A 254,346-nucleotide genomic window follows, 5' to 3' on the forward strand; every position below is an offset into this window, starting at 1 on the left:
TATATGACAAACCCACAGCCAACATCGTCCTCAACGGTGAAAAACTGAAACCATTTCCACTAAGATCAGGAACAAGACAAGGTTGCCCACTCTCACCACTATTATTCAACATAGTTTTGGAAGTTTTAGCCACAGCAATCAGAGAAGAAAAAGAAATAAAAGGAATCCAAATTGGAAAAAAAGTAGTAAAGCTGTCACTGTTTGCAGATGACATGATACTATACACAGAGAATCCTAAAGATGCTACCAGAAAACTACTAGAACTAATCAATGAATTTCATAAAGTAGCAGGATACAAAATTAATGCACAGAAATCTCTTGCATTCCTATACACTAATGATGAAAAATCTGAAAGTGAAATTAAGAAAACACTCCCAATTACCACTGCAACAAAAAGAATAAAATACCTAGGAATAAACCTACCTAAGGAGACAAAAGACCTGTATGCAGAAAACTATAAGACACTGATGAAAGAAATTAAAGATGATACAGATGGAGAGATATACCACGTTCTTGGATTGGAAGAATCAACATTGTGAAAATGACTATATTATCCAAAGCAATCTACAGATTCAATGCAATCCCTATCAAACTACCACTGGCATTTTTCACAGAACTAGAACAAAAAATTGCACAATTTATATGGAAACACAAAAGACTCCGGATAGCCAAAGCAATCTTTTTTTTTTTTTTTAAATAAATAACTTTATCTATTTATTTATTTATTTTTGGCTGTGTTGGGTCTTCGTTTCTGTGCAAGGGCTTTCTCTAGTTGCGGCGAGCGGGGGCCACTCTTCATCGCGGTGCGCGGGCCTCTCACCGTCGCGGCCTCTCTTGTTGCGGAGCACAGGCTCCAGACGCGCAGGCTCAGTAGTTGTGGCTCACGGGCCTAGTTGCTCCGTGGCATGTGGGATCTTCCCAGACCGGGCTCGAACCCGTGTCCCCTGCATTGGCAGGCAGATTCTCAACCACTGCGCCACCAGGGAAGCCCACCAAAGCAATCTTGAGAAAGAAAAACAGAGCTGGAGGAATCAGGCTCCCTGATTTCAGACTATACTACAAAGCTACAGTAATCAAGAAAATATGGTGCTGGCACAAAAACAGAAATATAGATCAACGGAACAGGACAGAAAGCCCAGAGATAAACCCATGCACATATGGTCACCTTATCTTTGATAAAGGAGGCAAGAATATACAATGGAGAAAAGACAGCCTCTTCAATAAGTGGTGCTGGGAAAACTGGACGGCTACATGTAAAAGAATGAAATTAGAACACTCCCTAACACCATACACAAAAATAAACTCAAAATGGATTAAAGACCTAAATGTAAGGCCAGACACTATCAAACTCTTAGAAGAAAACATAGGCAGAACACTCTATGACATAAATCACAGCAAGATCCTTTTTGACCCACCTCCTAGAGAAATGGAAATAAAAACAAAAACAAATGGGACCTAATGAAACTTAAAAGCTTTTGCACAGCAAAGGAAACCATAAACAAGATGAAAAGACAACCCTCAGAATGGGAGAAAATATTTGCAAATGAAGCAACTGACAAAGGGTTAATCTCCAAATTTTACAAGCAGCTCATGCAGCTCAATATCAAAAAAACAAACAACCCAATCTAAAAATGGGCAGAAGACCTAAATAGACATTTCTCCAAAGAAGATATACAGATTGCCAACAAACACATGAAAGAATGCTCAGCACCACTAATCATTAGAGAAATGCAAATCAAAACTACAATGAGGTATCACCTCACACCAGTCAGAATGGCCATCATCAAAAAATCTACAAACAATAAATGCTGGAGAGGGTGTGGAGAAAAGGGAACCCTCTTGCACTGTGGGTGGGAATGTAAATTGATACAGCCACTATGGAGAAGAGTATGGAGGTTCCTTAAACAACTAAAAATAGAACTACCATATGACCCAGCAATCCCACTACTGGGCATATACCCTGAGAAAACCATAATTCAAAAAGAGTCATGTACCACAATTTTCACTGCAGCTCTATTTACAATAGCCAGAACATGGAAGCAACCTAAGTGCCCATCGACAGATGAATGGATAAAGAAGATGTGGCACATATATACAATGGAATATTACTCAGCCATAAAAAGAAATGAAATTGAGTTATTTGTAGTGAGGTGGATGGACCTAGAGTCTGTCATACAGAGTGAAGTAAGTCAGAAAGAGAAAAACAAATACCGTATGCTAGCACATATATATGGAATCTAAAAAAAAAAAAAAAAAAAAAGGTCATGAAGAACCTAGGGGCAAGACGGGAATAAAGATGCAGACCTCCTAGAGAATGGACTTGAGGACATGGGGAGGGGGAAGGGTAAGCTGGGACAAAGTGAGAGAGTGGCATGGACATATATACACTACCAAATGTAAAATAGATAGCTAGTAGGAAGCAGCCGCATAGCACAGGGAGATTAGCTCGGTGCTTTGTGACCACCTAGAGGGGTGGGATAGGGAGGGTGGGAGGGAGGGAGACGTAAGAGGGAAGAGATATGGGGATATATGTATATGTATAGCTGATTTACTTTGTTATAAAGCAGAAATTAACAGACCATTGTAAAGCAATTATACTCCAATAAAGATGTTAAAAAATTTAAAAAATGAAAAAAAAATTTTTTTTCAAGAAATCCTCAGGAAGTCAGGAAAAAGAAAACAGAACAAACAAAAATAAAAAATAAAATGGCAGACTTAAGCGCTACCATACCAATAAATACATTAAATGTAAATGGTCTAAATACACCAAGTAGAGACAGAGATCAACAGTGTGGATGAAAAAAAATGTGACCCAACTATATACTGTCTACAGGAAACTCACTTTAAATATAATGATACAATGGGAGGAAGGGGAACTGGATGAAAACAGTCAATAAGTACAAACTTCCAGTTATAAGATAAATAAGTACTAGGGATGTAATGTACATGATAAATATAATTAACACTGGTGTATGTTATATATAAAAGTTAAGAGAGCAAATCCTAAGAGTTCTCATCACAAGGAAAAATATTTTTTTCTATTTCTTTAATTTTGTGTATGAGATAATGGATGGTCACTAAGCTTACTGTGATAATCACTTCATGATGTATGTAAGTCAAATCATTATGTTGTACACCTTAAACTTTTACAGTGTTGTATCTCAATTATATCTCAATAAAACTGGAAGATATATATATATATATATATATATATATATAATGATATAGGCAAGTTGAAAGTAAAAGGATGGGAAAAGTTATACCATGCAAATATTAAGCAATGGGAAGCAGGCATCATTGTATCAATATCAGATAAAGAAAACTTCAGAACAAAGAATTACCAGACACCAAGAAGATCATTACATAATAATAAAGGGACCAATCCACCAAGAAAACATAGCAATCCTAAATGCATACGCCCCAAACAAAAGAGCTGAAAAACAAGTGAAGTAAAAATGAACTGAACTAAAAAGTAGACAAATCCACAATTAGATTTGGAGACTTCAATACCCCTCTCTCAACAACTGATAGAACAACTAGATAGAAAATCAGCAAAGATACAGAAGAATTCAACAACACCATCAACCAACAGGACCTTATCAACATTTATAGAACACTCTAACCAACAACAGCAGAATACACATTTTTTTATTCTCCCACAGAATATATACCAACATAGGCCATATCCTGGACCATAAAACCAATCTCAACTAATTTAAAAGAACTGAATCAAACAATGTGTCCTCTGACTACCACAAATCAAACTAGAAATCAATAATAGAAGGATAAGAGGAAAATCTCCAAATACTTAGAAACTGAACAATACACTTCTGAATAACCTATGGGTCAATGAAGAAGTTTCAAGAAAAAAACATTTAATAAATTGAACTGAATAAAAATGAAAACAACATATCAAAATTTGTGGCACACAGGGCTTCCCTGGTGGCGCAGTGGTTGAGAATCTGCCTGCCGGTGCAGGGGACACGGGTTTGAGCCCTGGTCTGGGAAGATCCCACATGCCGCGGAGCAACTGGGCCCGTGAGCCACAATTACTGAGCCTGCGCGTCTGGAGCCTGTGCTCCACAACAAGAGAGGCCGCGATAGTGAGAGGCCCGCGCACCGCGATGAAGAGTGGCCCCCACTTGCCACAGCTGGAGAGAGCCCTCGCACAGAAACGAAGACCCAACACAGCCAAAAATAAATAAATAAAATATTAAAAAAAAAAAAAAAATAAGAATGTGACACTGAAGGAGCATGCGTGACGGTGTCCAAAAAAAAGCTCCCCAGTTCCCTATTAGTCACATTATTTGATCTATTTAAAAAAAAAAAAAAAAAAAAATTTGTGTCACACAGCTAAAGCAGTGCTAAGGGAAAATTATAGCACTAAACACATATATTAGAAAAGAAGAAAGGTCTAAAAATCAATCATCTAAACTCCCACCTCAAGAACCTAGAAAAAGAAGATCAAACTAAACTCATAACAAGCATAAGCAAGGAAATAAAAAGAAGACGAGAAAAAGAACAGAAATCAATGAAACTTATAAAAGAAAAACAGAGAATATCCATGAAACAAAGAGTTGGTTCTTTGAGGAAAAAAATCAATAAAATTGACAAACCACTAGGAAGAGTGACAAGAAAAAGACACAAATTACAAATATAGGAATGAAACATGGCATATCACTAAAGACCTCACAAATATCAAAAAGATAAGGGAGGGCTTCCCTGGTGGCGCAGTGGTTACAAATCTGCCTGCCAATGCAGGGGACACGGGTTCGAGCCCTGGTCCGGGAGGATCCCACATTCCGCAAAGCAACTAAGCCTGTGTGCCACAACTGCTGAGCCTGTGCTCTAGAGCCCGTGAGCCACAACAACTGAAGCCAGCGAGCCACACCTACTGAAGCCCACGCACCTGGAGCCCGTGCTCCACAACAAGAGAAGCCACCACAGTGAGAAGCCCGCACGCAGCAACGAAGACCCAATGCAGCCAAAAATAAATAAATAAAATTTTTTTTTTAAATTCATATGAAACTGCAAAATATCTAGAATAGCCAAAACAACTTTGAAAAAGAAGAACAAAGTTGAAAATAATTTCAAGACTAGTCACAAAGCTATAAGAATCAAGACAGTATGGTATTGGCGGGACTTCCCTGGTGGCGCAGTGGTTAAGAATCCTCCTGCCAATGCAGGGGACACAGGTTTGAGCCCTGGTCCGGGAAGATACTACATGTCACGGAGCAACTAAGCCCGCGTGCCGCAACTACTGAGCTTGTACTCTAGAGCCCACGAGCCACAACTACTGAGCCTGTGTGCCACAACTACTGAAGCCCACACTCCCTAGAGCCTGTGCTCCACAACAAGAGAAGCCACCGTAATAAGAAGCCCGCGCACCGCAATGAATAGTGGCCCCCGCTCTCTGCAAGTAGAGAAAGCCCGCGTGCAGTAACGAAGACTCAATGCAGCCATAAATAAATAAATAAATAAATAAATTTATTTTAAAAGAAAAAGATAAGGGAATACTATGAACGCTATACACATAAATTTGAGAAATTAGACAAAACAGATTATATCCTTGGCAAAAAACTATCACAATTAACCCAATATGAAATACATCATTTGAATAGACCTGTAACAATTAAGAAAATTAATAATTTTAAACTGCCCCCTTCTCGTCCCCACCAAAAAAAAAAAACCTCTCCAGGCCCAGATAGTTTCTCTGGAGAATTCTGCCAAATGTTTAAAGAAAAATTAACACCAATTCTATATAATTTCTTTCACAAAATAGAAGAATTGCCTCCCAATTCATTTTATGAAGCTATATTACCTGGGGGGGTAGGGGGAGGGGACAGACAACAACAGTACAAAAAAAAAGATAAGTACAGACCAATATCTCTCATGAATATAAATCAAAAAATCCTTAACAAAGTATCAGCAAATAGATTTTACCGATGTATAAAAAGATTTATACATCATGCCCAAGTGCAGTTTATTCCAGGGAGGCAAGTCTGGTTCAGTATTCAAAAATCAACCCATGTAATCCACCATTAAGACTCTGGAGAAAATCACATGATTATATCAATTGATTCAGAAGGATTATTTGACACAATTCAACACCCACTCATGATTAAAAAAAAAAAAAGACTCTCAGGAAAATAGGAATTTAGGGAAACCTCTTCAACTTGACAAGAGCACCTACAAAGCCTACAGCTAACATTATACTTAATGGTGAAAGTCTGAGTGAGTGCTTTCCTCCTAAAATCAGGAACAAGGCAAGTATATTTGCTCTCATCCCTCTTGTTCAATATAGTGCTGGCAGTTCTAGACAGTGCAATAAGGCAAGAAAGGGAAGTAAAAAGGCATACGGATTCGAAAAGAAAAAATAAAACTGTCCCCATTTGCAGATGCTGTAATTTTCTACGTAGAAAATCTTAATGAATCTAACCAAAAACTCCTAGGAACAAATTAATATGGTACACATACACACACACCCCATGTGGACACCAAAATTAAAAATACTATTTACAATTGCTCAAAAAACTGCTTAGGTATAAATAACAAAACAAATACAAATTTACATTCTAAAAACTATACAATGTTGATGAAATAAAGATCTAAATAAATGGAGAGACATTCTGTGTTCACGGGTCAAAAGACTCAGCTTAGTAAAGATGTCAATTTTTCCCCAAATTGATATGCAGGTTTAATGAAATTTACTATCAAAATTCCAACATTTTTTGTTGACATAAACAATATTGTTCCAAAATTTATTTGGAAGGCAAAGGAACTAAAATCGCTAAAATAATTTTGAAAAAGAACAATAAAGTGTAAGGAATCAGTCTACCCAATTTTAAGACTTATTATATAGCAACAATAATTAATGCTGTGTATTATAGGTGGAGGGATAGACACATCAATCAGTGGAACAGAATAGAGATTCCAGAAATAGACCCACACAAATATGCCCAACTTTTTTTTTTTCTTGACAAAGATACCAAAGCAATTCAATGGAGGAAAGATAGCTTTTTCAACAAATGATGCTGAAGCAATTAGACAACCATAGGCAAAAAATGAAACTCAACCTAAGTCTAACGCCTTATTCAAAAATTAATTCAGGACTTCCCTGGTGGCGCAGTGGTTAAGAATCCGCCTGCCAATGCAGGGGACACGGGTTCGAGCCCTGGTCCGGGAAGATCCCACATGCCACAGAGCAACTAAGCCCATGCGCCACAACTACTGAGGCTGCACTCTAGAGCCCGCGAGCCGTAACTACTGAATCCACATGCCACAACTACTGAAGCCCACGCGCCTAGAGCCTGTGCTCCACAACTAGAGAAGCCACTGCAATAAGTCCATGCACCGCAATGAAGAGTAGCCCCCACTCGCTGCAACTAGAGAAAGCCAGCGCACATTAACAAAGACCCAACGCAGCCATAAATTAATTTATTAAAAAAAAATTAATTCAAAATGGCCACAGACTTAAATGTAAACTGTAAAATTATAAAACTTTCTTTTAAAAAGGAGAAAATCTTCAAGACGTGGAATTAGAGTTCTTAAATTTGACACCAAAAGCATGCTCTATAAAAGGAAAAATCAAGAATTCAGACCTCATCAAAGTTAAAAACTTGTGCTCCTGGAAAGCCCACGTGAAGAGGATGAAAAGACAAGCTACTGGGGAAGAATATTTGCAAACCATATATCTAACATATCTAAATAAATACTCAAAGTAAAAAAATCCACAAACAATCCAATCAGAAAACGGGCAAAAGACATGAACATATATTTCACCAAAAAGGATATTATCAAGGGAAAGGAAGCACATGAAAAGATGTTCAAGATAATTATCCAGAAAAATGCAAATTAAAACCACAATGAAATATTACTATATACCTATCAGAATGGCTAAAATAAAAAATTGTGACAACACCAAATCCTGGTGAGGATACAGAGAAACTGGTTATACACTGCTGGTAGGAATGCAAAATGGGGTAGCCACTTTGAGAAAGAATTTGGTGGACTTCCCTGGTGGCACAGTAGTTAAGAATCTGCCTGCCAATGCAGGGGACATGGGTTCGATCCCTGGTCTGGGAAGATTCCACACGCCGCAGAGCAGCTAAGCCCGTGGGCCACAACTACTGAGCCTGCTCTCTAGAGCCCATGAGTCACAACCAGTGAAGCCTGTGCGCCTAGAGCCTGTGCTCTGCAAGAAGAGAAGCCACCTCAGCGAGAAGCCCGCACACTGCAATGAAGAGTAGCCCCCGCTCGCTGCCAACTAGAGAAAGCCCATGCACAGCAACGAAGACCCAACACAGCCAAAAATAAACAAATAAAATTAATTAAAAAAAGAAAAAGAATTTGGCAATTCCTTACAAAGTTAAACATACACTTACCATTTAACTCAGCAGTCCCAATCCCATGTATTTACTAAAGAGAAATAAAAAGTTACTAATAATATATTTAATGATCATAGGAGCTTTATTTCCCCAAATGCAATAACCCACATGGCCATCAACTGCTGCATAGATAAAGAATGGAATACGACTCAGCAGATAAAGGAACAAACTAATGAGACATACAACACTGATAAATCTAAATATATGCTACATGAAAGAAGTTGGACACAAAACACTACATGCGGTATGATTCCATTTATGTGAAATTATTAAAAAGGCAAAATCTAGTGACAAAATATCAGTAGTAGCTAGGAGCCAGAGTTTTGGATGGGGATTGACCGCAAAGGGGCATGAGCAGTGATGGGCTGGTAAATGTTTAACCACCAGCTTTCAGTGAGGAGGGAGCCCTGGTTTGTGGCATTTGCCAGTGTCTATGGTGTAAATACCTTTGTCAATTTCACATGACCAATATGACATCACTGAACACTGAGTAGGGGAGAGAATGCTAGCTAACAATTGGATCCCACAATTGGTGTAAGTTGGCTCCAGCACACCACTGGGCACGGGGGAATGTTGTGGGGCTGCAGAAATGTTACCTATCTTGTAGTGATGGTTAAACAACTGTATATATTTGAAAAACTTATTAAAGGTATTATTTAAAATAAATTTATTTTACTTATTTATTTTTGGCTGCGTTGGGTCTTCGTTGCTGCAGGCGGGCTCTCTAGTTGCGGCGAGCGGGGGCTACTCTTCATTGCGGTGCGCAGGCTTCTCATTGCGGTGCCTTCTCTTGTTGCGGAGCACGTGCTCTAGGCGCACGGGCTTCAGTAGCTGTGGCTCGCGGACTCTAGAGCGCAGGCTCAGTAGTTGTGGCGCACGGGCTTAGTTGCTCCGCAGCATGTGGGATCTTCCCAGACCAGGGCTCAAACCCGTGTCCCCTGTGGTGGCAGGCGGATTCTTAACCACTGCGCCACCAGGGAAGCCCAAGGTATGTTTTAAATTGGTGAACTTTAATGTAAATAAATTATACTTCAATAAAGATTTATTTTTTAAGCTGGCTCAGGTATAGAAACAGCAAGGAATTACAACTTTTTATCGGGGTGGCTGCCCTCAGTCTCCTGATCATCCATCCTCAATTACTCTTAATTGTACAGATTGGGCGATATCCTTGTTGAGTGCCACCTATCTTGTTCCCAAGAGAGCTGTATTTCATTAATGATCTCCAAAGCCCTCTGCCAGTCAGACCCTAGCTGCCTCTCCAACATTTCTGCTCAGTACAGTAATTCAGCCACTCTGATGTCAATGGCTAGGCACCCACCACCTGCCCGTTTCAGCGTCCTATGGTCCCCATTACTATCAGTGAGCCTGGTTCTGTGACAGTTCAGTCCTGCCTATGGAGCAAGGTCATCCCTGAGCTTCTCAATGAAACTGGTGTAAAGGAAGTTTATTAGGGTGTGCTGTCAGGATCAACAACACCTGTGAGGAAGTGAAGGCCACAGGACTGGACAGAAGGAGCCATGGAGCTGTGGTGACCCTTCAGTGCTGTCCCCCATAGAGGCAAGGGAATCAGGCCTTTGAACTCCCATACTGACCAGTGAATACAGGCTGTCTAAGGATGGGGCACTACCTTGGATGATTTTTCAGTTGAGGGCAATTTCTAGAGGGGTCTCGGCTTAGAAATGTTAGCCACCAAAACTACCCACACCTTGCGCAGGAAGGAAGGCTACAGGGTTGAGTGCTTCAGTCCTAAGGAGGGGTATCTGGATGGCACACCATGGCATCCACTATAGGACCTTTAAATACGAGAAGTAGAATATATATATATATATTTGATACTTCTCACCTAGGACAGCTATAGACAACTTCTCTCCCCTCTTAGATGGTTTGGTGTGTGGGGTCTCACAATCAGTTACTTTACTACTGGAAGGGTCGTCAGCCGAGGGGAGAAAAACGGTGTATTCCAAAACCAAATAGACATTGTATTAAGATCTTACTATATATTAGTCCTAACATCGCTATGAACTATTGAATACATGTGACCAAGAATACACTGTTCATCTCACCTTCCTCTCTAAGGGGTGGACTACTTTTCTTTACACTCGGTAGATCTTCCCATAACATCTAGTGCAAATCAATATACAGAACAGCAAACTGAAAAATGAAAATCATGGAGACGGAAATGACCTTGAATGAGAGATAGTTGGCACTCAAAATGTTTGTTGATAAACGAATGGATTTTGACCTCAGCTACAGTTAGAATGATAGATTAATTGCCCAGAGGTGTACTACATCCATGTTCCTGAACTGTCATCCAGCCATTTTTTGTTCTCCAAGCTAAACGGGTCTAGGTATTTTTTTTCCTAGCGTGAAATACTGGAATCACATTAGATTGGAAATCAGGAGAGTGCAAGCCCCCTGTGCCACTCTGTCATCCGTGGATAAGTTTCTTCATCTGTAAAATAAGACTGGACTGGCTGATCTCTAAGGCAATTTCTACTTGAACAAATTCTACGATTCAGTCCTCCCCTTTGGCATCTGGTTTTCATTTCTCTAATCATAAAGTGTGGAAACAAAACGCAGTAACCCATTTAGCCTTTTTCCATCAGATTTAGTTTGCAGATACATCTTAATTGAACAATTAACCTATCCTACAGCTACCAGACAACTATTAGGAGTTTGTTCTTCCAGTCTCCTGAGATGCACTTATCGCTGCAATTCTTTGAGGGCTCTGTGCTGTCACTTATCCAGCCCAGTGACTGAAGAATAGGATACTTTGTGAAGTCCTGCTCCTGAAGGACCCGCGTCAGATTCCAGGCCACTTGGGGCCTGTGAGAGACGGGTCAGGAGTGTGACTAGTGAACTGTTGTGTTGGGCCTTGAAGAAGCTTTCTGGAGAAAGCGCTAAGTCTTCAGTCTCACACAAAATAGCCCCAAACTCCAACATATCAACTTGCATTTAATTTTAGTGTACTCCCTCTTCTCCTTGTGACTCTCCTCAGTGACTGTCCCCTGTGCCAGGTTAAATTACTACCTCACTGAAACAATAGCTGCTATCTACGAAGGCCTACCATAGGCCAGACATGGGAATGGTGCCTGCATGTGTAATGACACCCCGCACAAGTCCACAAGGGACATGTTATCCCCCTTATAGATGAAGAAACTCAGCAACCCAAGGGGACAACAGGAATGCTTTAACAGTGCCAAGAGCCTGTTCTTTTTCAACAAGCATTTAGTGAAAAGCTACTGTATGCAAAGCACATTTGATTCTTTTGGATTAAAGCAGAATTTTCCCATGGATGCTGAAAAATTTCTGGGTTTGTATGTCCACATGCACGTGCCAGCCTGCTCCCAGGGAGCTGTTTTTACAAAGCAAATGTTAGGATTCATGGATTTCAGATTCACGATGACAACAATGCTCAAAGATAAAATCTAGTAGCATGCCCCACTTTTTTTTTTTTTTACAGATATGAAAACCAAGGCCCTACGAGACTGTTAGATAACAGTGATATCTAAGATAACAGTGAGGAAAGGCTTCAGGAAGAAGTTTCCTTGGAAGAAGCAAGACTTGCCCTTCAGATTTAATAACGGGGAGATATGATATTAGACAGTAACTTGATGCCTGTAATTCCTAATCATCTGTTAGCATTTAGCTCCCACGCTGGGAAACATTTTCTGGCCAAGCCCCCATCATGCCCACCTGCCACTACAGTGCCAGTCAGGTATCCCTCCTCTGTGCCCCTGCAGTGGCTTGCCCTTTTCTCTTATCATTTCACTTCTGAAACTGATTATAATTATCTATTAATCCATCTCCACTCACTAGACTACAAGTTCCTTGAGGAAAGTGTATCTGACTTCCAAAAGTTTGCAGCCTGAGTATATAATGTACCCTAATATTTGTTGAATAAACGAGTGAATAAGTGATCAAACAAATGAATGAATAATCAACCTTGCAAGGTTTCTTTCTTCTGACACTTTTAAGAAGGAAACATCTAAGGAGCTCATGAAACAGCACTGCCAGAGATTAGGCCCTAGATTTTGCAACTTCTGAAGAAACTTTCTATTATAGGAATCTGGAAATTTGTGAACATTCTCCCACTCCTGGCCCTGTTTCTCTTCCTCCTGCTCACTCCACCCAGGCCTGGAATGGGCATTCTCCGAGCGGAGCGGTGTCTCGCCCAGGAGAGGGCAGCAGAGGCCCGTCCAAGGAGATGAGAGCGACGAGCTTTCCAGCTCTGGCCCTGCCTTCCCACCCAGTGAGAGCCAGCCGGAGGCCATCCTTGCTGCAAGCCTGTGACAGCTTCTGCTCCAACTGTAAGGACAGGAACCTGACACAGAGGTCACTCTAGGTCATGTGGTGGCAAAGTTAGGCCTGCCCATTAGTTCCCATTACTTCTGGACATCAGGGCCGATCTGCACAACATTTCCAAGAAGCCCCTAATGTTTTTTAGCCTAAAAGTAAAACAGACCCGAAGATATGGAAAATGTCAAACCCCTGGATGCTCAAGCGTCTCCCATTACAAAAGCCCGTCCTCGACACTGCCTCCCCTTCTAGCTACTGCCCTTCCTCCGTCCACCTCACAACCTTGCTCCTAGAAGGTCATCTCCACGGGCAGCATGCATCCACTCCCACATCCTCATCTCACAATTGCTGCTAAGCCCACTGCAGTCTCACTTCTGTCAACCCCACTGAAGCTAATCATATTAATATTACGCACGACCCAATTGCAAATCAGTGGAAACCTTCTGGCCTAAATTCATCCCCCGGGGAGTTCCCTGGTGGTCTAGTGGTTAGAATTTGGCGCTTTCACTGCCATAGAGCAGCTTCAATCCCTGGTTGGGGAACTGAGATCCCACAAGCCACACAGTACGGGCCAAAAAATAAGTTAAAAATGTTTAAACATTTTTAAAATTAAAAAATAAATTCATCTCCCCATTTCCCCTGCCCCTGTTGACTTCCCTTCTGCATTAGCAGATGATCCTATCATCCCTCTCCTTGTCCACACAAGAAACCTGGAAGTCAGTCTAGAATCTACATCCCCGCTTATAACCCCGCCCCATTCAAATCACAAGCCCTGCCAATTCCTCCTCCTAAAGACAACTAGGATTTCATCTCCTGTTTTCATGCCACTGCCTCGATCAAGCCTTCATCGTGCAGTCAGGCTTCTAACCACCACCCACCCATCCTTGCAACCATTCAGCAAGTGTGCACTGAGTAGCTACACGTGCCAGGCACAGCTGTGGGTGCTGGCCTTGGAGTGACGAGCACGACTGACAAGGCCTGCTCTCACCGGGGCTCACATTCCTGGGGCCACAGACAGTAACAGGAAAATAAGCAGACAAGACAATATCAGACAGTGGTAGGTGTTGTAAAGAAAACCAGACAGAGGGATGTGACAAAACGGCTAGGGGGAATACCTTTCTAATTAAATATGTTTAAATGCCTGGGGGAAGCGACTTCAGTCTGCTCCCTAGAAAAGGACTCTCTGAGGAAGTGACAAGAAGCTATCTAGGGCACTGTTCAATGGCTAAATCCTCAACTTCCCAGCCTCCCTTCAAGAGGGGGCCGCGTACACAGTTCTGGCCAGTGAGATGGTGGTGGAAGTTGGGGGGCGGAAGCAGGTGTCCCGAGGAAGCTTTTGCTTTCCCGAAAAGACAGACAAGTACCACTGGCACAGTCCCTTCCTGGTCCTCCTGCGTCTCCTCTGACCATGAGGGAGGGAAGGAACGGCAGAGAGGCAGCCCCTGAAACAACGCCAGCAGCTGCCACCTGCGGGTCTGCCACGTGAGGAAAGCACGGCCTGCTTGCTTAGCAGAGTCTTCTCTTGCTTCCAGCACACAGCATCCCAACTTGGACCATTAGCTCTGTGAGGTTCTGGGGAAGAGAAATCCAGGCAGAGTTCAAAGGCCCTAAAGTGGGAACTACCTTGGCATGTTCGGGGAGGAGAGAAAAGATTGGTGTGGCTGGAGCCCCGTGAGGCGGGAGGAAAAGAGCAGCCGACGACCGAGAGGTGGAGGGGCTCGTGAAGTTTTGCAGTCCCTGGAAGGCCATCCGGACTTTAAGTGCACAGAAGACCACTAAAGGGGTTTAGGCAGGAAAGTAACATACTGATTTAGGTTTCTTAAAAGATCATTCGAGCTACCACGTGGAGAATGAGTCAGGGAGGGAGGGTACGGCAGACACTGCTTCGGGACTGACCCAACAGCTGCTCCCCTCTCCTTTTCTCTTGCCCCCTTCTGCTCTGGAAGCAAGGAAGAAAGGAGTAATAAGAATCAGCAGGCCAGGACTTCCCTGGTGGCACAGTGGTTAAGAATCCGCCTGCCAATGCAGGGGACACGGGTTCGAGCCCTGGTCCGGGAAGATCCCACATGCCACGGAGCAACTAAGCCCATGCGCCACAACTACTGAGCCTGCGCTCTAGAGCCCGCGAGCCACAACTATACTGAGCCCACGTGCCACAACTACTGAAGCCCGCGCGCCTAGAGCCCGTGCTCCGCAACAAAGAGAAGCCACCGCAATGAGAAGCCCGCACACCGCAACGAAGAGTAGCCCCTGCTCGCCGCAACTAGAGAAAGCCCGCGCACAGCAATGAAGATCCAACGCAGTCAATAAATAAATAAATAAATAAATAAATTTATTAAAAAAAAAAAAAAAGAATCAGCAGGCCACCAGCATCCTGCTCAGCAGAATGTAAGCACCGAGACACCCTGACCACCCCATGCCTCTTGCCACGTCTGCCTAGCAAATCCCTTCTTACACAACACATGCCAGTTTCCGTGAGGCCTCCCTCACTCCCTCACTTCGCAAGGAGACCAGGTGTTCCTTCTTCCACCGCCTCCTGTATCATGTCCCTACTTCCATCATAGGTATACAACGGTCTTGATAGCAGTCGACGTAATGGGACTGCTCATTCAACTATACAAGCATTCGTTCTCTCCACAAATGCATACCAAGCACTTGCTATATTCAGACACTGTGCTAGGGGTCCGGAACTCAACAGTGAACAAGTTTGATTTTTAGGTTTGGTCCCTGCCCTGGCGGAGCTTTCAGTCCTAAAAGTGAGATATTCAGACAGTTAAGGTTTGGGGAGAAAAGCATCCCGTCTCCCAGACCATGAACCGCTGCACGGCGGGGACGATCGCTCTGCCTTACCCCCAGGACCGAGCACACTGTCTCACACAGAGAAGGCGCACTGTGACCTAAAAGTGCATTTCTTATCTCCACCAGGGAACTCCCCAAGCATGAGCCGCTGCACTCTCATGTATTAAACCACGCGCTCAAGCATCCTGAAGAACGGTCTGCTCTCTCCCCACACTGTTGCAGGCCTCTGCCCCTACAAAAGGTTCCAAGAGTGTCTAACATAACACTTCACATCAGAGATCCTTAGTAGGTGTGTGTTTGGCTGAAGGCTTCGTTTGGATTTTCTAAACAGGGATACCTCATTGTCAGAGCCATGGCTGCTGAAGTGTGATTCTGAAAGCACTTAAAATAACTCCTCAGGTTCCTACCCCATAGCTTATTATGTGTAGCTTTAATAGTTCTCTAAATGCCCCATTTTGTTGCCCTTTCTACTACTGCAGATGATGGTAGCTGGGAACAAGACAGCAGAGACAAGGGAAATAAAAATAATACAGCCCCCACTTCGGTCTGTATTATTTGTTGCTTCTGTTGCCATAGTGAAGTTGACAAGTGACACACAGGTGAGAGGTCCTTCCTACGGTGGAGCCAGTGAGTTGTGGAGGCCAGAGAGGTAGGACACACACACGTGCAAGACTTCCATGCCTCCTAGGCCTGGAAAGGACTTCACCAGGCCAACTGGCCCACTCTCCTGCCTCTAAGCTGAAAATCAAATGGATGGGCAGCTTGTTCCTAAAAATCCTCAAGAACAAAGTCCACCACCTCTGAGTCACCCATGGGGCTCTTATTTCACAATATTCATGGCTCTGAATGGGTTTCCTGTGTCTAATCTCATTCGCTCTTGCCATCCACCCAACCCAATTCCTCTGACTATTGCTTCTATGGAAATAAAAGTTAATCATCACCTGTACACTTTGTACAGTAACCCCGGAGGTAAGATAAAAAACAAAAGCCACCTTGGAAGCGTGGACTCTGCTTGAGTACAAGCACGACCAGCTGTGTTCCTCTCAGGATTCCCCACCCCTGCTCTTTTGTCCGGTCTTGGCTCTGGGAGTGAGTGGCCTGGAGGGGCAGGGAGTGCACGGGGTTGAGGCACATGTGGAAACACCCACTGACCTAGCTCAGAGGCCTCTGCCATGAACAGAGAAACAGGCCTGCTACCTACCCAGTCAGAGTAGGGGCAGAGCAGCCTCCCATGAAGGATGTCTTCTTCCTTCTAAGTGAAATAAAGCAGAGAGAACAGGGAGGTCTGTTTTTAATGAGCATCTTTAAAAGCCTTTGCAACAGCAGACACAGCCCAGAAACCCACAGTGATGGCAACAGGGCTCTCTCGCTTCCAGATGACCCTGCAAAACAGAAATGGTGCTGCTAAATCAGGAGTGTGGCTCTTTCCCACCTCACATTTAAAAATCCCAACCTTCAAAATCATTTCAGAAATCCTGCCCGAAAAATGTGTGATGGCCCTCACGGCGTAGCCTGGTTTGACGACGAAGGGGGCAGGAAAGCGCCCAATCCAAATGCAACAAGGGAAACTGCCCCCACCCTTGACAGAAGCAGTGGGAAAGCCCTTCTACTCCCGCCGCCAAAGACACAAGGAAAAGGCCACCTGCAGGAGCACACAGGAATTCTGCAGCCTGAGAGCAGGCCCCTGATACTAACAGATCCCACCCCATTTCCCTGGCTCTCTCTTTCCTCCAGAACTCAACTTCCATTCTCTTGATCCATATCACTAGATTAAGAAGACGGATGTCTCTCCCTGACACGGACATGCCAGACAAACCCTGGGCCTCTCTTCATATTCCCCAAAGTAGTGTCAGGAAAATGAAACACTTGCACGGAACTTCTCTGCAGCATCTCTGTTTGGTTTCTTTCACACCCTGGGCCGAGGAGCCAGTGCTTATTTTCACAGGAGTAAAGAAGCCTCTGACTGTAAGTGAGGTTAACACCCACCCCGAGGCTGGATTCTTTCTGTTCTCTCTCAACAGCTGAGCATCATGATTTTGCTAATTAAGCCGCTTTCTTCTCCTTAATTAGCTGCATGTGAATCTTGTTGGGAAGTCTTGGATCCGTGAAATAGTCTGGGATAAGAATTAAAAAGAAGAAATCATCTAAACCCAAGGGGAAAAGACTAGGAGAGAGACAGCTCACTCTGCTAAAAAGCCAGGAGGGCTCTGTCTTAGCAGGACTGTTACTGGTGGTCCTGCTTTACAATGTAATATGAGATGCCACAGCAAATCCCAAGGTCGCTGTCTTCCCCGCGCCGCCCCCAGAAGTTCTGAGCCTCCAGCTCCAGCGTTCCCAGCAAGGGCTGAAAGAACGGCCCCTGTCCCCTCCACACCACCCTGCCGCTGGCCTGTCAGCTTGCTGATGCACAGGGAGCCATCAGAGGGCTGAGGGAGTTTCTGGCTTTCTGCTCCAGGCCCACCTTGGGGCCCAAATAAATACCAAGTGTTATTCTTGTCTCAGCTCGGCCTGCTGGCTCTTGTCTCTGAGACATCACGCCCTCTCTGAGAATATCCTCTCAGAGGAGAGCCAGGCTCTTGCAGGATGACGACAGAAGAGGATTTTTATATACCCAGCATAACGTGAATCAGAGGCAGCATCTGCTGTGGCAGCAAAGACATACTTAGATTCAGTCAGAAACGGTTTGAGGCTGTAATCTCAGGGCTAAAAGGACCCAAGAAATCATCGAGCCCAGCCCCTTCCCTTTAAATACCATTGACCTCAAGCCATCTCAGGGCAGCGGAGCCCATTAGAATCACCTGGGGAGCCTTTAAAACTGTGGATGCCCGGCCCCACCCCAGACTAATTAAATAAAAACCTCTTGGGGTGGGCCCGGGCATCGGTATTTTTTAAAAGTTCCCCAGATGATTTTAATGTGCAGCCAGGGTTGAGAACCCTGCTTTAAGATTCCCAGGGAAAGAGCTGCCACTCTGTTCCTTAGGGAGTCTCAAAATTCTTAACAGTCTTTACCACGAGGAAGTTCTGCCTTGTTTCTTATCTGTCCTCATTTTGAGGAAATGACATTGAGGAAAGAGCCTTTTGAAAAAAGCTCCCTTGGGAGACATTGGATAAAGAAGCACCCCAGACTCTGCAGGGAGAATCCTGGGCTTGTCTGAGTCTAAATTCACAGTAACACTCCTGATGCTCGTTTATCAAACGCCCAAAATGGACGCTGCCTTACTCACCTGCAGCAAATTCTTGAATGTTGTCTGGTCTTTTCAAAAACATTTGTCTGGAAAACATCAAGGGATAAGGGGAGGAGGTAAAGCAGGTCCTGCACTGTCGGGGCAGATGACCTGAGACACACCCGTCGTGGCAGGCGGAAAGCCAGAGGACTCCTGCCAAGGACCCTTTCCTTCGTGATTTTCCTTCTAGTCAGGATCTGAGGTCAGGAGCAAGACATTCTAAATGGCAAGAAGCCTAGGGAATGCTCACCTCACAAGACAGCGAGTGCTGCAGCCAAGTGAAGCTTGTCATTCACTCCGCAAACATTTCACAGAACCAGAGACCAGGCCCAGGCCAGGCGGCAAGTTGAAGAGCTCGCTGCCTCCTCCTCGAGGGACTCACATGTGGTGGGACAGATGTGCAATGCACAACCTTCCAAGGAAGTGTAACCAGGAATCGCCACGGGTGTGGGGGAGCGCACAGGAAACCACGCTGAGAAGACGGACTTGAGATGGTTGTTGGCCCTGCATACAGTGGACACTGGGACAAAACCCACGGTGCCGGTGCCACTGGGAAGCTGAAACTGCCTTATAGCCCACCGACTTTTATAGCTCATAAAGCTCGTTCACAAACATTATCTCACTCTACACTCTGTGAAACAGCAATGACTGTGCCCCATTTTACATACGAAGAAAGCAAGCTTTCAAAAGGTTGACCATTTGCCCAAGTTCATAAAGCAAGTAAATAAAGGAGAGGAGGCCCAGGTCTTGTGGTTCCAAGGCCAGTGCTCTACAACATGGCCTTGTGGCCATGGCTGCCCTGCCCCACCAGCATGGAAGGCCCTCCCTGCCCAGGAGGCCCCTGCCTCCCAAGCTTCAAGAATTTTGCTTCCCTTCTTCTCCTTCAATTCAATTTGAGAATTGTTGAGCACAAATTCTGTGTAAGTCACTATATAAGATATGAGGGATTGATTTTAAAAAGATAAAATATAGCCCCACCTCAAAGGAATTACAGTCAAGTGAAAGGAAATGGGTAAGTTCCCAAATGTCCAAAAGGCCAAGTAACCTCCAGGGTATGAAATAGTGTGCCGGGAGATCAGAGGAGAGAGAGTGATTCCTTACGGCAAGACCCCCAAACCCTCACAGAGCAGCTGGCGTTTGAGAGCGCCCTTGAGGTACACATGGGACAAGGGCTGAGGGACAAGAGCCTTCCAGACCAAGGAGCAGCAGGAATAAAGGCCCGAAAATTAAAGGGAACTGCCCACGTCCTATCGACAGTGAACTCCAGAGGGTAGGAACTGGGTCGTATCCACCTTTGTTTCCCCAGGGTCTAGAAGAGCACTCAGGGAGTGTCAGTGCCCCTGCAGAGGGCGGTGGAATGATCAGAGAGGTCCAGTCTGGCTGGAGTGGGGGCACGTGCAGGGAGTAGTGGGAAGCGAAGGAGGCCCTAGTATGGAGGGCCTTGAAGACCAGGGAGAGACATTCATACTCAGTTCAAGAGACAACGGTGGGGGGACTTCCCTGGTGGCACAGTGGATAAGAATCCGCCAGCCAATGCAGGGGACAAGGGTTCAAGCCCTGGTCTGGGAAGATCCCACATGCCGTGGAGCAACTAAGCCCATGCGCCACAACTACTGAGCCTGCGCTCTAAAGCCCGCGAGCCACAGCTAGTGAGCCGGTGTGCCACAACTACTGAAGCCCGCGCGCCTAGAGCCCGTGTTCCGCAACAAGAGAAGCCACCGCAATGAGAAGCCCATGCATCGCAACTAGAGAAAGCCCACGCGCAGCAAGGAAGACCCATGGCAGCCAAAAATAAATAAATAAATATTTTAAAAAAGAGAGAGACAATGGGGGGACTTCCCTGGTGGCGCAGTGGTTAAGAATCCGCCTGCCAATGCAGGGGACACGGGTTCGAGCCCTGGTCCGGGAAGATCCCACATGCCACGGAGCAACTAATCCCATGCGCCCCAACTACTGAGCCTGCGCTCTAGAGCCTGCGAGCCACAATTACTGAGCCCGAGTGCCACAACTACTGAAGCCCATGGGCCTAGAGCCCGTGCTCCGCAACAAGAGAAGCCACCGCAATGAGAAGCCCGCGCACCGCAACGAAGACCCAACGCAGCCATAAATAAATAAATAAATAAATTTATTTTTAAAAAAAGAGAGAGACAATGGGAATGGATAAACAAAGCGTGGTAGAGTCACACAGTGGAATACTACAATGAGACGGGAGGATCTAAAAGATACTGCTGAGCAAAAGAAGCCAGGCACAAAAGAGCACATATTGTGGAATTCCATTTGTATAAAGTAGACAAAAAGGCAAAATGAATCTGTGTGATTAGAAGTCAGGATACTGGCTAACTTTTTGGAGGAAGTGACTGAAAGGAGCCACAAAGGGTCTGAGGTGCTAGTCAGGTTCTAGTTCTTGATCTGGACGCTAGTATCATGTGTGTTCTCAGCTTGCGAAAGTTCATCCAGTTTAGGATATGCCACTTGTCTGTACTTTATATTTCAATAGAATGTTTTAAAAAAAAAAAAGGCAATATTGTGGATCCACTGAAGATTTTTCCAGCCAAGGAATGATATGATCCGTGCTATGGTTTGGGAAGATTCGTCTGCCTGGCTGTTTACAAAAACACCTAATAAAGCCTGTCTACAATTTCACACTTTGTTATCATATCTCCAGCCTAAAACCTGAGCTCTCTGGGTGCCTAAAAGAAGTTAGATCCCTATTTCTTCCATTTTTCAGTTCTAAAATTCAAGGCATTAAGAGTTCCATATACTGTATATATGAATATAGACTGGAGAGTTGTGGCTGAATGGCCATAAATCATTAGGATCTGCAAAACCCAAGTGGTGAGCTTGCTTCCCAACAAAAACAGCATGGGGCTTCTCATGGCTTGCAGTGAGCGTACAGCAGAGACCTGCAGACAGGTGAGGACAGGCATGCTGACCAGGATTCTGTCCCCTCTTCTCCCTTCCTCTTTTCTCACAGGAAGGACCATCTGAAGCATCCAATGCAGACGAGGGGCTGATTCTGGTTCACTCTGGTATCATCCAAAGGAAATAACAATCACACCAAAAAAAAACCAAAAGCAAACCCCCAAAGTTCAAACACTTCCTCTCCCCTCTCACCTCCCCCTCAGAAAGAGAAAGGCCTAAAAGGGGCCAGGAGGATTTCACGAGAGGAGCTTCTGGGACAGCAAAAGGAGAAGCCTGGTGGCCTACCTGGCCCAGGGAGGGGGATGATAAGGAAGGAAAGGGAAGATGCCTAGGGCTGTCCTTGCAGACACCCAGCTCCTCCTGGAAACTGTTCCTGGGCAGAGAAGCAGGGCCACCCCTGCCATGTGACTAAAACAACACCCTCTTCATTCACCACCCCCAAGGGTTCTAATCCTTTTGTTTGTGAACATTGCAAATGGTGCGTTAATTCAGGTTTTAACATCTATCCCCAATCTCGCTGCTGGAATCATTCCTAACTTGGATTGCAAGCTCCCCAGGATAGGAAAGATGTCATCCTTTATCTCCCTTTAGAAGAAAAGGTACAGAAAGTGATGGCCTGATCTCCAGGGCTGACACTGACAGAGGACCCCTAAACTATCTTTTGCCCAAGCCTTACCCCTGGCCCAAAAAAACCAAACCTCACAGACAGGTTTCCATTTTCCCTTTCCCCTTCCCCTATCTGCCCTCTGAGAATCGGCTGCCACTTTGAAGAACAATGAAGCATGGAAAAAAGACACCCCTCCAGGGCTACTTTTAAAAAGACAAAGGAGAGCCCTACCTCTGGCTCCCCAGCTCCTGTGTGCTTACGGTGCAACACAGTGGAAAAACCAGGGGTTTGGATCCTGGTTCAGCAATTTGGGGAAGGTATTTCACCTGTAAAATGGAAGTGATAATAAACTATCTTTGTAGAGTTGCTAGGAGGATCAGCAAAAATGTACCAAAATGTCATACACTGTGGGCCCTGGGGACACAAACATGGCTCCACCAGCTTAGAGCTTTGGTCCAGGGAGAGAAAGAAAAGATCGACAATGCAATTATACAATGTGATAACTGCTAATGTAGGAAACCAATAGCAGTGCCTGGAAATGGAAGCCATTATTATTTAAATCTTGCCTATCTGTCTGTAGCCAAACAGTATTCGACATAGCTCTATTGTTTTCATCCATTGATGCTCCATGATTTTTTTTTTTCCCTCAGTTCTTTGCTTTTCAACCTATTAGGAACATTTTCCATTCAAGCAAATGCCATGCTGAAAGGCAGTGTGGGGGAAGGAAAAAGGTGCTCCAAGACATGGTGGAAAATGGTTTTCTTTTCCCCATGACTTACAGGGAGTGGCTTCCAACCCTTGGGAGTCTTTCCACACCAATGTTCTCAGGTAGAGAAAGGCCAGACGTCTGAATTTTTTTTAAGTTCTAGTGACCTTGTTAAATGCCTCTGATAGAGAATAGGGGTCTACACCCAATGGCTGCCTGCTGAGTTTCTCAATGCCAAATTCCCTCTTCCAAGTGTTGGAAGGTATGTATTTATCCTTAGAGCTAAAGTGAATGCATATTAATATTTTTGAGAATTTTGAGATAACTGAAGGAAACCTCTAGAGATAACAAGAAAACCCTGGGTGCCACAGACCCCAGCGCTAGAAAATATTCAATCTCAGGATATTTTCTAACCTTCAGACCCTAAAGGAAGCAACAAGTAATGTTTAAAGAAAGAAGAGGTCACTCACACTCATCCATCCCCAACGAGATTTCCACTATTTGCTCAAGGCCAGTCTGAAAACCACCTACCTGAAGAAACCACGTATGAGCAACTCCACTTCTTTGTGGGTCCTTAGGTACTTTTCATTAGTAATCCGAGTCTGAATCTGGAGGGCAAGAGCAAAAGGTCATGCGTCATGAGGCGAAAGATTTCAGGGTTCAAGCCCTGGAGGTGTGGAGGGCTTGGGGAAACAACGTGCGCACTTAACCCGGGTCTCTTCGCAGGATGTTTGAACATTTAAGCCATCTGTCTTCTTACAGATCAACATCTTCAATGCTGCCTCCGGCTCAGGCTTAGGGGCCTTAACTAAGGTCGGGTCTCTACCGTTGGGAAGTTCTTGTTTGTATCTAAGTTAAAGTATCCGGCAGTCATTTCGGTCCATTTCTCTGGCCCATCCCTGTTTAAGTTTTTTTCTGCACTTTCAGGCGCCTGTCGGGCTCTGTTCAGGGCCCCAGAAGCCTAGGGGTCCGCCGGGGGTGTCCCCACCCACCCAGCCTTCCACCCCTTTGTCTGGGAACAGGCTCCACGTCCCTTTTCTCTGGGGCCCTTACCCAGGGGAGCTGCACTCTAATGGAGGCGGGGGTCGGGGCCGCACCCACCTTGAAGCCGCGCAGCTTCTCCAGCTGCTCGGGGCTCAGCGCCTCGGGGTACAGCCCTTGAATCCCGCCCGGCAGGGTCGCCATCTTGTCGCGGTCGTCAAGGCGACGGGAGGCGCGGCTGGTGAGGACCCGCCCCCGGCCTGGACCCGCCCTCTCCAGCAGGGGGCGGGGCTGAGGGAAGAAATAAGGGGGCCACTCTGAAGCCGAGGAGGAAGCTCAGGAGGGTGTCTAAAGGATCCCGCTCCCCAGATTTGGGGACTGAATTCCCAGCTTGACTGTATATGAAAATGAGCCCTTCTTCTTGACCCCACCCAACCTCAAATAGTTTTTTCTTTAGCTCTAGAGCATAACTGGAAAAGGGATTCCTAAGGCAGAGTCTCCCAGAATCTGGTTCCTGACTCTCTCACTTTAAGCCTAGTAGTGGGGAAGGAGAATCTAGGCTTCTTCCCTTTCCACCGGCCCGGAAGCCAAACCCCTCCATCCTTCAAGTGCAGACACTTGACCCTGAAGTCTTGGATTCTTAACACAACATGAAAGCACCCCATAGGATGGAATGAACCGAGTTCTACAAAGGAAGGAATGTTCTCAGACTAAAAATGCTGGAAAGGACCTGGGGACATGCTGCCAGAAGTTTCCCCTCTTGGACTGACTTTCTTGTGTAGATTAACTGCTCCTTATAAATTCTAAATCATGTCTCCCACTCCCAATGGAGTAGGGGACGGGAAAGGCAGTTGGTCTTCAAGATGTGTTCTTCTGCTATCTAACTAAGAAGAGAAAGTGAGACAGAAAGCCAGAGAGCTGAAAATAGCACCTAGAAAGGGCAGGAGGCTGTCTGACAATACACACAAGTGCTGAATTTCTACACCCCCCAGAGATCATGAGCAGCAGAGACCTTCTGAGAGGCAGAGAAGAGAGCCCAAAAGGAGGCAGTCTTTTTAGATTTGTGAAAACTGCCCAAGGAGCAAGGAAAGAGCTTAACAAGCCCAGCATTAGGCCATGGCCTGGGAGGGGGTATCTCTGCGATCTGCCTCTCAGAAAAGACTGAGGAGGGAATTCGCTGGCGGTCCAGTGGTTAGCACTCCGTGCTTTCACTGCTGGGGCTGGGTTCAATCCCTGGTCAGGGAAGTAAGATCCCGCAAGCCGCGCAACGTGGCCAAAAAAAAAAAGAAGTGAAAATGTTGGCAGTTCCCAAGCCAGAAAAAAACCTCAAGAGGTAGATTAAATAGTGGGCTACAAACCTCTTCTCAGAAACCCCATCTGGGTAGTAATCATTTTGATTGTTTTTTAGGAGCGAGAGTTATAGTGAGAGGTAGATAAGCTGCCATCTGTCAGAAGTGATTTTTTTAGGCAGGAGCAGAGGTTAATCAGAGGTGATAGTTCCTGTTGGCCAAGACCTGTCTCTTCCCACCCCTCCACCCCCCCAGAGAAGCTAGTGTTAGAACCTCTAAGTTGCACCGTCCAATGTGGTCACCACGAGCCACCTGTGGCTATTAAGCACTTGAAATTTGCTGAAAGTGTCAGATGAGCTGTAAGTGTAAATCACTGACTGGATTTTGAAGACTTGGTATTTTAAAATGTAAATATCTCATTAATAATCCTTACATTGATTACATGTTGAATATTTTGGATATATCATAAAAACTCGTTGAATAATATATTGAGTATACTGGTTAAATAAAATATATTATTAAAAGTCATTTCACTTTTTCTTTTCACTTTTTTAATGTGGCTACTAGAAAATTTTAAATTATATATATACCTTGCATTATAGTAAAGGGTGCTGGTCTGGACTGTCAAATCTACACACACATACACACACACACACAGAGGCATATACATGCACAATTCCCTCCACCCCCCACCCCCATGCATAAAATAATTAATGTCTTCCTTCTGTTAGGCTATGATCTTCTTGTGCTTTGAGAATCAGTCAAGCCTTTCTTGACTGACCACATCCCATGGCCCAAACCCCGAATACACATATGTGTAAATGAGAGAGGCTACTTTTCTTTTTTTAACAGCACCTCAGTTCTCGCTATTGTAAATTGTGTTGGCCTTTCTTACCTCTCCACTTGAGGTAGAAGCCACTTGAGGGAAGGAAGATTATATAATCAATTCTTTGTACACTCTCACAGATTCTGCTACAGAAGTCTTCACTCTGTTTTCAATTATTGAGGCCAGCAAGTATTTGGTGACTAGCCATTCTGCCCACACATACCATCACTACATTTTGAGCTTTCTGAAAAGTACCCCAATTATTTAGCATGTCTCATTTCCTAAGAATCTAAAACCAGGAGTGAGCTCTCTCTTTATAAAGTCAATAATCTTTTAATGTAGGGCATCTTAACATTGAGTGCAGAGAATAAGAAAGAGGGTGAGCTTGGGGATGGTGGGCAGAGAAAGTACCTTGGAGGAACCTAGTTGGAAGCCTCATCTCCTCCTGGAGAGCAATTCCCCAGTATGCACCTCTGGGTCATTTTTCCCCCCAGTCTTCACCCCACAGGGTTTCCCTCCCCTACAGCCTGAAGGACAACAGAGATGTGCCCACAGTCGCCCAGCAAGGAGGGCCTGAAGAGAGCTCCCACCTCTTCTCTCCTAAACCCCGCCTCTCCTCTCAGACTGAAGCCTTCCATCTGGGGACCACAAACTAAGCGAAGGATTGGAGGTGTTTTGCTGCCTGCAGCTGTCTCCTCAATTGCTGACTGGGAGGAGGAGTGAGGGGAGTTCATTATAATTCATTTTTGTGAATGTTTAATATTTCAATTTATATGATTAGCCCCAAGCCTGAATGAGCAGCAGGGCGGCAGATCTGCTGACAAGACACAGAGTAATGAGATCAACAGGGCCATGGGGTCTTCCTAGGCTCCATCCTCAGAGGGTGTGATCTGTTTAGCATCTCCATAAACACCAAGATCAGATTAGGAGGCAAGGGAAGGAGCAGTGGGGGTGGGGAGATGAGTGGAAAGTTACTTTCCAGATGTATTTGCCCTCTTGACTCCCTGGCACTGCCATCGCATATTCTGACCACCCCGCACTGGGTCCTCTTCCATCTCCCCCCACCCACCCATTTTAGAGGACCCTATTGGGAGGACCTGGACATCCGTACCATAAAGTGTAATCATGTCTACACATACACACACACACACACACACACACACACTCACACTCAAACATACCTGTCAGAATGTGGCTTCAGGCCACAGAAATGATGCTAGGGAAGGATGGATGGTGGTTAATGGAGAATCAAGCAGTAGAAGGAAGGATAGCTCTCACCCAGGGCTCAAATGAAGACACAAGAGGAAGAAAGGCCAGGCTCAACCACTCCCCCCATTCCCAAGAGGAGATTTGACAGGGAAGTTAAACGCATGGACTTGGAAACACACTGTCTGGGCTCCACTCTCAGCTATACCTCTTTCCAGTGTGTCACCTTAGGCAAGTCATTTAATCTCTCTGTGCCTTGGTTTCCTCATCTTTACTCGAAGATAACAATAGAACCTACATCATAGGGTGGTGCTGAGGGTTAAACAAGTTAGTAAATATAAAGCACTTAAACAAGGCCTATGACACGGACCAACACCGTAAGAGCCATCTAAGTGATAGTACTATTAATTCCCTTCCAGAAGAAAAGCCTGCCTGTCCAGAGAGCTGAGGCAGGGCTGCTGGGATTCAGGTGGGACAGATTTCAGAGACACCAGCACCACTGTGGAGACATCAGCCCCATTCTGGGGTGAAGAAGGGATGACAGGAGGCAGGGAGTTCCACAAAAGCTGTGAGCCCAGGTCGGTGAGCACCTGATGGCAGGCAAGGGCTGCCCCGTCCAGGAGGTTTGATGTCAGCAGATACTCCTTGCATTGAGGGGGAGCTGTGAGTGAGCCCAGTGTACAGAGGGGTCAAGCTCCCTCGACATCACAGGGCAAACTGATCATCTATAGAAGTTTAACTGTTTAGGGGAGTAATGGCCCCCAAATATGCTTCCCCCATCCCTCTTTGTTACCTGACTCAATTAGAGAGTCCCAGTCAGGGAACATAACTGGGGTGGGGGGGAGGGGGGAAGCAGAAGGAAGGAATTTTGGGGTTTCCTCTGCCCTAAAGGGGAGCTTGCCAGCTGTGATTCTGCCCACTGAAGGAATCAGGAATCTACTCTCATCAGAGGTTCTTGGCATCGACTACTTATTCGAGAAATATTTGTTAAGCTCCTACTACGTGTGAACAAGACACTGTGCTAGACACTGTGAACAGTAAAAGCTGAATTAAACAGTGTCCTGGTCTTCAAGCAGCTTCCAAGTGCGAGCTCCCGCTGTCACCACTGCTGCCTCCCTGCCCACGCACTTATACACACAAACCCCCCAGAGGGTGAGAAGGGGGCGTCGGCAAATGCCAGCAAGATCGAGTTTTTCTTGTTTCCCTTTCTGGAAAACACAGTTCCCTCTCTGCACTCATCTCACCCTGCTCTCTCTTCCACAGCCCCCTTTCCATCTTTCTCTCTGGGTCCCTTCTGCCCTTTCCCCCAGGCTCTGCGACCTGCTTCCCTCCCCAGCTACACCCTTCTCCTCACCCGCCCCTAACCTGCCCAGCCGTCTCTATGCCATCTTCTTTTCCCTGTTTTCTTCCCTTGGCTCCCCACTCTCAGTCTCCCCAGATGCCAGCTCGTCTCTCTTCCTCCCCCCTGCTCCCCTCTCCTGGGTCTTCTCTTCCAGCACCGGGGACAGCTCCAGCCCCCGGAACAATGGACCCCACCTTAGGGCTCCTCTATAAATTCTCCATCTTAGTGCCTTGCCCAACTCGTGATTAGGGAGTAAGATGGGGGAAGGGTTATTATCAACAGGACCAGCTGCTCTTCTGGGGGTGGGAAGGGAGTCAGGGAGGAAGGAGATAGAAAGAGGGCGTGGCTCTTGTCTGGATTGTGCGTCCCTCTCCAGGGTAGAGAATTTGTCTTCCACCCCTGAGACTGACATCACTGATGTCAGGGGAAAGGAGGTGGGAGTGGGGAGGGGGGTGTGGAGGGGGGAGGTTTTTGTTGAGGAGAGCGCGGCCGGAGAGCAGAGCTCCGGGACCCAGGTGACCGGGAAAGCAGGCAGCCCCAGCGGCGGGAGCAGCCAGCAGCAGCCCAGGCCCGGGGACCGGGGTGGGGGTGGGAGGGGGGCTGAGGGGAGGACCTGAAGGGAGGCGGCAGGGCCAAAGGGACCCCCGGCGCCCTGCCGCCATCAGAGATCAAGCATCTGGCATCAGGGATCTTCGGACCCAGCAGAAGGATCAGCCACAGGGGAGGTGTCCTCCCAGGGAAGCCAACGAGAGCTCCACCTGCCCCACATCAGGAGTGCCCCCCCCAACGCTGCTGGCAACCATACCAGGACCCTAACCCCTCAGCCTGCAACCCCATCACCCTCCTCAGGCCCTTTCCTCCACCTCCAGCTCTAATCTCAACCCCTAGTTCCCAGCGCCCCTGCTACCACCCTAACCCTCCAGGTCTTGGCCACACTGCCCCCCATCCTGGGATATCTGCCAGATCTCTGGGAGGGAGATCGTTTGCTTGGGCTATGCCCCCTGGTGGCATGACAGTGTCTGCCTAGACCCCTGACCCCTAGCCCTCAACTCCCTGGGCCTCCTTTGTGTGAAGAGCGGCCCCTCTGCTCAGCACTGTGGTTGGGGCCAAAGGGAAAGCCAGCCCCGGCCACTTGCCTCCTTGCTGGGCAGCTCCCCCTGGCCTTCGGGCCTCTCCCTGCTCCCCTCGGCCCCTTCTCCTGGGCCGCCCCAATGAAGGAACCGGATGCCATCAAGCTGTTTGTGGGGCAGATACCGAGGCATCTGGAGGAAAAGGACCTGAAACCCATCTTCGAACAGTTTGGTCGGATCTTCGAGCTGACTGTCATCAAGGACAAGTACACCGGGCTGCACAAGGGTGAGGGGTCAGGCCAGGCTGGAGAGGCTTCAGGGAGTGGGCTGGGAGGTTGGGAGGCTGGGAGGAGGTGCGGAAGCCAGGCTGGAGGGACGGAGTGGCTGGAGAAGGCTGATCTGGAAGGAAAAGAGTTCACGGGCTGGGGAGTGTGGATGGAGGAGCTAGAAGAGAACTCAGCTAGGGTGACCAGGGGACTCCAGGTGGAGGACCAAGGAGAGCCTCTCTGGGGGAAGAGTTGTCAAGGTGGCTGCAGAGATGTGGACCCCAAAGTTGAGGGGGATGATGTGGATGAACTCAAGGAAGGATGGAGGAACGAGAGAGCTGGTTTGAGAGATAAGGAGCTGGGCAGGGGTGTGTGTGTGAAGGGGAGCAGCACGCACAAGACTGAGAGTCTTAGTAGCCTCAGATACTATTGGGATGGGGGTCGGGACACAGGGTCAGGTCCTCAACCTGGAAAGAGTGGATGTTCGTGGAGTGGGCAGGGCAGCTCCAGAACTAAAGAGAGGGACATGGGAAACAGTATACAAAGGACAGAGATTGGTAAAGATCTGGGAAGTGTAGGGACTCGAAAGTTAAGGGAGCTGGGGGTGAAAGAGGATGTGCCTCAGGCCTAAGGGCTGTGCAGCTAAGCAGGGTCAGGCCTGGGGTCAGGCCTTGGAGAGCCCCAGACACCGGGAGTCAGAGGGGCCATGCTGCCTCCCCCCTCCACCGGCCCAGGGACTCCCGCTCCCCACTCTTCCCTTTCCTTCTCTAGTCCGCTCTCCACCCTCCACCTGCCTCCCATGGAGCTGGAGAGAGAGGAGGAAATAGGGAAAATGGGAGAGGAGAGGGCTGATGATGACCAAGATGGAGGAAGGTGGAGGCAAAGAGAAAGGGGAAAGGAGACCAGCTAAGGAAGAGAGAAAACCACACTACACGTACTTGTCTGGAGATCACATGCCCCTTCTCCTCCCCCCACACAAAGCCCCAGCTCCCACAGCCCAGGCGTTCTCCCTCTTCCATCACCCCACCATGGAAGCCTCTCGGTCTCGGGGTCTCTGCCCTGTGCTCATCAGCCCAGAGACTCCGGGAAAGAATGTGCACCCCCTCTCAGACACCTCCCCACCCCAGCAGGCAGAAGTTGGCAAGAAGGGACAAGCTTCCCAGTCCTCAGTTTCGTGGCGGGTAGGGGGCCTTTTAGGGAGCGGAGACCGGGGACTCACCCCCGACCCGGTCTCTCTGCCCCTGCCCCTCCTCAGGATGTGCCTTCCTGACATACTGTGCCCGCGATTCAGCCCTGAAGGCCCAGAGCGCCCTGCACGAACAGAAGACGCTTCCAGGGGTGAGTCCCGGCCTTTTCAAGGCCAGGGGGCTGAGAAGGGCCTTAGAAGGGGCACCACCTTCCCAAGACACTGAGTGTATATTCCACCTCCTCTCATCACCGGGAAGCCCCTACCTCCTTGTAGCACCCCTCCTCCTTGCTGAAGATGCACGCATTTCTTCTCACCAAGAGAGAAGGAAAACAGCGATGAGCAGAGTAGATATAACCCTTGCAAAGAGCAGAGGTAGCCCTTTTCCCACTTCCCAACCTGCCCCTGGGGCAGCGCTTAGAGGAGGGACTTAGCTGGTTGGGAGGCATGGGGAGAAGACTTTGGACACCAAGTGTAGGGCTGAGTGAGCAGGAGGCACTCAGGCACTCTTTCTGGCTCTGGGGAGGAAATCTGGCTGTGAAATGGGGGAGGGGTGCCTGCGGCCCGAGGTGGGCAGCTGGTGCCTGCCCACCTGGCATCTCTGTGCTGACTTCTGAAGTCCAACAGGCTCACCTCGCGTCTCCCAGGAAAAGCCGTGGGAACAGTGCCACAGGGCATCAGGGTGGTCAGGGCCTGGTGGGTCTGGGCTGGGAATAAGCCCTGTGGAGGGCGGCAGCGGGCAGCAGACAAGGGCAGGGGCAGTCATCAGTGTGGAGGATCGGGCCTGACCCCACCAAGTGTGCCCAGGGAGGCAGGGGGTGCCTCTGACGTGGCCTCCCTCCTGCAAGGTCAGAGCTCTTTGTCTGCTTCCCAGGCAGCCTTGCAGCTCGTCCCAGGCCTGGGCTGGCACGGGCAGGAATAAAGAATCTCAGACTGCCCCCCAGTTACCCATCCTGTGTCGAAAGGATGTGCCACTCCCTTTCTGTATCTATCGGCTTCTGTTGTCTTCCCTGGAAAGTACCTCTTGAGAGCTAACTCCACCCTTCCCTCCAGCCAACATTTGCTAAACACAGTCTGAGTGCTGGAGACACACCTGTCACATCCTCTTCTCCTCCCCTCGTGTGGGAATGGAGATGGCGCCCGATTCTCTAGCTCTTCCTGGGAGAGAAATAGACAAAACAGATGGGAAAGGGGGGAGGATCTAGGAAAATTAGAACTGTCTCCACCACTCCCAACTTCACACCCTCCATGGCTCTGTAACCCTCTGTGGCCCTCAACACTAAATACCACTAGGAAAGCAGATCCACTGCCAGCTCCCCACCTTCACCCCACTATCTTATCCCAGTCGGGGGCAAGGCAGCCCAGAATAGCCATCGCCCACAGAATTAAGTATCTGTGTATGTGTGAGCAGGCTCGGGCTCTAAGGCGCATATGTGTGTGCCTGTGTGTGTGTGTGTGTGTGTGTGTGTGTGTTTGGGCACATGAATCCCCGGGAAGCCCGGTTCCCATCACATGACCTCACAACTCTCCTCTCTCTTTCCTCTGGGGAGGCCCCTCACAAATCAACAGTTTTCATTTCCATTGCCGTTTCTCTGTCTTTTTCTGTTGTCTCCTATCTCTCAGAGCCCCTGTGGAAACCAGAGGGGGACAAGGGAGAAGGTAGAAGGCAGGGGTACTGCAGTGGGGACATGGGTGAGAGAGACAGCGCCAGGTGGGCAGGAGCCCCAGGGCCATCTGTGCCAGCTGGGGGCTTCTGCCCTGGCTCTGTCCCCCTCCAGCTGCCTGTGTGGCTCAGGCAGGGCTACGCCCTGGGTGTGGAAAGGCGCTGCCTCCTCTTCCTGAGGTAATAAGGCCCAGGGTGGGAGGCGAGTGAGAAGGGAGCCCCGGTTAATAATTGTCGAGCCCTGCCCCAAGCTCCCAGGTGAGGCTGAGTTCTCCACTTTGGCCCTTGCCCCAGGGGACAGAATCCAGAGGCACCTGACAGAGCCTTTAGTAGGAAATGAGGGGTTCTATCCTCCAAGGGGCCCCCCGTGCTGGAGGTTTGGGGGAGCAGATGTCTATAACCAAGCTCTGCCTGACCCTTTGTGCCCCCAGGTCTCTTCTCAGCCACCTGCCCTTCTGGCAGCAGTGTTTCCCCTCAGATAGTCATTGAGTGTGAGTGTGTGTGTGTGTGTCCAGTGTGCCAGCTCTTGCACAACTGTGTTGGGAAGTCCCTCCTACTGTCTAACCTCCATGCCCTCTGACTGCAGGTTCCTTCTTTAATGGGGGCATTTACCCGCTCTCCTTTCTCCCCATCTTTGTCAGCTCAGAATCTGGAAGATGCCACCATATTTGAGTGATGCTTCAGGCTGCAGAGAGAAAGAATGGGAGCTGGGCCTATGGCCATGGAACCGCATTTCCTTCTCTCTCCCCTAAGAGTTCCCAGGAGAGGCTCTGTCACAGGTTCCTGGATTCTTCCTAGGAGCAGGGTGTGACCTCCTGGAGGTGGTGGTGTGAAGGACTCCTTCTGTCTGGCCTGCGCTTCCCCCTCTACTTGGGCCAAAATCCCACTCTGGGGACATGGGTCCTCCCGGTCATCTTGCTGTTGGGCAGGTGGATGCTGGCTCCATGGAGAGGACCTGTGTGTGGTCTGGGACACAGGGCGCAAGTCTGGAGTCGGGGGTGGCAGGACACCAGGCCTGTACCCTCAGGAAAATTAGATCTGTGGGCATGGGGAGCTCTTCTTGGAAGTGGGGTCTTAGCTATTGGTGAGAGGGACTTACTTACAAGTGACCATGTTGGTAGGGGTCTCAGGGATACTTGGTAGGAGTATAAATAGCCCCTTCTTCTTTGGGAGGCCCTGGGGAGGGCTTATCACCTGGCGGGTGGTAGCTAGGGAAGAGAGGCGCCCGCGCCAGGTTGCCCGGTAAACAGGGCCCAGCTGGACTCAGGGGAGGGGGCAGGTGTGACCGAGCTGAGCTAACAAAGGCTGAGCTTCCCACAGGAAGTGCCAGGCCAAGAAGGAGAGGCTGGGAACGGGGCACTGGGGGCCACTGAGGGAGGAGTCCGTCTATGAGGGAGTGGGGAGAGCCTCCCGTCAGCGTGGTCTGTGCTGTGGTCTGCGCACTTGTGTGTGTTTTTGTGCGAATCCGTATCAGCTGTGGATGTTTATTGATATGCTATTTTCGTGCCTGGGAGCCTGGCAGGGAGGGAACACCATCCTTTCTCTCTGGATCCCAGGTTCCCCATCCCCAACTAGAGCAGCAAATCCCCAGGGGCCTGTTGGGAAGGGGTTAGTGCCGAGCATAAGAATTCCCCGATGCTGTGACTCCAGTGCTGATCCTACCTCTCCTGTAGTGGGAGCTGGGGGGCTGGCTGCTGAGCTGCCAGTGAGGGGACTTCCTGATGGCTTTGACCGGATTACGGGAGAGAGGGGGAGTGAAAGACCAAGAGTCCTGAGTGTCTGATGCCCACCCCTTGCTACACACACACAAACTCACACGCGCTCCTGAGGAGATTGAACCTCCGATGGGATAATCCCAGATTGGTGGATAAAGCTGGGGCAGATTGGCCGGAGGATTTGTGTGACTGTTCCCCCTCCAACGCTCCCCCCACCCAGCTGCTCTCAGATCTAGAGATTGGGGGGAGGGGTGGACAGGGAGGAAGTATTGGTTGAGGCGGGGCCTAGATTTGATCCGGGCTGAAAATACCTCACCTGCAGAGTCCAGCCAGACTGACTGGCATGGCGTGACACCTGGGAACAGGGTGCAGTGTGAGAAGGGGCAGGGGCAACTATCATTTCTGCACTTCTCTGTCTTAAGTGCCGACACACAAGACCTCAAGGCTAGAATACTAGAGCTGAGGGGAACCTGACTCTAGATCGCCTGATCCAGCCCATTTTACAGATGAGGAAGCTGAGGCCTAGAGGAGAGAAATGACTTGTCCAAGGTCACCCAGCCAGTGAGTGGCAGAGCCAGTCCTCGAAGTCCAGTGCCTTTCCTGAGGGTAACTTTTGCCCCACCCTCAGAATTTGGATGAATGGTTTCTTCTGTTTATTTATTTTTTTGGTCACTAGAACTAGGGCTGCCCCACCATCAGATGAGTGGGGTGGCCAGGTGTGGCCCCAGTGGTCAAAGTCTTCAACAGCAAAATATTTTCAGGTGTGAAATACTGAGTCCTTCCCTCCCTCTCCAGTTCCTAAGATGCTTCCCACACTGGTTAAGGAAATCAACCTGCGGGAGTCATTCCCAAGTCCTCTTACCAGACAGGAACATGGAGTGGGGAACTGTCTGCATTTCCACTGGAGGCTGAACAAAGGGAGATGCTGCAGGAGTAGGGAGAGGGTAGAGCTCAGGAGGACTTCCGGGTACCCGGAGAATTGCGAAAGAGCACAGGACAGCACTTCCTCCTTTAGAGCTGTCTTGGCGGTGAGACATCAAGGATTTGATCTGGAGGAGGAAGGCAGGAGCTTGGACAGTATGGCCCCTGCAGGGCCTGCTCAGCGCCTCCCTCCAGAATCAGGAAGCTCTCCTGGGCCCCTCCCCCACCTCCCAGCCCCCACCAAATCCTCCACCCCCAGCATACCCTGTTCCCACCCCCCTCCCCAATCCTCCGGGTGTGTGGAGCAGCAGAAGTGATGACGTCACCATGGTCGCCAGGGCGACGGGGACGGATAAATCAGGCTGAGTGGGCGGTTGCCATGGCGCGCATTCTCCCGTTGCCACGGAGACTGGGCATCTGCTCCCTTTGTGCTGCCCGAGTGCCTTCCCCCTGGGGTCAAGGGGTGTAGGGGGGCAGAAAGAGAGGCAAACACACCTCTAGGGGTCAGAAGGAAGTCGGGGCATCTGTAGGGTCTCCCTCAGTCTAGAGTCTTCCTTGGGGCTGCTTGAGGGGGTGGCCTCTGTTGCTCCTACTTTGTAGAACTGAGGCAGCTTTTGCTGAACAGCCCTTGGTTGGGCTCTAACTCAGGACCCGGGTCCTATGGGCAGCCCCACTCTCCCCCTAAGGAGAGCAGCACCTCTCCCTGGCCAAATCATCTGGGGCCCTACCTGAGCTTAGAGTCGTGCCCCAGGAGCATCCTCCTCTACATCCTCTCCTTCCACTACCTCTAATCCCCTCAGGTCCTAATCCTAAACAAGATTAAGCCCCATCCCTCCCTTCCATCAGCACTTTAGAGGGCTGGGCCTGGGGCTTACTCCCTCTAGCCTCTCCACAGGTCCTGGCCTGGGGAGGCCTCCTGGGGTGGTCAGAGGAGGTCCCCAGCAGTTGCTTTCTCTTCTTTCCTTTAGATGAACAGGCCGATCCAGGTCAAGCCAGCCGACAGCGAGAGCCGAGGAGGTAGGTTCTGTACCTTGGGACTCAATCCTTCTCCCTCAATCCGCAGGCCCAGGACTTGGAGTAGCTGAGGGGCAGGCTTTCTGAGGAAGAAAGTCTGAGAATTCTGAAGGGTTCCCAGTCAAGGTGGGCATAGGAGTCAGGGTAGCCAGAGGGGATGTGATCCAGCCCATTGCAGAGACGGCAAAACTGAGGCCCAGAGTGGAGTGCAAGTCAGTCCTTCAGAACTGGGATGCCCAGTCTATGTATCTGCAGCCCATCCCCCAACCATCCCTTCTTTCACGCCCTAGAGCCATCGGTCTGGGGTGAGGGGAGTTCCAGGGAAGAGCTGAAGGCGAAGGGGAGGGGTCTCTGCCTGTCCCAAGCTGGAGCAGGGCTGGGAAAGCAGCCTGGAGGCCCTGAACCTGCCCCTCCTCCTGTGCCCTACCTGCCAGAAGACCGGAAGCTCTTTGTGGGGATGCTAGGGAAGCAGCAGACAGATGAGGACGTCCGGAAGATGTTCGAGCCTTTCGGGACCATAGACGAGTGCACTGTGCTCCGGGGCCCAGACGGCACCAGCAAAGGTAGCCCACCGATACCCCTCCCCCGCCGGGCACTCCGCCTTCCTGCCCCTCCCCCACTGGTTCCGTGGGCAATGGGGACTGTCGGGGCCCTCAAGGATGGGCACTCACCCCTTTCTCCTCCCTCTTGAACTCTCCAGGCTGCGCCTTCGTGAAGTTCCAGACCCACGCCGAGGCCCAGGCAGCCATCAACACCCTTCACAGCAGCCGGACCCTGCCGGTGAGTCCCGTTGCCCCAGCCCTCAGGCCTCTTCCAGCCTGGCTGGGCCCACGCCAGACCCTGGCTCAGAGGGCGCAGTCCATTCTGGATAGGGTCTTTACTATCCAGAACGGACTGCCTATTATTGAATGACTATTATTCAAAAAGAATTTTCTGGCAGAAGAATCAAACCTCTTAGGGACAGCTTCCCCTTTCCAATAACATCTCCCAGCCCCTCCTCTCCTGCCTCCTCCAGCCCTCAGCCCTGGTCACCTCTCACCTCTTCTCCCTCCTTCCCATATCCCCACCCCCACCTCACTGGCTGGGCATCGGGACACTTGCTTAGAGGCCCTGCGTGCCCTCTGCACATTCATCCTGCTGCCCCGCACATTAGCAGTGGGTCAGCTGACTGATCTCGCAGAGGGCTCCCCCAGCAGAACAAACCTCTCAAAAGGAACTAGCTGGCTCCCAAGGAGGTGAGCTTCCTATAACTCGAGGTTCTCCAGCAGAGGCTGGGCAAGCACTTAGCAGGGACCTGGGCGAGAGGATGCAGCATCAGATAGAGAACTGCGTTCCAGACCCTAGGATTCTACAACAGGCCTTGCAAATGTTCCAGGCTGGTTTTTATTTGGCATAGGCTGGTATGAAACTTTGAGGCTGCATCCCTGAGCACACCGTGAGGACTGGGATGTGGGAGCATGGGGTGAGGTAAGGGGGTGGGGTAGCTACCAGGCAAGACGAGCTTGAGGTTAAACGTTTGCTGTGGCTGATCCACCCTGGGGAGGATTTCCGGCTCAGAATCTTCATGGAGAAGCCAGGACTGCCCTTTGCATTCTGGGAGCACTTTCCCTTTCCCAGCACATTCCTCTACGTTTTTTAGTCTTTTGCACAGTCTGGCACAGGGGGAGGGTGGGATGAAAGTCTCCCCGCTTTGACATAGGCACAGTGATGGCTGCCCTCCCAAAGAGGCCAAGCCATGTGTGGTGGAACTGAGCCCAGGTCCTGAGGGCTCTGGGGAAGAGAGACCCCCGACTCTGTCCCTCTGACCACATGGGGGGCCGGTGCCCAGGGTGCCTCGTCCAGCCTGGTGGTGAAGTTTGCTGACACGGAGAAGGAGCGAGGTCTCCGCCGAATGCAGCAGGTGGCCACCCAGCTGGGCATGTTCAGCCCCATCGCCCTCCAGTTCGGAGCCTACAGCGCCTACACCCAGGCCGTGAGTACTGCCCGCTGCCCCCCGCCCCGCCCTCACGCCCCCCAACCCCTCCTCCCCGTGCTGGGCTGGGCCCATCCCCACGCTCTCCAGCGTCCTGCCCCCCCAACCAATGCCCAGGCCCAGGGTTGGGAGGGGAGCCAGGCCAGGGTGCAGGGGGGCTGGCCCCACTCTCCTCTCTTCCCCTGTCCCCAGCTGATGCAGCAGCAGGCGGCCCTGGTAGCGGCTCACAGTGCCTACCTCAGCCCCATGGCCACCATGGCTGCTGTGCAGATGCAGCACATGGCCGCCATCAATGCCAATGGCCTCATCGCCACCCCCATCACCCCATCCTCAGGTAAGGTCCAGGCAGGGCTGGGCTGGGTGTGAGTGGGTCAGGTCAGGGGAGCTACCACGTGGTGGGGGAGGGGAGGGGGCACAGGGCATCACTCAGGGAAGCCATGGGGGCTGGGAGGGGTTCAGGGGTCAGAGAGTAGCCTGCTTCCTCCCCTCTGCCCTCAGACTTGTTGACTGCTTCTCTGCATTTGTGTGTATGTGTGTGTCTGCTTCTCTGTTCTGTCTCTGCCGCTTTCTCTTCCCCAGGAACCAGCACCCCTCCTGCCATCGCTGCCACGCCCGTCTCTGCAATCCCTGCTGCCCTGGGCGTCAACGGCTACAGCCCGGTGCCCACCCAGCCCACTGGGCAGCCTGCCCCTGATGCTCTGTATCCCAACGGGGTTCACCCCTACCCAGGTGGGGTTCTCTGCCTACCCACCCCTCTCCCCGGCAACCATCCCAGTATCGCTCTCACTGCCGGCAGGCATGACACACCTTCCCTCTCCAGGCTGCGGGGTGATAACGGCGCTTTCTCCTGCTCTGTCACCCTGGGCAGGGATGTTCCTTCCTGGTCTCAGCCAGGGAAGCTGAGGCACAGAGAGGCGAAGTGAGTTCGTCCAGGGTTGCACAGCCAGTCACAGACTCAAGTCTTGCTAATGCCAGGCTCTCCCCTCTCCCTACGGCTCTGTGCATTTCCACCCTCTCATTTCACATCCCATGCTCTCCCATGAGGCTCTCCTCCCCACCTGCCTGGCCTCTGCTCCAAGAGGCACTGGTGGGGCTCCCAGCAGCGTCCCAGCCCCGCCCTCACGGTCAGTGCTGCTCTCCCCAGCCCAGAGCCCCGCGGCCCCCGTGGACCCCCTGCAGCAGGCCTACGCAGGGATGCAGCACTATACAGGTGAGGAGCCCCAGCACAGGCCCCGGTCTGGGTGGAAGGGTTGGTAAGAGCAAAAGAGGCCCAGAAGTTGGGTCTGGGCTTCGTGCTGTCTGCCAGCCACCCCGTCAGACTTCCCAGCAGGCCATACCTGTGAGGACACGCCTTTACGGGCACGGTCTGAGGCAGCTCCCCCTCCGACACCTCTCGGCCCTGTCCACTCCATCGGCCTGGGCGAGGGAGAGGGGGACTGGGGTGGCTGGGAAGGCCAGGTGGGGCAGGGGCCTCTCAGGAACCCCATTAGCTCTCTCTGTCCTCCCCCCCCACCAGCAGCCTACCCGGCAGCCTACAGCCTGGTGGCGCCCGCGTTCCCACAGCCTCCTGCCCTGGTGGCCCAGCAGCCTCCGCCTCCCCCCCAGCAGCAGCAGCAGCAGCAGCAGCAGCAGCAGCAGCAACGGGAAGGTGCGGCCTGGGCGGGGAGTCCCAGCCAAGAGCCTTCAGGGATGGGGTGCCCTTGCCGTGGGCTCCAAGGCCAGCTCTGGCCCCGTGTGTGGGGATGAAACTGGGGGGAAGGGGGGCGGGTGAGGTGGCTGGCGCCCTGGCCCACACGTTGGGGGCTGCCTTCCCCGGCCCCCTGCACCTTGAGTCTGTCTCCCAGTCACTGAGCTCTTCCTTCTGTCTCTGCTGCCACCCAGGTCCTGATGGCTGCAACATCTTCATCTACCACCTGCCCCAGGAGTTCACCGACTCAGAGATCCTCCAGATGTTCGTCCCCTTTGGCCACGTCATCTCAGCCAAAGTCTTTGTTGACCGGGCCACCAATCAGAGCAAGTGTTTTGGTAAGAATATGATGATCCAAAAGATAAAATATAGCACATTTTGGCCAAACTCCAGATGAGGTCAAGATCTGATGCATTTGCAGGCACTTATGGTTGCAATGGACCCAGTAGTTGAAATCCAGATTGTCCAAGAGTCTGAAAGGACCAGTTTTTACACTCCTGACATCCCATACCAGCTGCTGCCCAGGCCCATCTCTTCCTCCAGAAAACCACATCTTTTCTCCTTAAGAACTGGTCAGATCCATGCTCTGTGAGGATTGGAAGAGGCTTGGGAACTGGGGAAGTTCAGTTGTCAAAAGGAAGGCTTAGGGAGCAGGGTTTAGCTGCCTTCACTCTTTGAAAGGCTGCTTCAGGGGAGAAAGGGGACGTGCTTGTCCTCTGGGCTTCAGAAGTCATTTAGGGTCCGGAGTGGAGGTTTCAAAAGGCAGGTTCTGAGCTATCCAGGCCAAGGAAGGGGTTGCCGCCCCTCAAAGAATGCTGAAAGGAATGTCCCAGGGTGTGCGAGAGGCCGGACTGGACTAATTCACTCAGCCTGTCAACAACTGCTTACCGAAAGCCTCCTGTGTGCTGGGCAGTTTTCCGGGCATTTGGGAGACCTGGAGGAAGTAGGGTGGTGACGGGAAAGCAAAGAGCAGGCCTCGGCCTAAGCACAGGACAGTGGGGCGGGGGGTGGGGCAGGGGGTGGTTGGTGCTGGGCCAGGCCTTATGCCCCTCTCACCTCAGGCTTTGTGAGTTTCGACAATCCAGCCAGTGCCCAGGCTGCCATCCAGGCCATGAACGGTTTCCAGATTGGCATGAAGCGCCTCAAAGTCCAGCTAAAGCGGCCTAAGGATGCCAACCGGCCCTACTGAGGGCCCCAGGTGGGTCCCGCTCCCGTCCTGTGACCTCTCCAGCCCCGTCACATGGCAGCCAGGGCCCTCACTTGGACTGCCCCCACCCCCTTTCCCACCACCCTCAGGGATGCCCACCCCTGACTCTGGGCACTTGAGGCAGAGATCTGGAGCAGCTTCCTCAGCTGTTTTTCAATCACCCAAGTCTCTCTCTCTTTCACTTTCTCGCTCTCGCTCTCTCTCTCTCTCTCACACACACACACACACACACACACACACGCACACACACACACGCGTGCGCACACGCACTCACACTGTGACCCCAGAGAGAGCCAGGTCTGTATATGTCTGTGTCCACTTCCTAGAACCTCCCCAATATCTGGTCTCGTTTGTCTGGTCAGTGTCCATGTGTCTTGTGTGTCTCTTTTTCTGGTCTTCCTTTAGGTTGGAGTAGAATTAGGGGAGTAGGGTTTGGGGAATAGGGGGCTGGTTTAGGGTACTGGAGGGTCCTAGAATCACTGGCTCCTAGAATATCTGTTGTCCTGAGAAGTGGGGACATCAGGTCCCGGTGCCCTGGACCCCAGGTGATTTCCCTCATGTGGCAGTAGACCCATGGGACAGGGGAGAGTACACAGAACAGACTGGGGGGAGTCCGAGTGTCAGGGCTCTGGGGAGCAGCTTTGGTTCAGGTGGAGGCGGCTGGAATGCTGGACTGCCTGTGAATTTCACTTAACAGGTCCCCTCCTCCCCACTGCCCGCCACCCGCCAACCTCATGGCCACAGAGCTGTGAGCTTTCGTTACTTTTGTGTTGTTTAATCTCCTTTGGACCAAACCCCTGAAAAAAACACAACCCAAGAACAATACCCACATTTTCTGTTTTTCCCCCTTTCCCCCCAATCCTGGCTGCTTAACTCCTCCCACCCTGGGGGCCCCCCAGCCCAGGGCCCGTGTCCATTGTCGGCCGAAGCCCCCATCCCCGGACCCCTGCTCCGGGCCCCTGTAAGTTGCATGGAACGAGCGTGTTGTCTTTGGAGCCGATTGTTTGTTATTTGGGGAGGGGGCCGCGGAGGGAAGCGCCCCCCAGCCCAGAGTCAGGGCCGGGGGCAGCTCGCGGGATGTGCTTGGTCAACAGTGGTTGGTGACTGTGGTCTGTGTTCCGTGCATTTCTCTCTCGCTTTCTTTGTTCCTTTCCAAAAACGAATGAGAGCGCCCCCTAGGGGCTGGGGGGTCTCGCTCGCCCCCACGAGACTCCAGCCCTAAGTCCAGCCCTGGTTCCACCCCGGCCTGCTCTGCCGCCCTTTTGCGGATGCCCCCTTGCTCTTTTTCCAGGTGTCTGTCCCGACACTGCACCCTCCTCCTTTCTCTGAGTCACCTCTGCCTGCCTGTTTGTTGTCTCATTTCTTTGCCCCTCCTCCTCTAGTCCCTGTCTCCAGTATCTTCCACGTTCCTTTTCTCACGGGCTGTTTGAGTATTTCCTTCCTAATATCCTTTGGTTTCTTGTGTCATTCGCCCCTCCCTCCCGTCTCCTCCATCCCTGCCCCTTGTTGAATGGCTGGGGGGCCGGATGGTTCAGTTTGGACTGAGGCCTTTCTGATGACCTGCCTTCCTCAGTCACCCCAGCTCCCTCCCCACCCATGGCCTGGGACCTGCCTCAGCTGCCGTCTTCTCCACAGCTTCACCCACGTTTCCTTCCTTCACAGGCCTGGAGACACCAGAGGAAGGGGCGCCTCACCCCCTCGCCCCGTGACTGGCCCCAGCCCTCTCTGCACATCCGCCCTGGGCCTTGATTGGGCTCTGGGGCAAACGCTGCTTCATGGCCCTGGGGGCACAGGACACCGGCCCACTCCCACCACCCCGCCTCCCCGAAGGGCCTGTTTCCTCCCAGGTGCCCTTTTGGCCTTTGTGAGGGAGCAAGGAACAGGCTCGAAGGCTCTGGGGTATCTGCCTTCTGCTGGGGCTCCTGTGACGGGCCTTCTGCGCCCAGCCTTCGCACTTGCCTCCCCCAGCAGCGGGCCTCTTCTACCTGTGCGGCCCGGGAGGGCAGCGGGGGCCTCCCACATGCTCCCTGCCCACCCTTGCCCCAGCCTCGCCCCCATATTCGGGGTTTCTCAGAAGCTGGTTCTCACACTCCCTGTGGCCACCCTCAGCTCGAGGTAGGATATCCCTGAACCCTGGGCTCCCAGCCCTAAAACTCACTGCCTCCCCCAAGGGCCCCCTCCAAGGAGAACGTGGAGGAGCCCTGAGGGCTGCCTCTCCGCCAGTCAGCCACAGAGACCCTCCTCCTTTCACGAGGAAAAGACCTCCCCCAAACCCCTAAAAATGTTTACAGTCTCTGCTGGCCCCTCCGTGTAAATAGCACTACCACCCGTGCGTTATCCAGCCCGGCCCAGCCCGGACGCTGCCATTTCTCTTTCTGGGGGTTTAGACAATGTTTCCCTTGGATTTTCTCTCTCTCTTGAGTTCTCCCTTTGCTTTGGGGGGTAATTGGGTATTTGGGAGGAGGGGTGTGGGGTGGGCTAAAGGGGTTTATTACCTGATCATTTTCTCTAGAAAGAGGTTTTAGGGAAGAGAAATGGGGTGGGGGTGGGAGTGGTCCGGGGAGAGTGGGGAGTCCGTTTCAGACACTTCTCTATGCTTAACTTATTTATTTATTGCATTTTACTTTTAAAGAGTTGGTCTTTTCTGTCTAAATAAAGAAAAAGTTTAAAAGCATCAAATAAGTGTCTTGGGAGGTTGAAGGTAGGGGATGGTGCACGTCGGGGCCGGGGTGGGAGGGAGGTGAGGGGAGTGAGGTTTGGGAGAGAAAACTCTACCAGGAAGGCCCAGCCCTTGCCTTTGAGCAGTGTCCAGGCGCTGATCACGGCTTCATGATCCTATTCTTCCGCCCTTCTTTTGGGCTTAATTCTGGAATGCTCTGTAGAGCTGGGCACAGAGGGAAGAAGGCAGGTCAGCAGGCCTCTCTCCCGCATCCAGCCCTGTCCCTCTGAAGGCTGAGGACGTGCAGCCTCACACTCCAGACCTCCACTTCTCCCTTGTTCATGTGAGGGAGCTGTCCCAGCACCCGGCCAGTGGGGCTACTGGGAGCTGACAATACCACCACCGTTTATGAAGCAGTGCTCTGCACATGATTCTGTTCTAGGCCTGTAATGTGCATTTCCTCATTTAACCTCCCAACAGCCCTATGAGGCAGGATAGAATTTTACAGACAGGGAAACGGAGGGTTTGGAGGTTAGTTAACTTACCCAGTGTCACAGAGCGACTAAGGGACGGCTGCAGGAATGGAACCCAGGCGCCAAAGCCCATGATGTGCTTGTCTCATAGCTTCAACTACCTGTTCTGTGACCTGAGGCAAAGATCCCAAGGAGTATCTAGCAGGCTGGAACAGTGAAGGTGGACGCATTAGCCCTAAGGTCCCTGCAGTTTCTAGATTCCTCTCTGTGAATTGCTTTCGGGCTGGGCTTCACACAGGTATCGTCTTTAACTTCACAACATATGGGCCATTTGCTTCTAGGCAGCTACCTGCTACCCCACCCTCATTACGTCCTGCTTATAAACTTGCTCACTTTCCAGCCCAGATCTGGCCTGAGGCCAGGATGAGTAAATCCCCACAACTCACCCCCCACCTCTGCCCCATACTTCTGCCTTCTCTTAAACTGCCCCAAACTAAGAAGAGTTAAAAACAGAAGTAACATGTGCAGCACTATAGGGGCTATCTGTGGACATTGTTTCAGGAAGAAACGTCTCTCGGATTGGAAAGACATCAGGGATGGGACTTACTCAGAAGAAAGGGAATCCAGTCAGGATTCTGAGCCAAGTACGCAGCATCTGAAATCTCAGTTAAATAGAGATATGGGTGTGTGTGTGTGCGTGCGCGCGCGTGTGCATGCAGTCAGACATGGGAAGAGGTGCGCAAGGAGGAAGGTAACAGGAGTTGGTATTAACACTATGGATTTTCCCCTGAGCTGCTCACTGTGGCTTTGCAACAGTTTCTGGGTCAGGACGGAGAGATGGAAGGTTGGGTTTAAACCAAAGGGCATCTCCCAGAGTGATTTACTGACTGGTGGGTTCTCCTGAGATGTGGGAGCTGGGGGGACTAGGAAGGCTCCTCCTTCCTGGCATCTTTCCAGATCTCAGGCAGCCCCTCAGTGTGGTAGCCCTTCACACAAACATTGAAGACTACACTTACTGTCTGTCACTGCTCACTGCGGTCCCCTCTCCCTGCAAGGCTGCAGCCAGATTTCCTCCAGAGGAGCAGTAGATAAGTCAGGCTGAATGATGGGGATGAAGAAGACACAGAGGGTTCTTCTGGGGAATCAAAACCACATCTGGGCAGGGATTCTCCAGGCCCTTTGACAGCAAAACATAGGAGGCCATCTGAGACGGAAAAGGAAGCTCCTAACTTGTTTCTTGTATGAACACAGACTTTTTCAGACATCATACTGGCTTCAAATATAGTAGGAAGGGTATAAAGGAGGGATAGTTCTGTTAACTACCAAAGTTCACTAACATCTCTTCTGAGCAGAAGAGGCCTCAGTAATAAAATGCAGAAGAAACAGAAAATGATGACAATAGGATCACCTAACTTCAGACCAAACAAGATGAAACTCAGCACCAGTTTCTTCTAAAATAATCAAGTTACTGTTCAAATGTTAATGGCAGAATAAAGAGAAGAGAGAAGGAAAATAACTTCTCGAGGCAGAAGAGTGGAGCTGACAGGTTAATAGCAGGGATTGGGAGACGTCTTCTAGTTTTAGAAACAAAAACAGACATTTAGAAAAATATCCTTAGTTAGGGGGGACTGTGGTGATGAGAATGTGGCAGGGGAAAAGCCCTAGATCATTCCTTCAATGCATTCTCATCCCGTCTGTATTTTCTGAGCTTTAAAATGTATGAATGTAATGCAAGGTGTCTTGCTTCCTTAGGGTTGGACCCTTCAGTAGCTTGACACCCTCTTTCAGGGTTGCCTTTGTCTTTTCATCCTCCTGCTAAAATTTCAAAGGCTGTCACAGCCTTGGCTGCTTGTATTTGTGATTGAAGTAATTCCCACTCATGGCCAAGCCTCATTCTCGTCTCCAAATCTGAGAACTTGAGCAGCCCTGGCTCAAGCTCCTGGCTCTTAGATTCTCCCTTCTCTGGCCCCTCTTTGGGTCTATCTCCCTGAGTAGTCAGCTTCCTCTTGCTCCCCATAAATGGGGTTGCATCTTCCCATCTGCTCAATGAAAATGACTCCCAGCTATGTGTTTCTAACCTAATGTTTCTCCTGAACTCAGTTTCGGTAGTGCCTTTCCTCCCTCAGTCCTCCTTGCTCGTAAAGAGCACCACTGTGTATCCACCCAGGCCAAAACTTTGATTACAGCCTTTCTCTCACGTTTCATATCCAACCCGACCGCAAAGCCCTACTGGTTCTCTCTAAAATGCGTCGGTGATGTACTCACGTCTGTCTCTCCATCTCCACCGCCATCAACACTGTCCAGGTCACCCTCGCCCACTGGAGGCCTGCAGTATCCTCCTTACCCGTCTCTGCATTTCCCCTCCTCCTCTCCTACAACGTGCTCTCCAGAGAAGATACCTGTCTTCTATGAATTCATTCACAGGTATTTACTCTGCCTTATCACCACTGTATCCCCACCATCCTCATCAGTGCCCAGAACATTAGAAGGTGCTCAGCAAATAATTAAGAAATAACTGCTGGACACCTGTATCTAGATTTCTCACACATGCCTGAATTATAATCGGTCCAGAGTTAAAATATTTTCTTCCCCAAAGTTAACCTTGGGAGTCTTTTACTCCTCTCACATCAACTCAGTGTTTAATGCTAAATCATAAATGATTGTACTTCCACAGTTTTTTCATACCCATTTCCCTCATTTCAAGTTATCACTGCCTCCACTTACTAACTAGTCACGGCAAGTCTCCTAATTGATCCCTCTGTATGTATTCTGAAACATCAGTGTTTCTAAACCAGAAGTTCTAAAACTTCTCTGGTTCTTTTTTCTGGCTGTGCCGTGGCTTGTGGGATCTTAGTTCCCCAACCAGGGATTGAACCTGGGCCATCGGGAGTGACAGCACAGAGTCCTAACCACTGGGCCACCAGGGAATTCCCCCACTCCCTTTTTTTTTTAACGTAGAGCACTTCACCTGGCATTTAAGGCTCTTCGAAGGCTTATCTTCTGTTTTATTCCTACACACACCTTAAGTTCTAATCAAACAGGACTATTTGTTGTTCATCTGGCCAAGTTTGATCCCCGCCACACCCATGTCTTTTCATTCCCAATTACTAGTGTCTGGCACATAATGGCTCAGTAAAGCTTGCTGAATGCCTTCTTGTTGAAATTCTGCTCATTCTAAACATTTCACTTTCTTCATCAAGACTTCCTTCATTGCCTTCATCCAGAGATCTTTCTCCCCTCCTTTTCTAGTCCTTCCGGCACTTAACCCTTCCACAGCTAGGTCATATGGTCATTCCTCTGAGAGGCTGAAAGTTAGCAGAGTGTCCCTTACTTTGCTTTTGTATCTATTGCAGTATCTAACACAATACCCTACACACAGTAGATATTCAATAAATGTTTGACTTTAACTTCTATAATTCTAACTCTGGAGTTCCACTTTCTACTTCTCTGTGGATTCTTTCCTTGTTAAAGAAAAAAAAAATTTTTCCCCATTAGCATAGTAATATTTACCAGATTTCAATTATTGAATGCTGACGGCTCAGTGAGAGACCCACAGCAATGTCTCTCCCTGAACTGCCAAACAAAATGTCAAACTGCTCCTTGCTCTTATGGTCTCCAATCAAGGAGCAAAAGCACATGGCTAGGGATTAGAAAAACAGAACAGTAAGGTTTATAAAAAATAATTTAAAATATCCGACCTAACACAAATGCTGAGCTTTTCAGAATAGATTCAGCCCATAAACTAACACACAGAGTACAGTAGGTATCCTTAAGAGTAGGTACTCAGGCTACAACACCTGAGATTCCTCCGCAAAAGCAAAGAACATGCAAGACCACGCTTATTCTCAGGAGTGTGGGCAGAGGGGAGAATATAATCACCCAGAGGACACAGTATTGAGCTGGCATTCGTTAGGGGTAATAGGTACCGTTCAGTTCAGATTCCAGAGAGAAGTTTCCTAAGTAACTTGAAAAATGAAAAAGTATATACATGTGGCTGGGGGCAGGCGGACAGTGCTAAGATCTGTCCCAAGAGCTCTGCCAGGCTCTATCTGCATAAGGCTGAGGAACAGAAGTCCTGTGAGTCTTAACGTGGAGTTTGTGCAAGCTGGCACAACCAACCCTGAGGGTTGAGGGGGAAGAAGGAATTTTCAAAGGAGGAATTTTCTGGAAATAGAACTTTGGACCAGGGGCCTCCCAGCTTCTCCTTTTCCCACCCTTCCCCATCTCCTGCTCTCCAACAACCGCCTCACTAGTTAGTTGCTCAGGAGAACTAGTTAGATGTTCCTTCCCATTTTCAGACTGATCATTCAAACTCAAATCTCAAACGTCCTTCTTCACCTCTTCCCACACAACCCAAAGGATTTGTAAGTCTAGGAAACCAAAGAATAGTTTCATCAATAAATCAATTTATTTAAAAGAATATGTTACAATTAATTACACTAAGTGACATTACCAAACAATTTTAGAGTGGTTAGCTCTAGAACAAGGAATGAAAGAAACACTGTTAGCCATTATGTGTCTGTGTATTTTCTCTTCACATTTCTTAAATCACAAATAAAAAATACAAGATACTGCAGTGAAAATACAATTAGAGTTTCTCTCAAATAAATTAAAAGTGTGCATGGTCTGGGGAAAACTGAAGCCCTGCTCACCGGCTTACAAAGGGGGATGTGATATAAAACTGGTGTCCAAGTTTAGCAGTTAGTTGGCCAGTGCCTCCACCCACATCATCCCCTCTTCGATTCTGTTCTTCCCCAGAGCCCTAAGCTTCCCACACTCCCTAGATTACTGCTGAGGAGTGAGCTGACACCATCCTGTATGAGTGAGGCCTGGCATGATGCGCTCAGGTTTAGGGCAAGAGGAAGGCAGGAGGTGAAACCGGAAGATGGGGAACTAAAGACGCACACCCACTGCCTCTGCTCTCTGAGTATTCAACCACATCACCCTCCCTCCAAAAGGAAGCTAATGTGACACAGTGACTCTGGAAGGAACCTAGCGGTATGTTGGGGTGCAACAGACCAAATGGCTTCTACCGCTGAATCAATCCAGCCAGAGAACATGAAGCAGAGAAGGGAGGGCACAGTTGTCCCTCTAGGTCTGGAGACTTCGGGTCACCCAGGATGCAGTCCTCTTTAAGAAAACTGCCTTCCAGAGCCAGGCCCCTAAGCTGGCAAATTCTGAAATGAAAGAGAGAGGTATCACCTCCTGTTAGCGCCCTATGCTGCCGCTCCAAGCATTGGGTTTGAAGATATAAGGGGATAACCCGAAGCTACTGGCCTGGGTAACTAAAGGATGAAACTAGATGGGCCAGGCACAGGGATGCTGAACATTTATCTAATTCCTCCCTGAGAGGTGTCCAGGCCTAGGAGCTGCCCCGAGCACTCGCCTGTGCTGAGCTTAGACCTAGGGCAAGGGGAGGGCAGAAAAATGGAGAGTAAAATAAAAATATAAAGAGCAGAAAACCCAAAGCAGGGCCCAAGGGAACCCTTTCTGCAGGGATAGGTTTCTCAGGGCCTGCATTTTCTCCTGATCCATAAAAACTCTGAGTTTTTATCAAAGAGGATAGAAACTCTCTGTTGGGAAGGGAGGACAACAAGAGATCAGGGAGATCCTGCTGGCTCTGCTGGGGCAAAGCAGGGGAAAAGGGGAGCCTCTCTATTTCCCGGAGACAAACTGCAAAAAAAGACTGAGCAGAAGCCTCCCTGGGCAGAACCCTGGACTGAGAACGGTGGTAGGGATTCGAGAAAGGAAGTGCAGAGCAAGGGGCAAAGGGTATCACACTAACACTGCTTCGTGCAAAGAAGAGCTTGACCCGATGGAGCTGTACAGCCACAGCGACCTCTGCCTCCATCGCAGGATGCTGCTGTGGGTGGGAGAGAAGAAGGCGCTGTCCTCCCGGGCTTCCCTGCTTTCCCCTTCTCACCGTAGCTGGGGCTTTGTTAGTGGTACAGCCTCAAGCAGGGGCTAAACAGGCTAGCTACCTACAGGGCCCTCACCCAATCTCCAAGCACCAAGTGAGTGCCAGGTCAGAACGACACAGGAGCAGCGTCTATGCACGCTAAAGGCATCCCCGCTACTCTGACATCACAGGTCAGCATCTGGGCTTCCCACGGACTCCCGGATTTGTTCATTCCTCTCCCACTCTGACGGAATAGGGGCAAACTGCTATTTTTAAAGTTTGAACAAAGCTGGTGCCAAAAGCCTCTTCAGCATCTTGGAGTGGGCAATCAACATACCTTCTTTCCAGGGTCCTTTGGCTCATTAGTAAACTCATTTAAGCCAGAAGAAGTTAATTCTGTGCCAAAGCCTCCAAATCAGGGATCACTCTCTGCAATTTTAAACATTCAGCTTTCTTACATTTTGCATTCTGTGATTCCACCTGGGTTTGGAGAAGGTGAGGAAAGATAGGATGTCCTATATGATCCCACACCCCCTGGGGCAAGCGCCTGCCAAGATAACAGAGCGAGAGAGAAAGCAAAGTGGCCTCACAACAATCTGCAAAAACAAGTTACAAAAACAGAAACTTCAAACCACCCCAACACTGCTCAGTGGAGTTGACTACAACCAACTATGGTTGCCTCCCAGTTAGACAAAGCAAAAGATGCCACTCTCTGGAGGTTTTTGTTCAGAAGGTAGAGAAGGAAAAAAGTAAAGAAGGCTCAAAAATGTTTCAGGTGCATCAGAGCCTGACTGCATCAGAGCTCCCAATGCAGTACCTTTGGAGGCTGGGGGTTGAGAATGTTGCTCTACCCCAGTTAGCCCTGGCCCCAGACCCTGGGATGTAGCTGTCAGGTCTCAAAAGGTCTAACTGCAAGGTCAGATGAGGAGCTCTTTGAGGGACAAAAAGATTTTCCTTCAGGTTCCTTTTAATTCAAAGCTGAGATCCAACCCAAATCAACCATATTACTACTGCTCCTTCCTGGGTCCTCAGCTGGCTTGGACGGGGTATGGTTTGCCTGGCACAGACCACTGACCCTTCCAAGTTTCCCCAAGGCCTTGGGGATGCTGTCAGATCCTTCCCCAACATGGGTGTTTAAGGAAGTCACAGAGAATGTAATAGTTATGGGTGGTTACTGGTCAGCAATGGAGTAGGGAAAAGCTTATATTCATAGGGACTTTCTTCTTTCCTTCCCCCTACTTAAGTCCAATCTTTGTGCCTAAAGGTATCAGCTTTAACTCTGGTCCCAAGTACCATCCCTGCTTTAGAAAGAGCAGGGAAATGGGAAATCATGACCACTAAGTGTTTCAGGTGTCTGTGGCATCAACCTCCTGAGCCCGCCCTTCCCTTCATTCTAGGCTTGTTGAGGGAAAGCATACAGGGGGCCCTCGGGAAGCAGGAAGATGTGGAATGTGGCTAAAAGCCATGAGTGGAAGAGACAGAGATGGACCAGGAAAGTTGTCTTGGAATCAAGAGAGACCAGACCAAGTCTTTAGACTCTCGCTGCAGATCTGCAGCCTTGCTGCCCTTGAGAAACACATCTCTTTCTCTTCCCCAGCAGCCTCTTGGAAGATAAAGAAACTATGCTCCTTGCTCCTCAGACTCTATGGCAACCCATGATCCAGAATCTTCATTCAATACAAAAAAGGGGGGAAAAACCCAAGCAGGTTGTAAACTTTTCGAGTCCTTCATGAGGAGAGGTATTTTTCCCTGTAAATTTTTTTTTTCCTTTTTAAAGTTTGTTTCAAAATAAAGAGAGCAAGAGAGAAGTCATGAATTCTAGTGAAAGGTGTGTAAAAACACAAGCTAAAAAAGGTACTGCCATCAATATGAAATTTAAAAAGAAATATATATATGTATATACGTGCAGCTAATTTGTGTATATATAATTTTTACATACATACATATATATGCCTGAACAGTGCAAATGGATGGAGTTCATAGTTCCAGTTCTAAAAATATAGTACAAGGAGAGTCTGTTGGTATGAGGCCCAGGTGAAAAGACAAAGATACCTTTGGCGAGTTGGTTGGGCTTATTTCTTTTCCTGTCTTAACTCAGTTGACTCCTGGTGCTGACCCATCTGTTGTTCTCTACCAGCTCAAATCCAGAGATATGAAATTCAGAGGGATTATTAATAATATTTAGTTTAGGGCTTTTGAATATAATGACTTTTTTCCTTTTTCTCTTCTTTTGTGTTAATGGTTACTCTGTCTGACACGGGAGACGAAAGGGATAAGAGGATGAGGGTGAAGAGAAGGGAAGAGGGTAACGAAAGGCTAGGTGGCCACATCCCTCTGCTGTGACCTCGCCATCTGGAAAATGTTCTGAAAGGAAAAAAAGAAAAGAGTTACTGGGAAGCCTTAGGTGTCCTCATCTCCTCCCATCTAGAGACAACCCCTCACACAGAAAATATATGACTGGATGACTTGATCTGATTGGCCTCTTCACTTGATATAACTTTCCATCAAGAATCATAGCCTTTTAGAGTTGGAAGGGACCTAGGATATTAACTATCTGGTTCAGCCTTCCTGTCTCACAGATGAGGAAAGATGAGAAAACTGAGATCCAGGGAGGCTGATCTGTCCAAGATCACAGAGAGAAAAAAAGATGGGAGAGAATCCAGATCTGATTCCCAGAGCCCAATGTTCTTTCTACTATACCAAGAATATAAATTTTCTTATTCCTGACTTTACCTTCTGAACCTTGGAAACATCTTCTTTGAGAGTAAGTAGCTAATTATTCTGAATGTTTTAAATTCTGTTCCAGCACTGGCATATACAGACAGCAGGAAAGCAGCAGCAAAAACCTTCTCACGCACACACATTCTTGGTTAGCCTAGACAGACTCTTTTACGTCTCACCCAGTCAGAACGGCGAGAACTGAGGACAGCTTCCCTTCTGGGTCAGGAAGAACATGGAGGGCGACTGATAAAAAACAGGCAGAGGAGGGTGCATGAAGTCATGAGAGATGGAATAGCCTGCAGCCAATGGCCAATCTCTAGACAATGGAAGGAGGGCTTTTTGGCATAGTCTGTTTAGCATCCAAGGCTAATAACCTCTCTGGAAGAATATCCTGGCTCACATTGGATAACCAGTCTCTAACTAATATTCCTAGACAGATGGAGATGACGGTCCCAGGTATTTGGCCACAGGACTATACATTTTAAACAAACAAACAAAAAAAGATGAAAAGGTCAATTCAAGATTGTTTAGAATTACCTCTTTTCTCCACTTGAGCTCGCAGAACACCCTCTCGAAGCATTCATGCATGTAATTGAACTGAAAAAAAAAAACAGAGCAACACTCACTGACTTCTCAAGACCAGGCACCAGAAGACCATGCCTTTGAACTCCTGCCCAGAGTCAGTCACCTTCCAAACTTGCTCAGCCTAGAGAAAAACCTTAACAAGCGCCATAAAACCCAGGCCTGGCTCATCTGCTATTCTCTGGCTCCTTCTAGTGGTAACTGTGAGTCAAGTGGGATATGAAATTGCCAATCCTACACGGGCCTAAAGGAAAGACAGGAAGAACCTGCGGCTCTAGGATTCAAACAGGTTCAGATCTCAAAACAACTGCTCTACAGCTCTCTCCATTTACGCATTTAGCTTAAGGAGAACTTTAAGCCCAATCTACTTTCCCCGTGCATGCTTCCCCAACTACCACTCACATGTGGTGTGAAGATTTTAACCCATCGAGGCTTCTTCTCTCCTCGAGCATATTCAAAACAGAAGGCCATTCCTTCTTCATCTGTATCCCATCGTTGCATCTCATCCCATTCAAATGCTATTACCTGGTTCTAAACAACCGAGAACAAGAGCATAAGTTTGAGAATGCTGGGGAGCTTAGGTAAGATGGTTCTGAACCAGACAGCAGAAAAGAAATCAGTAGAGATGTCTACATCATTTCAGGGAAAAGACTGTGACAGAAGAATAAAAGTCAGTGTAAGCAGCCAGTGAAGGTGAGGAGCAGTGTGGATCCAGAGCCTATTTACCCCAGTCAAAACAGTTTTGATATCATTTCCCCCACAAGGAGGAACTAAAACATAGCAAGTGAGTATCAAAGTATTCCCGGTGTTCCTGGACCCCGCCCCCCGACTTCCCAGCTACATGCTAAATGAACTCTCACCTCCCGTTGTCCTTCTTCAGTGCAGGCATGCAGTTTAAAGTGCCTGATGCTGATGGCTGTGATAACATGCCCCTTTCTCCTGGAGTCGCAGGCACAGTGGGGGAAGATGATTTCATTGTAGCCCTCACAAGTCCTTAGCATGTTGAGGTACTAGAGAAAAAAGGAAAGAGAAACAGTGTTACTATGGAACTACACCATCAACAGGAGCTGCTGAGATGGCACACAAAAGAACCAAGAGAAACCTTGCAACCTGAAGACCTTGCCTCTGGTCTCACATCCAATGCCAAGCTGGGACAGGACTCCTAGATGATCCTTTATCCTCCTTCTAACTTCCAACTCCATACTTCCAACCCTGCTCTCTTTCTCTACTTATATATAAATGAAGCCAGAAGAGATACTGCAACCAAGACTCCTAGGACTAGAGGGAACTCACAATGCCATTTAGTCCAGCCCTCTATTTTCACTGTACCTAAGGGATGGAATCAAATCTATGCTTATAATTAAGGCAAGAGAGCTAATGTTTCTCATCTCTTCTCCAATCAAAAGTTAGAATGATCTCAGTGATGAGGATTAAGCTATCCCAAATCTCATATTCATAAAAAGTTTAAGCTGAAGGAAACTTTAAAAGTTAGTCATTTTACAGAAACTCAGAATAATATGAGACTTGCTTAATGTTACAGGTAATAGTAAGTGGCACAACCAGGATTAGAAGCCAGGTTTAATTTCTAGGCCTCTGATCCTTTCTCTATTACCAACTAGTCCCATTTAGCCCCACTGTCCCCTGGGTCTCCAGCATATATGTCTCCTTAGAAAGCATCTAGACCAAAAACAAGTGACATATGTGACCCTCACAGGTACAGTGCTCCAAGACTGATCCAGAGAGGTCTCTGAACTCTTTGTCCCTTCTCCTCTACAGTTAAGCCTGGCCTCTCTCTTACTTAACTCACTATGTTGAGTTGAGAGGGGACAGAGTAAAAGAGACTGCATGGGAAGGAGAGTAGAAGAGAAATAGGGAAAAGATGATAAGGAAAAAAGAAGACGCATGGACTCTGACCTGGTTTCCTCAGTGATTGCCTGGGAAACAAGCAAATAGTCTCAAGTCTGTGTGACACCCCCATCTGCATGTCACACAGGAAGAACAAGGCACAGTGGTGAGGTGCGCAGAGAGTTAGAGAGAAGACAAAGGTATAGCACGCTAGTTGATTTCAACTAGATGGGTATGGAGGTTAGAATACACTGGAGAGCTGCCTTCTGCCTCACCAAGAGAAAAGAAGAAACAGGCACAAAAAGGACCCTAGGCAACCTATGGCTGTGGTACCAAGGAATGGCACCTAAGACTGTCTCTACTGCCACCAGGGACTGTCTGGGAAGACCTAAGGGCCCGGGGGGGGGAAAAAATTACACCACAGGCTCCCTTCCCTACTTTGTATTTACTTCTGCTTAGGTAAAATAATAGCAACTTTAAAGGTGAAAACTTATAAAGGGGTAGCAAGAACACAGGGACAGGGTCAATACAGAAGTGCCAAAATACTTCATTTGCATCATTTTTCTTCTCTGTCTCCCTCCATTACCCCATCCATCCCCCTTTATCATCATCCATACTGAATCAGTGATAAACTGCTTAGGCCTTCTACTGGCACTATGAACAAAAAGAAATCTGACTACTATCTATACTTTGGTAAATATGACAGGCAGTGGATGATATAGGAGAGAACTCTTCTGGGGTTATAACAAGCAGCAAACAGCACAGAGTAGTGATCAAGAGCCTGGGCCCAGAACGCCCCAGGCTTGAATCCTGGACCCATAACTTCCTAACTCTGTAACCTTGGGCAAGTTATTTGAACTCTAGCAAATTATTAAATCCTAGGAGCCTTAGTTTCCTCTTCCATAAAATGGGAAATAATAATAGCATCTATACCATACAGTTATTTGTGACCTTGAAAAGTATCTAGTACTTAGTACATAATTAGGTATTCAATATATGACAGCTTTAAAAAATAATTTTACAGGCTCCATTAAGGTAAGGTGTCATTGGGGAAATTTAAGGTTTTCCCGAGATTATCAGGTCAGGTAGTATTTCTCAGTTTTAAGTGGGCAATCTCTACATTCCTCGATTTGCAGAAAACATAGAGAAGAAATATTTAAAATTTTACATACATCCAAATTTCCAAAGGAAAGTTAATTTTTGTTTTCAAACATATTTACATAAGGGTGTAGCTATGTACTTCAAACAAAAAATTATCCTGTCTATTCTCCTTTCATATTAAATTCTGAGTAGCTAAATATGTATCCTAAATTACCTTCCTTGATTTGCATACCACTTAGATGATGGTGCACATCAGGCAAGAGAAGAGGACAGGTATGACATGGGACATTTTATAAATGTTCAATGTTCAGCAAGATAGGTAAATACTGAAATAGGACGGTTATTAAAGCAGAGACACAGTACTTAACAGAGCAAAACACTTCAGGTGAGGGGATGGAGGTCCATTCTGGAGAACTCTCTGTTCTCCCAAACAACCTGCCAAGGGTCAAACCAGATCTAAAATTGAAATAAAGGCCTGAGAGGAACCTTGGAAGCCAACTCTCCCAAATCCCAAGGGTAGTGTTTCTCAAGCACCTAAAGTTGCAGACTCACTAGGGTGCTTCTGTAAAAATCTTCACAAATATTTCTAGATCCTACCCCTAGAGATTCTGGTTTAGTAAATGTGAGGTGGGGTCCAGAAATCTGCATTTTGAGCAGGCTTGACAAGTGATTCCCATGTAACTGGGCTGGCAACTACACTTTGAGAAACACTGACTTCCACATATACCGCCTTGTGTGAAATCATTAAAAATTATGTTGACAAACATAAACCCAGAAACTTTTTTTTTTTTTTAATAAATTTATTTTATTTATTTATTTTTGGCTGTGTTGGGTCTTTGTTGCTGCACGCGGGCTTTCTCTACTTGCGGCGAGTGGAGGCTACTCTTCGTTGCACTGTGCGGGCTTCTCATTGCAGTGGCTTCTCTTGTTGTGGAGCACGGGCTCTAGGCGTGCGGGCTTCAGTAATTGTGGCACGTGGGCTCAGCAGTTGTAGCTCGCAGGCTCAGTAGTTGTGGTGCACAGGCTTATTTGCTCCGCGGCATGTGGGATCTTCCCGGACCAGGGCTCGAACCCACGTCCCCTGCACTGGCAGGCGGATTCTTAACCACTGTGCCACCAGGGAACTCCAAACCCAGAAACTTCTTATTTGTCAGTTCAACAATGGCAAGACGTAAGTTACACATGTTGACTGTTTGTGTGAGAGTTAAAAAAAAAAGAGAGAGGGACTTCCCTGGTGGTGCAGTTGTTACGAATCCGCCTGCCACTGCAGGGGACACGGGTTCGAGCTCTGGTCCGGGAAGATCCCACATGCCACGGAGCAACTAAGCCTGTGTGCAACAGCTACTGAGCCTGCGCTCTAGAGCCTGCAAGCTACAACTACGGAGCCCGCGAGCCAAAACTACTGAAGCCCACGTGCCCAGAGCCCGTGCTCCGCAACAAGAGAAGCCACTGCAATGAGAAGCCAGCGCACCCCAACGAAGAGTAGCCCCCGCTCGCTGCAACTAGAGAAAGCCCACGCGCAACAACGAAGACCCAACGCAGCCAAAAATAAAATAAATAAATATTAAAGACTTAAAAAAAAAAGAGAGAGAAAAAAGAAAAAACAAGTCTTATGTACACTATATTCTCAACCATCCAAATTTGAGATTCAATCTAACTTTGCAAACAGGTAAAAAACAAAAACATTTTGATCACACTGGGTATTACAAACTATGGCAAAGGTATGAGCTGTCCTCTGTATTTGGAGAGCAAGGGAACTTACACAAAGCTTATTTATCTGTTAACTTTGGAGTATTTTGTCAAGATTCTACTTGAGAGCTAGCAACCTGAACATCCCCAATTTACAGAAAAGAAACTGAAAGTGACAGGCTTGTGAATTGCTGAAGATCTCACAGTGATCTGGCAACTAATCGTAGTGATCTGGCCTAATCTCAGGCCTATCAACTGTGCTAAGTTGTTATACATAATGGTATCAAGACCTACGGGCTCTGAAGGGTCCATCTGAGGTGGTAGTTTCAATGTATTGACCATGACCATTGACTAGGCTAATGTCTTTGAACACTGATACCTGAATAAAACCCAAACTTTTGTCAGGAGGGAGGTCTTTAAAATAGGACTGCAGTATTATGGGGCCGGTACACACTTGTACACTGGCACTAGGTTTTCAAGAGAAGCATATTTTATACTCAGTTCAGATGACCCACGGGGAAACCTATCAATGTACTAACTGCACTTGTGTTCTTAACTGAGGATTACAAGATACAAACTTCAGTCTAAAAAATAATTTCATAATAGATTACTATGCTTGTTAAACTCAGATTTTCTATATTTTGCCACAGAACAACCCAAACCTATTTATTTCTCTAGCACTGGCACACACTTGGTGCTCAACAAATATTTTTTGTTAAATGTATAAATGCAAGCTAGTGTGTTTAGAGTGCTATATGTGCAAAGAAACAATATGTATTCCATATTCAGAAGGCCTTATGAAATTACTTTGATTCTGTTGGCTTTGACAAAGGCAAAGAACTACTGCAGAGGTGGATAGCCCTTTTCAGTAGAAGATGCAGGTGTGTTGGTCAGAATCATGCATTGATATATAGAAGACAATACCATTATCTTAAAGAAGAGGTGGAAGTTGAGTTTTAAAATCCTGTCTCCCACATAGCAAAATTCCCTTAACCAAAATTCTGCCAAGACTCTATTCTATTTTTTTAAAAACATTTTAATTTATTTATTTATTTTCAAATATTTATTTATTTATTTATTTGGCTGCACCACAGCATGCAGGATCTTCATTGCCGTGTGCGGGATCTTTTTAGTTGAGGCTTTTAGCTGTGGCATGTGGGATCTAGTTCCCTGACCAGGGATTGAACCCAGGCCCTCTGCATTGGGAGCGTGGATTCTTAACCACTGTGCCACCTGGGAAGTCCCAATACAATTAATTTAGATGGATCAACATTCCCTCCTAAGAACTGCTCAGAAAGTACAAAAGAAATTCAAGTGGCCTATCAGAATTATTACCAATGCAATTACTGCCTTGTGTAAAAACTGTACGAAAACTATTATGAAAAACTATAAATAGAAAATTTTCAACTATCTGAATTGGCCAAGAAAGAAGTTTTAAGATGATATGAGTGGAAGTTTTTAGAAGTGTTCTTTACAAATTTTATTTTTGACAATTTTCATCCCTCTATTTATGGCAGATACCAATTCAAAACTAATTTTGAAATATTCCAAGAATATCATAGGTAGCCCTCTCCAACAGAACTTTCTGTGATGATGAAAATGTTCCATATCTGGGCTGTCCAATACAGTACCTACTAGCCACATGTGACTACTCAACACCTGAAATGTGCTAATGTGTCGGAAGAATTGGATTTTAAATTTTATTTAAGTTAAATGAATTTAAAATTAAATTTAAATAGCCACATGAGGCTAGCAGCTATGGAATCAAACAGCACAGCTTTAGGATATCATACTAACCAAAAGCACTACTGAGCGTAAATGTTTAAGCAACTGCACAGATGGGAGTTGTGAAAATAAATGATTTTGTTATGGCTAAATCACAACTAAAATAATTTCTAATGTTAAACATCTAAATATTAATTCTTACAGAATCTTATTTTTATCATATTAAATGTTTTGCACATCTTTTATTTTAGGACTTTTTATTATCAAAAAGAATACTGTTTGGTTATTAATAAAGTTATATACCTATATATACCACAATAAGCTTTCTGTGTGCTAAATGGAGGAACACAATGGACTTTATATCAAGGTCTGTATCTCCCTCCTTCTTTTTAAATCAGTTAAGCCACTGACCAGGTTGTAAACATCTTTCAAAAATGACTAGAATAGGTTTAAGAGATAAGAAGGGGCATTTTCAAAAAGCACATGAAAAAATGCTCAACATCACTAATTATTAGAGAAATGCAAATCAAAACTACAATGAGGTATCACCTCACACCAGTCAGAATGGCCATCATCACAAAGTCTACAAATAACAAATGCTGGAGAGGGTGTGGAGAAAAGGGAACCCTCTTACACTGTTGGTGGAAATGGAAGCTGATGCAGCCACTGTGGAAAACAGTATGGAGGTTCCTCGTAAAACTAAAAATAGAACTACCATATGACCCAGCAATCCCACTCCTGGGCATATATCTAGACAAAACCGTAATTCAAAAAGATATATGCGGGCTTCCCTGGTGGTGCAGTGGTTAAAAATCCGCCTGCCAATGCAGGTGACACGGGTTAGAGCCCTGGTCTGGGAAGATCCCACATGCAGCAGAGCAACTAAGCCCGTGCGCCACAGCTACTGAGCCTGTGCTCTAGAGCCCGCGAGCCACAACTACTGAGCTGGCGTGCCGCAACTACTGAAGCCCGTGCCCCTAGAGCCTGTGCTCGGCAACAAGAGAAGCCACCGCAATGAGAAGCCCGCGCACCTCAATGAAGAGTAGCTCCCACTCACCACAACTAGAGAAAGCCCGCGCACAGCAACAGAGACCCAACACAGCCAAAAATGAAAATAAATAAAATAAATAAATTTATAAAAAAAAATATGCACTCCTATGTTCATAGCAGCACTATTCACAATAGCCAAGACATGGAAACAACCTAAATGTCCACCAACAGATGAATGGATAAAGAAGATGTGGTACATATATACAATGGAATACTACACAGTGCTATAAAAAAGAACAAAATAATGCCATTTGCAGCAACATGGATGCAACTAGAGATTATCATACTAAGTGAAGTCAGAAGGAGAAAGACAAATACCATATGATATCACTTATATGTGGAATCTAAAATATGACACAAATGAACCTATCTATGAAACAGAAACACAGACACAGAGAACAGACTGGTGGTTGCCAAGGGGAAGGAGGTTGAAGGAAAAATGGAGTGGGAGGTTGGTGTTAGCAGATGTAAGCTTTTATATACAGAATGGATGAACAAGGTCCTACTGTACAGCACAGAGAACTATGTTCAATATCCTATGGTAAACCATAATGAAAAAGAATATTAAAATGAAGTGTGTGTGTGTGTGTGTGTGTGTGTGTATATATATATATATATATATATATATATATATATATATGGCTGAATCACTTTGCTGTGCAGCAGAAATTAACACAACATTGTAAATCAACTATACTTCAATAAAAAAATATTGAAAAATAAAATCTATAAAACAATAAATACTGGAGAGGGTATGGAGAAAAGGGAACCCTCCTGCACTGTTGGTGGGAATGTAAATTGGTATAGCCACTATGGAGAACAGTATGGAGGTTCCTTAAAAAACTAAAAATAGAACTACCATATGACCCAGCAATCCCACTCCTGGGCATACACCCTGAGAAAGCCATAATTCAAAAAGAGACATGTACCACAATGTTCATTGCAGCTCTATTTACAATAACCAGGACATGGAAGCAACCTAAGTGTCCATTGACAGATGAATGGATAAAGAAGATGTGGCACATATATACAATGGAATATTACTCAACCATAAAAAGAAACGAAACTGAGTTATCTGTAGTGAGGTGGATGGACCTAGAGTCTGTCATACAGAGTGAAGTAAGTCAGAAAGAGAAAAACAAATACCGTATGCTAACACATATATATGGAATCTAAAACAAAAACAAAAAACAAAAAAAACGGTTATGAAGAACCTAGGGGCAGGACAGGAATAATGACGCAGATGTAGAGAATGGACTTGAGGACATGGGGAGGGGGACGGGTAAGCTGGGACGAAGTGAGAGAGTGGCATGGACATATATACACTACCAAATGTAAAATAGCTAGTGGGAAGCAGCCGCCTAGCACAGGGAGATAAGTTCAGTGCTTTGTGACCACCTAGAGGGGTGGGATAGGGAGGGTGGGAGGGAGACGCAAGAGGGAGGAGATATGGGGATATATGTATATGTATAGCTAATTCACTTTGTTATAAAGCAGAAACTAACACAGCATTGTAAAGCAATTATACTCCAATAAAGATGTTTAAAAAAAAAAGTGTGTGTGTGTATATATATATATATATATATACACACACACACACACATATAAATACATATATACATATATATACACACACATATATATATATGGGTGAATCACTTTGCTGTGCAGCAGAAATTAACACAACATTGTAAATCAACTATACTTCAATAAAAAATATATTGAGGGCTTCCCTGGTGGTGCAGTGGTTGAGAATCTGCCTGCCAATGCAGGGGACACAGGTTCAAGCCCTGGTCTGGGAAGATCCCACATGCCGTGGAGCAACTGGGCCTGGGAGCCACAACTACTGAGCCTACGCGTCTGGAGCCTGTGCTCCGCAACAGGAGAGGCCGCGATAGTGAGAGGCCCACGCACTGCTACGAAGAGTGGCCCCCGCTTGCCGCAACTAGAGAAAGCCCTCGCACAGAAATGAAGACTCAACACCGCCAAAAATAAATAAATAAATTAATTAATTTAAAAAAATAAAAATTAAAAAAAAAAAAGCAAGCCAAGGGACTTCCTTAAAAAAATATAGAGAGAGAGAGAAAAATAAAATCTATAAACAATAAATGCTGGAGAGGGTATGGAGAAAAGGGAACCCTCCTGCACTGTTGGTGGGAATGTAAATTGGTACAACCACTATGGAGAACAGTATGGAGGTTCATTAAAAAACTAAAAATAGAGCTACCATATGACCCAGCAATCCCACTCCTGGGCATATATCCGGAGAAAACCATAATTCAAAAAGATACATGGACCCCAATGTTCACTGCAGCACTATTTACAATAGCCAGGACATGGAAGCAACCTAAATGTCCATCGACAGATGAATGGATAAAGAAGATGTGGCACGTATATACAATGGAATATTACTCAGCCATAAAAAGGAACAAAATTAAGTTATTTGTAATGAGGTGGATGGACCTAGAGTCTGTCATACAGAGTGAAGTAAGTCAGAAAAAGAAAAACAAATACTGTATGCTAACGCATGTATATGGAATTTAAAAAAACGGTACTGATGAACCTAGTGGCAGGGCAGGAATAAAGACGCAAACATAGAGAACGGACTTGAGGACACGGGAGGGAAGAGGAAGCTGGGACGAAGTGAGAGAGTAGCACTGACATATATACACTACTAAATGTAAAATGGATGGCTAGTGGGAAGCTGCTGCAGAGCACAGGGAGATCAGCTCAATCCTTTGTGACGACCTAGAGGGGTGGGATAGGGAGGGTAGGAGGGAGGCTCAACAAGGAGGGGATATGGGGATATATATATATATATATATACATATAGCTGATTCACTTTGTTGTACAGCAGAAACTAACACAACATTGTAAAGCAATTATATTCCAATAAAGATGTAAAAAAAAAAAACTAAGGAAATTAATAATTGTTGGACTTTAGTTAATATATAACAAGTGTACCATATTAAGTAAGATAGGAACTCTGTACTATCTCCTTAGTTTTTTCTGTAATATGAAACTGCTATAAATTCTATCAATAAAAAAGTAAAAAAAACCTAAAAATAGAACTACCATATGATACAGCAATCCCACTCCTGGGCATGTATCTGGAGAAAACCATAATTCGAAAAGATACATGCACCCCAATGTTTACTGCAGCCCTATTCACAATAGCCAAGACATGGAAACAACTAAATGTCCATCAACAGAGGAATGGATAAAGAAGATGTGGTACATATATACAATGGAATATTACTCAGCCATAAAAAAGAATGAAATAATGCCATTTGCAGCAACATGGATGGACCTAGAGATTATCATACTAAATGAAGGAAGTCAGAAGGCGAAAGACAAATACCATATGATATCGCTCATATGTGAAATCTAAAACATAATACAAATGAATGTATATACAAAACAGAAACTGACTCACAGACTTCGAAAACAAACTTATGGTTACCAAAGGGGAATGGTTGGGGGGAGGGATAAATTAGGAGGTTTGGGATTAACATATACACACTGTATGTATTAAATTAGGAGGTTTGGGATTAACATATACACACTATATGTATTAAATTAGGAGGTTTGGGATTAACATATACACACTAACATATACACTCTATATTTTACTATATGTAAAATAGGGATAAATAGATAATCAACAAGGACGTACTGTATAGCACAGGGAACTCTACCCAATATTCTGTAATAACCTATATGGGAAAAGAATCTGAAAAAGAATGGATATATGTATAACTGAGTCACTTTGCTGTATATCTGAAACTAACACAACTTTGTAAATCAACTATACTCCAATAAAAAATTAAATGAAAAAAGAGATAAGAAGGGGCATTTTATAAAGAGATTATGGGGACATAAACCTACCATGACCATTTTCCTTTGTTCATACAGCTTCTGTAATTGGTAGGATTTTTCCTCTGCTTTGATGTAACCTTTTTTCACATCATCAACAGCCTGTCACCAAAACAAGGCAGGGAAGAAAGAAATGTAAAAATTAGTATCAAGCACATTCTTGATAAAAATAAAGAGACACAGATTCATTTTCACAATAACTCTTATCCATCTGGTTATCACCAGTGAACTCTGCCACATGGGTATATTTACTGGAATAAGTAGCATTTAATGAGCGTCTGGTATGTGCTCAAGGATTGTTCTAGGCACGTGAGGGATCTGGTTTCTCCTGTTAAGAGATTTAAATTCTGGTTAATTTATACATGAGAAAGAATTACAGAACACTGCAAGATAGTATACAATACTGTATTAAAGATAACAGTGAAGTAGCATAAAATGTGTGACATAAATAGTAAGTGATACATGCAGCCAGAACAGGAGAGCTTATTGCTAACCGTAGTTATCAAGGAAGTCTCGGTTGGACCCCAAAGGAGAGGCTGAATAGAAGAAACTACAAGCTGAAGTCAGGAAACAGGAATGGGTTTGACCTTAAATACATTCAGGAGACAGACCTGCCTGATCTGAATAAAGGGTACATGTTAGGGAACAATGAAAAATAATTCTGAATGGGTAGGTTAATAGGGTATGAAGGATCCTAAAGAGCAGGCACAGGAATTTAGACTTAGGGAGAGTAGAGAGCTAAAATAAATAATAAAAAAATCGTTGTTGTTATTGTTGTTTTTTAAGAAAGATTGATCTGTATATGACTGCCCAAATGATTTAAGCCAAGGAGAGAATGAAACAAGGGAGATCAACGATGTTGTGGTACTTTAAGCATGAAATGAAACAAGACCTTAATCTAGGGTGGTAACAACTGGAAGAGAGGAAGTGATAAATCTGAGACCATGAACCGAAAAACTTTCAGAGAGGACTTGATACAGGCATGAAGGTACCCAGATATAATATTCTAATATGCTAATTCTAAACTATTCCTGGTTCAGCCATATGAAACATACATCCCCTTTCCAACCTTACTCTACTCCTCCTCCACTCCAAGAAAAACTTAAAAAATCTAATGGAAGGGAAAACTGATCTTTGGGAGGAAAAAAAGAAAAAGAACGAATAGAACCATTTGTCCAGGGTATTCAGGATCTAACCTCAGTGAGTTACTGAAAGGACAACTCTATACAGACACCAGGCAGGGGCCCACTTGAATCTTTATCAGAAAACTGCTGATTTCCTTAAGGTAGAAATCATTCCCCATAGTCTTTTAAGGGAAAATATTTGCATAACAGAATGAATTCAGGACTGAAGTTAAGAGACTAGTTCAAATTCTAGCTGTCACCTACCAATATGCACTTGAGTAGGTCACTTAAACCCTCTCAGTCTGTAAAACAGGAATAACACTCATCTTGTAGGTGGACAACAAAATGAGATAAAAGATGTTAATAGTTTTGTAAAGTATATATAAATATGTATAAATAGTTACTATTACTATCATTTATATTAGCATCATTTAGCGGTTAAATTCCTCTAAGAACCACACAAGGATATTAATATCCTGCCTGGACTGTCTAATGGAAAGATTATGCAGTGTCTCCCCAGTCCTAGCCGTATAAGCAAGGATTCACTTAGAGAGGATTATATTCACAGAGGCGATGCTCAGTAAGAACTGCCACCAATGTCCTGAAGAACCTGAACATTGTGTTGTTTATCACCAAAAGACTCAGCTGCTCCAGGTCAAATTTAAACCAGTTACTGAAAAGCTGGGAGAGAAGTAAAGAGGGAAAACAAACAAATAAATACTGGTTTATCTATTCAGTTTCCCCAATACCTAGAACTGTGTCTGACTAGTAATAGCACTTAAATATTTTTTTATAAGCTTTTTTTTTTAAATTAATTAATTAATTTTTGACTGTGTTGAGTCTTCGTTTCTGTGCGAGGGCTTTCTCTAGTTGTGGCAAGCGGGGGCCACTCTTCATCGTGGTGCGTGGGCCTCTCACTATCACGGCCTCTCTTGTTGCGGAGCACAGGCTCCAGACACGCAGGCTCAGTAGTTGTGGCTCATGGGCCTAGTTGCTCCGCGGCATGTGGGATCTTCCCAGACCAGGGCTCGAACCCGTGTCCCCTGCATTGGCAGGCAGATTCTCAACCACTGTGCCACCAGGGAAGCCCAGCACTTAAATATTGATGAACGTTTCCCCAGGGCAGAGGTAGGTCATCTACCCAGAGTGAACATCTACTCCAGCAGCTCTAAGTGACCTATTTTCACATGGGGCAGTAAAAATGTTCTCTCCTCACTCATTTCTAATCAAGATTATACTGCTTGACTAGCCCTGAGTGAAAAACATAAATATTACCACACTAGATTCCTTTTTCCCTTAATTAAAATTTTTTTATTAAAATAAAAGACATACATAATTTTTTTAATGTGTATTACTAAGAGGTGCCTTATAAAAATAAGTCTCCTGATCCCACAGCCTCATTACACAGATACTTTAAAGCACTGTAAACAGTTTTTTGTGATATTCCTTTCATAATTCTAAATGTCATGCTTATGCTGCTAATTCCTAACTTATCAATTTTAGACAATGTTGACTTGCTGTTAAAAATAATAAGTTTTAGGGACCTAAAATCCCAATTCTGGGTATATTAAAAGCAGAAGTTTGAAGAGATATTTACATAACCATGTTCATGACAGCATTATTCATAACAGCCAAGAGGTGGAAGCAACCTAAATGTCCATCCACAGATGAATAAACAAAATGTGATATACATGTACAATGGAATACAATTATTCGGCCTTAATAAGGAAGGAAATCCTGTCATATGCTACAACATGAAAAAGCCTTAAGGACATTATGCTAAATGAAATAAGCAAGTCACAAAAAGACAAATAATGTATGATTCTACTTACATGAGATACCTAAAGTAGTCAAATTCACAGAGTGTAGAATGGTAGTTGCCAGAGGTAGAGGAGGGGGAAATGAGTTGTTTAATGGGTAGAGAGTTTTAGTTTTGCAAGATGAAAAATTTCTGGAGATCCATTGCACAATAATGTGAATATATTTAACACTACTGTACATTTTAAAATGGTTAAGAGGGTAAAAAAAAAAACTTATTAAATTACAAATTTTAAATATGTACAGTTTATTGTATGTCAATTATACCTCAATAAAGCTGTTTAAAAAATTGTTTGAAGAAACAGAAGAGTTCAGAAAAGTTGTTGCATATGAGATACTGCTACAAAAATAACAGCTTTTCTTTCTATATACCTAAATATTTTATTTTTGCTTTACAGTTTTATAATTCAAAAAGTAATTTCACAGGCTCTGCTTTGTTTAAATTTTGATACTGATTAAAAAAATGTGAGGTACTACTATTACCCTTTAATAGATCAGAAAACAGATCTCAGCAAAGCTATGTTAAGGATTTACCCAATGGAGAGCTTGTACTTGAACCAGATATTCTGACTCCCGGTAAATAATTATTCCGTTCCAACAATACAAAGAAAAAATATCCCATTCATAATTGTAATAAAAATATAAAATACTTGGGAATAATTTAAAGGGGCATATGTGAAACATAAAACAACAGAACTTTATTTGGGGAAACAAAAGATGAGATGAATAAAACAGAAACATTACACATTTAGTTGGGAATACCACATTTAATAAAAATGGTGACTCTTCTTCAGTTAAACTATAAATTTAACAAAAACCCAATTAGAATTGTAACGGATACTTTATAAAGTGTTATGAAATGGGTTAATTATTTTCAAAATAATCTTAAAACAAAATGTTTAAAAGAAAGTAAAAAGTAAGGATAGTATTCTCTATATGGCTCTGCTAAATTCATTATTTACAGTCATAGCAGTATAAACACTGAATATTAATCTAACAAATACTGTAATTTGACTATAGTGAGAAGATGGGACAGATGAAAAGGTACGAATATGTAGTGCAGTGCGGGAGGAAATGGAGCTAAAGTCTCATCTTCTATAGCAGGTAATTAAGCAATATTGCTTGAATCAGAAACATCAAGTAGGAGTAATATAATTAAGTTATAATAGAGGTATGGAAGTAAATATAAAATGAAATAGATATCCCATGTTCTTGGATTCGAAGAATTAATATTGTTAAAAAGGCCATACTACCCAAAGCTATCCACAGATTTAATGTGATCCCTATCAAATTACCCATGACATTTTTCACAGAACTAGAATAAATAATCCTAAAATTTATATGGAACCATAAAAGACCCAGAATTGCCAAAGCAATCTAAAAGGAAAAAGGACAAAGCTGGAGGCATAATCTTCCCAGACTTTGGACAATACTACAAAGCTACAGTAATCAAAACAGTGTGGTACTGGCACAAAAAAAGATATATGGATCAATGGAACAGAATAGAGAGCCCAGAAATAAACCCACACACCTATGGTCACTTAATCTTTGAAAAGGAGGCAAGAATATACAGTGGAGAAAAGACAGTCTCTTTAGCAAGTGGTATTGGGATAGCTGGACAGCTGTGTGCAAATCAATGAAGTTAGAACACTCCCTTACGCCATGCACAAAAATAAACTCAAAAAGGCTTAAAGACTTAAATATAAGACATGACACCATAAAACTCCTAGAAGAGAACATAGTCAAAACATTCTCAGACATAAATTGTAGCAATGTGCTCTTAGGTCAGTCTCCCCAAGGCAATAGAAATAAAAGCAAAAATAAACAAATGGGAGCTAATCAAACTTTTAAGCTTTTGCACAGCAAAGGAAGCCATAAACAAAACAAAAAGACAACCTACATACTGGGAGAAAATATCTGCAAACCATGCTACTGACAAGGGCTTAATTTCCAAAATATACAAACAGCTCATACAACTCAATAACAAAAAAATAAACAACCCAATCAAAAAATGGGCAGAAGACCTAAACAGCCATTTCTCCAAAGAAGACATACAGATGGCCAATAGGCACATGGAAAGATGCTCAACATCGCTAATTATTAGAGAAATGCACATCAAAACTCAATAAGATACCACTTAACACCAATCAGAATGGCCATTGTTAAAAAAATCTACAAATAACAAATGCTGGAGAGGGTGTGGAGAAAAGGGAACCCTCCTATACCTGTTTGTGGGAATGTAAGTTGGGGTAGCCACTATGGAAAACAGTATGGAGCTTCCTCAGAAAACTAAAAATAGAATTACCATATGACCCAGCAATCCCATTCTCGGGCATACATCTGCAGAAAACTCTAATTTGAAAAGATACATGCACCCCAATGTTCATAGCAGCACTATTTACAACAGCCAAGTCATGGAAGCAACCTAAATGTCCGTGGACAGATGAATGGATAAAGAAGATGTGGTATGTGTGTGTGTATTCACACACTGGCATGCGCACGCACACCCACGTATATAGAACGGAATATTACTCAACTATAAAAAAGAATGAAACAATGCCACTTGCAGCAACACGGATGGAGCTACAGATTATCATACTAAGTGAAGTCAGACAGAGAAAGACAAATATCATATGATATCATTTATATGTGGAATCTAAAATATGACACAAATGAACTTCTTTACAAAACAGAAACAGACTCACAGACATAAAAAACAAAATTCATGGTTACCAAAGGGGAAACGGGCTGGGGGAGGGATAAATTAAGAGTTTAGGATTAGCAGATACACACTACTATATATAAAATAGATAATCAACAAGGACCTACTATATAGCACAGGGAACTATATTCAATATCTTGTTATAAACTGTAATGGAAAAGACTATGAAAAAGAATATATATGTATAACTGAATCACTCTGCTGTACACCAGAAACTAACACAACATTGTAAATAAACTATACTTCAATAAAATTTTTTAAAAAGATGAAATAAAACAAACAACACAAAACAAGCTAAAAGAGGTGAAAGTGGCTGCCTATGAGAGGAAAAGAAGTGGGAATAACTAATATTTTTCATAATAACCTGTGTAGAACCATTTGATACTTTAAGCTCTATGTATGTATAATTTTGATGAAAAATTTTTTGAAAAAGAACATAGCCCCATAATGTTCATTTGTTATTGTTTTAAAAAATAATAATAAATACATTTTGAACTCCAGGATATCCCCTTCTTAAACTTTTTTTTTTTTTTAATGGCTTTATTTATTTATTTATTTATTTTTGGCTGTGTTGGTTCTTCATTGCTGTGCACGGGCTTTCTCTAGTTGCAGTGAGTGGGGGCTACTCTTCATTGTGGTGTGAGGGCTTCTCATCACGATGGCTTCTCTTGTTGCAGAGCACAGGCTCTAGGCGCGTGGACTTCAGTAGTTGTGGCACGCAGGCTCAGTAGTTGTGGCTTGTGGGCTCTAGAGCGCAGGCTCAGTAGTTGTGGCGCACAGGCTTAGCTGCTCCGCAGCATGTGGGATCTTCCTGGACCAGGGCTCGGACCCGTGTCCCCTGCACTGGCAGGTGGATTCTTAACCACTGCACCACCTGGGAAGTCCCCCCACTTCTTAAACTTATCTTTTGTCAAAATGGGATAGAACATTTTACAAATTTAACTAAGATCCAGGAGGCAATACAGCTTTCTCAAGGATTCACACTGGATTGGCAAATGACCACTACATACAAACAGAAAAAGAAATCAGGCCTTTCCAGGGAGATCAATTCACCCACCTGATGAAAGAAGTAGGTAACAGCAAGGTCATTGTCATTTAAGAGGATTTCTTCTTCTGTCGTAAAAAGCCACTTTCGAATGGTCAGGCAGGTGCCTGGCACAGCTGATGTGTAATTCTGGACGTAGAGTTTATGAGGAAATTCATTAGGTGCCAGCTTACGTACTAAAGAGAAGACAAAGCAAAGAAAGCTAGAGTGAGAAGATATACAAGGCATCTCCCTAGTATGAACTGTGTAAAGCAGACAAGAATGCAGGTTATCATTAACCAGCACATCAGCTTAGTTCCATCCAGGAGCTCTGCCTTGGGACCACAAAATATCAATTTGTCTAGTCAAATCTACGCCTTCTAATATGACTGGCCAACTGAGCCTCAAGCTAACTGAAATCTATCACCTGAATGAAATGCCTTTCAGTTAACATGCTGACTTTGCAGACAGCACCTACTCCAAAGTCAGTTAAAATATCTGATCCATAATTGAGTTAAGTTACAGCAATGTCCACTGAACATCTTTAAAGCAAGCCTCCCCTCTTACCCAGCTATGGTGCATGTGGAGTCTCTCACGTGGCAGTTCTCAATGAACAGCTTTTATTGTTAGGAGCTGAAAGGCTCTCCACATCCCCCCACAAGTCTAAGACATTCACCAGAGTGAAAAGTGACTTCTGGGTAGCCTTACTTCCTCTTTCTAACAATGCTCAAGCAGGATAAAACACTACCACTTTTAATTTCTATATTGTTTTTCTTTAAAAAGGCGGAGTTTTCTTCTCTTGATGCTTACTTGGCTTTATAACAGAGCAAAAGACAGATTTAATATTTCCCATTTTATTTGTTAACTAAAGCTTAGAGAAGAAGGTAAGATTAGAATCCAAGTGTCCTGGGTCCTTAGCAATCCTTTGTAATATTTATATCTGCCTAGTTAGACTGTAGAGAGTTGGGAAGAAAATAAACAATTGGGAGATAGCTGCTTTAGCGGGAATCAAAGTTGTTCTACCTTGACCTGGGATGGCAAGGCGACTCAAATCTACCAAACTCTCTCCCTTTCCGGGATGAGGAAGTTCTGATCAGTCAATATTATCTGTTGTTTCTGGCCTTAGCCCTGTACACATATGATGTGGAAAAGACCCATAAACCGTAGGAAATTTGTCATTTAAAGCAAGCCTTCCAACTTCCTCCCCTTTGTGGTCTCAGTGCAACCATCCCTAGCTTTTATAAAAGAATAAATAAGAGAAAATCTCTGTCACCGTGCAATAAAACTTCCTAGGAAGCGGATATCTGTTTACGCAAACTTAAACACTGGGTTGGCCAAAAAGTTCGTTCGGTCTTTTCCATAAAATGGCTCCAGTAGCGCTTAGTTGTCTTTAACTTCATTCGAAACAGATTGTATTGTGACAGCTATCATATCAGCATGCATTTAAAAAAACTTATCAAAATTGGGTGAATTTTTGTGTAGCCATTTTAATATTGAAGATGAAAGAAAAAGGCAACATTTTCGGCATATTATGCTTTATTATTTCAAGAAAGGTAAAAACGCAACTGAAACGCAAAAAAAGACTTGTGCAATGTATGGAGAAGGTGCTGTGACTGATCAAACGTGTCAAAAGTGGTTTGCTGGACTTCTCTGGTAGAGCGGTGGTTAAGAATCCGCCTGCCAATGCAGGGGACACGGGTTTGAGCCCTGGTCCAGGAAGATCCCACATACCGTGGAGTAACTGAGCCCGTGCACCAAAACTACTGAGCCTGCACTCTAGAGCCCGAGAGCCACAACTACTGAGCCCGCCCGCCTAGAGCTCGTGCTCTGCAACAAGAAGCCACCGCAATGAGAAGCCTGCGTACTGCAACGAAGAGTAGCCCCTGCTCGCCACAACTAGAGAAAGGCCGCGCACAGCAAGGAAGTCCCAACACAGCCAAAGAAAGCAATCAATCAATCAATAAATTAAAAAAAAAAAATAAAGTGGTTTGCAAACCACTTTCTTTCGTGTTGGAGATTTCTCGCTAGATGATGCTCCACAGTCAGGTAGACGAGTTGAAGTTGATAGAAATCAAATAGAGACGTCAACTGAAAACAGTCAATGTTATACCATGTGGGAGATAGCTGACATACTCAAAATATCCAAATCAAGTGTTGAAAATTATTTGCACCAGCCTGGTTATGTTAATCGCTTTGATGTTTGGGTTCCACATAAGTTAAGCGAAAGAAACCTTCTTGACTGCACTTCCGCATGCGATCCTCTACTTAAACATAACAAAAACGTTCCGTTTTTAAAACAAATTGTAGTAGGTGATGAAAAGTGGATACTGTACAATAATGTGGAACAGAAGAGATCGTGGGGCAAGCGAAATGAACCACCACCAGCCACACCAAAGGCTGGTCTTCATCCAAAGAAGGTGATGTTGTGTATAAGGTGGGATTGGAAGGGAGTCCTCTAACATGAGCTCCTTCCGGAAAACAAAACAATTAATTCCAACAAGTACTGCTCCCAATTAGACCAACTAAAAGCAGCACTCGACGAAAAGCGACCAGAATTAGTCAACAGAAAACGCATAATCTTCCATCAGGATAATGCAAGACCACATGTTTCTTTGATGACCAGGCAAAACTGTTACAGCTTGGCTGGGAAGTTCTGATTCGTCTGCCGTATTCATCAGACATTGCACCTTCGGATTTCCATTTATTTTGGTCTTTACAAAATTCTCTTAATGGAAAAAATTTCAATTCCCTGGAAGCCTGTAAAAGGCACCTGGAACAGTTCTTTGCTCAAAAAGATAAAAAGTTTTGGGAAGATGGAATTATGAAGTTGCCTGAAAAATAGCAGAAGGTGGGACTTCCCCTGGTGGTCCAGTAGTTACGAATTCACCTTCCAATGCAGGGGACGCGGATTCGATCCCTGGTCGGGGAACTAAGATCCCACATGCCATAGGGCAACTAAGCCCGTGTGCCACAACTACTGAGCCTGCGCGCTCTGGAGACCAAGCCCCACAACTAGAGGGAAGCCCGCGTGCCACAACAAAAGATCCCGCATACCACAACGAAGATCCTGCGTGCTCAACTAAGACCCGACGCAGCCAAATAAGTAATAAATTTAAAAAAAAAAAGAATATAAACTCTACTGGAGCAAAGAATTTTAAAAAATGGCATAAGGCTTTGCTGTATAGCAAAAATTAATACATTTGTAAATCAATTGTACTTCAATAAAATAAAATTTAAAAAAAGAAAAGGAAGAAAAAAAAAAAAAAAGAAAAAAAAAATGGCATAAGGTAGTGGAACAAAACGGTGAATATGTTGTTCAATAAAGTTCTTGGTGAAAATGAAAAATGTGTGTTTTATTTTTACTTAAAAACCAAAGGAACTTTTTGGCCAACCAGTACATGCATTAAAGCAAAGGCTTGGGACTTCCCTGGTGGCGCAGTGGTTAAGAATCTGCCTGCCAATGCAGGGGACACGAGTTCGATCCCTGGTCCAGGAAGATCCCACATGCTGCAGAGCAACTAAGCCCCTGCACCACAACTACTGAGCCTGCGCTCTGGAGCCCGCGAGCCACAACTACTGAAGCCCGTGCGCCTAGAGCCCGTGCTCCGCAACAAAAGAAGCCACTGCAATGAGAAGCCCAGGCACTGCAACGAAGAGTAGCCCCCACTCGCCGCAACTAGAGAAAGCCCGCGCGCAGCAACGAAGACCCAATGCAGCCAAAAATAAATAAATAAATAAATTTTTTTTAAAAAAGCAAAGGCTTTTAATCAACACATTTCTTTCTAACTCCTGAAAACAAAAAGCTATTCTTAAAAATCTACAAAAACCATAAAGTACACTAAAACAAGCTGTGGCTAAGTAGAAAATCTCCTCTTTTTAAGGCTGTTTCATTGGAATATATTAATTTTGAACTCTGATTTTTAAAAATCTCATGAAAGTATCTGCTTCAGTGCTGGATGTAAGTAACTGATACTGACAAAAGAGGAAAAAGGGGTGATCAGGTATCTAGACTTAGTGGGATTATGCTTAATGGGATTTGTCCTGTCTGCTTGTTAGAAACAGTCCCAATTAGTGGGATTGCCCCTTGTCTTCAAGATCTTCTTCTCCAGGCAAACAGTTGCAATCTGACAGCTTTTGGGAGCTTCAGTTTCTTAGTATTAGGATAAAATATCCTCAAACAAAACTTAATATTAGTCACTGGCACTTACCAAAGGAATGATCGATCACTTCAAATAAGGCAAAGTAATTCACTGTCGTACTGTCCATGCCAACCTTTGCTGCAATAGCCTAAAGTGTAAACAGGATAGATTAGTTTCAGGAAAACAAAATCAGACAGTGCTGTGGGAAAAGACAGGTATATGCATGAGGAGTGGGGAGAAGAGAAGGGTTTTGCCATCTTGGTTTCATATAAACTAAATTCATGGTCCATAGCTACTCTTTTTTGTATGTATGCATACATATGCATGAAATAAAAGAGAAAAATACCTGTATTTGATCCAAACAGCTATGATCTCTAAATATGAGTTTCTCCCCTCCAATTAAAGCTGATAACAGTCTCTCCTTAAATATCAGCTTTGCTCTCTGAAATAGGACTTCGTATCATGAGGATCTTTTTGAATAGCACTTACAAAAAATGTGCTACATAGGACAGATTTTAAGAAGAAAATAAATTCTTAAATATCTAGTCTCACACATTCAGCCTACATTTAATATAGGCTGTTAACATACAAGATCTATATCTTTGGTTCTTGAGCTTAAAACATTGTTTATCAATTTTGCTCATACTTCACGAATTATTCTTGTTTACTTTTCAGATGATCCATGTCTCATGCTGGGGACCTCCATATCCTAAGAATTATCATCATCCTTATCCACGTGAAAATAGCAAAATGTTGGGACAACAGAGACATTTTAAACAAGTATCAGTCCTTCTCTCTAGGAACTAAGGTCCCAACATGATAAATAAAAAGAAATTGAAAGACTCCACATGCAAATAAAGGAGAACTGAAATTACATACAAATAACAACAAGAAAACACAAAGCAAAAAACACAAACTAGTAGTACCAAAATTCCTTTTCAAGATCAATCCCAAAATGTATAAATAAGGTGTTAATTAAACAAGAGAAAATTATTGAGTATTAGTGTCTCAGTAAACCAAATATGATTATATCCTTCTTCCCGTATCTACTCACATATCAGACCTAGGTTCATCCCTGATGTGAGGCAGAAACTGGAGACTGTAAGTGTTCTAAGCTACCATTCTATACTGCACTAGATAGAAACTGAAATCTTCTCAAGGTTTGGAAAATGGCTTATAGCTAGAAGTCTCAGTAACAGGGTGAGGAGAGAAGTGAAAAAAAAAATTAGGCCTTGCTAGAGAAGTATTGAAAATGAAACAAAACATCAATAAGCTATACAAAATTAATGTTTTCCTTGCAATCAATCCACCATTTTATAATTTCTGAAATACCTCAGATCCTGTACATATCCTTTGCCATGGTATACAGCAAATATTTGGGGGGTAAATTTTTTGTTTGCCACAAAGGAGAAATAAGTACTAATACCAGAAACCCACTAGTCTCCCTGAAAATCTTGATCAAATCAGGATTAAAGACCAATGAAAAGGCCTAAAAGAAACAATTATACCCAGCACCTGGATCATGATCTTTAAATACCATTCCTCACTGAAAGGAAAGACTCCTTGGGGAAATGACTGATTCAAGAGCTAGTGTAGCAAATATACAAAGATGAGCCCAGAGCATCTTGTTGTACCAAAAAGCAAGGATGCTATCATAAACAAATGGGTTGCACCAAAAAAATACAGGAGCAGACGTGAAGGAGCTTCCACTGACCAAAGACAGAACAATGTGAGCACCAAAAAGAATATATGTTCTTGATTAATCATATTGAGTATCTAAAAACCCACATGATACTAAAAAAATAATTATCTCATTGGACATCACTGGAATCAGCTAGGGCACTGATCCTTTATGCCAAAAATTGGCAATAAAAGGGAAGAATTAAATATTTATCCCCCTTTTCCTATAAACTGTATTTCAGGATACTAATAGCCTTAGTTGATAAGGGAAAGTTCTTTACAGAAGAATTCTAGTTAATAAATGTGAAGAAATGAGAAAATTGGAAAATCAGCATTTTGCAACCCTTAATGAAATCACTGGTTAAGACAGTAATCATCAGTGATACACTTATTGGATAAAAGATCAGTGAAGAACTTAACAATGGAGACATCAGGTTATTACCACGTAAACCTACTGATTAATCGCTAAAAGTGGATAACCAGATATTGTGTTCCTCCCGTTGAGAAGCAATATGACGTATATAGCACCGATTATGAAGTATTCTCATCAAAAAGCTGAACCTGAATCTAATCAAGCCTCTAGAGAAAAATTCCATTTATAGAAAATATAAGTAGACAGAAAGACATATTAAAGGACACAAATAGACAAAAGAAGCAAACAAATAAATTCAGAATGTGGGACATTTCACAGGACACAGACCCAATTTCTGCAATAAAACAATAACATAGGGGAAAAAAGTTGGGGAAGGGAAGGGAAGAGAGACTGCCCTATATTAAAACAAACATAAAAACCAAATGTTTTTTAAGGACATAAGGACCTTGTTTAGATCCAGATTATAACAAACCAACTGTTAAAAATCATTTTTAGACAATTGGGAAAACTTGACTATGGATTTATTATTAGTTAATACCATGGAAGTAGTTAATTTTTTAGGTTTGATAATGGCTTTGTGATTATGTAAGAGGAACATCCACATTTTTTAGAGATGTATACTGAAATATACACAGGTCGAAACACATGGAATTTGCTTTAAAATATTTAAACAAAGGAAAAGGAAAAAAGGATATATAACACAAATGTGGCAAAATCTTGAGGATTATTAAATATGAATGATGAGTACATGAAGCTTCACTGTACTATTCTATTTTCACATACATTAGAAAGTCTTTTACAATTAAAAAGATGGGGTGCTAATCACAACCATTACAACCTGGGATATTTATTGTATCTTTCTTTCAAGGAGGACAAAGTACTTCCACGTTAATAATCATAACATCAACAGCAGCAGCTAACATTTAATAAATTTATTACATGCCAGATACTCCAAGCTCCTCATATGTATTAACTCATTTAATCTATCTTTCTTAGTTTTAAACCAACCAATGTCAAGCCTACTTGTTCAAGTTTAATTTACCTGATATACTTGGTCTGTAGTACTGTTCTTTTTAACCCTGACTGTAACTGTTGTTCCATCTGGTAATGCTACTCTCAGCTCTACGTCAGACACACCATTGTAGTTCTGGGGAAAAGGCAGAAAAAGAATTAATTTAAAAAAAAAAACGAATTTATGACCCAGCATATCCTCATTCTCCTTGCAACATGCTAGCTAAACAACCTAAACTTGTGATAGAAAGAAAGTGAGTTCCAATGAAAAGGGGAAAAAAGACGTAAGTCAATACATTGCAAGTCATAAAGCTGACTTTAGGCTGCAGCAGAAGTTAACCTTTAAGATGAACAGGGAGGAAAGAAATATGTTGAACCCAACGTGTTCATATCTCAAAACAGAAAACTTGTGTGAATCAGTCTAGGTCAAACACAGATAAGATTTCTGGCTTACTTTCAAACATTCAGAACTCACAAATGAGAAAAGAAAACAACCAAAAGCAGTAGTTTCAACAAATATTCTCTGGTTTTAAATGGTTAGGCATGCTAGATTGGCTCAAGAGGTATCCTAAGTTCCGTTCTGAACCCTGAAATAATCATGACACCTTTGAAAGGAAAAATTGATGAAACTCAGGAATCTGAGTTAGTCTGATGTCCAATTTTCTTCTAGCAAAGAGTAAACAATTCTTATCCTCCTTAATTCAAAAGAAGTCCTTCTCTCTTACTGCTTTTGAAAATTAACACATTCCTCTAACAAATTTGTGACCTTGTAATTTTTATTACAGAGAAACAACTATTTAGAAACAAGTCCATCTTCATTTACCACTTTAAAAAAACTACTATTCATTGCCTAAAACCATCCTAAGCATTACTTTGTTATAAAAGCCCTTGTCTGCAAGAAACTTATAATCTAGTTGGGGAAATAAAACATATACATATAAAATAATTAGTGGATGACACACTAATACGGCAGCATTACATAGTCATTCTTCTATTCAATTAATATTTATTAAGCACCTACAAAATGCTTGACATTGTGGTAAGGCACTGGGAATATAAAGATGATCAAGATTTAGCTCTTGTTCTGAAGATCTAATGTACAGTGTGGTGATCATAGTTAACAATACTATATTCCATATTTGAAATTTGCTAAGGGGGTAGATCTTAAGTGAAGAAAGGAAGGAAGGAAAGAAGAGAAAAGGGAGGAGGAAATGGTAATGAGGTGATGGATAGGTTAATTAACTTGATTATGGTGATCATTTTACAATGTATACAGATATCAAAACATCAAGTTGTACACCTTAATATATACAATTCCTATTTGACAATTATACTCAAAAAGCTGAAAAAAAAAAAAAAAGATTTAGCTCTTACCTACAGGTAGCTCATGATCTAGTAAAGTAAAATTATAAAGTGATCATCTGACTATATGTATAAAAAATTAGAGACTGAGATAGCAACAAGGTGATAATTAAGTGTACTGACTGCAGAAGTTCTTGGTGGAATGAAAAATCAATGACTTGAATATCAGGGAAGGCTTCAAAGAGAAGGTGGACCTAGCACTAGGTCTTGAAGGATAAGCAGGACACATAACAAAAGGAAGTCAAAAAAACAGTCATTTAGAGAATTTATGGCAATTCAATCCATCATCGATATCTTTATTTTCCCCCACAAGGAGCCAAGAGGTAAATAGTCACTATAGTGGGTATTCACCTACCTCATCCGATTCTGATAGGAATTCCTGCATGATGTCACTCTCACCAATGACTCGTATTGAGCACACTACAGAAAACAAAGACAGAATCTGGCATGAGGCCCTAAAATCAAGAATATAAAGTCAAAACATATCAAGGTTTAAGTATAAATCATCATTAGCAGGCAGTGCTGAGGTAGTATGCCATCCCTGACACATGATATTTTACGGCACAACAAACATTTATATAAATAGGAACCAGAACAGAGGAATAACAGGATGTACAAAGATGTAGCTTACTAAAAATATTAAACATAGACAAAGGAAGTTACCTGTAAAAGAGAAATAAAAGTTCAGTAAATCTAACTTTGCTGTCTTGTGTTAACTATTAATAAGCTAGACAATAATAGAGCAAGGGTAAGGTCAATTAGGAATAAACACAAAATTAAAATACAAAGAAAAATATCTATTTGGCCTAGGAGCAGGCCAGTAAGAGAATCATAAGCATTTAAAGCCACTTTGGAAAAAACTGGGTAGGTAATCACGTATTAAGCTGAGCACATCTTCTCATCTTCTCACCTCACTAACTTTAACTTCAAAACAACTACAACTAAAAAAAGAGAGAGAGAGAAAGGGAGAAGGAAGGAAAGGAAAACAGGCAGGTAGGTAGGTAATAATCTAAATCTAAGAGAGTTAATTTCCTAACATTCTCATGAGGATAATAAATTACACTGCTGATTTTACTTCATTTTATTAAAAAAAAAAATTGTACTCTTTCTCATTTCCCAAAGGCTGTGTTAGGAGGCCATTGTTAGAGAAAAGCTAAAAATAGATGAAGTTTAACTACCTTCTATGGGGGAAATGGTTTTTCTTCAGGGATAAAGCTCTCTACCAAAGTTTTAAAAAAATTCAACTAGGTCAATTAGTTCTTCTACAAGGACACAGAATTATTAAATACCACATAAGACCATTATTCTGTTAAATTAGTATTTTAAAGAAAAGCCTATTGCATGCCTAGCAAATTATGTAACTCTATAATGTAGCAAAACAAGGTCTCTTCTCTGAGCCACAAACTGAACCATCTTATTCAGGAGATCTGTGTCATTTCTCCCTCCCTTTCTAGACAAATGTTTCAGCATCCACATCCAAAGACTCCTAATGTATTGTTTGGAGGTCCTGAGATAACAAGTAAGTTTTAATATTTCTACCTATAACCTACTTAGAATAAGAGGACGTTAGCTTACCTACAACTCATCAAACCTATCCATGGACACGTGTAAGAGGAATAAGGAATTTTCAAGTAGGACATGCCAGTGAACCAAGAATCACTTTCATAAAAATGTCTTAAATACTGCCCATCTAGTTCCCAAATCAATTTAGCATGTTGTTGAGTCTGTATATGTTTGCTGTGTGCAAATAATATAACCCTATAAATAAAGGTCCTTAATGCATCAAAAAAATAATTATGTATTTTTCTGTTGTTGTTAAGTGTTTGGCGAGTCAATAAAATAGGCTATTAATTGCTGTACTGAACATTTCACTCTTGGCTTCAAAGCTCAGATCATTCAACACTTAAGTCAAAAACCTGATTTACTTTCACTGTTGAGTTTCAGGAAACTTAGCTATGCAGTTTAGGAGCTGCAATATATACCTAGACCCTATGTTTACTCAAGATAGTAGAGTTTAATAGGCTGGCTTACCTTTTTCTAGATATTCTTCCAACCCCCGACGTCGGGCATCTAATTGCTGTTCTGATAAAGAGAATGGCCACTTCCCTGGAAGTCGGGGAAATGTAAAGTTGGCAAACTCTCTCTTCAGGTTCTGGTGTAGGATGGCAAATTCCCGGTACCGCTTAGAACACAACTGCCTCCCTGCCATGTAAACATTGTATACCTGGTGAGGGTGAAGAACAAAAAAAAGCCTACTTACTACAAATTAAATCACAGAATCACCTACAGTCAGGCTCAGATTGATACTGGTTAGGTATATTCTGCTACACACTTAACAGAGAATATATGTTCAAGGTCACTGTAAAACAAGATTTACTTTTAATAAACATGCCAGAAATTATATGTACAAAAGAGGGCTACTGCCTTCAGGGAGCCCATGATCTTACTTTTGCTATTACAGTTACCTCCAACACACTGTTTTAAATATCTTCAGAGGCAATTATCAGCTTTTAAGGGTAGATTTTATTTTCAGAAAGTTAAAAATCATTCAAAGCCAATGTGGTAAGTATAGTGAATGAACAAGCAAGCAAATTTGGAGAGAGATGTAAAAAGTTAGAATTGATTATAAAGCAATGTGACTGATATTTGTGTGTGAACCACACTTCCAAAGAAAAGATCTAAAAATGATGTAAGCAACAGTGACATTTTTGTTACCAAATATATCATTTTTGCAAAAGCTCCTTTCCTGAAGTCAGATATCCCTAGTTTTGTTCTTCTCCCTTCCATCATTAAAACAGGGTTAACAAAAAGTTGAAGAATAAATGTACTCTAAGGACCTCCTCATATAAACAGTTAATAATCCTCATAAAGAAATAGGTAGAGGGACTTCCCTGGTGGTCCAGTGGGTAAGACTCCGAGCTCCCAACGCAGGGGCCCTGGATTCAATCCCTGGTCGGGGAACTAGATCCTGCATACATGCCACAACTAAGAGTTCGCATGCCGCGACTAAGAGTCCGCATGCCACAACTAAGGAGTCTGCACGCCACAACTAAGAAGCCCACCTGCCGCAACTATGAGCCCGCATGCCGCAACTAAAAGATCCCGCATGCCACAACTTAAAGATCCCACATGCCACAACTAAGACCCAGCACAGCCTAAATAAATAAATAAATATTTAAAAAATAAAAAAGAAATAGGTAGAGATTTCTGTCTACTGTTCACAGATGCATGCCAAGCTTCTAGAACAGGGCCTGGCACACAGTAGGCACTCGGTAAATATTTGATGAAGAAATGAATGTATGTATGTGTAATTCTTAAATATGTGTCCTCATAAAGGAAAGTGGTGGGATGCATAATCCAAAAACATCAAATAATCTAAGTTACTTTGTATTCTCAGAACATATCAAATTATGCAGAGATGGGAAAATTAGCCCCAAATCACATTTACTGGCTTAGCAAAAATCATTCAAAAATTTAAATGTGCACAAAATAGGTCATCTACTCATGTAATCAAGACTTAGTCACTGAGCATAGAGAACAGACTGGTGGTTGCCAAGGGGGAGGGGGTTGGGGGAGGGATAGAGTGGGAGGTGGGGGTTAGCAGATGTAAGCTTTTATACACAGAATGGATAAATAACAAGGTCCTACTGTACAGCACAGAGAACTATATTCAATATCCTATGATAAACCATAATGGAAAAGAATACAAAAAAATGTATATTTATGTATAACTGAATCACTTTGCTGTACAGCAGTAATTAACACAATACTGTAAATCAACGATACTTCAATTTAATAAATAAATCAATAAATAAAGACTTAGTCACTGAGAATGTATACACCAAAGCCCTTCCCTCAATCTCAGGAAGAATCTTTTCCATGCTCCTGTGATTTAGGAAGTATAAATTAAATGCAACAATAATTTAAAAACTCCTCTCTCACAACTCTCCTTCTATGATCCCTCCCCTACTTAAAAGCAAAGCCTCTAACCACTATCAAATAGTGTCCAGGGATGAGTATGATCCTGATCAATGAGTTTTTTCTTATAATTATCGCTCAAATTTATAACTGATTGTAATGAATCACACATATTACCAAGTATTCCTTCTTAAGTACAAAAGCATTAAAACGAAAACAGTCTTCCCCTCAGACAAGACCACACATTCTCTTAAGGGCAGGCAGTCTCAAGAAAGTCTTATTCAGTCAACCTGGTCTTATATACTTACTTCTCAAACTAAACTTCCCAAATTTCTCAATAACATCATCATTCCTTTGCTTAAAAAGCAAGTCCACAACCCAACTGGTGTTAAAAATCAGTCTGACTTCCTCACACAAGGAAGGAAGGAAGGGAGGTAAAGCTAGCTTAGTGGCATTGGTGAATTAGGTATTCCCCAATGTCTTTTTCCAGGGAAGAGTAGACTAGGGCTTTGATAACACACAGAAAGACTATGACTGGATTTCCTCAATGATGATGACTTGAGTAATCGCAAGTCTAGAAAAACATTTCCTAGGGTAGAAAGAACCCTACAACTTGAGAGGCCTTTGTGACAATTTCAATCCTAAAATTTCAGTTTCTTATAAGGTGAGAAGAGTAACATCAAATAGCCTCTCACCACCAACCTCTTCCTACTTAAATGTGAAGTCAAAGGGAACAGAACTATAAATAGGATGCCTGACAGTTCAGTAATACTTTAATGCAGGTAGGAATGGCTTCCACAAGAGCCAAACCGTTTTTCTTTTTAAATAGACCTTTATTGGAGGATAATTGCTTCACAATACTGTGTTAGTTTCAGTTGTACAACAAAGTGAATCAGTCATATGCATACATATATCCCCATATCCCCTCCCTCTTGAGCCTCCCTCCCATCCTCCCTATCCCACCCCTCTAGGTCATCTCAAAGCACCAAGCTGATCTCCCTGTGCTATGTTGCTGCTTCCCATAACTATTTTACATTCGGTAGTGTATATATGTCGATGCTAATCTCACTTCACCCCAGCTTCCCCCTCCGCCCTGTGTCCTCAAGTCCATTCTCTATGTCTATATCTTTATTCCCGCCCTGCCACTAGGTTCATCAGTACCATTCTTTTTTTTTTTTTTTTAAATTCCATATATATATGTGTTAGCATACAGTATTTGTTTTTCTCTTTCTGACTTACTTCACTCTGTATGAGACTCTAGGTCCATCCACCTCACTAAAAATAACTCAATTTCATTTCTTTTTAAGGCTGAGTAATATTCCATTGTATATATGTGCCACATCTTTTTTTTTTTTAACATCTTTATTGGAGTATAATTGCTTTACAATGGTGTGTTAGTTTCTGCTTTATAACAAAGTGAATCAGTTATACATATACATATGTTCCCATATCTCTTCCCTCTTGCATCTCCCTCCCTCCCACCCTCCCTATCCCACACCTCTAGGTGGTCACAAAGCACAGAGCTGATCTCCCTGTGCTATGCGGTTGCTTCCCACTAGCTATCTATTTTATGTTTGGTAGTGTATTTATGTCCATGCCGCTCTCTCTCTTTGTCACATCTTTCCCTTCCCCTTCCCCATATCCTCAAGTCCATTCTCTAGTAGGTCTGTGTCTTTATCCCCGTCTTGCCACTAGGTTCTTCATGACCTTTTTTTTTTTTTTCCTTAGATTCCATGTATATGTGTTAGCATACTGTATTTGTTTTTCTCTTTCTGACTTACTTCACTCTGTATGACAGACTCTAACTCCATCCACCTCACTACAAATAACTCCATTTCGTTTCTTTTTATGGCTGAGTAATATTCCATTGTATATATGTGCCACATCTTCTTTAACCATTCATCTGTCAATGGACGTTTAGGTTGCTTCCATGTCCTGGCTATTGTAAATAGTGCTGCAATGAACATTGTGGTACATGTCTCTTTTTGAATTACGGTTTTCTCAGGCTAAAACACTGATGAAAGAAATCAAAGATGACATAAACAGATGGAGAAATATACCATGTTCTTGGATTGGAAGAATCAATATTGTGAAAATGACTGTACTACCCAAAGCAACCTACAGATTCAATGCAATCCCTATCAAACTACCAATGGCATTCTTCACAGAATTAGAACAAAAAACTTTACAATTCGTATGGAAACACAAACTGTTTTTAAATTAACTGTGCTTATTAGCAAATGAGAAACATACAAAAAGAGATCACAACAGAGACTGCTTTGTTCTTCACTTGTCCTTAAAATTAACCAAGATCCATTAGCATCCATTTCCCTGGTTTGGACACACTCATTTGCAAAGAAAATGACTGACTCCCTGCTGAATCAACTCATGAATATCCATGATCCATGAGAAACGACCATGGTCTCATTACAAATGAAAACTTCCGTCAAAAAATATATTCTCTGGACTTGAAGGAAGATTATCAGATAGGAACTAAAGATATACACAGGCGGACAGTGCTTCTAGGATCTTTCCACCTTAATGTAAACCCTCAGACTGGCTGGCTCATACATGGAATTTAGATGATGTTTGTCAAGCTTGCGATAGCACGCTGAATTTAATGATCACTGGTCACTGTCTTCTCCAACTGACCATATCCTACAAAACTTCAAAAGTTAGAATGTTCATACAGATGGCCAAGAGGCACATGAAAAGATGCTCAACATCACTAATTATTAGAGAAATGCAAATCAAAACTACAATGAGGTATCACCTCACGCCGGTCAGAATGGCTATCATCAAAAAATCTAGAAACAATAAATGCTGGAAAGGGTGTGGTGAAAAGGGAACCCTCCTGCACTGTTGGTGGGAATGTAAATTGATACAACCACTATGGAAAACAGTATGGAGGTTCCTTAAAAAACTAAAAATAGAACTACCATACGACCCAGCAATCCCACTACTGGGCATATACCCAGAGAAAACCATAATTCCAAAAGAGACATGCACCACAATGTTCATTGCAGCACTATTTACAATAGCCAGGACATGGAAGCAACCTAAATGCCCATCGACAGATGAATGGATAAAGAAGATGTGGCACATATATACAATGGAATATTACTCAACCATAAAAAGAAACGAAATGGAGTTATTTGTAGTGAGGTGGATGGACCCAGAGTCTGTCATACAGAGTGAAGTAAGTCAGAAAGAGAAAAACAAATACCGTATTCTAACACATATATATGGAATCTAAAAAAAAAAAAAAAAATGGTACTGATGAACCTAGTTGCAGGGCAGGAATAAAGATGTAGACATAGAGAATGGACTTGAGGACACAGGGTGGGAGGGGGAAGCTGGGGCAAAGTGAGATTAGCATCGACATATATACACTACCGAATGTAAAATAGTTATGGGAAGCAGCAGCATAACACAGGGAGATCAGCTCGGTGATTTGCCTAGAGCGGTGGGATAGGGAGGATGGAAGGAAGGCTCAAGAGGGAGGGGATACGGGGACATATGTATGCATATGGCTGATTCACTTTGGTGTACAACAGAAACTAACACAGTATTGTGAAGCAATTATACTCCAATAAAGATCTATTTAAAAAAAAGTTAGAATGTTCGGATTGCAAAGCCAGCTTCCAAGGGTAACAAGTTACAGCCCTCTTGAGATACTCTTTGCTGAGTTAGACCCCAATAAGGGAAAAGGAATGAATTACAAGTGGGGAAAGTGTACAACTTATCTGATCAGTGATCTAATTTTGTCTCTCTGGATTCTGCAAGTCAAAGTTTCAAACTTCAGCTTTGAAATAATTTCCAAATTTCTCAATATGTAAATGTTGAAAATCCATGCCATGCGATTTCTCTCTTTATCCTCATGAATTAATTCTATGGAATGAATGCCAGAAGACAGTAACTGATAAATTCTCACAATAGCACAAACCACTGAAGGGAAAGCAATTCTAGTAATACCTGGGCTCTGTATTCAATAGCAAAAACCAAAATTCCAGATATCAGAGATCTTTATTTTGTTGCTTCCTTAATCCCCACCTACAGATTTCTTAAGGCTTTTAAATGGTAACATCTCATTCTATGTAGGATCTGAATATTAAAATGTTCTCACTTTCTCAAACCTCTAGTAACCAACAGGAATTGTGCTACTGAACACACAGAAGAGACTCTCCTTATACAATGCAAAAGTGATTAGAAAAAAAGAATGATGACAATTTGGCCATGACAACATCACCCAAGTTCTGCTTCCAAATGTCAAATAGACCCTGATCTAGTCCATGCTATTGATCTGAATGAATCTTCAACGTACATTATGATCAACAAATTGTTTCCAATGCTACCTTGCCATTTAATCTTGTTTTTAGCTGAAAATTCATCTTCAAAAGGACAATTATTTGCTATTCATAAGCTGCTTATAATAGCAAAAGGAGATACAGCACTCTTAGATGATTTCTGGCTGAAATGTGTGAGATCCTTAACTAAGGGATTCCTCCCAAATACTTAAGTATTTAGGCCTCTTCTTGGAAAGAAAAAAAGCAAAAGGAAACAACATGATCCTAAAGAACTTAGGTTTAGTGTGTGTGTGTGTGTGTATGTGTTTTCCCTAATGTGGGTCATAAATGGTATCTATTTTCTTTATTTGGACCTCAGGTGTACAGAACTGGATTAATCACAATCCTTGGTTCATAACACAGTCTCATTTTGGCAAACTCTTTGTTTGGATATTTAATTTAGTTATTTTTATTTTACTTTTATTTTTTATTTTTTCGGCCATGCCACACATCATGTGAGATCTTAGTTCCCCAACCAGGGATTGAACCTGTGCCACCTGCAGTGGAAGCGTGGAGTCTTAACCACTGGACCACCACGGAAGTCCCAATTTAGTTATTTTTAACATTGTGAAAAGCAAACTAAAAGCTAAGACCTTCACAAAAACTTATTTCTAACCATATAGTCTCTGCCTCCTTCACCCTATCTCCCTGTTTCTCTAACTCCCAAAATTATTATGCTCAACCATGTTTCATTATTCCCTTGTTTTTATAGTTTTTTCATTATTCCCTTGTTTTTCCCTTGTTTTTATAGTTTTTTCCTGCATTTATATGTAATCCTTATATTTTTATTTTTTATTTTAATTTTTGAAGGGTATTTTAGTGAAAAGGCTATCATGCAGAATGAGACCTTTTGGGACTTATTTTTTCACTTAGTCTCATCCACAACGTTATATATCTTTGTGGTTTATTCTGTTTTATATAACACTTCGTTGTTTCACTTTTCAAAAATCTGTTCTGTTGATGGGTATTCAGGTTGTTTCTGGGTTTTTACTACTTCTTAGTTTTGGTTATTATGAACAATGCTGCTATGAACATTTGTGCATATGTCCCCTGTAGTACATATATAAGAGATTCTCCTGGGTATACCCTACAAGAGGAACTGCAGAGTTATAAGGTATGTGAATATTCAACTTAAGGAGGTAATGCCAAACTGTAACCTAAAGTAGTTACATCAATTTATACTCCTTTCAGTAATAATATAAAAAGATCCTCTTGGGGCTTCCCTGGTGGCGCAGTGGTTGAGAATCTGCCTGCCAATGCAGGGGACACGGGTTCGAGCCCTGGTCTGGGAAGATCCCACGTGCCGCAGAGCAGCTGGGCCCGTGAGCCACAATTACTGAGTCTGTGCGTCTGGAGCCTGTGCTCCACAACAAGAGAGGCCGCGATAGTGAGAGGCCCGCGCACCACGATGAAGAGTGGCCCCCGCTTGCCACAACTAGAGAAAGCCCTCGCACAGAAACGAAGACCCAACACAGCCATAAATAAATAAATAAACAAATACTTTAAAAAAAAAAAAAAAGATCCTCTTAATTTTTGCCAGTGGAATGCGTATGAAAAGATTTCTCACTGTGGTCCTAATTTACATTTCCATGATTACTAATGATGCTGATCATCACCTCTCCATATATTTATTGGCCAGCTGCCCGGGGATCCAGCCCCACCTACCAGTGGGCCAACATCAACTCTGGGAAACCCTGGGCCCCACAGCCAGCCAAGTCAGGAACTGGCCCCACTCACCAGCAGGCTGACACCAGCCCCAGAACCTTCCCTGGACATGGACCCACCCACCAGTCACTGGCAGCTTCTGCACTAGGCAAGGCCTGGCAACCAACCTGATCAGGGACCATCCATGCTTACCAATGCGCCCACAGTAGTCAGCCTGACACAACAGAAGGGCCCATGCAGCCCCCATAGATGGCACCCCTAAAGCATATAGGTCTGGTGACCAGAGGGGAGTATGCTGCTGGCCCATAGGCATTTCCTACATAAGGCCACTTCTCCATGATCAGGAAACATACCAACCTACCAAATACATAGAAATAAGAACACAGAATTAGGCAAAATGAGGCGATAGAGGAATATGTTCCAAACAAAGAAACAAGACAAAACCCCAGAAGAAGAACTAAGTGAAATGGAGACAAGCAATTTATGCAATAGAGTTTAAGGTAATGATCATAAAAATGTTCAAAGAACTTTAGAGAAGACTGGATGAACACAGTGAGAAGTTAGAAGTTTCTAACAAACAGTTAGAAAATATAAAGAACCAAACAGAGATGAAAAATACAATAACTAAAATAAAAAATACACTAGAAGGATTCAACAGGAGATTAGATGATACAGAGGAATGGATCAGAAAACTGGAAGACAGAGTGGAGGAAATCACTCAAGCTGAACAGAAAAAAGGACAAATAATTTTTAAAAATGAGGACAGTTTAAGACACCTCTAGGACAACATCAAGCTTATAACATTCACATAACAGGGGTCCCAGAAGGAGAAGAGAGAGAAAAAAGGTGCAGAGAACATATTTGAAGACCTATTAATAGCTAAAAATTTCCCTAACTTGGGAAAGAAAGCAGACATCCAGATCCAGGAAGCACAGAGAGTCCCAAACAAGATCAACCCAAAGAGGACCACAACAAGACACATTGTAATTAAAATAGCAAAAATTAAAGATAAAGAGAGAATATTAAAAGCAGCAAGGGAAAAGCAACTAGTTATGCACAAGGGAATTCCCATAAGGCTATCAGTTGACTTTTCAGCAGAAACTCTGCAGGCCAGAAGGGAGTAGCACAATATATTTACAGTGATGAAAAGAAAAAACCTACAACCAAGAATACTCTACCTGGCAAATTATTCAATAATTTGAATAATTATTCAAATCATTAAGATTTGAAGGAGAAATCAAAAGTTTTACACAAAGGCAAAAGCTGAAAGAGTTTAGCGCCATGAAACCAACTTTACAAGAAATGTTAAAGGGCTGTCTCTATGCAGAAAAGACCACAACTAGAAAGAAGAAATTATGAAAGGAAAAATCTCGTTGGTAAAGGCAAACATACAGTGAAGGTAGTTGATCAGCCACTTATAAAGCTAGTAGGAAGGTTAAAAGACAAAAGTATCGAAATCATCAATATCACAATAAGCAGTTAAGGGATACACACACCAAAAAAGGATGTACAATATGATGTTAAAAACAGTAAATGTGGCGAGGAGTAAAAATGCAGGATTGTTAAAATGCATTCGAAATTAAGAGATCAGCAACTTAAAATAATCATATAAATAGATGGACAGATAGATAGATTGCTATATATAAACTTCACGGTAATCACAAACCAAAAGTCTATAAAAGATATACACACAAAGAAGAGAAAGGAATCCAAACATAACACTAAAAATATGGAAAGAGAGCAAAAAAAGAAGAAAAGAACAATAAGAGCCATAAAAACAACCACAAAACAATTAATAAAATGGCAATAAGTACAAACCTATCAATAATTACTTCAAATGTAAATGGGCTAAATGCTCCAATCAAAAGACATACAGTTGCTGAATGGATACAAAAACAAGAACCACATATACGCTGCTTAAAAGAGACTTACTTCAGATCTAAAGACACACACAGGCAGAAGTGAGGGAATAGAAAAAGGTACTCCATGCAAATGAAAATGTAAAGAAAGCCAGGATAGCAAATATATCAGACCAAAAAGACTTTAAAACAAAGTCTGTAATAAGAGATAAAGAAGGACATTACATAACGATCAATGAATCAGTCCAAGAAGAAGATATAACAAGTGTAAATATATATGCACCCAACATAGGAGCACTGAATACATAAAGCAAATATTAATAGACACAAAGAGGGAAAAACTGACAGTAACACAATGATAGTAGGGGACTTTAACACCCCACTTACATCAATGGACAGATGATCCAAACAGAAGATCAATAATGGAACACTAGCCTTAAATAACACATTAAACCAGATAGACCTAACAGATTTATATAGAACATTCCATCCAAAAGCAGCAAATTGCTCATTCTTTTCAAGTGCACGTGGAACATTCTCCAGAATAGATCACATGCTAGGTCACAAAACAAGTCTCAGTAAATTTAAAATTGAAACCATATCAAGCATCTTTTCTGACCACAATGCTATGAGACTAGAAACGAACTACAAGAAAAAACTGCAAAAAACACAAACACATGGAGGCTAAACAATGTGCTACTCAACAACCAATGGGTCACTGAAGAAATCAAAGAAATTTAAAAATACCTGGAGACAAATGAAAACGAAAACACAACGATCCAAAATCTATGTAATGCAGGAAAAGCAGTTCTAAGAGAGACGTTTATAGGGATACAAGCCTACCACAGGAAACAAGAAAAATCTCAAATAAACAAGCTAATTTTACACCTACAGTAACTAGAAAAAGAACAAACAAAACCCAAAGTTAGTAGAAGGAAAGAAATCATAAAGATAAGAGCAGAAATAAACGAAATAGAGACTAAATAACAACAATGACAACAACAAAACAATAGAAAAGATTGATGAAACTAAGAGCTGGTTCTTTGGTGTGACAGTTTTAAAGTACTGAAAGAAAAATCATCCCAGAATTTTATGCCCTGTAAAAATATCTTTCAAACATAAGGGTGGACCAGAGGGCAGACAGCAGAAGCAAGAAGAACTACAATCCTGCAGCCTATGGAACAAAAACCACATTCACAGAAAGATAGACAAGATGAAAAGCCAGAGGGCTATGTACCAGATGAAGGAACAAGATAAAACCCCAGAAAAAACAACTAAATGAAGTGGAGATAGGCAACCTTCCAGAAAAAGAATTCAGAATAATGATAGTGAAAATAAACCAGGACCTCAGAAAAAGAATGGAAGCAAAGATAGAGAAGATGCAAGAAATGTTTAACAAAGACCTAGAAGAATTAAAGAATAAACAAACAGAGATGAACAATACAATAACTGAAATGAAAACTACACTAGAAGGAATCAATAGCAGAATAACTGAGGCAGAAGAACGGATAAGTGACCTGGAAGACAGAATGGTGGAATTCACTGCTGAGGAACAGAATAAAGAAAAAAGAATGAAAAGAAATGACAGCCTAAGAGACCTCTGGGACAACATTAAACGCAACAACATCCGCATCCGTCCCAGAAGGAGAAGAGAGAGAGAAAGGACCAGAGAAAATATATAAAGGATTATAATCGAAAACTTCCCTAACATGGGAAAGGAAATAGCCACCCAAGTCCAGGAAGCGCAGAGTCCCATACAGGATAAACCCAAGGAGAAACACGCCTAGACACATAGTAATCAAACTGGCAAAAATTAAAGACAAAGAAAAATTACTGAAAGCAGCAAGGGAAGAACGACAAATAACATACAAGGGAACTCCCATAAGGTTAACAGCTGATTTCTCAGCAGAAACTCTACAAGCCAGAAGGGAGTGACATGATATACTTAAAGTGATGAAAGGGAAGAACCTACAACAAAGATTACTCTACCCGGCAAGGATCTCATTCAGATTCAATGGAGAAATCAAAAGCTTTACAGAGAAACAAGAGCTAAGAGAATTCAGCACCACCAAACCAGCTCTACAACAAATGCTAAAGGAACTTCTCTAAGTGGGAAACACAAGAGAAGAAAGGACCTACAAAAACAAACCCGAAACAATTAAGAAAATGGTCACAGGAACATACATATCGATAATTACCTTAAACGTGAATGGATTAAATGCTCCAACCCAAAGACACAGGTTTGCTGAATGGATACAAAAACAAGACCCATATATATGCTGTCTACAAGAGACCCACTTCAGACCTAGGGACACATACAGACTGAAAGTGAGGGGATGGAAAAAGATATTCCATGCAAATGGAAATCAAAAGAAAGCTGGAGTAGCTATACTCATATCAGATAAAATAGACTTTAAAATAAAGAATGCTACAAGAGACAAGGACGGACACTACATAATGATCAAGGGATCAATCCAAGAAGAAGATATAACAATTATAAATATATATGCACCCAACACAGGGGCATCTCAATACATAAGGCAACTGCTAACACCTCTAAAAGAGGAACTCGACAGTAACACAATAATAGTGGAGGACTTTAACACCTCACTTACACCAATGGACAGATCATCCAAAATGAAAATAAATAAGGAAATAGAAGCTCTGAATGACACAATAGACCAGATAGATTTAATTGATATTTATAGGACATTCCATCCAAAAACAGCAGATTACACTTTCTTCTCAAGTGCACACGGAACATTCTCCAGGATAGATCACATCCTGGGTCACAAATCAAGCCTCAGTAAATTTAAGAAAATTGAAATCATATTAAGCATCTTTTCTGACCACAACGCTATGAGATTAGAAATGAATTACAGGGAAAAAAAAGTTAAAAACACAAACACATGGAGGCTAAACAATACGTTACTAAATAACCAAGAGATCACTGAAGAAATCAAAGAGGAAATCAAAAAATACCTAGAGACAAATGACAATGAAAACACGACGATCCAAAACCTACGGGATGCAGCAAAAGCAGTTCTAAGAGGGAAGTTTATAGCTATACAAGCCTACATCATGAAACAAGAAAAATCTCAAATAAACAATCTAACCTTACACGTAAAGGAACTAGAGAAAGAAGAACAAACAAAACCCAAAGTTAGTAGAAGGAAAGAAATCATAAATATCAGAGCAGAAAAAAATGAAATAGAAACAAAGAAAACAATAGCAAAGATCAATAAAATTAAAAGCTGGTTATTTGAGAAGATAAACAAATTGATAAACCATTAGCCAGACTCATCAAGAAAAAGAGGGAGAGGACTCAAATCAATAAAATTAGAAATGAGAAAAGAGAAGTTACAACAGACACTGCAGAAATACAAAGCATCCTAAGAGACTACTACAAGCAACTCTATGCCAATAAAATGGACAACCTGGAAGAAATGGACAAATTCTTAGACAGGTATAACCTTCCAAGACTGAACCAGGAAGAAACAGAAAATATGAACAGACCAATCACAAGTAATGAAATTGAAACTGTGATTAAAAATCTTCCAACAAACAAAAGTCCAGGACCAGATGGCTTCACAGGTGAATTCTATCAAACATTTAGAGAAGAGCTAACACCCATCCTTCTCAAACTCTTCCAAAAAATTGCAGAGGAAGGAACACTCCCAAACTCATTCTATGAGGCCACCATCACCCTGATACCAAAACCAGACAAAGATACTACAAAAAAAGAAAATTACAGACCAATACCACTGATGAATAAAGATGCAAAAATCCTCAACAAAATACTAGCAAACAGAATCCAATAACACATTAAAAGGATCATACACCATGATCAAGTGGGATTTATCCCAGGGATGCAAGGATTCATCAATATACGCAAACCAATCAATGTGATACACCATATTAACAAACTGAAGAATAAAAACCATATGATTATCTCAATAGATGCAGAAAAAGCTTTTGACAAAATTCAGCACCCATTTATGATAAAAACTCTCCAGAAAGTGGGCATAGAGGGAACCTACCTCAACATAATAAAGGCCATATACGACAAACACACGGCAAACATCATTCTCAACGGTGAAAAACTGAAAGCATTTCCTCTAAGATCAGGAACAAGACAAGGACGTCCACTCTCACCACTATTATTCAACGTAGTTTTGGAAGTCCTAGCCACAGCAATCAGAGAAAAAAAGAAATAAAAGGAATACAAATTGGAAACGAAGTAAAACTGTCACTGTTTGCAGATGACATGATACTATACATAGAGAATCCTAAAGATGCCACCAGAAAACTACTAGAGCTAATCAATGAATTTGGTAAAGTTGCAGGATACAAAATTAATGCACAGAAATCTCTTGCACTCCTATACACTAATGATGAAAAATCTGAAAGAGAAATTAAGGAAACACTACCATTTACCACTGCAACAAAAAGAATAAAATACCTAGGAATAAACCTACCTAGGGAGACAAGAGACCTGTATGCAGAGAACTATAAGACAGTGATGAAAGAAATTAAAGACGATACCAACAGATGGAGAGATATACCATGTTCTTGGATTGGAAGAATCAATACTGAGAAAATCACTATACTACCCAAAGCAATCTACAGATTCAATGCAATCCCTATCAAATTACCAATGGCATATTTTACGGAACTAGAACAAAAAGTCTTAAAATTTGTATGGAGACACAAAAGACCCCGAATAGCCAAAGCAGTCTTGAGGGAAAAAAACGGAGCTGGAGGAATCAGACTCCCTGACTTCAGACTATACTACAAAGCTACAGTAATCAAGACAATATGGTACTGGCACAAAAACAGAAACATAGATCAATGGAACAAGATAGAAAGCCCAGAGATAAACCCACGCACCTATGGTCAAGTAATCTATGACAAAGGAGGCAAAGATATACAATGGAGAAAAGACAGTCTCTTCAATAAGTGGTGCTGGGAAAACTGGACAGCTACATGTAAAAGACTGAAATTAGAACACTCCCTAACACCATACACAAAAATAAACTCAAAATGGATTCGAGACCTAAACATAAGACCGGACACTATAAAACTCTTAGAGGAAAACATAGGAAGAACACACTTTGACATAAATCACAGCAAGATCTTTTTTGATCCACCTCCTAGAGTAATGGAAATAAAAACAAAAATAAACAAATGGGACCTAATGAAACTTCAAAGCTTTTGCACAGCAAAGGAAACCATAAACAAGACGAAAAGACAACCCTCAGAATGGGAGAAAATATTTGCAAATGAATCAACGGACAAAGGATTAATCTCCAAAATATATAAACAGCTCATGCAGCTCAATATTAAAGAAACAAACAACCCAATCCAAAGAGGGGCAGAACACCTAAATAGACATTTCTCCAAAGAAGACATACAGATGGCCAAGAAGCACATGAAAAATTGCTCAACATCACTAATTATTAGAGAAATGCAAATCAAAACTACAACGAGGTATCACCTCACACCAGTTAGAATGGGCATCATCAGAAAATCTACAAACAACAAATGCTGGAGAGGGTGTGGAGAAAAGGGAACCCTCTTGCACTGTTGGTGGGAATGTAAATTGATACAGCCACTATGGAGAACAGTATGGAGCTTCCTTAAAAACCTAAAAATAGAATTACCATATGATCCAGCAATCCCACTACTGGGCATATACCCAGAGAAAACCATAATTCAAAAAGACACATGCACCCTAATGTTCATTGCAGCACTGTTTACAATAGCCAGGTCATGAAGGCAACCTAAATGCCCACTGACAGACGAATGGATAAAGAAGATATGGTACATATATACAATGGAATATTACTCAGCCGTAAAAAGGAACGACATTGGGTCATCTGTTGAGACGTGGATGGATCTAGAGACTGTCATACAGAGTGAAGTAAGTCAGAAAGAGAAAAACTAATATCGTATATTAACGCATATACGTGGAACCTATAAAAATGGTACAGATGAACCGGTTTGCAGGGCAGCAGTTGAGACACAGATGTAGAGAACAAACGTATGGACACCAAGGGGGGAAAGCGGCGGGGGGGTGGGGGTGGGGGTGTGAGGAATTAGGCGATTGGGATAGACATGTATACACTGATGTGTATAAAATTGATGACTAATAAGAATCTGCTGTATAAAAAAATAAATAAAATTTAAAATTTTTTTTAAAAAAAGGAATATGAAAGAGTATATATATATATATATATATATATATATATATATACACACACACACACACACACATGTATGTATAACGGAGTCACTTTGCTGTACAGGAGAAACTGGCACAGCATTGTAAATCAACTACACTTCAATAAAATTTTTGTTTGTTTGTTTGCTTTTTATACTGCAGGTTCTTATTAGTCATCCATTTTATACACATCAGTGTATACATGTCAATCCCAATCGCCCAATTCAGCACACCACCATCCCAACCCAACCGCGGTTTTCCCCCCTTAGTGTCCATACGTTTGTTCTCTACATCTGTGTCTCAACTGCTGCCCTGCAAACCGGTTCATCTGTACCATTTTTCTAGGTTCCACATACATGCATTAATATACGATATTTGTTTTTCTCTTTCTGACTTACTTCACTCTGTATGACAGTCTCTAGATCCATCCACGTCTCAACAGATGACTCAATTTCGTTCCTTTTTATGGCTGAGTAATATTCCATTGTATATATGTATCACAACTTCTTTATCCATTCGTCTGTCAATGGGCATTTAGGTTGCTTCCATGACCTGGCTATTGTAAACAGTGCTGCAATGAACACTGGGGTGCATGTGTCTTTTTGAATTATGGTTTTCTCCAGGTATATGCCCAGGAGTGGGATTGCTTTATCATATGGTAATTCTACTTTTAGTGTTTTAAGGAAGCTCCATACTGTTCTCCATAGTGGCTGTATCAATTTACATTCCCACCAACAGTGCAAGAGGGTTCCCTTTTCTCCACACCCTCTCCAGCATTTGTTGTTTGTAGATTTGCTGATGATGCCCATTCTAACTGGTGTGAGGTGATACCTCATTGTAGTTTTGATTTGCATTTCTCTAATAATTAGTGATGTTGAGCAGCTTTTCATGTGCCTCTTGGCCATCTGTATGTCTTCTTTGGAGAAATGTCTATTTAGGTCTTCTGTCCATTTTTGGATTGGGTTGTTTGTTTTTATTTTTTTTTTAATATTTATTTATTTACTTACTTACTTATTTATTTATTTATTGCTGTGTTGGGTCTTCGTTTCTGTGAGAGGGCTTTCTCCAGTTGCGGCAAGCGGGGGCCACTCTTCATCACGGTGCGCGGGCCTCTCACTATCGCGGCCTCTCTTGTTGCGGAGCACAGGCTCCAGACGCGCAGGCTCGGTAATTGTGGCTCACGGGCCTAGTTGCTCCGCGGCATGTGGGATCTTCCCAGACCAGGGCTCGAACCCATGTCCCCTGCATTGGCAGGCAGATTCTCAACCACTGCGCCACCAGGGGAGCCCTGTTTGTTTCTTTAATATTGAGCTGCATGAGCTGTTTATATATTTTGGAGATTAATCCTTTGTCCGTTGATTCATTTGCAAATATTTTCTCCATTCTGAGGGTTGTCTTTTCGTCTTGTTTATGGTTTCCTTTGCTGTGCAAAAGCTTTGAAGTTTCATTAGGTCCCATTTGTTTATTTTTGTTTTTATTTCCATTACTCTAGGAGGTGGATCAAAAAAGATCTTGCTGTGATTTATGTCAAAGAGTGTTCTTCCTATGTTTTCCTCTAAGAGTTTTACAGTGTCCGGTCTTATGTTTAGGTCTCGAATCCATTTTGAGTTTATTTTTGTGTATGGTGTTAGGGAGTGTTCTAATTTCAGTCTTTTACATGTAGCTGTCCAGTTTTCCCAGCACCACTTATTGAAGAGACTGTCTTTTCTCCATTGTATATCTTTGCCTCCTTTGTCATAGATTACTTGACCATAGGTGCGTGGGTTTATCTCTGGGCTTTCTATCTTGTTCCATTGATCTATGTTTCTGTTTTTGTGCCAGTACCATATTGTCTTGATTACTGTAGCTTTGTAGTATAGTCTGAAGTCAGGGAGTCTGATTCCTCCAGCTCCGTTTTTTTCCCTCAAGACTGCTTTGGCTATTCAGGGTCTTTTGTGTATAACTGAGTCACTTTGCTGTACAGCAGAAACTGGCTCAGCATTGTAAATCAACTACACTTCAATAAAATTTTTAAAATAAATAAATAAAAACCTCCTAAGGGAAAATGAAATTAGACCCTTTTAAACCCAGCTCTTACCACAGGTTTAGTTTGGGTCAAGTTGTGTCCCTGACATAACTACACATTTTAAAAAGGTGTCAGAACACAACTTACAAGCTCCAAAAAAGAAAAAAAAACATAAGGGTGAAATAAAGACTTTTTCAGATCAACAAAAGCTGAGAGAATTCATTGCCAGCAGATCTACACTACAAGATTATTAATGGAAATTCTTCAGGCAGAATGAATATGATACCAGATGGAAACTGCAGTTACACAAAGGAATGAAGGACACCAGTAATGGTAAATATGTGCTTGAATATAAAGAAACTCTTCTCATTTTCAATCTCTTTAATTATTTTTTTAATATTTATTTATTTAGGCTGTGCCAGGTCTTAGCTGCAGCACACAGGATCTTCATCGTGGAGTGTTTAGTTGTCACATGCGGGATCTTTAGTTGCAGCATGCGGGCTTCTAAGTCGCAGTATGCAGGCTTCTTAGTTGCAGCATGCAGACTCTTAGTTGCGGCACACGGACTCTTAGTTGCAGCGTGCGGACTCTTAGTTGCGGCATGCGGACTCCTTGTTGTGGCATGCATGTGGGATCTAGTTCCCAGACCAGGGATCGAACCCAGGCCCCCTGCACTGGGAGTGCAGATTCTTATCCAGTGGACCACCAGGGAAGTCCCCTCTTTAATTATTTAAAGCAAAGACAACAACAAAATATCATGGAATTTATAATACATATAGAAGTAAAATGTATAACAACAGCACAAAGGATAGAAAGTGGAAATGAAAGGTACTGTTATAAAATTCTTATACTAAATGAGAAGTAATATTGTATTATTTAAAGATAATACTTATAAAGATGTATCCTGTAAATGTAGAACAACCACTAACAAAATAAAACAACAAATAATATGGAGATAATATGGGATCATTAAAAATACTCTATTAATCAAAAAGAAGGCAAGAAAGGAGGAAAAAAGGAATAAAGAACAGATGAGATATAGATAACAAAGAATAAGATGGCAGATTTAAACCTAACTACATCAATAATTATACTGGGACTTCCCTGGTGGCACAGTGGTTAAGAATCCGCCTGCCAACACAGGGGACACAGGTTCGAGCCCTGGTCCAGGAAGATCCCACATGCCGCGGAGCAACTAAGCCTGTGCGCCACAACTATTGAGCCTGTGCTCTAGAGCCCATGAGCCACAACTACTGAACCCATGTGCCACAACTACTGAGCCTGCACTCTCGAGCCCGCGAGCCACAACTACTGAAGCCCGCGCGCCTAGAGCCCATGCTCCGCAACAAGAGAAGCCACCACAATGAGAAGCATGCGCACCGCAACGAAGAGTAGCCCCTGCTCGCCACAACTAGAGAAAGCCCACGCGCAGCAAAGAAGACCCCATGCAGCCAAAAATAAATAAATAAATTTAAAATAAAATAAAATAAAATAATTATACTAGGTAAGCAGACTATACACTCCAAATAAAAGACCAAGATTGCCAGATTGCACAAAAAAAGCAAGACACAACTCTATGGTGTCTACAAGAAACCCATTTTAAGTATAATTATACAGACAGGTTAAAAGTAAAAGAATGGAAAAGATATCCAATGAAAACAATAACCAAAAGAAAGCTGAAGTGGCTGTTAGTGGCTATATGTTAATATTAGCGAAAGACTTCAGAACAAAGAACAATACAAGAGATGCTTAAGGTGTCAATTCATCAAGTAGACATAATGGCTTCATTATACATAAAGAAAAAACGGATAGAACTGAAGATTCTGCTTCAGGTAAACTCCCTATAGACCAACCCTCCCAGTGAACAACTACAAGCTCTGGAAAAAATACAAAAACCGATTACCTGAGGATTCTGAATAGTACACTAAAATTGTAAAGGGGAGTCAAAACATGAAGCAATTGACAGAGTTGGGGAGTTTCCTGCTTTTAGGGGATTTTGCCCTGAGAGTGGGTATCAGTCACAAATTAGCATAACTTAAGCAACTAAAACTCCAAGAGAAACTGTGACATCTTTCTGGCCAGAGGAAAGAGAGAAAGGTTCTGGGCAATCATGGATGCCACCAAAATGAGTGGAGAATCCCAAAAGAGACAGAACCAGAAAAGGGGATGCCTTAATTCTGTGAACGAACATCACATACATCTCAGGCTGATCCCTCCCTAAATGATATATACACAAGACACACTCAAAAGTAGCGCAGCAAAAGCTGAAAGAATTGAAATGAGACTTGAAGTGCAACTCACAGAAGCTGACACAGCTTACAGTTAACTGCCAAGTAAAACAAACACATCAACATTCCTCAGAGGAATATCACAGAATCCAGAGTCTACACAATGTAACATTCACGATACCCAGGATACAATCCAAAATTACTCACTGTACAAAGAACCAAGAAGATATGACCCATTCCCAAGGAAAAAGACACTAAACAGAGAACAACATCAAAATGACATAAATATTAAAATGTTCAGACATACACTCAATGGAACAGAACAGTATACAGAAATAAAACCATACATATATGTTCAACTGATCTTCAACAATAATGTCAAGGTATTTCAACGTGGAAAGAATATTCTTTTCAACACAAGTTGCTAAAACTGGATACCCGTATGGGGAAAAAAATAACCTTGACCCTTATATCATACAATATACAACAATCAACTCAAAATGGATCACAGACCTAAACATAAGAATAAAACTATGATGCGGCCACTTCGGAAAACGGTTTGGCATTTCCTCAAAAGGTTAAACATAAGAGTTACCATATGACCCAGCAATTCTACTCCTAAGTATTTCTTTCCAAGAGAAATGAAAACAGGTATCCACACTAAAACTCGTACACACATGCTCATACCAGCATTATACACAAGAGGCAAAAAATATAAAGAAACCCAAATGTCCATCAATTGAAGAACAGATAAATTAAATGTGTTATATTCATACAATGGAATGTCATTTGGCTGATACATGCTACAACATGGATAAACCTTGAAAATACATATGGCTTCACATATATGAAACATCCAGAATAGGCAAATCTATAGAGATGGAAAGTAGATTAGTGGTTGCCTAGGACTAGAGGCGATAGGAGGTTTGGAGAATGATGGCTAAAAGGTATAGAGTTTCTTTTTGAGATGATGAAAATGTTCTAAAATTGTGGTGACAGTAGCACAATTCTGTGAGCATACTAAGAACCACTGAATTGTACACTTTAAATGGGTGAATTTATGGTATGTGAATCATACCTCGAAATAAAGTTATTACAAAATCAGAAAGCTAAAACTATAAAACTTTTATAAGAAAATATAAAAGATTTGTGTTCTTGGGGTAGGCAGATTTCTTAGAACACAAAAAGCATTATCCATAAAAGAAAGAAATTGACAAACTACACTTCATCAGAGTTTAAAACTTGTTTTTTTGAAAGACACTGTTAAAAATAAAATAAAAAGGCAAGCCTCAGACTGGGAGAAATATTTTACAAAGCATTTATCTGATAAAAGACTTATATACAGTATACATAAATAACACTTACAACAAAATAATAAGACAAACAGCCCAATTTTTTAAATGGGCAAGAGCAGAACAGATACTTTAACAATGAAGATATAAGAAAAGCCATTAAGCACATGAAAATACACTCATCATGAGTCATTAGGCAAATGCAAAATTAAAATCAGAATGAAATACCACTATACTCACTAGAATGGCTAGAATTTAAAAAACTGAAAATACCAAGTGTTCAAGAGGTTATGGAGCAACTGGAACTCTCCACTACAGATGAGAATACAAAAACAGTACAGCCTCTTTGGAAAACAATTTGACAATTTCTCATTTGACCCTGCAATTCCACTTCTAGCTGTGTATGTACTCAAGAGAAATGAAAACATAAATCTACATAAAGACCTGTACATTAATGTTATTTCATGGCAGCTTCAGTAATAATAGCCCCAAACTGGAAACAACACAAATGGGCAACAACAAGCAAACAGATAAATAAATTGTAGTAAATCCATCCAATGGAATACTATCAGTAATTAAAAAGGAATAAACTATTTATATATGCAACAACATGTATCAATCTTAAAGGACTACACTAAGTGAACAAAGCTAGACATGAAAGACTACATAGTGTATGCTTCCATTTATTTGACATTCTAAAAAAGGCAAAATACAGTAACAGAAAGGTGATCAGTGGTTGACAGAGGCAGTGGAAGGGAAAGAGGACTGACTACAAAGGGGCATGAGGGAACTTCCTGGGACAATGAAAATGTTCTATATCTTGATTGTGGTGATTATAAAACTATGTGCATTAATTAAAACTCACGAAACTAGACATTTAACATGGGTGAATGTTAATGTTAATAAATTACGCTCAATAAAGTTGATTTTTTAAAAAAGGACAATTAGTAGTTTCATTCCTTTTCTAAGTCTACAGAGGTTCTCGAGGTCTTAGGTAATTCCCCAAAGGCCTCAATATCCAATCTGCTCCATTTTTAGGGTCCAATCTTGATTTCTACTTCTTACATGTCTTATGATTAAAAGTATAGCACCTCTACAAAGGATCATAAGAGACTACTACGAGCAACTATACGTCCATAAAATGGACAACCTAAAAGAAATGGACATATTCTTAGAATGGTACAATCTCCCAAGACTGAAGCAGGAAGAAATAGAAAATATAAACAGACCAATTACCAGTACTGAAATTGAATCAGTAATTTTAAAACTCCCAACAAACAAAAGTCCAAGACCAGATGGCTTCACAGGTGAATTCTACCAACATCTAGAGAAGAGTTAACACCTATCCTTCTGAAACTATTCTAAAAAATTGCAGAGGAACAAACACCTCCTAACTCATTCTGTGAGGCCACCATCACCCTGATACCAAAACCAAACAAAGATATCACAAAAAAGGAAAATTACAAGCCAGTATCATTCATGAGCATAGATACAAAAATCCTCAACAAAATACTAGCAAACTGGGACTTCCCTGGTGGCATAGTGGTTAAGGAACCGCCTGCCAACGCAGAGGACATGAGTTTGAGCCCTGGTCCGGGAAGATCCCACATGCCTCAAAGCAACTAAGCCTGTGCACCACACCTACTGAGCCTGTGCTCTAGAGGCTGTGAGCCACAACTACTGAGCCCGCATGCCACAACTACTGAAGCCCGCACGCCTAGAGCCCATGCTCCACAACAAGAAAAGCCACTGCAGTGAGAAGCCCGCACACTGCAACGAAGAGTAGCCCCCGCTCGCCACAACTAGAGAAAAGCCCTTGAGCAGCAACGAAGACCCCACGCAGCCAAAAATAATTAATTAATTAATTTAAAAAAAAATACTAGCAAACCGACTCCAACAATACATCAAAAGGATCATACACCATGACCAAGTGGGATTTATTCCAAGGATGCAAGTATTCTTCAACATCTGCAAATCAATGTGATACACCACACTAACAAACTGAAGAATAAAACCATATGATCATCTCAATAGATGCAAAAAAAAGCTTTTGATAAAATTCAACATCCATTTATGATAAAATCTCTTCAGAAAGTGGACACAGAGGAAACATACTTCAACATAATAAAGGCCATATAGGGACTTCCCTGGTGGCACAGTGGTTAAGAATCCGCCTGCCAATGTAGGAGACATGGGTTCGATCCCTAGTCCAGGAAGATCCCACATGCCGTGGAGCAACTAAGCCCATGCACCACAACTACTAAGCCCGCACTCTACAGCCCTCGAGACACGACTACTGAGCCTGCGTGCCACAACTACTGAAGCCTGTGGACCCATGCTCGGCAACAAGAGAAGCCACCACAATGAGAAGCACACACACCGCAACGAACAGTAGCCCCCACTCGCTGCAACTAGAGAAAAGCCCACGCACAGCAACGAAGCCCCAATGCAGCCAAAAATAAATAAATTAAATAAATAAATTAAAAAATAATAATAAAGGTCATATATGACAAACCCACAGCTAACATCATACTCAATGGTGAAAAGCTGAAAGCATTTCCTCTAAGATCAGGAACAAGACAAGGATGCCCACTCTCACCACTTTTATTCAACACAGTTTTGGAAGCCCTAGCCACAGCAATCAGAGACAAAAAGAAATAAAAGGAATCCAAATTGGAAAAGAAGACGCAGAACTGTCACTGTTTGCAGATGACATGATGCTACACATAGAAAATCCTAAAGATGCTACCAGAAAACTACTAGAGCTCATCAGTGAATTCAGTAAAGTTGCTGGATACAAAATTAATATACAGAAATCTGTTGCATTTCTATACACTAAAAATGAAATATCAGAAAGAGAAATTAAGGAAACAATCCCATTTACCATCGTATCAAAAAGAATAAAATACTTAGGAATAAACCTAGCTAAGGAGGCAAAAGATCTGTATTACAAAAACTATAAGACACTGATAACAGAAACTGAAGATGACCAAACAGATGGAAAAATATACCGTGTTCTTGGATTGGAATAATCAATATTGTTAAAATTACCATGACTACCCAAGGCAATATACAGATTCAACACAATCCCTATCAAATTACCAGTGGCATTTTTCACAAAACTAGAACAAAAAAATTTTTAATTTGTATGGAAACACAAAAGACCTTAAATAGCCAAAACAATCTTGAGAAAGAAGAACAGAGCTAGAGGAATCATGCTCCCTGGCTTCAGACTATACTACAAAGCTACAGTAATCAAAACAGTGTAGTATTGGCACAAAAACATACAGATCAATGGAACAGGATAGAAAGTGCAGAAAAAAACCCACACACTTATGATCAATTAATCTATGACAAATGAGGCAAAAATATACAATGGAGAAAAGGCAGTCTCTTCAATAAGTGGTGCTGGTGAAACTGGACAGCTACGTGTAAAAGAATGAATTAGAACATTCTCTAACACCAGATACAAAAATAAACTCAACATGGATTAAAGACCTAAATGTAAGACCAGATACTATAAAACTCCTAGGGGAAAACATAGGCAGAACACTCTTTGACAAAAAAAAAAATCACAGCAATATTTTTTTGGATGCATCTTCTAGAGTAATGGAAGTAAAAACAAAAATAAACAAATGGGACCTAATTAAACTTAAAAGCTTTTGCACAGCAAAGGAAATCATAAACAAAATGAAAAGACAACCTACGGACTGGGAGAAAATATTTGCAAATGATGCTACCAATGAGGGATTAACTTCCAAAATATACCAACAGTTCATACAGCTTAATATCAAACAAAACCAAACAACCTAATCAAAAAATGGGAAGAAGACTTAAATAGACATTTCTCCAAAGAAGACATACAGGCACATGAAAAGATGCTCAACATTGCTAATTATTAGAGAAATGCAAATCAAAACTATAATGAGGTATGACCTCACACCAGTCAAAACGGCCACCATTAAAAAAAGTCTACAAATAATAAATGCTGGAGAGGGTGTGGAGAAAAAGGAATCTTCCTACACTGTTGGTGGGAATGTAAATTGGTGCCGCCGCTATGAAAAACAGTATGGAGGTTCCTTAAAAAATTAAAAATAGAGTTATCATATGATGCAGCAATCCACTCGTGGGCATATATCGGGAGAAAACTCTAATTTGAAAGGATACATGCACACCAATGTTCACAGAAGCACTATGTACAACAACCAAGACACGGAAGCAACCTAAGTGTCCATTGACAGATGAATGGATAAAGAAGACGTGGTACGTATACAGAATGGAATATTACTCAGCCATAAAAAAGAATGAAATAATGCCATTTGCAGCAACATGGATGGACCTATAGATTATCATACTAAGTGAAGTAAGTCAGACAGAAAAAGACAAATATTATACGATACCACTTATACATAGAATCTAAAAAAAATGATACAAATGAATTTATTTACAAAACAGAAACAGACTCACAGACACAGAAAACAAACTTATGGTTAACAAAGGGATAGTGGGGCGGGAGGTTGGGGTGGGGGAGATAAATCAGGAGTTTGGGATTAACATATATACACTACTATATATAAAATAGATAAATAACAAGGACCTACTATATAGCACAGGGAACTATCCTGTAATAACCTCTAATGGAAAAGAATCTGAAAAAGAATAGATATATATGTGTATGTATAACTGAATCACTTTGCTGTACACCTGAAACTAACACAACATTGTAAATTAACTATACTTCAATTTTAAAAATGGTTAAAAAAAAAGTATAGCACCTCTGAAACACAAAACTCTAAATTTTGTGTGTATGGTTCGGAGAATACATAGACCAGACTGACATAAAACCTACATGCTATCATCTCCAGCTAAATTACAGATGCAGTCAAACATTATTTGATCCTTCTGGAACTTTTCAGGCTTCCTTGCTTGCTTTTCTCATCTCCCCATTAAAAAGAATTTACCATAAATATCTAGTAGCTCATTCCTATACAGGGTACAAATCTCAGTTTCAGAGACTGCAACATTAAACAGCAGATCAGCTTTAAACACATGTAGTCTGTTTGCCAATACCTACAGAATGCACTGCATTTTCCACAAAGATTAATGAATTTCTCATTATACCATCACTCCCAAAATAATCACAGGCAAATAAAGAATACTGCAACCAAGGGAAAAATTAAGCAGATTGGGCTATCAGTTGCAATTAGGTTTTAAAGAACAAACAAAGACATTTGGGAAAGGGGCTGGCACACATTATCCAGAATTCAAGATGGGCTTTCCTGCCTATCTACAACAGCAAGAAACTGGAAATGTATAAAATAGCCCATGTGAATTGCATGCAGAATATAATGAGGACCTTGGAGAAAACCAGAATTAATCATTCACACAGATATCTCCAAAGAAAATGAAAAGGAACAAGATGTGAAGGGGGATATAGGGCACTTGTAGGTTCTGACATGGACAAACTCTGTATTACCCAAATGTTTTGGAAGACACACCACACTTTAAAATTAATCGTGCTCTATAGCTCTACAGAGTCAACAGTTAAGTGAGAGACTGCTATTAGCAACGAGATATGACAACTAATAAAAGAACAAACAAAATAAACTCACACATGATTGCAAAAGGCCCAAATGCAAACTTAAAACTGTCTAGAATAAAATGGAATTATACTTAAGCAGAAATATGCCTCTTCTTCCATTACTGTAGTTCACCCCCTGCAATAAATCAGGGCCAGTGTCTTTTATTTATGTGTAAACCCATATTCCTGGTAGGCAAACTGACCTAGGTGGCAGTCATTTATCCTAGTGCTCTAATAGATATCATAAATGATAAGATTGGGAGAAACAAAAGCTAGGTGTTTGAGGATGGAGTTGGGCTGACACTCACCACAAACTTCTCACCATTCTGCTCCACATGTTTGTATGTGGGGACCGATATGGGCACTGCTTGCTTTTCTGTGTAATCATAAAATGACTGTCCCAACGAGTCGTCACTGGGATCTAGGTTATCTGCCTCATGAGGAGGTACAGATAACACTGTCAAGATCAATTCCTTCTCGCCTGCTCGGATCAGGTCCACCACCTGCTTGTGTGTCGCCCCCTCAACATTCACGCCGTTCCTAAGGGGAAAAAGGGAAAAAGACAATCCCATAAACCAGAAGGGTCCAAACACCTTATAGCTCCACCCTCCTGCCCCCACTCCAGTGTCATGAAGTATGAACCACAAAATAAAAAGATCAGTTTGGTTCCAGAAAAGCTGTTCATGTTTTTACAAATCATAATGTGAAAAAGTGTGTGTGAACTTATGGCAGGGGGAAAAAATGGCAACAGGTGAAAGGACCTACCCTTCCTCTATGCTAGAAGCTCGCACACAGCCTCAGGAAAACACAAGGGAAGGAGGGTGAAGCTGAGGAGGGAACAAAGCTTTTAAAGCCAATTTCCTCATCCTAACTAAGCACGTATACAATACAATAAAGTGGCTTTTAACAATCCTGCCATTTGAACTGTTCTTTGCCCTTTTTAAATTTCTTAGAATTGGGAATTCTGTCAAAAGAAATTTTTCACAAAATATGCTCCCTTAATTTGTAAAGACTCAAAAAGTATGACTTAAGATAGTTCTTTTACATTTGTATCTGATTTCTCCCCATATCTTAAAATTGGTCAACTTAATTTTGCTTTATACCAAGTTTCATCACCTTGGGAATTAAATGATATATATCTTCATACACACTAGTTTCCTCTATCACTCAGTTTTAAAAAAGGCAAGGAGATAACCTCTCTAAAATTTTATTATCTGACCCAACTTCCTTTGTTCTCCCAATCTCTTCAATTAGTATCTACTTTTTTTTCTGTTCTGTGCTATCTCACTTAAAGCCCTGTTTAATCAGTTCAAACTAAAAAATGTACCGCTAAGGTTACATAGTATATCAACCTACGCATTCTCCTTCCTGTTCCACTGTGTATAAAAAGGCTGAAACTAGGAAAAGTACAAGGTTTGGAAGAACAGTAATTTTGTCAAGAAAGATGCTGCGTCTCAGAAAACTCACTCAGCAAACTGAACTACCTTCCCAGAATGCTGACCCAGCCCGTTATCTCAGCAAAAACCACTAGGCAGCTAGCTGACCTGGAGGTTCCCTCCATGGCTATCCCAAGAGGGTTAGGAAATACACACCTGGCCTTTAGTCAATTTGATAAAAGCTTATCTGCCCTTTAAACTCTTTTTCACTCTTGTTCCAAACCATTAGGGTTTTTCCTTCCTGCAAATGATGCTAGGTTTAGTAACAAGCCTTCCACAAACTTTTCAATCACTGGAATTGTCTGTCAGACAGAGTATGGTATCTGAAACATCCATTTATATAAACAGAACAGGCAGGAGATCATCCAGCTAAGCCTCCTTCCTTATTCTAGGTTTAACAATCTAGCCAGTAAATTCAGTGCTCTTGACATTTCACAACCGAAAGTCTAACTTAAATACACACACACACACACACACACACACACACACACACACACACAATACAGCAATTTTACAACTGGCTAGCTATAGAAGAAAATAAAGAGCTCCCTCCACTGATGGAAATTTGAGCTTTTAAAATTCAGATCAGGTCAGACCAGTGGCCAGAAAAAGTGGTCAGTTCTTTGATCACAGAGCAGGATGGTAAAATAGAAGAAAATGGTCTTTGGAGCTAGATCTACATGGGTTCAAATCCTCGCCCTGCCAGAATTGGTCTTAAGTCATTTAACCTTTCTTAGCATTGCTTTCCATGTCTATAAAATAGAGACAATAATAAGTCCCTAACAGAGTCATTGTGAAGATTAATGTAATAAAACATGTAACTTGCCAAGATCAATGCCTGAACACTCATATCAGAAAGTATATTAAGGAAAGAAGTACTATGTATCTATGGGTTATGAAGAGATTTTGGTTAAAGAATAAATGGAAACCTAAAGTTGGGGATTGGTAAAGCATTTCATCTGAATCTTTGACCTAATTACTAGTTCTGGGAAAATATTTTGATGGTAGAAGAAATAAAACGGAAAAGGCAAAAGTTAAAAATCAACATAGAGAATTTGATCTATCCCTAGGAATCTTAGCTTAACTCATGAATATCCTTGTTAATTTTTTTTTTTTTAACAAAGTGAGGAAAACTAATACTGTAGAGAGTGAAGAAAACATCTTGGATACTAAAACATGATTTTTATGTTAGTACAATCAATTTTATGAGATGAGCATTTGTGAAAAAAGTTTAAGAACTGATGAGCATTTGTGAAAAAAGTTTAAAAACTGATGCTCAAATCTTATTTTTCAGCTCCCTAATTTTTCCTAATTTTAAAGGATTTTTAATCTGGACTACTCTGTCGATAGGCTTGGGGGCAGGGGGCGGTCAATGAACTCCTACAGAATTTGTATGTAAAATTATATTTGTCTACATATATGCATTTTTTCCTGGGAAGAGGGCCCACAGCTTTCATCAGCTTCAAAAAAGGAGTATGTAATCTCCAGAACGGTTAAGAACTATTGTTTTCAATGCATACCTCCACCCATTCAGTTTTCAAGTCAGAATACACTGTTCCTTGGGTCACTCACAGAAATAAGCCCTGAAAATCGGCAAACTTAAGTGAGGCTTACTCCAAAAGCAGTCAGGGAGCAAGGAAGGTTGCTTAGGTTTCACTTCTTTAATAGTAAGACCAAGCTTCAAACTGGCTATCATCCCAAAAACCCTCTTAAAAAAACCCAAAACAACAACAAAAACAAAAAACCAAAAAACAGGAAAGAACTACCAGTGTCATATTCTAAACACACTTGCTAATACTTATCTGGTTCAACTATAGAAAGAATTCTATACATTCCACAATTTAATACAAGCTGGAAATTCCTTCATTCTTCAGAGAATGAAATGGGTCAGTAAAAACCCCAGGATGCCTGATTTCAAAAAGGGCCCTCCCTCCTCAAGAATTAAGAGACCTTCATAGTCATAAAAATGTTTATATGATATCCCCTTTTCCACAAGAATGCTACTATACCAGGCTCATGTTAGGTGTGGCCCAATTTGGCCGATTCTGAAGACATAAATGAATGTAAACTATAAATTCTGCAGAAAGGGAACTTTCAGCACTACAGACTTCTGGTTCAAAGCATGGGTTTTGGAGTCAGAGAGACTTCCGTCTGAATACCAGTTGTGCCATTTAAGAGATGAGACATTTGGCAAATGATTCAATCTCATTAAGCCTCAATTTCTTAACTCATAAAATGGGGCTAATAATATAACAGAGTTGTTTTAAGACCTCAAATGAGATAAAGCTCTAGAATACAGTAATCACTCAATAAAAGGTAGTTATTCATGTGACAGTATTTCTATCAGCTGGGCAAGCAGGTTGGTAGTATTTTGGCCTCCTGATGATACAAACAAACCCTTTCTACGACCAATTTCCCTTGCTTTTCTTTTGTCTTTGTAACATAATCTAGATGAAATTCATTTGAAAATAAATGACTGAGCTCTCAACCAATGATAATAGGAAACACAAGATAGTCAACTTCAAAAGATAACTACATCAGAGAACCACTAAGTCCTATACCACACAAAAGTAACTACTGCCCAGTAGGTTCTACCCATCAATGCTTTTTCTACAAAGAAAGGCTTAAACACACCATCAAAAATTTTCAACAGATATGTGATTAAACAAATACAGTAAAATGTTATAGAATCTAGGTGGTAAACGGGTATTCTCGTGCAATTCCTTCAACTTTTCTGTATGTTTGAAATTTTCCAAAATAAAATGTGGAGGGGGCTTCCCTAGTGGCGCAGTGGTTAAGAATCCACCTGCCAATGCAGAGGACAAGGGTTCAAGCCCTGGTTCGGGAAGTTCCCACATGCCGCGGAGCAACAAAGCCCGTGCGCCACAACTACTGAGCCTGCGCTCTAGAGCCCGCAAGCCACAACTACAGAAGCCCGCGTGCCTAGAGCCCATGCTCCGCAACAAGAAAAGCCAACGCAATGAGAAGCCCACACACCGCAACGAAGAGTAGCCCCCGCTCGCCACAACTAGAGGAAGCAGGCACACAGCAAGGAAGACCCAAGCAGCCAAAAATAAATTAATTAAATTAATTAATTAATTTAAAAAATAAATAAATAAGATGTGGAGGGAAAAAAGAAGGCAACCAAAAAAATCCAACCATCCACAACTAAGACCAAAATTTAGTTTCCTTAGGCAACTAGATGGTACCCAATTACTCTGTGTCTTCAGCATTGTAGAGATACACTTGATAATTTTAATAAAATGCCCCTCATTTTTTACATAAGACCAAAATTTGACCCCATTGGAGAGGCCTTTAGGTAGCTAATGGGAGTGGCTTTAAGTAAGGCTTTTATTCAACTAAAGTTAGCCAGCTGAGGAAACTGCAAAGCTAATGTAAACACCCCCAAAAAGCAGGAGAAAAAAAGTTCTAAATAGTCAGGATTTGTATACTGCTTATGAAGGAACCTGTATATAATGAAACTAGGTATGGGTGGAAATATGACACAGCCAATCACTCACTATACGTGCCACAGGAAGGAGCCATTCTATGTGGTAAGCAGAATATTATTTTGACCCCCTGTGACACGCAGGAAAGTAATTAAAGTGTAGTTAGTCCCCCAGAGGGAGCCTGTAAAAAACAGACAATAAAGTCCTATAACTGCAAGCAGTAGGAGACACTTCTCAATTCTGTAGGTTGAAACACAACGGCTACATGTTCACAGAAAGGTTAAAATAAAAAAGTTTTGCCAAGGATGTGGAAGAGATGGAATTCTCATGCACTGCTGATGGGAGCATAAAGCAAAACCAATCCGGCAGTTTCTTATAATGTGAAACATAAACACATTTACTATATGACCTAGCAATTCCACTCCTACGTATCTACCCAAGAGAAATGAAAACATGTCCATACAAACAATTATAGTTGAATGTTCATTGAAGCTTTATTCATCATAGTCCAAAACTGAAAACAGTCAAATGTCTATCAAGAGGTAAACAGATAAACTGTGGCACATTCATGCCACAGAGTATTACTCAGCAATAAAAAGGACCAAACTACTGATGTCCACAATATGGATGAATCTCAAAAATACACTGAGCAAAGAACACAGAAAAGAGTCTGTTTGATTTGATTTCATTTATTTGAAGTTCAGAATAGACAAAACTATTCTATAGTGATAATTATCAGATCAGTGGTTGTCTGTCAGGGAGGGGGCGGGGGTAGGGGGAACAACAGACACAAGGAAGCTTTCTGAAGTAATATACGTGCTCTATATCTTGATTGGGGTGGTAGTTAAATGGATCTATACTTTTCTCAGATTTAAAACTCTCAAAATGTGTGCATTTGACTGTATGTAAATTAAACCTCAATAAAGTTGATTTTAAAATAAAATTATATAATATCCTCATTTATAAATGTAAAATAGTAGTCCATCATCAGAGTGAAACAGCCCCTATTCTACTTTTAGATTACTCTGAATTTTTTTTTGTTATTGATAATGTTGTTATGAAGATCCTAGTAGATGAATCTCTACACATGTCTGCAGTACAAAATTGTTTAATGGATAAAACACACCCTTTTTCCTTCACCTCCCATATCTTTGTGGAAAATAAGCTAAGCCTTCAATACTTTCACGTCTTACAAGCCTATTTCAACAAAATAATGAAGAGAAAATTAAGCCAGAGCTAGTTTTACCCCTGCTACTGCTTTGGCCTTTTGTCTTAACCTCCTATAAACAACAGGACACATATTTCAAGCCTAGTGTAGTTAAGAACGTCAGTAACAGATGATTATAAAGTTAAGCCAGAGAGCAACAGCATCTCTGTCTAGTTTATTAAAGCCATAATGTGAGAAACATCAAACTCACTCAACACTTGATTAATACTATTATATTACATTATAAATATAATTGATCTTTTTTAGGAGTCCTAGAATCCCCTTGTTAGATTTTTAAGCATTCAAGGCTGTAAAGCATTTTCTTCTCAGAGAGTATTTGAAAAAGAATTTGTCCAGCCAAACAGCTAACATTAGAAAAACTTTTAATGACATTGAAGTACATCAAGCAAATGAACTTACAGCTCAAAAAATATTTATGAAGACTATATGCAAACATGGAAAAGTCCTTACAGTATGTAAAATGCAAAAAACAAAGACTATAAATATTGTTTGTTTGAGGTTTTTTGCATTTAAAATATAAAAATATTGTCCATTGTGATCTTATGAGCACATAAGATATTTCTGCCCCCAAATAGACACAGTATGTAAACTATGAAAATAGCTGAGTTAGGGTAACTATGGAACTATGGGTAATTTTAAAAATTTAACATAGCTTTTCTATCTTTTCAATTACAACACAGCTTTTTAAAGAAACTCCCTATCCTCTCTGCAATATATCTTCTTGGAAATTGGGTGAAGATCTTCCAAGTTGGAGAAAAACAGTCCCCTGACTCATCAAAAGAACGACACTTCCTTTGACTTTTCACTGGTTCATTGCCCAGTTGTTGAGTACATCTATACTAGACACTAGACTATAAAAACAAGGAACTACTCTACTGAAATGTAAAGACATGTCCTTTTAAATTTTGCAGTTAAATCATCTGGCTGGCTTAGGTTGACTCCTTTTCATCCACCTCTGCCTCTTTGCTATCTAACTTAGGCAAACAATCAAGTCACATAATTGACTACTTGTCTTAGCAATCACGCTGTACTTTGCCCTTACACTCTGGAGATAAGGGATTCAGACATGCATAAGCAATAAAAATAGCCAAAGGAAGTCAAGCTTGATTGTGTCTGTACCAAAGTACAATGCCAGACCACTAAATATCAATAACTTTTTGGAATTTTGTTTCAGAAATAGTAACATTTTAGAACACCTAATTTACTGACAGGATGAGAAGTACAACTAGAGAAAGTAAATGGTCAAAGGTTTCTAAAATGCTTGCGTTTTTTCTAATAAAAAATCTGGTTAACGATTTTAAAAGCACAAAACTTATCTCAATTACTCTTAATGTTAACTTACGTGGAAAATGAGATGATGACTACATAAACAGGTAAAATCCTTTTGGAAAGCAATTTCACTGGTAATATGCATCTAAAGTCATAAAAATGTTCATGTTCTTTCAACCCAAGATGGCCTGAGAATTTATCCGAAGGAAATCATCAAAATATGAGCTCCATGAGGGCAAGAACTTTACAGTGGCATGTAGACCATTCTCAAGTATTTGTTGAAAGAAATGAAATAATCCTGAACACAGAAAAAGCAAGGTACAAGTATATTCATCATTATTTAGCTTGTTTCCAAATTTCTGTTCTTATAAAAAGTCAGCAATAGGGGGAAATGAATGGTAAAGAAAATTATAGCAAAACAATTTAACTATAAAGCAATCATTTAAAATTGTAAATATGAAGAACAAAATAATCTATAAATATGTTTGAGCCAATGTTATGTTAAGAAGTGGATTATAAAAATGCAACTTCTAAAAGATAACATAGGAGAAAATCTAGTGATGGGTATGACAATGAGATTTTAGACAACAAAAATGTGATCCATGAAAGAAAAAATTGCTAAGATGAATTTTATAAAAATTAAAAACTTCTGCTCTGTGAAAGACACTGTTAAGAAAAACAAGTCACAGACAGGGAAAAAATATTTGGAAAACACATATTTGATAAAGGACTTGTATCCAAAATATAAAAGAACCTTAAAACTTAAAACTCAACAATAAGAAAACAAGCCAGTTAAAAATGGGCAGGGACTTCCCTGGTGGTCCAGTGGTTAAGACTCTGTGCTCCCAATGCAGGGCGCCCGGGTTCTATCCCTGGTCAGGGAACTAAGATCCCACATACCGCAACTAAGCCTGAGCGCTCTAGAGCCCATGAGCCTCAACTAGAGAAGCCCATGTGCCACAAGGAAGACCCAGCGCAGCCAAAATAAATAAATAGATAGATAGACAAATAGATACATTTTTTTAAATTAAAAAAATGGGCAAAAGATCTGAACAAACACCTCACTAAAGAAGAAATACAGATGGTAAATAAGCATATAAAAGTTACTCAACATCACTCATCATTAGAGAACTGCAAATACCATTAAATACCTATTTGACTGGTTAAAAAAAACCCACAATAATATCAAATGCTGGTGAAGATGTGGAGCAACAGCAATTCATTCAGTGGTAGAGCCACTTTGGAAGACAGTTTGACAGTTTCTTAAAAAGCTAAACATAGTCTTACCATAAGATCCAGCAATCACACTCCTAGGTATTTACCCAATTGAGTTGACAACTTATATTCACACAAAAACCTGCACACAGATGTTTATAGCAGCTTTATTCATAATTGCCAAAAATTGGAAGCAACCAAGATGTCCTTTATAAGTGAATGGATAAACAAAAGTAGTACATCTAGACAATAGAATATTATTCAGCTATAAAAAGAAATGAGCTCTCAAGCCACAAAAAGACATGCGGGAATCTTAAATGCATATTGCTAAGGGAAAGAAGCCAATCTGAAAAGGCTACACATTGTATGATTCCAATTAATTATATGACATTCCAGAAAAGGCAAAGATCAGTGCGCTGCCAGGGGCCTGGAGGGAGGGGAGGGATGAATAAGTGAAGCACAGGGGATTTTTAGGGCAGTGAAACTATTCCGTATGATACTGTAACACTGCATACATGACAGGATGCACTTGTCAAAACCTACAGAACTTTACCACACAAAGAGTAAACCTTAATATATGCAACTTTTTCTTAAATCAGTAGGTTCAGAGAATTCCAGGCTGTAACAAGAGAATCTAACTGTATTTCAAATCTATTTCAAAAAACCTCATGGAAGCGGGTAGGGGGGAAAAGGTACAGACCTAAGTAACTGGAAATGAATGAATTCTGTAAGATTAAAGGCCAAAGGGACTGCACATAAGTACTGTATTCTAGTCAATAAAGTTGTTTCCCGCAGGGGTACAGGTTAACAATTCTGGTATTACCACACATGTATACTGGAATTGAAAAATTAAGTAAATAAATGGTGGATGTAGGGAGCCAAGTTTCTCACTGTTGGAGTGGAAATGTACAAATCAGCAAGGGGAGGGGGAAAAAACATCCATACGGTAATGAAGAAAAGCTAGAGACATCAGTAAGAACTCATGTTTAACTTAATATAGATACAGATGGTTACATATAGAAATATTTATAGATATGTGTATATACAGGGGTTAATAAACACACATATATTTCTTTGCTCTGACAGCTGAGAGGGCCTGAAAGAAAGTACACCCCTCTTAGCAAGAACCATACCTAATGCCTAGATCTTGGTTTCTAATAACATTCTCCAGTGAAAAGAACCAATGCCTCTTGGAGAAATGGCTGATTCTAGGACTGGGGCAGAAAACACACAAGATGAGCCTGGAGCACTGTGTAGTACCAGAAAGTAAGGAAGTGCTCAAAAACAAAATAAAACAAAGAAACACACATTGATGAGAGTATGTAGAAGGGCACAGAAGCCAACTGAAAGAGCTACCAATGGCCGATTCTGGAACAACTGGAGCAACAAAATAAAGTGGCAGTATCAGATTATACAACCCAAAGTATAAAATAAATATCCATGAGCCCATACTGATATAAATAAATGACAGAATAAATTAATACACAGGGGAGAAGAGACATTCTTCTCCTATGCAGAAGTACAAATAAATTATACAGTTACTACATACTAAAGGAGAAAAGCATAACTTCCCACTCCTTAAGTGTGGGCTGCATATAGTGACTCCTATCCAAAGGGTACAGTATGAAGTGGGGGAGAGGAGGAGGAGAGTAACTTTAAAGTAGAGAAACCTGGCAAATACTACTTTAGCCAGATGATCAAGGTCAATATCAACAGTCATAAATCATGATGATAGTATGTATCATTGATATGAACTGATGAAAATGATACTTTACCTCTGTGACTGTCCTCCCAAAATCACCAAAACTCCAATCTAATCATGAAAAAAAATCAGACAAATTCTAATAGTCAGGCATACTATACCTGACCAGTACTCCTCAAAAGTGTCAAGGTCATCAAAAATAAGGAAAGACTGAGAAAATGTCACAGCCAATATGAGCCTAAGGAGACATGACAACTAAATGTAATGTGGTATCTTGGATGGGATCCCGGAATAGAAAGACATTAGGTAAAAACTAATGAAATCAGAATAAACTATGGGCTTCAGTTGGTAATAATGTATCAACATCGGTTCATTTATTTTAACAAATGTTAAACATTTAACAAATAACCATACTTACATAAGAGGAGAAACTGTATGGTGGGAGTGGGGGATGTATATATGGAAACTCTACACTATCTGTTCAATTTTTCTGTAAATCTAAAACTATTCTAGAAAATGATCTATTAATTCTAAAAATTAGATCACAAATCATATGTAACAGTATAACTTCATAACAAATACATTAAAAAAGGACAGCCAAAATACAAAAAGTAGTTGTGTTAGGATGATAAGATGATGGGTGATTTTTTTTTTCCTTAGTCTCCAAATTTTCTAACATTACTAACACATTACTTTTATAATTAAAAAAATGAATTTTATACCACTAAAAACCTACTAGAATGACCAAAATCCAAAACACTGACAACACCAAATGCTGACGAGGATATGGCTTAACAGGAACTCTCATTCATTGCTGGTGGAAATGCAAAAGGGTATACTTTGGAAGACAGTTTGGTGGCTTCTTAGAAAAATAACATACTCTTACCACCTGGATCCAGCAATTATGCTCTTTGGAGTCAAAAACTTTTGTCCACACAAAAACCTGCACACAGATGTTTATAAGCAGCTTTATTCATAATTACCAAAACTTGGAAGCAACCAAGATGTCCTTCAGTTGAGGAATGGATAAACTGTGGTAGATCCAGAAGACAATGGAATATTATTCATCACTAGAAAGAAATGAGCTATCAAGCCATAAAAAGACACAAAGGACACTTAAATGTATATTACTAGGTGAAAGAAGACAAGGCTACATACTATATGATTCCAACTGTATGATAATCTGGAAGAGGCAAAACTATGGAGACAGTAAAAAGATCAGTAGTTGCCAGGGCTTAGGGGGAGAGAGGAATGAATTAGCAGAGCATAGAGGATGTTTAGGGCAGTGAAACTACTCTGTATACTACAATGGCAGATACTGTTATTACAAATTTGTCCAAACCCATAGAATATACAACACCAAGAGTGAACCCTAAAATAAACTATGAACTCTAAGTGACAATGATGTGTCAATGTAGGCTCATCAATTCCAACAAATGTACCTCTCTGGTGGGGGATGTTTATAATGGTGGAGGCTATGCATTCTATGGAGAGCCCTAATTCACAAACCCTTACCAAAGCCTTTTTTAAGTATCAAAAGCAAAATTCAATATTTATACCAATATTTTAAAGCACCTACATCCAAAAATTTAATGCTGGGCAAAAGAGAGTACTAATAACAATAAAGTATGGCCCTGGCAGGGTTGAGAAACTGAGAGCTATGTCAATCAGCATCTAGTCTTCCCAAAGAGGGAAAAAAGAATAAATAACTTGTCAAATAAGCTGCTCACCATCACTGGTACTTTTTACCCTTGGCTGGGTGTTCTATTCACAAAGAATGCTGCCTGAGGCAGGAAAAGTACAAATAAGCATCATCTGTCTTTCGACCATAATACCTCCAGCCACAAGTAACAAGGGTTTACTACTTGGGAAGGAGTAATAGATTCCTCAAACCTTCTAGTTCCAAGGCAATCAGGATACAAATATAATCTACACAGGTAGACTTATTTCTAAAAAAATGAATCTTGTCATTCAATAAAAAAAAGTATAATAAGGCTTAAGGCTTTAAGGTATTTTAAAAATCAATATAAAATTATAATCAAGCTATTCAGAAGAAAAGTTCATTTGTTATCTGATAATTACCTGTAAGGCCAATGTAACAACTTGACACCAAGAATAAAAACAAACTTGTTCATTTCCCTCCTAATAAAATACAAAATTCTAGTCTTAGAATTTTAAAACAGCCTCCTATATTAAAATTACTAAGGCTTTGGATCTGTGCTCCACATGGCCAGGACACAACTAGTTTACGCCTTTTATCCTAGCATAATTAATGGGCCCCTTTCATTTTCAAGTGTCTTGGTCTGGACAATAAACTATACAGTCCTCCTAGTTTTAGTACATTTTGTGTCTGGAAGACTCCTGTGAATATGCGCATAGTCTCTAGGCACTTGCATTACTAGTTTAGATAACTAAGGGCAGAAAAGTACTTATGGCGACTTGGAGGAATTGCTCTAAACTTGTTCATCCCATTGTGGTGAGGCAGGATGGGGGAGGTTAGGGAGGAGGAATGAAAATCAGGTCAACTGGGCTTAAGAAATAACCTGAGGCTGCCGCTTTCTCCACCAAACCTAAAATTCCTTAGTGCAAAGACTATGTCATTCAGCTTCCTATCCCCAGTGTCTAACATTGTATGTGTCATGTAGTAAGCACTCATTAAAAGTTTTCCCTGAGTGAATGAAAAAAATTATTAAGATTAGCACATAAACTCAATACTGGTTTTCCTTCATGCACTTCCATAATTTCATTCCTTATTTTTAACTTTTATACTGGTTTCACTATTTAGAGGGAAGTACTAAAAATATTATGCAAGCTCTACATTTTTCAAGCCTTAGTATTAGTGATAATTTTGCTTTCTATTACGGGTAGCAATAAAAATAATGGTTAAGAGTAAAATATGACATTCAATTATGTAAGCAATTCCAAAGTGAGGCTATGTTTTCTTTTACTGAAATATACTGAAAATAAAAGTAAATTGTTTTTATTAATTTTTTAAAAAATAAACACTGATTCCAAGGATAGCAAAATGAGGTAAGAAGAAGGAATAAGAAATAAACATGTTGACATTTAAAAAGCAGCCTTTATTTTATGTTAATTCTGGGAATAATCTATTATAATTATATTGTTTCATCTCATAAAAACTAAATGCACCACACTTAGTTAAAAAATTTAAGCACGGTGGGTTTCCTCACACGACAGAGGCTAAAGTATTACCAGTAAACTCTTAAAGAAATTTCCGATACTAAAGCTATAAAAGTATACATTTATCTTGTTTGGATAAGATTTTTTTGTATGCTTACTTTTCAACTTTTGTCTTTAAAAACTAGATCAGCATATAACAACTCTATGGTTCAATTTAAATGTAAAGCTGGATGTGAAAACAGGTTACTTCTTCACACTGCGGGATAATGAATGCTAGATAAAGGTAAGAAAGTTGCTAATAGCCATAATGGTTTCCCTAACCTGACTAACTCATTCTCCTCCTATCTACCCTATTTCTCAGGCCCCCTCAATCAGTTAAAACAAACCAGCAAAACAAACATAATCAGTCCTAAAGCATTTCTCAACACCAACTCAGGCTTTGAGATCTGCTATAATTTGAACCATTGCCTAAATGGCCAATTTAAACGCAACTCCCCAATGTTTTTAGTTTGGTGTACAGTGAAAGTTAATTAAAGAATAAAATCTACTTGCTTTATCAACAACCTTAGTTTGCAAGTCAGGTAAATTACCAAAGAAGGAATCTTAATATTTTAAAGTTCTATTTCACTACTATTTCTGAATTACCACATAATGCAACTAAAAACACGATTCCTCACGTGATCTGATAAGCCTGTTCTGCGGTGACAAACTGCACCCTGAATCCCAACACCCATTTCCTAAATATTCAATTAGTCTCCAGAGGTACTGTATTTGAGTGTGAGGAGAAGTGTAAATCTATCACCACTACTGAAAAAACAGTTCAAAATACCTTCATCTATGTAAGAAGCCCTTAGAAATGAATAACAAGACATACTTTTTAAGTGATATGGCCCTTCAGCAATCAAATACCATCCTTTAACCCAAATTAAATTAGCGCAATTTCTTTTGGAAGCTGAGGAACACAGACTACAGTACAGTTTTTGTAAGCTGTAGTCTATTTCAGCATATTGAATAAGAAGAAAGTTACAGTAAGACCTTTTCCAAATCAGCAACATAAAGGATAATTTGGTAGGCTAGGGAAATCTAAAATAATCTATTAGCACACAATTCAGAAAGGGAAACTTTAGTGTCACGTTTCCTTGGATTCAAAACACCAGGTAGAGAGAACAAAACTCATTGTCGTTTCTAAGAAAAGAGATGCAAGTTACGTACCTTGAGAAAACAGATCCAAAAAATAGTTTTTAACCCTACCAGAATCAAAATGATCATAATTTTGGGTAAAAAGAATTAAGTAACCTGCATAGTACATTCAGCAGACAAACTACACACTTTATAAATTACAAACTTTATCATGATTAAACTGATCAGCAAAAGAAGTGGAAGAAGTTTCCAAAACTTTCACAGAGGTCATCACATCTCCAAATATTAAGTTAATCAATCTCCCAATTTTCAAAACATACTAAATAAATATAACTAAAACTAGATAGGCCCACAGATATAAAAGTACTGTCAGGGGCAAAGGGTTGGAGGGGAGAGCGACAGCTTCCTGGTTAATCGCACTGAATAGTTCTGTAAGAGTAATCAGCCTCTTCAAAGCAGCTGGGAGAAAATCCACACAAGCAGCTGATTCTGCAGACTGCTCTGTACTTTTCCAAAGAGAAGTAAACTAATTACTTGTGTTTGAAGTCCACAGAATACGTAGACCTGTCATTCTAGTCTTGCTCTGAGGTCTGACACAAGAATCTGCAGTTTCAGATAGCTTAAGCAAAAACCATTTTTTTAAAAGATGTTTTCGTAACAACGGAAGTTCATTAAAGGAAGTACACATAAGAGTACTCAAATGCAGTACCTTACTCTGCAACTTTAATACCTTGCAGACAGGTATATTTCCTCAACTATATGAAAACCTTATTAGTTAGCAGGGAGCAATAAATAATAAACAAAAGAGACTACACACATACTACCTAGCATTTGACTGATACCATATCACAAAATCTAACTCTGAAGTACCCCTCACATTACTGACAGGAGAAATTCACTGTATGGTCACCACCAATTCTTAAACTTATCTGGGGCGTCCCTGGTGGCGCAGTGGTTAAGAATCTACCTGCCAATGCAGGGGACACGGGTTCGAGCCCTGGTCTGGAAAGATCGCACATGCCGCGGAGCAACTAAGCCCGTGCGCCACAACTACTGAGCCTGCACTCTAGAGCCCACGATCCACAACTACTGAGCCGGCATGCTGCAACTACTGAAGCCTGCGTGCCTAGAGCCCGTGCTCCGAAACAAGAGAAGCCACCGCAATGAGAAGCCCGCGCTCCACAACGAAGACTAGTCCCCACTTGCCACAACTAGAGAAAGCCCGCGCGCAGCAACGAAGACCCAACACAGCCAAATAAATAAATAAATAAATAAACTTATTTGAAGGATCTTTGTAAGAATTTTCATTTTGAAGGTAGACTGCAGGTATAAATCTTAGTACTATATATATTAAGTTCCCTGTCTGTCTTCAGTCCCCCTCAACTCCCAGCAACATGCTGTATGCCAAAATAAAAGATTTAAATTAAAGGAGGCATCTTCAAATCAGAGGAGTACAGCTAAAACAGAACACCTGTAGGGCAGAGCACAAGTGGACCTACAGAATATAGGATCAAACTTATCAACTGTAAACACAATAGTAAGTACAGTCATATAAAACATAAGAGAAAGAGAAACGGATATTTGAGAAGCTGAACTGTGCTGTGAGTAAAATACATATATACAAATTAAAGGCAACCAGCTCCTCACCAGCTGCTCCCAGCTCTGGGCATTAGAGCTTAGTTGTCTTTAGTTCCCTTCTTTATATAGTACAAGACAGCCCAAGAGAGTAGATGCTCTGAAATTCTTCTAACAGTGATTTTCCTCCTTGGCCTTGGAAATGTTATTCAACCTCTTCAGGTAAATAATTAAATAAAAACTAAATTCTCAGGGAGTCCTGGGTATTAATGCACATACAACGATATTCTGACCTCAAAAACAGAATAAAATCCAAACTTTTTAGCATGGCAATCAAAACCCCATTTGATCTAACCTGAAGCACAGGTGTCTATAAACAAACAGCAACTTTAGATTCCTTGTTATCCTAAGATCCTCCCTTTGGTCACACAGTTACCTCAGCCTATAAAATCCTTCCCCCTCTTCTGCCTACTAAAATTATACCTGTCCTTCAATCACAGTTTAAAAGCCTTCTATGACCTATCCACCCACCAATCTTCCAATCTTCTCAAGCATATTCACTCTTCTTACCTCTAAACTCCCACTGTGTTTTTCATTTATCTCCATTATTTCATTTTGCTTTACATACAGTAAATTGTTTACATGCACCTTCCCCACTGCAGTGTAAGTTTCCCAAGGGCAGGGATGTAAGGACTCTGTGACTCATACAAGCCTAACAGTACTTTACACAGAGTTTGTGCTTAATTGTGGTACCAGGCTGAACATGAGGTGATATTAGCCAACATCATAAAATTGATACCCTAAGTCAGTTTTTCAAACAGTGGATTACAACCTAATGAGTCATGAAATTAATGCAGTGGGCCACCATCAGCATTCAAAAAACAAAACAAAAAACCCAAAATACTGATGGACTAAAAAATACCAGAGTGCATGATACTAGTAAACACAGTTTTGTGAAACTTGTTTCAGGTGTTTTTTTTTTTAACTGGGTGTAATACAAAATCTATGAGTTTCAATTTTTTTTAAAATGGTTTTAAACTGCCTAAATTTTTTTTTTCCAAATGTGGGCCTGGAATTGCACCACCCATACACTGGCTCTTACTAGACTGCCTAAGTGAAGCACAGAAACCATCTCTATAGCTGACAGTCGAAGAACAGAATGACCCTAACTGGCGCTAACCTAAACCACTACAATATCCTTTGTGCCAGCAATGTCAGCATCTAACAAATGAACTTACCACAGATCATGCTCCCAAAGCACCGTGCAGTGATCATAAATCGTAAATGTTTGCTTGTCAACTGAGTCTCTTTGCTTATCTACCGGATCATAAGAATTATTCCCAACGGGACTTATCTAAAAAAACAGTTATCCTTTAGAGCGTGGTAATAAACCCTCTCCTGAAACAAACTGGAAAAGTGGTGGCTGGAAAAAGAATTGTTCTTCACAGTAACTTATATGACCCAAACAAATCTTCACGTTACTAACAAAAAATCTTTTCCTGGTCACAGCAATGTTGCGGAAGACATTTCTGTGGGGAAGATAATGCTATTTTCAAATTTAGTTTTATTATTTTGCCGCCCCCACTACCTATGGAATTAAAAGTATTTCTTGGGGTTGCAATTACGATCATCATGCTCTCTTCACTGATAACCAATAAAGATAGCAACAAATAAGGGCAAACAATGCCTATTTTGGTCCCCTGTCTTCTACCCAATTTAACAATAAGAGAGACAGGGTAAATAAAGATATAACACAGTTACATTTCAAAATGATAGAACCAAAGTTCAACTGCTATCCAACTTCATAGGGATATGACTGAATTTTAAGAATTTTAAGTGACTTCAGTCAAGAATAGTTGACTATTAACAGTCAAGAATAGCTGAGAAAACAAAGAAATGGAAAATACACTGGATTTAGCTTCCAAAGACCTGGGTTTAATTCTGGTTAACATTCATTAGTGCAACACACAGTTTCCTCTTATGAAATAGGGATAATACTCATACATTCATTCAGCAAGCGTTTATGGAACAGTACTTTCTATGTGCCACTAGATATTTAGTTACGGAAACAGCATAGACGTAGTCCCTGTCACCAAGGAGCTTATATTTTCCCTATCTCACAAGGCTCTTGTGAAGATCAAATGTAAAAACACTGTGCAAACTGTAACACTGTACAAATTGCAAAGCGATATAATAATAATTATTAACTTGCTCTACCTCTTAACCCTCACCTTTATTATAACAGCTTATCAAGATTCAATAAATAAAGTGTAGATGATTAGATACAACAGTTAGTCCACTATCTACTGAAATGATTTTCCTAAGGGCTGGGATTTCAAGAGCCTAACAAATCACTTTGTTCACATAGTCTTAGCTAATGACTCTCTACATAATCATGACAATAAAATGAACTGAGAATTAAAGGCTTGTAGTTTCACTCCAGGTATGGGGTGGGTATGTTGACTGCATTTCCCACACCTGGCCAGGGAGTAAAAAATAAAGATTTCTAGGCCCCATGCAAGACCTACTGAATCATAACCTTTAAAGGGTGAGCCTGAGAATCCATACTTTTGACAAGCACACCCAGTGATTCTTACGCTCACTAAAGCTTGAGAATCACTGCCATAAAAACTTCCTTTGATCAATAACCATGATTTCAAACACCATTTCCAAAACCTACCTGGAAAATCTAAGCCAAATAGAATTCAGCTACAACTGAGAAAGCAGATCCTAAGAAGGTACTTTTTAACTCATAAAAATACTTCGTGTGGCCCCAACCTCTTTTTAGTCAATTTTCAAATTTTCACATAAAATTAAAAAAAAACAAAAACAAAGAATGCCCATGACATATTTATACGCTTTTAAAATAAATTATCACTAAACAAATATATATACACACACATCTTTTTCTTATGGTTTAACTTTAATACAGAAAAGTTATATTATCTTGTAGCTATCAAGAAGTAAGGTGGGACTTCCCTGGTGGCGCAGTGGTTAAGAATTGCCTGCCAATGCAGGGGACGTGGGTTCGAGCCCTGGTCCGGGAAGATCCCACAAGCCACGGAGCAACTAAGCCCGTGAGCCACAGCTACTGAGCCCGTGTTCTAGAGCCCGCAAGCCACCACTACTGAAGCCCACGCACCTAGAGCTCGTGCTCCACAACAAGAGAAGCCACTGCAATGAGAAGCCCGCGCTCCACAACGTAGAGTAGCCCCCGCTAGCCGCAACTAGAGAAAGCCCGCGCAAGGCAACGAAGACCCAACACAGCCAAGAATAAAATTAATTAATTTTTTTTAAAAAAAGAAGTAAGGCATATACTCTCTGCCTAGCATAAATATATCATGATATTGAACGCTTACAAGCCAACCTTAGGGTCCATGCTTACTGAAGAGCATATTATCCAAATACCAAAGAGACAAAAACTAGCCAACAGACAAACCTAATCTCTCAAAAATAGACAGTACAATATCCATATCCACTGCACACTTAAACCCTCCTAAGGGCATCTCTCAAGAAATCAATCAAGAGCCCTTGAAACTATCTTAACCTTAAGAAAATCACCTGAACTCTAATATTACTTCACATGCTATATGATTAGTGCAAAGACATATTTATTTTGGTTCTATTTGTTGAAAGCATCCTTCACTCACTAGTCTCCAAGTATATACACATCAAAGGGAAGACATTCAATATATGTTACACTGGAAAAATTACAAGGTGGAGACTAACATTGCCATTCAAGAAAACTTTCCATCTGCAGTAAAATTCAGAGCCCAGAAGGCTTGTTCATACTCCAGTACCAAGCCCTGCAACATGACTCTTTCCCTAACCAGTTAGAATCTAGTCAGTTTTGAAGGGAGAAAGGACAAACCAAACCATATTGAATTTAATTTAATGACTTTTCCAAGATTCAGTTAGGACAAGGCCTTGGTAAGCAGCCTTTAAAGAAATGCACAGAAATAATGCTCTTTTTTGTCCAAGCTTCTATGCTCGTAAATCTCATCTGTTCTTTCAAACCTCTATCAGTTGTCCAAACTACTGCAATATATGAAAATTGGAATAAACTAATTTGCATATTGGAGGAAAGTGTCTAAAATAGGGAAAAGTCTTAATCAACAATTATCTGTCTAAGGAGGTCCAGACATCCACCTGTAACTCAATACAAACTACATCTACACAATAATAATCTACCTATGCCTACTCTGACCCTACTTGGCACTTCATCAACATGCAAAGCTTACCTGAGACAACAGAGAGGTTAATTTAAGGAACTTGGGTGAGAGACAGAAAAAAGTGTTGCCTAAAGAATGCTTTAGGAAAATTAGCATCAACCGAACCAAGATCAAAACAAGTAGCAGATACAGATATCCCACAAGAACAATGTCTGTTTGGTCTCTGTTTTCCTCCTCTCACTTGAAAACCTAAGGAGAAGATGTAGACTTTGGAAGAAGGGAAGGAAAGAGAAAGAAACTGCATAGTTGAGGACCCAAACAATTTACCACCTATCTTGGCTCTGTGTTACAACTATCACTATTTTCACTATAGTAGCAGAGAAACTTCAAAGAATTTGGAAATCAAAATACAGTTGGAAGGTGAGAATCCAATGCCAGGTAGATGTCCAATCATCACAACCTTCCAGAAAAAGGTTCTCTAAGCAAAGAGTGCTCTTTTTGCCCCGCCCACTAAAAGAGAGAAAGTTGTCTACTCATCACCACTAAAATGTAATGTCTTTTCTCTAGAAGAAGAAATGGGCCTAGACCGGAACCTGGGCCTGAGGCAAGTCCTTCTATCTGTCTAGGGAATCATCTGAGGTCTCCTTTACAGTACCTAGTTTATATCTGGACTCTGCTGCAAAAACCACAGTACTCTACTCCAGTAAAGAGTAAATGATTTAAAACTTTATGATAAATTTATAATTTTAAATAAATACTTCAGCTTTAAATTTAAAAATAAACAGCTGGATACAAAGTTAACTTCCAAAGGGAAAGGAAAATGACAATTCCAAGAGCTTCTATCAGAAGGAAACATCAGCCACAGATTTTGAGTTATCTAGAAAGAAAAGAATTAGGTGCCCGGGTACAAAGCAAAAGGTCACTACTGCATTCTGTATCTGAATGCCCTGACACCCAAAAGATTAAGAATATATTGCCAGAGTACCAGAAAAGTCATAGGACATTAACAGAAAAACGAACGCATCTATTTACAGGAAGGACAGAGGAAAGGTATAATGGCTTCACTTACTTTGGTGAACTACTCTTTTTTGAGGTGGAAGGTAAGAGAAAACAGAATGAATGGATACCATAGAGTAATAATGTCAAGGATAAGGGTAAGAGGCATAAGCTGAATAAGAAGGGATAGACTACTCTATATGTCCTTCAAAATACTTATCCCCTTGAAACCTTGATCAAACCTACTGTATAAACCTACTGTTCTACTAGAGGAAAGACTGAAAGTTATGGAAATTATGGTTAAAATAACATTTATAATCATGAGAAAGAGGGAATTCCCTGGCGGTCCAGTGGTTAGGACTCTGCGCTTTCACTGCGGTGGGCCTGGGTTCGATCCCTGGTGGAGGAACTAAGATCCCTCAAGCCGCGCAGAGCGGCCAAAAAAAGAGAGAGAAAGATTCATGAGGGCAAATCCTAGCACTGAAAGAGAGGGCAAAAGTGTGAAATAAGAATATACAAGATAGAGTCAGTAAGCAGGAGAGAGATACAGGATTGAAGACTGCTGAGGAGAATGGAGACAATGAGAGCATACACCACCTACCAGTCAATCAGCAATCACTATACAAATCTTAATACAAAGTATAAAAACACAAATGTAACACCCGGATTAAAGGAGTAGGAGGAGGTCTGCAAAGAAACTGCAAGACAGGGCAGCATCCTGCCAGAGCTTTAAGGTATGCGGTGAGGAAGTAAGGATGAAGGAATATGAAGCGCGGGAGGGACTGCAGCAAGGAAAGAGGATGGGTTTCAACATGAAGGAGCCTAAAAAGAGAAAGAAGGGAAAACAACCTCAGAGAGAAAGAACAGGATAAAGTCAAGCATGATATCACAAGAGAACAGACTAGAGGAGAGAATGAAAACGGCATGCCCTGAAAAAGTGGGGAGGTCAAAGACCCAAAAGGGGCTGTAGTTTGGGGGAAGTAGGAGTTAAGGAGAGCTCTACCATAAACCCGACTAAAAAGAAATACGAGTATGGTGCAGGAGTGAAGACAGAGGCCAGAACAGGGATGCTCTCAGAGGGATGTGGTGATGGAGACACTAGATTCAATATGCTGGTGTGACAAGGGGACTACTGTGAAGAGAAACTATCGTGTCAAAGACGACACCACCATCAAAAAAAAAAAAGCAAGGGTCAGAAAAGAAGGTATTCTCAGAGTATGAATACAAAAAAGAGGGGAGGAAAGGGACACACGGAAGGACAGAAAAATATAGGGAGTGCCTAACCATAAGGAGAGGGTAACTAAGGAAAGAAAAAGGAGTGCAGCGTGGAGGGATGATGTTTCCGGAAGAAAAGTAGGAGCCGACCAAAGGTCCTGCCTATTTGGTTTAGAGGGCAGAAGGGACGGTCCACGGGGGCTAAAAGGAGTGGTGGAGAACAAGAAACTATGATGCTCAAGATGAGAACTTGGGGAGGACACACAGTGGCTGGGTCAGAAAAGGAAATGCTGTCAGAAGCAGAAAGAGGTTCAACAAGAGCAAAGCAAGGGGCACCGAGGAGCAGAAAGCAGCATGCCAAGGGGAAGGCAAGGGGGCAGAAAAGAAGCCAAAGCAATGGGGGCAGGGGTAAAAGCAGTAGGGGCGCTGGGACACTGGAGATTACAGGGAGGATGCGGGGGTCCCAGAAACCCAGGGTGTGCGGAGGTAAAAGGGCCAACCTCCATGGAGGGGCGGGGGGCCGGTTCGGGGGTTGAGGGGAGGTGCGGCCTGAGGGTGACAGGGGTAGAGGGGAAATGCAGGGACAGACAGAGAGGGGAAGGGGTGGGGCGGCGGGCAGCCCCGATACTCACACCTCCAGAATGCGGTCCCCCTTGCGCACCCCGGCCCGGTCGGCCGCCCCCCCGGGCAGCACGGCGCTCACATGCTGCAGCGGCGCGTACAGCTCCCCGTTGATGCTCCGCAGTTGCCCGCCCTCGCTCACTTGGCCCCGCACGTTGAAGCCGTAGCCGGACTCGGACTTGACGATGCGCACGACCCGCGGGCCGCCGCCTCCCCCGCCGCCGTTCCCGGCGCAGTGGAGCCCAGACCCCCCACCGCCGCCGCCGCCGCCGCCACCTCCATTCCTGTGAGGGGCTGAGGGGTGAATCCCTTCCCCGTCCTCATCCGCCATCTTGCGAGCGAGCGAGCCGTACTCCCACCACCCTACGCCTCCACTCCCTCCGCGCGTGCTCGACCTTCTCAGCAGCCGCGCGACCCCCGGCGCGCGCGCCCGCTCCGCCGGCAGCGGGACCCGAGTCGGCCACGGAGCTGCCGGCGCGGGTAAAGGGGAGACAGGGGGCGGGGGGAAAGAAGACGGTTTAGACGCCGTGAAGCCTCCTGGGAGTTGTAGTTTCTGAATGGTGGGGGCGGGGAGAGGGCTGGGCCCGGGCCGGAGCTGAGGTTATATGACGCAATTTGGGCGCAAAGCCTGCTGGGGGTTGTAGTTCACCTTTCAAGCCCTTCTTAGGAGTGTCCTTTTGGATGGTGAGCAGGTAACCCAGCCTGGAGTGGAGGTGACAGATTCATCTGCTGACGTGGAGCATGTTTTATTTTTCTTTCATTTCATAACCTTTAAAAAACAATAATATTAGGACAACTTGATGTTTGTGATTCAACATAGTCTTAAATTATAACAACTCGTTTGCTCAGTACCTTATGTGTCTACATACTTTTTTTTTTTTTCAGGCCCCGCGGGCTGGCAGGCGAAATCTTAGTTCCCTGACCAGTGATGGAATCGGCGCCTCACCCCCACCCCACCCCCGTGGAAGCGGGAGTCTTAACCACTGGACCACCAGGGAAGGCCCTATATACATTATTTTATTGAATGACCCCAACAATCTTGTGAGACAACTGAGTCATGAATTCGCTTCTCTATTTCACATATTGGGAAACTGAACCAAAGTCATCCACCTGTTAAGTAACAGGAACTAAGGCCCAGTTATTTTTGCGCAACTTTCTTTTCATATATTGCAACTACATAAAAACTTGCCCCATCTATGTAAAAAAGCATATGTAGGGCTTCCCTGGTGGCGCAGTGGTTAAGAATCCGCCTGCCAATGCAGGGGACATGGGTTCGATCACTGGTCCGGGAAGATCCCACATGCCGCGGAGCAACTAAGCCCGTGCGCCACAACTACTGAGCCTGTGCTCTAGAGGCTGTGAGCCACAACTACTGAGCCCGCGTGCCACAACTACTGAAGCCCGCATGCCTAGAGCCTGTCCTCTGCAACAAGAGAAGCCACCACAATGAGAAGCCCGCGCGCGCACGCAGCAACGAAGACCCAACACAGCCAAAAATAAATAAATAAAATAAATTAAAAAAAAAAAAAAGCATATGTAGAGGAAACTATGGTCTCAGTGATTTAGACCTGGATATTAGAGTGGCCAAGTAATCATTTCAATTGAGCAATGATTTTGTTTTTTAAGTTTTAAAATATCCATTTTTTTTTCTTATTGAAGTATAGGTGATTTACAATATTATGTAAGTTTTAGGTATACAACGTAGTGATTCACAATTTTTAAAGATTGTACTCCATTTATAGTTATTATAAAATATTGACTATATTCCCTGTGCTGCACAATATATCCTTGTAGCTTATTTATTTTATACACAGTAGTTTGTACCTCTTAATCCCCTACCCCTAACATGCTCCTCCCCCCTTCCCTCTCCCCACTGGTAACAACTAGTTTGTTTTCTGTAACTGAGAGTCTGTTCCTTTTTTGCTATATTCACTACTTTGATTTATTTCTTAGACTCCACGTATAAATGATAACATACAGTATTGAGCAATGATTTTGAAGTTACCATTATTTCAAATTCATTTTGTTTCCCCCAACAACACAGTAGAGTTCTTTGCATATGGCAGCAATTGATGTTTTTTGGCTACCTACCCAAACACAAACTTGCAGATATTGTGCAGAATGCCTGGCAAAGGCAAGTAAGAAGAGCAAGAGCAACAATAATGAAAAATAGCTTACTTAAGCACTTACTGCTCAAGTCTGGTATTTGATTTTACTTTACTGGCAGGTTAATAAATTAGTCTGTTACTGTTTCATGGATGCTGATAAAAGACACAAGATTCCTGGGTCAGAGGCAAAGGACTTTTACTCGCGACATAGGGAGCAACTTGAGCTTCAGCCCCTTTGTGTCAATTCCTCTTGCCCCCCCAAGTGCCACAGGGATGACATGAAAGGCTCAGATGAATGCTGTGCACTTGGTGGGCTTACACCACAGCTGGGGAACCTGCTGTTTTGTAGGAAGCAGTAAGCAAACCTGTTCTTTGTCCTGGAGGGAGAGCTTACTTCATTACTCACAGCTGCTCACTGTAAACATAACCCTGAGAAATGACCCTGGTAAAAAGCGGTCAGGGCTTTGCATTCTTGTCATACCCAGGAAGATGGGTAGAAGCATGAAAGACCCATGAAGGACTGTCTCTCTCAACATAACTATGTGCCAAACACTCTTCTAGGCACTTTTTTTTTTTAAATTTTTGGCTGCGTTGAGTCTTCATTGCTGCGCACAGGCTTTCTCTAGTTGCGGCGAGCAGGGGCTACTCTTCGTTGCGGTGTGCGGCCTTCTTATTGCGGTGGCTTCTCTTGTTGCAGAGCAGAGGCTCTAGGCACACAGGCTTCAGCAGCTGTGGCACGCAGGCTCAGTAGCTGTGGCTCGCGGGCTCTAGAGCGCAGGCTCAGTAGTCGTGGCGCACGGGCTTAGTTGCTCCACGGCATGTGGGATCTTCCCAGACCAGGGATCGAACCTGTGTCCCCTGCATTGTCAGGCGGATTCTTAACCACTGCGCCACCAGGGAAGTCCCCTCTCTCTTTTTTAAATCCCTGGACCAAATACACCTTCCAGTGACCCCCATCTCCCCTTCAATGAGTCACACGCTTGTGTAATACCCTCCCCCTGAGTGTGGGCAGGACCCGTGACTTGCTTCTAGGCAATAGAATATAGTGAAGATGAAGATGTGTCACTCCCATGGTTACAGGTACATTATATAACATTCCTTCTTAGCTGACTGGGGCGAGAGTCTCTTGCTGGCCCTAAAGAAAAACGCTGCCATGTTGTGAACTGCTGGTGGAGAAGGCCCATGACAGGGAACTGCAGGAGCCTCTAGGAACTGAGAGTTGCCCCAAGTGGACAGCGAGAAAATAGGGCCCTCAGTCCTAAGCCTGCAAGAAATTCTGCCAACAACCTCGTGAGCTTGGAGGAGGATTCTTGGCTCCACTAGGGAACATAGCCCAGCCAGTGCCTTGATTGCAGGCTTGTGAGACCCTGCAGAGGACCCAGTTAAGCTGAGCCCTGACTCCTGGACCACAAAAGTTGTGAGATAATAAATGTGTATTGTTTTAACCTGCTAAATTTGTGGTAATCTGTTACAGGACAATAGATAATGAATGTAACTCCTGTTGCATCTATGGTCAGTGCTACTCAGTTTAGATCAATTTAATACTTAGTTTAGCTTTACCTTTCCAATCTGAACATAAGCTTCTTGAAAACAAGGAACTTGTCACATGTGACTTGTCATGCCTTCAGAGTGTATCAGAGTGAGAGACACAAGAGAAGGAGCTCAACAAAGGTTGATAGAATGTTAGTCCAGGAAAGGACCATAAAGTGGCTAATAATACCTGCTGCATAGGGACATGTTGGGGACCAAATGAGAATATGTGGGAAACACCTAACATAATATTAATACTTAGCACAGAGTTATTATTAACAGTATTAATAGGGAGGGAGGCTCAGGAGGGAGGGGATATATGTATACACATAGATGATTCACTTTGTTGTACAGCAGAAACTAACACAACATTGTAAAACAATTATAACCCAATAAAAAAATACTAATTAATATCACATCTAGCCCTATTTCCTCATTTTGCTGGTAAAGGAATAGCTCCCTCCACTATCACCCTTTGAAAAAGGAAGTAGATCCAGCAAGGTACAATGATTTTCAAAAGTCACTCAGCAGATCAGTGGCCAGCACCCAACCCTAAGTAGAAAAATTAAATGGCGTGAATGAGGAAATAAGGCATGCCATTTCCCAGGGAGTCATGAGTTGAAGAAAACAAAAAGAGGGCCCTTTTTTAGGCCTTTGCACTAATTCTGACTCTTCTTTCATTTTCATTACCTTTCTATACTTTTTTCTGTGCAGACCACATGAAAAATCACTTTTTTGGTAAACTGAATTAACTGATTTGCTAGAGTGGATAAGACCTAGAGACTAGAGGGTTTATGAGTCAAGATTCCTTTTGTTGCAAGTGACAAACTCAATTCAAATTAGCTTAAGCAAAAAAGAGAATTTATTGGTTCACATAGCTGAGGAGGACACCGGGTATTTCCTTAATTGTAGCTGTATAACAAACCATCCCAAAGCTTAGTGGTTTAAAACCATCAATTTATTATTCTATTGGACTCTGTGGGTCAGGAATTCAGATAGGATACATAGGGATGACTTGTCTCTGTCCCTCCTTGATGCCTGGAGCCTCAGTTGGGAAGACAAAGGCTAGGGGTGACTCGATGGCTGGGTTCATCTGGAAATGTCTCATTTCTGGTGGTTGAGCCTGGCTGTCTGCTGGGACCTCATCTAGGGCTGTTGGCATGACCCTATACATGGTCTCTTCATGTGGCTATTGGCTTCTTCAAGCATGGTGCCTGGTTTCCAAAATCAGATGTCCCAAGAGAATAAAGCAATAGTGTATGGCATTTTTATGACTCAGTGTCAGAAGTCACATAGCATCACTTCCACCATACTTTTTTGGTCCAAGTGGTCATAAAGGTCTGTCCAGGTGCAAGGGGAAGGGATATAGACACCACCACTCCATGGAAGGAGTGTCGATGTTGCACTGTAATTAGAGTATGTGGGATGGGATATATCATGGTGGCCATTTCTGGAAAACATAATCTGCCACACTGGGATAGCTCATAGATTTAAAGCAAATGCTATAGGAACCTAGGCCTTAAGGTTTGACACAGAGAACTCGAGGTCATCTCCCTCTTTTTCTTCTGCCTTTCATTTTTGCTCATCTCTGTTTCTCTTTGTCTATTAGCAAAAAACACCTTGTTTTTCTCAGTGTCTGTATCTAATTTCCTAGGGAAGGGCTTTGGCCATTCCTTGAGTCATATGCCTACCACCTGGACTGATTGAACTTCCCTGGAGAATGAAGAACTGTGATTGTCCAAACCAGGATCACATGCCCAGCTCACATGTCTAAAAGAAAGTTTGCTGTGTAGACTCTGAAGAATAGCTAGTACGATCTGCCACAGGTTTAACGTAAGTGAGCGTTGATGTCAGCTTCGTGTGTAATTATAATTATGTTAGTTCCCTATCAGGATTCTGTAGTTGCAGTATTTCAAAGCCCTTTACCTGGTCATCCTCATATGATGCCCTTGTCTTCTACTTTGTCACACACCAACTCTCTGAGATTTGCTGGGTTTCCCATCGGAGAGAAAAGCTCCCTGGCTCTTACAACCATACTGGCTGGCTTTTTTCTCCCATTCCGTCTCACCACACCTGACTGGCATGTTTCACAGGGCTATTCCCAAATATCATTTTTTACCATGCTTCCAGTTGCAACTCCCTAGGCAATTGTCGCTCTGTTATTTGTGTCTCTCTTCATTTTCTCCAGTGTCTCCCCTCCCCTTTCTTTTCTCAAAATCAAACTCAATTTTCCAGGGGTCCCTTTTCCTAGAAATTGCTTCCCAGAGCCAACAGTTCAGAAATAATACAATAGGTTGGGATAGTTCATAACAAAAAGACCAATGCTGAGTCAATAGCATCATCCAGTGGAAAAGCATGTGAGACTTGGTTCCTCTGCATTGGTTCCTGTTTAGCTTTAATCCTTAACAAGTCATTTATCAATAATATGCTTTTGGCTGCAAGTACAGAAAATGCAAAAATGGTTTAAATAATAAGGAAATTTATGATCTCACATAAATAGCAAGACTAAAAGTGGGGAGTTCCAGAGTTGGTTAATTCAGAAGCTCATTCACATGATAAAGGATCCAGATTCTTTCCATCTTCCCCTCTGCCATCTTCAGTGTATTATCTGGGTGATGTGGCTAACTCTTCTCATGGTGCCAAAATAGCTGCTGAGCTCCAGGCATCACTCACACATGTGGCCACCATACTGAGAAGCAGAAAATAGGAAGTGTGTATTTGTCAAAGCAAAGAAACCCTTTTTAGAATCCTTGCATCCGCTTTCTCTCATGTCTCATAGGCCGAAAGTGTATCACCTACTAATCCCCTATACCAATCATTGGCAAAGGAACTGAAATTACTGTGATTGACTCAAATGCATCAAGACTTACTCCTGGGGCTAAGAGTAGCCCCTTCCCTGTGTGCATAGCTTGCCTGTGAATACCAGAACAAAATTTGGGACTTGCCAAAAGAAAGAAGGGTGAGAGGGAACGGGAAAAGGGCAGAATAGATTTGGAGAAGCAGCCACTTGTATCTGATGCACTGAACTTCTCTTCAGCTTGGTTTCTCCAACTACAAACTAGGCATGATGATACCTACTTCATCTATATGTAGAGATACTTTTAGAAATAAGATTTTGCAGGACACTCTCATGAAAAGAGTTTAATTACAAAACAGTGAGGTTCCTAGAGTAGTCGAATTCATGCAGACAGAAAGAATGGTAGTTTCCAGGGGCTTAATGGGGGAGGAACTGGGGAGTTAGTTAGTGTTTAATGGGTATAGAGTTTCAGTCGGGGAAGGTGAAAAAGTTCTGGAGGCGGATGGCGGTGACGGTCGCACAACAATGTGAATGTACTTAATGCCACGGAAAGGTGCACTTAACAAGGGTTAAAATGGTAAGTTCTATGCTGTGTATATTCTATCACACACAAAAAATTAATAAAATAGTGAGGTTATTTAAGATATAGAGCAAAGAAATTGTGCTAAACTTGGAAAATGTACAATATAAATTCATGGTTCTAATAACCATAATGTTGAACTTTTACCTATTTTGATTTGTGGGTGGTAATCATTTCCCAGCCTCAGCTATCACTTCTGTCCAGATCATGTGCCATTCTCTCCTCTTTCCTCATATTCACTGTTATTTTGACCTAGGCGCAGATCAAGAAATTCTGTCTCCAAAAAATGCCCTGCAAGGGAATCCCCTGCCCGGAATGGAATCAACGATGATACCCATTTACTTTCCCCTTGAAGGTTACCTTCCCCTTCCTTACTTTGTCTTCTGGTCCTTTTTCAATACAGCTGTCTCTCCCCACATCCATGCCCAGAGGCTTTGGGACAAGAAGGCAGAGAGGAAGACTCGGAGCCAGAGAGAAGCACAAGCACAAAGCATCGGGGGGTGTTGGCAGCTCTCGCAAACTCTGTTTACTGAAAACACATATGTACTAATATTTACTGATCCCTCAGATGTCTGCAAATGAGGCAAAGCTGCTGTGTAGAGAAATGGCAGCTATGTATCCAACCCAAACACCCATTCATAGAGGACCAGGTCATTCCCGCTGCAGCTACCAAAGCCCCTGCGCCCAGGTCCAGAGCGCAGAGCTGAGCCATTCTATTACATAAACTCGAAATCAGAGGTCTTCTATTCATATTTATTTGGGTTTTTTTTGTTTTTTTGGTGTTTGGCTGTGCCATGCGGCATGCAGGATCTTAGTTCCCCGACCAGGGATCGAACCCATGCCCCCTGCAGTGGAAGCACAGGGTCCTAAGCACTGGACCGCCAGGGAATTCCCATCATCTACTCATATTTAACCTACTCACTCTGGACAGTCTTTTCCAAAACATATCATAGATTATAAAGACCTTCAACATGGAACACTCACCACTCCCTTAAATTCGTGTCCCAGCGCTTAGTCACACTATCAGAAGGTGTCTCCTTACACGTAATCTTCTGGGGTAAATAAAATGGATTCTAGACAAACGGCCTCCATCAAGTTTTGAGTGATGTGTGCCCTCCAATGCAATTGAATGTTAGCAATCGGTTATATGTATTTAGCTCCTGATACTAGGCAAGTGCCCCAGGGCTCCCTTCAGGAATGATTGTCTTTTGTTCAGTGATCCTGGTCAGTCACCTTGCAAAACACCCTGCTGGTTACAGGAAAGAGAATCCATTTCCATTCAGCCAGCATTGACTGAGTATGCACAGTGTGCCAGGCAATATAGGACTGAGGATACAGGGATAAATCATCAGCCCCTGCCCTTTAGGAATTCTCAGGTCTGAGGGGAGAAGCAGACATGAAAACAAACAATTACTGTACAATGTGATAAGTTTTATACCAGCTGCTCTGGGAGCACAGATGAAGGATGATTAGCTGTCTCGGGATTCTCTGGGGAGTCAGGGAAGATTTCACCAGTATCATGGAGTGGGGTTTGGAAGAATGAGTACAAGCTTGCTGGAAAGATAAGGCAGGGAAAAGATTTCCAGGCAGAGGGAATAGCATATGCAAAGGCAGAGAGGTGAGGAAAGACAAGTCCTTTTGTTTTGGAAACAACTGGCAAGGTAGCAGAGGCTCAGAAATGAGGCTGGTTGAGTAAGGCAGTGGGCAGCTTAATCCCAACCATGACCCCTCCTTGGCCCTGGGAGAGGGGGACAAAAACAAAGCTCTAGCTCTATTGCTGGTGAATAAGCAATGTTATCTTCCTATATAAAGCTCATGTCCTTACATATCCTGTTCTGTGGGTGTTCTAGGTATTTTGCAAGATTATAATCTAATGGGAACTGTCTTCTCAAGGAACAGAGTTCTTTTATATATTTGAAAGGCCCTTGGGCAGGCCATGTGGAATCTTTGGGCTGTTGTGATGATCTGAAATGTGATTATTGCTGAGTGGAACTCTGAAGAGGATAAGCCAAGGCAGCACCCACCCCTCCTTTCCACCCTCCCTGAGCTTCCTCTCCATCCTTTCAGACCCTTCAGGTGCCAAGGCCGGTGCTCTTCATTCAGTAAACACATGATAATTTTGATTATTTTCATCCTCTCCTTAATTAATTAATTAATTAATTTAGTGTTGGTTTGGCTGAGCTTTCTGTAAACTTCCAGAACGAATTCTTTCTTAAGAGCTTATTAAACATGAGCAAAATGAACTGAAATTTCTCAAGGAACTCTGAGAAATGCTGGTCTAACACACAAGCCTTCCAAATGAACTTTAAACCTTTCAGCCTGCTAAAATGTTTACTGGTCTGTAAAATACTCCCAGCTCTTCTCAAAGCTCTGCCTCTGATGATGTGAGCCGTAGGCAACTTAAACTAGGACAGGGATACGTTTTCAATTTTTCATGAAGTATTTACTTTTCTAGAATCCAATTTCTTTTTAGGCCTGGTCTTTCATCTTTCTGGTGCTAGACTTAATTTGCAAAACTGCTCCCTTGTCTCACTCCAATCTGGCTGGCTGCCCTTCGCTAAATAAGTGAGTTTGGGATTTACAACAGGAAAACTCCGGGGGCCTAGGCAGGGTCAGAGGAGACAGCCTGCTTGTCTTCCTGTGGGGCCCACGGTAGGCACCTGCCCAGGTGCTCAAGGCCCTGCTGCCCTCTTGTGGCAAGCACCTCTGCTTGGCAAACAAAGAAACTCCTCTTGTTTTCAGGTTCACTGGCTGACGAAATGTGCTCTGAAACATTGCTGTGCCCCCCTCCACCCCCCAGCGCTGGCATGTGGGATCTTAGTTCCCCAACCAAGGATCAAACCCGCACCCCCTGCATTGGAAGCACAGAGTCTTAACCACTGGACCGCCAGGGAAGTCCCAGGACCCATGTGATTTTAGAACTGGAAGGAACCTTGGCTGAACTCCCTTTTTTTGGTGGTGGTGGTTGTTTTTTGGTGGAGAAGGAGCCTGAGGATAAGAGAGATATGGTCATTTAGCTAAGGACACACCCTAGTTAGAGAAGTGAGCAGGAATGGAACACCCACCCTCATGAGAAGACAGGAGAGCAAAAGGAAATTGCCAGTTGAAATTTAGGAAAACAGAGAATGCTAAAAAGTTGCAGACCAGGTGAGCCAGCTGAGCCGGGAGGATCTGGTGGGCTTCTCTCCATCCGTCAGTGACCACTTCTATTTTCTGCTTCCCAAGGAAAGCTGGTTTGTAATTGCACAGAGGTCTTGGATAAGGACCATCTCTCTGTCTTTTTTGAACACTTTCTTATGCCAAGGACACACCACTCCATTGTAGGAGATCAGGATTTTTGTCCAAGCTTCAACATTTAGTTACTCATACCACACTCCCACTTTTGGGCCTCAGTTTTCTCCTCTGGAAAATGAGGGAGTTGGATTGGATGTTTTCTAAAGTTTGCTTTAGCACTGATAGTTCATGATTGTCTGTTTGCCTCTTGGCACACAAATATCTGGTGGCGTGATTAAGACTTGGAGTAACTTGAGGGCAGAATCTTTTCCTCTTAATATCCCCAAAGCCCAACCCTATACCACTGACATATTAGATGCTTAAAAAGATTTATTAACAATAATTAGCATATTCAGTGTCTGCTGACATTGCCAGACACATTACATATGATATTTAGATACGGTTTTATATTGGCGATCGCCACACCTGTGAAGTTATAGAGCACACCATTAAGCACAGGTGAAACCATGCACCTCAGATTGGAACTTGAACCCACATGCTGGGACTCGAACCCGGCCAAAACCCTGACTGGGACTCAAACCCATGCGGCTGGGACTCGAACGCGGCCAAAACCCAGTCTTCCAACTGAGATCACAGGATTTAATGAAGCTCAGGTTCTTGACGTCTCATCGCAGAAAGAATTCAGTGAGAGACAAAGCGATAGGTAAGAAGTGGACTTATTTAGAGAGAAACACACTCCACAGACAGAGTGTGGGCCACCTCAGAAGGTGAGAAAGGCACCAGGGTATGGGTTTGTCAGTTTTTATCAGGGTGGGTAATTTCATAGGCTAATGAATGGGAGGAGTATTCCAACTATTTCAGGAAGGGGTGGGGATTTCCAGGAATTGGGCCACCGCCCACTTTTTGATCCTTATGGTCAGCCTTGGAACTGTCATGGTGCCTATGGGTGTCTAATTTAGCTTGCTGATGTGTTACAGTGAGCATATACTGAGGCTCAAGGTCTAGTGGAAGTCAACTTGTCTGCCATCTTGGGCCCATTTGGTTCAAATCAGTTTATGTCATGTCCTCGGGTTATGTCGTTCTTTCAAAGGCTGTGCCCTGCCCCCTTCCCTCCTGTTTCACAAGGACTCTGGGACAAGATTTTCTATGACCGACTCCTGGTTCCACACACCTGTGCATCCTTTCTCTGTGTCTCAATTTCCTCATCTGTAAAATGGGAATTAAATGGCAGTAAGCACTCAGTAAATGTTCTTATTAGGTAGACATTATTATCTTATTATTATCGAAGACCTTAACGAAGACCCAACACAGCCATAAATAAATAAATAAACAAATACTTAAGAAAAAAAAAAAGGCTAGAAATAAATACACCTAACTGCTAACCATGTTAGTGTTAAGGCAGGATTTATTTTTCTGTTGGTTTTTGTTACCTTTATTCTTCATTTTCCAAATTTTCTATAGTGTTCACTCTTCCCTCTCCAGCAGGGTTGTGTTCCCACACTGCCTTCTGTTCATGCCGGGATCGTTCCTCTCTTTGTACGTTTGCTGGTGTTATTTCCTTCACCTGGAATGCCTTCCTCTTTTGCCCTATTAATCCATCAAATATTTATTGATAATTGATACAGGCGTATCATGCAGCTTGTGGAATGTAATGTACATGAAAACACTTTGTAAACTGCTTTACAGATGTTAGTTGTTATTGTTAGGAGAAAAAAAAAAGATGAGGAGGATAAGGAAGAGAAAAAAAACTATTATTTGTACAATAATGTGCCAGGTGCTAGGGGAGGCCAGGATGGAAAAATATAGAAAAGGGTTGCAGTCCTCCAGATGTTTAGAATCTTGTCAAGTGAGTAGAGGAAAAAAATACCACCATGTGGAATAGAAATCGATAGAAATGAAATGAATAGAAATAGATAATGGAACATGTGAAATGCGAATGTGAGAGAGGCAGACAGTGATATAAGAGGAAACAGAGAAAGGTGGGGAGGATGTGGAGCTAGAACCAGGCCCTGAGGGATTTGGGCAGGTAGGTTCAAAGAGAAAGGACATAAAGAAAGCTTGCATTGGGAAAAAATGCGGCGTGGTGGGGGGCGGGTGGTGATGATGAGCCCAGCTGAAGATCCTGCTGGAAAGTGGTAGGAGGTTAGGGGGAGGGGGAGATAAGTAGGGTGGGCCTTGCCACAGGTCTCTGCTGGAGTTTTTATAAATTTTTTTAAAAATTATTTATTTATTTATTTATTTATTTATTTATTTATGGCTGTGTTGGGTCTTCGTTTCTGTGCGAGGGCTTTCTCTAGTTGGGGCAAGCGGGGACCACTCTTCATCGCGGTGCGCGGGCCTCTCACTATCGCGGCCTCTCTTGTTGCGGAGCACAGGCTCCAGATCCGCGGCACGTGGGATCTTCCCAGACCAGGGCTCGAACCCGTGTCCCCTGCATTGGCAGGCAGATTCTCAACCACTGCGCCACCAGGGAAGCCCTAGCCTTTTTTTTAGAAACATTTTTTTTTCTTTTGCTAAGCTGTAATAAGTGTCCATAAAATTTTGTGTCCTACTTTTTTTCACTTAACATTCTAAGCACGGTTCCCTGATGTGACATAGTCTTCATAAAGGCCATTTGTAGTGAATGCATAATATTCTAGAGTGGCTGCATCTGCATGTACTTATCCATTTCTCTTTTGTTGGACACATGTTTCCCATTTTACGCTATTATAAGAAGCACAGATCTCTTGTGCAGAGAGAAGAAATGGAACAAAACTGGGTCTTTGGTGAGACCTCAAATTATTCTATGAAGGCTCACCTGAGCCTAAAGCGTCTCTGGACTTTTTAGTCACCTGAGCCAGTCAGGCTGATCCCTTATTGCTTAAGCCAATCGGAGCTGGATTTTCTCTGATTTGCAACCCACATTATCCCACCTAACATAAGGGCTCCAAGGGCAGGACTGAGCTTGTCTTGCTCACTGTCGTTAACCCACCTGAATCCTCAGTCCAAGGCACAGAGTAGGAACCTAATAAACATGTGCAGAAAAAAGAATATGAACTCTTGTATGAACTATCCATTCTTATCCTGACCAGTGATCTAGAAGGATCTTAGTACTTTTATCAGTATGAGCTTATCAACAAAAATGTTGCCTCTTCATCATATTTGCCACTAATAATTCCTCATTTTTTGGCCTTCTTTAGTTTTTCAATTTAGAAAGTTTACATTTTTATGAACTAAAATATTTTCCTTCATGACCTTTATTTTTATTTTTTATTGGGATATAATTGACATATACCTTCATGACCTTTAATACTAAAATTCTAAATGGATCTCCTCTCAGAGTTGATATTCATTTGTATTTTCTTCTAGTTTTTCTACAGTTAAGTTGTAGTATTTAATTCCTTTCATTTACCTAGAATTTATTCAGGTGTACTGTTTAAGGTTAGAATTCTTTTTTCTTTTTTTTTCTAAATTCTTAACCAACTGTTCAAACGTCTTTTCCCCCATTGAGTTGCAATGCTTCTTTTATCCTTTTTTTAATGCTTATATAAAATTGAGTCTATTTCTGCCTAGCTATGTAATATTTCACTATCCTCCAAGGCCAATAATCCTCCAATTAAGCTCTGTCTTCAAAATTTTCTTTGCCATCTCCTCTGTTTATTTTTCCAGATGAATTTTTAAAATAATTTTATCCAATTCTAAAAGGACTCTTGGAATTTTCACTGTAAGTACATGAAGCCTAAAAATAAATTAAGGAAGAATTGACATCTTTACGATTTTAAACTTTGCCATCCAGGAAAGTTTTTCTTCATTAAGTTTCCCATATTTTTCAAAAAAATGTGGTCATTTTCTTCACATACATCACTGACATTTCAAATAAAGTTTATTTCTAGGTATTTTGTATTTGTTATTTTAGATTGTTTTCTAACTGGGATATTACTGGCATACGTAGGGAAACTTGCTAACTTGTCAAGACAGTCCAACTGACACTCTAATTGTCCGTTTGTTTCTTAGCCATCTCCCTGCAGGTACCACCCACAAGTCTGAGTTCTGCCCTCTGGAGCTAGGTGGAGTGAAACTGCACCTCCTTCTACAGGACAGATTTTCATCTCTTGGAGACTGCTATCATGTTTCCGTCAGCCTTCTTTTGTCCTGGCTAAATAACCCCGCTGATAGGATGAAAATGTATCTGGGAGAAATTCAAATGACAGTGGTGAGGTGGGTGGATTTGGGGCAGGTTAGGCTAGAGGTGGGGTACCAGTGAGGACTGGCTTCTGTGGTAATCCAGGCTTAAAGAGATGGGCTAAGATGAGGCTGCGAACATGGGAAGGGGCAAGTCTGGGAGATATCGCAAAAGAGGAAACATTAGGACATATTGACAAACTAGATATAAGGAATAAAGAAACGCAAAGAGTCAAAGATGGCTCTAAATCACTGAAGAAAGTGATTCTCTCTACTAAGAGGAAGTATGAGAGTTGAAAAGGGAAGGTAGTTTCGAAGGAAGTCAATTTTGGTCCTCCTGACCCTGAGATTAAAATATATCCAAGGAGACAGATCTACAGACTAGTTGTGAGATAATAGAAAACATATGTATTGGTCTGTGCCCTGGGTTCCTGGCACTGGGTTCCTGGCACAGGGTTCCTAACACCCTTGTCAATTCCTAAGTGATAAACGCACTAGGATCATCTTTTATTCTAATGAGGGGACTCCGGCCGGGCTCCTAGATGGGGGCTGGTCACCAGAAAGACCAAGCCATGATTAGAAGCTTGTAATTCTCAGCCCTGTCCCTCACTTATCCAGAGAGGGGAGAGGGGCTAGAAATGAGGTTCACGATTGATCATGCCTGCATGAGGAAGACTCCATAAAATCCCAACAGTATGGGGTTCGGAGAGCTTCCAGGTGGGTGAGCACATCCTTATACTGGGAGGGTGATGCACTCCAGCTTCACCGAGACTGAACCTCCTGTACTCGGGACCCTCCCAGGCCTCACCCTATGGATCTCTTCATCTGGCTGTTCATCTGCATCCTTTATTATATCCTTTAATAAACTGGTAAAGGTAAGTAGGTGTTTCCCTGAGTTCTGTGAGCCTCTCTAGCTAATTAATCGAACCCAAGGAGGGGGTCGTGGGAACCTCTGGTTTGCAGGCAAGTCAGACAAAAGTCCAGCTAGGGACCTGCTACTTGCAGTTGGCATCTGAGGTTGGGGAGGGACAGTCTCTTGCGACTGAGCCCTTAACCTTATCTCCAGGTAGATGGTGTCAGAATTGAGTTAAATTGTAGGACACCCAGCTGGTGTTGCAGAGAACTGCCTGTTATAGGGGGGAAAAACCCCACATACTTGGTGACCAGAAGTGAAGTGTTCTGTGTATGTAGTAAAGGAGACATACAGGTGAAACACTGAGTTTTTCCTAAACATCAGTGTTTTCCAATTTTCCCCCACAGTCATATGTTTTACATAGCAGGCCAGTTCAAACACAAACACATAGAAATAGATATATAACAGATATAAGTGTCCTCAAACTCCTGCAGACATATGCGAGTTTGGCCTAGAATACCCCCTCTGAATTGACAGATTAAGTCAAGAGGACAAATTACTTCCTTCCCCTCAGTTTGTGAGATCCTGTGGTCTAAGACTTGGCGACCAATACCTGGTCAGGAAATTAATTATCCTACCACCATCTACCCTCAATCCCATGTCCCAGAGGGCTCCAGAGGAAGAGAGATTCCAGAAGAAAGGCCACACACATTTTAGAGTTCAAAGTAGGTCTCACTGCCAACCCACAGAGCACACAGAGTTAGAAATTTCTCACCTTTTAAAAACACATCTCCTTTAGCATCAGGCTAGATAAGGATTTTCCTTGGAGAAAGAGGGGCTAGAGAATATTTAGGTCTCCAACTTTGAGTTTCAAGGCCATGGGGCTTAGAACTGGGACAGGGAAGATAGGAAACACTTTCTCCTTGCAAAGTGAGAGTCCTAAATCGAAGCATGGAAAAGAGGCCAAGGGCCCTAGGCTAACATCTGCTGTTGGGTCAGAGCCTGAACAAACTCAGGCCCGAGCTCCGCAACGCTTGGCAAAGAGGAATGAGGGAGCCCACGGGATTAGCAGAGGCCCCACAAAAAACAGCAACACACATTGAAGAGCTGATTAAAGACAGAAATTTGCTTTTCTACCCCAAGGGATATTACCCTCCTCAGTCAAATTAAGTTGCTTTAAGCCATATCATGTCAAAGCATCTTTACAGAGTACATCTTGGAACGTTTCATAATACAAAATTTTTTTAAATAGAGTTGAAAATAAGCCAATCAATTTTTGGGTTTAGATACTTAGTTTTAAAAAAGAGGAAGTGAGAGAGTAGCACTGACATATATACACTACCAAATGTAAAATAGATGGCTAGTGGGAAGCTGCTACAAAGCACAGGGAGATCAGCTCGGTGCTTTGTGACCACCTAGAGGGGTGGGATAGGGAGGGTGGGAGGGAGGCTCAGAGGGAGGGGATAGGGAGATATATGTATACATATAGCTGATTCGCTTTGTTGTACAGCAGAAACTAGCACAACATTGTAAAGCAATTATACTCCAATAAAGATATTTTTTTTAAAAAGTAAAAAAAAAAATAAAAAACTGAAAAAAAAAAAAAAAGAGGTCCAATGCACCATTTGGTTGAAATACCATGTCCCTGTCAGGTTTTTTTCTACTCAGGGAGAGGACAAATGAAGAGGTGGGAGGACAGGGGTAAGGAGTGCTCCTGCAAGCTTTTCCTACGTTGGGGTGATGCTCCGGGTTTATAGCAGCCTGCTGATGACGGCTGCGTGTCCGGGCAGCTCTCAAAACCCAGCTCAAATAAACAGGCTGTCATGGCAAAGACTCAATCTTCCCTCTACAACATATTCAAGGAGCACAGAGGAGTTGGCTTACAAATGACATAACGCAGGCAATAAACAGGGCGCTGAAGTCAGGAGCAGCTTCTCACCGCGCCCTTTCTCAGGCCCTGGGCTCTGCTTGTTCTCCTCCAGTCCCCGTTCTCCATCTCTAATGGAAAAGTTGCCAGGATATAAACTACCTTTCCCTCAGCTACTTTTTCTTCCCATAGACCCTTCTTAGCCCCTGTTCCTTTCAGCAGTGGTACAACTAAACTCGGGGAAATATACACCAGGGGCACTTTTTGGTCCCAGGAATCTCTTAGAGCTCTAGTTTTTTTTTTTTTTTTTTTGGCCGTGCCACGTGGCTTGTGGGCTCTTAGTTCCCTGACCAGGGATCGAACCCGGGCCCGAGGCAGTGAAAGCGCAGAGTCCTAACCACTGGACCGCCAGGGAACTGCCGTTAGAGCTCTAGTTCTAATCTCCAGAACGTTCCCAGACCACCTCATTATCTCCAAATCAAAGCTCTGCTCATCCCACCACGTCCTTGAGACCCAGCCCAGAGCCTCCCTCTCCTGTGCAGCAGCTCACTCGCTCCTGTCTCCTTCCAGCCACGCAAGTCGCCTTGGCACCTCAGGCAACCGCACCCTGCTTCCACCCTCTTAATATTCGGAGAACAAGCACAGTCTAGATACACCCAGGCCAAGCAAGACTTCCAGAGAAGGAAGAGAACCCAGGCTGTCAGAAGACAAACCCAGGTCCGGAATGGAAGGAGGTTTCCAGTGCATCCTGAAGCCTGGATGTGAATTAGCTGAGAAGCAGACAGGGGAAGAAAAGTCACAAGAGAAAAATTTACATTCTTTTGATTGAAGGAGAAAGGGGACTAGAGAGGAAATGCGGCCAGGGATGACGGGGGTTCCATTTCTAGTTTCTTTGGTCCAGGGAAGATTCGTGTATATTTAGCTATGTACCCTGTTGGGCCCTGCAGTCAACTACATTTTTTGGCAGAAAGAAAAAGATGATCAGTGGATTAATTGAATGATGCCTAGAGATAGCCCAAAACTAAAGCCTCAAACAGCTGCAGTCAGCATTTCCAGAGTACTTTTCATTTCTGCGAAGCACATGGAGTTAGTCATCTCCCTCCAGTGCTGATTGGTAAATCTCTAAGTAATCACAGGACCTCTGTCTGTGAGCAGATCTTTTCCAACTGAGGAAGACACACAGTGGCCAACCTTAGGGACCCCACAAGGCCACCACCCCAGACAGGGTCAGAGCTCAAGTTAGGGGCTACCTCCTGCCATGGGGACTCAGACCATGGAGGTGAGCTGTTTAACAGAGACATGCTAACTCCTCTGAATGCCACAAAGTCCCCATATCATCGTGTTGGGATGTCTCCATACCTCCCAGATGCGGACAGCAGGGTGCCCATCTGCAAGAGGCACTAAAATTATGCTCTTTCTTCCTCCCCGAAAAGTGGAAAGAAACCAGGCCAGGAGCTCAAAAAGACACATGAACATAATTTATTGAATTCACCACACAAAGAACATGCCACAGGAAAGAATATCAGAACTGGAAGGGCCCATGGAGATTATCTGGTCCAACCCCCTTGTTTCACAAATGGGAATGGCGTGAAGAACACCAGAACACCAGCACACGATGGACAAAGCCAGCATGGGAGCTCAGCCCTGATGCACAGAAACCACAGACTTAAGGCTTCTGGTTTTGAGCCAAGTAGAACCTAAAGACTTAATGTTTATTTTTCATTTTTCTGTGTCCTACGGTACCACATTCTGATGCTTATCTCCTCCTTAAGGCTGCAGGAAGAGCCCTAAAGAAACTCGATGAGTGGCAGGTTCACGCAGAGCCAGGATAACAAACTGACTGTGGAGCCGAGGGGTACAGAGGGGTTAAGGGAAGAATTCAATCCCTCCTGATTGCTCTCTTCCCCCAAACAACAGACACTCAGACCCCGATGCTTCAGGGAGAATATATCAATACTTGCCTTCCTGAGGTTTGGAGGAGGAAGGGAAAAGCAGCAGGAAAGAGAGAAAAAGACTATGACATCATTCTGAAATCGACAAGTCCACTGGGAACACTCTTTTCCCTCTGTCCAGCAAATCCAAACACTGCAAGAGAAGGCTGTAGAACTCTGAACTCTGGTATTTAATCAGTTGTGAGATGTAAGCAAAAACACCAATAACTTAGCAAAATAAATACCACGAGAGTTTCTTCGCTGAGATTGATGTAACCCAGTGAAAACAGTTTTTAGGCTCTGAGTCGAGAAGAATGAGGTGTATCTTGCACTGCAACTTAGGGGGAAACCCTAAGAGATTCTGGGAGTCTTCACAGCAGACAGAAGTCGCCCGTAACTGTCCGTGGCCTCACAGAACCTTTCTGCTAAGAGCTACTCCCTGAAGGACATTCCCCCTCCCCAAAAGACAAGGCCTGTCCAGTCAAAGTTGAGGTTCACAGGCCATGACAGGTAGCCCCATTGTCTGTCTGCAGGAGGCCCGGTCAGCATGGGGTGAGGGTGGAGCAATTAGAAAAACAAACAGTTTGTTGCTAAGAACTGAGCTGTGTTTAAGGAAGGAACTTCATGCCCCCAGGACACTCTCCAATCACTGCTGACGTCTGTGCCTCCAGCCTCTAGGGCTGAGGCAGATCTCGTCACCTCTCCCGACCTGCGGAGGGCCTGGCTTCTGGGGCAGAATAACCGGCCCGGGCTACAAACTCCAGTCTACAACAGAAGGGAGGCTCTGCTACAGAGAAAAATAGTAACTATGGGAATAAGGCTACTGCCCTGGCTCCTGCAGGCAGGATATTGCCGGCCTCTAGAGGCTGCAGTGTCCAGAGGGGGAGCTCATCCCCCATCCGCCCAGCATAGAGGATGGGCGTTCAGAACCATGAAGGGAGCAGTCGGGAAGTCAAAGTCAGGGCCGGCAGCCTCCAGGGGTGGTGGGCTCCTCCTCAGGCCAGAGGCACCAGCAACAGCAGCATCTTCTCTCCTGCAGCTCATGTTTCCACCACTCGGATGAGAGGCATGGGCTTTAGGCTGGGGGGCTTAGCGATCCTAACGCTGAAAAGAGAGTCGGAAACGCTGAGTGCCCTGTTGTTGCCCACCCTTCACAGAGCCGCCCCTCCAGTTTGCCTCTGGATTCTACCCTGCAGAGCCCGCTGATCTCTTGGTTCTAATGCCTTGAAATAGTAATTGTCAGTGCTAAGAGATTAGGGGACTGGTACTTTTGTCCGGTGGCAGGGGTGGGGAAAAGAGAAGGCGCAGCTGAACACCTTAGGAGTGGGTATGGCTGTGATTCTTGATTTTTTTTCAGTCTTGGACTTTTTTGTGAATCTCTTGGAAACAAAAGGCCCTCTCCCTGGAAATATGCCCTTACTACACATTCACAATTTTTGCATACAACTTCAGGGGGTTCACACGCCTCTAGCATTGTTCATGGGCCTCTTTGGGGTTCTGGTATCAGGCTCTACTCTAACCTGGTTAGAAAGTGGTTCAGGTGGAGAATGGGTCAGATTCGAGACTGAGAGAATGAAGCTGGATTTAGAAAAGCCTCATCCTGGCCTTGGCACTAAAGGTCTCCTTCCCACGGCTCTGTCCCTCTTTCCTTCACTTCCTACCTGGGGCCCACTCCAGGCATGCCCATTCACCTGCCCAGGTTCTCAGTCTTGGTCCGGTTCTGGGTGCTGAAGTTGCCATGACTGATTTGTTTCTCTATCAGGTGTTCCATCCGGTCGTGCATCTCTAAATTCTGTAACACAAGTTATGAGATTAGAATTGGGCTTCCTCTGGTTTGCCACGTGCCACATTTAACCAGCTCATTCTGGTCTCCACCTCTGTGCGCTGCTGTCACCCCCACCCCTACCGTGTGTGCCACCAGGATGCCCTCTCCCTCCAGTACTTACCCCAGCCTCCTTCCCTGAAGGCGTGTTCTCTCAATAACTGTGCAGCACTGATCATCTCCTGTAAATCCTCTCTATACATTTCCTGCATATAATTTCCTATAGTCTGCTGAGATATTTACTTATGTTTGTCCATATGCTTTTCTATAAAGTATTCTTAGGTATTTTTTATATGTATTTTATCTATAACTCTAGACTGCAATCTCCCTGAAGATAAACAACCCTGTCTCCCATTTCTTTTTATCTCCCCCACTAGCTGGGACCCTCACACAATGGCTGCAAAGCAATCTCAGGTAGTCAGTCAATGGACAGGAAGGGCCCTGAGGTATGGTAGAAATCCGACCAAGAACTCATTAGCTAATCGAGCCCATCGCCTTAGCCAAAGAGAAGACTCCACCTGTAGAATGCATCCTCCTTCAAAGCTCAGCTCCACTGTCAGCTCCTCTGCCAAGCCCATATAGTCAGAATGAAGGGCCGGTCTCCATGCTGCTATGTGGCACAGGGCTTGCACCATGAGGATATATCCTTTCAGAGTGGGGACAGGTCTTACCATTGTTTCCAACTCCCTGAAGAGTCTTAGAAAATGTTCACTCAGCGGAACTGAAGATCATCCAAACACCCCAGCTACTCACTTCCAAGCAGCAGCTAGACAGGATCGAGACCCCCTCCAGAATCTCTCCCTCCCTATGTCCAGTTTTTTCTTCAAGAGTCTGCTCGCCCAGAACACACACCTCGGCTTCCAGGTAGGCAATTTTCTCCTTGAGCTCCTGGATGGCAGTGTCCTTTGACTGTATCACAGCTTTTGAATTCTGGAGCTGCAAAGATGTGGCAGACACTGGAGCTTGTTCTGAAATGACTCATTACATACTCATCGCACTTCGCCCCGCTGCCGGGGGAGCCAGCAAAGACAAAGGGCAGAGTTTTGTACCTCTCTCGTGACTGGCTTAGCTTTTCTATAAAAGCCTTGTTTCAGTCAGTGTTAAACTCTTGATTATCCCAGGTGTGAGGGCAGGGGTTTGAGGGGAACACCACCCTGATAATCCAAAATAATGGATGATTCAAAACCCATTCCATTTGACTTTGGGAAATACAAATTATGAATTGGTTCAAGAGATATTTATTGAGTGCTTACCATATGACAGGCCCTGTTCTAGAGAATGGGAAACAGCAGTGAACAAGACAGAAAAATCCTAGCCCTCATGGAGCTGACATGCAGCAACTATGCCCTCCCAATTAGGGTATCTTAAATTCTCAAAACGATTCTACAAAATGGCATATTCTGAGTGTGCTACCCTAGCTCAGGCAAGGGAAGGCAGAAAATGTGCACGAGGTGCAAAGGCTGAAAATCTACACACAGATAAATGAGTTTATTGGGACTTAATTACTCATTTACCAGCACTCTTCAAAGTGTGGGAGAGAATAACCTTTTCCTTCTTCTGCCATGGGAACGCACAAGGCAAATAACCAAAAAAGTAGGAGGAAGATGGGAGAAAAGCAAATCCCAATCACCCTAACCTAGTAATCGGTTGCCATAAATGTTTTATGGGACACTTAATAAATATAAGCCAAGATACCCAAGAGAATAAATCAATAAAGGTGTAGACTTGATAGGAAAACAGGGCTAGACAATGTGGAAACTTCCAGAGGGGTAACCCAGAGCAGGGTAAGATCTAACCCTGCTTACCTGCTCTATCATTTGCCGGACTTTCCGCTGCTGGCTCTTAAGCATGTCATCCAAGTGGTGGATCTTCTCCCGCAACCCAGCCACTTCCTTTTCCAGGTTAGCAGCTCTGGGGATTAAGACCAGAAGGCTGAGGCAAGGGGAAAAGATGCTCTCTCCACCCAGTCACAGTAAGGGCCTTGGGCTCAGGGGGTTTCGATCAGGCATGATTCCCTCTGCCTGATTCCCCAGTGGTCTGCTGTAAGGAGGAGGTGGTGGGACACCTTAGAACAACACATCAGAAGCATCACTAGAGATCATCTAGTCCAAATAAGGGAACTGAGGCTCGGAAAGGTTAGAAAGGATAAGTCATTCTGGATAGTTCTACGGATAAAACTAGAGCCAATAGGTAGATGTTTCAAGGAAGGAGTTCTTATATTAACACGGGAAAGACTTTTTCAGTATTAAAGTTGTCAGAAAGTGGACTGCCTCGTGTGTAATGAACTCCTCCTTCCTGGAAAGATTCAAGTACAAGCTGGGATTATGATACCCTAGACCATCAAGCTTTGGCAGGGATTTTATATCAAGAGGGAGATAAGATTTGAGGACCCTTAAAGCCTCTTCACACAAGTCTGTTTCTAAGTCTCCTGATTCCCAGACACTGCTGTTTCCTTTGCCTCTTCTAAGCAAACTGGGCCAAGATCTCCAAAGGTCAGGCGGCTGGGGAGAGCACTGAAGAATTGCTGGTACCCATTACTCTCTGGGTCTGCCTGAGGAAACAGACAAGCACCCACTGCTAGAAGATGGGCAGTGCTCGGCGTGGGGGACAGTGCAATCTGAGCCTCCAAACTCATCCTTCCTAAGCTTCAAACATTCTAAGTTGTCACCCTCAGCTCTCCAGTGCCCTATTACTCAGTCTCCTTTTATTTAGAAAATCAGCATTTATGATGCATAGCTGTCACTTGCCATCCCCAAGTCTCAGCTTTGGATTATCTGGTCTTTTGTGTTTCTCCTGCTCCTTCCACTCAGTCTCCTGCCCATGAGCACCTCCACCATTGAGGAGGGAGTGCTGAGTAATTTAAAGCAATTCTGGGGCTTCCCTGGTGGCTCAGTGGTTAAGAATCCACCTGCCAATGCAGGGGACACGGGTTCGAGCCCTGGTCCAGGACGATCCCACATGCCATGGAGCAACTAAGCCTGTGTGCCACAACTACTGAGCCCGTGCGCCATAACTACTGAGCCTGCGCTCTAGAGCCCGTGAGCCATAACTACTGAGCCCGCGTGCCTCAACTAATGAAGACCGTGCGCCTAGAGTCCGTGATCCGCAACAAGAGAAGCCACCACAATGAGAAGCCCGTGCGCCGCAATGAAGAGTAGCCCCCGCTCGCCGCAACTAGAGAAAGCCCGCGCACAGCAACGAAGACCCAATGCAGCCAAAAATAAATAAATAAATGTATAAAAAAATAAAAAATTTTTTAAAAAAATAAAGCAATTCTGCTGTGAAGCCTGAAAGAAGGCTACAATAAGATGTCTGCATTTTTCATGCCAGGCAGGCCTAGATCAAGGATATCCCAAAGGAGAGAAAAGGACCCCCCAGCGGACTGAGGGGTCCAAGAAGGCAAGGATGGTGTCTATTCATCTTGGAATTCCTTAGAAGGCCCTTCAGGTAATGTCTGTTGAACTTAGAAAGGTCCAACTTATACAATGAAGTCCAGACCAATATACTACTGTTAAATTTGATTTACCGGGACTTCCCTGGTGGCGCAGTGGTTAAGAATCTACCTGCCAATGCAGGGGACACAGGTTTGATCCCTGGTCCAGGAAGATCCCACATGCCGCAGAGCAACTAAGCCTGTGCGCCACAACTACTGAGCCCGCCCGCCATAACTACTGAAGCCTGTGAGCCTGGAGACCATGCTCCGCCACAAGGGAATCCACCGCAATGAGAAGCCCACGCACTGCAATGACGAGTAGCCCCTGCTCGCCGCCACTAGAGAAAGCCCGCGTGCAGCAACGAAGACCCAACGCAGCCAAAAACAAATAAATGAAATAAATAAATTTATTTTTAAAAATTTGATTTACCATCTGAGATCTTCTATATTATTTGCCAACAGCATAAAAAATTTCTAAATTCGTGAAGGTCCAAGAATGGCTCAATCTTGGCTCTGTAGGTTTCACTGGTCTGGGGCCTCTGATCCCCTCTGATCAGAGGGAATTCCTCTGATCAAAATCCTCTAACCCTGGAGTAGAAAGGATCTCAGAGATCCCCTAGATGCCACTGCTGACAGGTGGGTCTCAGTTTCTGAGTTGGTTTAGATGAAAGAAGTTCAGTATCTCTCCACAAAGCTGCTCATTGTATTTTCATCAGCACGACTTGTGAGGAAAGTATTCAATTTTACCCTCAGATAGTTTACAGTTGGCTTTTGTTTAGGGGGAGAGTAAGCTGTGGTTAATATTACCATTTCCACATCCAGTGTGACAACCACGGAATGATGTGCCACAACGGCAGACACTTTGTCAGCTCCTGCTTGACCCTTGCTCTAAAACTGTAGAAGCCCTTTCTTCAGGTTATTACTCCCTAGAAAATGAGCTCCTTGGAGATGGCAGCCTCCCCAACAGTATCTCCCTGGGCAGGGCCCCACACTGAGCAGACACACGGTGAGTCAGAGCTGGAAGATCTGACATCAGCACCAGCTTCCTCCCCAGGTCTGTGCCCTCCCCTCCCTGCACCCCAACCTCACGGTGAACCAGAGTCCTTACTTTTCTTGTTCTGCTCGGCAGTCAACCTTCTTGCTCCGAAGTTCCTCCAGAGCTGTCTCCCCTTCCCTGACCTTCGCCAGTAAGGCCTGATGCTCCTGGATGGGCCAAAGGGAAGAAAATCTAAGATGAGGAGATGGAGACAATTTCTGCGTTTGGGGTGAGATGGGCACTAGGGCTGGCAGTCAGCCCCTGCTGGGCCTGGGACAGCTGCCAAAGAGCAGCAGCCCAAGCTGGTTTGATGGGGGCACTCTCCCCTGTCCGGGATAACCCTTCCCACCCCGGCACATAGAAACTTCTCAGCCTCACCCAGCTGCCCAGAGGGAGAGTCTGGCCCTGCATTATCCAGGCCCCCCTGCCAACTATGGCTACCAATCCCCGAGAAACCAGGCTGAGTGGCTCCTGAAGAACCATCTTCAAAGGCCAAAGGGCAGCTATACAAGAACCCGCCTGAAATGGAAATGGGTTCAACTCTAGTTATCAAGGGCTAAGTTAGACAGAGAAAGACCTTCCCATTCCTTAAGGGCTAAAAGGTCCTCGAAGGTATTTGCCAAAGGAAGCTATGAAATGTGCTTTTCTGGAGCTGCTCAGAAAAGGACAGTCTCTGCAACCACCTCAGTCAATCCCCAGGCACCTTCCGGCCCAGGAGTCTGAGTGCTGAAGAGCAAGACTCCAGCAGTTACCGTCTCCATTCCCACAAAGCATCTCTGCAGCTCCCCGACTTCCGCCTCCTTCTGCTCCACTCTGTCCTCTGCTCTCTGAAGGGCCACCCGATTCTGTTCTGCTTCTCTCTGGTACCGACTGAGTGTGACCTGTGACACAGGATGGGGAGGCGTTAAGCATGCAGAGGGACAAACATGGTTAAAAACCTTAGAAAAGAAAACCCAGAGGGGGACTGCCCTGGTGGTCCAGTGGCTAAGACTCCGCGCCCCCAATGCAGGGGTCCCGGGTTCAATCCCTGGTCAGGGAACTAGACCCCACATGCTGCAACTAAGCGTTCATATGCCACAACTAAAGATCCCGCACGCCACAACTAAAAATCCCACATGCCGCAACTAAGACCCAGCAGAGCCAAATAAATAAATAAATATTAAAAAGAAAAAAACAGGAATCTGGGTGCAGTGATGGGAGGAGGGAGGCAACCCTGATGAGCACACTGCTGTCTCCCACTCACTGTTCCAGGACCACTCAGGAGACTAGCAGATTAACTCCACTTGCAGGGTTAATTGTCACATAGTTGATCAAGCTCTACTTTAGAGTGACACCTGGAACCCACAAGCACCGCTTTCCAGATGGTTGACTTCGTCAACACCCCCACCAGCCCTCCAGTGCCACCCAAGCTTAACCCAGTGTTTCAGCTTTCCTCCTCGTGCAAACACAAAAAATCCAGGGGAGGAGATCTCCATGTCCTTCCTTCTGTCTCCCACTCTTCCTCATCCTCACTTCCAGCAATACTGGAAAGGCCAAAATGGCACCCGGAAGGGCTACTAGCACCAGGAAGAATTTGCTCTTTGTCAAAGATGGTAAGCCAACTTGGAAAGGAGAGAAGCAGAATTTGTAGTGAAAAAGTAAGAACTTGCCTCCTTTCCTCCCACGTGCATTTTGCCAACTCCAGTCATCCTTCAGGTATCAGCTTAGACACCCCTTCTTCTAGGGAGCTCTGAGCTCGGGTGAGGAGCCCTTCCTTGTGTGTCCACAGAAGACACACAGCCCTTCCCTCCTATCGCACTGAGCAGATTTTGCCCGGTCACTTGTGTGCGCCCCCCCAGGAGACCATCAACTTCATGACGGCGGAGACCTTGGGCACTGTTACCTTTCCAGAGCTCAGCACAACACCGAGCACACAGCCGCCGCTCCATAATATCATGAATGGAATTGACGGTCATCTAGTCCAACCCTCTCCTTTCACAACTAAAGATCAACTGACCTATTCAAGGTTACACAGCCAATGAATGACAGAACCCGGTTACTTCATCATCCATTTCAATGCTTTCCAGTTACCCCATACTGACTCCCCAGTCAGTTACTAAAAAAGAATCCAGGTAGCCTCCAGAAAGCCTAACCAGACCTGGTAAAACAGAACACCAGCAACCAGTTTGTCTGGCTCCTCCCAAGTCAGAATCAAGGAGGAGAAAGCAAAGCACAGGATGATGTGTGATGGGATGTGTCCATGCTGCACACAGCTCTGTCCAGAGCAAACTCACGGCAAATCCTTCCTAACGGCCAGGAGCCAGCAGAACGGGAAACCATGAGGTTTTCCTCATGGTAATTGACAACATTGCCCTTCCTACACCGCATGGTTCAGAAAAGGAGACCAGAAAGTCTAATTCACCAGGAGAGACAGAGAAAAGCCCTCAAATGTCTCATATTAGCCTGGAACAAGCCAGCCCCATGGGCGGGAATGTAAAAATAAGGCCTCCCATTTCTGTACACAAACACTGCACCCAGGTTGATGTGTGCTCGGAGTTCAGCATTAACGGGCCACAGATGATCCTCACACCCAGCTGCAGGATCACAGAGGAAAAACACACACTCCTCTGCCACATCAGTCCCATAGCTCCAGCCAGCTCTGCCCTAAGGGAACCTCTTAATCATAAGAGGGTGTGGTGACCTACCCCAACAGTGGGAGAAACCCAAGGAGCATCTCCTATCGCAGGTGGGTGCTGCATGCCTTGGGGTTAAAGGGCAGCCCCCTGTAAGAAGCCATGGGCGTGTGGTTAACAGCTGTCAGGGGTCTTCTAGCCTTGGGCTTTTACTCAGGACACTTTTGCTCAAGCTTTGAAACCCAGGGCCAGCAGAGCCCCCCGTATGCTGCCAAAACCAAGCAGTACTTCACAATGTCTCTCAACGTAGAAATTTCTTTCTAAAATTCACAGTCTGGTCAGTGCTACAGCCTCGACCTCCCCTTCCTCCTGTTCTACTCCAAGAAGGTAAGGAACAGCTGGTCATTGAACCAATTCATTGCCAACCAAATTATCCAAATTGTGGAATCTGAAATAGATACAACAAACTCCTTTACTGCACAGCTACTCTGTTCTGAGACCAACTAATCTTAGTATTACCCTAAGCCCAAATTATTTAGGATAGGAAAACCCACGTGTTAAACTGATCACTAAGAAAAATATAGGATATTTTTCGTTTCTAAAACCCTTTTGAGTAATAAATATACTTACATATATTACCTCACTCAATCCATACATCAAACCTGTGAGGTATATTTCATGACCCCTTTTTACAAAACTTGAAACTGATGGTTAGGGAGGTTAAACTACTCACTCAGGTAAGACTTCGACTACTCTTGAGGCAGTTGATCACTCGCACTGCCCTTCGTCCTCACCCTCAATACACCTCTCAAAATTCCCTCTCTTAGGGAATTCCCTGGCAGTCCAGTGGTTAGGACTCCACGCCTCCGCTGCCGGGGGCCCGGGTTCGATCCCTGGTCAGGGAACTAAGGTCCCGCAAGCCGCGTGGCGTGGCCTAAAAAAAAAATTCTCTCTCTTAGTCCATAAAACAGAAGAGTTCAGGCTGGGATTCCTCTTTCCACCAGACCCTAGCAAGCCTGGGCAGGGCAGAATCCTATCATTACATATTTCTGACCTAAAAAGTACTTTACGTGTGGGTGAACAATAGCACATAACAGATGGCTACTCTCACATAGAGCAGCTAGGAAAACTGCTCTGTTTGCCCAGTGTACCTCATCTTACACCCAAAGAATTGTCTGGAAAGCATGGAAGACATCACATACTTTTAATAGTGGGGGCTTTCTCTATATAGAGATTTTTGTATTTTTTTTAATCTGCTACAATAACCTAGTATTACTTTTATAACAATAATTGAGATACTCACTCAAGATCACAGAGCTCTGGGCAGCAGTAGGGATAAACTGGGAATTTGGGATTAACAGATACTAATACTATATATACTGTAGATAAACAACAAGGACCTACTGTATAGCCCAGGGAACTATATTCAATACCTTGAAATAACCTATAATGGAAAAGAATCTGAAAAAGAATATATATATATGTGTATATAACTGAATCACTTTGCTGTACACCTAAAAACATTGTAAATCAACTATACTTCAATTTAGAAAAAAAGATCACAGAGCTCTGTGTTGTAAAGCCAAGTCTTGATCTAAAGTCCCCTGACTCCATGGGCACAGTTCTTCCTAAGACCACACCAATTCATCCACTCATCCTGTCCACACTTAAGAGGCACCCACCTGATGCCAGGTATTGTCCCAGACACTGGGGATGCAGTGGTGAACTTGACAGCAATAATCCTTGCCTGCATGGTGCCTAGAGCCCAGCAGTCCTTATAGAAAGGACTTCTGAAGTACCTGCTCTCCCAGACCAGCATCACCACTCTGCTCCAGTAGAGCAGAGACTCAACAGCTAGCCTTAGACAACAAAAACAATAACTATCCAGGAAAGGGCAAAGCAGACAGGAAGTGCTCCAGGCCGCAGAGCCTAGCCTTTCCAGCTGATGGCACTCCAGCCAGGAAGACTTCATCTGCACCTGTATCCAGTGGCCCAACCCTTAGGGCACCTTCTCCCCAGATCCCAAATCTCACCTCAAAATCCACACGGTCTGACTGGTGCTGCCGCTCAGCCTCCTGCAGCTTGACAAGCAAGTCCTGCACGGTCCTCCTCAAGCTCTCGACATCTTCATCTCTATAGGTGTCCACCTGCAGCCAGAGCAGGGAAGGGAAGGTGAAGTTACTATGTTTGTGACTTGGTAAGAGAAGGTCCCCCCGACAACGCACACTTGTTTGGACCATCTTGCTCAGACCACCCTCACAAAAGAATTCACATCGCACAAGGGGAGAGTTAGTCAGTCATAGGCACCAAGGAGTTCTGAGTTATTCATACGAAAACACTCTCATACCCTAAAGAACTCAACTAGCTTCCAATCACCTGATTATTTTAGGACACACTGTAGTAATTTTTATACATGTATCAACTGATTAATGAACAGGTATGTTTATGCCGTTCTCATGTGTCTGTCCTGCTTCCGTCAGACTAGAGTTCTCTGAGAGCAGGGAACATGTTTCGCTTTGGACTACAGTTCCCCAAGGGCAGGGACTGTGCCACACTCATGAGGGGCATGTCCCAAAGGCAAGTCTTTTGTGGCTCTCTGCACTTAGCACAAAGATCAGCAGATAAAGGGTTACTGACAGATGGGCAGCTTAAGGCAAAAGCACCCAGTAAGTCCAGGAATCTGATTCGATGGAGGAAAAGGTGTCTCACTGAGGTTACTGTGAGCCTCTCCCCCAGGCACACCCGAACTGGGGGTGGTTAGGGCTGAGCTGGCATGTACACTCTCGCCCTCATCTCTGCTGCACTTCAGTTACCAGCTCCCTTGAGTCTGACAGAAAAGTCCCTCCCGGTCTTGCACAGCGGGAAGTAGCAGCACCTTCAAACCAGAGCACAGAGCTCAGCTGGGAGGAGGGGACAGGGTCCCTGGGTGGCTGTGTTATCACTGAGTCCTGTGGGCCTTGTTTCTCTATCTGGGAAGCAGGGAGAACACTCCTTACCATGCCCTGCCTTACAGCCTGCCTCAAAACTAAGATAATATCCGGTAGGGCTTGGAGCTTGTGAGAAGAAAGGCTGAACAGATAGTGCCAGGTGTTATTATAACTTGTTGCCAACAGCATATTTGCCAAATATGGTGATTCGGGGAAGGGAAACACCCAAACTGCACATCTAAAGTAAGTGGCTAGAATCACAACATTCCAAATCCAGCCGTCAGTAAGTTATCTGGTCAGTTCCCCTATGTCTGCGCCTATGCTGCTGGGCAGGTGAGAATGTTTGAAAAGGCTCCTTCTGGAGCACAACTGTTATGTGTTTATTTCAAATGGCATTCTCATAAGACTCTCTGATGACATGGAAAAATTTAATGATACAGTATGAAGAGAAAAAAAGGGAGTTATAAAACTTTACATGCAGGAGCTAGAGACAACAAACCAGATTTTAACACAGCAACGTAGATAGAGCCTAAAAACATGGTGTTGGATAAAAAAGGAAAAAACAGAAATACAGCACAAGTCCATTATGAAAATTAAAAACAGGCTTCCCTGGTGGCGGAGTGGTTAAGAATCCGCCTGCCAATGCAGGGGACACGGGTTCAAGCCCTGGCCTGGGAAGATCCCACATGCCACGGAGCAACTAAGCCCGTGCGCCACAACTACTGAGCCTGCGCTCTAGAGCCCGCGAGCCACAACTACGGAGCCCACGTGCTGCAACTACTGAAGCCCACGCGCCTAGAGCCCGTGCTCCACAACAAGAGAAGCCACCGCAATGAGAAGCCCGTGCACCGCAACGAAGAGTAGCCCCCGCTCGCCGCAACTAGAGAAAGCCCGCACACAGCAACGAAGACCCAACCCAGCCAAAAATAAAAACAAATTAATTAATTAATTTTAAAAAACATATTTAATAGGCATATTTAAATCATATATTGAATATGTTAGAGTGAGTACCTTTTGGTTGGGGAGACAAAAAAAAAAAAGTGAAAGCAGTGAGAGGCCTTTATGGGACCAATGATGATAACGAGCCCTGAACTGATGGGAAGGTCTGATTCAGCTCTGCACTTGAGAGCCAAACAAACCTAATCCAAAAATATACCTGCCCAAGCAAAGAAACAAATGCAAAGAAATGCTATATACAGTCTAATCTCAGTATCATAAACATATATTTGCACTGAAGGAAAAACAAAGGAAATTTCACCAAACTGGTTTTTCTCTGGGTAGATTACAATTGATATCTTTTTCTTCTTTCAACTTTTCTGTGTTTCTGAATTTCCCTAATTTTCTACAATATGTGTGTCTTAAATTATTATGTAATCACAAAAAATATAATAACAAATGTCATTTTTAAAAAAAGTACAGCCATGTTTATTTGTCAATTATACTTCAATAAAGTTGGGGGGGATAAAAAAAAGTACAGCCATGGAAGGAAATATTTTGTCGTTATTCAAAAGAATGAGATAGGGGCTTCCCTGGTGGCGCGGTGGTTAAGAATCTGCCTGCCAATGCAGGGGACACGGGTTCGAGCCCTGGTCCGGGAAGATCCCACATGCTGCAGAGCAATGAAGAGTAGCCCCTGGCTTGCCGCAACTATAGAAAGCCTGCGCGCAGCAATGAAGACACAAAGCAGCCAAAAATAAATGAATAAATAAATAATTTCAAAAGAACAAGATAGATTTACACATACAAATATGGAAAGAAGGCTATATATACTTTTCAGCTTAAAAAAATAAAAAAGCAAGCAAGAAATAATGTATTTATCATGACTGGAATTGTGAAAAGTATGTGCATATTATATACATACATTTATCCATGTATGTATATATAGTGCATATGTATATATTAGTGTATACACACACACACACACATACGGCTTTTAAATATGGTTGTCTGTATATAGAAAAACACTCTAGAACTTTAGACTAGAATATTAGAACTAATAGAACTAATAGGCTAAATATTAGAATCACATGAAGAGCTTTTAAAAGTCCTGATGCGTAGGCCACACTTCAGACCAGTTAAATTACAGTCTCTAGGGATGGCACACAGATATTGCATCCTTTAAAGCTCCCAAGGCCATCCTAATGGGCAATGAAGGCTGAGAAGCACTGCTCTAAAAGGACCCACCCACGGGAATTCCCTGGCGGTCCAGTTAGGACTCTGCGCTTTCACTGCCAAGGGTGTGGGTTCGATCCCTGGTCAGGGAACTAAGACCCCACAAGCCACGCAGCACGGCCAAAAAAATAAAAATTAATTAAATAAATAAAAGGACCCACCCACTTCAATCTGTTAACCTTGAATACTTACAAGGAGTGGGATTGGGGAAGGAAAATTTCCGCTTTATATATTTCTCCTTTGTTTGAATTTTTACAGCAAGTAAATATTACTCTCATATTTAGTGAGAGAGAGAAAGCAATAAACAAAGGATCAGGAAGGATTATTTCCTGCCTCTTGGCCAAGCAGTAGTTACCACTATTTTCCCTGTTACCTACCTTGGGTGGGCTACTATGTGGGGTCAGGGGACCTTGACTAAAGCCATTTGGCTTTTCTAGCACCACCTATTCAAAGAAAAATAAAATTGGTAGTGAAAACAGTCCCAAGCAATCAACTTTGAAACATTCTTCTCCTTGTTTTTTTTTTAATTGAAGTATAGTTGATTTACAATCTTGTGTTAGTTTCAGGTGTACAGCAAAGTGATTCAGTTATACATATATATATCTATTCTTTTTCAGATTCTTTTCCCTTATAGATTATTACAAAATATTGATTATAGTTCCCTGTGTTATACAGTAGGTCCTTGTTGGTTATCTATTTTATACATAGTAGTGTGTATATTTTCATCCTAAACTCCTAATTTATCCCTCCTCCCTGCTTTCCCCTTTGGTAACCATAGTTTGTTTTCTATGTCTGTGAGTCTATTTCTGTTTTGTATATAAGTTCATTTGTACCATTTTTTTTAGATTCCACATATAAGCAGTATCATATATTTTTGAAACATTATTCTTCTAAGAGTTCAAATCTTAGATAGAAAGACAGAAAGAGGAGAGAGAGAGAGAGAGAGAGAAGGGGGGAGGAAGAGGAAGAAGAAAAAGAAGGAAGGAAGGAAGGAAGGAAGGGAGAAAAGAAAAAAAGACATCTAGTGCTCTGTGGGAAAATGGAGAAAAGAGGGAGTGGAGAAACATGTGCAGCCTTGAGAGGGAATACTCTATCTAGCCTTGTTGGGAGGAGGAAAGAAACCCCAGGCTAAAACCTTTCAGAAGACTGGAAAATGTGCAGGCCCATTCCTCGCAGCCCAGGAAATACAAGCAGCCATCTGCCATAAACAGAGTTTCCTTTGCCCCTCGGGGATCCTGACAAGGTCTGACAAAGCATAAATCAAAAGGGGAAGCGGCATTTGCTGCAGTTCTTTCCAACCCAAAGCCTGATTAGTCATCATACAACTGCCGTTTTGTGTAAACAAGGTGCCTGGACTTCTGGGCTCTGAACACATTAGGTTCTTCAGTCACCAGACAAAGCACCTCCCACCAGCCAGATGTGAGCTCAGGCAGTGAAAGTCTTACCTCCAGCCAAAGCAAAATGAATTAGGGAGAATCCACCACACAAGCCTAGCACATGCCCAAGACGAAGGGTAATTTTGCTGGCACTAGCTGCTAGGTCACTGTTCCCCTTAGGAGAACGAGGGCAGGATCTACTGGAGAAGGACCACCGCAACCAAACCAAAAGCAAATGAAGGAGACACAGCTCGGAATCTAAGGGAAGATGAGGGTGAAGTCATGGAAGAGACAGTTCTGCTCTCCTGGGGACATTTCTATCCTCAAATTTTTGAAGAACTGAAAAACAGGATCCCAGGATCATCCATCCCAAGAGGGATGCTCCAATCAGTTTGGTCTAACAAACATTTACTGATGACCTTGTGCATCCCAGACCCTGGGCTGGGGTGTGGGGACACAGAGACGAGGGTCGGGGGGTGAACCTTAACCTGGAGGAGCTTCCTGTCCCAGGGTAGAGATAGCTATAGACACAGACAGTAATAATAGACAAGGACCAAGACTTCCAATTTACACCACAAGCATCACCAAATTAAGCAAGATCAGCTTATGAGAAGTTTGGATTTATAGGTTAATTGTCTCTTTATAAGACTTTGTATTACAAGAAGATTGATCACAGAATCCTTATATATAAGATGGCCTGCCATTAACTCAATAATTTTATTGATATAAATTCAATTTTTGCACATATTTTAGGAACAGGTGTGCTTGTATGTAGGCTGATTAGTGTGACTACAAGTGTCCATCTGCTGGAGAGCCCTAACAAGGTTGTGAGTGCTCAGAGAAGCCAGCATCACTTGTATTCTCTCCTTTCCTGGCAGCGGCATTAGATTCGGCACCCACTGGGTGACTGATAAATGGCACAACCCCACCTCCTCAGTGGGGACCCAACCATGGACCATTTCCTATTACCTGTATCTCCTGCTGATGGAGAGAATCTCCTGGATTTCTGTCGAGCTTCCTACTTATATCCTCCCGGAGCTTCTGCAGGCAGTTCCTGGCCTGGGAGGAGAGGGCAAGAGGCTTTAGCTTTGGGAAAGAGAGCACACCAACTCACCCACTTTTGTGCCTATCCACAACCCATACTCCTATGAGTCAGGTACTGTTCTAAGTACTGGCTGGGAAAGGAGAGATTCTAGTCAAGTGGGGCTGCAACCCAGTCCCTCCTACACAAGCAACAAAATAATAAAAACCATGCCCTGGTGTATCTAACATTTTAGTTGTGGAGACACACAACCCAAAAGACAAATACGTAAAACATGTAATATGTCATGGTGACAAGTGCCAAGGAGAAACATGAGCCAGAGTGAGGGTTAAGAAAAGTGGGGAGGGGACTTTCCCGGTGGTTCAGTGGTAAAGAATCCGCCATCCAATGCAGGGGACACGAGTTTGATCCCTTGTTGGGGAACTAGGATCCCACATGCCGCAGGGCCCGTGCGCCTCAACTGGAGAGCCTGCGCGCCGCAAACTGCAGAGCCCACATGCTCTGGAGCCCATGCGCCACAACTAGAGAAGAGAAAACCTGCATGCCACAACTAGAGAGAAGCCCACACGCCACAATGAAAGATCCTGCGTGCCACAACGAGGGTCCCGTGTGTCACAACTAAGACCGTACATAGCCAAAAAAATAAATAAAAGATAAATAAATAACATAAATATGTTAAAAAAAAAAAGTAAGGAAGCAAGGCTGGCAACTTTAGGTAGGATGACTGGGGGGACGGTGCTAGGTGCATGGTGCTTAATAAGTATTTGTTGATTAATGGATTGGTTGATTAATGGAAGGGTCAGAAATGATATTTACACATGAGGGGGCATGGTGCTTTGGAGATAGGAAGGGAGCAGAAGGGAGAAAATCAGAACCTACAAAAGAAGGGAGCCAAAAAAATGTGAGGTTCAGAGAAATGACCTAGGTCATTTCCACAAAGGGAAGGGGTTCCCACCTCCTGGATATACTGGACCTCACTCTTCAGCTGGTTAATATTCTTCTCATGGATCATCTTGTCTCCGGACTTCCCCTTCAAGTACACCTGAAATAAGGAAAACAACACTAATTAAGAGACCTCCAATGGAAGCAACCTAAACGTCCATTGACAGATGAATGGATAAAGAAGATGTGGTGTATATATATACACATACACACACACACAATAGAATATTACTCAGCCATAAGAAAGAATGAAATAATGTCATTTGCAGCAACATGGATGGACCTAGGATTATCTTACTAAGTGAAGTAAGCCAGACAAAGAAAGACAAATATCGTATGACACTGCTTATATGTGGAATTTAGAAAAATAAAATGATACAAATGAACTTATATACAAAACAGAAATAGACCCATAGGCAGAAAACAAAATTATGGTTAGCGAAGGGGAAGTGGGGGGAGGGATAAATTAGGAGGTTGGGATTAACATATATATACTACTATATAAAATAGAGGACTTCCCTGGTGGCTCAGTGGTTAGGAATTCTCCTGCCAATGCAGGGGACATGAGTTCGACCCCTGGTCGGGGAATATCCCACATGCCACGGAGCAACTAAGCCCGTGCGCCACAACTGCTGAGCCTGTGCTCTAGAGCCCGTGAGCCACAACTGCTGAGCGCATGTGCAACAACTACTGAGGCCTGCGTGCCTAGAGCCCGTGCTCTGCAACAAGAGAAGCCACCACAGTGAGAAGCCCGCGCACCGCAACGAGGAGTAGCCCCTGCTCACCGCAGCTACAGAAAAGCTTGCACACAGCAACAAAGACCCAACACAGACAAAATAAATAAATAAATAAATAACAAGGACCTACTGTATAGCACAGGGAACTATACTCAATACTTTGTAATAACCTATAAGGGAAAAGAATGTGAATCAGTTTGCTGTACACCTGAAACTAACACAACATTGTAAATCAACTATACTTCAATAAAAAGAAATCTCCAGTTAAATTAACTCCACATAGGCAGCCTCATACACTGCTGGTGGAAGGGTAAATTGTCACCACCTTTCTGGGTGGCAATTTGGTAATTCCGATCAGAAGACTTAAAACTATATTTACTCTTTGGGGCTTCCCTGGTGACGCAGGGGTTGAGAATCCGCCTGCCAATACAGGGGACACGGGTTCGATCCCTGGTCCAGGAAGATCCCACGTGCCGCGGAGCAACTAAGCCCGTGCGCCACAACTACTGAGCCTGCGCTCTAGAGCCCGTGAGCCACACTACTGAGCCTCCGTGCCATAACTACTGAAGCCCACGCGCCTAGAGCCCATGCTCCGCAACGAGAAGCCACCGCAATGAGAAGCCCGCGCACCGCAATGAAGAGTAGCCCCTGCTTACCGCAACTAGAGAAAGCCCATGCAGCAGCTGAGACCCAACTCAGCCAAAACTAAATAAATTTTTTTTAAAAAACTATATTTACTCTTTAACCTATCAAATCTATTTCTGGAAATTCATCCTAATGAAATAAATTTAGCTAAACTAGCATAAATACTCACATACATATATGCAAATTCATGGAAAGGGGGTTGTAAAAGGGGATTTACACATTTTTCTCTGTATACCATGCTTGAATCTTTAACAACTGAGAAAGTATTTCTTTATCACTTGTATTATAAAGCACATTCACAAATTAGTAACATATATGCTCAACAAAATATTGTTTATGGCTGCAAAAAATGGAAATAGACAAAATGTCCAACAATGGAGGATTAAAAAAATTATGGTATGTGTATACTAGAACACTATGCACCCATTTATGGATACAAAGATGTTATAAACTACCATTAAAGGTGGGGCAAGCAGGGGACTGCCCTGGTGGTGCAGTGGTTAAAACTCCACGCTCCCAATGCAGGGAGCCTGGGCTCGATCCCTGGTCAGGGAACTAGATCCCACAGGCATGCTGCAACTAAGAGTTTGCATGCCACAACTAAGGAGCCAGTGAGCCGCTACTAAGGAGCCCGCCTGCCACAGCTAAGACCTGGTGCCACCAAATAAATAAATAAATATTAAAAAAAAAAAGAAGAAGAAGAAGAAGAAAGAAAACGTAAAAAAAGAAGAAAAACCCACAGAATGGGAAAAAATTAAAGATTTTTTTCGAAATCATATATCTGATAAGGGTCTATTATTCAGAATATATAAAAGAACCCTTAAATCTTAACAATTAAAACACAATTGAATTTTTAAATGAGCAAAGGATTTGCATAAATATTTATCCAAAGAAGATATACAAATGGCATAAGCATTTCTCAATAAGCATGAAGAAAAGATGTCATCAGGGAAATGCAATTAAAACCACAACAAGATATCAATTCACATCCACTAGGATGGCTATAATCAAAACGATGGACAATAACAAGTGTTAATGAGTATGTACAGAAACCGGAACACTCGTACATCACTGATGGGAATATAAAATGGAGCAGATGCTTTGGAAAAAAGTCTCGTAGTTTCTCAAAAGATTAAATATAAATATAGAATTACCATATGAGCTAGCAATTTCACTACTGCTAGGTATATACCAAGAGAACTGAAAACATATGTTCACCCAAAAACCTGTACATGAATATTCAGAGCAGCATTATTCATAAGAGATAGTGGAAACAACCCAAATGTCCATCAACTGATGAATGGGTAACAAAATGTGGTATATTCATTCAAGGGAACATGATTCAGCCGTTAAAAGCAGTGAGTACTGATGTATGTTACAACGTGGCTGAACCCTGAAAATACTGTGCTAAGTGAAAGAAGCCAGATACAAAAGGCCACACGTTGTATGATTCCATTTATATGAGATGTCTAGAAGGGGCAAATCCATAGAGACAGAAGGTAGATTGGTGATTGCCAGGAGCTAGAAGGAGTGACTGAAAATGTTCTGAAATTAGTAGTGGTGGTGGTTGCACAACTCTGTGAATATACTAAAAACCACTGAATTGTACACTTTAACCAAGTCAATTGTATGGTATGTGAATTACATCTCAAAAAGCTGTTTTTAAAAAAGAAATAACAAAAATTGTTTTAATTTTTAAAAATAAGTTCCATAAACACACTTCCCACCGGTCTCCACAACTTCCAGCAGCTAAACATGGACAGTGGATAAGCACCTAGAAAGGTCATCCCATCCATCCCCATGCCCAGGGCCGGGTAGCACCAAAGTCACTACAGACTGACTGTGGTCTCCTGGTGTTAATTAAGATCTTTCCAGGAGATGGCCAGGAGCTAGCATCGCAGGTCTGCTTCTTCCTAGTCAAACCACAAGGTCCCTTTGAAGAAGTCAGCCGTTCCCTCTCCCGTGTCTATAGGGAGAAAGAGAGGAGGGAGAAACAGTGGAGGTGAACTAAGCTTACCTTAATGATCTCTTCATGTCCATCGTTGGACTCCACCAGTTCTGAGGCCAGAGGATGACCAGTTGAGCGGCCGGACACCATGGCATAGGTCTTCCTGCCGGCCTACCGGAGAGACAGAGAAAAGTGGCTCAGAAACCATACGACAAGCACAGAACTTCTGCCCCTCAACCAATGCAGAAGAACTGCTCCTCAAAAGACTTGAAGGGTTAGTCCGATCTTCCCCTCCAAAAATTCATTTCAGAACCTCTACCAGAAGCCACAGGACGAACACAGCAGCAGCAAGAACACAGGACGGGGAAAATTAGTTGAAATTGCAGGTTAGTTTTAATTTTAATGGGGGTCTCTCCATCCCCCAAAGCAGTGCACAATGCTGAGGTCAGCTGGGTGTGTCTGAAAGGAGATGCTCCCGGGCAGCAGAGGAGATGGCTCCAGCCAGCACTGGGACGAGGGGTCAGCAGCAAGGAAGGAGAACTGGCGGAGGGGAGGAGGCCTTGCCCCACCAGAAACCTCAATACCTTCTGGGCTATGCGTTCAAGTTCATCTCCTGTCAGTTCACCCTGGAGAGTCAGCCTGAGAATGTCCACGCTGCCCTAATAATGACAATGACAGCAACAATAACCTCTTACCTTTATAGTCTACTACCAGTACACATGCACTTTTGCCAGCCCTGTGGAGTGGGCCTTATTATCACCATTTCACAGACAAGAAAAGCTGAGGTCCGGGGAGGTGACATCAGCTTGTCCAAGATCAGTTCGCTCTTAGGTGATAAGGATGTCTCCGGGGACTCTGACAGTGCTCTTTACAATGCACAGAGACTACACTGCACACTGCTCCGTGTGGTTCCAGAGGGACTACCCTGGTCCTTGGATTACAGGAAGCACATTGCATGCACTCTCCTTTCCCCAACCCTGAAGACGGCATCCCTGGATTGGTCATCCCCAATCCAGAATTTCTGCACCTGACAGCCAACCAGGTAGTTATTGACACACTTTATAAGACTAAGATATCCTTCCTGAACCAAACCATAGGACGGTACATGAATCCAAACCCCTATTTCTATGAGTCACACAGAAATTATCCAAATGAAAGCAGGCAATACAATAGATCAGCCTAACTTCAAAGAGAAAAGCAGATGTTCTTTCATAACTCAAAGAAGTTTTAAAAAACACATTGTGAGGAAGATAGAAAACCCGAGGGGGAAAGCATGCAATAAGAGGGAAAAGTGAGGGGCTGGAGATTTGGGGAGATAATAACATTGAGAGAGAATCAGCAAGGCAGAGTGGACCAAATCCTGCCAACAACCCATGTTATGTGTACAGGTGGACAAGAGGCTTAGCCACTCTGGGCCTCTGGATCTCACTGGAAAAATAAGCGTTGGACTAAGTATCTCTAAGGCTCCTTCCAGCCTTGATATTATGGCAGCATAAGAGGAGTATATGCCTCTCCCATCCAACGATGGGAACATGGGTGCTGAACTAGCCAAGATGAAAGTGACCTTGAGGTCATCTGGTCATATCCTGCCATGAGGTCCAGAAGTATAAATGTCATCTTACTCTTAACACATTTTAAGGAACCCTCCTAACCTTCCAAATGTCTGTTGGAAAGAAAGAAAGAGGAAAGAATGGACTCCTCTGGTGCCCAGAGAGTTGGGAGAAGCTTTTCTGGGTAGGCAATAGTCCTTTCTATACAAGAAAGAGTGAATTGGTGGAGAAGTAATCAGTCTCTGTAGTCAGATACTTAACTCTCAGTGTTCTCGCTATAAAATGGGAATACCATCCAACTGAGGGCTTTTTGGTTGAAGATTAACTGAAAATGTATGGAGGTTGTTCTCTGCCACATAAGAGGGAGGTATTCAAATATTAGCCTCCTCCCACTTCTTGTAACGAACCCAAATTTAAGAAAAATGGAAGACACTTCCACATGGCCCTTAAGCCTTCCCAATCCTGTCAATGTAGCTAGTTTTACAAAAACACTTAATTCCTACCAAATAAAAGCCAGACCCTTAGTGTGGCATTTAAGGCTCTCCACAGTCTGAGTCAACTCACATCTCCTGCTACTGCTCTTCACTGCCCCTGGTCCAATACGTCCCATGCCTTCCCACTTCTGTAACTTTGCTCTCATCATTTCCTTTGCCTTAAATGTTCTTTCCAATGACTATACTACCCAAAGCAATCTACAGATTCAATGCAATCCCTATCAAACTACCAATGGTATTTTTCACAGAACTAGAACAAAAAATTGCACAATTTGTATGGAAACACAAAAGACCCCGAATAGCCAAAGCAATCTTGAGAAAGAAAAATGGAGCTGGAGGAATCAGGCTCCCTGACTTCGGACTATACTACAAAGCTACAATAATCAAGATGGTATGGTACTGGCACAAAAACAGAAATATAGATCAGTGGAACAGGATAGAAAGCCCAGAGATATATGCATGCACATAATGGTCACCTTATTTTTGATAAAGGAGGCAAGAATATACAATGGAGAAAAGACAGCCTCTTCAATAAGTGGTGCTGGGAAAACTGGACAGCTACATGTAAAAGAATGAAATTAGAACACTCCCTAACACCATACACAAAAATAAACTCAAGATGGATTAAAGACCTAAATGTAAGGCCAGACACTATAAAACTCTTAGAGGAAAACATAGGCAGAACACTCTATGACATAAATCACAGCAAGATCCTTTTTGACCCAGCTCCTAGAGAAGTGGAAATAAAAACAAAAATAAACAAATGGGACCTAATGAAACTTAAAAGCTTTTGCACAGCAAAGGAAATCATAAACAAGACGAAAAGACAACCCTCAGAATGGGAGAAAATATTTGCAAATGAAGCAACTGACAAAGGATTAATCTCCAAAATTTACAAGCAGCTCATGCAGCTCAATATCAAAAAAACAAACAACTCAATCCAAAAATGGGCAGAAGACCTAAACAGACATTTCTCCAAAGAAGATATACAGATTGCCAGCAAACACATGAAAGAATGCTCAACATCACTAATCATTAGAGAAATGCAAATCAAAACCATAATGAGGTATCACCTCACACCAGTCAGAATGGCCATCATCAAAAAATCTACAAACAATAAATGCTGGAGAGGGTGTGGAGAAAAGGGAACCCTCTTGCACTGTGGGTGGGAATGTAAATTGATACAGCCACTATGGAGAACAGCATGGAGGTTCCTTAAAAGACTAAAAATAGAACTACCATACGACCCAGCAATCCCACTATTGGGCATATACCCTGAGAAAACCATAATTCAAAAAGAGTCACGTACCACAGTGTTCACTGCAGCTCTATTTACAATAGCCAGGACATGGAAGCAACCTAAGTGTCCATCGACAGATGAATGGATAAAGAAGATGTGGCACATGTATACAATGGACTATTACTCAGCCATAAAGAGAAATGAAATTGAACTATTTGTAGTGAGGTGGATGGACCAAGAGTCTGTCAAACAGAGTGAAGTAAGTCAGAAAGAGAAGAACAAATAATGTATGCTAACACATATATATGGAATCTAAAAAAAAAAAAAAGGTTATGAAGAACCTAGGGTAAGGACAGGAATAAAGATGCAGACGTAGAGAATGGACTTGAGGACACGGGGAGGAGGAAGGGTAAGCTGGGATGAAGTGAGACAGTGGCATGGACTTATATATACACTACTAAATGTAAAATAGATAGCCAGTGGGAAGCAGCCACATAGCACAGGGAGATCAGCTCAGTGCTTTGTGACCACCTAGAGGGGTGGGATAGGGAGAGTGGGAGGGAAACACAAGAGGGAGGAGATATGGGGATATATGTATATGTATAGCTGATTCACTTTATTATAAAGCAGAAACTAACACACCATTGTAAAGCAATTATACTCCAACATAGATGTTAAAAAAAAAAAAATGTTCTTTTCTCCCATTTTCACCAGGGGCATCTGCAAGTCCTTCAAGAGCTTGCATTCAATTGCCACATCTTCCATGACACTTCCCTACATCCTGTGGGAAACACCTGCTCCCTTCCCTGAGCTCCCTCTGTATCACAGGGCCTCCAGTGGCACGTGCCTCTCACTTATTTGTGATCCATGAGGAATTACCCCTTCTAACTGTTAACTCCTTGTGGGCAGCTGTCTGCCACAGCCCCTAACAAAGGTAAGTATTTTCTGAATGCATAGTGAGTGTTCCATGACATCTAGGTCAAGAGAACATTAGAAAAGAAAGAAGAAAAAATAATTTCAAAATAGCCAGAGTGGCTGCCGACTCCTTTTCCCCAGGACACAGGCATGCATTCTGATTAAAACACAATCTCGGGAGTTCCCCGGTGGTCCAGTGGTTAGGATTTGGCGCTTTCACTGCTGTGGCCTGGGTTCAACCATGGTATTCTAATTGGAAGAGCACAGACAACTAGGATGGATTTGGGCCCTGAGAGGTCGTCTCCTCTGTTCATGTCATCAGAATCCCATTTGGAGACAAGAAAGAGAGCAAGTTGAAGAAGTACTCAAGGAAATAATGGCTGAAGCTTCCCAAATTTGGCAAAAGACAAATCTGCAGATTCAAGGAGCTCAGCAAACATGATAAACCCAAAATTCATGCCAAGATATATTGTAATTAAACTTCTGATAACTAAAGACAAAGAAAAAATCATGAAAGCAGCCAGAGAAAAATGACACCTTACCTATAGGGGGAAAACACTTTGAATAACAACAGATTTCTCATCAGAAACCATGAAGGCCAGAAGAAAATGGGACACTATTTTTCAAGTGCTGGGGAAAAAAAACCTCTCAATCAATTTTTTCCCAGGAAAAATATTCATCAGGAATGAGGGGGAAATCAAGACATTCTCAGGTAAAGGAAAATTAAGAGAATTTACCAGTAGACCTACACTAAAAGAATGGCTTTGAAAGTTCTCTAAACAGAAAAGAAACAATAAAAAAGGAATCTTGGAACATTAGGAAGACAGAAACAACATGGATAGCAAAAACGTGGGTTAATACAATAGGCTTTCCCTCTCTCCTTGAGTTTTCTAAATTATGTTTGATGATTGAAGCTAAAAATTATAACCCCGTCTGATGTAATTCTAAATGCATACACAGGAAATATTTAAATTAATTATAAATGGGAGAGGGTAAAGGAATGTAAAGGAAGGCAAGGTTTCTATACCTCACTTAAACAGGTAATACTAGAGCAATCACTACAAAGTCTATACAAAGAAATAATACTCAGAAACACTATCAATGAATCAAAATTGAATCCTAAAAAGTGCTCAAGTAACCCACAGAAAGGCAGGGAAAAGAAAACAGAGAAATGAAGAACAGAGAGAACAAACAACAAACAAAAATAAAATAGCAGACTTACCATACCAATAATTACACTAAATGTACATGGTCTAAATACACCAATTAAAAAACAGATTGGCGGGAATTCCCTGGCAGTCCAGTGGTTAGGACTCCACACTTCTACTGCAGGGGGCCCGGATTCAATCCCTGGTTGGGGAACTAAGATCCCGCAAGCCACGTGGCCATGGCCAAAATAAATAAATAAATAAATAAAATAAAAATAAAAAACAGATTGGCAGAATGGATTAAAAAAAACATGACTCATTATACGCTGTCTATAAGAAACATACTTTAAATATAAAAATATAGGCTGGTTGAAGTAAAAGAATGGGTAAAGATATATCATGCAAATATTAATCAAAGGAATGCAGGAGTGCTGTATTAATATCAGATAATTTAAGCTCTCACTACAAGAATTTAGAAAAAGAACCAAACTCAAAGCAAGCAGGAGGAAGGAATTAATAAAGATAAGAGCATGAATAAATAAAATTTAACACAGAACAACAATAGGGAAAAACCAATGAAACAAAGAGCAGTTCTTTGAAAAGATCGATACAAATCATAACCTCTAGCAAGACTGACAGAGAATAAAAGAGAGAGACATAAATACCAATATCAGGAATGAAATAGGATATTTCTACAGACCCTGCAGGTATTAAAAGTATAAGGTAATACTATGAAAAACCCTATGAACATAAATTTGACAATTTAGACAAAATGAATCAATTCTTCAAAAAATACAAACTACCACAGCTCATCTAATATGACATAGGTAATATGAATAGCCTTATAACTATTAAGGAAATTAAAGTCATAATTTAAAAATTCTCGGGAGTTCCCTGGTGACCTAGGGGTTAGGATTCCAGGCTTTCACTGCCGTGGCCCGGGTTCAACCCCTGGTGGGGGAACTGAGATCTCACAAGCGTGTGGTGAGGCCAAAATAAAATATTCTCAAGAAGAACTATCCAGGCCCAGATGGCTCCACTGAGAATTCTACCAAATATTTAAAAAATTAACACCAATTCTATTTCTACATAATCTCATCCAGAAAGTAAGAGGAGGGAACACCTCCAAATTCATTTCATGAATCTATTCTTATTGTGTGGCACCAAGACCAGACAAAGACAATTTTAAAAAGAAAAAAAACAAACAGACTACAAACCAACATCTCTCATGAATACAGAGATTTTATTCTCTAACATTTTGTTAGAACACGGGTAAAAGACGTGAAAAGATATTTCACTGAAGAAGATATACAGATGGCAAATAAGCATATAAAAAATGTTCAGCATCATTAGTCATTAGGGAAATGCAAATTAAACCCACAGTGAGATACCACTACACACCTATCAGAATGATTAAAACAAAAAATACGCCAAATGCTGGCAAGAATGCAGAGAAACTGGATCACTCACACATTGCTTGTGGAAATACAAAGTGACACAGCGACTCTGAAAAGTAGTTTGCAATTTCTTTAAAAACTAAACCTACAACTACCATATGACCCAGCAATTATACTCCTGGGCATTTATCCAAAAGAAATGAAGACTTATGTTCACACAAAAACTTGCACACTAATGTTTATAGAAGCTTTATTTGTAATACCCCAAAACTAGAAACAACCCAGATGCCCTTCAATAGGTGAATGGTTAAATAATCTGCGGTACAGCCATACCATGGAATGCTTACCATTCAGCAATAAAAAGGAACAAATTATTGATGCATGCAACAACAATTTCCAAAGAATTATGCTAAATGAAAGAAGTCAATCACAAAAGGTTACATACTATATGATTCCATTTATGTATTGATAATAGTCTTAAAATGACAAAATTATACAAATGGAGAACAGATTAGGGGTTGTCAGGAGTTAAGGAGAAGATGGAGATGGGAAGGAAGTGGGTGTGACTCTAAAAGGGCAACCTGAAGTATCTTTGTGGTGATGGAAATATTCTGTCCCTTGACTGTATTTATGTCACTATCCTGATTGTGACAGTGCACTATGGTTTTGCAAGATGTTACGACTGAGGAATGCTAAGTAAAGGGTACAGAGAACTCTATTACTACTGAGCCTGCGCTCTAGAGCCCGCGAGCCGCAACTACTGAGCCCGCAAGCCACAGCTACTGAAACCCATGTGCCTAGAGCCCATGCACCGCAACAAAGAGTAGCCCCCGCTCGCCGCAGCTAGAGAAAGCCTGCGCACAGCAACAAACTCAATGCAGCAAAAAATAAATTAATTAAATAAATACATTTATTAAAAAAATAATAAATATAATCCTACTACTCCAAAATAGCCACTATTAAAATGTTAGTGTATTCCTTATAATTTTTCTATGCATATTTTTGAAAGGCATACTACTATATACAGTTATATACTTGCTATTTTCCCCCTTTAATATTTCAGCATTAATTTCCATCACATTAAACATTCTTCAGGGACTTCCCTGGTGGCACAGTGGTTAAGACTCCGCACTCCCAATGCAGGGGGCCTGGGTTCGATCCCTCGTCAGGGAACTAGATCCCACACATATGCCGTAACTAAGTGTTTGCATGCTACAACTAAGGAGCCCTTGGGCCACAAATAAGGAGCCCACGTGCCACAACTAAGGAGCCCGCCTGCCACAACTAAGACCCAGCACAACCAAATAATAAACATTTTAAAAATAAATAAATAAATATTCTTCAAAATTTGCTTTTAATGGCTACTAGTATTCCACGAATAGATCAGACTAATTTATTCAGCCTACCCCCCCACCCCCGTATAGGTTCTTTTTTTTTTTATTTTTTTTTTTTTATTTTTGGCTGTGTTGGGTCTTCGTTTCTGTGCGAGGGCTTTCTCTAGTTGCGGCGAGCGGGGGCCACTCTTCATCGCGGTGCGCGGGCCTCTCACTATCGCGGCCTCTCTTGTTGCGGAGCATAGGCTCCAGACGCGCAGGCTCAGTAGTTGTGGCTCACGGGCCCAGGTGCTCCGCGGCATGTGGGATCTTCCCAGACCAGGGCTCGAACCCGTGTCCCCTGCATTGGCAGGCGGATTCTCAACCACTGCACCACCAGGGAAGCCCCCGTATAGGTTCTTATCAACTTTTTGCATTTTATTTTTTATATATTTATTTTTTTTATTTTAGAAAATATATTTTATTTTGATAGAATGACATGATACACAGCAGTACCTAGATCACCACCAGATTTACTGCCTGGTCCATTACTCCTCAAGCCCAACTTGATTTTCTCTCTTCTTTGCAGAAAAAGAATAGCATTTGGAACAGTTAGACCTTGGCTCAAGCACTGGCTCCAGCTTTTATTTGTTGTGTGTACTAATTTTATTCTCCCTCAGCCTTAGTTTAGTAGTTGGTAAGATGGATAGTACAACATTTAAGTGAGAACACAGTGACTAATATACATAGACATACAAAAATGCCAGTTCCTCAAATTTGACATAGTGCTCCTCTTTAAAATATTTTCCATAAGCATATTCCATATGCTTATAGGTTAAAGTAATATGCCTTGTCATGGAAAAAGATGCGTATTAACTCCTACTTCACACTATATACAAACATTAATTCCAAGTGGATTGTAGATGTAAATGTGAAAAGCAGAACAATAAAGGTTTTATAGGAGAACATCTTTATGGCCTTGGAAAGGCAAAATTTTTCTTAACCACAGCACAAAAAAATCCTCCCCATAAAAAACTGATACATTGGACTATATTAAAATTTTGAACTTTTGTTCATCAAAAGACTCCACTAAGAGAGTATGACAACCCACAGAGTAGAAGATATTCACTCTATGACTATCTGACAAAGGATATTCAGAATACATTAAGAATTCCTACAAAACAAAAAGACAAAAAAACAATGTGGTATCCTGGACTGAATCCTGGATCAGAAAAAGGACATTAGTGGAAAAGCTGGTGAAATCCGAATAAAGTCTATAATTTAGTTAATAGTATTGTATCAACATTAATGTCTTAGTTATGACAAATGCACCATGGTTAGTAAGATGCTAACATTGGGGGAAATTGGGTGAAGAGTACATGAGTATTATCTTCACAACTTTTCTGTAAATCTAAAATTATTTCAAAATAAAAAGTATATTTAAAGAAAGAAAGATAGTGGGGAGGGAGGGAACATGAGAGGGAGAGAGAGTGGTACCCAACAGAAAAATGGGCAAAAGACTTCAATAGATACATCACATAAGAGGATATCCAAATGTCCAATAAACATATGAAAAGGGTTCCACCTTATTAGTCATCGTTATCAAAGAACTAGAAACTAAAACCATAAGGCGATACCACAAACTATCCATCAGAATGACTAAAGTGAAAAAAAAAAAAAAACCAAGTTTCAGGGGCTGTGGAACAATCAGAACGGATGGTGGGTTTGCTCATTATCACAATCACTTTGGAAGTATCTACCAAAGATGAACACATGCATACCTTATAACACAGTAATTCCACACCTGGTTATCTACTCAACAGAAATGCATACATACTTTCCCCATAAAAACATATACTAGGGGCTTCCCTGGTGGCGCAGTGGTTGAGAATCCGCCTGCCAATGCAGGGGACACGGGTTCGAGCCCTGGTCTGGGAAGATCCCACATGCCGCGGAGCGGCTGGGCCCGTGAGCCACAACTACTGAGCCTGCGCGTCTGGAGCCTGTGCTCCGCAACGGGAGAGACTGCGATAGTGAGAGGCCCGCGCACCGCGATGAAGAGTGGCCCCCACTTGCCGCAACTAGAGAAAGCCCTCGCACAGAAACGAAGAGCCAACACAGCCATAAATAAAAAAATAAATAAAAATTAAAAAAAAAAATAAAAGCGCAATGTACATACAAAAAAAAAAATATATATATATATACTAGAATGTTCATAGTAGCATTTTTCATAATAGCCAAAAACTAGAAATTACCCAAATGTTTTTGGAGTAGAACGGATAAACTGTGATACAGTCATACAACAGAACACTGTACAACAATGAAAAAGAATGAACTAATGTACATGCAACATGGATGAACTTTACAGAAATGTTAAGCAACAGAAGTCATACACAGAAGTATACTATATGATTCCACTTATATAAAAAGTATAAAAGCAAGCAAAACTAATATATGCTTCAGAAGTCAGGACAGTGGTTACCCTTGAGGGTGGAGGGTAGGTAATGACTAGAAGGGGACAAGAGGGGGCTTCTGTGGTACTGGTAATGATCTGTTTCTTGATCTGGGTGATGGTTAGAGAAGTGTATCCAGTTTGTGAAAATTACTTGACTGTACATATATGATATATGCACGTTTATGTATGTATGTTATGGTTTAACATACATAAATGTATGCTTTTTTAAAAAAAGCAAACAAAGAAATTTAAAACGCCTTATTGCAGCATTAAAGTCCCCTTATGATCAGACCTATCACAGTATATATCACATAATGTCTTGACTTCCACCAGTACCCCACCTGTACCCTACATTAGCTATCCCAAACGTTCCTGATCCAATTGCAGGAGGCATCCAAATCCAAATTTCTATTTCTGTTGATGAGTTTTCCAATGCAATACACGCTCCCACCTCCCCACAAGTGTACATGTCGTTTTCTCCTCCAGGGATACGCTTCCCTCCCTTGCCGCCTTGGAGAATTCCCAGTCAACCTTGAAGGCTCAGCTCTAAGGGTCCTACCCTAGCACTCCTTAGTCAGAGCCTGCTCCTGCACCCACTGCACCCTACATACCCTACACTGTAACACTGGCCCCCTTCCTTCATAACTACTTATTCATTCATCTCCCCAATAAAATCATAAGCTCCCTGAAGACCTCGATGGCTTATTTAGTACAGTGCCTTGCTTAGAGCGGGCATATCAAAGAATATGTGTTGTGTGAATTTCAGGTACTGTGGTCTGGGATTTTCCCAGTTCTCTTTCTTTTGAGAACATAAGACTCCTCAGTTTAGAGAAGCAGTATGGAATACTGGAAAAAGGCAGACATGAAAAGGGGAAAACAAGAAAAAAAAAAAAATGAGCAAAGACCAAGAAAGGCAACACTAAGAAGAAATATAAGCGGCTAATAAATATATGAAAGATGCTCAACCTTACCAGTAATCAAGGAAATGCAAATTAAAATAATAATGAGTTATCATTTGGGGGGAATTTCACTAAATTTTGATTTAAAAAGTGTAAGATAAGACACATAGAAGTATGCTCACAGCAGCACTGCTTGCAATGGCAAAACACTGGAAACAACCCAAATGATGCACTGACAAGTAAATGGATGAATAAAATCTGGCATATTAGTACAATGAACTACAGCTACATGCATTGACATGAAGGAATCTCAAAATTAATGTTATGCAAAAAAGTAAGCAGTAGAATATAGATGATACCATGTATACAAAGTTCAAAACATGTCAAACTAAGCAATATATTACTTGAGCATGTAGTAAAAGTATAATAAAAAGCAAGAAAATAAACACAAAATTCACAAATTCTGTGGAGGAAGCAGAGGGGTTATGATCCAGAAAGGACCCCAGAGGGCTTCAAAAGTATTGGTAATGTTCTGTTTCTTAACCTGGTTGTTCAGTACACCAGGACCATTTTATTGCTATGCTTTAAAACTTCCCATATAGGGACTTCCCTGGTGGTCCAGTGGTTAAGACTCCGTACTTCCACTGCAGGGCGCATGGCATGGTTTGATCCCTGGTCATCAGGGAACTAAGACCCCACAGGCCACACGGTGTGACCAAAAAAAAAAACTTCCCATATACACAAGAATCCTTTCTTGCTTTTCAGTAAAGCGGGTGAGTTACTTCATGTGACTCCTACAGAAATATCATTTTTATTTTTATTTTTTAAAATACTTATTTATTTATTTGGCTGCGTCGGGTCGTAGTTGCAGCATGTGGGATTTTCGTTGCAGCGTGTGGGCTCTTTGTTGCGGCGCTCGGGCTCTAGAGCACGCGGGCTCAATAGTTGCAGCGCTCAGGCTCTCTAATTGTGGCGTGCAGGCTCCGTAGTTGTGGCGCACCGGTTTAGTTGCCCCGCAGCATGTGGGATCTTAGTTCCCCAACCAGGGATCGAACCCCGGTTCCCTGCATTGGAAGACAGATTCTTAACCGCTGGACCACCAGGGAAGTCCCAGAAATATCATTTTTAGATCAAGTGACTGGCAAATTTTAAAGATACTGATAATACCTAGGGGTGGTGAGGATGCAGGGAAAAAGACTAATCTCCCATGTATATTGTTGGAGATTATAAAAGTATTTTTAGAAACTAATTTGGCGATATTAATAAAGAGTTTGCATATTTTATAAACCCTTTGAGTAATTCCACTTTTACGAATATGGCCTATGAAAGTCCATGCACATTTGCCCAAAGATATGTGTGTAAAACTGTTGACTGCAATACTCTTTACAATAGTTAAAGACGTGGAAACAGCATAAATATTCATGAGTAAGTGAGTGTGTGAATCAAGTATGGTAACACCCACACCGTGAAATACTACACTGCTGATAAATAAACCTCTATAAATTGACAGGAAAAGACCTCCAAGACATATTAAGTGAAAAAAAAGCAAGTCACAATTCATTCATAAAATATGACTTCTTATTTATTTAAGTACATACATATGTTCATAGTATTGGTAATTGCCGGTTCCTAAATAAAGCAATTACTACATGCTGAGCCCTATTGGGCGCTGTTCTAAGTGCTTTACGTGTATTAACTCATTTAATCCTCACAACACAACTATATGGTAGGCATAAATTCCCATTTTATAGACAAGAAAACTGAGGCACAGAAGTTAAGTATCTTGCCCAAGGTCATATAACTAGTAAGGAGCAGAGCCAGGATTCAAACCCAGGCCCTGTGGCTCCAGAGTCTGTGCTCCTACCCACCACGCCACGTTGGCATTTCTTGAAAGTAAGCACAACAGAAAAGCACTGAATTCATATACACTAAGCTAGAGAAAGTCAAGGAAGTCAAGGGACTTTCAGTTCATATACTTCTATAGTGTTTTAAACTCCTGCAACAAAAATGTATTTGTGTGACATTCCTATAATAAAATATATAAAATAAAGAGAAGGAAAGAAAAAGTACTAAACTTAGAGGTGGGATCTGAGTCCGACCCCTACTAATCCTTGAGCAAATCATTTTATTTCTCTGGGCAATTTTCCGTCTACAAAATGGGGGTAATAATACCTACCTTGCCTACACTTTAGGCAGGGTAGGTAGATGTGTAGGAACAGTGTGAAAGTGCTTTTCAAACCATAAATCACTTGACAAAAGTAAGGCAGCATCAATTTTCCCAAGGAGCTCTGGAAAGACTGCAAGGGAGGAGAGTAGGTGAGACAAACTGTCTAAAAGAAGCCTATGAATAAATCTAGGGTTCTCTCTGGCACCTCATCCTCTAGAACCAGAGGATCCAGTCTGTAAGGCCACAGACTTCACCCCACAACCCCAAACCATAGCCAAGAAGGAAAACCCAGGCCCCTCTCTGCTTGGTGCCATTGGTTGTTTTCTGGGGCTGGAGTGACCCCAAGGCTGCGAGCAGGCTCCAGGGAGCTTTAGGAATACCCCAAGATGTCTAGCAGGGTGGTCCCCACTGGGTACTCTCTGAACAGCAAGATAGGAAAGGGAGCCATCTTCTCTAAGGAAAAAGGAACAGAGCTAACCACAAGGTAAGCAGTCTCTAACCTCATAAACATTCTTGGGGAGAAGCCCAGCCACCTTCAAATTATAGGCAGCCTCTCCACTGTGTTCAAACAAATCTCCAGCTGTGACTCACTCCTCAGAGCGGAGAGGGGGTAAACACATAGCTGAGGGCTTAGAGATCAAGACGCTAAGGAGGAGTGATATGGAGATATATCAGGGAGGCCCCAGAGGTTCTCACATCACTGGCTCATGTGAATAGGGGAAAGAGCTGTGGGAAAATATGTTTCCCCAGCTCCCACTCCCCAGGCTGCTATGAGGGCCATGAGGACTGGATGGCAGGTGAGGATCAAGGGACTCCGAGAAGGAAGTAAGGGAAGTGGAAGATTGCCCCTGAGCTGGAAACCAGCATCCTTAATTTATCCTCTCCCTATAACCCACTCCTCCACCATTTTGTCCTTCAATCCTGTTCCCTGTTCCCACCGGGAATGTACATGGTCTCTCAAGCTGCTACAGCAGCAGCCACCTCAATTTTCCCCTTCTGAGAAATGGGAATAGCCAGCACCTTGAAACAATGGTTCCCAAGAGGTCAGGATGAGGAAAGCCCCAATAAAGTCAAAGAGGCCAGATGCAGTGGTTGGGGGATGACCCTCTCTTGGCTGAGACTCCTAACCCACTCAGCTCACAGATCTCAGGTACCCTTGGTCCTGCCTTTCGCAGGGTTCTCTAAGTCAGAGATGGCCCTTTGTTGGGGATGGCACAAAGAATCATTCCTGCTCCTCCCCACCAACAGAACAGATATTTGCTTTTTGTCTGGCTACCTGCCCAGAGGCATGGGCTGGACAAGCTCTATGCAGAGGGCTGACCAGGGTGACTGGGAGGTGACATGAGAAAAAGGGATTTAGGGTGGCACCCTAAATGGGGCAGCCCTTCTCATTCCCTGGATCCCTAACACAGGGAATCACCAGGGCCTGGAAGTGAGAGTGTGTACATAGAGGGAGGTGGGCTCCTGAACTCTCCACTCTGAGGAAGACACCCTTTTGCTCAGCCAATCTCCCTTCAACAAACCCACCTAGTGCCCAGCCAGCCTGGAATTCCCAGTTCCCCAGCACCCTCTCCCCTCTCTAGTCTCTGATTACCTTGCTTTGTGATTTTTGCTTCTTTGCCTCCAGGCCCTAGAAGACCATTTCCTCTTCTTACCCCTGTATTTTCTTCTCCTCTTCCTGCCCCTGCTGGCTAGGCTTAAATCTGGGCCAACAGCCTCCCTGGCACATACCTGTTCCCTCAACTAAACCTCCCCACCCCTAGGAGACAAAGGTGTTTCACAAGACTCTGCATCGTGACGCAAAGAGGCACATACCATAATTACCAGCAGGCGAGGAAGCCTGCCCCACCTGCTCTGAGCACGCGTGTGTGGAACCAAAACCATCTGCGTGCACACACCGCCCCACTACTCCCACCCGGGAGAAATATGGGCAAACTTTGGCGCCCAATGCCTGGTGACTGGGTAAGCCTCCTCACCCAGATCCTCCCACAGAGCCCAGGATTCCCCAAATTCCTGGCAGGCTTGGAGGCATCAGCTGTAGTGCTCCTGAAGGTGAGAACTTGACAATGAATGGGGGAGATGGAATGGGGTGAGGAGGAATTTATGGGCTGAGCTTGAGGCAGGTCTCATGAGTGGAAGGAACAGGCAGTCACCAAACTTGAATGGTTCCTCTGCCCAGGAGTTTCTTCCCCACCCAGGTATCACAGAGCCAGGGCTTCCACCGTTTTAGAATTCATTCATTCCTTTGGAGTAAGCATCAATGACTCCAGATGAATCCCCTTTTACAATGCAAATATTCTGACCCAGCAATTCCAATCCTAGGTATTTCTTTCCAAGAGAAAGTAAAATGTAAGTCCACATAAAAACTTGTAAACAAATGTTCATAGCAGCATTATTCACAATACACAAAAAGAAGAAACAACCCACTAATAAGGACCTACTGTCTAGCACAGGGAACTCTACTCAATACTCTGTAATGGGCTACATGGGAAAAGAATCTAAAATGAGTGGATATACGTATATGTATAACTGATTCACTTTGCTGTACACCTGAAACTAACACAACATTGTAAATCAACTATACTCCAATAAAAATTTAAAAAAAAAAGAAACAACCCCAAAGTCCACTAACATTTATTCACGATGAACATGTCATAATATATCCATACAATGGAATATTATTCAGCCATAAGAAGGAATGAAATACTGATTCATGTTACAACATGGATCAACCTTAAAAACATGCTAATTGAAGGAAGCCAGTCACAAAGGATCACATGTTATATGATTACCTTTAGATAAAATATCTAGAATAAGCAAATCATAGAGAAAGAAAGTAGACTGGTGGGATTGGGGGGGTGTTGGAAGAAAATGGGGAGTGACTGCTAATGGGTCAGGATTTCTTTCTGGGGTGATGACAATATTCTAAAATCAGTTGTGCTGATGACTATACAACTGTGAATATACTAAAAACCAATGAACTGTATACTTTAAATGGGTGATATGTACAGTATGTGAATTATATCTCAATAAAGCTGTTATAAAAAGAAAATGAGGCCCATAGTAAGCCTTCAGTAAATTACAGCTTTAGTTTTAAAAAAAAGAGTCGGGCTCAGGAAAGACTTGGCATGTAACTAATGCAGCTTCTGAGGTCCTAAAGGAATGACACCTATTCCAGGGTAAAGACAAAGGTTCAGACTGCAACTGATATAAAATTTCAAATCCACTCAGGCATTGAGAGAACCTCTCTGGCCTAGACTGACCAATATAAAAAAAGTAGAGAGGACTGGTGGTGGGCGGGGGAGGGGAGAGCAAATATTCTAAGGAAGGGTAACACTGATAGGATACTTAAAGGGAATCACTTTATCAGAGTCCAGTGCATCATGGGATACCAGCTGCCTTGGCCATGATTTCAGAAAAAGGAGGAGGAGGAAAGGAGCCCAGAGTGGGATGCTAAAATATGAACCCTGACTATCACTCTAAGACAGTCCTGGCTGAGTTGGGACTAGCGAAGGTTACGCAGGTCTTCACTCTGGGTCTACCTATAGGTCCCTTCTAATCCTCAAGACCCTCCACTGGCAGAGGAAAAGGGAAAGGAACATGTAAGAGCAAACATCAACATAATGAGAAGGAGCAAACCTTGACCAGACCACAGAGTTCCCAGACTCTTTCTCCATCCCTTGACCAGGGGAAGATAAAACACTCCAGCCAGTAAGTAACAGAATATAACAACTAACATCTGAGCACCTACCATATGCCAGGCATTGTGCTTAATATTTCATGTGCATTCTTCACAACAACCTTATGAGAAGGGTGCAATTATTATCCCCATTTTACGGAGGAGGAAACTGAGACTGAAGAGATAAAGTAATTTACCAAAGTGATCTTGGGCAAAGCAAACACTGAAGCCCTGACTCTAGTCCACTGGGTCAGATTCCCAGAACCAGGCTCTTAACCACAATGTTATTAATAGAATCATAGTTTAGTCAATAATTGTGATATACAAAAAATGGGCAGAAGACCTAAATAGACATTTCTCCAAAGTAGACATACAGATTACCAACAAACACATGAAAAGATGCTCAACATCACTAATCATTAGAGAAATGCAAATCAAAACCACAATAAGGTATCACCTCACACCAGTTAGAATGGGCATCATCAAAAAATTTACAAACGATAAATGCTGGAGACGGTATGGAGAAAAGGGAACCCTCCTGCACTGTGGGTGGGAATGTAAATTGATACAGCCACTATGGAGAACAGTATGGAGGTTCCTTAAAAAACTAAAAATAGAGCTACCATATGACCCAGAAATCACACTACTGGGCATATGCCCTGAGAAAACCGTAATTCAAAAAGATACATGTACCCCAATGTTCACTGCAGCACTATTTACAATAGCCAGGACATGGAAGCAACCTAAATGTCCATTGACAGATGAATGGATAAAGAAGATGTGGCACATATATACAATGGAATATTACTCAGCCATAAAAAGGAACAAAACTGAGTTATTTGTAATGAGGTGGATGGACCTAGAGTCCATACAGAGTGAAGTAAGTCAGAAAGAGAAAAACAAATACCGTATGCTAACGCACATATATGGAATCTAAAAAAACGGTACTGATGAACCTAGTGGCAGGGCAGTAATAAAGATGCAGACGTAGAGAACGGACTTGAGGACACAGGGGGAAAGGGGAAGCTGGGATGAAGTGAGAGAGTAGCATTGACATATATACACTACCAAATGTAAAATGGATAGCTAGTGGGAAGCTGCTGCAGAGCACAGGGAGATCATCTGGGTGCGCTGTGACGACCTAGAGCGGTGGGATAGGGAGAGTGGGAGGGAGGCTCAAGAGGGAGGAGATACGGGGATATATGTATATGTATAGCTGATTCACTTTGTTATAAAGCAGAAACTAACCCAGCGTTCTAAAGCAATTATACTCCAATAACAATATTAAAAAAAATTGTGATATAATTTCTTTGGGAAGATGAGAGAAGGAAAGGGGAGCATGTAAGGAGTGGGAGTATAAACCTTCCTATAATTCCTACAATAGGAAGTCAATGATGTCTAAAACTGATAAATCATAAGCATACTATTTAGAAACATGGCAGTAAACACTAGAAAGAGCTAAAAGAGTTAAAAGTGGTAACTTCCATGGGGCAGGCCTTGCGTAGGGAACTGCTTACAATTTTCTTTTAAAGGCCTTTTGATATTAATAGATCTTTTAAAAATCATACACATATATTCCTTTGATAAAAAATGATTAAAAAGGAAAAAGAAAGAAAATCAGAGATCATGCAAATCAAAGTCTACTGTTGCTCTTGCCACAGTTTCCATCCTCCTCCACTGATAACAGCACTTGGGTTTGGCTTTGGAGAATCTCGCTCCTTCACTGGGCAATCTGGTGGGCCTGTCAATCAAGGAACCCCAACATGCCCCGGCCAAGTGGGGGAAGGGGCCAGTGACACCCTCTTGGAATCTTGAGCAGAATGGCAAAAAGACCTAAAACAGCTGGAACCACTTCACCCAGAAGTAGAAACCCTCCATTAGTACCTTCCACTTACCCAGGCCCCAGGACTCCCCTGGTTCGGACTTTTTAAGCTCTCCCTTAAATCCTCTGAGTTGCCCATTTCCATCTAATAAATTCCTCTTTTGCTTAAGTTAGCTGGAGCCACTCTCTGTTGCTTATAATAAGGGGACTTAATGGGAATGTCTAATGCTTAATGGGAATGTTTGTGCTTTTATTTGCCACTACAGTGGCTTGCAAACGTTTTTGACCTAAAAAATACATTTTACATCACAATCAAATAAACACACACACACATATATATAATATGTATACACAGATATAACTGAAACAAAAGTTTTGCCAAAATGTCTACCCTAACACTCTGAGAGTGTTAATTCTATTTCTTTTTTTTAAGACTTTATTGTTTTTAGAGCAGTTTTAGGTTTACAACAAAATTAGCAGAAAGGTACAGAAATTTCTCATATACCTCCCCACACACATGCATAGCCATTATCAATATCATTCACCAGAATGGTACTTTTTAACCAAAGATGAACATACATTGATACATCGTAATCACCCAACAACCACAGATCACCTTAGGGTTCACTCTAATGAAGTGAATGGTGCTGCACGTTCTATGGGTTTGGACAAAGGTATAATGACATATATCCATCGTTATAATATCATACAAAGCATTTTCACTGCCCTAAAAAACTTCTGTACCCTGTGTATTCATCTCCCCTCTCCCTGCAGACTCCTGGCATCCATTGATCTTTTTACTGTCTCCATAGTTTTACCTTTTCCAGAATGGCATATAGTTGGAATCTTTTTTTTTTTTTTTTTAAATAGATTTATTTATTTATTTTTGGCTGTGTTGGGTCTTCGTTGCTGTCCGCGGGCTTTCTCTAGTTGCAGCGAGTGGGGGCTGCTCTTCGTTGCGGTGTGCGGGCTTCTCATTGCGGTGGCCTCTCATTGCGGAGCACGGGCTCTAGGCGCGCGGGCTTCAATAGTTGTGGTGCGTGGGCTCAGTAGTTGTGGCTCGTGGGCTCTAGAGCGCGGGCTAAGTAGTTGTGGCACACGGGCTTAGTTGCTCCGTGGCATGTGGGATCTTCCCGGACCAGGGCTCGAACCCGTGTCCCCTGCATTGGCAGGCGGATTCTTAACCACTGCGCCACCAGCGAAGCCCTCTTTCTTTCTTTTTGAAAAGAGAGTTCAAAGCCTTTATGCCTATAAGACCACTCATGGCTCACCCATGCATGGACTAGACAGGATCTAAAGGGCAAACTCTTCTAATACTGCAACTTTTCATCTAATATTGAGCTCTGTCCCACTGGTCCTGCCCAGTGGAGGTACAGGGGGACACGTGTAGGGTATTTGTTCATAGGAAGGCCACAAGTTTTGTGCCCCTTGTTACAATGATTCCTGTTGGGTGTGTTGTAAACAGAGGAACCATTTCTTCAGGCTTCTTGCTCTGAGCACATCTATTCCTTTTTTAACGCTGGTTCTGACCCACTAAGTTGATCTCAGTGATTATGTGATTATGATCAGCAGTTTGAAAAAAGACACTGGCTCCCTGTACCTGCCGCATCTGCCTCCAACAATAAAAGCAACCCAGAGAATGCATTAGCCATATTTCCATGTCCATGTGTAGTGCACTGAGGCATATGTCCTGGCTGGTGGAGAAATACCAACACAGTCCCAGGGTCCTGACATTCACTAGGACACACCAGACAGTTAAACTGTCTACGCTGCGGACACCAGAAGAAACATCTGTTCGTTTATTTATTCACTCACTCACTTTACACATGCACTGAATATACAAGAGGTGTGAATATACAAGAGGTTCCTGAGGACTGTCCAGAGCCATAAATTCTATCTGCAGGATGGCTCAGAGGAGAGGAATCCAGGAAAAAGCTTGTCTCCTGACTGATCGATTGTTCACGATCTCCTCCCCTTCCTTAAGAGCTCAGGAATGTCTCTAACACCAGATCTCAGCAATAGTTATGTCATTCCCACCTTTGAAGTCAAATAACTCTCAAGCCCAGCCTAGAAAGAAGGAATAAAAGGGAATTTCTGACTCCCCCTCATTCTAGAGGTCTCTGATAAGCTTCAAACTAATCTATGGCTGGAGATTGTCTGAATTCCTTGCTATTTTTCAATCCACTATTTTCCCCCGCCAGACAAGCAGCAAAACATCAAGTGATAGAAGAGAGTGTCAATTCATTCTCAACACTGCCAATGCCTTAGACTTAAGACTTTTCTGGATCTCTTTTCTACAGCAAGCAAAAAGAAGCCCAAACACCCCTCTCCTTTATTTCCATCATACCCCGTTCCCTGCCTCAACCATCCCAAGACAGTGAGCAAGCTCATGGAGTAGGACTTGGGGCTGACACAATAGAGGATGGATTTTTTCCATCTACTGAAGATGAGGGATGGAGGTACTGGGGTAGGGCAGTAGCAAGACCTGAATTGTAATGTGGTAGAAACTCTCACAGCCTGGGCAGAAACAGAGAGGGGACTGTGAACAGAATTAAGTGATCATCTATACCCTAAACTTGAAATGAGAAACTATTCAACAAATATTCTTTGAAGAGCCATAATTCAGGTGCACATGGGTTAGCTCTATCTCAAGGGCATGCTGAGAGAGGAAGAGGGGAAGGGAATCAGAATCGGAGTGGAGTGGGGGAAAGGGAGGCATACAAACGCCCCATCACCTTGTCTCCCATTTCATTCTCCCCCCACAATAGCTTGGAAATTGATGAAATAATACACACCCATTCTGGGTTAAGTTCCCCAGCAGACCTAGAAACACTCAGCCACAAGTTACCCTCCTCTGCCTCTGGAGAGGAAGAATCCTACGGTCTGCTGGGGTGGGGAGGAGACCAGGTACTGGGAGCCAAGGGAGTGAGGGGAGCTGGGCAGATCTGTTAGCACTGGAGCAGACGGGTTAGCACTCCTCTCTCCCCCACTCACTCCGTCCAGAAGCTCTCGCGTAAGTCACTTCCCTCCCCTTCTCAGCCCAGGTTCTGGCATCCCCTCCATCCACTTGCCCCAGGCTTGAAGGCTGGAGACGGAAGCAAAACCAACAACACGTCTCAGGAAGCTATCGGTTGGCCGATGGGGGGAGGGGAGCAGGAGACCCTCCATGGCGGAAAGAGGAGAAATCCTCTTTCAGCAGAGAGATGGCCCCCAAGCAGACAGCCCTATCCCCCCCTAGCGAAAGATAAGAGTCCCTGGCCAATCTCAGCGTACCTGGAGTTCTACCGCCCCCACCCTCCAGTCCAAGCCCTAGGATTTCACTCTCTACCCTTTGTCTTGCTACTGCTCACTCAAAGCCCCATGAAGTTCTTTGAAGGGCCCCTGAGGTCACCAGGACCCACAGAAAAGCCTAATCCCCCTCGTTGGGAACCAAAGTCCAAAAGAGCACAGGGATCCCGTCCCTGGAGCTCACTCTCCTACGACGCAATCTAGCAGCGCACAGGACGCCTGAGCAGCGCGCACCCGGAGACCCGCGCTCAGTTCCGGGCAGGAGCCGCAGTGTCCTCCCAAAGGACAGGAACGCCCCTTGTCCTCGAGCCTCAAAACAGTCTTCATCCCGCAACTCCCCAGGATTCCACCGCCCGCCGCGAAGCGGCAGAAAAAGAGAAGCGCCGCGAGGAGCTGACCGCACCAAGCCCTGCATCAGGTGATGTCAGCGAACTCCTCGCTGGGCACTGGAAGGGCGGAATTAGAAACCGAGAATACCGCGCGAGGGAGGCGGTGCGGACGCTTTTTCTTACCGCGGTCTGCCCCTCCGGATGCACATCCACCAATGTACACCAGCTATGCGTCCCGTTCATCTTCTGCTGGGGTAGCAGCTAGGACCCCAACCCTGGGCCCTGCAGTCCGGCTTCTCCTAGACTGGCGCGCTCCGAACCTTCCCTTGTATAAGCGCGTCAGGGGCGGAGGCACGATAGGACACACCCCTAGGACGCCGTTCGCCAACGAGCGAGCAAAGGGATGAAGTGGGCGTGGCCTAGACGTTTCAGGGCACGCCCATCTGCGCTCTCTCAGATTTACCTAAAGGTGGGGCTTGGGAGCTGTTTATCTGCTTAAGTTTTGCCTAGCGTTATGTATGGTTGTACCTCAAACATTAGTCTTGCCCTCTCCTTTCAACTCCAAGACCAGTATTGGTAAGACAGAATCACGCTGCCTGCCCCTAGAGGATGAGGAGTTCGAAAAAAGCTTCCATGCATTCTCCTCTCCCTATACATAGGCCAGCCTGTAGGCTTCGTGGAGCTGAGCAAACATTTCCTCCACTGTACAGGCTCCCAAGACCAGCTCACTCAGACTGGCCTAAGCCAGTCTGGCAGGTGCCCTTCCCTGGCAGGAAGCCCAGGACAAAGGCAAAGCCAGCTCGGCTCTGGGTGGGGCTTGTTTTGCAGAAGCTATTATACCAAAGCTGCCCTTATATGGATGGGAGAGGCGGGACACATTGCCTTAAAAGGAATTTGCATTCTTGAGAAGGAATGAACCTCAACTTCTCCAGTGGTATTTGCTCTCTAAGCCCAGGTTAGCATCTTAAGGGCCTAGAATAGAGGATGGCCAAGCAGGACCTTGGAGCCTCTTCCAGCCCAACTGCTCTCAGCAGGTGGCTTCTCCACTGGGCTATGGTCCACATGGACACCAGACAAGAAGAGGTCTGACCCACTCTTGAGTGGGCAAAACCCCTAAATCTGGCAATAGGCTCTGGTGAACAGCTAGCTCCCTCTTCAAGGCAACACAAGGGCAGGGATGACAGAAATTTCCCCACCTCCCATGTAGGGACTGGGTCCCATGCCTGGTAAGAATGGATGGGTATCTTTGCACCTGGGAGGTGCATGCTTGGGCTATCCCTATGCCCCAAAGGAATAAAACCCGTTTCTGGTCTGTCTCCTTTAACCCTCAAAGAAGGCATTTACTTGCCTTGCTATTCCCAGAAGTTTCCTCAGGAAAGAATGGAGCTGCTATAAACACTTCTCGGCTCCCTAAGTTCCATCTGATCTGTTGTAAAAGGCCTCTAAAAGTGAGGTGAAGAAAACCCCAGCTTCAGCCTCTAAGCGGTACAGTAAAATGGTTTCTTCATAAAATTTAGACCTCCAAATAAGTCAGGAAAAAGAATGAGAAGACAAGTCAAGGATTTCAGTATAGACATATAATTTTAATATTTAATTTAAAATAAATTCAATGCTGGATTGGATTGGGAGATAATGTATGATTTGCAGAATAAAGGAAATTTTTTTAAATCATGAAATTACAAGTCATTGGTGAGAACAGGCTTCTCCCTCCTCTAGGCTTCTTACAGAGTCTGCTTAGAAAATAAGAGAGGTGAATCATCTCCCTTACCTCCTCCTACCAGAACGTGGCTCTCCCCAAATCCCAAAGGAGGAATAAGTCCACCATTGCCTCTTCCCATTTCTACCAAGAGTCAGCCTCTAGCCCCTCTGTATCAGATCCAAGCTCCTGAGATAATGAGGGTCCCTCGGTTCCCTACTGAGTTTGGGCACATCTGATCAGAGAAACCACAAGTTAAGGCCCCGGAGACCAAAACCTTTGCTTTTCAAACTTGCGTAGACAGTTGTCAGGGTTCCCAGGTGCAACCATCTTATAAGCACATCCATAGTCACAGAGGGAGAGGAGGAAGGATGGAAACCCTGACCAGAAGCAGCCCCACCACCTTATCACGGCCCTCCCAAAGTCCCTCTCACAGGGCCTCATAGGCAGGGAAGCCGGTAGGTCTCTCGACCAGTCATTGGGGCAGCAGGGAAGGCAGAGGGCCCCGGTTGGGGAAGGGTGGTCCTTGGAGAGGTATGAATGTGCAGGTAATAAAAGGCAAGAAGAGCATCCTTATCTCCTCACCCCGGCTAAGGCACTGAGAAGAAAGAAGGAACATAGAAACGGTAAAGATGGGAAGAGGAGGAGAAAGGGTCCCTTGGATCCTGGCCTGGGGAAGACAAAAAATACAGGAATGGAGACAGGTGGGGACTACCACATGGGCCCCATGACTGTGCAAAGAAGAGCCTCTGAGAAGTGGGTAGAGCCACGCCAGCATGTCCATTACCATAATGTTCCCCTTACCCTGCTCCAGAATGGGAAGGAAATGAGTTGCAAGAGTCAAGGGGGCAGAATCACATAGGGTATTTCCCTGAGCCTGGGGTTAAGGGCTAAAGAAATAAAGCTTTATATACATGGCAATTTCTATCCCTTCCTATCCTGCTCAATCCCCCTCAGCCTATATGCTGACCAACCTACTGCTGTGAGGGAGCAGAGGAGGGGGTCGGCACTTAAGGAGGGGGCTCAGTTGGCCTAAAATGCCCACTCCTCCAGAGGAAAGGGAAAGTCCGTCTACCGGCTTAGCGCTGATGCCTTTTTTATCACCATCACTCACACCCCTCCCTATCTTAGGTCTGAATAACTGGGTCCCCCACAGGGATGAGGAATCTGAGGCTGGGCAGAGCAGAGCAGGACTGGCCAGGATAGGCCTCAAGTGTGGTTCATGGGCCCTTGTGGACCACGAGCTAACAGGAGCTAGTCTGCAGGTTGCTCTCCGTAAGCAGTGAGGCGATGGAGGAAGGATCGTAGACACTGTCAAATTCCTCATCTGAGCTCAGCCCTTCATGTTGGAGAGTTGACTCAGCAGCTGAGCGGGAAGCTTTGCGCCTAAGTTAAGGAGGAATACTGGTCAGGGAAGGAGACAGAAAGATTTAAACAGCCTCCCTTTTCATGCTAAGGAAACTCCCAGTTCTCCTAAGGCCTAAAGCTACTCACAAGATTCCCCCACTAATTAGAGATATGGGGAGATGGGGTACAGGATGGGGGCTGAGATACTAAAAGACAATCATACTGGCTTTCATCCAGGAATGAGTGCCTGCGAAGTCCCTTCTTAGAGATCCTCCTCCCCATCCAGTTCAGGAGAGCCCATTCCCTTATTGCTCTGCTATCCGGATGGAACAGGGGGCAGAAGAGCAGCCCGTACCAGGAGTCCTTCTCCAGGACTTTGATCCGGGCCTGGAGCTGTTCATTGACCTCATGCTGTTCCTCCAGCTCACGCTGGGCCTTCTTCCTCAGGCCATCCAGTCGCTCAATTTCCTCTTCGGCTTCATCCACCTGCCGCTTCAAAGCCTTCACCCTCAGGCTTAGCTAGGCAGGATACCAAGTCCCCACATTAGAAAAGGAGCTGCTGCTACGGTGGCCTGGGATCCTCCCCTGCAGCAATCTTACAAGGTATATACAGTTGCCCCTAGCAAAATGTTGAGACCATGGGCAAGTATCCTAACCTCTTAAGTTTGTCTTGGGGATTAAATAAGTTAATACATCACTTAGAAAGAGAGCCTAGCACATCATAAATGCTCGATACCCATGCTTACTATGACTGCTCTCATCTAGTCCTTTCACTCTAGTCTCTCTGACCTTATAGAAGGAAAGTCTAAGTTTAGAAGACCTATGAGATGGGACCTCTCTTGGCCTTCAAGCAAATGCATAGTATATACATGCCATATGGTTGCCTGGCCCTAGCTGCCATCCTTACCTGGTCTTTCTGGTCATTCACATGCTGTCGTTCATCATCAATCTGGATGGACAGCTCTTTAACTCTCCGCTCCAGTTTTCGGTTGGTGGACTGCAGAACTGTCTTCTCCCTAAAAGGGTCGGGTAGGGGGATGTCTATGGCTGTTGTCATTTCTAAAGAAACTCCTACTTGGCCCCATACTGCCTCCAAGAACTCCAAGGGCTCAGCCACGAGCCCAACCATTAGACTGGGGAGGATCCAGGGCAGATCCAAAGAACCAGGTTGATAGAGGTCATTCACATTTCAGAATTTCTGCAACTCTCTCTTCTCCCTATCAAGAGAAGAGGTCTCCCAAAAGATCAAGCCAGGTTGGCCATGTCTGAAACAGAAGATGGAGGGACACCAGAGGAGAAAAGCCCAGAGGGAGGGAGAGAGGATGGGCTCATGTCACCTCTCTTCAGCCTGCAGCCGCTCCTGCAACTCCCGATTCTGGGACTCAAGCTGAGAGAGGCTGGCGCTGGGCTTCTGGAAGCCTTCTGAGCTGGCCAGCCGGCTCTTCAAGTCCTTGTTCTGAGAGGGACAGGAAGCCTCCTTGGTTAGCACTCAACCTGCGATTGCTTCCATGGTCTTTTTACCCGCCTCCTGAGGCCTATCCCCAAGACTCCCCCCCTTCCCCCTCACCTGTCTCTCCAAGGAGATTTTGTCACACTCCAGGTCCTGCCGAGCAGACCTCTCCTGCATGAGTTCTGTCCTCAGCTGGTCCACCTAGTGGGGATGGGCCAGAGGAACCAGACTCAGGGAGGACTGATGATGAACCAGCAAGTTGAACCAAGTGGGGCAGAGTAGCTGGAGGGTGCTCTCTGAATCCCCCAAATTCCCAGGCAACTGAGAAATCACAGCCTACTCAGATGGGAGGGGCCACAGAATTTAAACAGGGCCTCCTCAGTCTCACCAGGAACTAACGTCCCTTCTGAATGGAAGCAGCCCAGACTCAGATCCGCAGCCCAGGCCACCAGGATTCCTTCCTCCATTCAAACTCCCGGCTTTTTTCCACCTGAGGAAACCCGCCAACCCCTCCCGAAAGCAGATGAGACCCTGCAGTAGAGCCGGCCACGCACTGATTCTGCAGCCAGAACTCCATATATGAAAGATGGGAAGGTAGGGTTGTTTTTGAAAGGGCCAAGAGGTTCTGTCGTCGGGGTAGACACAGATAAGGCATAAGGAAGGGGTTACCTGGTCCCGACCACGATTCATCCGTTCTGTCAGCAGCTCCACAGTGCTCCTCTCCTCATCTAACTCCACCTCCAGCCGTGAGACTTTTTCCTGTGGCAGAGGGCCAACAGGTAAATTCTGCCCCAAATGCTGGACACCAGAACGCCAAACTCTGATCAGAAGCCTCTCAGACACCAGCCTCCACAGGTTCTTCTCTCTCCCACATCCCAGAACCCATTGGTCCCTGCCCCTGCCCAGAGCCACCATGGAGCTAGCGCCCTCTGCTGCCCAAGTGAGGCATCAAGGGGAAGGGGTGGGCCTGCTCTGACCTTGGCCCCTTGGCAGGATGACAAACCCCACAGTCTATTTCTCACTGGCGCAGCCCTATTTCCCAAATGGGAAAATAGAGAGAAACCCAAGTGCCCAGGCCAAGGCTGAGATAAAGAGAGTCAGAAACTGAAGCATCAGGGTACAGATGGGGGAAGCAAATTCGAGTCAGGCAGTACCATGTAGAGGCTAAGACAAGACTGCCTGGATTTAAAAATCAGATCGACCGCTTCCAAGCAAAGGGGCCATGGACAAGTTGCTTAGCCTCTCTGTGTCTCAGTTTTCCTCATCTATAAAATGGGGAAAACAAGCCTACTCATGCCATATGGTTATTCTCAGGATTAAATAATTCTTAAGTACCTGGCACACAGCACAATATGTAAGTGTTTGCTGCTGCCGCTGCTGCTCTTATTACTGTTGTTGTTGTTATTGCCAAATATAGCAAACTAAAGACCACTGTTGACTCTAAAGGGGAGAAGCCACTGCTCAGCTCCAGCCAACTGTTGCCATGCGGACAACTCAGGACTCAAAGCCCAGTGTTATTATATTTTCCAAATGTATAAAAAAAGCCAGAAATCCAAAATTTTATGTGACATCTATAAATTTCTAAACAGTGGCAATTAATTCAAAGTTGTTTACAACACTGCAGTCAAACAAACCCCATCAGCTGTTGGCTGCCAGTTTCCTATCCCAGAGGCTGGAGTGTCCTGGCCCTTTTCCCCACAGAAGTCCCACCTGTGCCAGGATCCAGACCCCCACTCACCTTCCCCATCCCACCCACCACCCATCACCCCCTCACTGTCCTCACCTCAAGGCCCTTGAGCTGACGGCTCCTGTCATCCTGGGAGCGTTTTTTGTTCTCTGCCTCTTGCTCCAGCCCCTGCAGTCGCTGGACCAGCAGCTCTTTGTCCAGCCGGGCAGAGTCCCGCTCAGCCTGGGATGCCTGCAGGCCCTGCCGCAGCCTCTGAGTCTGGTCAGAAGAGAAAAATGCAGCAGCTCAGATAAGGTAAGATGGGGGTTGAAGGGTGGGAGCAGTCCACCCTGTGGGGGAAAATTCTTCAACTCTGACATTCTTTAGAATTGCCAGAGCACGGTGATGATAAAAAGACTTGACTTTTAGCCCATATTCTTTATCGTCTTAAAATTCTCTACACAAGTTTAAATCACCTGAGGAGTTTTTAGACTACTGATCCTGGATCCAAGCCCCAGGGTTTATGATTTAAGTGTACAGGAGGCATCTTGGGTGTTGAGATCTTAAACATCTCCCCAGGTGACCCTAATGTGCAGCAGAGTTTGAAAATCACTGCTGTGCAGACAGTGCATCCTCTACTGTCTCTGCCTACAGTGGACAACTCCCCCCACCCTCCCCCACCGAAGTGATGAGACCTAAACCCAGGTCCCAGGATCCCTTGGTCACAGGTTAAGAGGTAATGACCTTCAAACCAAGGACGTTGGGACTCCTGCCATTTAGGCTCCTACCTCATCCTGAAGCCGGCTTAGCCCTCCAGCGGTCTTCTCAGCCTCACTGGCCCACTCCTTGGCCTGGCGCTGGGCATCTGCCACCTCCCGCCGGGCCTTTTCCTTGTAATCCTCCATCTGGGCCTGGAGCTGCTGCAGGGCTTGCTTAGAGTCATCCCCAATCTGCTCCAGCTGAGACACAGAGAAAACAGATTTTTCAGCACTGCATCTCTTTAACGGATGCCTCTCTCCCTTCTCTGGGCCCAGACTCCCAAGACTCGCCCAGAGCCTCCTTCCTGCCAAAGTAGCCCTCTCTTGCTCTTTCCTGGACCTAGGTCCCTAGTATGGCTGGGAGTAATATATAGATTTCCTGGGTTGAAATCCTGGCTCTACCACTTATTAGCTGTGTGACCACAGGCAAGTTATTTACCCTCTCTGTGTCTCAGTTCCCCATCTGTAAAATGGGATAATAACAGTGCACCTACATCACAAGGTTGTTGTGAGAATTATGTTAATTAATTACATAAAGTACTTACAACAGTGCCTGATACAAAGTAAACCTTAAATGACCATATTTCAGCAAACTCAAGATACCAATGATTATTACAAAGAAAAAGAAAAATTTGCCAATTGAACTATAACATACCGTCAATTATAAGACACAAGTCAATTTCAGAGACGATAAAATGTACATTTTAGAATTGATGAAATATATTAGGTGTTTGCTCCTGTTTTATAAATAAGCAATTAGGAGGAGAACCTTACCTGAAAAAAAGCAATTTATCTCCTTTTCTTCCTTTCTCCTTCCCTCCCCCAAATATAAAATTCTACCAATGAAAATTCCTGTTTTTAGGTCTTATAGACGTCTAAGGAGGGATTATAGGCCTTTTTCCTTCCCCTAAATATAAAACTCTACCAGCGAAGATTCTTATGTTTAGGTCTTACAGACTTCTAAGAGGAACTCCAGGAGACATTCTCCAAGGATCAAGATCATAAATGAATGGGGTGTAGGGGGAGGTCAAGAACACTGAGGGGAAGTAGGAAGGATGCCACTCTGCAGATGTAGACTTGGCCTCCCCAACAATGAACTTGAGGAAAGCAAATACCACACGTTGTGACCCCGCTCCCTCCCCTGTCCCCCCCAGGCAAGCTTCTGTATGAGCTGAGCCTCTTCCTGAGCCCAGGCCACCCCGCGCCCCACCTCCTTGTTCAGCCGGTCCACAGTCCTGTCCAGCAAGCGCTTCTGCTCCTCCAGCTCAGCCTTGCTGCGCCGGAGCGCCTCCCGCTGCTTCCCCTCCTCCTCCAGGGCCCGGTTCAGAGCCTGCTGCTCCTGTCCCAGGCGGGCCAGCCCCCGCTGGGCCTCTTCCAGCCGTGCCTCCAGTGCCCGCTTGGCTGCTGCCAGGCTCCCCTCCTCTTCCTGAGCTGTGTTCAGGGCCTCCTCTAGCTGCTGTTTCTCTGCCTGGGAGTGGGGAAGGTGAGGGACATTGGACTGAGAGGATGCAAAGCTTGGGCTCAAGCCATTTGGAGGTGAGTAGGTGGGAGGGAGGAGGAAGAGATATTTATGAAAAAGGTGGGTAATGAAAACAGGCTCAGAGGAACCAGCAAAGATCAGAGAACATGCAAAGAGTGGGAAATGGACAAAAATACCAGTGCAAGGGCTGAGACATTCACACTAAAGCACACTCCAGGAAATAAACCCAAGGTTAACAGAGGACTAGGGAGGCAAACAGAAGCACACTACAGGCAAAATCAAAGTGATGGCTGAGTATTTAGCCAGGGATGAGAGGAGAGAGGGCCAGGAGGAAGCCAACAATGTCAGCAAAAGCACTGACCTCTAACCGCTGCACCTTGTCCCGCAGCCGAGCCTCCGCCACTTCCCCACCCTCCGCCAAGCCTCGTGCCTCCTTCAGCTGCTGCTCCAGACCCAGGATGCGCCGTCGGAATTCATCATTTTCCTCCTGGGTCTCCCGAAGCGTCGTCTCCACTGCTGTCCGACGCTGCCCCAGCACTGCCACTTCTGCCTCTGCTGCCATCTGAGCCTGAGGCCGGTTCACGGAGAGGTGGCTCAGACCCCCGGGCTCAAGGTCATTGACGACTCCCAGGAAAGCCACCCCAAAGAGAGCTCACATGAACCCAGGTGTGAAGAGGGGTAGTGCCACCAGCCAGAGGCTTCCCTGAGAATCCCACCCCTATAGAGATGCAATGGGTGTCACCAGGTACAGCCCAACCTCCCCCTGCCACATCCTGGCTACTTTAAACCACATACCTAGGACCAAGGTATTTGGTCTATACATACCCATGATAGGTAATTTTCCATGCCCTCTGGCTCCTCAGCCCTCCAGACCCCTCAGCCTCCACCTCCTAAGCCCTGTGCCCACTCCCCTTGCCTTGGAAGCCTCTTCACAGTCTTGTCTCAGTTGCTGGAGGGTCTTTTGTAGCTGGAGGTTCTGCTGTTCCAGCCCCCGGCCTCGTTCAGCCTCTACCCTCAGCTGCTTCTCCAACTCCCGCTCCCGGTGTCGACCAGTCACCTCCTGGCTCTGCTGCTCTGCCTGCAGCTCCTTAAGTTCCTCCTGTGTCCGGCGCAGCTCCTAGAAGGGAAGGGAAATGGTGACAGGGCAGAGAGAGCCAGCCTGGGATAACAGAAAGTGGAGAAACTGAAACTCTCATACACTGCTGGTGAGAATGTGAAATGGTATGGCCACTTTGGAAAACAATTTGGCAATGTCTCAAAAAGTTAACCATAAAGTTACCATATGACTCAGCAATTCCACTCCTAGGTATATACCCAAGAGAACTGTATAAACATATGTTCACAAAAAACTTGTAAGTGAATGTTCATAGCAGCATTATTCATTACAGCTAAATACAGAAATGACCCAAATGTCCATCAATTGATGAATAGATAAAAAATGTGGTATATCCATGTAGTGGAATATTATTCAGCCATAAAAAGTAATGAAGTCCTGATACTTGCTACAACATGGATAAACCTTGAAAAACATTATGCTAGGTGAAAGAAGCCAGACACGAAAGGCCACATATTATAGGAGTCCAATTATATGAAATGTCCAGAATAGGCAAATCCATAGAGAGAGAAAGTAGATTAGTGGCTGCCAGGAGTGGGGAGGGTGACTGCTAATGGATACGGGGTTCTTTTTTGGGGTGATGAAAATGTTCTATAATTAGATAGTGGTGATGTTGTTGGCTGTACAACTCTGTGAGTATACAAAACCCCACTAAATTGTATACTTTAAAAGGGTGAATTTTATGGTATGTGAACTAAATCTCCATTAAAAAAAATTACATGGAGTGAGAACAGATGAGGGTATGCATAAAACAGGATTGGCTATTTTTTTTAAATGTTGAAAACCAAAATACGTGACACAATAAATGTTGGTGCTGCTGATTTCTTTTTCAAAAAATTAAAATATGATTTCTCATTCTAATTCTTTATCTATTAGCTACTTCTGAAATTCAGAAAGTATAATTAGGCTGAAAGGTTATATGTATATAGTGAGTCTTCAGTGTAAGACACTAACATACTAATTACAAAGAAAAAGAGGGGACTTCCCTGGCGGTCCAGCAGTTGGGACTCCACGCTTCCACCACAGGGGGTGAGGGTTCGATCCCTGGTCGGGGAACTAGGATCCCACGTGAGGTGCGATGCGGCCAAAAATAAATAAATTTTTTAAAAAATTTTTAAATAAAGAAAAAAAAGAAAAAGAAAAATAGCACAGTGTATGGTCTACAGTGGACTGGGTTAGTCTATTTTCCTAATGTATATCTTATTGATTGATTAAATACTTAATAAAATTAGCTTAATATATGAGATAAATGAAACACTAGTTATTACTTTTTTGCTTTTTAGCTTTACCCAGCATAATAAGTCAACTGAGATTGTCCAGAGGAATGTCCAAGTTCACTATGTCAGCTAATATAGTTAACAGACTTCAGACTATCCTTGATATTTGTTAACTTAAAAACAGTATTGTAAAAATTAGGAGTACTTTTGATTTCACAACCACCAAAGTATGTTTGGTTAACATTTCTTATCTTTTTCTCCACCAAATATTTTGCATAAGCTCAGGCTTTTATTTACCTGGAAAATCATCATTCAGAGCTATATTTCTTTACTCATTTAAAAATATGATTACCTTGATTACAATTAGGTAGTCTTATAGTAAAAGCATGATAAACAAGAATTGATTAATTAATACTTGTTAACTGAGCACCTACTACATATCCAGCATAGCAAATGAAAGAATATAAACCCAGAAGGATTCTCAGGAGGCCACAAATGTCAGTTCCCTATAATTAATGAAAATATTTTCTAATTTTCAAATCATCTGAAATAATTCATTGCTTTCTTGTCCTTCATAAACTGATACCAGGAATATGAAGAAAGTATTTATGTGTTCACTTCAATTTTATGACCTTATTATTCATAAAATATCCATGCATGATAAAACATTTAGCTACCTGTGTCTAGATTCTATACTCTCTAAGCAGCCTTCAAATTACAATTTGGCTTCCCATGTAAGTCAGCTGGCCATGCCACTGCAAGTTTTCCAGTCCATATGACAACACTATTCATTGTAAGTTAATAAACTGGCATTCTAACTATAAATGTTTGTTTCATAAGTGTAGTTAATGAGTCCCCTCTGAGAGACAGAGCCACTCTTGCTATGCTGACCAAATTAGGTTTCCAAGCTTGCAAAAATGACCCTGGAGTTTCACAAATCCATCTCAATGCTGCTACCCATGAGGTCTCTTGGGAGGCAGCCAGCAGCCTCTGGCTATAACCCAACCTGGTCACCGAGAGCCCTTTCCATTAGAAACTTCTATACTGAATGAGGAGACCAGTCCTGCTAGAGTGTGTGCTGGGAAGAGATAAGGCTGAGCAGGCAGGATGAAGCCTGAAAACCAGGCACACGGGAGACAGCCACACACGTGTGGAGGCCCTCGTGGATAGGTGAGGCAGATGCCCATCACCCCGACCTGCCCTATTGCCCCCCAACTCCCAAGTACCTTCTTGAGCTCCTCCACCTGGCGAGTATCTCCAGCACCAGCTCGGGCCTGCCCTAATTCCCTCTGCAAGACCTCTATCTTCTCCGCAAGTTCTTCTTCCATCTCCTCCTTCTCCATCCGCAGCTGCAGGAGTCTGAGCCCAGAAAGGTGAAATAAAAGGGAAAGGGAACAGGGTGAGGCCGCCTGCCTGGGAGAGGTTAGCAGGACAATGAAAACCACCTCCCTGGAGGCAGTACACTGGGCATCCACCCTCAGGAGGGCGGAAGGTGGGGATGCAGAAGGGCAGTTTGAGAAATGGGAAAGGAAGGAGCACAGCACTGGCAGAAAAGAGGGGGGATATGAGAATCATGGATAAGCATCCTGGGGGGCAGTGTCCTTACTCTTGCTTGGTGGCTCTAAGCTCCTCCTTGTTCTTCTGAAACATGTTCTGCCAATGCCCTGTCTCCTCTGAGGTCTCCTCCAGCTCCCTCTGCAGCTCCCGCACCAGGGCTGACATCTTCTGCCTCTCAGCCTCCAATGCTGCGTGATCCTAGGGAAGGGGAGAGTCAGGGGCCAGGAGGCTCGGAGGGAAGAGCTCACTCTAAACCAAAGTGAGAGTGTGTAGAAGGGGAGGCTCAGGTCCAGAGGCACCATGCCCACTGCACACCCTGACACCCGGGGTACCTGGTGCAATGCTAGCAGAAGGCTCTCTTCCCAAGACACAGTCTGCCCCTCTGTCATCTACAGGAAGCCTCCCCCAGTTATTTCCCCATAGGACTTCTGTCACACATCTTCATGGGACTTCTGGCCTGCACTCCTTCCCTCTGCCCTTGTAGGTTTCCTGAGCAAGGTTTTCATTATATCTCACATGTGTCTTTTAGGGGGAGTTCCGGTTAGGACCATGAAAAAATCCCCAAATACCAAGACCTCAAGGCAGCCCCCTTCCCTGGGGGCGCTCTCTTTTCCCAGCCCTGCTCTTGTCACGTGCCTGGGTTGCATCCTGCATGCTCCGGCGAAGCTGCTCTGCGTCCCGCTGGTACTGCTGCCGCACATGCTCTACCTCCTGGTCACGGGAGGCCACCTCCTCCTTCAGGGCGCCCTTCAGTGCTGTCAGCTCCCGCTCCCGCAGCCTCAGCTGCTCCTCTACCCGCTGCTTCCCCTCTAAGACCTCTTCCAGAAGCTCCCGGGTCTCTACCAGGTCCTGGGGAAAGTGAAGGTGGAAGTACAGAGGTGACCATGTTAGGATCCACCTGTCCATTCATTCATCCAGTCAATCAAAAATATTTATTGAGCACCTCCTATCTGTTAGGCATGGTACCAGGTGCTCTCTGCCCTCTAAGATGCCCTGTTAGGATAAAGGAAATCTACCATTCTGGGCTCTAGTGCCACCCCGCCATTGAGTCGGCCTGAAAGCACCCTAAGGGATACCTGTAATCAGCTACCTACTCCCCATACTTTAGGGAAACTGCAGATGAGCAGACTTGAGGATGATCTAGCTGAAAGGAAGCAGAGGCTAAGATACCCCAATCCTACTCCCTACCTTCATTAGCACCTCTTTAGCAGGCTCAGGACCCTGGGCCTGTTTCAGCTTGTCCTGCAGCTCCATCACCTGCGTCTCCAGCCCATGCCGTACCCTTTCACCCTGGTCCAGGAGGAGCTTCATGTTCTGGAGCCTAATAATTAATTATAGACAACATTATTGAGCACTATGTGTAAGGCCGTTTTCTAAACACTTTACTTACATTAGTTCCTATAAACCTCCTTCAAGTCTTTGTTCAAATCTTAACAAGGCCTCCCCTGACTACTTTGTTTAATATTGCAACCTGCCCCTCTACAACCCAGCCCTCCTGATCTGCTTTAACCTATTCTACTTACCACCTTCTCATATGTAATACGTTTACTTATACAATATGTTAATTGTTTACTGTCTGTGCCCCCTCACTAGAAGCTATGCTTCATCTTTATGGTTCACTGATGAACCCCAGGAATCTAGATCAGTGCCTACTACACAGTACTCATTGCAAAAACTTCTGCTACATGAATGATTAAATCCTCACAACAATCCTGTGAGGTAGGTACCATTATTAATCCCATTTTACAGATTAAGAACCTGATGCACAGAGGCAAATCCAGGGAGCCTAACTCATGCGCTATTAGCATTACTGATAGAGAAGGTAAAGAGAAAGGTCCTGTCTTTAACCTTCTCTGTCGGCCCCTTTCAGCTTCTGGAGATTTCCCTGTCTCCCCCAGCCCTGGGGGAGCCTCTAACGCTGGCTGAGGCCCTCATGCAGCCCTGCGAGCACCGTCAGCTGCACTCACTCCTTGGTGCTCTGCTGGGCTTCCCCATTCCTCCTCTCCAGCAGCTCCTGCAGTCGGCTGCACTCTTCTGCCTTCTCCTCTAGCTGCCGCTCCAGCCCAACCCGGGATGGCTCTAGCTTCTGCCGTTTCTGGAAAGGGAAAAGAGAGTAAAACAGGTGGAGAGTAGGGAAAGCCTCTCAGAAGGACCAGGAATAATGGGAATACCTAACATCTCTTGACACTCACTATGTGACAGGCGCTGTACTAGGGACCTCATATATATTATCTGCATTTAATCCTCATAACAAGCCTCGGTACTTGTAATGGTTTAAAATATGTCCACAAATTCTTTGACATTTCCTTCAAAAGGTGAAGCCTCTCTCCTTGAGTATAGGCTGGACTTAATATAGGCTTCCCCTTGAGTATAGGCTGTCTCTTCTAACAAATAGAAAAAGGGGGAAGTGATGTGTAGCTTCTGAGACTAGGTCATAAAAAGGCATTGCAGCTTCCTCCTTACCTTCTCTCTTGGATCACTCACTCTGGGGGAAGGTAGCTACCATATTGTGAGGACACTCAAGCAGCACTATGAAGAGGTCCACATAGCAAGGAACTGAGACCTCCAACTAACAACCATTGAGTAAGCCATTTTAGAAGTAAATCCTCCAACACCTGTCAAGTCTTCTAATGACTACAGCCCCAGCCAATACCTTGACTGGAAGCTCATCACAGACCCTGAGCCACAACTACCCAGTTAAGTGACTCCCAGGTCCTGGGCACTCAGATACTGGGTGATGTTTGTTTTGAGGTAATTTGTTACACAGCAAGAGATAACTAACACAGCACAATTATTATCCTCACATTACAGTTAAGGAAACAGAGGCTTAGAACATCTAAAGAATTTGCCCAAGGTCAGTTACATAGCCAACAAGTAAGAGTACCAGGATTTGAAGTCAGTTTGACTCCACAGCCCACTGCTCAACCAGTACATGACACTGCTTTTCAGGAAACAAGGGGAGTTACAATCTAACACTTACTGAGCACCACCTATATACAAGGCAATACTGTGACAGGTGGAAGCAGTATAAAAAAAGAGGAGTACGTAGGCTTGAGCATAAGACCCACCTGAATTTTAACATTCCTCCTCTACAACGTACCACCTTGAGCAAATCACTTAATCTTTCTGATCTTCAACTTTCTCATCATACAAGGGTCCAGGATGCCTATTTTACAGGGTCACTGTAATTATTACATATTACTCGGGACAGTACCTACTACAAAAATTAAACTCAATAAATGACAGCTACTATTACTGCCATCATTACTATGATGATGCCAAGAACTGAGGTAAATAATTTGCTCAAGATTTATACAGCCACAGTGAGTGGCAGAGCTAGGACAGGAACTTCCAAGGGAAATGGAATGAAAAGTAGTTAGACCCCTGATGGATGTGCTCCTCCTCTCTAAGCTCCAGAGAACCCCAGAAGTCCTTCCTGGGACTAGCACATACTCTTGTCTCACAGGACACGCAAGTGCTCATTCCATTGCTTGGAAGGGCCGGCCCAGGCCAAGGTTCTTTCCCCCTGTGGCCCTTCATCCCTCCTGCACCTCTAATCTCTCCTCACCTTCACTTCTTCATCCAGCTTTTTCTGTAGCTCCTCCACTTTTTGGCTGAGTTCACCCTGCCCTGCCTTAGTGGGACTAGAAGAAGCCATCTGCCAGAGACACAGGGGGAAGGAAGTGAGTCCACATCCAGATCCCAAGGCCCACAAGGCCCTAACCCTGCCCCCTGCCCCACCGTGAGAAGGCCACTCACCACCAGAGGCTGCATCTGCTCCAGCACCAAACTGACCTTCCTCCTCACAGAGGTTTCACTTTCTGAGCTTCTGGAGGATAAAAGGACAGATGCAAAGGTTAGGGGAGGAAACGGGTAGCAGAGATGAGGGAAGGAAGGGTTAAGAGCAGGGAAGATGGGGAACAAAGCTAGAAGGAAAAGAAGGGAGGTGTGTGACTCTGCTGTTGGGAGGGTCCCCACTCACCCCTCTCTCAGGACGCCGTAGATGGTGGCCTTCACGTGGTCCACACTGCCTGGTGGGACCGCCTCCTGCTGGTCTCGGAGAAGGTCTGGAGTTGATTTGAACTACAAAAAAAGTAAACCCAGAGCAATAGGAAGACTACGAAGATTACGCCAGAAGCGTGTGTGGGGTTCAGATGGAAGAGAAGTGGCAGTTGGGAGACGAGGCCCTTCGAGCACGACGAACAAGCCTGAAGTGGGGTAAAGAGGCAATACCTCTGAGGCCGGAGCAACAGGCCAGGAAGGGGTCCAAGCAGGGTACACCTCTCACTATTGCTGCAAACCAGATTTTGCTCGACAAACAGATCTCGACCAGTTGTGAGCTGTGTCACAGGTTATTTGTCACTAATGGCAGTTAATGTACTAGAATTTGTGAATGATTTACTTTTAGAATGGGCTTAACTTTGTCTCAGAGTAAAGTCACTCCCCCACTCACTCGCATTCCTGAGTGGGAGACAAAGGGGGGAGTTTTGGCAAGAGCACCAGGGAGCCACTCATATCCTCCAAGCCTGCCTCACATTTGCTGCAGACCTAGCAAATGCTGGTGACTGAGGCACAGTTAATGGTTGGGCAATGACAAGTAACTCTCCATGCTTGTGAATGGTGATTTCATAGTTACTTCCACTTCCTTGAGAATTTTGCCCATGGAAGTATCTTGTACATGTGAATACCATCTATTAAGTAGATGGATAAAGTGGAGGACAAAAAGTAGATTTTCTGCCATAGGTCATTTGAATCAACATGGAGACCCAAGTAGGTCAGGGCTGATGAGAAGGGGCCAGGGCTTGGAAGCCACAGAAGGGTGAGGTCTGACCTGTAGCATGGGAGGGTCCTGTGCTCTCCCCTGTGGCTCCTCAAAACTCTGACGGACCCAGTCCTGGGTCTGACGGGAACGGCTAAAGCCACCAAGACAGCTCTGGGCTGACTGTTTCAAGCTGCCCGTGTGCTGGTCATGCTTTGCGCTTGGGGTCCAGTGGTTGGGGGACCGGCGCTCCCCTTCCTCAACGGTGTCCCGTGGGAGCCGGTTGTCCAGGCTCTGGCTCCGCTTGCGCTGTTCAGGGGGCAGCATCCGCATGCGGCGGCCAGTCCGGCCCCGGGCCTGGCTCCCATGGTGACTGTCAAACTTGTTGATGAGGGAGTCCACCGAAGACAGGGGGGCAGTGTCAATGGTGCTGCCCGGGTAAGCTCCTTGGGGGGCTAGCTCCAGCAGGCTGGTGCTCCTGTTGCTTGGACCCATAGGGGCAGGGCCTGCCAGTGAGGCCTGGGACTGGGAGCGCGGTAGCCTTCCATTCCAGTGGGCCCCGGGCTCCTCATCAGATGTGCTTCCCTGCCAGGGGGCAGGAAACTCCTTGGCCTGAGAGTAGGGGCTCTCGGGAAGTTCTGAGTCGGAGCTCAGAGCTCCTGGGGCCCCTCGGTTGTTGGCCCCCTTGATCTGGACTCCAATGGAGTCGCCACCTTTCTCTCCACTGTTGAGCACCACAAAGGGTTGCCCAGCGATGCCCTGCACACGCACGGCAACCCCATAGGTATTGGCTCTTGCATCCTTAGCTGGGCGTCGTCCACCACGACGTAGGGTGCCCATCTCTGCATCACACACTGGCTCTGTGATGAAGCGAATCTGGACTCCATGGTCTACAGGGCCCCGGGGCTCGGCCATGGTGGACACCTGCTCCATGGGTAGGAGGGGTCCTAGAAAATGAAGAGTTTAAGCTGAGAGACTAGAAATAGAAACTCAGAAACCTCCACTTGCCCAGCTTTTTTTTTTTTTAATTAATTAATGTATTTATTTTTGGCTGTGTTGGGTCTTCGTTTCTGTGCGAGGGCTTTCTCTAGTTGTGGCAAGCGGCGGCCACTCTTCATTGCGGTGCGCGGGCCTCTCATTATCGCGGCCTCTCTTGTTGCGGAGCACAGGCTCCAGACGCGCAGGCGCAGTAATTGTGGCTCACGGGCCCAGTTGCTCCGCGGCATGTGGGATCTTCCCAGACCAGGGCTCGAACCCGTGTCCCCTGCATTGGCAGGCAGATTCTCAACCACTGCATCACCAGGGAAGCCCTGCCCAGCTTTTGTGAGGCTGATTGCCCTGCCAATCCCTTCTACACACAATAGTGGTTCTCATACTTTATCTGAGCAGCAGAATCACCTGAAGGACCAGTTACAACAGACTGCTGGACCCTGACCCCAGAGCATCAGATTCAGTAGGGAGTCCCACACTGAGGATTTACAGTTCTAACAAGTTCCCAGGTGATGCCGATGCTGCTGGTCCAGATTCCACATTCTGAGACCCACTGACCCAGAAGAATCCATTTCCTCTAATACAGTCCTGGGGAGCTTGGTTTTGTCAAGAGTTTAAAGATTTTTCTTGACCTTCACACGTACACATAGAGCACTACCATGTGCTTCTCCCACCCCCAGGGAAGGCAGAACCCAAGCCCCACCTGCAGACACCTCCAACCCAATGGAGAATAGGGGCCTCCAATCCCAGAGCTCATTTCAAACACAGAAGACCTCAAGATAGGTCATCCCATTTCTGGGAGGATCCTCAAAGAAACCAATAGCAGTGATGCATCAGGGTTGGGGGAACGGAGGGCTGGGGACAGGGACGAGAGAATGACTGGCTTTCTATTATATATCTTTTTGTCCCTTTTGAATCTGGAACCATGTACTACCTATTCAAGAAAAGATTTAAGTAACATTTAAGAGTACCAGTCCAGGAGTTAGTTCCCTGGCGGTCCAGTGGTTGGAACTTGGTGCTCTCACTGCCGAGGCCTGGGTTCCATCCCTGGTCAGGGAACTGAGATCCCACAAGCCGCATGGTGCAGCCAAAAAAAAAAAAAAGTATCAGGCCCCAGGACAGGCAGACTTGTCCCAGCTGAGGGCCAGAGCCAAGACCACCTACAGGCCAGCTCCCTGGGTCCACATTGCCTAAGCTCAGAGTCAGCAAATGGAATGTGTTCCAGGTATTGCTTATTGCTCTGGCTCCAGGAACTTGGGGGGAGGTTGTCCTCTAAGCAAATAAAAATACAGCTTCCCCACCCCTTCTGCTAACCTCCACCAGGGCCTAGCACCAAACTGGAGGAGGAGCCTCTGATGTGCCAGAGACACAAACATACCCAGCTCAACCTCCCAGTGGAGCTCTGGGCCAAGGAAACTTGGCAAGGCCCCTTTCAGGGATTGTAGAAGTGCCAGGAAGCTCAGGAACCCAGGAGGGGTGGGGAAGGGAGGGGCGGAGCTCCAGGTGAGAAAGGAATTGGAGTAAGAGCATTCCTAGTAGCATTCCCAGCCCCTCCCCTACAGAGGAAGATACAGGGGGGAGGAACCCCTTATCAGCAATGGTTCTTCACCTTTTTTGGTGTCTGAGAAAATGATGAAAGCAATGCACCCTTCCCCCAGGAGACAGCCCACCCAAACTTTTACCACAGAATCTCAAGAGGTCCTTAAGGCCCACCCATGAACCCGAGGACCCGATCCTTCCACTATGCAGACACTGGGGAGGACTTTAACCAACCACTGACTCAGATACCCCAGAAAGCAATATTTTTAGTTGGCAGGGCCCTATGTTGGAATTCAAGTAAGAAATGGGACCAGAAAAGAAGCTACAAGGCAAAGGGGTAAGTTCTCCAAGCCACTCATCCAATAGAAAAGGCACTGGACTACAGGATCTGGCTTGGAATCCCAGCTTCTGACCTTCACTTGATGTATATAACCTTGGGCAAATCACAACTTTTCCCAGCCTGTTTCCTCATCTGTAAAATGGGTATAATAATACCTCATGAGGTAATTACCTGTGAGAATTAGATAATAATAATTATGTGGGTATACACAACTGTAAAAATGTATCATGTTATACACTTAAGATTTTTGCACTTTATTTACTTAGGTTCTACTTCAATAAAAAGAGGGAAAATGTCAAGATATTGAACATGAACGCACCTAGCAGCATAAGCCTGTCACAAAGCTGACAACAAATGTTATCCTGCACATATGCTGCTCCTTCCAACAGGACCTTCCTGACTTCACCTGGTTTACAGAAGGATGTCACTTCCTAGAGAAGCCTTCCTTGACCATTCCTTCCCACAAACTAGATCAGATTCACATTATACACTCCACAGTTGGCCTTCAGTGAGTGTGCCTCAGTTTATTTATATATTTATCAGAGTGATGATTTGTTTCCTATCTGTCTCCTCCACTAGATTATAAGCTCCTGGAGGGAAAAAAAACATTGCTCTCAGCTGACTCCTGTGTCCCCAGGGCCTGGCAGATGGTAGATGTCAATATATATCTATTAAAAGTTGTATCCCGAACCAAGGCAGACTCAACACAGCAGTGGGGAGATTTCCCAAGGATCCCGCACAGCCATTTCTTGTTTGTCCTAGTAACAGGACCGCTTCCTGGCCTGGACTCCCTGTCCTATTCAGTCATAATTTTGGAACCAGATGTGCCTAGAAGTCACATGATTTATTCATGATGCAGCTCTACCCTGACAGTACATCTTCTGATCTTCCAGATCCAGGTCAAGGAGTTCCCAGCCTAGTCCCAGAGAGTGCATAGCCCTTGCCCGCCCAAGAGCACCAAGCTGCTCGGAGGCGGCACCAAGTGTACCCCTAGGTCCCAGTGACTCCCTAACCTCAACCCCCTTCAGTCCCAGGACATGTGGGTCAAGGGCCAGGAGGGCTAAAGGGATCTTTGGGGTGGGTCAGAAAGCAGGGCTCTAAATGATTCAACATGGAAAACCCGAAACCTATCCGCCTTCAGTTACAGAGGACAGCGGGGCGGGGCCAGGGGAGCAGGGCAGCTCCAAGGCCTTTCGTAAGCCCCAGAGGCAGGTAAATAGTGATCTAGTGCCAGGCAACAGGGAGCCCAGAGCCTTTCCTCTCATCAGATGCCTGACCCTGCTTTTCCCACCAACTGTACTCTGGGAAGAGACTAGGCGACAAGTTAATTCAGCTTCATCTTTCTGCCTCTGTCATTCCTGCCTGTAAGGAGAGGGAGAACACGGCACCTGTATCAGGCAGCCACTTCTCCCTGAGTTACTCATTAGCCTGCCCTGCCCCAATTCCATCACCTCTGGCCCAGCCATAAGCTTCTGGCTTCCAACTAGGAGTGACAGGGTCTCTGGACTCCTGGCAGGAAGTGGGGGTGGGGTGGCTTCAGGTGTGCCCAGGAAGAACTGGTATACATAGGGCCTGGCAATATGCTAGATGCTATATAATTGGCAGATGCAGGAAATGGGTGAACTAGAGGTACAGAGATTAGACTCCCCTCGGAGGTAACAAGGAAAGCAAATGGTGAAAACATAAAAGGACAGTTCAGTGACCTTGCTCTTTCGGCTCCTATTTTCTCATAAAGAGTTAGCAAGATAAGGTTGCCCGAGGATCCAAAAAGAACCCCCCATGTGTACTCCTGGCTCAGTCCACTGGAAAAGTCAAACCTGAGCACCAGACTAGAGCTGCTTGGCCAGTGGGGAAAAAAACACAATGAGGAACTGGGCCCCTGCAAACTGGCTGGACTGGTTTGAGAGGCAAGGGAAAGGGGAGGGCCGGGGAGACTCCACTGGCAGCTTGTGAAGCAGACCAGAGAAATTCCACACCACAGAGGAGGCAGAGGGGCAAAACCATGGGCAGGGACTCTGTCCAGCTTAGATGCCAAGGCCAAGGCTCTGAAGGAAGAGGCAAAAGGTGGGGAGGGAACACGCAGGAACAGATACACAGTGTGCCTGGTGACTGACAGACAGGCCAGTGTGTAACAGAAGACTTTGTCTCCCTCTACCCCTCCCTCTAAAGTTCCCAAGGTTGCATTCCAGATCCCACACTTAACCTGGGCCACCTCCCTGGTCCTCAGTTCTCCCCTTCCCTGGCGTGAAGAGAAGCAGCAGCCCTACCCACTCCTCACCTCCCACAGGGGTGATGGCATGCAGGTCAGCCTGGGGAAAGCAGGAAGGGTTCTAGGAAGCCAGAATCCTCTTAGGGTCAGGCAAATCTCTGGATTAGCAGTCCCCTAGAGCCAGCCCCCCATTCCCGAATATCCAGGATGAAAAAAGAGGTAGAGAGGCATGTGCAGGCAGCCTGTCGACAACATAGCGGTTGCTAATTATTTCCCAATTACAACAACTCTCCTCAGGCAGGGCATCAAAAGGGCCAAGCTAAGGCTGGCTCTGGTTCCCTCACCTGCCTAAGGCAAGGAAATCTGCCTCAGAAATTTTGTCTCGGCTCTGATGTGCACCTCTCATCCAGCTTGGAGACTTAGAGGTGCTGAATCTCCTAGTCCGGTGGTCTCCTGAGGAGTCCTGCTTATTTCCTGCACCAGTGCCTATGGCCAGTCTGACAGCCATCATGGTCCAGCTGTCAGGGATGCCTGGTAGGGTTTCAGGGAATAATGGGGAATTTCTGAGAGGCATCAAGGAAATTGGTTAGGCTCCCAAACCTCACCCAATGGCCCCATCTAGAACCACAGAAGTATGTATGCTTGGGGGGAGGGCTTGACATTAGCCCCCAGAAAGAGGCCTCATTAGAAAGAAATATTTCTACATATTTTGTAGGCCTAGGGATCTAGGCTTACTCAAATCCCCCTCTTGTAGAGCACTCTCTCAAGAGGAAGAAGGAAACTTTCTCCCTGGCAAGAAAGCAAAGGAGGACAAAAACTGAAAGACTTAGTTTCACACCTAGCAAAGAGATGGGGGTGCCCTCTCGTTCTACCTCTCAGTGTCTATTAATTGCACCTGTCTTGCCCTATAGATGAATGGTTAGAGAAAGATTCCACACCTCAGAGCCACCTCAAAGCCAGAAGGGAGGTATCAGCACCGGCTCAGACTGGCAGTCGGGTAAAGAACCTCAGGGAAACAGCACCTTTCCACGCCCTCTCCCTTACGTGTCTGAACCTCAGGCAGCAGTTCCCTTTGCCCAACTGAGACTGACTCCTTCCCCCCACCATTCCGGTCTCCAAGAGAAACTCTGCCCCGGGGACTGGCGTCTGACCTCCACAGATATATTGGCCCTGAAACGCTTCCATGCCCTGGGAATAGCCTTAGCCTCAGGTGCCCCTCACCTGGCACCTTCCCAGGCACCTGCGTGTGGCATCTTAGAGTAGGAGCCAGCTCTTAATCAGTACTCCCACCCTAACTTGACCTCCCCTCCTCCTCTCGCCAACTCAGCACCTGTGCCCTGGGTATCTCTGATCGCCTGGACTCCCGCCCCTCAGGGGTACACCTGAGGACTCGCCTGCCTCTCAGGTGCCCTTGCGCCCGCCCGGTTCACTCACCCCAGCCGGGCTCGGCGCTCCCGGGCTCGGGCTCGGGCTCGGGTAGAGCTCCACGCGCGGCTCCCGGGCCCTCCCCCTATGTCCCTCGGCGCTCCCTCCTTCTTTCTCCCCCTCCCACCAACCTGTTACTCCCCTCCTGAGCTCCACCTCCATTGGCCGTCACCACCCGCCCCGCCTTACCCTTCCTCGGTTGGTCCGTTTCCCGCGAGGGGCGGGGCCACCGCCGCAGGGACCCGGACCCGGGGTCGCCTGCCCGGGTGGGCGGGAGGGGCCGGCCGGGTCACGTGGGCTGGCGGGCGGTGGAGTGCGGGGGCGGGGGTGGGGCTGCGAGGGGCATCGGGAGGCCATTTTGGGGACGTAGTGGTTGGCCGCCCTTGACCGGCCCCCGCCCGGCCCGTGGACCAGGAGCCTCCAGCCAGAGCATCTTCTCTCCTCAGCTGCTGAAGAGTCCCCCGCCTGCCGGGTTCTCGACGGGAATCTCTGTCCAGACTCCTTTCTGCCCTTCACCTACCTCCGCATAAGCCAGAATACTCTTCCGTCGCATTCTGCGGAAAATATCTTCCCGGTCCCCCGACGTCAGCACCTCCTCCACTTCAGCTCCGTCTCCCTTTTCCCCAACCTGAGCTGGATCCCAATCTTGGATTCTCCTCCCCTGTCTCCTGGCCTCCACAAATCATTCAGCCTGGCACCTTTTTCTCGGTAGTATGTATCACTTTCCAAATCATATAATTTAATCTAAAATTCATAGTCGTCGTTTGTCTCTCGCCCTACGCTAAGTTCTACCAGGGCAAAGATCTCTTGTTTTTTTCTCTGGTTTATCCCAAACGCCTGCAAAGGGATCGGCATATGTTAGGCGCTTAATAAATATTTGTTGAGTGAATGAATGGGAAGGGGCGGGGTGAGTTTACAGGGAACGGGAATGACTCTCATTCTAAACAGAAGGAGGTCTCAACCCCAGATTGTAAATCTATTTTAGGGTTTAGCCTTTCAAGAAGTGGGGAAATTGATCCCAGTGCCCTGAAGAGTAAAGTCAGGGGTGCTCAGCAAACTGCAGGCACTCCGCTAATCTACTAGGTGTAAACAGCGGTAAAGCTGACTTCCTAGATTTTAATCGTTGAGGTATGTAAAAAAGAGATTGACTTAGTTTACGTTGTTGGGTTCTGATATTCTCATTTATTCAACATATATTTATTGTGTACCTATTTGGGGTTGAAGAGGACTCTTACATGCTGCTGACAGTCTAGTGCTTTCTCGGGAGCTCATTTCCTTCCCCTCCCCCCAAACTTCGAAGGCTAGATGTAGGTCCTGGAGATTAAAGTCCACCTCCCAGTTCATAGGCTGGGACGCAAAGTCTCTGCATTCCAAGGGAAGCTTTATGTAGGGATCTGAGCCATCAAACCGGCCCATGCCCCAGGGAGGAACAGCGGGCGGTAGAGTGCAGTTCCTCGGGGGGGGCGGGGGGGGGGCGGGGGGTGGAGGATCGGAAATGTCTCTCCAGGACTAGTTATCTCCAGACCACTGGGGTGGTTTTTTAAGAGATTTTTTTTTTTTTTGAAATGTGAGATTGTTTAATTGACCCAAATATTGGAAAAGTGGAAACTCCTAACTCTCCTAAGTTAACACCTCAATAATTAGGACATTTCGTGTATTTGTAGTAAATACAAAGTTAGAGTGGCAAAGGAGACACCCCACCCCAGCACTATGAACACAGATTACAAGAAAAAACCAGGAGGCTTCTGAGTCACAGTCATCATCATCTGTTCCTCAGGGAAGTACGCAATCTGAGAGAGACACTATCATCAGGCACAGATGGCAAAGATGACACTAATGCCTTTTCCAGAGTTTGTGGTCCGTCTCCTTAAGAAATGTTACAATTTGGCAAAATTGACCAGTTTATAAATATAGCAAAGGTAGAAAATTAGAGTGAAATATAGTATCCAGAAAGAAGAAATGAATTACATTGATAAGTACTCAAGAGAGTAATTTTACTTTTGTGAAATGGTATAGGAGAGAATGTTCTAAGTAAATTGGAGACGGCTTCATGAAAGAAGTGAATTTGGAGCCAAATTCTTATCCTGCAATTCTTTCCTCAGTTCTTTCCTGAGTTCTCCAAGACTATCACCGCTACCACTAAAAACTCTACTGAAATCATCTCAGAGATCACCTATTATTCTGTGGCCAATTCCTAAATGGAGCAGCAGGAAGCTACACAGGAAGAGTAATTAAAGATAAACAAATAACTGAAAGGGGGTGATGCCACTGGCTGAGATTGAAAGGACAGGAGACAGAAGAGATTTGGGGATAACCTGGAAGAGGAAGAATAAAATAAATTAACTTTGGAACTTGCCATCTTGGAGAAGTAGGTGGGACACACACATACACACACAAGTCTAGCAAACAACTGGAAATGAAGCATAGAAGAGAAGCTAGGGCTAGAGACAGATCTAAGAATCATCCCCACAGAAGTGAAAGTTTCTAAAGAGGACCAAAGAACAAACCTTGAGAAGTATGGGACAGAGGGAGAAAAACAAAAACCAGTGATGGAGTAGTCAGAGAGGTAGATGAAAAAGTCCATAGAAGGGACGTGTTCAAGTAGGAGAAGAGACTGGAATTTGGCATTTAGAAGTTATGGTTGATCTTCCAGATGTCAGTTTCAGCAGAGTGGTAGACCCTTAGGTCAAACCGCAGTAACAGAAGTATATCAAGAAAAGAGGAGAAAAGGTACCTTGACTTAAAGAAAAACGGGGTGAAAGGGGAAGTTTTATGTTGGTTTTGTTTTGTTTTCAGGGAAGAGAGACTTGGTTGTATTTTGAGAATAAGCAAGAAGAGTGAGCAAGATTCAAGAGGTAGAGAGAGAGAGAGCACTCAAAGCCTGGACATAGAAGAAAAGGTAAATTTTGTGTTCTAGAACTTAAATTGGAAGAAGGAGTGGGGAGTTGAGGAAGTTGAGTCAGGTAACTTTAGTTCACCAGATAGATGGACCTGCCAAAAAGAAGAGTGATTCTGAGGGCCGGAGACTGTGTAAACAAGTTTTGAAGCTGTTGGAATTACCTATGAGCCTAAAAAAGGATATGAAAAGTGCCAAATGAATGGCACAAATGAAATAGTACTGAAAAGTCTTCCTTCCAACTAGAATGAGGTGGTATCTAATGTGGACCTTGAAAAAACAGGTAGGTGAAGGGGAGAGGTGGGGGGAAGGCCCTTGGGGCAGGAAAGCACAGTGTTTATTTTGGAACTGGAAGGAGATCCCACAGGCTGAGCACAGGGACAGGCGAGTATTGAGAAATAGACTGGAAAGGTAGATTCTGGGATAAATTTTACAAGGCCTTGAATATCAGGATAAGGAATGTGGGCTTTATTGGTAGGTCATAGAGAGCTATTGAAGGTTTTTGAACAAGAAAGTAGCAGTACTTCAGAAGGTTAATCTAGGTTGGGATGATAAATGCAATGGCAAGGCTTGATTGAGGTGGAAGCCCTACACTAGAGTGGTGACCAAGGGAAGGAAAAGAAAGGGACCTGTCACCCTGATGTCCTTTTAGCACATTACTCACCATTTCTTTACAAGTTCCATTACAAATACTCTGCTCTTCAACAGCAGTAACAACCTGTAATTATACTAATGCTTGGGGCTTTTCCCGGTTGAGTAAAATTTCTATTATGGGTGTTGTTAGGGAAGATAATAAGAAATGGTCACATTATATACTCGCTTGATATACTCTTCCAATCTTTGGATTCAGGATCTCCAAGTCCCCAAATGCTCTTTCATTTTTTCTGACCCACATCCTCCACTCTTTCCACAAGAGACTTTATGAGTGAACATCACTGAGGCAGAGTACTGAGTCAGGAGTCAAGAGACCTATATTCTAATTTTACTTCTGAGAAAGCTGTAATCCTAGCCAAGTTTCCTAAAATCTCTGGAACTCAGTTTCTTCTGAGAAATTAAGCAGATGATGGGAATTCCCTGGCAGTCTAGTGGTTAGGACTCTGCACTTTCACTGCCGAGGGCCTGAGTTCGATCCCTGGTCAGGGAACTAAGATCCCACAAGCCGCGCAATGTGGCCAAAACTAAAAATTAAAAAAAAAAAAAAAAAAGATGATTGCAGATTCCATAATTATATTGTTTCCTTTGGCTTCTTTGGGGGCGGAAGTCATGTTCTGTCTTCCAGCTCCTCTTTTTATTATCAGTTAGAAACATGAGTAAGTGTAACCATATCTGACACAAGATAACTGTTTGGGACAAAGAATTCCAAGCAACATTTTCAGCCTAATCAGAGTCACTCCCTGACAAGGGAAAGACTCCTCTCCCAGCTCCTCAGGTGACCCCATACCCTTTAACCCTTCGATAGGTCCCAGCTGCCCCACCTCTAATGCTCTGAGCAACTAAATTCCATCATGTTCAGTCTCCAGCATACATTCAAAATATGAGTATTATTTAAAAGGAAAAAAGAGCAAGAAGGCTACATACTTCCAATTCCAGTGGTAATTAAAAGGAACAGATTCCTTCTGCATAATTTTTTTTTCCGAGTTGGTAAATTGCCATTCTGAGGAGACAGCCAGCTTTCCTCCACACAGCCAAACAAGAGCTGATTGTACCTCACACCCCACTTTCCTTTCCTCATTGGTGAAGGAGGCAGAAGCTAGGCAGCTTAAACCTATGCACACATTCTGTCACAGTCCATTGTGGCAAAGAATTTCAGCAGAGTCCCACTCTGATTTACTTAGGTTCTTTATCTGACTGTTTCTCAAAGTTCATGTCTCAAATACAGAGGCAAGATGATATATGGACACAGCACTGGACTCGAAGACAAAATACCTGATATGGCAGCCACAGAGATATGTAGCTCAGCTCTCCCTTTAAGAAAGACTCTGGGGACTGCCCTGGTGGCTCAGTGGTTGAGAATCTGCCTGCCAGTGCAGGGGACACGGGTTCAAGCCCTGGTCCGGGAAGATCCCACACGCCACGGAACGACTAAGCCTGTGCGCCACAACTACTGAGCCCGCATGCCACAACTACTGAAGCCCGCGCGCCTAGAGCCCGTGCTCCACAAGAGAAGCCACTGCAATGAGAAGCCCGCACACCGCAACAAAGAGTAGCCCCTGCTCACCGCAACTAGGGAAAGCCCGTGGGCAGCTACGAAGACCCAACACAGCCAAAAATAAATAAATTAATTAAAAAAAAAAAAAAGACAGTGCCATTCAACTGCCAGAGTGCTGTTAGCTGTTAGCCTCCAGCTACATCACCTTTGGGATTTGTTACAGTGTTAGAGCTGAGGCCCCACTCTCACTGAGCAGCTATCAGCCTATGACTAGGCACCATGTGGACATTAGGGCTTGGCCATTTCTGCCCACTGTTGGACTCCTCTAGAGGACCCTGTTTGCTCTGGAACTTTTCACTGGGTCAACTGCAACTTGGGAGGATCTGTCTGCATCATGACTTGAGATTCTCCTTGCCCAATTTTGTATCACTATCCAAACGCTTTACTTACCCATTCCTGCTTCCTTTCCCTTGATCTTTCATAGGCATTACTACCCAATAAATCTCTTGCACTCCTAATTTTGTCTTAGCATCTGCTTGCCAGACCACCTGAACTGACTCAGTTGGTTCCAGGAGTGTTCTGAGAAGGCTGGCAGTAAGATGGGGTTTGGGAACTGCATTACTCACCGCCTGGCTGGCAATAAGAACCCCTCCTGGATAGTATGTGGGGTACAGATAGTCACTGGGACAAGGTGGTGGCGCATTTGCTAAAATTTTCACTGATGGTGAAGTGGGAAAATACTCCTATGGTGAAACAATTCGGACATATGTGGTAGGTGGAGGGATAGCAGCAAATACAAGGACAGTGGAATTGGCTGACTGTTATTAAGTTGCATTGAGTCCTGCCAAGAGATAATGAAAAGCTGAGAGCAGTTACCAAACATTGAAAATTGACTGTGAAGGCCAGAGAGCCTCTTTGATGGGTTACAAAGAGGCCCTTATCTATAACAATGGGAGAGGGGGAAAAAAAAATCTGAAGACCAAACTCAAGACTTGAGAGTTCCAGGAGGCAGATCTGTAATCAAGGTCAGGATCCTGGTTAGGAAAACCCAGGACCCTGACACATGGAATGGAGGTATCTAGGTGGTGCCCCTGAAGATTTTGGCTCCCTACACTCTTCTGAGCACCTCAGAGCCTTAAAAGGGGGCCCACCCTTTCCTGTTAGGAGCTAGCACTCCCTCCATGTGGGAAGACACTGCAGAGGGCTCTCCCCCTCAGAATTTGCCTCCACCTCCTCTCCTGACTGCCAGGATCTTAATTAGGGTTAAGTGACAGCATAGTCCAGTAAGAACATGCTGGTCTTGATAAGGGAAGAAAAGGACATACCCCAAAGTAGCTGCAAGAACTGACCAATATGAACTGGTAAGAGTTGGGGAGTATCTATGGGATTGGGTTTTTTTGTTTTTTTGTTTTTTTTTGGCCTCTTTGGGTCTTCCTTGCTGCTCTCGGGCTTTCTCTAGTTGCGGCGAGTGAGGGCTACTCTTTGTTGCAGTGCGCGGGCTTCTCATTGCAGTGGCTTCTCTTGTTGCGGAGCACGGGCTCTAGGCGCGCGGGCTTCAGTAGTTGTGGCATGTGGGCTCAGTAGTTGTGGCTCGTGGGCTCTAGAGCGCAGGCTCAGTAATTGTGGCACATGGGCTTAGTTGCTCCGTAGCATGTGGGATCTTCCCGGGCCAGGGCTCGAACCCGTGTCCCCTGCATTGGTAGGCGGATTCTTAACCACTGTGCCACCAGGGAAGCCCCTGGGATTGGGTTTTTGGTGATGCTTAATCAAGGGGCTGAAATACAAGACTGGATAAGGAAGAGTTTATTGACTGGGACCCCCTCCCCTGGAATAGAATTTAACTTCCTTGTAAGGACCTGCCTGTGTGGCTCCTAGAAACCTGGAGGATGTGATAACTTTTGCTGAGTGAAGTTCAATTGCCTGAATTGCCACAGCAATTGTGAGGAAGAAAGGATTAAATGGCTCAGTGAAGTGGCCATGCTAGAGTCAATTATAAGAGGCCAGAAACCCTACCAAAGGATGTTCCCTGGAAGGTCTAGAACAACCCTATTTACCAGTGCCATCAGGAATGTGCTGGTAAGAGGAGTACCAGCATTACTAAGAAGTTCAGTGTTGGCTTTCTTCTGCAAGCCAGAGCTAACAAGAGGAGATGCTGTCACAGTTTGGCTCTTCTATAGCAACAGCGATAGAGGCCAAGTGGCAGCATTTAACTGCCAGAAGCCTGGGGGTTATTAATGATCCTAATGACTGGCAAGGTCAGAGTGACAGCCCAGGAGCTTGACACAAAGAGTTGTGAAGATGAGTAATAGAACATGGCATCCCTAGGGGCAAAATAGATGGGCAGGCAAAACAAGGGTATTGCTGAATATATCAAAAGAAAGCAAAAATAGATGAGCAGAAGCCTCAGGATGGAGGTCCCAGTAAAAAATCATGGTCCCTTGTCTAGTTCCCCAGCCTCAGTCAGTTTCCAGACCAAGAATTCATTGATAAAAGAGGTGGCCATGTCTCCAAGACCGGCAACACCACAGTAAGTGTATACTGTAGTGATTCCCCAGTCTTTCCAAAAAGGGACTTAGGACTATTTCCTCAAGTAACTGTAGATATAGGAGAGAACACCCAGGCATTTTGAGGACTGTTGGACACAGAATCTAAGTTGACATTGACACCTGGAGACCCAAAGTGTCATTCTCACCCCTCTGTTGGAGTGGGAGCCTGAGAGAGTCGGGTGATAAGTAGAGTCCTAGCCAAAGTCCAGCTTCCAGTGGATCCACCCCACCTAGTCAGAAGCAATCTGCACTGTGTGGACATCCTGCACAACATCCCTCTGGTCTGTTACATTGATGACATCATGCTGATCAGTCAGGATGAGCAAGAGGAGCTAGCACCCTAAAAGCCTAGGTAAGACACACACACTCCAGAGTGTGGAAGGTAATCCCTACAGAAATTCTTACATCAGTAAAGTCTTACATCAGTTGGTCTTACATCAGTAAAGTCTTTCTTACATCAGTAAAGTTCTTAAGAGTCCAGTGTTTAAGAGACATGCCAGGACATCCCTTCCAAAGTAAAAGACAAACTACTTCATCTTCCATCCCTTACCACAAAGAAAGGATCACAGACCTGGGAGGCCTCTTCAGCTTGTGAAGGCAATACTTTCCACGCTAGGAATACTGCTCTGGCCCACATACTAGGTGACAAAAAAAAAGTGCCAGCTCTGAGTGGGGCCTGGAGCAGGAAAGGAGTAGCCCCACAGTCTTAGCTCATGCTGTTACAACAAAATGCCACATATCAGGTAGCTAATAAACAACAAACATTTATTTCTCATGGTTCTGGAGGCTGGCAAGTACAGCATCTTGGTATTTGGTAAGGACTTCCTGGTTCTTAGATGTCTGTCTTTTCACTGTGTCCTCACATGGCAGAAGCAGGGAGGGGTCTCTCTTGGACCTCTTTAATAAGGACACTAATACCATTCATGAGGGCTCTCTCTGAGGACCTAATCACCTCCCAAAGGCTCCACCTCCTAACACCATCATATTGGGCATTAGGATTTCAACATACGAATTTTGGAGGGACACAAGCATTCAGACAATAGCACCCACTTACCATCATTCTCAGTGACCCACTGGGGACTTTGTGCTTCCTGTTCCTGCAACTCTGGGCTCTGCAGGGTTTGAAGTTCTAATCCCCAAAGGGATATATTCTTTCCACAAGGGTAACATTGAGTTTCATGCAGTGGCTGCCACCTGGGCACTTTGCACTCCTTGTATACAGAGAGCAGCAGGCAAGAAAAGAAATTACCATGTTGTCAGGGGTCATTGGCTCTGATCAGGGAAGAGGTAGACTTTCTTCAGTTACCCAATTGGGGCAGGGAGGAATGTGTGCGGTGACCCACCTGGGCACCTCTTGGTACTCCCTTGCCTAGTTGTGACCATGAATGGGCAAGTGTAGCAACCCTGACGTGAGAAGTTACCTCAGACCCCTCAGGAATTAGTGTTTGGGCTGCATCACTGGGTAAGCCACTGAGACCAGTAGAGGTGAAGGCTGAGGGCAAAGGGGATTTAGAATGGAGGAAGGAAACAATGAGCACCAGTTGCAGCCCTGAGACCAACTGCAGCAATGGAGCTGTACATTATTCCACTAACCTCCCTCAACTGAGTTTCTCCTGAGAAGAGGTCCAGGGAACACTTACCCAATATGTATGGAGAAGTGAATCCACGTGACACAAGGTGTGGACTGTAGCAGCTGTGGAGGTGCCCTACTTGGATCCCCTTCAGGAAAGTATTTCTGTTCACCTACCAGAATGCAGTGATCTCACAGCTTCCAGTTGCAAGACCTTCAGGATTCACTATTATATTCCAGTTGAGACCATACTCTTCCCAGACAGCCCCCAGCCAATGACTGAGCCTGATGTGGGTACCAGGACTGGCCATTTCTGCTCCATGAGACTCCTCTAACTGGCGATCTTTATCCCAGATCTCCGTGTTGGGCTGGCTGAGACTGTCAGAGCTGCATCGTGACTTGGGGCTCTCCACACCCAATCCTGCTTCCTCTCTCTTTATCTTTTACAGGTGTTACCCCCAATAAACTTCTTATATTGTTAACTTTGTCTCAGCAGCTGTTTCCCAAAAGACCCAAACCAACACACCCAGGCAGTAAAATGATATTAACCAGAAAAATGAAAACTACGTATATATGTAACACATACTATAATTACAAAGATTTTTTACGTTTACATAGATGAGACCTGAAAGAAGACATAGAAAAATAAAACTAGTTGATCTATTAGAGTAAAAGGATTGTGAATGAAATTTTTTTTTACCTATCCTTTACTGTTAACATTGTTTATACATTACACAAAAATAAGGAGAAAATAAGGATATTGGTTCTGAATCTACTTTCTGCTTCTATGGGAAATTGACAACTGAGTTTTAATTTCCTTGTCTGTAATATAAGGATAATAATTGTGAAAATAAAATGAGATTAGGATTATGATCTCATTTTGCTATTGTACAATACTATGAAGTTGCAAAGTATTGTTTTTATTGTAGGCTGGGGTCTCAGATATAAGGAAGTTGATCAATAAATGTTTGTTGAGCATCTACTATGCATCAGGTACCATTTGTTTTAGTTTTCTATGGCTGCTGTAACAAATTAGCACAAATTTAGTGGCTTAAAACAACACAAATTTATCACCTTACAGTTCTGGAGATCAGAAATCCTAAAATCAAGTTGTCACAGGGCTGCGTTCCTTCTAGAGGCTAGGAGAGACTCTATTCCCCTGTCTTTTCCAGCTTCTAGAAGCTGTCTACATTCCTTGGCTCATGGCCCCTTCCTCCATCTTCAAAGCCAGCAGCACAGCATCTTCCAATCTCTCTCCCACTTTCTGACTGCTGTTGCTGTTGCCATATCTCCTTCTCTGACACTGATCCTCCTTCCCTCTTATAAAGACCCTCGTGATTACATTGGGCCCACCTGGATAATCCAGGCTACTCTCCCCACTTTTAAGTCCCCATCCTTAACTTAATCAAATCTGCAAAGTCCCTTTTATGACATGAGGTAACATATTCAGGAGTTCCTAGAATTAGGAGGTGGCCATTTTGGGGAAGCCATTATTCTACATTGTGGTAACACAGAGATGAACACAGGATGTGAGATCCCTGCTCCCATGGAGATTCTCTTCCAGTGTAGGAGAGACAGAAAATAAACAGGTAAATTAATTGATAAAATGCTAATAAGTGCTATGAAGTCAATTTTATTTATTTACTTTATTTATTTTTGGCTGTGTTAGGTCTTCGTTGCTGTGTGCGGGCTTTCTCTAGTTGCGGCGAGCAGGGGCTTCTCTTGTTGCAGAGCACAGGCTCTAGGTGCACGGGCTTCAGTAGTTGCAGCACACGGGCCCTAGAGTACGCGGGCTTCAGTAGTTATGGTGTGCAGGCTGAGTAGTTGTGGCGCAGGCTCTAGAGCACCCCGTGTCCCCTGCATTGGCAGGCGGATTCTTAACCACTGCACCACCAGGGAAGTCCCCTGAAGTCAATTTTAAAAGGGCATCATGACGGTGACAAGGTTTGGAGAGTGGTCTGACCAAGAGAACTCCCTCTGAGGAATTGGCTTTGGAGCTAAAGCCTGAAGGATTAGAAGGCAATTACTAGCACACTTGGCTCTGTTCCCCTTGGAGTCCTTTGGATATTTTTGGTGAATTTGGGGCCTGTTAGTTCAGGAAGTGTGTTGACTTTTACCATCCTCACTTATGAATGAGATTTATTAAGCAGACCAGTTCCAACTCACAAAGTAAATATGGATTTGTGACCCCCCACCCCAGGCATTTTATTCTCTAGGCTTTCTGAATTTCAAGTCAAGATCAAGAACCAACCCTGTCTCTTTAGGATTAAGAACAGCACCCAGCACTGTTTCATGCATATTGTCCGGCATAAAAGCCCTAAGGCTGCAATGTGATGGCAGAGCCCAAAGTGGGAGTAATTTCAGTCCTTACCCAATTAAATTTAATTCCTTTGGAAATGATTTTCAAAACCTCTTCAGAAAAGTTTAAAGTAAACTGGCCTCAGCTAGGATTTGGTTCACCGCTGAGTCCTGGGGGCAGGGAAACCAGGTCCCAGATCCACCTATTTGGTAAGTTGTACTGGTGTCTCTCAAGTTCGGTAGTGTATCAGGAGGACGAAGAAATGGGACCCTTGGCACCCGCAGAATGGCAGAGCAACTGGCTTCCCTAGGAAAAAGCCATCTTTCTCTCCAGGCTGTGAAAGGGAGGGTTTTCTATAGATTGAAGTTTACAAGGAGAGCATGGCCTCAAGGAGAGCTAAATAAAGAATTATAAAAAGTTTATAAAAGGAACACAACATTCTCACCCCAGCTAACCAAAGACTTTTTCCTCTTCAGTTTTCACCCGAGGAGAGGGAGTGGCTAGTTTATCCTGGGATGTGGCTGGAAATCTTACAATGACCCTCTTTGTATCTCGTCCCCCTGGGTTGACCTTTGTTTTCCCCCCAAATAATTACTTTATTTCAAAATGACTTTTTCTTTGATTGTAAAGATAAATTAGATAAATTTATATATGCAATTAAAAAAAATAAATATATATGAAAATATAAAAAAAAAAAACATATATGTGTGTATATATGTGTCTGTGTGTATATATATATATATTCCAAACTCTGTGATCAAAAAATATTTACATTTAAGATTCTGTTTTCCTTTTTCTAAACAGCTTGATGGAGGTATAATTGACATACAGTGAACTGCACACACGTAAATATATAATTTGATAGTTTTGACACACACACACACACACACACATACATATATATATATATATATATACATCTGTGAAATCCTCACCAAAATCAAGAGGGTGAGCATACCCATCCACCAGAAACTGGGGGGAATGGGATGGGGTGGGGGTAGGTATGTTCTCTCTGGGTTTTAACCTCTTGTTATCAGCTCACAAATTTGTGCTCTGAGTAATGAGACATGAATCATTCATAAAAAAATGTTTTCTATAAAAGTGGGCAGACAGAAAAACAACTTCCCACCCACTTGGCAGATGATCAGTAGTTCATTAACCTAAATCATGTCACTGCACTGTCAGCTCCATTTCTTCATTGTGTATGGGACTCGGCTGGAATGCAAGGGCTGGGAAAAGTGCCCAGCTGGTGTCCCAGACCAGCTCTTGGCTGCCCTGCATGGGAGCAGGAGGGGATTTTTGCCCTCAGTTCCCTGCCAGACCTGCCTTCCTGCAGTCCACCTTCACTAGGTACCTTATTATTCAGCCTAGGGCTTCAGGCATGAGTTTCTTCCTCCCCCTCTGGCTCCTCAGTTTTCCCTACGATCTCAGAGGAAGAGATATTTATTTATCCTTCATTCTAAAACCAGCCTCTCCTCTTAGTGTCTAGACTTAATAATTCCTGTTCCTCTCCACTATTCAGCAGTATTTATTGAATACCTACCAGGTACCAGACACTGTTCTAGGCTCCTGGAATATAACAGAAGTCAAAACAGACAGAAATCCCTGCCTTCGTGAGCTTCATCCTAAGTGAAGCAGGGAAACTAAAAGCTAGAATCTTACTTCCACCAATCTCCCTTTCCTCTTTATCATCTTCAATAATTCCCTCCCTGAGTTACTTTCCTTACGCCCTGAAAATGTATAAGAGAAACTTATCCTCATCCTTTTGCAACTTGAAGCTGCTCTCCTATTTCTTTCCTTTCTATTTACTAAGTCTGAGTCAAGCAGTTTATTATACGAGGGTTCCAAGTCCTCTGGTCCCTCCTCTGCACGTGAGCTGAGAAACTGAAGACCTTTTTTCAGTCCTCCCTTTACTGAGTGGCTCTTCTTCCTCTGCTTCCTGGTTTTCCACACTCTCTTCTCCTTGGGTTCCTTCACCACTGCTCTGTCCATGGTCTTCCATAGCTCCAGCCCCTCCCCTGCCTCCTTCATGGGAACTTCTTCCCCTGTCTCCTAACTGTGGACAAGGTTCTTTCCTCTGCCCCCTGCTCTTCTCCCTCACTCTCATGCTTTCTGCTGCCACCTCCAAAAGCAGACATCTCTCCAAGCTCCATTTTAAACACTGACCTCTCATTAGTGTACGAAATCTGTATGTCTAAATTTTTCCGGGACTTCTGCACTTGCGCAACTCACCTTTACTTAGGACACATACAAACCAGGTGCACTAAGTTCCCCAGTACCCCAGCTCTCCTTCCCAACTTCCCTGCCTCTACTAATCGTAGCCCTCATTCTCTCCAATATCAGGAGCACCTCCTTTCTTAGAATTGTACCAGAGACTAGCTACTAAGAAAACCAGCCAGCTACTCTGATTGAGGGGATAAACAAACAAACAAATAATTCTATAACTAAACAAATAAGGCAAATTTATGGGACTATGTGGGGGTTAATCCCTACCTTTGGCAAAGAAGGTAGAAAACAGCCTTTGATTTCAAAGGAAGACTTAACCATTGCTAGGTTAAGTCAGAGGTTAAGTCAGAGGGCAAAGAAGGAATGCGCAGGGCACTGGAGTGAATGTAGGGGAAGTGGAGGGTGCCTGAGAGACTCAGAAAAGGGGGATTGGAAGCAGGAGGACAGTGGGGATAGGGATCTAGAGTCAGCTATTTGCTGATTCTGTATCCCGGGCATGGCTAGTTCAGATAGGCTTTTGCTCCCATTAGTGAATTGATGTGGAATGATAATGACAAAAAGCAGGAAACTCAATTGTCACAGTCAAGAGGAGGCTAAGAAGACATTACTAATAAATATTATATGGTATGCTGGAATAGAAAAAGGTTATGAGACTAAAAACTAAGGAAATCTGAAGAAAGTATGGACTTTAGTTAATAATAATGTGTCAATATTGGCTCGTTAATTGTGATAAATATACCATGTTAATGTAATATTTTAATATATAGTAGGGAAAACTGGGTGTAGGGTATCTGAGAACCCTCTCTGCTTACTATCTTTGCAACTATTCTGTGAATCTAAAATTATTCCTAAATCATTTATTAAAAAATAAAAGCAGTAAACTCTAATGAATTCTTGATTTTGAAACTTTGGCTCCCTAAGCTCACAGGGAAGACCCATCACTGGGAGGATTCCTGCTGGAGGACCCTGTACGGACACTATTATTATTCCCCAAACCTAGAAACACTGGTGTTATCTTTGATGTCTTCCTCTCCCAGGCCCTTTATATCTAAGCTATCATGAAGTGATATTGATTTAATTTTTTTTTTTTTTTTTTTTGCCACACTGCGCAGCTTGCAGGATCTTAGTTCCCATTCCAGGGATTGAACCCAGGCCCCTGCAGTGAAAGCGCCGAGTCCTAACCACTGGACCGCCAGGGAATTCCCTGATTGAAATTTAAAATATCTCTCTTCTAGAAGTTTCAGTGTATAATATGAAAAGCTTTGTTCCTGTACTGGAAATAAACAATGCTGCAAATAAAATCAAAAGACTCATAAGTCAGGGATAATATTTATAATTCATATAATAAGCAAAGGGTTAATTTCTTTCATTTATATAAAGAAGTACTAAAGACAACCTAATAGGAAAATGAACAAAGGATAGCAACAGGAAATTCAAAAACAGAGAAAAAATGATTAATAAATAAACATACAGAAAAAATGTTCAACTTCACACATGATTAAATACATGCAAATTAAAACAACTACAAAATACCTTTTTTGCTGATCAGACTGGCAAATTTTTTTTAAGTTTGGAAACTTATGGAGTCGGCAAGCTATATTTGAGAATAGGCATTCTCAAACTTTCTTGGTATGAGTGAAAATCAGTACAAACTTTTTAGAGAGCAACAAGGCAATAAGGATCATTATTATACTAGCAGCAATATTATTATACTAGCAGCAATATATACAAGGCAATAATGATCATATTATACTAGCAGCAATTCTATTGCTAGTATAGTGTATGAATATAATTTGAAGATATGCCAAAGCGTTTGTGTATGTATAACAAGGATGGTCTTTTCAGTATAATTTCTAAAAATTCATAAACAAAGTAATGTCCAGCAATAGGAGACTTGAAAAATAAATCATGATACACCTATACTATGGATGTTAAAAGGAGGAAAGTAGACTTCTATATGTCCATATGAAAATATCTCCAAAGACATAATACTGAGTTTTTAAAAAAGGAAAATATAAGAAAGAAAAAAGGAAGAGTATTTATAATATGATCTCATTTATGAAATTAAATATGCATACACAAACATATATACAGGACCAGATACATAATTTGTAGCCTAGTGCAAAGTGAAAATGACGTGCGGTCCCTTGTTCAAAAGTTAAGAATTTCGAGGGGTGGGGGGGAAGGTATGGCATTAACAGATACATACTACTATATATAAAATAGATAAGCAACAAGCAACAAGGGTTTACTGTATAGCACAGGGAACTATATTTGATATCTTGTAATAATCTATAATGGAAAATAATCTGAAAAAAATATATATATATATAACCGAATCACTTCACTGTACATCTGAAACTAACACAATATTGTAAATCAACTATACTTCAATTTTAAAAAAAGTTAGGAATTTCAGGACAGTAACAACAGCAGAGCATTAAACCAAGCCTGGGGCCCTTCTGAATGTAGTCTCTGTGTGACTGGACAGGTCACATGACCAAGAAGCTGGTCCTCTCTCTATGTATGGTTCATCCTCATGATTTACAGTTTCTATATCTGTCAATTTTGCCTACTTGCTAAAATTTATCTGTAACCCCCCAATCAATAATCATAAGGCTTTCATGGTCATTCATAGATGTGTTCAGAGCAGCAAAAAATTTGAGTCATGGGATAGTGACGTTGCCAACTGAGGTCCAACAGGGCAACGCTCTACCTCCTTGTTTCAGCTCTCGTGCTGTAAACAAGTGTCCTATTCGTGGTCTGTTTAGCGCCATGTTTTTTGCTTTTGTGTGTATGCTTTTTGTTGGTGATTTCGCTGTTTACAATGGCCCCCAACTGCAGTGCTGAAGTGCTTCCCAGGTGCAGGAAGGCTGGGATGTGCCCTACAGAGAAAAAGGGTGTTAGATAAGCTTCCTTCAGGCATGATTTAGAGTGCTGTTTGTCATGAGTTCAATGTTAATGAATCAACAATAGATATTAAATAAGGTGTCTTTAAACAGAAACACACACAAGGTTGTGAATTTATCAGTTGAAAATGCTCTGATCAGAGGCTTGCAAGCACCTATCCTGTCTACTGTCTGGCATGCCTTCTCACTCCCCACCTCATCTGTAGCCCTGACCATGCCAGTTTCTGCCTCCATATTTTTGCCTGGATCCGGGCCATGCCTCTGCGTCTTCCCAAATCCTGTCCATTATTTGGTTTCACTATTTTAGTGAAACCCTTCTTAATTTCTTTTCTCCTATGACTTTTTCCATTTCTGAATTTTTATGGAGTTAAACCACAAAAGGAGTGTTTCATTTATAGGTTATCTATAAGTCTCTTAAGCATTTACTATATGCCAGACACTATTCTAATTACTTAGGCATTTACTATATGCCAGACACTATTCTAATTACTTTACAAATATTACTTCATTTAGTCTTCATGATGATCTTATAAAGTAGGTGGTATTATCACCCTTGTTTTAAGCGTGGAAACCAGAGTGCAGAGAATTAAGTTGCTCAAGGTCACACAGTAAGTAGCAGAGGCAGAATTCACACCCAGACAGTCAGATTCTAGAGTCTTGCTCTTAACCATATACAATTCTGTCTGCTGATTGCGCAAATGGATAAATTATATGATGAGTTCATTGAGGGAGGGGACTATATCTTCCATTTCCTCTCTTGAGAGCCCCATATCATGCTTAAGAAAGTCTTATCAACTGCCTAGAGTTTTCTGGGCCTCATTTTTATGGGAGGCTGACACTCCTAGCTCTGGGGATGGACTTGGTACTGGGAAGTCAGGCTAAGCATGGTTCCCTTGAACTTGGTAGCTGCCTTCCTCCTCCTTGAATACCCCATCTTTCTCCCATGGGTGGGCTGAGCTAAGCCCTTTGCTGACTTGAGCCCTCCCGGTGGGACTTCCTATTCACTGCTTGCCAAGAGCAGTGGGTCATGTGGCCACAAGAGGGCGAGATGGATGTCGGCTCCATGGGTAAGACTCAGGGTTACAGGAGAGTAAAAGGCAGGATTTCATTTATCCATCTGGTATCCCGCCCCTTCACCCTGTAGTCTGCCCACATTGGGTCCTTCCAAAATGCATGGGGAAATGCACAGTTTGGGTTTTTGTTTTGTTTTTGTTTGTTTGTTTTTCTGGCCTCACCGTGCAACTTGTGGGATTTTTTTTGTTTGTTTGTTTGTTTGTTTATTTATTTATTTATGGCTGTGTTGGGTCTTCGCTTCTGTGCGAGGGCTTTCTCTAGTTGCGGCAAGTGGGGGCCACTCTTCATCGCGGTGCGCGGGCCTCTCATTATCGCGGCCTCTCTTGTTGCGGAGCACAGGCTCCAGACGCGCAGGCTCAGTAGTTGTGGCTCACGGGCTTAGTTGCTCCGCGGCATGTGGGATCTTCCCAGACCAGGGCTCGAACCCGTGTCCCCTGCATTGGCAGGCAGATTCTCAACCACTGCGCCACCAGGGAAGCCCCAACTTGTGGGATCTTAATTCTCCGACCAGGAATCGAACCCCGGCAGTGAAAGCGTGGAGTCCTAACCACTGAACTACCAGGGAATTCCCAGAAATGCACAGTTTTAAGATTCATGCGGGCCCGGGTCTGAATCTTGGCTCTACCATTTACTGTGTCACCTTAAACAAGTTACTGAAGCTTTCCGAACTACAGTCAGGCCTCTGAATGCGATTATGTTATTGCTAATATGGTAATGGCTAAGAGTGGCACTGGGACTTCCCTGGTGGTGCCTGCCAATGCAGGGGACACGGGTTCGAGCCCTGGTCCGGGAAGATCCCACATGCCGCGGAGCAGCTAAGCCCGTGTGCCACAACTACTGAGCCTGCACTCTACAGCCCGCGAGCCACAACTACTGAAGACCGCGTGCCTAGAGCCTGTGCTCTGCAACAAGAGAAGCCACCGCAATGAGAAGCCTGCGCACCACAACGAAGAGTAGCCCCCCGCTCGCCACAACTGGAGAAAGCCCGCGCGCAGCAACAAAGACCCAACGCAGCCAAAAATACATAAATAAATAAATTTATACAAAATAGGCAAGACAGGCCAGGTAGGGTGGCTCCATCCTATTAGGGACTCAGGCTGCTTCTACATTTCTATTCTGCTCTCCTTAGCTCACGGCTTTCATCCTCAAGGTTGCCTCCTGGTAGCAAGATTTGCAGCTGCAGATACTACATCCATATTCTAAGCAGCAGAAATGAGGCTGAGGCAAAGGTAGAAAGGGAGACCTCTCAGCGAAGTCAGCCACCTTTAAAGGTCTTTTCCAAGAAATTCCATCACATCTCATGGCTCCTCCTAGCGACAACGGTCTAAGAGATGTCGTTTCTCAGCTAGGCCCATTGCCACTTTCAATAACATAAGGGCTCTGTTAGTAAGGAAGGATGAAATATTGGGTACTGAGTAGGCAACTAGCAGTCTCCTCTCTCTAGGCATTGAGATGTCACATCCAGTCCAAGACACCAACATTTCAGAGTCCTCTCATTTGACAGTCTTTCTGAGATCTAACTTTCGTTCTTCTGTTTTTGTGTCAACTTCTTGTCCTATCTTCCTCAAACCCTTTATTCTTAGACAGGGGGCAGACAAGAAAGAGCTTAAATGGTCCAAAGGTTCATCCTTGAATTGTCCAAAGGTCGAAAACCATTCATTCATTCACTTGACAAATCTTCACTGAGTACCAACTCTTTATCAGAAACGACAGGAGGCACTTGAGATACATAAATGAGAACACATGTTCTTGGGCCTCATTTAGCTTATAGTCTAAGGTTGGGGAGAAATACATTTTTTAGAGCGATAACTATTCTTTACCAAACAATTATGATTTTCCTGAAGGAAGGGGTGCATCACCAAGCTGAAGAGAATCAAGGAAGGTTTCACAGAGGAAGTAACATTAAACTGAGAGCTGAAGGACAGGTGGGAGTGGGCCCAGGGAGGCTGCACGTCCAAAGCAAGGAGGCATGTTAGTGCATGGAGTGTGCCAGGAATAGAGGAAGTCTGTAAGGCTGGGCACAGAATGCCCAGAGCACAGTGCCAGGAGATGAGGCCTAAGAGGTAGGAAGGGACTGGAATGTGAATGCCCTCATGGGATTTTTATGACAAAAGTTAACTCAGGCTTGTGAGTGACAGGGAAACTACTGAAGCATAACACAGTGAGACTCACATGTTAGATGGGGCTGAGGTGGGTAAAGACAGATGTAGGGGCCTCTGATAGGAGGCTATTTCGATAGTTTAAGAAATAACGAACTAAGTAAGGCATGGCAGGGAGAATGGAAAGAAAAGTTCAAGTGTGAGAGAAATGAGCATAGCAAATAAAGACAACATTTTTCCTTCTGACCTTAGCAGCCAAATCCTTCTGAATTGTAACTAATGCCAATAGCCGTCAGTGGTCTCCAGCCTGGACGAAAGTAGGATGGATACATTCCCCATAGCTCACCCTCATCCTGGGGGCTCAGTCCTCTCTCTCCGTTTCAAACTTCAAGTTGTGTTTCCAGGTGTGTGAGCTACGTGTGCCAGAGTCTTCTAGTGCTCACCAACATCTGCCTTCTCCCCTTTTCCCTTTGCATACAGCTAGACCACATTCCCAACCTCCACTACGGTTAGACATGACCATGAGACTAAGTTCTGGCAGAAGGTACATGGAGGGAAGGAATGTACACTAGTGCTTCTCATAACATATGTGGCAAAAAAGACAAGATTTTTTTTTTCTTTCTAATCCATTGTGGACCAGAACTTTTGATAAAATATACTAGCAATAAGTTAATGGAAAAATGAAATTAAAAAACGAAGATATAAATTAAGCCCCAATTTTTTATTAAATTCAGCAGACATAAAATTACTCTATCAAAATTGCTATAAAATTTTCTAAAGGCTTACTCTCCATTTCCGTACTTATCTTGTCAGGCATCAGTAACAAACTGTTTGCAAACTGACACCCATCAGTGGAGCCCATTTAGGGGGATGAACCCTCCTTCAAGGCCCATAAAACCTCCCATGTGTCTCCTCCGTGCCTTCTGCAGGCCGTCATTAACCTGGGTTCCTAAACGGCTGCATGGAGGAGGGCTGCTCTGCCACCCTAGAAGCAAGAAATAAACTACTGTATGTGAGCCATCTTCCTTATTTGGATCTGTTATAGCACTTATCCTAACAAATACAACATGCTTCCACTATTTCTTTCACGAGAGTAATTCTGTTCAGAAAGAAATTCTCAGTTAATCTTTGTACTGGGAGGTTAAGAACAAGCTGTTAGGATAGAATGTGGTACAGCCTCTGGAAGCGCATGGAACAGTGGTCAAAGTTAGGAAAAATGTTTCAGGTTGTGGAGGTCCCTTAATACTAAAGTGTTTCTTTCTTTTTTTTTTTTTTTTAATTAATTTATTTATTTATTTATTTTTGGCTGTTTTGGGTCCTCGTTTCTGTGCAAGGGCTTTCTCCAGTTGCGGCAAGCGGGGGCCACTCTTCATCGCGGTGCGCGGGCCTCTCACTATAGCGGCCTCTCCTGTTGCGGGGCACAGGCTCCAGACATGCAGGCTCAGCAGTTGTGGCTCACGGGCCTAGTTGCTCCACGGCATGCGGGATCCTCCCAGACCAGGGCTCGAACCCGTGTCCCCTGCATTGGCAGGCAGATTCTCAACCACTGCGCCACCAGGGAAGCCCAATACTAAAGTATTTCTGTAGTTGGTCCTCATGCTGCAGGATCTCATTTCAGGATAAAATTCCATTTGGGAAAAAGCTGAAGGGTTTCTCTTAGATTAACATATTAAAATGGTGTAGTAGGAAGATGTACATGGAGCTGCCTTGTATTATGTAGTATCTATCTATTCAACAAATGCTTGCTGATTCTGACTCTGAATGCCCAAGCCTTTCCGGGGGCAGGGCCTCCCTCAGGCCAGGCCTGGGATGAGGGGGGGTCTTTTCTATAACAGAAACATCTTTTCTAGGCTAAGATACTCCCTCACTTGTTTTGTGTTGGTGTTGATTATGCCTTGACAGCAGGAAGTCCTTCTTGAATTATAACTTCCTTTCTTCCTTCTGCAGTTGCAGGATCTCTCCTTGTTCTCAGTGGAGGTAGAAAGAGTGTTGGCAACTGGCAGAGCTGTCTATGTCAGAGACATAAACAGAAAGATGAGTACACAGACGGTCGTAAATCCACTTTCTCAGAAGTACAAGGGAAGAGCCCATATGCCTAGGTTGGCTGTTCCTTCAAACAAGAGAACTGATCCTCCAAAGAAAGTGTGCAGTTAAGGAAACTGCCAGCTTTCAGCACCCTGAAGGTTTATTTAATTAGGTAATTCATTTATTTATTTACTTCCACTGACACTGAATAATTAACTTGCCTCACTGCCCTACTGCCAAGAGGCAGCAGCGATCCACCTAAGAGAGGCACAGCTAGGGGCAGGTACCTGGGTTCTTCTGACTTGTTTCACATCACTAGAGGAGGATGCTGTGTAAACAGCCGCTCCATTTTCTCCTCTACAAAACATGAAAGGGGATTGTTTTCCTCCCAAAAGAAGATAATACATATTTTTCTATAGAAGCTCTCTGTAAGAAGAGTTAACTGAAGACCATGCTGAAGTAAAAAGCATTTTAATTTAATCCTGATACAAGGCCAAGCTTTTCTGACTTTTAAAATGAAGAACTTGAACCACAGAAGTACATAACTACAGCACAGATTGTGTTTGTTTGTTTGTTTTTGTCGGCTGCTCTGTGCAGCTTATGGAATGGGATCTCAGTTCCGACACCAGGGATTGAACCCGGGCCATGACAGTGAAAGCCCAGAATCCTAACCACTAGGCTACCAGGGAACTCCCTACAGCACAAAATTTTAAAACCTATTTAAATTCTATACTGTAATAAACTAAAGCATGAAGGAGAGACAAGAAAGAAGAAAGGGGAAAGCAAGAAAGAAAAAAAAAAATTCAGATGATAAGAGACTGATCAGTGATAAGAGGAAGGAGGGGGTGAGAGGCAGATGGTTTTTCCAGAGCCAGAGAGGGAAGAGGCAGGCAGAAACAAGAGAGTGAAGGGAGACGTGGGGAGAAGTTAACTTAGTGAGCAGAAGTCTTGTGCCAGGTGCTTTACGTCCATCATTTCACATTTGCTCAATTCATCATCTAGTTAAGGTTTGAATCAGGGGAGTGATATGATCAGGTGGGCGTTTTTAAAAGATCACTCTAGCTGCAGAGAGGGCCATGGGTGGATGCAGGTAGACAATTTTGGATGCTGTTGTGGAAGTCAAGGAGAGAGATGATGCTGGCTTGGATTAGAGTGGTGGCAGGAAGAATGCAGAGGAGCAGAGAGAAGTATGGGATTTTTAGGCGGAAGAACTGAAGGAACTAAGCCCTTTTTATATGTTCTTGTTGTACCTTACACTTCTCTCGTCATTGCCTTTATTACATCTTATTGAAATTACCTTTTTACTCATCTGTATTTCCCTATAGACCTGCGCTGCCCAATATGGTAATCACTAGTGGCATTTGAGCAGCTGAAATGTGTCTAGTGCAATGTGAGATGTGCTCTCAGTGTAAAATACACACTGAATTAGAACAACAATTCAAAATAAAGAATGTAAAATATTGTATTAATAATTCCTATATTAATTACATATTAAAATTATAGTTTAGCTATATTTGGTGGAAATAAAATATCTTATTAAAATTAATTTCATTGGTTTCTCTTAAATGTTTTAATATGGCTACTAGAAAATTTTAAATTACATACGTGGCTCACATTATATTCCTATTGAACAACACTATTAGACAATATAAGAACTGAGGTATCTCCAAGGCCTAGCACTTAATAAATACGCATTGAATGAATAAATGTATTTGACCAAGGCACATTCAAATTCTGACTGCAGGTATGTATTAACGCTGACGGCTCTCAGCTTCAGTGTTGGTTGATATTGTTGACACTGTTGGCTAAAAAAGAATGTATTTTCTAAACCAGTTAGACCCAACATTGCCTAGAATTTGGCTAAAAATTTTAGAATACTTCTGCAATTCATCTACTTGTCTTGGATATCTGTCTCCTTAAAAACGTAGTTCACTTTCAGCGCAGTCAGTTGCTCGGGAAACCAAGTGGCGCAGACATGGCCCCATAATTGAGGACCATCTTCAAGCGTGCATTCTGAAAGCAATGACTAAAACATGAAACATAATACCTACATATCACAATCTGTGAAGCTCTTCTGAAGCTGTGACTTCATTTTCACCCAATAGTTCAGCACCTTGCCAAATCTGTGCTTCTGTTGAGCTCAGGTGCTTGAGCCAAAGGAAATAAGCACGGTGTCCAGCTGACCCCGTGGTCACAGCTAGTTCAAGTGGAACTCTTACATGTCTTTGAACACATCAGCACTACTCTTGTTTTATTCTCCTGCAGCTTTACATGCACTATGCTCAGCTGTCACGTCACATCAATCAGAAAGAACAATTTTATGAGCCAGTAGGGGTCTGGCATGTTGTATCTCTCAGAACCCTTTTAATTAATTCACTGAAGTCTTTAATCTAAGGAAACAGCTTGGTAAATCTCTTCAACAAGTTTCCACCGCTTAGCAGTCTGACAGCATTAAAATAAACTAGATCTCCATGTTCTGCTTTAACCTTTTCCAAACATGCTTACCACTGGATATGGCTAAGGGCAGAAACACAAAAGAAAATTCAGTCTTAATTCCTCCATCGAATCATGTGACTTGCAGAGCTCCCAGCCCACACTCTCCTAATGAATGATGTAATGGAAGCTGGGGCCCACTAATCACTTTTGACATTAATAACTTGAATAACATGTAGAAACCTTTTTTACCCCCTGATTTGTGTCAAGTAAGCTTAGCTTTTCCGTATTTAAGCAAACTTCTCAAGCTCCATACTGACAAGAGGTTAGGGCCTACTAGTTAAGTAAGTATACTTTTTTTCCCCTGAAAATTTTAAGTGATCCACATTCCAAGGTCAAGAGAGCCTGCGTCTGGTAAAACGGCTGTAGGATAGACACCTCCACACTAAGCTTCATTGGTGAAATGAAGTCATTGTGCTAGAGGGTCCCCATCCTGGTATTTTCCCTATGTGCATAGTAAGGAACATGCCATGTTCATTCATTCAACCAATATTTATTGAGTGTTTGCCACGAGCAAAGCACTTTGGAGGATATCAAGGTAAGTAATACTAATGGCTATCATTTAATAGTCCCTATTAAATCCTAGATCCTTTAAAATACACAAAACTGCAAGGAGATCAACTCCATTTCACTGCAGAATAAAATAGGGTCTCTACACATGAGGAGTTTACATTTCACAAAGATTTCTAGTATATAGCATGGTACAGACTATATGTATACATAAATGCTGTTTCTGATGAAATTGACAGGTATGTCAGATTGTTTAATCTGTAATACCCAACAGTATTCTGAGCTAAGCACTCCGCGAATGTTTGTTGACAGTACCAACCGGGAAAGAGAGAGACATTCTACCCACACTAAGAACAGCATGGCAAAAGACACTTAAAATGCATGTAGCAATAAAGCAAAATTTCCTAAATCTGAATAAGGAGAAACTAGGTAAATTACCTACCCATCAAGAGTTTTCAAAAATAATCCGAATTAAACCTGGGCTGAGTTAGGTATAATCTTACCCACTTTTAGACGGGACATCTATTAGAATGAAGTAAAACAAAACCTCAAAGTCATAACCCATGGAAATTGTTCATTACTTACCAGGGTGATGGTTTGGGGAGTCGGCCTCCATTGGCAAAATTACTATCACATCAAAATCTTATTCTGTGTATCTGGTGAGGGCAGAGGACAGAGACTTGGAGACCGATCTTGGGACCTTTCAAAATGTACTTTACATCTAAATTAATTTGAGAGAGAAAGGAAGTAAGAAAAACTTTTTTTATATCGCATTTTAATTTTTCCTCCAGGTCACCTCTTCTTCTGCACTCTTAATATGGCTCCCTTCACGCAGTCTGAGGCCAAGAGAGCATCATGACAAAAAGAAATGATCAATAAAAAAGACGGTTCTTGACAACCCAAGCCGACTCTAGGGTTCGGGAGACCAAGGCCCCATCCTCAACTCCCCGGCAGCCAGCGCCCCCTCCCGGGAGGCGAGTGCGCAGCGAAGGACCGCAGGCCGCCTCTGTCCTTTGCTGGACTTCAGCGCTTTCTTCCCACCCCCGCGGCCGGATCCCTCCTGCCCCGTCCCGCCCCCGCCGCTGGCGCCTCCGCGTCCGCGTGCCGCCCAGCCCCGGGCGTTCGCCGCTCCAGCTGCACCGGACGGCGCTGCCCACCCACCCACACGTCAAACGTCCTCTTTTCCCCTGAAAAGTTTCTAGACTATAGGGACTATTTTCTTCTAATGTAACCTTCCACCAAACTGGAGGGAAAAGTTGGAGGCCGGAGAAGGGCTGGGGCGCTGGGGGAGGTCCTGGATTTTAAAAAAGAGGTCACTCTTGCTTGAAAATGAATAACTGCGCCTTCAAGCCAGAGCTTGGTTTGTTGGGTTAATTGTAAAAGGTACACGATGATGCTAAATATTTAAGATGGAGTTTTTTTTTTTAATTAATATATAATAAAATAGATTGCACTAGACAAATGGTTCTTGTCCTCGGACCTTGCAGTTCTTTCTATTGATTCTCATCTGTCCCCTTCCTCCCCGCCCCCTCCCAAATCCTTATGTTCAGCTATAGCCAAAACAAGGTCCCCTGGGAATGACTTCTTAAATCCAAGAGACAAAAGTCAAACCTAGAAACTGCTCTTCTGGGAAGTTGGCTGAATTCTGTCCATATTCTGGATGGGTAAATTCACCTGCAGAAATATTTAATGATTAGGAAAACCCAATAGGCCTGTATTTTTCAGATTATGAGTGGCAAAATCAGTTTGGCAAGGAGTATTAGGGAGGGAGGAAGGGAGGAAGAAGGGACAAGGGAAGAAAGGAAGGAAAAGAAAGGAAGGAGCCAGCATAAAAGAATAGAAAAATATTACATAACTAAGGATCAATATTCTTTCATGGGAGCTTCCCTGGTGGCACAGTGGTTAAGACTCTGCCTGCCAATGCAGGGGACACGGGTTTGAGCCCTGGTCCAGGAAGATCCCACATGCGGTGGAGCCCGCGTGCCTAGAGCCCGTGAGCCACAACTACTGAGCCTGTGCTCTAGAGCCCACGAACCACAACTACTGAGCCTGCGTGCTACAACTACTGAAGCCCGCGCACCTAGAGCCCATGCTTCACAACAAGAGAAGCCACCACAGTGAGAAGCCCACGCACTTCAAGGAAGAGTAGGCCCCGCTCGCTGCAACTAGAGAAAGCCCGCATGCAGCAATGAAGACCCAACGCAGCCAAAAGTAAAATAAATAAATTTATTAAAAATATACATATATTCTTTCGTGAAACCAGTATTATGAGAGAATACTGTCTGTTTGCATGTACCGAGTCTAGATGTAGAATATATTTCTTACTGTGTGTTACGGTCAAAAAATGTTTGAAAACCACTGCACTAGACAATGGGATTATTTTAGGAGGCTTTGAGTAGAAAGGTTTGAAAAGTCATGTAATTTATTCCTCTATACTTAGATGGTATTTTATTTAAAGAATAGGCCAGAATTAATTATCCTTCTTGCTTATCATCTTCCCATCTCAACATATGCTATTAATGGTTTGTGAATAATTTGTTTCTTGAAAGCTATTATTTCAGTAAAGAAAGCTATAGCTTAAAATATGAAGGCAATTCTGCCAAGCTCCTCTTTTCTCTATGGCTCCTCTATTACCCTGTGACCCCAGGGCCATGGACACATTCCACATGTGTCTGAAAGCACTGTCTGCAGTGCAGTCCTGGAAGCTTGGGTTGCTGGAATATCATGTACTCAAATACTCCTGTGGATCTATTTTATTTTTATTTATGTTTACTTTAAAGTAAACATTTTTCTTTTCCCTAATTGTTTATTAAAAAATTTTTATCATCCTATTTAGGTCATATGAAAGCCTGAAGTGATTGAATTTGACTTTGTCCCTTCTCAGTAGGGGAAGCTCTCTTTTGTGCTAATCAGGGCTCTGGTCTGTGACTGAATTTTCTATCTTTGCCCCCATTACACACACTCACTTCATTCCTGCCATTTTCATTTGTTCAACATTTGGATCAGAAGGCCCACGTGAATATGCGGGTGAAGGTGCCGATGGTAGGGAAACACTTTTCATTGTCAATAGTGGGCCACTGGCCCAGTAATAACAACAATAAAATAATAATTATTATTAACACTTATATTTATCAACATTTATTTATCAACACTTTTCTGTGCTAAGCAAATTACATGCATTAGGTCAGTGAATTCTCCTAATAACCCTATCTCATAGTTGAAGAAACTGAGCTTAAACAAGGGTAAGTAATGTGTTAGTTAGTGCCTGGCAGGACTCTTTACCCGCTGCCCATCTCTCCTTTCATTTCGTTTCACTGACTCCCTGAATATTGGATCTGAGTGTTTTCCTCCAAAGACCTCTTGCCTAAAAGGCGATTGTGATATCAATGAGACAGTTTATGTTCCTTGAAGTCATGCCTTGTTAACTGGCATCTGAAGTACACCAGACACACTCCACAGATCTTGTTTACCAGGCAAGGGGGGTCATTGCAAACGTGGATGGAGGAAGGGCAGCCCCTGGGTAAATTGTTTACAAAGCTGTGCACAGATATGCTTTGGGAGAGAAGAAGAGCAAACACTGCGAACTTACTTAATGGTTGTTATTTCCTCTACATGTTCATTATGGGTCAGGGTTGCTATTCAGCTAGTTGTTCAACATTCTGAGTATCAACCCTGGCAGTAAATCTTGGCGTTTGACCTGTCGGGGTCATGGGGCAGTTGTTGGAGCTCTATGAAGGAGAAGAACAGGGGATGGGGAGAATTTTAGTGCAATTAGAAAAGTAATCTTTTGAAAAATAGCATGCTTTCCTTTTTCCCTTTCTGAGAAAATGACTTTATCCTTAGTTGGCCCTTGGCATCCATCCGCCTGGGGGAGATAAAGATTTGTTACAGAAGGAATGGGGGAAAAAATACTGAGATATTTGGCTTCTGATATTCAACATAGGATTTTATAGCAAGACAAGAACTTTCTAAGCCAGGTTAGTGGCTTGAAAGAGGATTTCCTAAATTCCCTTTAAAAAAAAAATTCCTGTACCTCCCTGAAGAGCCCAGCTTGGGGAACTTAACTCAGGGAGTTCTCCCAAAGGGTATGACTGCCAGGTCATGATGCCTGTGCTCAGTGGTAGAAGGACGTGAAGAAGAGGAAGGCAGGCAAGCCTGTGTTTTTGGCCCTGGGGGGATACTGGGAAGAAGAAGGGGAATCAAGAAATAGGGGGAAGGGGAAAACTGTCAGATCTGTGTGTCCCAATTTCTCCTCTCCAGGCTTCTGTGTAGAGATGACAGAGGTGCATCATATAATTGGAGGGAATAACAGGGACTGGTCCTATTTGGGCCCCTGTGAGGAGGCCCAGAACGCTGTATTCTCCTCTGTCACACCAGGTACAAGTGTAGTCAGGCAGGAGGCCTTGAGGTGTAGCTTTCCTGGGAAACCCACAGTGAGAGCCATAGTGGCTGAATGTCTGACTAAGGAGCTGGCTGGAGGGGTGACCTTAAGGGGCAAGGTGACACTGCAGTGAAGACTGCAAAGGGAACACCCCCCTCTGCCACCCTGGGGCCATGGCCAGATGGGCCTCATAGACAAATGGGAGAAGGACCCGTAGAGTCAGAGAGCTGAGGCAGGGTAGAGGGAGAGCCACGAGGCCTGAGCACCCTAAAGGAGGCCAGGTCCCTTATATCCACACGCTCTCGAGCCACAAATTTCAGCTGCAAACACCAGCAGGGCAAGCAGTGGCCAGGTGGAGAGGGACATTGCCCCAAAGGCCAGAGGAGTCAAAGAACACTGCACTTGGGGGATCTCTGGATTCTCTCCTTTGTCATGTGGTTGCATAAGCTATGCTGTCCCCTGATATAGTTGGAGAAAAGTTGGGGAAGAGGGTGAAAGTCTGAGAATGCTGAGAAAACTGAGTGTTATCTTCATCAGGAGAATGAGTGTTACCTAAAGGAGTCATTTACATTATTTGATGAGACTTAACTTTCTTTTTTGCTTTTCGTTAAATTATTTTAATAATTGTGAAATACTTAAGAACCACAAGAAGTAAGAAGTCATATAAGGAACCTATGTACCTACCACTCAGGACAAAAAATAAAACATTACAAATACAGTTAAAATTTCCAGTGTATCACTCCACAAATGCCACTTTTATTAGGTTGAACAATATGAAATTGCCAATATTTGATTGTTTTTTACCTACAAAAAACCCCCCAGTAATGTTATGTGATTCAACCTGATATTTATCCTTTATGGGTTTGATCAGTACCTTGATCATTCTGTTGCCCACTTAGAATGTTTTTCTTCCTTTCTCTTACTTATCCACATCCTACCTGTGCTTCAAGACAAGATCTGAGCCCTACTCCTTTCAAGAAGTTTTCACTGAAGACTTGAGCCTACATAGAGCTTTCCTTTTTCTTTCCAGAAAGTACTGTCTCACACAGCATTATTTTATATGTCATATTCTTTCATTGTCTGGATCACATGAATTAGCACTTGGCGATATTATGTTACCTGTTACGCTGTTTTGTTAATTAACGTGTGGAAGAAATAATAGGGTTTGACTCAATGTTGGTGGATTAAAGACAATATACAGCTTACTTCTTGGAAGTTATTAGTTCCAGTAATTTTATAAAAGATGCTTGAGCCCAACACCCAAACTATTTAGGAGAGATACCTTAAGGGGAGAATCTGGGAAAGAATCAGAATAGGGAGCCTATCATCCATGAGTGTAGTCCAGTTTTATCATGTCCCATAAAATACTTATAGTATGCTATAAGATATCTTAAGAACTAATAATAGGGACGTCCCTGGTGGTCCAGTGGCTAAGACTCCACGTTCCCCATGCAGGGGGCCCGGGTTCAATCCCTGGTCAAGGAACTAGATCCCACATGCTGCAACTAAGCGTTTGCATGCCACAGGTGAGACCCGGCGCAGCCAAATAAATAAATAAAATAAATATTTTTTAAAAAGAACTAATAATAAAAGCCACTATTTATGGAGTAACTAATATAAGCCAGGTGCCATCCTAGGTATTTTATATACTATCATATCTATTATACAATAACCCTGCAATGTAGGTAATATCAAGCTCTATCCAGTTAACCATAATGATTCCCATTCTTAGCCATAAAAGTGTTCTGGGGTAATTTCTTTCTTTTCTTCAAATCCAATCTTTATACCAATGTATTTGTCAGTATAGTTAGGCCATGCTGAATTAACAAATTAATCCTGGAATCTCAATGGCTTAGCACAATAAAGGTTTTTTTTGTTGTTCTGGTTAAGTCCAATGTATTTTGGGAAACTCACTAGTTCAGCTCTCCTCCCTGTGGTGACTCAGGGATCTAGACTGTTTCCATCTTGTGGTTCTACCGTTTCTCTAAATGGGAAGAGAAGAGCCACACCAGCCTTTAAGTGCTTTAAGTGGGCTGGGAGTCACCAATCACACTCATATTCCCATTTGTCAGGACTCAATCTTGAGGCCCTACCTCAAGGCTGGGAAATGCAGAGAGTACATGAATATTCAATGAGTCACAGCCAATGAATCAGGTAAATGAGGCCAGGCATCCCATGAGGGTCACTATATTTGCAGGGTTGGAGAATCAGAGATAACCTCCTCAATTCCAAAGGTATCAATTCAACTGGATGAGGTAGCTAGACTATCTGATCATCTTTCAGGTCTTAGAGGTTCTTGGACTTTCACAGATATTGAATAACATTTTGGGCAAAGGTAAAGGAAGAAATAAAATTAAAGTGGTAACAATAGTAATTAATAATAATAATAATAAGCCACTTGTCAGAATGAGAAGAATCTCTAGTTCTTTGGGCACACATGTTCATACGATTATTGAGAGGCTATCATTTCTTTGGTAACACAGGAAGTGAAGCATCTTGTCCAATGAGCCCAGGCCTGAGGTTCTTTCCCTGGGGTTCATGCACAGGCACATGAATGGGCTTTAAGCCTGAAAGTGTTTGCAAAATTTTGTGTATATGCACAAATGTGCATCTTTCTGGGGCAGATTATCCATAGCTTTTATAGAGATTTTCAAGGGGTTCATAATGTGGAAAAGGTTAAGATTCACTTCTCTAGACTAGGTATAAGATCTCTGAATAGGAGAAGCAGAGATCAGAGGCTGCCAGGAAGCAGGTGCATAGGAAAGAGGAAACTCATATTCGCACTTGACTCATAGTACTTACACACCAATGCATTTACACACAAACCTAGAAGCGAGAATTATTTCCTGGATGAATGAAGGTTAAATCATTTTCCTCCTATAAAATGATTTTAAATTGGTGAATCTTGGCACGCTCACATTTTCAGATTTTATTACCTTTATGTTTCAGGCAATAGAAATGGCATTAAAAAATGAATACTTGGCTATCACAGGAGATGGCCTCCTTGCTACCTCTAACTCTTACTGTACATACTCAACAATAAGAAGAGACCCAAAAGGATCTGACCACTTATCTACACCAGAAAATTTTTTAATTTAATTCTGGAGGATACCTCAGTCTCCTAATCTGTAAAACAATGATATTAATCCTCACGTCCTTCAAAAGAATGACTCAAGTTGTTTAATGTCCACAGTTGTGTTCTGGAAATTATTTATGACTACAATAAAATACAAACACTGCTAAATTAGAAAAAGAATGTATCCTAGACAAAAAAAAATTTTAATTTTACTTTGCAATCTTTTATAATGAACAAGCCACATAAACAAGTGTGTCCATAAAGTAATCCAATTCATTTTTCCGTGAAGTTTTATGGAATCAGTTTAATTACTTGATAATCATACCTGCTCAACTCCAGTGCAACAACCTAGATGAAACAAGTATAGGTTTGCTTCTGAGTATCTCTTAAATAATATTAATTTAATTCAAAGTTTAACTAAATTATTATCTTCCATGAAATCATATAGCAACTCACTGAGAAGTCTTGATGACGGATGAGATTGCTGCTCATGCATTTCTTGAAAAATATATTTTGAAGACAGAGACCTTCAATTGCTTCTTGCTGAAAGCTAATGAGGAATTCTTCTTTGAGAAACCCAGGCTGAAAACTTCCTCCAGCTATTTCTCACCTCCTTAGAATTTTCTGAGCCCCTAGGAAAGTCCTCAGCTCCTCTAAACATAAGGAGTTAGCAAACAATATTCTTAAATACAATCTACAACAGCCTCCAAGTTCCCCATTTTTTATTTGACACTGGTCAAACATAGATCTTCACTTGTCCTTTATTTCACGATGATTTCCCTGCAAGCTAGGCATTTCCATGTCTCCTTCCCACTCCACACGTTGACTTCTTTAGACCCCCGGGCTCAGTGCAATCAGTTGTCAATCTTTTTGAGCTGGGAGATGCTCAGGTGGTGAAAATGTTTCCACTGTTTTTCTAGCTGTTCCAAAATGAGTAGCTCCCTTTGAGCTCCTGGTTTTGATGACCCTAAGTGTGTTCTGTAAGAGCAGGATGCTCATTTTTAAGGAAACCTGGCATTGGCCCCCACGAAGCTGCTTTCTGCCTGGACTGACCTTACAATCCTCTTCAATCCCCACCCTGAGACATACCGTTCAGCCTCACACTGAACCTGAGGAATCAGCGATTGGGTCTGTACATTAACAAAGTGACAGCAGAGGAGCACCCATGGCTCACTACTTCAGAAGACATGTTGAAATCATTTGTGTCTCTGCCTTGACACTCTCCAAGTTACAGGTGGTTCCAATTTTCAGCTCGTGGCAGGAACCATAAGCCAAGGAAGCAAATGAGTGTGTCTATAAACTGTTGAAAAGAAACACTCTCCTGCTACCTAACTGTGAAATGCCCAACTTGGGACTTCCATTAACTTTTGACCTTCTTTCTTAGAAACCCATATGGAGAGGATTCAGTTTTTCTAAGTTGGCTACCGAAGACTTGGGTGGATTTTTAGCAGCAGTATTAGGGTCCCAATTTCTTCAATATACCAAACTGGATTGGCTTTCAGACCCCTCCCCAATATGTTACAGAGGTACATGTGAATTGATTTCTAGGGATTTAATCCAGGTTATTTGTTCTGCTGCTTTGGTTCTCCCATCATCATCAAGATGGTTCAAATACAGGAGACCACAAGTATCAGTTCTATTATTTCACTCTAGAAACTTGTGTGTTAGCAGACGACAACAAAATGTTCCAAGACTGTCCAAATTAATACACGCTCTCCCTCTTCAGCTAGGAGAATACGTTTCTGGAAATGGGAACGCTAACTATAAAGCCTTTTTTGACATGTTGCTCTGGTGTTGCAAGGTGGTAGAGTTTTCTTCAAATGCTGAACTTATAGACGTCTCTGCCCCCGATTTCTTCCAGCTATCAGTCATTCAACTGTTGATCAATCCTCCCAGGCTGTGGCATAGTTAGGATACCTTTTACAGTGTCAAAGAACTTATTCCATTCCCTGATTATCTGTTGATCTTTACCCTTGTTTCCTGAATTCTTTCCTCAAAGATGCCTCCAGTCCCTGCAAAACTCCCATTTTAACATTCAGCAGGATATTCTTCCTTTATTTTTTTGTGGCAGGCATAGCACCATCACTCACACACATTTTGTTAGCCATTATGGGTCAAAACTGTCTCCCAGGGCACAAACTAAACTACAGAAAAATAGGTCACAGAGAAGTAAACAACGTACTGCAGAACTCACTCAGCAGCTCCACAGCTCCCACCATGGTCCAGGCCACCATCATCTCTCACCTGAAAATTGCAATAGCTTGCTAACCTTGCCCCTACCAGTTATTCTCTCCAAGCGGCCAGAATGTTCCTTTAAAGATGTTTCTCAGGTCATGTCACTCCTTGGCTCAAAATCCTCCAGTGACTTCACTTTCACTAAGAGTAAAACCTGAACTTGGCTCCACCTTCTTCAGGTCTATGCTCAAATGTCACCTTAATGACAAAGCCTTCTCCAACCACCCTCTACCCCTGTACCACACTCCCAATTCCCTGTCCTGCCCTTTTCCCCACCATAGCACCTATCACCATATCACATATTATATATTCATTTATTTGTGTGGCAGATCGTATTCTCCAAGATGACCACAACAAGATTTCACATTCCACATACTTTTCTTACAATGTGATGTTTCTACTACTCCCTTTGAGAGATGTTTCCCATCCCTCTTGAATCGAAGTGGGCCTGTAACTGTGGTGGAAGTGATGCTATGTGACATCTGAGGCTAGGTCACAAAAAGCCAGACAACTTCTGCCTGGTCCTCTTGGGGCACTAAATCTTGGAACTCAGTCACTATGATGTGAGGAAGCCTAGGCCACATGGAGAGGCCAACAGCTCACTGTTTTGACCAACAGCCCCAGCTTCAGTCCAAGCCAACAGTCATCATCAACTTCTAGACTTTTGAGGAAGCTTTTGAGATGACTTCAGCCTCAGCCACTGCATGAGATTCCAAGTGAGAACTGTTTAGCTTAGTCTAATCACCTGCCAGAACCGTGAGAGATAATAATAAAATTGTTGTGCTAACCCACCAAGTTTTGGGACCATTTGTTATTCTGTAATAGATATTGGAACAATTTATGTGTATACTGTATGTCTCTCCTCATTACAGTGTAAGTTTCATGAATTCAGGGATTTTGTTTTCTTTGTCATTCCATTCCCAGCATCTAGAACAGTACCTGGCCTATAGCAAGTACTCAATAAATATTTGTTGAATAAATGAATACATGCATGGATGCATTTTCAGTATGGTATGCTAATGGTAATTGGTCAGTGGTAGATGGTACAATCTGCTGGGCTAGACCTCATTGGCAGAGAGCATAAGCTGGCACTTAGAGCATGGCAAAATATTTTTCACCAAGAATATTTCAGAGGCAAATGACATTTTAATGAATTGAATTATTGCAGGAAAGCATAAAATAGGATTAGAGCTTGATGCAGAATGTCTTTTGATGATTGATTCCATAATCCCAGCATGGGCTTTTCCAGATCAGGTCTGGAACGGTTTCAGAAGAATTTTCAGAAGGCTCAGTGATTCTTCCAATTCAAGTAATAAAGTTCTTCCTAAGAATGACTAGTTGAAATCCTTCACGTGTTTTTGAAATGTATGAAATGGGATGATGAAAATGGGTGGTGGTGCGTGCATGCCCATGGGTGCACAATT

The 254,346-nt window shown here is 43.5% G+C and overlaps 5 protein-coding genes, 1 long non-coding RNA gene and 1 pseudogene across 16 annotated transcripts; 2 read left to right on the forward strand and 5 right to left on the reverse strand.

Moving 5' to 3' along the window:
- Positions 1-16,759: 16,759 nt before the first annotated feature.
- On the reverse strand, positions 16,760-31,804 carry RIIAD1 (regulatory subunit of type II PKA R-subunit domain containing 1). Of its 3 annotated transcripts, none has more exons than XM_061183471.1 (6): positions 31,744-31,804; positions 24,046-24,216; positions 23,476-23,552; positions 18,710-18,756; positions 17,472-17,599; positions 16,760-16,867 (listed from the first exon to the last, which is right to left on the reverse strand). In XM_061183471.1, the coding sequence occupies exons 1-5, from the start codon at positions 31,786-31,788 to the stop codon at positions 17,529-17,531; spliced, it is 411 nt and encodes a 136-aa protein (XP_061039454.1). In that variant the 5' UTR covers positions 31,789-31,804; the 3' UTR covers positions 16,760-16,867; positions 17,472-17,528. The 3 variants fall into 3 exon arrangements, with proteins under 3 accessions (XP_061039454.1, XP_061039451.1, XP_061039455.1); XM_061183468.1 differs by having other exon boundaries at positions 23,998-24,216; XM_061183472.1 differs by lacking the exons at positions 16,760-16,867; positions 17,472-17,599; positions 18,710-18,756 and adding an exon at positions 20,864-21,735 and having other exon boundaries at positions 23,998-24,216.
- CELF3 (CUGBP Elav-like family member 3) lies at positions 29,713-43,109 on the forward strand. Its single transcript, XM_061183466.1, has 13 exons — positions 29,713-29,944; positions 31,180-31,262; positions 36,378-36,426; positions 36,858-36,986; positions 37,124-37,203; positions 38,252-38,395; positions 38,588-38,729; positions 38,975-39,124; positions 39,540-39,605; positions 39,912-40,043; positions 40,277-40,420; positions 41,144-41,280; positions 42,952-43,109. The coding sequence occupies exons 1-12, from the start codon at positions 29,800-29,802 to the stop codon at positions 41,269-41,271; spliced, it is 1,392 nt and encodes a 463-aa protein (XP_061039449.1). The 5' UTR covers positions 29,713-29,799; the 3' UTR covers positions 41,272-41,280; positions 42,952-43,109.
- Positions 43,110-48,850: 5,741 nt separating this feature from the next.
- On the reverse strand, positions 48,851-132,959 carry SNX27 (sorting nexin 27). 3 transcript variants are annotated; one of them, XR_009700352.1, is made up of 13 exons: positions 132,450-132,959; positions 109,588-109,819; positions 82,194-82,386; positions 80,518-80,582; positions 78,832-78,936; positions 75,806-75,884; positions 71,631-71,794; positions 64,922-65,011; positions 54,484-54,633; positions 54,026-54,154; positions 53,579-53,638; positions 52,373-52,684; positions 48,851-50,867 (listed from the first exon to the last, which is right to left on the reverse strand). XR_009700352.1 is itself a non-coding variant. In XM_061183474.1 (12 exons), the coding sequence occupies exons 1-12, from the start codon at positions 132,767-132,769 to the stop codon at positions 52,637-52,639; spliced, it is 1,635 nt and encodes a 544-aa protein (XP_061039457.1). In that variant the 5' UTR covers positions 132,770-132,959; the 3' UTR covers positions 48,851-52,636. The 3 variants fall into 3 exon arrangements, 2 of the variants coding, with proteins under 2 accessions (XP_061039457.1, XP_061039458.1); XM_061183474.1 differs by having other exon boundaries at positions 48,851-52,684; XM_061183475.1 differs by lacking the exon at positions 78,832-78,936 and having other exon boundaries at positions 48,851-52,684.
- Positions 132,960-151,024: 18,065 nt separating this feature from the next.
- TUFT1 (tuftelin 1) lies at positions 151,025-195,208 on the reverse strand. Of its 5 annotated transcripts, none has more exons than XM_061183476.1 (13): positions 195,071-195,208; positions 172,776-172,850; positions 172,261-172,362; positions 168,875-168,961; positions 167,847-167,936; positions 165,879-165,944; positions 162,436-162,549; positions 158,543-158,671; positions 157,863-157,957; positions 155,127-155,232; positions 154,174-154,257; positions 153,191-153,291; positions 151,025-152,603 (listed from the first exon to the last, which is right to left on the reverse strand). In XM_061183476.1, the coding sequence occupies exons 1-13, from the start codon at positions 195,128-195,130 to the stop codon at positions 152,540-152,542; spliced, it is 1,173 nt and encodes a 390-aa protein (XP_061039459.1). In that variant the 5' UTR covers positions 195,131-195,208; the 3' UTR covers positions 151,025-152,539. The 5 variants fall into 5 exon arrangements, with proteins under 5 accessions (XP_061039459.1, XP_061039460.1, XP_061039463.1 ...); XM_061183477.1 differs by having other exon boundaries at positions 153,161-153,291; XM_061183480.1 differs by lacking the exon at positions 172,776-172,850 and adding an exon at positions 169,729-169,768 and having other exon boundaries at positions 195,071-195,183.
- Positions 192,653-192,775, reverse strand: LOC133089321 (small nucleolar RNA SNORA11; annotated as a pseudogene).
- Positions 195,209-196,449: 1,241 nt separating the features above from the next.
- On the reverse strand, positions 196,450-218,997 carry CGN (cingulin). 3 transcript variants are annotated; one of them, XM_061183483.1, is made up of 21 exons: positions 218,955-218,997; positions 212,004-212,878; positions 211,155-211,255; positions 210,932-211,001; positions 210,741-210,830; positions 209,140-209,267; positions 208,361-208,493; positions 207,809-208,021; positions 207,222-207,370; positions 206,842-206,974; positions 204,201-204,401; positions 203,646-203,852; positions 203,015-203,272; positions 201,835-202,005; positions 201,164-201,325; positions 200,050-200,139; positions 199,498-199,581; positions 199,268-199,386; positions 198,838-198,946; positions 198,286-198,449; positions 196,450-197,969 (listed from the first exon to the last, which is right to left on the reverse strand). In XM_061183483.1, exons 2-21 carry the CDS (start codon positions 212,862-212,864, stop codon positions 197,828-197,830), a joined length of 3,585 nt encoding a protein of 1,194 aa, XP_061039466.1. In that variant the 5' UTR covers positions 212,865-212,878; positions 218,955-218,997; the 3' UTR covers positions 196,450-197,827. The 3 variants fall into 3 exon arrangements, with proteins under 3 accessions (XP_061039466.1, XP_061039465.1, XP_061039467.1); XM_061183482.1 differs by lacking the exon at positions 218,955-218,997 and adding an exon at positions 218,444-218,541; XM_061183484.1 differs by lacking the exons at positions 196,450-197,969; positions 218,955-218,997 and adding an exon at positions 218,444-218,541 and having other exon boundaries at positions 198,325-198,444.
- LOC133086830 (uncharacterized) lies at positions 218,786-223,588 on the forward strand. The gene is made up of 3 exons (XR_009700353.1): positions 218,786-219,145; positions 221,231-221,333; positions 223,210-223,588. It is a non-coding gene; the product is annotated as an uncharacterized LOC133086830 (long non-coding RNA).
- Positions 223,589-254,346: the final 30,758 nt, after the last annotated feature.

This window comes from Eubalaena glacialis, chromosome 3 (genome assembly GCF_028564815.1).
Source record: "Eubalaena glacialis isolate mEubGla1 chromosome 3, mEubGla1.1.hap2.+ XY, whole genome shotgun sequence".
NCBI lineage: Eukaryota > Metazoa > Chordata > Mammalia > Artiodactyla > Balaenidae > Eubalaena > Eubalaena glacialis.

Excerpts from the sequence above, each read along its gene's own strand:
- CELF3 (XM_061183466.1), top strand. The coding sequence starts at position 29,800 with ATGAAGGAACCGGATGCCATCAAGCTGTTTGTGGGGCAGATACCGAGG. Across the intron at positions 36,987-37,123 it reads CCCAGACGGCACCAGCAAAG|GCTGCGCCTTCGTGAAGTTC; the intron begins GTAGCCCACCGA and ends TGAACTCTCCAG. Across the intron at positions 40,044-40,276 it reads GCAGCAGCAGCAACGGGAAG|GTCCTGATGGCTGCAACATC; the intron begins GTGCGGCCTGGG and ends GCTGCCACCCAG.
- RIIAD1 (XM_061183468.1), bottom strand. The coding sequence starts at position 31,788 with ATGCCCTGTGGCACTGTTCCCACGGCTTTTCCTGGGAGACGCGAG. Across the intron at positions 24,217-31,743 it reads CTTTTCCTGGGAGACGCGAG|CCCCGCCCCCTGCTGGAGAG; the intron begins GTGAGCCTGTTG and ends TTCTTCCCTCAG. Across the intron at positions 18,757-23,475 it reads CTCATACGTGGTTTCTTCAG|ACAAATGTTTTTGAAAAGAC; the intron begins GTAGGTGGTTTT and ends GATGTTTTCCAG.
- SNX27 (XM_061183474.1), bottom strand. The coding sequence starts at position 132,769 with ATGGCGGATGAGGACGGGGAAGGGATTCACCCCTCAGCCCCTCACAGG. Across the intron at positions 78,937-80,517 it reads TCCTATCAGAATCGGATGAG|AACTACAATGGTGTGTCTGA; the intron begins GTAGGTGAATAC and ends CCTTTTCCCCAG. Across the intron at positions 53,639-54,025 it reads TTAAAATCTTCACACCACAT|TTCAATTACATGCATGAATG; the intron begins GTGAGTGGTAGT and ends TTTTTTTTTCAG.
- TUFT1 (XM_061183476.1), bottom strand. The coding sequence starts at position 195,130 with ATGAACGGGACGCATAGCTGGTGTACATTGGTGGATGTGCATCCGGAG. Across the intron at positions 165,945-167,846 it reads TCCATCAGCAGGAGATACAG|GTGGTGCTAGAAAAGCCAAA; the intron begins GTAATAGGAAAT and ends TTCTTTGAATAG. Across the intron at positions 157,958-158,542 it reads GCTTTGTGGGAATGGAGACG|GAGCATCAGGCCTTACTGGC; the intron begins GTAACTGCTGGA and ends TGGCCCATCCAG.
- CGN (XM_061183483.1), bottom strand. The coding sequence starts at position 212,864 with ATGGAGCAGGTGTCCACCATGGCCGAGCCCCGGGGCCCTGTAGACCAT. Across the intron at positions 202,006-203,014 it reads TGGACCGGCTGAACAAGGAG|CTGGAGCAGATTGGGGATGA; the intron begins GTGGGGCGCGGG and ends TCTGTGTCTCAG. Across the intron at positions 197,970-198,285 it reads GTCCTGGAGAAGGACTCCTG|GCGCAAAGCTTCCCGCTCAG; the intron begins GTACGGGCTGCT and ends TCCTTAACTTAG.